A 288,358-nucleotide genomic window follows, 5' to 3' on the forward strand; every position below is an offset into this window, starting at 1 on the left:
TCAAGCTGCTGGAAAACCATTCTGGAGTGTAATTAGCAGTCTTCGAAAGGGAGGTAAGAAGGAAATGACAAGTATTTTGGACAGGTCAGGAAAACTGCTGGTGAATCCTGTGGATTCCTTGGGCAGATGGAGGGAATATTTTGAAGAGTTGCTCAATGTAGGTGAAAATGCGATCAGTAAGGTTTCAGATTTCGAGGTAGAATGGGATAGGAATGATGATGGAAATAGGATCACATTTGAGGAAGTGGAAAAAATGGTCAATAGATTGCAGTGCAATAAAGCGGCTGGGGTGGATGAAATTAAGTCGGAACTCATCAAATACAGTGGAATGTCAGATCTTAAATGGCTACACAGGATAATTGAAATGGCCTGGGAGTCGGGACAGGTTCCATCAGACTGGACAAAAGCAGTAATCACACCAATCTTTAAACATGGAAACAGAAACGATTGTAACAACTACAGAGGTATCTCTTTAATCAGCGTTGTGGGTAAAATCTTCTCAGGTATTGTTGAAAGGAAAGTGCGAGTATTAGATGATGACCAACTGGATGAAAATCAGTGTGGGCTTAGGCCTCTTAGAGGTTGTCAGGACCAGATCTTTAGCTTACGGCAAATAATGGAGAAGTGTAATGAGTGGAACAGGGAATTGTATCTATGCTTTATAGATCTAGAAAAGGCATATGACCGGGTTCCTAGAAGGAAGTTATTGTCGGTTCTACGAGATTATGGAATAGTAGGCAAACTTTTGCAAGCAATTAAAGGTCTTTACATGGATAGTCAGGCAGCAGTTAGAGTTGACGGTAAATTGAGTTCATGGTTCAGAGTAGTTTCAGGGGTAAGACAAGACTGCAACCTGTCTCCACTGTTGTTCATATTATTTATGGATCATATATTGAAAACAATAGACTGGCTGGGTGAGATTAAGATATGTGAACACAAAATAAGCAGTCTTGCATATGCGGATGACTTAGTTGTGATGGCAGATTCGATTGAAAGTTTGCAAAGTAATATTTCAGAGCTGGATCAGAAATGTAAGGACTATGGTATGAAGATTAGCATCTCCAAAATGAAAGTAATGTCAATGAGAAGGAAATATAAATGGATTGAGTGCCAAATAGGAGGAACAAAGTTAGAACAGGTGGACGGTTTCAAGTACATAGGATGCATATTCTCACAGGATGGCAACATAGTGAAAGAACTGGAAGCGAGGTGTAGCAAAGCTAATGCAGTGAGCACTCAGCTATGATCTACTCTCTTCTGCAAAAAGGAAGTCAGTACCAAGACTAAGTTGTCTGTGCACCATTCAATCTTTCGACCAACTTTGTCGTATGGGAGAGAAAGCTGGGTGGATTCAGGTTACCTTATCAACAAGGTTAAGGTTACGGATATGAAAGTAGCTAGGATGATTCCAGGTACTAGTAGAGGGGAACAATGGCAGGAGGGTGTCCACAATGAGGAAATCAAAGAAAAACTGGGAATGAACTCTATAGATGTAGCAGTCAGGGCGAACAGGCTTAGATGGTGGGGTCATGTTACACGCATGGGAGATGATGATGATGATGATGATAACTCCCGGCCACAGAAATCTGCTTTGTTTTCATTTGATGTGAGAGCAATAAATGAAGAGGAAGTGGCAAAATCACTAAATGCAAACACGGGTCATGTGGAGGCTACCCACCTCCCCACTACAACTCAGACTACTCTGTGCATCCAGCGCCGGATCTACGGTATTTCCGAACCAGGGCAATAGTAGACATTGGCAGGAGCAATACCAGATGGTGGCGCACCCCCCCCCCCCCCCTGCCCCTCCCTCGAGTGTTTGTTTGAGGAAATGTACATGTTATTTGATCTTAAGTGTGTCAAAGTGCAGTGCCATGCCTCTTCACACAGCATTCTTGTATCATATGCCACTGTATTTCGCTCTGTGGAATTCGAACATGTAATTCTTTGTAATGGGTGCCATCAAAATATATTCAGGTCAGTGGAAATTAAAATGTCCTGTGGTGCCTCTCCTGCTCCCACTCGTCCGGTTCGACATCCTGCCCCCTCTCTCGCAATTAATAGTAGATGGGATTATTTGTAACCAAGAGGACATGAACTCTTCAGAAAATTTAAATTTACACTCTTTATTGCTTATTAGCTAATAACTTCCTGTTTTGTCTCACATAAAATTAAATATAGGATACACAAAACCAGTAAAGACAAGAGACAAGCAAGACATTACACATGTCTTCAATCCTTAAGTCCTAGCATTTTTTCTCTCTAATCTTGCTACAGATTAACACTGCGTGCTTTCCTTTCTGGGGAAGACCCAGTTACCTTATCAAAGTTCGTTTAACGTTTTGCTACATGAAAAAATGAAATGTCTAATACTGAAAAAGTGGTTAATACAAATAATACCCAAGACTGGTGTGGTTTCTCGATCCGATTAAGTGTATTTTGTCACTGTCTGCTAGATAAAATGAAATAGGCCTGCATAATATTGCAGCAATTGTAACACACACCAAATGAACGAGACTGTTTTGGCACAAATGGTCATTTTTATAATACGACAGAATATAATTCACAAAGTACCAATGTTAAATGCCTATTAGGCCTACTACATTAGGAAATAGCTTCACATTTCATTAATATGCTCCAGCTTCTGAAGCATGAAATCGAAAAGCTGTATGAAATTTTTATATAAATTTGGAATCATCATATTCTTCCATAATTTGTGTGATGTCCCCATTTCTTCTCCTTCCTCGTTCTAGCAAATGATCCTGTCATCACTAATTCTGGAACTATTCCTGCCAGTGTCAAAACTTATTATCCGGTTAGCTTCACTAAACCGACAACAATCACCGGTTTAGTTATGTTTAGTTTTCCTGTGTTTATTCTCCGGTTAGGCATTACTACATGTTTGTACAATGCATTTTCCACGCTGCAACTAGAATAGAACTTTAGCGGCTGCTAGCCAGGGACTGTACAACTGGATCTTACTAGTGCAGCGGTCTGGCCAAACATTTTCTGTCAAAATTTCATTTTCTTGGATACACCGAGAAGATAATACATAATCTTTATTACCTGTTATTCCTGGTAGCCATTTACTTCCACTTTGGTAGTCTGAATCTCTGGTTTTCACTAGTAATTATAACAATGCTGATCATTCACAAACCCAGTCAACTACATAAACAACGACTGACATTCACCCGTTCGGGTTTATTCCACTCAGCTGGTATAGCCCCGTCCCCTTTTGTCTGCAGGAAAGTTTATTTCTAGGTGCGACGGGGATTCCCCTGGCAGAGCATCACGTACACTACACACACATTCAAAAATCAACTAACGATTCATTCAGAAATCAACTTACAATTTGTTCAAAAACCAACAGGGATGCATCTCAAAATCGTATGAACCAATGTGCACTGGACGCTAGGCACTTTGTGAAACTAGGTCGGTTTCCTGAAGAATATGAATCCCCCCCCCCCAGCCCCCCCTCCAAAAAACAGCCATCTGTGGCATATACCCCAGTTGCCCTTGCTCCTAAATCCGGTACTGTTGGGCATGCGTGAATATGGCAGCCTAGGCCGCCAGTAAAATTTTACCAGGTAGCATCTGGCTGCTTGCTGCTATTTCTTATACAGCTAACTGCCATACTTCTGTAGCCAGGAGCGGGAAAAGGTAATACTCATATGCAACTCAACTGCGCACGTGCATGAGCTCGCTCGCAACTGCTCAAATGGATCTAATGTAAACAGTTGTGACGTCACGCTCATCGGGGGCAATTTGTTGTTATGAAGCTTTGCGTAGTCTTCCTATAAAGCCTTTGACACACTTTGCTGTTGGCAGACGCTTGTATGAGGACTGTGTTTTGTTGTTGTATACGGCACATTTAATTTCCAACTTAATTTCCCCCCCCCCCCCCCCCTCTCGTTCATATTTTATTGCTGCAGTATTATTCTGCAGTTGCGAGATTCAGTAACATCCTTTGTTAGAGTATTGGTTCTTACCAAAATTACAAAACTTTAACAGAAAACTAAAATAATGAAAAATAACCAGAATTCTAAAAAATTCCTGAGTTTCTCCAGGTTTTCTTCCAAATGAAAAAATTCCCAGGTTTTTCCCGATTCTCCCGTTTGTCTGTGGTTGTATACACCCTGCTATAAGAATTGATGCAAATACACAAATAAGGTAAAATTAGATGTAAGACAATATGTTATTTACAATATCTACTATAGCAACTAAAACTCAAACACCAATTTACAACAAATTATATTATGTGTAGGACACTGATAATTTCCAAAAATTCTCAAAATTGCACATTTATTTGTTTTGCAATGAAATTCTTTGCAGTGATGTATTCTTTGGCAATAACAGTGAATCACAAGTGCTGATCTGCTATGAAGTAATTTATCCAAAACACTTGTCCCAGTAACTTAGAAAAATATAGTTCTGCAAGTGGCCAAAAATTCTCAAAAATAGCCTATTCTCATGTAATTATACAATGAAATTAGAGAGCAAATGTTTTGAATGAGGACAGGCAAATTGCTCCCAGAAATATTAAAAAAAGAGCATAAATAAGTTTAAGCCTACAACTGACAATAACAGTACAAGTTTATCAAGGCACTCACAAGATTCGAAATTTTACAATACAAAAGCGTACTGATTCAACCAATGAAAGATTATACAGAAGTGAAGCAAACAGTAAAATATGTGAATCTCGAATTTCAAACACTTTTTTGTATTAGGCAGGCAGTGTCCTAACTGTAAAACTCCCATATTTGAGTCCTACAGCCAAAAAATAACTAAAACAACTGTAAAAGAGCTTTACATACGTCACTGTGACAGGGATGAACATACACAGAAATTCTACACACTTCAGTTACTTAATTTGCCACAAAGAATAGAACAATATGTAAACTTCACACAGCTGGCAAACAGGTGTATAGTTGGCTGATACAAACTTTATGGTGAAAGCTGTCATGTCTGTCCCACTCAACAAAATCACTACCAGGAGAATTTTATTTTCCTGGATGTGAGGGTTCAGAACATGGTCAAAGTATATTTGAAAAGTGATAGAATACTGTGGAATGTACAAATGTGTTACTTTATTACCATTCTCAATGTATATAAAAGTTTTCTTTTGGCCTTGATAGGATAGCAGACATTTGATGTTAAAAACTCTCATTCCATATTTTGTTGGTATTAATTACAAATTTTGAGCCATAGTGTGTGTCTACACTTACGGCTCTATCAAAAGAGCTTTTGCAAATCATACAACTTCATTCAGGGTAACTAATTTCATGTATTTTGTGCTTACCATCATTTGCCCAGTTTGAAGAGGAAGTGACGTTGAAATTACCGTCATCTGATGTATATTGCATGTTCACTATCATTAATGTCCCATTGTCAGCAATGTCCTTAAAGATGGAGCACAAGCTCAGATTTATGAAATAATGCCCATTTCAATGGAACCATCCTGGTATTTTCCTGGAGGGCTTTAGGGAAATCGCGCAAAACTTTAATTCAGCTAGCAGGGCATTGATTTGAACTATTGTTGTCCTGAATGTGAGTGCAGTATACCAGCACCCTCAGTTCCATTGCTGAAGGACTGTCATTGTAATGTACTGTGCTTTCTCTTGATGCAAACATTCCATTGTAAAACGATATAACAATAGCAACATCTATTCTGTCCTGCTGTCTAATAGAGTGGTTGCTGTCTGTCTGGATGTCAATGACTCAATATAGAAAATGTACAACTTTTTGACTCTTCTCAGTTTTTCAAAATTTTCATTGACGTCTTGACAGCTGCAGGTCTCTCTACTATGGATAGTTTCTTAAACTTCTGTGAATCCCATTTCACCACACAGATCTTGAACTGTCAAAAACATTATTCACTAACTAAATGACAGCCTTCCAAAACAGTTGCACTTATGCTTTTTTGTTGTATTATAGTTGAGAAAACATGCACTGCTTATCAAGTTCTTGTTCAGCATTTTCACTCACTGTTTCTTCACAATATTCTTTAAGGCCTACTGTTAATGAGTTCATTGAAGGTTTGGATTTTCCACCATTTCAGTGTTTCACCAACACACTTGTTTAAATCAATGGACAGTAACTCATAGAAAATATCAATAATTTAGGAGTGCAAGAGACTACTTACCAAACAGCACAGGGATTGCATCATTGACAAGCACACGTGTAAGAGAAAGAAAACTTGTAGTTTTCAAACTAAATCCTTGGACGAACTAAGAGCACACACATGCACAAGCACAGATGCACACAGAAACATGTGCCAGCTGGACACATATAGCCATGGTAGAGTGGGGTTGCGATGGTGGCGTGGGAGAGGGGCAGGGGGGGGGGGGGGGGGAGGGGGATGGGTACCTAGCAGCTCGTAGGGAGGCAACAGGTTTGCTGGCTAAGAATATGGGAGGAAGGAGTAGGAGGCTTGTGGTGATATGAGGGTATGGGAGTCAGGTGAGGTGCAGCACACGATGAGGTTGACTTGGAGACATGAACTGGGAGGGGGTGACATGACAAAGGAAGGGAAAACATGGGTGGATGGTGTGGGGACAGTGGGTTGGCGGAGATTGCGGCCAGGAGGGTTATGGGAGCAAAGAATGTTTCATAAGTGTAACTCTCATCTGTGTAGTTCAGAAAAGTTGGTGCTGAAGGGAAGCACCCACATGCCCTGGGTTGAAAGGCAGCCACTGAACTCAAACATGTTGTTCTCAGCTAAATGTTGTGCCACTAGGTGGTCAACTTTGTTCTTGGCCTCAGTTTGGTGTTGGCCATTCATTCTTGTGGTCAGCTGGTTGGGGATGCCACACTTCCTCCTCAATTTCTAGGCAGCAAACTTTCTGCTTCCTTCTGAACCACTAGCTACTGAGGAGTAACATACCGCTTCAGCGAAGTGACGTGTTGCACAATGTTTATAGTACCAATGAGTAATGACCACCAAATTTGCAATTAATTTTTGTTGCTTGATTTAGTATTTATTGTGTGGAAATGCTGGCAGTTTGGTAACGCTTTGCAGTACCTGCTAGTACAATTACTCCATGTTGTGCGCCTCTGCCTCAGACAAACACTGCACTCTGTGGAATAGCACACACCATGACAATGAACTATGCCATGAACTAAAGAGAAAGAGAGTCAGTCTGCTGTGATGTTTGATAGACGATTAGCCCTGAATTGTCTATTAATTTGTATTACTTGATGTGTTAACAAAATCATAATGGCAGACAATTATTGTATGGGATGTTTTGACTGTATGAGCTAGAACAATGTATGTACATGACTTCTGTTATTTAGTAGCTTATTGGAAATACGTAGGTTGGAACTTAAATAGTGCCAACACTGTTGTGAAGACGCTATGTAATGGAATCTACTATTGTTGCTGTAGCACGCGTTGTTGACATACCTACCTTACTTCCAAGCAAACAGACTTGCCTGTCCCATGTCACCGGCGTGTGCACAATCGAGGGAAACACAGTCACTTGTGAGCGGTCTAACATAACAGTGACACTATGTTTTCGAAACAGGAACAGCGGAGTTGGGTCAAAATTGAATGTGCCAGAGGTCGTACAGCATGACAGTGTCATCAAGGTCTTCAAGAGGTGTGCGAAGAATCGGCATTGCCGTACAGAACAGTGGCACATTGGGTAAAAGCCTTCAACGAAGGTCAGCAAACTGTGGCAGACATGCATCGGGCAGGTCATCCTAGTGTCTCTGAAGAAGAAGTGCATGCTGTTGCCACATTAGCAGACAGTGACTGACGCCATATGATTTGTGAGCTCATCCACGAAACTAGATTAGCGCATATGACTGTGCTTCAATCCCTGAAAGAATGCTTGGGCATGCAAAAAACTGCATCATGATGGGTTCTGGATGACATGATGGGAATACAGAAATGGATGCGTTATGACGCTGCTCGGAAGCACTTGTAGCGCTATGAGCACAAAGAAGAGGCTTTCTTACACCGTATCGTAACACTGGATGAGACATGGACCACATCGTACAAGCCAAAACTGAAACGCCAGTCCAATGAATGGCGTCATTATGGGTCACTGAAAAAAGTCGAAAGGCGTCAGAGCCCCAGTAGGGTGAAAGTTATGGTCAGTCTTGTGTACGACTGTGATGGTGTATCCTAACGCATTCCGTTCCTCCATAGCAGCCTGTCAATGCTCAATATTACTGTTCGTTTTTGGAGCATCACCTGCAACCAGTGCTTTGTGAAAGAAGCGGTGACACTTTCTGTACAACCCACTCATCATTTTGCAAGACAATGCGCGGGCGGAGACAGCGCAAGCTGTGACTGCTCTGTTTAGTCCACGGGACTGGGAAGTACTGTACCATCCAACATACTCCCCGGACTTAAGTCCTTGTGACTCTGATTTGATTCCGAAGATGAAGGAACCACGTCGTGGCATTCGCTTCAGAACTATTCCAGAGATCAGACAGGCAGTAGACCACTCCATTCACACCATCAACAGAACATGTTCTGCTAACGGTATACTACGCCTCCCACATCATGGGCAACAGGTCCTACACAATGTGGGTGACTACTTTGAAGGACAGTAACAGGTGCAAACATATAACTCTTTTGTATTGGTTATAAATAAATAGTTACCACTATTTAAGTTCCAACCCTCATTTATAAGCATGATTTTACTTCCAGCACAGGCTAAGCTGCACAGCAGATGATGTCTACAGAAACAAGGCAGAAGATATAAAGAGGGGAGATATACGGCAGATAAGCAAGTCAGTAATTTCAGATCAGTACATACAAGCATTGAAATTAATATGCAAAATCCCCTCCGAGCACCCATCTAATACAGCAGAGAACATTCCACTTTGCATCTCCAACTGCTCTTCCTGCCTCCAGCCCCTCTACCCACCCCACCAGACACTACCTCACCCTTGCCCACCTGCCAACTGCAATCCCAGCACTGTGTGTCCAGCCAGCACAATGTAAGGTCACCAGTGTGTGTGTGTGTGTGTGTGTGTGTGTGTGTCACACATGACTCAATGCCTCCATTACTCAGTGAGTGGTCTCCTTTACTTGTAAATTATTTACATTCTACCATAATTTTCCTTACTACATTCATAGAAATTGTTGTACGTTTTGACTGATAATGATAAATGGATAAACCAAAGGCCTAGTCTAGGCTGTTAGTTTATGGGAAACGCAAATTGGTTAAACAAAGGGTACTCTTCACTTGGACAGTATATACCTGTAACATCTCTTGCAACATATCTGCAGAATGCCTCTTTTGTCTAAGGGGGAAAGTATTCAGGGACATCTCCATTGTTGCAAAATTCCAAAAATATAGATCTGATCATTGAATATAAGAGAATAATTTATAATATTGAAATGCTTATTACTTTCTGGAAAAACTGTTTTACATAATGGAGAAAAAAGTTTTGCCAAAATCAGGAAGCTGAGTTTACTCTGATTCCACAAATCCTGAGTGCTAAAAGCCTAAACAGATGTTTACATTTTTATTTATTTTTTTATCTTTTTACAGTATAAAATCTATGTGTTGTTTAATCCAAATTCAAGATCACAATTGCTGCTCTTACATAATGAATTGTTTGACTTGGGTATTAAAACCACCTCATAAGGGCAAATGAGTATCTTGAACCTTTATACCTAGTTGCATAGCAGGCATTTTGTGAAACTGTTCTTCTTGGAAACACTATAAGGAAAGCCTTAGCCCTGATTGTTATCCCTCTGTATGAATTTACACATATTTGTGGACATGAAACATTCCTTTTGTATTACTGTACCATTAAAGAAAAGGTACAGTAATACAGTAAGACAAATAAGAATTGTATGTACAAACATGACTTGGAATTACTGATAGAGTTCCAACTATAATGGAAGGCTTTGTCATAACAAGTATTTAATGATTCAAAAGCACATTGAGTCAATGTGCTATTATACAGTTATTTACAATAATGAGATAAAAGTTTGATAACATGAAAACAATTCATTCTAGTTCAAGAGAAAGTGCTGTAATGCCAGTGAAATTTATTTCTGAACTGATCACGGGGTGTCTTCACGCATACTGCCACTGAAACAAAATTATCATACATTAAATCAACTGTACACATTCAAACATAGAGAAAACAATGTTTAATGGACACAGACATCTTATCAATTATTGCAAATATATTCTCTCTCTCTCTCTCTCTCTCTCTCTCTCTCTCTCTCTCACACACACACACACACACACATATATATATATACAAACTTTAATGACCACAAAAATCACCCACTTACTGCTATCCAGTTGTCCATACAAAAGGCTCAAGACGATCTTCAACAGGGAGCCAGTTGTTTAATGTCTCCATGCTTTCCAGTGTTTGATTGAGAAGTGTGTGACAACGGTTCAACTGGTGTGACAGTTCATGCACCTTACTCAGTTTCTCTGCATACTTAGCACATCGTTTCTGCCTCTCTGTCATGAGGGTCAGTAGCCTCGTAACCTCTGCATCAATCTGGATTGACAAGATGAAAAGGAATCAGTCTGGAGGTTAACTGATCTTTTAAATTGGGACTAAGTTTTTATTTTGTTTTCACTATTGGAAGACTGATAATTTCTAAATCACCTTGAATTTGTAACATCTGTAAACCATATGAAATCAGGGATAAAAATGATTTCAAGACAGTTGTGCTATGGAATGTGTTAAAAGCACCTCAGTTGAAATTCACGTTAAATTTCAACCTCCTGTAAAACTCTGCCAGTCTTGGGTATTTTGCATTCTTTTAAATTTGGTTTGCTTTTTCAATTACTTCTCCAACAGTGTTCTGACCTGTTTGTGTGCCATGGGGGTACAGCAGGGTTTCTTATTAATTTATTTGGTACATACAGGGTGCGTTGCGTCAAAAAGAACTTCAAAACTTTGGAATGATATCGAAATTTATTGAGATAACTTACAGAATCAGTAGGTGTGTCATTTTTTAGCAAAGAAATTCAAGTTTGATTCACATAGTGCATAAGTACCTCATTCCACACCAGGAGCACCGCCACAGTGCACAATTAAATGTGGCTACTTTCACTGATGCGGAGTGTGCTCGCTGTTTTTTAGTTTCAGAAAATGAACGCTGCAACAAGTGTTCAGCGTGAATTCCACACTGAATTCGGTAAAGAAGCTCCAAGCAGGCCAACAATTTACTCTAGGCACAAGAACTTTGCTGAGGCAGGTTATACACTGCAACATTATGAATCGGTCGCCCTTGTGTTAATATGTCCAACAGGTTAAGGACAGCTTTGCTTGCAGTCCACAAAGATCAATGTGACTTGTGTATTCCGAGACTGGCATTCCATAAGTGACTGTTTGGTAAGTACTGTGTAGACATTTGCATTTGAAACCATACAGATTCACAAAGGCACAGCACATCAGTGATGGAGATAAGGTTGCTTGTAGGGAATTCTGTATGGAAATGTTGCATTGGGTAGAGGACAATTAAACACTCATGAACACAGTAATTTTCAATGTTTACTTGATCAGGTCCAAAACAGTTATAATCTAAAACCGGAAAATACCAAGCAGGCTTTAGACCAAACAGATCCTTTACAGAACAAATTTTTAATTTAAAACTATTCTTATGTGCCAAATTATTACTAGAAACAATATTGTACGTACATTTGTGGATTTTAAAAAGGCTACGACTCAGTTGATTGTGAATCTCTTTTCCAATTTTTAAAGGAACATGGACTAGATAATAAAAGTCTAAAGCTGATAAAGGAAAAGTTAACTGACACTAGCTCTAAAGTTAAATTCATGGGGAAAATTTCTAAACCACTGGACTTAAAGACTGGTGTTAGACAGGGAGATGGACTCTCCCCATTACCTTTTAACTGTGTTTTGGAAAAGGTCTTTACAGATTGGCAAGAGCAAAGGTCGAGTCAAAATATAGACCAATCAATCAAGTTAGGTAGAAGTAATATTAGAGTAGATTGCCTCGCCTTTGCAGATGATCTGGCAATTTCAACTAGGGATATTACCACAGCTCAAAAACAAACTGAAATTCTTAAAGAAGTTGTGGAAAAAGTAGGACTAAAAATATCATTCGAAAAAACAGAATATATGACAGGCAACAAACAAGCACCAAAGTTTATGAACATGAAATATGGAAAAGTAAAAAGGGTTTTTGAATTTAAATACTTGGGGGGAAAAATCATACAAGAAAATGGTCTGGAAAAAGCTGCAAAGTCTGCTGTCAAAAAATGGCAACTGCATTCAGATTAACAGGAAATATTTATAATAAAAAATCACTTAGTAAACTTAGCCATTACACCACTGTAATCAATCCTGGATGTCTTTATGGAGCAGAAACTTTAATTTGAAATAAAATGAGGGATACTGATGGAATTCAAAAGAAAGAAAGATTATTAGGAAAATATTAGGTCCCAAAATTAATGAAAGAGAAACGTATAGGCTGAGAAGTAATAAGGAAATACAAGAATACACAGAAATACACGATTATATGAGAAAACGAAGACTTAAATTCTAAGGGTACATTAAAAGAATGGTATCCACTAGGTTGACAAAACAAATTGGAGAATTCTACAAAAACGAAGTACGGCCAAAGCTGAGCCAATTAAATGGATCACTGAGATTAAGGGGGATCTTAAAGTAGCTGGTATAACTGTGGCAGATGTTACAGATAAAAAAACATTCAAACAAAATATATTTGATTGGAAAGTTGGTCAGGGGGGAATTAGAAAAGGGACTGGAACACCATGGACTGATGAAAGAAAGAGAATTCATACTGAAAGAATGAAACGAATTTGGATGCAAAGGAAGACTAATCATCAAAAACAACTTGACTGAGTGTATCTTGCATTGTCCTAATGGACCCGTACATGATAACTAACTAACTGTATATTTAGCAGTAGTCTGATGCAAAAGAAGACTGAAGTTAACAAGGGTGCAACACTATAAAAATAGTCTTACAACTTAGTGAAGAAAAGCACTGTTCCAAATAAAGAGCGATATAGAGCTGACCGCTTGCAACCAAGAGTGAAGTAACATTAACATTGTGGATCTCAACTGTTGTTCTCATCAGGTTCACCATGAACACTGTTTTGATAATGCACTATGGAATGATATATATTTGAAAAGAAGTAATCTACCACATAATCTGAATCAGATGCAAACAAGTGATTTATTCAAGTAGATGTCCTAACCTTGCTTTCCTCATACGGTTATGTTCATAGACATTAACAGTTTAAAGTATTACTTGATGCAATTGCTGAGACCGACGTTATATAACGGGCAATTCCAACAGCCATTTTCTCAGATCCAGGATCAATAAATGACTGCAGTAGAAACTATGATAAGTTAGTTATATTCTGGATGTATCAGCAATAAAAACTTTGAAATTTAATTAACTACTTTTACCAACTACCTATGAAACTGGGATCTTGATTAAATGATTCCTACAACACAACACAAGTGTAACAAGAATAAATACAGACACACATAATCATATGTGTGAGTAGCAGATGTCCTTAAACAACTTTTGTAAGCACAGGTGTATAGATCCCCCCCCCCCATTCCCCCCCCCCCCCCCCCCCCCACACACACACAATAACTTAATCTCACCTCTCTTTTTCCATTTCCCTGCCCACTGCATTACTGAAGCAGTCCTATCACCAAATACTAATAAGGAGACTCACAAATATTTCCCCAATAATGCTTCTGATTACCATTCTCAAGAGTCTGAACTCATAATAGCTTCCCCATAGCCCCCAAAATCATATTCTGCCACCCTTCTGATTGATGTAAAGCCTTAGTTTACTTACCCACTGTTTATCAGCACTAGAGAAGAATGAAATTATGATAATAAAGCAAAAATCTCCATTCTGTTTTGACTGCCTGTCTATATTTCACCTCTCCATCTTCAAGGTAACTGGTTACATGACCTCATAATTAACCCTACTGGGGCTTCAGAACAAATATACTGAAATTATCCTCTCATATAAGACTAAATTACAAAGTATTTTCAAGGTTTGCTTGCAGCTTTTGTCTACAAGTTGGAAACAAGTAGCCTACACTCACCAAAATTTGTCAGTCTTTCAAAGTGTTCACCCCTCTCTTCCAACAACGTATAGGTGCCATGATTTCACTGACACAGAAAATACTGAGCTGGTGTCATGACTAATGCAGGACACTGCTTTATAGTGCTCCACATTCAAAATTTCTTCCCTCCCAAGTGATTTTTAAGGTCATGCAAGTGATATTTACAGGTAGTGTGATCTAAAAAAAAGAGTGTGTGTGTGTGTGTGTGTGTGTGTGTGTGTGTGTGTGTGTGTGTGTGTGGGCGCTTGTGTGTGTGGGCGCGGGCGCGCACGCCAGCGCGTGTGCATGTGTGGTAGTCGTGCGACATGTGGGAATTGCCATTGTTGTGGAGAGCAGTCATGTTTAGAAACAACAGTTCATGTTTATTTGTCTCATAACTAAACAATATGGAATATTAACTGCACATATTTGTACTTCTCAGGAGAAAGAATTTCAACACATTTTATGTTTTAGAAGATAGTTGTCAAGCAAATGGCTGTAATTTGATTTTCTCAGTGGGGATAAGAATTTGTGCTGCATTGTTTACCGTTCTAGAAAAAAGAAACAGTTTCACATTTGAATTTCATATGAGAATTAGCTCCTGTGAAGAAAACCCTATGACTGGAAATTGATTCAAAAGGCATGCTTGTATGTCCACTTATGGTCAAATATGAGATGGTGGGACAATCATAATGCACACACTTCAAGGAAGTGCAGATACACGTGGATGACTGTCTTAACATTGATTCTCATCTCTGCTGTAGTAACACACACTAGTACTCAATGGTTTGCACAAATAATGGTTGAACAGGCTCAAAACAGATTAGAGTAAAGCAGTTTCACAAACCTGTCCATCTGGTTCTTTTATCTCAATTTCCTGACCATCATCAGACTGCATCAACTGTACATCCATCACCTGGAAAGCACTTTCCCTGTACTACACCACCATATTTCAGCTAGTTTCATATTCTCATTGCACTTTTTCACAGCCACAGAAAAAAACCTTTAAAGTTTTGCAGTATTCTCATGACTTGCATTATTTATGGCTTTTTTAGGAATTATTATTATTATCATACAAATCTCATTCTCAATACTCTTTTGGCCACAAGCGATCACCACATAAAGCTACCAGTGCAACGAAGGTAAAAGTAAACCTGCATTTTCAGTTTAGTTCACTAGAGTGTACTGTGTACTCAATCATGAATAGAACAACGTGCTCATAGTTCAGTCTGCCAACACGCCTTAAAATGTCATTTCAAGTTTAGACTTTGCTCTCATGGTGTCCACTATGAACAACAGTACAAAACACCTAGAATCATGCCGCATGAAGAAAGTAGGTAAGGAAACGCTTCAGATAAAATGTCCATCAATGGCATTGGGTCCTCTTCACTAACAAGTGCAGGATTTGACTGACAGCAGGATTAGACTGACAACTGATGATCATCACAGAAGAGGGGGGAGACAACCTCGTACTAATGTACGTCTCAGTGGTGCAATCCCAGGGGTTCAGCAAGGAGGTGGATCAGTCATAATTTGGGCCTGTACTGTGGATGGGTGTCAGATATGTCCCTCATGCTGCCGAGAATAATGTGAGGGCTGTGTGGCACGGTGAGATGATTCTTTAATCTGTTGTCCACATCTACAGTAAACACTTCGGTGTGAGATTCTTCTTTCAAGACAAGCACATCTTTCCCTCCCAACTCATGAGAACCTTCATACTACAATGCATTAGGTGGAGCAACACAATACAGTGTTTCCCAGCAGCAGAAACTGATTTCATGTATGTACACTTTGAACAGACTATCTTTGTTTTGGTTATTGTTTTGTTTTTATTTCACAGTGAAGTCAGATTTTAGTTTCATAAGCTTTACTATTTCATTCCTTGAATATAGCCCACATCTTTCCTGATATGCAGGTATTGCTAAATGTTTTAAGCAGTTTACTTTCAACTGTGTTCGTTTGCTCTCCTGAATATGTGTAATCAGCATCATGATCAGCATGATTCTTATGAAACAGCAAGGTATGTTGATCATAATTTGTGGTTTTGAAAGAAAAACAGTCTTGCTCAACTTGAATGGTTTGAGCAATACATCCAGAGTTGTCATCTTCTGCCTATAGCCTGAGAATAATGTGTCAAAAGTGTGACTATATTGTATAAATGGATCTAATGAATCCTTATGAGGTGCAGTGCTGTGCTTGTGCTGCTGTGGATGATTACACATATGAAAGCACAATGAGGGTTGGAGTTGTTGGGATTGATGTGTATAAAAAATGTAAATCTGCTAATGAAAAAACCTTCAGTGGTAAATATAATGTCTAGCAACAACAGTTTTCTTCTTAGTAGCTTCTTTTGATGATCATAATTGTTACTAAATGACATTTCAAATATGTCTGTTAACATAAATTTTTATATGAGGATACATCATAACTTACTGAATAGAAGAGGTAATCAGCAGGAGATCAGCACGTAGAAAAACAGACACCATTCTCTCATGGTACCAGTTGGACTGGGGTGGCGGAAATCTTGGATGAAGTGGGTGGTGGAAACATGGAAGAAGTTTGGAATGGTTAGAGAAAGGGAGAAATAGCAGAAGAAGGGCTTAACAAAGGTTGTGCAGGTGTATTATGCACTACAGGTCAAAGAGTGGTGGCGTGCCACCTACACAGGTGCAGGGTAGGAGGCTACTAAGAGAAATGTTGAAAAAGAAGAAGGCAGGAAGATAGAAGATTCACGAGGAAGTGAAGATATCAGTCATGTGAGGTAGGGTGGAATTCAAAAATACCTGGGGGAGTTTGAGAGTGGAGCAAAAGGGTAGAATGGAGTGGGAATAGTTGAAGTGTAGGGAACAGGCATTACTGGAGCCTGACACCACAGGTACCGTAGAAACAAACAACATTTTGAAGGGAGTATTACTACCAGTTTAATTCAATAAAAAGGTGATACTGGCATTAGGGTTGCATGGTGAGAGAGGGCTCAAAATACTGTGAGTTGTGAAGTTGTTGAAGTAAACCACATAATGCTGAACAGCATGCATCACAACTGCCACGTGAATAATTGGTTAATGATCACATCCATGTAGTGCAGTGGTTGCAGAAAAGTTGGCAGGCAATATGGGTGCATTCACAAGTAAGCCCTAGAGCACTGCAAGCCTATATCCAATCTGCTTGCTGTTCACACTCAATCTGCATGGTATTCACACTGCTGTGATGTGCGAGAGAGAGGGTGAACAAACTTCAGCCAGCTTGACTGACACTACCTTGCCTAATTTCAAAGCTATATTAGTGACTTGCATGGCCACACGGATCCGCATGGGCCTTGAAGATGTGGAGTGTGCAGGTTCTGTGCTCCACCATAGTATTTTTGATGCACTGTGACAAAAATAACCACACTCAATGATGCTGGTGCAATTGAAACCAAGTGAGACCGATCATGTGGATAGTGAAATGGGAAGTGAGTGCCACTCACTTGACTTAGCCACTCAGATGTGGTCCTCTAGTAAGCCCTAGGGAAGCCAGTAGCCAGCTGCCATAGAAAGTTATGCCTCAATTTATGGATATGCACCTGTGTTGGATATGAGTCATGGGGTATGGGTGTTAGAGGAATAGTAGTATACGGAGGGAGTAGGGTTTTATATTGGCTCAGGGGACAACCACAGTATGGGAGGATTGAATGACTGTGGGTATAATATTACTCATTTATTATAGTCAAAGCCATAGCGGATAATGTGGTTCAGTTTTTCCAGTCCCAAGTGGTATTGTGTGGTGGCTAGTCAGCAGAATGCAAGGGAGTATTGTGTGTATCATATACCAATTTTTCTGCAACAACTGAACAGCATTCCATGTGGATGCAACAACAAACCATCTATTCATTTGGTCAATTGGCCACAGCCAAAGTAGATTACTGAGTTGTGGAGCAAGATTCTCAGCATTTCAGCTTCAATCTTCATGTCACTTTTCTCCTCCGCCCAAGTTCACAGGCATATTCCTTTCCTCATTCCTCTCTCTTACTCTGGATTCATCTTCTTCCCTCCTTTACAATTCCAAAAGGATTTCTTCTGGCAAAACTCCTAATCTGTTCCCTACCTCTTAGTATAAATGGCAGGGACACCTCTGCCTATATCGACAAATTCCACACCACCACGATCTCTTGTAATCTCTCTTCCCATCCCACCTCCCCCCTTTCCATGTCTCCATTGCCCACCCTGGGTAAGGGTGCTGCTCCCTCATTGTGTGTATGTATGTGTGTGTGTGTGTGTGTGTGTGTGTGTGTGTGTGTTAGTTCTCTGAAAAATGATTTAATCTGGAATTTCAGTTAGTCATTGTCTGTTACTCAAATCTATTCTTTGAGTAGTAATCGTGTACTTATTTACATTTTATACTAGACTTTCCATTGATTCATACTTACATTTATTTTCTTTATCATAGATAAGTATTTACTGTGTCCTTGTTTAATGGATAACATCAATTAGCTGTCCAGTCACAAAATCATGTCTTTCACAGAAGAGTCACACTTTACATCTACTTAAGTTTATTTGAGTTGTACAATTTTTGTTTGTTAAACATAATCTCATTTCTTCTGTATCAATTTTACACTGCCTCAATTTCTATGGCTTCTATGACTTCTTGTAATCTGTTGCAGTTGCTGTGGCGTGTCCTAGGGCTACCATTTCCGCATGTCAAGTACTTCTTCCAGCACTCAACATTTCCCCATTTCCTCCAAATAATCTAACATTAGGATTTTGCTTCTTCCTTTCCTGCTCATCATCATCATCAAATACATTTACTTCAACATACTTGAATCAATACATTTTATCCAATATTTGGATTCCAACTTGATGTAATTTAAAAGGCCCTTGAAATACATCTTCCATTACCTTTTTCAATGGATTCAATATTATTTTCAGACACAAATTTTTTAGATGCTGGAATATGTTAGTTGGAACATTCATACTTTAGATCCCTCAATATTCTCATTTCCAAAGATTCTTTGTGCTCATGTGTATTTTCCTGATAAAAGATGATTTTCCTCCTTTTGCTCTCCAAACCTCTTCTATAACTTTTTCCATCATTTTGGTGTAGAACACTTGCAAAGTATTTGCGAAGTATTAGATAAAAATAATCTACTTTACATCCCAGAAAAAATGGCCAAAACATTTCTGACAATTGAAATCAACGTCAGTGGTTTGGCATGGTCACAATCTCCCATCCATTGCTTTGATTGGCAATTCATTCCCACTGTGATCTCTTGTTAGTTTTGCAGTGAATGATGCAGATTTTACTACAAATGGCTCTGAGTACACTGGCTACTATTCAACATCCATAATACGTTCTGAGTTTCTACAAAAACGATATGACTAACTGTTTGAAAGAGCAGATATGAGTCTGGTTTGCAAAGATTTTTTTCTATGGGGGTTGGGGGACTGTTTTTGCCTGTTCCTCTCTGAGTGTGCCTTTGCAGGGAATGTTTCATTCTTTAAAGTCAAACCATTTCATAAATGTACAAAATCATAGCATGAAAATTTTGTTGTTTTAGATTTATCTATCACAGAAAGTAGGTTTCTTTTTTTTAAATCGAGACTTCTCAAGCTTCCTATTATTGCCAGCACAACATCCCAAGTCATTGTCAGTGCAATATCTGGACTTCCAATGACCATTCTTTTTATTCCAAGAGTTTCCCATTTGATACTGCTAAAAACTTATGGCATGATCCTCATAGTTATATGATCAAGAAAATTTGATAAGTCAAAGGTTTTAAACAATTACACCAAGTAAAGAAGTCAGTGGAGCAACTGGTCTAATATCCACTCAATGCGCTCTTCTGCCCAAACAAACAGATCCAGAAGTGGTCTGGCAATTGGCAACAACATCATTATTTGGCAACTTTTCTGGATCTACACATCCTCCAGAGGGAAAAATTAAGAATTTGGGACGGTTAGCTGGTGTTAAGATGACCATAAGCTTTTCTATCTAGACCATAAGCATTGATGGCTATAAGCATAACAGCAATGTGTCACAAATGGAACATTGCTGGGAATGATGTAGGAATGTGACAAATCTAACTCTATTTGGACTGGGAATCAGGCCTGATTCCTATCAGATAATGCTAGCATTTTGCCACAGTACTGTCTCACTCAGACATGATTTAGGAATGTGAAAAATCTAACTCAGTTTGGGTTGGGAACCAGGCTTGTTTCCTACCAGATAATCTAGTATTCTGCCACAGTTTTGTCTCACTCAGACAATTTTTACAATAGACATACATGTTCAAACGAATACCTCTTCAAGAGCTGATAAAATTAACTGTCTTACCTCTCGCATACGTAGATTTATTGCAGCCTGTTCTGAAGAGACAAGTTCACTACATAGTGTCAGATGATGCTGATAACGCTGACATAATGCTAATGGGCCAGAGGGATCCAGTCGCTCAAGTACCTCTGGATCTCTAGCTGCTGGTAAGTTGAGAGTACCTCGCATAATAGGTAAGAACATTGGTACCATCTGGAATTTTAAACACACAAATTCATAATAGCCAAAGTGAGATATCATAAATTAGTAGTAGTAGTTATCAAGCAATCTGTTCCACCCTGTCAAGGTTTTACAAACTGAAATGATAAGTGCAGCTATATACAGCAATGTTCTGCTCTATGATATAAGACTGGGTCTTGTCATCTTCCTCACTTTGCAAAAATATACAACATTTGTTTGAAGCTGCTGAGCAGAAATTATAAAAATATTAGGTTAATAAAACTAAAAGCAGTAACTTAAGTCATATTTCATGACTTCATATTGTTTCAACTCACCATCTAGTTTCCTATAGTGTGTCAAATTTTGATAGTGCGTGGACTTAATAACAGGGTTTTAGTAATAAATATACTTAGAAGGACAACAGCAAGAAGTTATTGTTACTGATAAGGTAATGTATTGATAAATGATTAAAAATAGTGCAAAATGAAATAAAACCCAATGAAAAAATTAAGTAATAAAAATCAAACAAGTAATCTGCTGGTGTAACTAGAGACCTCAAAGAACACACAGTTACTGACTAGCAAAATGGAGCCTACTATTGTTTTTTACAAACACCTACATCATCTGTCTAATCCTTATTATTTCTCATATGGGTTATAAACTGAGAATTACATCTATCATGAAATTTACATTAATAATTAATAAATATTTATTATTAACTGCTAATCTGTTTTTGTATCAACATTTAAGTGCCAAAGAAGGAAGGAAGGTAGACAGATTAGTGTTTAATGCGTCATTGACAACAAGGTCATTAAAGATGAAGCATAAGCTCAGCCTAAGGAAGAATGGGGAAGGAAATCGGCTGTGCCCTTTCAAACAAATCATTCCAGCATTTGCCTTAAGTGATTTAGGGACCTCAGGGAACACCTAAATCAGGATGACTGGAAATGGATTTGAACCAAGACCTCCCAAATGTGAGTCCACTACCATAAGCATCAATGTGGTCCCATGGTGGTTGTATATCAGTACCCATGGTCACAATGATGATGGTGCTGTTGATGACTAACAAAAGCTACACAGTCATAAACAACAGTGCTTTGAATGACTGAATCATAACAGCAACAGATTTTAATAGCAGCAGTAGTTATATGGGTACACTGGTAAAGGGCTGGAAGAGAAGGATGGCACTTGTAGCAAAAGATGACATATCTGTGCATGCACATATGCTACATTACATCACCATATGTCACTGAATGGGTTACTTTTACATTTTATTTCAGAGGCACTGACACTTCCATGGTCAGACACAATACCCCAGACTTGTGACTGACCTTAGTCCACCACACTGCACAAGGAAATATTTTAATTACAGATGCCTTTAGAGCTATGAACATGTTGCCACATAACTGTGTTGCAAGCTAATCTATAGAATGGTCTGGATGTTGTTAAGGTCTATACTCTTGTTACTTCAGATATTTAACTGTTATATGTACTGAGCTTGCAAACTCTTCATAATTAGACTGACCTCTTTGTCATCACTGAATTCAATGTAAATGCTGTGAATGAGAACCATGTCCAGACAGAAAGTGGAGCAGTTTCCTAATGAGAATATATATCCCAAACCCTCTGCATACCATCCAGTTTCTAGTGTTTGGATCTTATCTTAAATTCTAATTTTAGTTACCCTATCCACTCTTTCCACATCATCTGTTTTTAGCCAGTATGAGGCATCCAGACATGTGACAGATGTTCTCTGTGCATGCTACAAGATTTATCTGTGCTTAACAGTGATGAATTGGCAACATACTGGCTGTGAAGCTTGTAATAATAATAAAGTTGGCATTGTGGTCACCCCTGATCACTTGCAGTAGTGGTATGCAGTTATCACCTATTACGGCCAATTTGTATTTGTGAATTACTCTACCTGTTCTGGATGCTGCCTGAATGACAGGAGGTTTAAGTTTAATCTTTTATATGAAGATGAGCTTCTAAATATTGATGGTTGTCTATACAGTTACTGTAATATCTCTTCATCTTATAGTTTGGTTTCGTTTGTAAGCATACAGTAGGATTGTTGCCTATTTCACGCACGGCTGTCAACTGTCACCCCTTTGGCGAGTGCAGAGCATAATTAGAAAGTCATGGCTTAGCTTCCATGTACCACACAGTGTCAATGCCACAGCTGCGGAACACAATTTACAGCATGTTGTCAGAGTAATTGAAATTCACGCCACAGAACCTGTGTATTATATATCAGTTTGATGGTTCAGTATTGGTGATTTATTTGAGAATGATAATTCCGAAATAATTATATTGGGAGACAATCAACCCTGTGGGTCAGTAATGGGATAAGTAATGCATACTGAACAATTATCCAGAACATTAAAAGTGAGAGAGAAACACATAATCAGTTTGACCAAATATTATAAGCATTGATACTTCTTGTCTGGATATCACACTGCTAAGTCATCAAACAGCCGCGTCACAATTGGACATGCGTATGCTCTTGAGAATAACTTATTATGCCACTAGAACTGACTAATGCTTGGACCTCATGTGGTTGTGCTTCAGGCATTTGTACCAAGTGATTAATTCTTTTACAATAGACATTCCAGTTGGCTACATGGCTGAAGTGCCAGTAAATGATTATTTAACATATAAGTTGTAAAGAGTGCAGCCCACAGTTAAAAGTGTTTGATTATCAGAATATATTTGGATCTTGTTAGATAAACTTGGATTTCATTTGTGTCAGTGTCTCCCCAACTTGCTAAATGACAAACATTACAGGATTCTGATTTTAGCTGGCAGTGGGAGAAGCAAGACGACAGTTGCAGGAAAACCAGGCACTTGGGGTTTTGACATACAGTCATAAAATATCTAACCCTCATCCCTGCTTTTACATAACATTGTGCTGTATACAAAGTGAGAAGGTCTAGTTAAATCAGTCATGAAATAGTTGTATTACAAACGAGCATCTTACAGGTATCCTTTCAATAGCACATTTAAGGCTTTATGACAGCAAATCGTTGGACTTTATCAAGAGGCTCCTTTGCTTGATTCTCAACTTTGGCCATGGAGTTCTCTGATGCTACCACTAGATCATCTGCATATCCAATCAACTCCGTAGGTTTGCTCCTCAACCGAAATATACAAAAAGGAGAAAAGTTCAATTCAAGTATCCCAGCATAAAGCCATATAGGTCAACCATTGTAATCACTTAGTAATAAAGTTTATCAATTTACAATTGCCCATAATCAATTCAGCCAACAATCCCTCCCTCTACTCCACCCTCTCCACAACTTTAGTCATAGAGCTTGTATCAGAGTACATCAGTTATCAGAAACTTCACAATCATCAGATCACAATTATCAAAGATACCCAATATCAATCGTGTGTTTACCATGTGAGGTGGTAACTACAGAGGGATCCAGAAAATTGAAGACATTTTTGACAGTTAATACCTTTGGAACAAAATGTCGTATCGTTGCAATTTTGCGCAGGAGCACAGTCCATTGTTTTCTCAACAGATCTTTGTGAACATTTTACAACAGATGAGAGTCCAGCAATGAGTGAAGGAAGATCATCGTTTGAGCTACGCAAGGCCATATTGAAGCGGTACTGGAAATACGAAAACATGATGGAGGTACAACGGCAATGATGTAATGTGTATGGAACTCAGCCACCAACACGTACAACAATTTATTGCATTCACTATAAATTTTGAGCTGACAGTATTGTTCAGAATGAGCATACAGAAAGATCTGGTCAACCAAAAATATCAACAAGTGCAGCTACCAGCACTGCTGTGTTGCAGCATTTTGCTGTGGCACCTCAAAACTCTGTGAAGCAGCATGCATGTGAAAGCAGCGTAAGCTGATCAAGCGTACAACAAATTCTGAAGACTACAAAGTGGAAAGTGTACATTCAAGATTGCTGCATGCTACAAACGAGGATGACCCGTATTGAAGGATGGATTACTGTGAGTGGTTTGAAGGCATGCCTCATGAGGATGAATGGTTTACAGGGATGGTTATCTTGTCTGATGAGGTACAATTCAAACTGAACGGTACTGTAAATGCCATAACTGCATGTACTGGACTCCTGAAACCCTCATGTTCACGCAGACAAACATTTTAATCTACCAGGTGCTTATGTGTGGTGTGACCTGTCATCATGCGGTTTGATTGGCCCATTCTTCTTTGAAGGTATCATAACTGGTAAGGTGTATCTTCAAATGCAGCAAACATCAATTTTACCTGCTATCCAAAAGGTGTTCGTAAATGAAAGATTTTACCTACAACAAGATGGCGTTCTGCCTGACTACCACAGAGACGTCAGAGCATACTTTGACGAAAATCTAACCGGACTATGGGTAGGTCAAACAGGAGCTGCTAAGTAGCCACCACAGTCTCCACACCTTACACCTTTTGATTTTTACCTATGGAAAACCTTGAAAACTGAAGTTTACTAACAGAAGCCAGCTACACTGAATGAGCTACAAAAAACCTTTGAAGCATCCTGTGTATCTATCATGCCAGCAACACCGACAGCCGCAGTTCTGTGAACAGTTCAGTGGCATTGATGTTGTTTGACTGCTAATGTGGGTCACTTTGAACACACAAAATAATCTCTATGCTGCACAAGAACTATAATAATATGTAATTTTGTTCCATTAACATTGACTATCAAAGAGTGTCTACATTTTTATGAACACCTCTGTATTTTAAGCACATGATTTATCATGTCATCCAAAGAAAGTCCCTGCCTGAAACAAAACTGGTACTATCTGGGGTGTCAGTAACTTGTACATCTGTCAGTAGTTGCATAGAAACTTGTCTTGCACCTTAGTGGGCACAATGATGAAGCAAATTGGCCAGTATATATATGGATACATGAGATCTCTTTCATTCAATTTCTTAACTGCAAACTCGTCAGAAGTCTTAATATTGCCTAAATCCTTCTTAGCCTAAGTGATCTGTGGAATGATTTTCCAGTGAATGCTCTCTGGTGGTCCCAGGAACTTCCTAGACTTAAGTTTTGCTAGTACTAAGCAACCTTCACATGCATGTCGAGGGATGTGGCACCATCTAAGGCATAATTTGCTTCAAAGTCTGCTGTTAGAACCTGGTGATCTTCAGCAATTCAGTCTTCATCCAGGAGGAGTTTATTCAGCAAAAGTTCTGCTGTCCACGTCAAAGTCACCTGATATAGTATTGAGCAAGTGGCTCAAACAATAGTCACCAAATGACCAAACAACTGTTTTGGGACTTAATACACTTCGAATGGTTTCCAGTTCTGCTTCTGCCCTCCCCATAACTGCATTTATGTATTTATTCTCTCTGTGGAAGATATTTCCAGGTACTTTATAGCTGCAATTGATTACAGCAATTGATTCATGACAGTTTAACAATCTAGTATCAAACAATGGATATTCCAGGGTAGATATTGGCCAGAAAAGAAGGGCAGCACCCATACTCACGTGGTTGTTTGACCTATGGGAGAGTAGCACAGGTGTTGAAAATGGATTGAACTGACACATGCAAACTGTCCCATCCAATCAAAACCTACTTGGAAAGCTTCTAGAACCAATAGGAAGGGATGACTCTAAGAATATACTCCCCTACATATAGTTCCCAAAGACAAGATTACACCAATTACAGCATGCACAGAGGTATTTAAGAATAATTCTTCCAGCACTCAATATGTGAATGAAATGGGAAAAGCCCTAATAACTGGTGCAATAGGCTGTACGCTCTACCATGCACTTCACAGTTAATGACAAAATTGTTTTTAGTAGTTTATGGGCTATGAAATCTATTTGCGTGTTACACTTGAGGTTGTCCTGGATTGTGATTTTCAAGAATTTTGCCGAGCTTTCTTTTATACTGTGTTGTTTTCTATGGATAATTTCATGTTTAGAGGAGTATATGATGCAATGAATGTTTGTGGCATGTGCTAGATCAGTAATTGAACCCAGATCTACCTTTTACAAGAAGCTTGCTACTAATTGTGATACCTGAGCTCACTTCATTTAACAACTCTTAGCATGAACTCGCTTACCCTCCAAGCAGCAGGTAGAAGCTTTTAGTCCAGCTGTGAGGCAAGCTCAGAGATCATTTAATGCAAAAGGCCAGATATGAGACCCAGTTTGTCCCACAGTTTCAGGTCATCTCAAGTGATTACTGCAGCATATATTCCTCTAAAGTGTAAGAATGTGTAATGCTGTTGAGACCTGGTGCATTATATGAATACTTTCTTGAAGAGAATTTACTGACCTGTAACCTAATGAGATCAGGATCTTTGTCAGTTGAATCATTGTTTGTTGCTGACTTCACCACAACTATGCTGTTAGTTACTGTTTTGTTTATTGCTGATAATTGCCTCTTTGGCACAAAAGGCTTCCTGGTCACAGGATTTCCTAAAGACTTGCCACGCTTCAGGTTGCTACTCCCATGCTTCTGCTGCAATTTAGGAGAATCTGCAACCAAACAGTACAATCCCTTTACAAATTTTGAAAATGTGACCTTTTTTGATTAGGATACAAATGCCTTTCCTTATGGCTCCGAATTCCAATAAAACACTCTTTGCCAAACCTAAGCCCCTTCTCCCCCCCCCCCCCCCCCCTCTCTCTCTCTCTCTCTCTCTCTCTCTCTCTCTCTCTCTCTCTCTCTCTCACACACACACACACACACACACACACACACACACAGAGTGGAGAAAGCATGGGAAAGGGTGAAGGGGGAGAGGGGGGGGGGAGCGGGACAAACATTAAGTCAATTCTTTTCAATCAACATCTCTTTTTTAACATATGGCAGACTGATATTCTGTCAGCCTCTTGGGGTTTACAGACAGGTTGCAAACTCATATGGGAAAGGATGTTGAAAAGAAGCTGCTACCCAATATCAGAACATGAAGAGAGTTGAGATTTTTGCATTCGAAGTGAGTATCTTTAGACGCTGCCTTAGAGCCATAATAACATCAAGCAATGCACTTGAAGTCCGCAGCTCGTGGTCTTGCACTAGCATTCGCACTTCCTGCGCATGGGGTCCCAGGTTCGATTTCCGGCGGGATCAGGGATTTTCCCTGCCTCGAGATGACTGGGTGTTGTTGTATTGTCTTCATCATCATCATTCACCCCCATTACGCTTGGAGGAAGGCAGTGGCAAACCACCTTTGCTAGGACCTTGCCTAGTCGGCAGTGTGAGTCTCCCGTATCGTTCCCTACGTTCCTCGGAGTATGGGACATCATCATCATCATCATCATCATCATACACTTAAAAATTTACAGTCAGTGGAACTACATTGATAATTTCACATTTTATTAGAGCTTGGGATGAGCTTGTTTCTGGTACAATCTCATGCAGGACAAATTACTTGTTACTACCACAGGAATAAAAGAAAATGTTTAATAAATTACTGAATTTACATAACTGACGAGATGTAAAAGAGAAGTAAGGCGATTACTTAAGCATACTAGACTAACGTCCTGCTCCCCCATAAACATAAGGTACCATAAAAAATGATGCAAGAAAAGAGGTCACACAGAACTTACTTTAAAATATGATGTTATGATATGATCTGTGTTTCTCAAGTGTCCATAAAAGTGAGTGAGTCACTGGGGGTACGAATTTTGGCTGAAACATGTACATCAGGTTGCTTAAAGTTGGATGTTAACTGTAAATTGTTTTAGAAACTTACTCTTGAGTTTCTCCCCCACCCTCCTGGGTTGCCTCACCAGAAGTTGAAGTTGTTATGCTCTCCGTGGAGACAGGCTCGTGAATGAGAAAAATTAGAAAATAGTCTCCAAAGTTGTGGGATAAGGGAGTGCATTAACTGTGGTCATATGAGACACACATGAACACTCTAAAATTTTATGAATGAGGGTTCATTACTATTTCAGGAAAACAAATTTTATTAATTGAATAAATTATTTATATATTTCTATAGGATAATCTTTGTGTAATGTAAGCACTATCCTGGAACCCAGTATCAGTTGCAGTTGCCTACTTAAGGGCTTCAAAATATTGATTTTCAATATTTTGCATGATTATTGACCAAATTTAAAAATTTAAAATGCTATCATAATCTACTAATTAAGAGGCATAATCTTACATTAGAAGTTTTAGAAGTTTACCACACAGGACAAGTATTACAATTAGAAACTGTTAGTTCCTTACTGACACGACACCCCCCCCCCCCCCCCAAACCCACACACAAAATTATGAAAGGAAAAAAAGTTTATTTCTTACTACTTTTCACTGTTCATGGAGTGAAACTTCAGCATCTGACATGATGTTTTAATTTATTACTTCTTTATTACTGACTCTACCCACAACAGACGTTCCCAAGGCTGTTTCAACGACACTGCAGAAATTTTGTTGGGAGGCCCTTACACATCCTCTGTATAGACCCAATCTCTCCCCATGAGATTTCCGTATTTTTGAAGCCCTGAAGAAAGACATCCATAGTGTCAATTTGCTTTAGACGAAGAAGTGCGCACTTGGGTACAATCATGGTTCTGTAAGCATCCATAAACATTTTTCCATGAAAGCATTGACCACCTTGTTTCAAAGTGAAATAAACGTATTAACAATTACGGTGATTACTTTTTTCCATCTGTCTTGTATTTATTTGATTGCCCCTTATAGATAGTTTGAAAAAGCCATACTTGTGCCATCAGCTGTGTAATTATATGTTGTGTGATGGCGCAAAGATGCTTTTTTTTTTCAAATTATCTAACAGTTGTAGACAGTCACCTACGAAAAGCTCCTTAGAGATGAACTAACTCATGAGGTGGGTTTGCATGTATAATTTATTACACTATGCCAGATAAGCTGTCCGGCCATCGATACTTAGTGGTACTCCTGCAAAGATGGGGTGTCTTGCTAGTATTATTTTAATCAGTCAGTTTACTTTAGATTTGAAATAGGAACTTTCTTATCTTGTGACTAGTAATGTTATGGGTAGACAATAGTATATGAATAAAAACCTATCTTTCTGTTTATACCTGGTACTATTTACACATCAAGGGAAGAATACAACCCTAAAAAACTAAAACTGAATAAAAATCATTTCAGAATACAGGGACATATCTGTTCTGCTATACTTCCAGCTCATTTACCTGTAAAACTCTGTACTTGTATACAATTGGTGTTAGAAGACTAATGAAACTAAGGACTACAGAAGTACAAGCCACTCATGAAACAATACCAAATAACACACAATATTACGAGCATCAAATCCACAAAACTCATAAACGATGTATTATTTGGCAAGAAGATAACCATTTGCCTGAAACAACCTATGTTAACACATGGAATACTTACACAGTCACACTTCCCAAAAAAGAAGTTGCCATGTTTTATGTTCTCATTATAAGGAAATGAATTTTGGTTGCTGCTTGACAATACTACAGACAATAATAATGGTGCACACTTAATTTGCTAAGCACAGTTCTCAGGTGATATACCTTGATCAAAATAACAAAGTGATTGATAATTGAGCACAAAAGTGCAAAGTTGTCAGTTCACATTTCTATGTGCAGGCAATATGGCTGTGGCAGCAACAACTGCATTTCCATTCCAGATACATTCACACCCTGCTCTTTTATATTCAATATTAGGGTTGTTTAGCAGGGTTATAATGGTCTTACCACTTTTATTCACACTTTTGCAACTAGTTTAGGACTTTCTATTGCATGAAATAGCACATCACACAGAGAAACAATGAAAATGAATTGCAGGTACTTAACTATGTTACCAGCTGTCTGCAGCAACTGGTAAATAGGATAGCTGAATAGTATGACAACTATGACCAGAACAGATGGCATGACCAATCTCATTCTCTAACTGGTTATTACTATGATACCTGTCAGTCACTTAGTTATTCCAATCTAGGTATAATTGAACTGTCGACAACATCCTTTGTAAAAGAATCACTGTGAGTATGAAGGCTCAAGACAGATGGGCTACTTAAAATATTTTATGTTGAAAAAGAATTTGTAGTGGACAAAGTGCGTTGATGTTCGTACCGAGGTGATCGTTCTTTGTCCAGATGTTATGGACAAGTGCAGTTTGTTATTGAACACAAAACTTTGGATTCAGTGTGGACCCACTGTATCATTCACAGAGAAGCTCTCACATCAACATATTTCAGTTCTCCACTGGTACATCTAGTAAATATAGCAAACTACGTGAAACTCGACCAGTAAAGCTATGTTTTAAAACATGGAATTGTGTGAGGTTTTAGGAGTTGAATATACACTTTGTTATACTACTGCTCTCTTTGGCCATCTTCTGTCTTGTACATTCCAATTACAGCAGAAATGTAAACATTTTTCTTGAAAACAAACACTTAGTTGACAAATATTTTGATGAAACAGATATCTAGGAGTCACAGTCGCCCAGGAGGAAGAAGTAGTAGCAGCAGAAGCAGCAGCGCAGTTGTTGGTGTTTGTACAGAGTGTTTAGTTTAACGTTTTCTCACTTGAGCTTCTGTCAAGAAATGAATAATATCTGACTGTTTGCCTATGTTGGTTAATGTCTGAATACATTTTCTAGGTACTTTCAACAGGAAATTGCTGAAGCATTTATAACCAAGTCTCTGAATTTACCGCCCTCCAGGAGAGCTGCCACACTCAAATAATACTCAGTACAGAAGACCTGGATAAAACCCAAAGTAGAAAGCCCCAAGATATTTAATGAGGCATAGAAAGTATATTGAAAAGACAGGTTAGACACCACTGGTGGGGGAGTGTTCACTGCAGTTGACAAACACTGTGTCTATGGAGGTCGAAATTGAGTTTGGTTGTGAAGTTATCTGGACAGGAGTAAATTGCCTGATGACCTTGAGTTAGTCAATGGATCTTTTTTACAGGCCATCTGATTCCACCATAAAAGTTGTAGAATCATTCAAAGAAAGTCTACACTCAGTAACATGGAACTACTCCAGTCATGTTAAATTAGCTGGAGGCAACCTTAACATACCGAGTACAGATTGGGACGTTTATGGATTCATTGCAGGTAGTATGTAAAAACACTCTCATGAACTAGTTCTGAACATATTTCCCAAAACTGTCTTGAGCAGCTAGTTCAACAACCTACATGCAAAAGAAATATTTTACACCTCATAGCTATAAACAGGTCTGATCTTATCAACAGAGTCAATAGAGAGACAAGAATTAGTGATTATGTCATCGTAGTGATGATGGTTACTAAAGTCAACAAATCTATTAAGATGGCTAGTAGAGGTTTTATGCTGGACAGAGCAGATAAGCAGTTATTACCATACTGAATGAATAGATATCATTTAGTTCCAACATGTTGGACATAGAGGAATTATGGGCTAAGTTTGAACTAATTGTAAATCGCACTCTGCAGAAGTATGTGTGAAGTGAAATGAAAACATCGTATGGCATTGATGGCCTGGAGTCCCAAGAAGGGTAAGTTCAGCTGCCGAGTTGCAAATCTCTTTCTAATGTTAATGCACTGGGCGACTTGCATGATCATGATAATGAAATGATGATAACGATAACACAATACCCAGTCCCTGAGAGGAGAAAATCTCCATCCCGGCCGTGAATTGAACCCAGGTACGGTCATGGGAGTCGATGCACTAACCACTCAGCAAAGGGGGCGGACAAGTGCCAAGTAAATGGATTAAGGATAAAAAAGATCCAGCATGGTTTAATACTCAGAAAATGTTGAGGAAACAGAGATTATTGTACTCTGGGATCAAAACAGAATGCAGAAATATCAACAGGCAAAAGTTAGTAGAAATTCATGCATCTATAAAAAGATCAATGCCCGAAGCATTCAATGACTTCCACCATCATACTGTAGTAGCAAAAGATCTTGCCAAGAATCAGAGAAAATTCCAGTCCTACATAAAACCGGTAATCAGGTTGAAGGCTACTATTCAGGCACTTCCTGACAAGTCAATGTGTTAATAGAAGACAGCAAAAGGAAAATTGAGGTTCTAGCTTAACCATTGCACAGACTTCCATATGGAGGGCATACAAACAGGCATCCTTGGCACTGATAAGCAACTGAAAGAATTGAAAAAATAAGTTGCAAAGTCCAAATGGAATCTCTATTCCAGTTCAACATTAGCTTCTTATTTAGCCTGTATTTCTCATAAATCTCTCACCCAGTGAAAAGTTCCACACATGTGGGAAAAAAAACACAAGTGATTCCTGTACATAAGAAGGGTAAAGGAAAGGACACACAAAACGACAGACCAATGTCTTTAACATTAGTTTGCTAAGAATTCTTGAACATATTATAAGTCTGAATACAAGAAATCTCCTTGAAATAGAAAAGCTTCTCTCCATACATCTCACAGTTTCAGAAAGTATTACTTGTGTACAACTTACCTTGCCTTTTTTTTTACAATAGCCTGTGAACCATGGCTGAAGGAAATATGCAGATTCTATATTCCAAGACAAGGGTATTGTCAGAAATGCCCCACAGAGGTATAGCAGGATCACTGTAGTTCTCTGTATATGTTAATTATCTGACAGATAGGGTGAGCAGCAATCTGTGACTGTTTGCTGATGATGCTGTAGCATACAGGAAATTATCATCATTGAGTGACTGTAGGAGGATACAGACTCAAACAATGGAAAGTCCAGGATGGGATAGCAACAATATTATGAAAAGGATAGATTGCTACTCACTTTTGGAAATGTCCCCCTTCATAAACAGAATATTTCTGAAGAAGGACTTTTGTGTCCAAAAGCTTAAATGTTTATAAGTCTTTTTAATGTGCTGGAAATATTTCCACTGAAGGACTTTTTTGTCTGAAAGCTTAACTGTTTATTAATCTTTTCACTGTGCCTGTCTGCAGCTTGATGCCTTCTTTATATGGTGAGCAGTAATCTACACTTAATAGTACTGTTGTAGATGGATACAGGATGGCTTACACAGAATTTCTATTTGGTGTGATGAAAGGCAAATAAGTAGAAAAACGATCATGTAATGTTCAGATACAATATTACTGGTATGCTGCTTGAGTCACATCAATTAAATATCCACATGTAACATTATAATGTGATATGGAATGGAATGAGCACATAAGGTCAGAAGCAGGGAATGTGAATGGTCCACTTCGATTAAGTGCGAGAATTCTAGAAAACTGTACCTCATCCACAAAGGAGATTGCATACAGAACACGAGTGGAGTACTGCTGGAGTGTTGTTATCCCCACCAGTTCCGATTAAAGAAAGACATCAAAGCAATTCAGAGGCAGGGTGTTACATTTCCTCTGAAAGGTTCATTCAATATGCGAGTATTACAGTATTGCAGAAATGCTCCATGAACTCAAATGATAATCCCTGGAGGGAAGGCTATGTTCTCTTGACAAAGCACTTGAGAAAATTTAGAAAACTGGAATTTGCAGCTGACTGCAGAACAATTCTACTGTGACCAATGTACATTTCATTTAATGGCCACGAAGACAAGGCAAAAGAAATTAGGGCTCATACACAAACATGAGAAGCGTTTTTAGTCCCTCGTTTCATTTGCGAGTGGAACAGAATAGGGAATTACTAGTTTTGGTACAAGGTTTCCTCCACCCCACACCACATAGTGGCTTGCAGAGTAGGTATGTAAATGTAAGATATCTTTGAAAAGTTAGATACACTGAATCTCTCCCTTCAATGATGCGCCAAATACATTTTAAATTAAATGAAAAAACCTCAGTTTTCAAAAAAAGATTAAAACTGTGGCAAAGAAAAAGTAATTAAGATTGAATTGATGGATTTTTCTTATTTGTTGCAGCAATCTGCAAACACCAATGAATTTGACTTGTCTTGCAATATAAATTCTGTTTTTGAAAATCATCTGTCATTTTCATTAATTTTTCTTTGCCACAATTTTAATATTTGTCTGAAAACTGTATTTTCTCGTTTAGTTTTAAAATGCGCATGGTGCACCCTTGAAAAGAGAGACCCTACATATCTGACTTATCAAAAATATCTACACTTACATAAATATGCAAGCCACCACACAGTGCATGGCAGAGGGGACCTTGTACCACTACTAGTCACTACCTTTCATGTTACATTTTCATATGGAGTGAGGGAAAAACAACTGTTTGTATGTTTGTATATGAGCTCTAATTTCTTTTGCCTTACCTTTGCAGTCATTATGCAAAATGTACATTGGCAGAAGCAGAATTGTTCTGCAGTCAGCTGCAAATGCCATTTCTTTAAATTTTCTCAATAGTATTTTGCTTACAGAAAACCATCTTCCATTAAATGGTTACAAAAAGAATTTCGAGAAGAAAATATCAAGCAGAAGTAAAGTTGTGAGGATGAGTTGTGAATCGTGCTTGGGGAGCTCAGTCGGTATAACACTTACCTGTGAAAGGCAAAGGTCCCAAATTCAAGTCTTGGTCCGGCATTCAGTTTTAATCTACCAGGAAGTGTCATATCAGTGTACACTCTGTTGCAGACTGAAAATTTCTTTCTGAAATATCAATAAATCTGCATGGATTTATGACCTACCAAATGCCAAGGTTCCAAAGAATTTACTTCCTTAGAAGAAGAAAATCTGACTGAATAGTCTCATCACAGTACACTGAAGACAAAATTTGACAGCACAAGGGTCTTCACAGTTTTTAATCATTACAAGATTAATATCCACTGCCCAGTAGTAAAACTCAATGAACATTAATTCCATCTGCAATTTCCTGTCTGTGCAAAGCTCAGTTTTCAGCAGTCACTGTAATAAAGAATAAATAATGTCCAAATTAATATGGAACAGGAAATGAGAATAGCTCTATCTGGTTTGATTCAAAGATTTAACACAGGATGTTCTACAGAGCAAGTCTGACTCACTGAGAAGAGTTGTCATCTTCCTCTCCGCTTCATTCATACAACTGACATCTATCTGTCTGTCTGTATGCAACATCATTCAAAACATTGAAAATCTTATTGTAGTCCACATGCAGGACTGGGACTGTAGTATTGTTCTTGTTGGTTGGCAGAACTACAGTTTTTTTGTCGTCCCACAGATATCCCAATGTTACTCTTTCACCCTTGGATACATAAGATCTTAGCATTGGTGCCTCGGTAAGTGCTCTCTACAGATTCCACTGCAAATGTCTTCCTCTGCTTCCTGCTCCATGGGGCAGATGTAATTTGCTACTAGTGGCATTTTAGAGTGGGAATGAAATTTAGCTCTTTAGTAAGGAACCTCACTGCATCCTCGGCAAGCTGCAATGAACATCATAAACATACTAACTTAAAACAACCAAGCAAAACAGCTTTCACCAAACACAGCCTTGAATATAACCATGAAATGAAATTCAATGAGAGCAGTAGCATGGTGCAAACGCCAAGTTTCTGTGACAGCATAATTAAGGAGTCTATCAAAATAGAGATTTTTTTTGTTGGTTACTTTGGTTTAGGGCACAAAAAACAATTGGGGTCATACGCGCCCAAGTCAAAACTATAGAACATGAAGACTTACTTTGTGTTCTGCCTTATGGCAGGTCTTGTCATGGGGGAAGCCTCGTCACAGAGGTCCACCGCATGAGCGTCTAGGGAAGTGATTCCAGTGGTGGTTTCCCATTGCCTTCCACTGATGATGATGAAATGATAATGAGGGCAACACAACACCCCAGTCCCTGAGCAGAGGAAGTCTCCGACCCAGCTGGGAATCAAACCCGGGCCCCTTGGCATGACAGACCGCCGCGCTGACCGCTCAGATATTGGGGCGGACAACACAAAGACAGAGAGGAGTTAGAAAACGGCTAAACGTCAGTCCCAATTGACATAATAGAAGACAGCTAAAAACAGGCACATGGAAAGAGGGCTAAAAAAGACACCATATATAAACAGAGGTCAAAAACTAAAAATTAAAGAGCCTTTGCCATACTGCTTTACTGGATAAAAAGTATCACGTGGTCAACAGCCCTCGCGTCATTTGCTAAAACGGCCCATAACTCAGACGCCAAACCCAAGTGGGAACGTAAATGGTTAAAAAAAATCAGCATTCCATCTGGAAGTGGCAGACAGTTAAAACTTGGGCATAATGTGTACAAAGTAGTGGGGTAGCACCACTTATCAAATGACAATGGCTAAAAAGGCAGTGCCCAATACGCAGCCTAGTTAAAATGATCTCCCGGCAGGAGGCTGAGAGGCTTGATGAGCCAGAGCTTATCCCCGTGAAGGTAGGACCATTGGCGATACCAAAGGGACACCACCTCCTGACAAACAGCAACACAGAGACCATCGGAGGGAATATAAGAACACACGGGCCGAAGTAAGAGGACTGCAGCCTTGGCAGCTGCGCATCAGCAGCCTCATTTCCTGGCAACCGACATGACCAGGACTACTTACTTTACTTTACGCGATCAGACCCAATGGACCGCGCGCTGCTTTGAGAGATTGCCTTCACTTCAGCCTGTCTTTGGCTCCTTTCTGCCAGCTTTCCAGCAGTCCCACTCTGTGAAGGTCTTTGAATACACAGTCACTCCATCAAGTTCTAGGTCTTCCTATGAGCCTTATGCCAGTTGGCTCGGTGTTGAGTATAGTTTTCAGCCATCGGTTGTCCTGCATTCGAGCACTGGAGTCGTCATGTCTTCATTATAGCCACAATGTTCGGCTCTTTGTACATATCACACAACTTTGTATTGTGACGAATCTTCCATTTTTCACTCTCATTATCGTAAACTGGTCTATAAATCTTCCGAAGGACTTTCCTTTCAAATATCATCAGTCTGTTCAGATCTTGCTTGGTTGTACTCCAGGTGGCATATCCATATAGTACTACTGGCTGTAGGAGTGTTTAGTAGGCATTTCTTTTGAAATGTCTTGACAAACTTCTGGTTTTGAGGCCATGGTAACAGCAATGACCTACCTGTAGTCTTGCCTGCATTTCCTTTTAACTGGATGGTTTATCTCTGAACACTGCACCCAGATTCTTGAACTCCCTGACTTGATGATAAGAACCTCCAGTTGTCTGTAAGGGTGGAAGTGGTTCTTGAGTTTCATTATGTCTATGGTATAGAACCATGTATTCCGTCTTGTCACAATTGATTTTAAGTCCAATTTTCCTCGCTGTTGTTTCCAGAAACCCACCGAAACATCACACTGGCTCCACCACAAGTGAGCAAGTGACAATTTTCCTGGACCTGTTTCACTAAGGGATGGGCAGTGTACAGTGCACATAGACTTTGAAGGGCACTGAGTGAGTCTGAGCAGAGTACACAATTGAAACGGCTGTGTCGCCAGATGTAGTCCTTGGCCTGATATAGGGCAAAGAGCTCGGCTGTAAATACTGAGCAGTGTGGCGGAAGCCAAGACACGGGTGCCAATGACAAAGGCACACCAGACCCCACAGTCAGTCTGAGAGCCACCAGTGTATACAAATGTACTTTCATGAAGTTCAATGCGAAGGTTGTGAAAAGGAATCATCGAAGCAGGAGGCATAGGATGTGAGGCCACGCATTGCAGACAAACAGCATGCATAGCTGATGAGGAGAAAGTCATGGCGGTAGGACAGTGGAAGTTCAGCAGCTTCAGCATACAGACTCTCAACCAGGCTGGTGTAAAAGGCGCCTGTGGCGAAACGGATTCCCCATGATGGTGAATAGTGTTGAGGTGGCGTAAGAGGGATGGACGTGCAGACGCATAAACAAAGCACCCTCAGGAGAGTTTCGAACAGATAAGGGACCAGTACAAATGGAGGAGGGTGGGTCAATCGGCACCCCCAGGAAGTACCATTGAGTACAAGAAGGACATTGAGGAACGACGTACAGTGGACTGCCAGGTAAGACACATGGAAGGACCAAGGGAGTTACCTATTGAGCATGAGCCCCAGGAATTTTGTAATTTCAACTAACGGAAGAGCAACAGGCCCAAGATGTAAAGATGGTGAAAGAAACCAACTGAGTCGCCAGCAATCCATACAGAGAGTTTAGTAAGTGGAAAAGCAAAAGCTATTGTCAATGCTCCACGAGTAAAGACGATCAAGATATTGCTGAAGATGCCACTCAGTGAGACAGGTCTGTGGAGAACTGCAATAGATGGCAAAACCATCAACAATAAAGTGAGCCGGAGGTGCCCAGTGGGAGACAGGCCATTAAAGGATTAATGGCGACAGCAAAGAGGATGGCGCTCAGGATGGAACTCTGAGGCACACCGTTTCCCTGGATAAAGGTGTCCAACAAGGCAGAACCCACACACATACCTTGAAAACTAGGTCTTTTAAAAACGCCTGAAGAAAACAGGGCAGGCAGCCACGGAAGCCCCACGTGTAAAGAGTACGGAGGATACCGTTCACCAGCAGGTGTCGTAGGTCTTCTCCAAATCGAAAAACATGGCCACAGTCTGGGATTTCTGCAGAAAACCATTAATGACATGAGTGGACAAAGTAATGAGATGGTCAACTGCAGAATGCTGCACTCGAAATCCACACTGTGCATTCGTCGGTAAATTGCAAGACTCAAGCCACCATACCAGCTGGGCATGAATCATACATTCCATCACCTTGCAAACACAGCTGGTAAGAGAGATAGGGCGGTAACTAGAAGGAAGGTTTTTGTCCTTACCAAGTTTAGGTAAGGGTATGATGGTGGCTTCACACCATCATCCAGGAAATGTGCCCATTGCCCAGATGCGGTTGTACGTGTTAAGCAAAAAGTGCTTGCCCGCAAGAGAAAGGTGAGGCAGAGGATCAGGATGAACTGAGGGCAAGATCTAGCTTCCTCATAGTAAAGGCGGCATAGTAGCACTCACGATTCTGAGAAGAGAATGGTATCGCCCGAGCCTCCTCCACTCATTTCCTATGGAGGAAGGTAGAGTGATAGTGGGAAGAGTAAAGCTGCCAGTCAGCCTTAGTAAGCTGCCATTTGGGCACGCACGCAGATGGGGTAGGATACAGCAAACAGATAGCACTCCAGAAATGGTCGCTCAGGTAGGTGTCAGAAAGAACAGACCACTCAAGACGATGGGCAAGCTGGCAGTGCAGAAGGACGGGTCCAAATGGGAATAGGTGTGCAAGGAGTCGGAAAGCAAAGTGGGTGCTCCAGTGTTAAGGCAGAAGAGGTTAAGAAGGTCAGCCAAGAGGGCACCACTCTGACAGGTCCTGGGACAATATGCTTAAGGAAGTCTGTCCTGGTGACATCGAATGATGGAGGGACATAAATGGTACAGAAGGAAAAAGTCAGGTGGGGAAGTAAAAGATAAATTGCAACAGGTTGAAGATGGGTAGTCAGGGATATGGGTTGACTGTGAATGTCATCCTGTATGCGCAGCATGACACCCCCACGAGATGGAATGCCGACCTCAGGCGGAAGGTCAAAACAAATAGGTAAGAAATGTGAAAGCTCAAAGTGGTCGTGAGGGCGCAATTTTGTTTCCTGAAGGCAGAGTACAAGGGGACACTGCAATGCTAAAAGCAGCCGTAAATCCTCTTTGTGGGACTGAAAAGGCTGCGAAAGTTCCATTGGAGGAGAGTCATGATGAGGAAGAGATGTAGGGGTGTCACCTCGGTGGCTGCCGAGTGACAGCCTGTGAAGAGTCGCTACTACAGGGCACAGAAGCAGGAGGATCCTGCTTCATGGGGTCCACAGAAGCATCGGCTTGCTTGTCCGGTCAGTCTGTGGTGTCCAATGCTGAAAAACGATTGGTGTGGCGCTCATCACGATACATGGGACAATCCTGAGAGGAAGCGGCACAGTGGCCGTTGCAGTTGATACAGCAGGGAGGAGGTGGTGGACAATCGCCCTCGTCGCATCCCTATCGCAGCTTACACATTTGGCTGGGTGTCGACAAGACAGTCTAGTGTGGTTGAAACGATGGCACTGGTAGCAGCACATTGCGTTTGGAACGTACGGCTGGACTGTGATAATTTCATAGCCTTGGACGGAAGCACCACTCTATGAAAGGTGAGAAAAAGTGTGCGGGTGGAAACTAAGGAGGTATCTATCATTTCACTGCACGATATACGGTAATGAAACCCTGATCAGAGAGGTAAGATTGGATTTTGGCTTCGGTTAGACCGTCGAGCAGCCTGGTGTAAATTACACCAAGAGAAGAATTCAAAGTTCTAAGGAGTCTCGACAGGGTGGCCATGGAGAAGCAATGCAGCAAGCAGTTGTTGTGCTTGAGAATCAGAAGTAGTCTCCAAAAGGTAAGTGCCATTCCGTAAACGAGAGCAGGATTTCACAGGGCCGGCAATTGCATCAACACCTTTCTGAATGATAAACAGATTTACTGTGGCGAAGGACTGTCTGTCTTCAGTACGTGAGACCACGAGGAACCGTGGAGCAGTGGCAATTTGGGAAGGTTGCAGCTCACGAAATCACCCCTCCCTGGGTGTGGCCTGTACCAGGTGGTACATGTGAACCCTACCTGTCGACCTTGTTGACCTGGGGCTCAGAATTGTGCATTACCCAATCACCCGCTACGCGTCAGACGCATGGGCCAGCTTTCAGGAGTGCACAGGGAGGAAGAAAAGAAAGAGGAACCTCAAAGACCGAAGCCGAGGAATGACAGGAGAAGGGAAAGAAAGAAAGAAAAAAGGAGCGAAAAATAAAAGTGAGACTGTTCTTACATCAGCAACAGACAATTCAAAACATTCCCAATAACACCCCAGACATGTTACCCAAGGGAGGGGAAAAAGAATAACAGGAGGATACACATACAGCACAGAAGAGAAAAAATGCTGCAAAGGCTGGGGGCCCACGGTAGCCAACTGCAAACCCGCCAAAGGGTGGCAAGCCCCCTGGGGAGATCGAAATAGAGATGGCAGAAAACCTAATAAACAGGGACAGCAGTTTTACATTAAAAAAAAAATGTGATACAGCACTCAGTTTACTGAAATCTCATTTGTTATCACATTCACTGGAGTTGGAAAACATTGAGAGAATTTGCATTTCACAAAATATCAGTTCGAGCTCTGAAAAACAAAAGAGCATCACAGTGCAATGTGGACACTGGGAATGGAACTCAGTTAGAAATAGCGTTGTGAGACCACCAACGTTTCACAGTCTGGTTGGAGCCCAGCGAACAACTACACATAACAGCAAAAATCACAGCAGCTGAAGAAGATGGATGAGTTGGTCATTGAAATCCATACATATTATAAAAATGAATGTAAGTATGTATGTATGTGTGTGTGTCCCATATATCCTCCTAAACCACTGGATGAATTTCAACCAAACTTGGTACACATACTGTATTCCTTACTGTCGAGAGAATCACTGTGGAGGTAAGAACCACCTATACAATATTTGCCAAAAGAGCAATGAAGAGGCATTGCCACAGAAACATTCAAAAAATCGTGTTGTACACATGCGAAGCAGTTGTGCCCAATGAAGACAAACTGTCCAAGATACTGGACTTATACATTTGTACACTACGCATATTTCTTTGTGTGACTCATAGTTTCATAGGTGTTTTTACACATACATGGAAATGAAATTTTTTTCAATATCACACTACAAACACTATTCACTTTTTGTTTTTAACAGAAAATTGGCAACATGAATACCTGGGCAATGCCGGGGTTGTCAGTGACTATTGTGTAGAAAATGGAAACAGCTACTTGGCAAAACAGCACTGAAAGCACACTATTAATTGTCTAGCAATGATGGAGCTTTATATACATTTCTCATTTGTAAAATTTCAAACTAGCTAGTGGTATAAGGGTATCAAGGCATAGGGCATAAATACAGTAAATGTCTCCTTTGTGCCACTCAATGCTGAATGGTTATAAATTGAATAACACAGCAGATTCCATTTGTGAAAATGGCTACGTTTTGTTAAGAGGAACAACCAGCTGTACACCCAAGAGTCATTTCCAAAAATGCAACTCACAACAACCACTTTGTCATTCAGACCATGAACATTTTGTCTGCAAGTGTGAAGTTCTATTGTTGCACGTGTGTTGACAAAACCCGTTACACACACTCCTAACTGGATTTCTAGCACTAACGCAATGTGCATAATACACTGGTTAAACTGCATTCTATATTGATTCCCTACTGCATGTCCACTGTATCATACCATGCAAATTACCTAAGGTAACATCTTTCTTAAAGAAACATACACCATCTCTTGTCCAGTCCAACAACAGTTTGACCACTTAGTACTTTTTTAATATAAGGAAGACACTTGAAAAAAAATACATTTTATGTAAAGTTGCTATATAACATTAAATCAACTGCAAACTTCAAAGGAAAACTGAGGTCAGAACAAATAATTTCTCTGTTTGGATATAATTTGTATTTAATTTTATGACTAATCATATAGTTCATCTACATTTACTTTTTTGTTATTTGTGTGCACATGTTCACTATACTTCTCAATACACAACAACAGATGTTTATTTTATTTAAGAAAGTAGCAACGATGTTCATTCACCTCCAATAGGTCTGTTGACAGTGTATGAAATATATGGGAGGTCAGAATCTGAGCAAATACTTGGACCAGGGGATATACTTCCAGGTCTGTTAGCATCATCAAAAACTTCTCTCTCAGGAATTGATTTCCCTCTTCGGAGCTGTGCTGCTGATCTTTCTCTGCTTGCTGGCCCCTGTGTTTGGTGTGTGCTCTGTTCTGATCCCATGTTCACTAGAACACAAAAAGGAAACACTAATAAATCACCAAGCTGCTGTTCTCAAAAATTATAAGATATTTAAATAAAAACAACAATTTAAATAAAAAATACTACTACAGTAAAACTCACATGAAAAACTTCTCTGCTTACATTGCCAAGTATGTTGTCATACCAAAAAAGCATCATTGAGCAGCAATTAAGTTATAGGCAATTGACCATAAAAATAACACTTAGATATAGATTCCTCACTCTGTTGGCACATTAACAGTTTCAGTGTGTGAATTCTGTATTCAGTCACTGTGACTGTGAAAGACCATCAATAAGCAACAACTACTTAAAATAAATAAAATAAAAATAATCTGTTATTACAGTATATATGAATTTCTTAGCTTCAATGCATATTATCTCCTTAGTATGCTTAAATCTATTTTTGTGACCTATATCAATCCAGGCAAAAGGGAATACAAATGTCTGCAAAAATGAGAGCGACAGAAAGTGCAAAATGGATAATCAGGAGTGGCTACAGGACAAATGTAAGGATTTAGAAGTATATTTCATTAGAGGAAAAATAGATACTGCCTGCAAGAAAATTAAAGAGACTTCTGGAGAAAAGAGAAGTAGCTGTATGAATATCAAGAGTTCAAGAGCTCAGATGGACAACCAGTAATGAGCAAAAAAGGGAAATAAGCAAAAAAGGGAAAGCTGAAAGGAGTATATAGAGGGTCTATATGAGGGATATGAACTTGAAGGCAATATTATACAAATGGAAGAGGATGTAGATGAAGATGAGATGGGAGATATGATACTGTGAGGAAAATTTGAGAGAACACTGAAAGACCAAAGTCAGAACAAAGCCCCGGGAGTAGACAACGTTCTGTTAGAATTACTTATTTCCTTGGGAGAGGCAGCCATGATATAACTCTTCCGTCTGTTGGGCAAGATGTGTAAGACAGGTGAAATACCCTCAGACTTCAGGAACACCATAATAATTCCAATTCCAAGAAAGCAATTGCTGACAGGTGTGAATAATATCGATCTTTCAACTTGATAAGTCATGGTTGCAAAATACATGAATTCCTTACAGAAGAATGTAAAAGCTGGTAGAAGCTGACCTCGGGGAAGATCAGTTTGGGTTTCGGAGAAATGCAGGAGCACGCAAGGCAATACTGGCCCTATGACTTATCTTAGAAGATTGGTTACGGAAAGGCAAACCTACATTTATAGAATTTGTATACTTAGAGAAAACTTTTGACAATGTTGACTGGAATACTCTGAAATTCTGAAGGTAGCAGGGGCAAAAACAGGGAGCAAAAGGCCATTTACAACTTGTATAGAAACAGATGACAGGTACAAAAGTCAAATGGGAAGCTGCGGTTGAGAAAGGATTGAGACTGGTTTGTACCCTGTCCTCAGTATTATTCAATCTGTACACTGAGGAACCAATAAAGGAAACCAAAGAAAAATCTGGAGTAGGAATTAAAGTTACGGAGGAGAAATAAAAACCTTGTGGTTTGCCAAGGGCATTGTAATTCATTCACAGACAGCAAAAGAATTGGAAGGGCAGTTGAATGGAATGATCGGCATCTTGAAAGCAGGTTGCTACTTGGGCAGCTAAATAATGATGGCTGAAGTAGAGAGAATATCAAATGTCGACTGGTAAAAAAAAAAAAGCATTTCTGAAGAAGAGACACTTGTTAACATCGAATATAGATTTAAGTGTTAGGAAGTCTTTTCTGAAGGTATCTGTCTGGAGTGTAGCCATGTATGGAAGTGAAACATGGACAAGACACAGTTTAGAGAAGAAGAGAAGAGAATACAAGTTTTTGTAATGTGGTGCTACAGAAGAATGCTGAAGATTAGATGGGTAGATCACATAACTAATAAGGAGACACTGAATAGACTTGGGGAGACAAGAACTCTGAGACATCAAGGGATCACCAATTTAGTATTAAGAGGGAAGTGTGGCGGGTAAAAACTGTAGAGGAAGACAAAGAGATGAATACAGTAAGCAGATGCAGAAGGATGTAGGTTGCAGTAGTTATTCAGAGACAAATAGGCTTGCACAGGATAGTGCAGCATGGAGAGTTGCATCAAACTGATCTTTGAACTGAAGACCACAACAACAACAATATGAAAAGGTTAGATTACTACTCACCTCATAGAAGAGGCACTGAGTCACAGTCACAATGATAGGACAGGTTGGTGGAGGACAGAGACTGGCAAAGATTGAGGCCAAGGGGTTACAGGAACGGAGGCTGCATTGAAGATAGGGGCCTCATCTGTCAATTCAGAAAAGATGGTGTCGGTAGGCGCACTCCATATGGAGAAAACTGTGAATAATTCATTTAAGTGAAGCACACCACGGTGGGCAGCATGTTCAGCAACTGTGTGGTGCAGCTGTCTCTTGGCCACAGTTTGGCAGTGGCAATTTACAGGGACAGACAGCTTGTAAGTTGTCATGCTCATGTAGAAAGCAGCACAGTGCTAGCAGCTAAGTTTGTACATCATATGGCTGCTTTCACAGCCTCATGAGACATGAGGCAAGGGGTTGGGAGCAACAGTGGAGTAGGGATGGACAAAGATATTGTGCAGGTTCGATGGGGGATGGAATACCACTGTAGGAGAGTTGGGGGGTAGTGGTGTGATATCCTTAATTTCAGAGCACAACAACATGTAGTTAAAATCCTTGCAGAGAAAATGATTCAGTTTTCCAGTCCTGGACTGTGCTGAATTAGGAGGGTGCAGTTCTCAGTGGTCAGACGGTGGGTGTAAGGAAGGTGGTAGGTTACTGGAGAGACAAGGCATGGAACATTTGTTTCTGAACAAAGTTGAGAGGATACTTTTAATCTGTGAAGGCATCAGTGAGACCTTAGATATATTTTGAGAGGGCTACTGATGTGATGACTTGGGTGGCTAGGCGGTTTTGAAGGGACTTCTTGGTATGGTACTGTATCTGCCTAGTAGTCATTTCCTCCACACACCAGGCACGCCGTGCAGGCAGTTGCCCCACCAGGAGGAAGTGCAAAAACGGCTCTCATCAAAACAGAGAGATTTCCTTGTAATGTATGGGTGGGCTGTTTAGCACAAAGACACACACCACCTCTACAATGTCTGGGGGCACCTACATTGCTGCCAGGCAGCGTCCCTGTCACAGCAGGGCACTATTTTGCAACTCCAGGCCTTATGCCCTTGCAGCACCACATGGGTATCCATCTGCTCCCAAGTATTTAGGTCACCGCCAGATTGTGCAGTCAGTTACGCCCTATGTCTCAAGTCGGCAGTACCAGCAGTTCAGTACCAAAACTACCAGTTGCCAGTCCCAGCCATTCATCTCAGCGCTCCACAGTGTCAGATCTAGCCCAGTTCATCGCGGTCTTTGCCAACAGCATGTCAGCTGTCATTTGCTGACATACTGGCCCAATAATGACCCAGGTTTTCATGTCACTGCCTGCTATTACTCTAGGGTTTGTCATGTAGGCACATCACAGACATCATAGAGGAGCCAATTGCTGTTGTACATAGTTATGTGGATATTCATCCAAGAACATTATAACTTAGTTTTGGTTTTGTTGATAAACAGTTATTCTTTTTAAGTGTGTTTGATTGCTCTTCAATAAGAGGACGCTTCAATGGTGTTGAGTCTGTGGAAGTACATTGTTGTTGAAACTTCCTGGCAGATTAAAACTGTGTGCCAGACCAAGACTCGAACTCGGGACCTTTGCCTTTCGCGGGCAAGTGCTCTACCATCTGAGCTACCCAAAACCAACTCATGCCCCATCCTCACAGCTTTACTGTAGCTGTGAGGACAGGGCGTGAGTTGGTCTTGGGTAGCTCAGATGGTAGAGCACTTGCCCACAAAAGGCAAAGGTCCCAAGTTCGAGTCTCGGTCCGGCACACAGTTTTAATCTGCCCGGAACTTTCATATCAGCACACACTCCATTGCACAGTGAAAATCTCATTCTGAAAACATACCCTAGGCTGTGGCTAAGCCATGTCTCCGCAATATCTTTTCTTTCAGGAGTGCTAGTTCTGCGAGGTTCGCAGGAGAGCTTCTGCAAAGCTTGGAACATAGGAGACAAGGTACTGGAAGAAGTAAAGCTGTGGGGATGAGGCTGAGTCGTGCTTGGGTAGCTCAGATGGTAGAGCACTTGCCCGTGAAAGGCAAAGGTCCCGAGTTCGAGTCTCGGTCTGGCACACAGTTTTAATCTGCCAGGAAGTTTCATATCAGTGCACACTCCGCTGCAGAGTGAAAATCTCATTCTGAATACATTGTTGTTGTCTTCTCTCATCTCGTATGCCATACTTCAATGACAATGAAATAAAAGTGCATTTTGAAATTGTTGTCTCTCACAGGCTTCACATTTCAGTGTTATTTCAGTCTTGCTGTGGAGTCTTTCTGTGTGTTGGTTATTTTGCAGGAACACATTTTGTTTTCATATTGCTCATCAAATGCTAGTTGGATTTGCTGGGGCAGCATTAACCCATTTGTTCTGTTCCTCCAATCAGACGACAATTTTCTTGACATTCATAATTGTTACATCTGGGTATGGTTTTCAGTCTATGCGGCTCCTTTCTTAGTAGTTGTTGTCTTTTCTGCTAAACCACACAGTTCTTTAAAGTGTGTATCACCGTGACTTCTTATTCATGCTGCTGGTCGAAGTCTTTTCAATGTTGCAAGACTCCAGATTCTCATCTGCTGGCAGTGTTTCACACACAGTTTGATTGTTTAAACATGTCCTACCGGCAGTGTTCTCATACACAGTTTACATGTTCAAACATATCCTAAAGTTTGTCTCATCATCAGAACTGCTATTGTCTCAAGTCATTCGCTTACAGAACCAGCAAATTGCAGAAATTGATACAGGGTGTAGCTAACTCACTCAGGATTTGTTCGTTTGCTGGATGGTCAGAAAGAGTGGCATCTGTACCGTCAACAGTTGGAGCTGCACTTACCAGCTTTCGGGATCCTTTGTGAATCTTTGCACAATGCATGGCCCATTGCTTGTCAGTGTGGGTGCAGAAATTTTTCATTTGTGTTATCAGTTTTTCCCTGACTCATGCCTGGAGAACTATGAATGGGTAGTGGAATAATTAAATATGCTTTTTCGTTGTGTCTGGCACCTCCAGCTGAGCAATGTGCATGCCACATCCTTAGTTAATGTCAGACAGCTTATTCCTGAACAGAGTTCGGACAGGGCTTCCAAGTTTTGTGTGTGTGGCACACTGGGTCCTCTTCACTCGAGTTGTTTACAACATCATTGTTGTGCAACTTGGCACTCCACATTTTGTTAGCAGAGTTCTACAGTGACAGTACTGATGCCTTCAACCCACCCTGCCCTATGACGCGATCAGACGCTGCCTCTCTTGTCTCTGGCATCAGCCCTGTCAGCACCAGGCCTCCTCTCGGAGATACTCCTGTCGGTGCTGTCCCTATCGTGGGTAGCCCTAATATCATCACCAAGCCTCTCTGTGACAACGTCAGTCCTGTCAGTCTGGACGTCACTGGCCCTGTCCTGGTTGGCTATCTTTTTATTTATTTATTTATTTATTCATTTATTGTTCCGTAGGACCAAATTAAGGAGAAGTCTCCATGGTCATGAAACGAGTCAATACATGAAATTATAACACGATAGTAGAAACGGATAAAATGAAATACAAGAAACGTATTCAGGCAACAATTCGTAAGTTTAAATAAAGAAAATCAACAATGTAACACTGGAATTTGCTTAATTTTTTCAGCTCTTCCAGGAGCTCCTCAACAGAATAGAAGGAGTGAGCCATGAGGAAACTCTTCAGTTCAGACTTAAAAGCGTTTGGGCTACTGCTAAGATTTTTGAGTTCTTGTGATAGCTTATTGAAAATGGATGCAGCAGAATAGTGCACTCCTTTCTGCACAAGAGTCAAGGAAGTGCATTCCACATGCAGATTTGATTTCTGCCTAGTATTAACTGAGTGAAAGCTGCTAACTCTTGGGAATAAGCTAATATTGCTAACAACAAACGACATTAAAGTAAATATATACTGTGAGGGCAATGTCACAATTCCCAGACTATTGAATAGGGGTCGACAAGAGATTCTCGAACTTACACCACATATAGCTCGAACAGCCCGTTTTTGAGCCAAAAATACCCTTTTTGAATCAGAAGAATTACCCCAAAAAATAATACCATATGACATAAGCGTATGAAAATATGCAAAGTAGACTACTTTTCGTGTTGAACTGTCACTTATTTCGGATACTGTTCTAATGGTAAATAAAGCAGCATTTAGTTTCTGAACAAGATCCTGAACATGGGCTTTCCACAAGAGCTTACAATCTATCCGAACGCCTAGGAACTTGAACTGTTCCGTCTCGCTTATAATACGCCCATTCTGTCTGATCCAAATATCAGTTCTTGTTGAATTGTGAGTTAGAAACTGTAAAAACTGAGTCTTACTGTGATTTAGCATCAAATTATTTTCCACAAGCCATGAACTTATTTCATGAACTACATTATTTGATAATGTTTCAATATTACACACAAGATCCTTCACTAGCAAGCTGGTGTAATCAGCAAACAGAAATATTTTTGAATCACTTATAATACTAGAAGGCATATAAATAAGAAACAGCAGTGGCCCCAGCACCGACCCTTGAGGAACGCCCCACTTAACGGTGCCCCATTGGGACTGAACATCACTACCACTCTCATTATGGGGGAAAAATACCTCCTGCTTTCTGTTCTTAAAGTAAGAGGCAAACCAGTTGTAAGCTACTCCCCTTACTCCATAATGGCCCAACTTCTGCAGTAATATTTTGTGGTCAACACAGTCAAAAGCCTTCATTAAATCAAAGAAAACACCTAGCATTCGCAACCTTTTATTTAATCCGTCCAAAACCTCACAGAGAAAAGAGAATATAGCATTTTCAGCTGTTAAACCATTTCTAAAACCAAATTGTACATTTGACAGCAAATTATGTGAATTTAAATGCTCCAGTAACCTTGTCGTCACCAAGTCTTTCTGCGATGACATCTGTCTTGCTGCCAGTTCATCTATTGCTGACCTGTTTCGACTGGCTCTCGTGCCATCACCAGCAATGTTCCAATCGGCCCTCCAGTCGTTGCCATGTCTGACCGCAATGTCATCCGTCCATTCACTTTTCAGTCTTCTCACCACTGCCCCTGTTCTGGCCACTCCTCCTGACACAGCCATCCCTGTCGACACCAGCCGTCTCATCGGTGTGTTCAATGGCAGCCTTCCCATCGCCACCACCATTGCGACTGGCCCAGTCATCCCCTTAGTATCACTGTGGCTGTTCCTGTTGTTGTTGTTGCCAGCCCAGTCACCAGTTTCACCATACCCCCTGGTGCTGCTAATACCATCATGTGCTCTGCCGGACTTTGAGTTGTGCCTTCTTGGAGTTATCCCACAAGCCCACCCCCAACACCCGGCCCTTCCCCATTACTGCCCACATTCAAGGCCAGTCACTGTCCCTGCACGGACAGACACAGCATACATGTTTCGTTACAATCATTTCTTGTATTAATTAATGGTTCACTTCCATATTTTCATGTGCCCAATGCTGAGTTCTTGCGAAATTTCTGTACTATTTTTATGTATCGAAATTCACAGGTCCTACACCTCATGCTCAGCAGTCTTGTTAGTTCTCTCTTGCATTCTTCTTCAGTGGTTATGTCCTTTCCAATGTCCCCATATAAACGCAGTAATTTGCTCAGCTCAGTGTGCATGGAATGCAGAGTTCTGTTATTGTATTTTTTGGGCAGTTTCCAGGCAAAGGGTTTCCTCTCGTTGACAATACTGTTGATTATTCCAGTTTAATGGCTAGGTTAAAGTTAGATATAGTGGGAATTAGTGAAGTTCAGTGGCAGGAGGAACAAGACTTTTGGTCAGGTGAATACAGAGTTATAAATACAAAATCAAATAGGGGTAATGCAGGAGTAGGTTTAATAATGAATAAAAAAATAGGAGTGCGGGTAAGATACTACAAACAGCATAGGGAACACATTATTGTGGCCAAGATAGACATGAAGCACATGCCTACTACTGTAGTACAAGTTTATATGCCAACTACCTCTGCAGATGATTAAGAAATTGATGAAATGTATAATGAGATAAAAGAAATTATTCAGGTAGTGAAGGGAGGTGAAATTTAATAGTCATGGGTGACTGGAATTCAAGAGTAGGAAAAGGGAGAGAAGGAAATATAGTAGGTGAATATGGATTGAGGGGTAAGAAATGAAAGAGGAAACCGTCTGGTAGAATTCTGCACAAAGCATAACTTAATCATAGCTAACACTTGGTTCAAGAATCATAAAATGTTGTATACATGGAATAATCCTGGAGATACTAGAATGTATCAGATAGATTATATAATGGTAAGACACAGATTTAGGAACCAGGTTTTAAATTCTAAGACATTTCCAGGGGCAGATGTAGACTCTGGCCACAATCTATTGGTTATGAACTGTAGATGAAAACTGAAGAAACTGCAAAAAGGTGGGAATTTAAGGAGATGTGACCTGGATAAACAGACCAAACCAAGGGTTGTACAGAGTTTCAGGAAGAGCATAAGGGAAAAATTGACAGGAATGGGGGAAAGAAATACAGTAGAAGAAGAATGGGTAGCTCTGAGGGATGAAGTAGTTAAGGCAGCAGAGGATCAAGCAGGTAAAAAGACGAGGGCTAGCAGAAATCCTTGGGTAACAGAAGAAATGTTGAATTTAATTGATGAAAGGAGAAAATATAAAAATGCAGTAAATGAAGCAAGCAAAAAGGAATACAAACGTCTCAAAAATGAGATTGACAGGAAGTGCAAAATGGCTAAGCAGGGATGGCTAGAGGAAAAATTTAAGGATGTGGAGGCTTACCTCACTAGGGGTAAGATATATACTGCCTACAGGAAAATTAAAAACACCTTTGGAGAAAAGAGAGCCACTTGTATGAATATCAAGAGCTCAGATGGAAACCCAGTTCTAAGCAAAGAGGGGAAAGCAGAAAGGTGGAAGGAGTATATACAGGGTCTATACAAGGGCAATGTACTTGAGGACAATATTATGGAAATGGAAGAGGATGTAGATGAAGATGAAATGGGAGATATGACACTGAAAGACCTGAGTCAAAACAAGGCCCCGGGAGTAGACAACATTCCATTAGAACTACTGACGGCCTTGGGAGACCCAGTCCTGACAAAACTCTACCATTGGGTGAGCAAGATGTATGAGACAGGCAAAATACCCTCAGACTTCAAGAAGAATATAATAATTCCAATCCCAAAGAAAGCAGGTGTTGACAGATGTGAAAATTACTGAACTATCAGTTTAATAAGTCACAGCTGCAAAATACTAACACGAATTCTTTACAGACGAATGGAAAAACTGGTAGAAGCCGATCTCAGGGAAGATCAGTTTCGATTCCGTAGAAATATTGGAACACGTGAGGCAATTCTGACCTTACAACTTCTTTTAGAATAAAGATTAAGGAAAGGACAACTTACGTTTCTAGCATTTGTAGACTTAGAGAAAGCTTTTGACAATGTTGACTGGAATACTCTCTTTCAAATCCTAAAGGTGGCAGGGGTAAAATACAGGGAGCAAAAGGCTATTTACAATTTGTACAGAAACCAGATGGCAGTTATAAGAGTCAAGGGGCATGAAAGGGAAGCAGTGGTTGGGTAGGGAGTGAGACAGGGTTGTAGCCTCTCCCCGATGTTATTCAATCTGTATATTGAGCAAGCAGTAAAGGAAACAAAAGAAAAATTCGGAGTAGGTACTAAAATCCATGGAGAAGAAATAAAAACTTTGAGGTTTGCTGATGACATTGTAATTCTGTCAGAGACAGCAAAAGACTTAGAAGAGCAGTTTAACGGAATGGACAGTGTCTTGAAAGGGGGATATAAGATGAACATCAACAAAAGCAAAATGTGGATAATGGAATGTAGTCGAATTAAGTCGGGTGATGCGCCATAGGGTGGTGGGGTTTCGGGTTCCGCTGGATAGGTCAGGAGTCCACTACACGCAACAAGCGGCTACACGGGTAGCAGGGGTTGTGTGGCGTGGGCTGGGCGGTTTTTTAGGTTAGATGGCCTCGGGCAAGTACAGAAAGGGCAACAGCCTCAACGGGTGCGGGGCAAAGTCAGGACATGCGGGGACCAAGCAGCAATCGGTATTGTAATTGTAAACTGTCGAAGCTGCGTTGGTAAAGTACCGGAACTTCAAGCGCTGACAGAAAGCACCGAAGCTGAAATCGTTATAGGTACAGAAAGCTGGCTGAAGCCAGAGATAAATTCTGCCGAAATTTTTACAAACGTACAGACGGTGTTTAGAAAGGATAGATTGCATGCAACCGGTGGTGGAGTGTTCGTTGCTGTTAGTAGTAGTTTATCCTGTAGTGAAGTAGAAGTGGATAGTTCCTGTGAATTATTATGGGTGGAGGCTACACTCAACAACCGAGCTAGGTTAATAATTGGCTCCTTTTACCGACCCCCCGACTCAGCAGCATTAGTGGCAGAACAGCTGAGAGAAAATTTGGAATACATTTCACATAAATTTTCTCAGCATGTTATAGTCTTAGGTGGAGATTTCAATTTACCAGATATAGACTGGGACACTCAGATGTTTAGGATGGGTGGTAGGGACAGAGCATCGAGTGACATTATACTGAGTGCACTATCCAAAAATTACCTCGAGCAATTAAACAGAGAACCGACTCGTGGAGATAATATCTTGGACCTACTGATAACAAACAGACCCGAACTTTTCGACTCTGTAAGCGCAGAACAGGGAATCAGTGATCATAAGGCCGTTGCAGCATCCCTGAATATGGAAGTTAATAGGAATATAAAAAAATGGAGGAAGGTTTATCTGTTTAGCAAGAGTAATAGAAGGCAGATTTCAGGCTACCTAACAGATCAAAACGAAAATTTCTGTTCCGACCCTGACAATGTTGAGTGTTTATGGAAAAAGTTCAAGGCAATCGTAAAATGCGTTTTAGACAGGTACGTGCCAAGTAAAACTGTGAGGGACGGGAAAAACCCACCGTGGTACAACAACAAAGTTAGGAAATTACTGCGAAAGCAAAGAGAGCTTCACTCCAAATTTAAACGCAGCCAAAACCTCTCAGACAAACAGAAGCTAAACGATGTCAAAGTTAGCGTAAGGAGGGCTATGCGTGAAGCGTTTAGTGAATTCGAAAGTAAAATACTAGGTACCGACTTGACAGAAAATCCTAGGAAGTTCTGGTCTTACGTTAAATCAGTAAGTGGCTCGAAACAGCATGTCCAGACACTCCGGGATGATGATGGCATTGAAACAGAGGATGACAAGCGTAAAGCTGAAATACTAAACACCTTTTACCAAAGCTGTTTCACAGAGGAAGACCGCACTGCAGTTCCTTCTCTAAATCCTCGCACAAACGAAAAAATGGCTGACATCGAAATAAGTGTCCAAGGAATAGAAAAGCAACTGGAATCACTCAACAGAGGAAAGTCCACTGGACCTGACGGGATACCAATTCGATTCTACACAGAGTACGCGAAAGAACTTGCCCCCCTTCTAACAGCCGTGTACCGCAAGTCTCTAGAGGAACGGAAGGTTCCAAATGATTGGAAAAGAGCACAGGTAGTCCCAGTCTTCAAGAAGGGTCGTCGAGCAGATGCGCAAAACTATAGACCTATATCTCTGACGTCGATCTGTTGTAGAATTTTAGAACATGTTTTTTGCTCGAGTATCATATCGTTTTTGGAAACTCAGAATCTACTATGTAGGAATCAACATGGATTCCGGAAACAGCGATCGTGTGAGACCCAACTCGCTCTATTTGTTCATGAGACCCAGAAAATATTAGATACAGGCTCCCAGGTAGATGCTATTTTTCTTGACTTCCGGAAGGCGTTCGATACAGTTCCGCACTGTCACCTGATAAACAAAGTAAGAGCCTACGGAATATCAGACCAGCTGTGTGGCTGGATTGAAGAGTTTTTAGCAAACAGAACACAGCATGTTGTTCTCAATGGAGAGACGTCTACAGACGTTAAAGTAACCTCTGGCGTGCCACAGGGGAGTGTTACGGGACCATTGCTTTTCACAATATATATAAATGACCTAGTAGATAGTGTCGGAAGTTCCACGCGGCTTTTCGCGGATGATGCTGTAGTATACAGAGAAGTTGCAGCATTATAAAATTGTAGCGAAATGCAGGAAGATCTGCAGCAGATAGGCACTTGGTGCATGGAGTGGCAACTGACCCTTAACATAGACAAATGTAATGTATTGAGAATACATAGAAAGAAGGATCCTTTATTGTATGATTATATGATAGCGGAACAAACACTGGTAGCAGTTACTTCTGTAAAATATCTGGGAGTATGTGTGCGGAACGATTTGAAGTGGAATGATCATATAAAATTAATTGTTGGTAAGGCGGGTACCAGGTTGAGATTCATTGGGAGAGTCCTTAGAAAATGTAGTCCATCAACAAAGGAGGTGGCTTACAAAACACTCGTTCGACCTATACTTGAGTATTGCTCATCAGTGTGGGATCCGTACCAGATCGGGTTGACGGAGGAGATAGATAAGATCCAAAGAAGAGCGGCGCGTTTCGTCGCAGGGTTATTTGGTAAGCGTGATAGCGTTACGGAGATGTTTAACAAACTCAAGTGGCAGACTCTGCAAGAGAGGCGCTCTGCATCGCGGTGTAGCTTGCTTGCCAGGTTTCGAGAGGGTGCGTTTCTGGATGAGGTATCGAATATATTGCTTCGCCCTACTTATACCTCCCGAGGAGATCACGAATGTAAAATTAGAGAGATTAGAGCACGCACAGAGGCTTTCAGACAGTCGTTCTTCCCGCGAACCATACGCGACTGGAACAGGAAAGGGAGGTAATGACAGTGGCACGTAAAGTGCCCTCCGCCACACACCCTTGGGTGGCTTGCGGAGTATAAATGTAGATGTAGATGTAGATGCTGACGGAATTAGATTAGGAAATGAGACACTTAAAGTAGTAAAGGAGTTTTGCTATTTGGGGAGCAAAATAACTGATGATGGTCGAAGTAGAGAGGATATAAAATGTAGACTGGCAATGGCAAGAAAGCGTTTCTGAAGAAGAGAAATTTGTTAACATCAAGTATAGATTTAAGTGTCTGGAAGTCGTTTCTGAAAGTATTTGTATGGTGTGTAGCCACGTATGGAAGTGAAAAATGGACAATAACTAGTTTGGACAAGAAGAGAATAGAAGCTTTTGAAATGTGGTGCTACAGAAGAATGCTGGGTAGATCACATAACTATGAGGAGGTATTGAATAGAATTGGGGAGGAGTTTGTGGCACAATTTGACAAGAAGAAGGGACTGGTTGGTAGGACATGTTCTGAGGCATCAAGGGATCACAAATTTAGCATTGGAGGGCAGCGTGGAAGGTAAAAATCGCAGAGGGAGACCAAGAGATGAATACACTAAGCAGATTCAGAAAGATGTAGACCAGCAGTAAGTACTGGGAGATGAAGAAGCTTACACAGGATAGAGTAGCATGGAGAGCTGCATCAAACCAGTCTCAGGACTGAACACCACAACAACAACAACAACAACAACAACGGACAATCAGCACTGGTGATTGGCGGTTTCCCCCGTGAGTGCAGCACGTCTTTGAGATGGCAATACCATCTTTTCTTAAGGGGAGGTACACTGTAGTAGCCTGTTAGTCATGTCCTCCGCACACGAGGCAAGCTGTTCATTCAGGCAGTCACCCCTCAAAAGAACTTATATAAATGGCTCTCATGAAAATAGACATGTTTCCTTGTATGGCCAGGCCATTTACCATGGAGTTACATATTGCCCCCACAGTGTCCAGGAAGAGTACCTCGCCCACATGCAGTGTACCTTTTGTAGGAGTGCTGTTGGTGGGCACTGTTTTGCTATACCAGGTCATGCGACCTCATAGCACCACACAGATATTCATCCACTGTCAACTTTTTAGGTTACCCGCGGACTGAGCAAAGTCAGTAACACCTTATGCCTCAGTTCAATTCCAGCACCACACTTTGGCAGTACCAGCAGTTTCACCTCATAGCTCCACACTGGCAGACCCAGCCCAGTTCATTGTGGCCTTCACCAGTAGCAAGTCAGTTACAGCCAGCAGCAGTGGCCCGGCAACGTCCCACGTCTTCATGCCATGCCTATGCAGCTTAGTTTGTAGATCGTGTGGCTGCTTTCAATTTTCCAGTCCTGGGTTGTGCCGAGTTATGAGAGGTGTGCTTGTTTGTAGCCATATGGTGGGTGTATGGGAGGTGGTAGCTGACTGGAGAGAAAAGACACAGAACATCTGTTTCTGTAAAGTTGAGAGGATACTTTCAATCTGTGAAGGCCTCAGTGAGACCTTTGGTATATTTCAAGAGGGCTGCTCGTCACTAAAGATGCAATGACTCAGGTGGCTAGGCCTTATGGAAGGGATTTCTCGGTAAGGTATTGTATATGCCTAGTAGTCGTTTCCTCCACTCACCAGGCAGCCCGTGCGGGCAGTCATCCCGTCAGGATGATGTGCATAAGTGGCTCTCATCAAAACAGAGATACTTCCTTGTAATATATGGTTGGGCTGTTTACCTCGGAGATACATCTTGCCTCTACAACATCTGGGCGCACCTACCTAGCCAACAGGCAGCATACCTGTCACAGCAGAGTGTGCTGTTAACGGGGCACTATTTTGCTAGGCCAAGTCACACGCCCTCACAGCACCACATTGATGACCCTCTGCTCCCAACTATTTACATCACCACTGGTCTGTGCCCTATGCTTCAAATTGGCAGTACCAGTAGTTCCGTCTGGCTACATCAGCAGTTCAATCCAGCACTACTAGTTGGCAGTACCAGCCGTTTCTCTCAGCACTCCACAGTGTCAGACCCGGCACAGTTTGTCACAGTCTTCGCCAACAGCACGTCAGCCATACTGGCCCAGTAATGACCCAGGTAATGACTGGTAATCTGCCGCCCACTGAACCTATGCAATATCCTTGTCCATCCCTACTTCACCTCTGCTCTCGACCCCTCACCTCACAACCCATATCCCATCAATATATGTGGATGCAAGATGTGCCCCAATATCCTCACACTACAACCTGCCCCAGTCCTGTCATAGGCATGTCTATCATGACTCTGGGGTTTGTTTTGTAGGCACATAACAGACAATGTAATAGGAGATACATTTCAGTTGTATGTAGTTTTGTGGAGTTTCATCCATGAACATCATAAATGACTTGTGGTTTTGTTAAAAAACAGTTATTCTTTTTAAGTGTCTTTGACAACTCCTCAATACGAGGATACATAATACACAACAGGTGGCAGCTGTCGAAGTGTATGCATTGTTGGTAGTTTGTAGGTTTGATGTGGACAGAAGTACTGATTTAGCCATCACTGAGGCAGACTCAACATTGAGGAGGATGGCATGTTGGGATGATGAGGACCAGGTGAAGTGAATAGGCAAGAAGGTGTTGAGGTTCTGGAGGAATGTGTGTAGGAGGTCCTCACCCTCTGTTCACATCACAATGACGCCATCAATTAATCTGACACTGGTAATCTGCCGCCCACTGAACCTGTGCAATATCCTTGTCCATCCCTACTTCACCTCTGCTCTCGACCCCTCACCTCACAACCCATATCCCATCAATACATGTGGATGCAAGAAGTGCCCCAATATCCTCACACTACAACCTGCCCCAGTCCTGTCATAGGCATGTCCTACCACATCAAACACAGTGGTGCCTGTGAAAGCAGTCATATGATCTGCATAGTAAGCTGCAACAACTGTGCCACTTTCTAAGTGGGTACGACAACTAACACCGTGTCTGTCCCAATGAATGGCCACCGCTGAACTGTGGCCGAGAGACAGCTGCACAACTAGTTTCTCAACATGCTCCCTAACTCGATGCCCTTCACTTCAATGACTGCTTCACAGTTTTTGCCATCTCGAGTGTTTCTACCAACGCCGGCTTTTCTGAACTGCACATATGGGAACTCTCCCTTCAATACATTCTTCATTCCCGTAACTCCCTTGGCTCAACACTGAAGTTGTCTGTATTTTCCATGTACCTGTCCCCCTTCCCTACTCCCAATCTAGTACTAACATGCCTTCCATCCCAACAACACATCAACTAGTCTTTTCCTTTCCCCTTCTACACTTCACTGTCCCCCTCCTCCCACCCCACCCCCTCGAGCCCTTCCCACAGAACACCCTCCCAACTCTGCACCTAGCAGTCCATCCTGTAATCACCACATCCTTGTATGATCTCAGAGGCACCACATATTTTACCGCCCCCACCCTGCTCTCCTTCTCTCACTGCCCCCCGCCTTATCCTTGCCCCCACCATCCACCCCAGAATGCTGCTTACCTGGTGATAATAGTCATGTGTTCGGAGAGTTGTGCTTTTTTTGTGTGTGTGTGTGTGTGTGTGTGTGTGTGTGTGTGTGTGTGTGTGTGTGTGTAGAAGGACTTTTTTTGTCTTTTTCATCGTGCCTTCTGTAACTCATCATCACCTCTTTGGGTCTATGTGATGAATTCATCATTCTTTGTTTATGTAGAGTGTAACTTTAATCGAAATTTATACATTCCTAGTGAAGTAATGTATGGTAAATTATATGTTCAACTTATGTACTAAACAATAATTTGTAAAAATTGATTCATTCTCTATCCAGTAATCTGTTGATATATGAATCTATGGAACTCGAAATAATAAATGATAAATATGCTGCATGTTGGTCATTACATACAAAGCTGGGGGTTTACGATTCTCTATAAAAAAGACAGAAGGTGGCGAGAATGTGAAAAGAGTATGTGTAAGTGCCACCATATCAATGAGGTTTTATGAGATCCACAGCTTTCTCTATAAAGTGATTCTCTATAAAAAAGACAGAAGGTAACAGTCACAGCAGCTAGTTTGTGATGGGCAGGTTCGAAGTTTGATTCCCATCTCCCACTAATATTTATAGCTAATTTTGCTACAACTACCAAATTGCCATGTGTGCCATGTCGTAGTTAGTGCATGAAGTTTGTGCTTGATTCGTCCACTAGAGGCCACCCGGCATGCTAGTATGACAGCAGCTGCATGTAGAGCCTTTCAGCTGCCCCCCCCCCCCCCAATTAGAATTAATGGCCATACAGGTCGGAATGCACGGCTCCGCCAGCCACTTATGTGTTGTCTGTGCTTTGTCTCTTATTTGTTTAAGCTTTTTCATGTAATACAGTTACAGTGTTCTTGGGTTAGCACAAATTCAATCTATTTGTTCTGGAAATTCCATAATGTTGTTGATGCTAAAACAATCTTGCCTTTAAAAAAATGATTACGTCATGCATTGTTTCAAAACCGGCTTATTTGATAGGTGACTGTTATCCCCTTCTTCATATTGGCAGAGATGATAGCAGTTTACCCTTATATCTACTTACTACTCCTGCCTACACATACATATCTCTGCAGGAATCAGCATCAGCCATATGTACAAATAAAGTATTGCACAATTATTCAAAACAACACTTTGAGACATTCAGCAAAACGAGTGTTCTGAAATAAGACCCAGTTAAATCAGTACGTTATTTCATCTCAAGTAATCAAAATACACCTCCAAATCTTCTCCTTCACTGCCAAATGTATATTCAAGAAATATCAAGATGTATCTGTGTGTCTTAGCAGTTCCATCGACAAATTCTATTATTCTCCATACAGTATCCCTAACTATAGTCATAGCAACAGTAGCTACCAAGAAAGGACAACCATGTGTTCTTGGTGTCTTAAAATGAACATGCTCAAGGTAATGAACTACACCCAACAGAAAATCTAAGGCTTTAATTAGCTTCCATGGAGGATGCAAGTCCTTAAGAAGGCATTGACAATAGATAGATATGTAGGTAGATAAATTTATTCATTTCACAACATACAATTTCTAACCATTATCGATTTGATATACTGCAGTCTTAGCAGTATTTTTATATACCTTCTAAGATATTGCTACACAATTACGTAAACAAAAGTTAATGTTTAATTTCCTTGTTCAAACTGTGAAACTGTCCTCAAAGAATACTTCAGTAGAAATAGTAACATTTTCCTACTGAATGGTAGGATGTAATCTTTTCAGTGAACCTAAATCCATGTTAAATATATTACTGCCTTTTGTTTTATTGTAAATTTTTAAACCCACATACTCTGGTGCTTGGGAATAGTGTTTTTAATGGTGTGTTGGGAGTTTAAAATTCTCTATGTGGTGAGGGCTGTAGCTGTGGCGAAACAAAGAGTTAGATGAATGTTGAGTTTTATACAAGAACAACAATACCTCATACATGTAACGTGAAGGAGCAGATAGCATTTTCAGATTTTTTTAACTGTGATCAATGTGATGCCTGTTGTTTGACAACAAACGTGTTGCTAATTATTATTATTATTATTATTATTATTACGTGTTGTTAATTATTATTATTATTATTATTATTATTATTATTATGTAATACTAGAAGTCTTGTGACATTTGTTGATTTTCCTCAGACAATTATGTCGTTATGAATAACTGACTTAAAGTACAAAGGATAGACTAGCTTTCTGATGCCTATGCTTGTGGCACTTGACAAAACACACACTGCAGAAGCTAAGCTACTACGTATGTTTGCTAAGCAGTCAGTGTGTACTTTCCTATATCAATTTTTATCAAGATTTAGGCCAAAGAACTTCATATGGTTTGCTTCTGTGCTAGCTTGATCATTGCAAGTTACGTTTATTTCACCTTAGTCTAATGATTTAGCTTCAAACTGCATGCTTTTGGTTTTAGTTACATTCAGTTTCAGTCCGTTTTGATGGAACCAAAGTTCAAGTTTCTCTAAAGTATTTATGACACTTTCCAAAATTCTTCCAGATACCTCATTTTGAATTAGAACTGATGTTACCATCAGCAAATACAACTGACTGATCATCAGTAGCAAACGGTAACTCGTTTATGTAGAAAAGGAACAGAAAGAGACGTAATTTCAAACCCTGTGGGACTCATTGGCCAATTGTTTTCCAGTTTGAGGAGAAATTTCTGAAATTTGAAGTTATAATTACTCCGTGTTTCCTTTGTAAAACAATGCATCTGATTCGAATATAATAGAGGGAAACATTCCACGTGGGAAAATATATCTAAAAACAAAGATGATGTGACTTACTAAACGAAAGTGCTGGCAGGCTGATAGACACACAAACAAACACAAACATACACACAAAATTCAAGCTTTCGCAACCAACGGTTGCTTCATCAGGAAAGAGGGAAGGAGAGGGAAAGACGAAAGGATGTGGGTTTTAAGGGAGAGGATAAGGAGTCATTCCAATCCCGGGAGCGGAAAGACTTACCTCAGGGGGAAAAAAGGACAGGTATACACTCGCGCGCACACACACACACATATCCATCTGCACATACACAGACACAAGCAGAAATTTGTAAAGGCAAAGAGTCGTTGCCTTTACAAGTGTGTGTGTGTGTGTGTGTCTATATATATATATATGTATGTATGGATGGATATGTGTGTGTGTGCGAGTGTATACCTGTCCTTTTTTCCCCCTAAGGTAAGTCTTTCCGCTCCCGGGATTGGAATGACTCCTTACCCTCTCCCTTAAAACCCATATCCTTTTGTCTTTCCTTCTCCTTCCCTCTTTCCTGACGAGGCAACCGTTGGTTGCGAAAGCTAGAGTTTTGTGTGTATGTTTGTGTTTATTTGTGTGTCTATTGACCTGCCAGCGCTTTTGTTGGGTAAGTCTCATCATCTTTCTTTTTAAATATATATATATATATATATATATATATATATATATATATATATATATATGGTTATAATAGAAGGAAACATTCCATGAAGGAAAAATATACCTAAAAACAAAGATGATGTGACTTACCAAATGAAAGTGCTGGCAGGTCGACAGACACATAAACGAACACAAACATACACACAAAATTCAAGCTTTCGCAACAAACTGTTGCCTCATCAGGAAAGAGGGAAGGAGAGGGAAAGACGAAAGGATGTGGGTTTTAAGGGAGAGGGTAAGGAGTCATTCCAGTCCCGGGAGCGGAAAGACTTACCTTATGGGGAAAAAAGGACTGGTATACACTCGCACACACACACATATCCATCCACACATACAGACACAAGCAGACATATACATACATATACATATACATACATATGTCTGCTTGTGTCTGTATGTGTGGATGGATATGTGTGTGTGTGCGAGTGTATACCCGTCCTTTTTTCCCCATAAGGTAAGTCTTTCCGCTCCCGGGACTGGAATGACTCCTTACCCTCTCCCTTAAAACCCACATCCTTTCGTCTTTCCCTCTCCTTCCCTCTTTCCTGATGAGGCAACAGTTTGTTGCGAAAGCTTGAATTTTGTGTGTATGTTTGTGTTCGTTTGTGTGTCTGTCGACCTGCCAGCACTTTCATTTGGTAAGTCACATCATCTTTGTTTTTATATATACCTGTCCTTTTTTCCCCCTAAGGTAAGTCTTTCCACTCCCGGGATTGGAATGACTCCTTACCCTCTCCCTTAAAACCCACATCCTTTCGTCTTTCCCTCACCTTTCCTCTTTCCTGATGAAGCAACCATTGGTTGTGAAAGCTTGAATTTTGTGTGTATGTTTGTGTGTCTATCAACCTGCCAGCACTTTCGTTTGGTAAGTCACATCATCTTTGTTTTTAGAAATGCATCTGATTCGACATACAAGTGATTTGCATAGAAGTAAGGAGTGGTTCACTGAATCAAAAGCTTTTGTTTGATCACAGAATGTTCCTGTGATCCTTGTACCCTCATCTAATGAGGAGCATATCTTTTGAGTAAACTCATTCATTGTATTTACAGTGCTTTTTCCTTGTTGGCATTGGGGATGGTTTTTAAAAATTATGTCATTTACACTAAGAAATTTTTTAGATTGTTTTGCTGCACTCTTTTAAAACACTTTAGAAAGTACCTGCGGAGGAGAGGCATGGCAGTAATTTCCCATATCCTCTGCCGATCTCTTTTGAATAGTGGTTTTATCTCAGCATATTTTAATATGGAAAATATCGCTGCTCAAAAGATTGGTTTATGATAATTTAAATTGTTTGTGAAATGATATACATTCTCTTGATTACAGATGTGGGCATTTCATCCCATCCAGATGAGCCATTTTTTTTTTTTTTTAAGATGAAATTTCATTATCCACATCCCTTTGGTTGATTTTTTCAAACTGTTTGAAAGATGTTCTGGTTATTTACCAAGCTTCTGAAATTTACATTGTCTTGATAGGCTGCTATATCTACATATGACCTCACTACATTTAAAGAGAACTTGTTGAAACAATTTGACATGTGAACAGTGTTTATTATAGCATTATCTTCAAAGCTAATTTTTAAAATCTCATGATTTTTAAATTTGGTTCATAATTCTGACTGAAGAACTGACCACACTGCTTTTGTCTTATTACAGTGTTAGAGGATGAAAATATTATTGGGCATTTTTTAGGTGCAACTACAACTTTCCTGAATATGGCTTTAAAGCATTTGACATACATAAGTAATTCAGAATTTCTGTCCAAGTTTAACACATTGTGGAGTTTCCTTTTTCTGGCACTAGAAAATCTTATTGCTAGTGTAATCTAGTTAAGTTTACTGTTTACTTTTCTTGCCAAAATCTAGAGGGAAAAGATTCATTAAACATATCTAAAAAAAAAAAAAAAAAATTAAGAATTCGTCACAGTTTATGGCATTTGCTAGTAGCAGTCTATAAGCCAGCTTACAGTACTTAGTTTATTGTGAAATAAATCCATATTTACTGTAATTGGAAGCTCAATAAACAGAACTGTATGATCCAAAATACTTAGGTCTAAGCAGAACTTCATTTCATTTTCATACTGGTACTTTGCAATTATATTATCAGCGCAGGTCACTAATTTACTATTTTCTCTAGTGTGTTCAGAAAAGTTTAACTTGAACCCAGATTCCAAGTGGAATCACAGCTATCAACTAACATATTTAAGTTGAAGTCTGCTGCAATCACAATTTTTTCCTAATTCTTCTTTAGGAAGCTCTGGAATTTAGCTCTGAACATTTTTATTACAGTAAATCCAGGAATTCTATCAATTGCTATTATCACAGCATTCAGATCACTTAATTCATTGAGCAACTCTCAAACACACTCTTTTCATTTAAATAACTTAAATATTCTCATACTTTAGAACATGCTGAAGGGGGGAAAAAAGAATGCAGGAACCTCCACGAGATTTGTTTCTTATACAAAAGCTGCTAGTTACCTTAACATTAGTAATACTATTTAAAACTTGTAAAAACCTTCTGTTTCATGGTATGTACATTCAGGTAGATTATTTTGATATTTACACAATCTAAAAGTGGGATTTTAAATTCATTGATTTTCGAGTATTTAAGGTTTTGTAGTTCTTCTGTTAAGCCACCGATATTCCGGAGCATCTGTAGAGCATTTTTGCTTTTTACTATGATTTATGTGCATCACTTCTGGTATCAATACTTTTTATTTTCCATTTGAACCTCTGCTCTGTCACCCCCCACCCCCCTCAATTGTACTGTACCAGTTTCTCTTGCTTTTTTGGGTTTTTCACACATCTATGAACATTTTACTGAAATTCAGAGCACCTGATCTATAGAGATGCAGGCCATCTCTCCAAACATTCATCATTTAAAAAGTTGTTTGGGTTAATGAACACTGCCCCAAGACTGTCACACTTTCCTGATACTGTTATTTATTCTACTGATATACTGATAGTAAAAAATAAATAAAAAATATTTTTCCTTTCTTAAATGATTACGGCAACATCACAAAGTCAAGTATATAGCACATGGGTTCTGATGAAATACAGAAACTAAAAAACAATGGGAACTATAGGCTATAATGAGACAGAAAGAATGTCACTTACTCAGTCAATAAAACTAAGCAATAAATGGCGAAAAATAGTTTTGTATGTTCAGTAAAATAAATTCGGAAACAACTTCAAGCCAACATAGGCTGAATCCAAGAAGTCTCAAAAATAAATATTAAGGCATTGGCAAAGCACTAGAACAAAAGATAAACCATTTGAACTATTGCGTTAAATGAATATGTGTGGGACACAAGGGAAGCAAGTCAGATCACAAGTCAAGTACACGTTGGTCAAATAATTGCCTTATTGGTGCTCTGAAGCTCTTTCGTTTCATTTTTTTCCTCGTAACCAGTAGTACAAGTTCTAGCATGATAAAAATATAATTTAGATACAGGATAGGTCTGCTACTACCTACCACTGATATAAAACTGAGAGAAGTCACAGTTGTATAAATAGCAAACAAAGTATTTGAATACAAGAAATTTAATGTTGAAAGTATATTTATTTATTTGGGCAATACCAAACTATATACATTTGAATTCATTACAGAGTACAGGGGCAATATGCAAAAAAGACAACACTATGGTAGGCTATAAGATAAATAATTTAAATCTACAATGGGTTTCTAAAATTACCATCAATAGCATTATTCACTTCCTTTATTTGTCAATAGGGAACTTCCACGCCATTTTACAAGTAATCAGAAACTGAGCATTTCTTTCAATGCTTATAAAAATGATTTCATAATATTGACAGCATTCTTCTTCAGTCTTCACATTCTACAGGTCATCCCACAATATATATCAAGTCTAGCAGAGAACAACATGAAATCAATGGTGACCCACGAGAACTGTAGCAAATTTGTTTCTAAGGATGAGGTATTTTACTTACATAGGTCAATATACCAACCAGTAGCTAGCTTTGTTGTTACTACATTTCTTACAGAGGAATTATCGTCACCAACACACTAAACAGAACAGCAAACTTTGGGACAACGTCAGCTGCAAGTCGTGCTTTCCCGTCATCGTTGTACGATACTCCCAACATAAGAGGTCATAGCCAAGTTGACAGTAACCATGACATAATCCTACACTAATTACTCAGATAATTTTTGTGTAACATGCATGTAATTCAACATTCTGTCAAATGTATTACATTCTGAGGGAAAGACCATGTAAATGATCGTATTATGTACTTAACTTATATAGCTTCGATAACAAACTATCATCGATTTTTGAGCGCTCACTTAAATATTGCTGTTTGTAAATGCATAAACGTTATTTTTCTTAAACTAATGTCAATCTTTAAGACATAAATTCAAGGAGTGATCATGTGCGCTTTTCATGAATGTTGGATACATCTTATCAATGAAACGTACTGATTACGTATCCACAGTGACATCAAAATAATATGTAAATCAATTACTTTGTAGCTTACCTCTACTGTCATCCAAATGCCTTCGAAATAACACAACATAAACAGAAATCAACAAATCAATTATTTACTGGTCAGTGTCACGCATCTTGCACTGTTTTGTTTTACGGGTTTCTTCAAGACAGATGTAGCAGTTCCTACAAACATGTCAGGTTCATATTGAATAAAGTGTAATTAATTAAAATTAAAAAGTTGTGAACTGTTGAATTCTGCCCGCATCCGCTTTCCACATTTTCGATTCTTGTCACCGCAATTCACGATTATCGATTATGTGTTTCGAGAACGATCGAACGATAACCATACGATATATATCGATTATGGTTTTCGGCGGGTCTGCGTTAGTCGCCGACAGGCTGGTGCCACTGGTTGAAGAGTTGTGCTTGTGGTTAGTTGTGTTCGTGGTGTTACATAATCGACGAAGATGCCCGTAAGACGAAGATGTAAGCTCCTAGTTAAATCAGCGGCGTTATCTCTGCAACAAAACAAGAACTTCTCGTACAGAGTTCAACAGTGTGTGTCGAAAACTGCAAAAGGGAAGGTTCTTTCCTCAGAGAGAAGACTTGGCTGTTACTTGTCAGATGCGTGTAGCACTATTTCAACAAACAGAAGATTCTGTACCGGTGCTAACGGCCTTAAAATGAGATTCGTTCAGTTTACGACTAGAGAAAACGGACCACAGAGATTGGGTGTACAGTTATCGCAAGAGGACGACATTATAGATGTTAGCGGCGTAGACCATTCCGTCCCCAATGGTCTTGTTCATTTTTTGCAGGCGGGACCTGGGCTGTTGGAGAGAGCTAAACGGTAGGTAAAACAGCTATTTACATCAGTGAATTACAATATGCCTCTGCATGAAGTCTTGTATTAAAACTGTAATTTACATGTACGGCAGCTGTCGTTTTTTAAGGGTGTTGCTCATTTTACCACCTGACTGCTGCAACCGTGCAGTAATTCATTGACTTATACCATACGGTAGAACCCCAGTTGCTCTCCAGGTTGTTTTCCTGACCCATATGTTAAATTATATCTCCTTTAGATGTCGAAACGTGTGGTCAACCAAAAGGGAAACCCATTTTGTTTTACAGGTACGGAGATACAACAAAAATTATTACGCAAACACAGATAAAGAGAAAACAAGAATTTCAAAATAGAGAAAGATTATTATGTAAACATATATTAAAAATTCTAAATCGCGCGGTGCTCACATTCGATATTACACTGCAGCTGTCTCGATAATTGCTAACGTGAGCTGGGCAGGGTAGGTGTACTCCGTTGCGTATTTTGAGGTTGAATGTCAATTTTTAGTTAGAAATCGTTCTTATATGTGGGCTGTAAGCACCAGTCACGTTAATTAAATTTTTTCAGCTGTTTGTAGTCTACCACCTCCCTGAAACTAGTTGGGCGCATATTTGTTCGCTTCTACTTAATTGCTTGAGTGTCCATCAAACGTACTTCCAGATACGACTAAATAGAGCAGCGCCAGACAATAGCGGTTATTATTATAATACACAGTTCAGTGGCTGCCATTAGAGAAAGTAATGTAGAGCTGGCAGTAAGAGTGAGAAGCAGCTCTTACGGAGAGCTAAAGCACACCAGAAAAACACCGGAATGGTTTCTTTGAAAGAGCATGGCCAATTAATTTTCTTCACCATCCTTGAATCGTTCAAAGCGTGTACGCCATCTCTAAGGCCAGTTTACCCAGAAGTGACAAGCTCCATGTTAAACCTAGTAGTGTTCACCTCGGAAATTCTGGCCACCAGGATCACGAAGACCCCCAATTATTTGCTGGAGAAATTGCGAATATTTTATACTGAAACTGGCCTTTCGTACGATAAACGCATTTTATTTCACCTCTGTCATTTACTATTTCAATCAATATTAGAATTGAAACTTTTGGGGGGATTGAAACTGTGTGCTAGACCGAGACTCGAACTCGAGACCTTTGCCTTTCGCGGGGCAAGTGCTTGCCCGTGAAAGGCAAACGACCCGAGTTCGGGTCTCGGTCCGGCAAGAAAGTTTAGTGTCAGGGGCAAGAAAGTTTAGTGTCAGGAAGTTTCATATCAGCGCACACTTCACTGCAGAGTGAAAATTTTATTCTGGGACAACAGTATTATTGCATCCAAAATTCGAGACAAACTGTCATGGAAGCTTTTCAATAGAGAGACTGGAAAGTGATCCGGATCCAAAGATTTTATTCGCAGTTTAATCAGATATATGTGTATTTCATTAATTGAACAACACGTTCATCACACAAAGAATTCGAAATTTTCTCAATTATTCATAAATTAAATCATTATTTCCACACTCTTGGCACAACTTAGCTCTGTTGCTACATTTACCGAATACCAACAATGTTTTCCTGTGCTTTCATTGCGAGCGTATGAATCGTATTGCGCTTTGAAGACAGAGCCTGTAAAGTTCTGGGAACCCTCCACAATAAGCGGCTTTTGAAGAACATAAGAAATGCATCTATTCACACTTGCTTGCATACCTACATTTGGCAGAGTTTTCCACGAAAGTTTGCAAAGATCTACAGAGAGATTTTGTAGGAACCCCCGTACTGGATTCTAACAATTGGGGTTGACCATTCCATACAGAATCATTGCATTGATACTGTACCTGCCTGATTCATTTTGGCGAACCACAGACAAAGCTCCCAACTTGGTTTTTGTCTTGCCACGGCACAATACTGATCAAAGGTATCAGATCCTCCCTTGATCATGCTTTATATAACTCTATCTGTGGTTTTTCAGTTCCGTCATCAGTAGTGATGTCTCTGTGCGTGGTCGACAAAGGGACAACAACCTTATTAAACCTATTACCATTATTCATTCTTCGCTTTATACAGTTTATAGGTTCAGAAAGTTTTCGTACATAGTATTCCGGTACAGATTTGTTTCTTTCTTTACTGCAACAGTGTGAACTTCACCATTTGTCATATAATACTCATAGGCATTGTTCATCATTACAGTTTTCATGTCATATCTATTTGTATGTATTTTATTCATAATGGTTGCAGCTAAACTTGTGACTGTTCGTGTTTAGGTTGTAGAATGAAAACCGCTACCAGTCACAATAGGTGATTTTATTTAACACACAACCGGTTTCGGGCTTGTGCCCATCTTTAGGTGGTTTATATTCAGGTACATGTTTCCGAGCTCAGGACTGGAGATGACTATTTTAAATGAATCACCTTCTATTGTGAGTGGCAGCGGTTTTTACTCTATACCATATTTTTTTAGTTTGTGTCATGTGGACTTTGAAAGCGCAATTACCCTGGAAACCAACAAACTGATCTATAGTAAGAATGCGAGCTGTATAATGGTTTGCCTTTACTTATAAAGGTGTTCCACAAATCTCTGATAGGATCCAGTTCATGAACGGGGGGGTGGGCCAAAAATATAAACCTGAATTTTCTTATAAGGTTATTTAAGATTCAGAAAAATTCACCCACACGGACTTATTTTTTTATATAGGCCCCTAAACGGGAAAGACATTTTTCCCAGCGGATAGGAAGTTTCTTGATCGCGTTTTCGTAAAATGAACGTGGCTGTGACAGCAGCCAGTTGCGCATGAACACTTCGGCAGTGTCATAGTTGTCAGATCTGTGTCCGACTGGTTGCTTTATTGGGCCAAACAAACGAAAATCGCAGGGTGACACGTCAGGATCGTAGGGAAGACATTTTAGTGTGGTCCAGAACAATTCCTGAATTTTTTTTGTTGAGGTCGAGCAGCTGTGTGGCTTCGGGCATTGTCCTGAAGCACGATCACATCCCATACTGGAAATGCGCACCTTTTCTGACGATATGCACGTTTTGTTTGATCCAAAAGTTGTCATTAGGATGCAGCGTTCACAATATGACGTTCGTGGGGAAAATAAATGAGAAGGAACTCCTTTTTGAACAAAAAAAAAGACCGTTGCACGGGGAGAGTTTTTGGGTTTGATGGATGCAGATTCGTCATTTTGCGCCAATCCATGCTGCCTTCTTTAGATTCCGGAGTGTTATGATGCACCCATATTTCATCGCAGGTCATAAGCCGGTGAAAAAAAAAAGTTCCCCTTCAGTTTGGTGGCGTGCAAGTAGCTGTTTGCACACCTTGAAACGACGCGGTGAGAAGACAAGCCACCCATCTTGCGGACGCCTTCCGAAATCCCAAGTTATGTTATGATAGCCTGAGCACTACCTCAGTAGCAATTTCAGCAACTTTTATTTGACTATCGTCTTCATTAAGTTGGTTAACAATGCGATTATTCTCCTCAGTCGTGCTGGTCCTGGGAAGATGTCGGTCATTCTCAACTGTTTGTAGTCCTCGTGAAAGTTGTTTATGGCGTGCTACACCTTTATCTTTCCAGGGTGTTGTCCCCGAATTATGCCGCAAGTCTTTTAAAAATTTCGGATGGTTTTACGTCCTCCGCCGTGAGAAACTTGATTACAATCCCTTGCGCAACAGTATGTATTGCTCTGACATTGCGATTCTGACTAAAGAAATGATAAAGCGATCTAACTGTGGAGGACATCACTGGAAACGAAAGCAACAATGAGCAAAGACCGCGCCGCTCACCATTTACAAAAGGCAAGTAAAACAAAAACTGTTTTATATTTGATTCGTCTTCGTAGTTCTCGCCTATCTGCCATTGTAGTTGAACATCGAATCTTAGGCAAGAGAGACGCTTAGTAGCTCGGTACGGGCTTTTGTTGAAGTTTCGAGAACATACCTTCACCGGGAATCAAGCAGTACATTGCTCCGTCCTACGCATATCTCGCAAAGAGACCATGAGTATAAAATCAGAGATTAGATCTCACACAGAGGCATACCGACAATCTTTCTTTCCACGAACACGAGACTGGAACAGAAGGGAGAACCGATAGAGGTACTCAAGGTAACCTCCGCCACACACCGTCAGATGACTTGCGGAGTATGGATGTAGATGTAATGTGAGAAACTTGAAGAGCCTAATGCCCATTGTTGCACAAGACAGTGCAATACCAAAATAGTCAGAAGATAAAACTAAATTCAGTTTACTGCTGTTGATTAGTCCTCCAGTTATATAAGTTTATGAGAACAAGTAACCTCATCCAGATTAGTCACATGAGTGAAGTTATGACTAGAACCATGGAGACATGTAACTTGAATGTTTTGATTGGTGAATGTTAAATTTATTCCCAATTGACTGTTCTGCCAGTAAATTTCGTGCAGTTTTTCTCTGACTCCGTAGTATTCGCGTTGCCCTTCAATGCTTGGAATATGGACAACAATGTTGGCCGGGCTCTTCTATAGGAACATCTGTGTTGAGACAACGACCATTATTGCCATGGACGACTCTGTTTTCTTCATCGCTGTACGAAGATTTGGCAGACTGGTATTTCGCCATTGTCCATAAATGCTGCAGGAACATGAGCTTCAGAATCAGTTTCCTCAGGAAATTCACTTAAGTCTTTTCACGATTAAGTTCTCACAATGTCTCCCGGATAGCACCTTACGTTAGTAAAACGACATACCTAAGTGCAATTTTGACATAAATGTACTGTATACTCAGTGACAGAAGGTGCACATTGTTTACCACAAGGTAGCAGTGACCCTTAACTGTAAAATTAATTAAACAACCTTGATTTCCAACTTGGAACGTCCATCACGCATTAGATCTCAGTCAATACTGAATATACGTTGGCAGTGGGCATTCTATGTGCCGTGGCGCATTCACTGTAACCAAAAAAAAAAAAAATCCCGAGTCAGGCTGCTTCTTGCTGTGTTACCCCTCCTAGTACGGCTTGGGCCAATATTATCCCATAAACACGTTGGAAATCTATATCTCCCCTGTTTTCAAAAGCATTATTTTCAAAATAATGACTTCCCTTCTGTGTCGATTGTATCCAATGACGCCTCGTTCATTTTTATAGTTACAGCACATTAAAGTGTACGCACGATTTTTGCGTTGAGTACCACTGGGTGATTATCACCCCAATTAAAATTGTTTGCTTCTTGAATGTTAGATTTATGAAAATAGAATGATTACAGTTGTATTGAGTAGCTGATATACGAAACACTTCCAATAATGAAACTATCATTTCGCGCTTATTATTGTACCCACTGTTTCTTGCTTCAGCTGTTGTACCCTTCAAAATACCAATGACCCGATAAGCACATTGGAAATGTGTGTATCATGTTTTCAAAGCTATTATTTTTAAAATGTATGACGTTATGTCTCTGAGTCAATTGTATAGAATTAAGTTTTGTTCAGTTTTATATACAACACATTAAGTTTAGTTCACGGTTTATTGCGCTGACGAGGAGAACATGGCGAGTGCCATAACCCGATTTCCCAGAAGCTTCACTCGGTGAAAGAAGAGTCAGAATAAGCGAACATGTTAAGACCTATCCGTAGTTACTCGACCGTTTATGAGAGAAAGACTGTTAAAGTTTCCGACGTAATTTAGATGCCTTTTAGCGCGAGAAAATGACAGCCAAAATAGTGGAACAGTGGCTATCATTGTGGCCTCTCACTTTTGCTCCCCGTGTTCAAAACCTGATTATTGTTTTTATTTATTTTCGTTTATGAACCCATTACTTTACTACAGGAGTAGGGTTGCCATATATAGCCGGGATCTCGTCCGGACACTGACATAGGGCTATAGAATTGAATTAGTTGGTACATCGTATTTTTTCTGAAGATTTCGCCTTTTTCCGTTTTACGTCTTTATAAAACTCCAAGCAAGTCAGCTTCAATTAAACTGGCACTGTAAGACTGATTCTACAGTCCCTGGCTGCAATCGATTTCTTTCATCAGTCATGTGGACCGACATAGCGAAAATACTCTTTCCACAGTACAGTTGTATGCGGGAAAACAAATCCTCGCAGTTGACATTTGCGTTCACGATTTTCCGTTTTCTTAAGAAAGCAAATCTACCTTTCTTCCTCGGAGTGTTTAGACTTCCATTCTTCCGTGTCGCGCTTAATTTCCAAAAAGCTCTTCAGATACATATATTTCTGAAACCAATTTTAGTCCGTATACAATAGTGTTTCCAATCATCACCCAAGCTGGTGTTTCAGATGGCGTTATCCAAACAAATACCTAATATTTATTAAAAGAAATAGCAAAGTAATCAATTGCTGTGGTATAGAAAGCCATTGCCTCTTCCTCAAATTTCGAAATCTAATTATTTCTTGTTTAGGGTTCTCCTCCTTTAATTTGTCGAAATTTATCTTGCTTTGCATGCCAATAAAACTGGCGGTCTTCCTTTCATTCAGACAACTTGATTGTTATTATATTTCTAATTTCAGCTATCAAGACTTTAATTCTTCTCAACGCTTTTTATATTTTTTTCAAGCGGAACCAAGCTTCACTTCAGAAACATGAAGCAAATTTTACATTGCGGCATTCTGTTTTATGGTACAGTGAAGAGAACTGACGGACTTGATGATGCTAGACAAATTTATGAGCTACTGTTAGTTCTTGTTTAATGACCGTAGAAATAGTCTTTGGCGTCTATGCTAACGTGAATCTATTTTTATGATTCTGCATAGAAATGTGACGCCTCACGTCTGTCTTACCTCCGTGAGTTACTGAGATGAAACAGCTACTAATCTCACACAACGCTTCTCGATCGGTACGTCCCTTCTTGACTAAAGACCGCCCTTTTCTGTAATCATCCGAAAAGTGACGCTTTCTCTTTCCATCCTTAGGCATTGTCGAAAGCTGTAAGTTTATTAGACGGTAAACAGTCGACAATAACACTTCATTCATCGAAGTATACGTCACTATACACTTCACGCCCTATATACCTGCAGTAAGTACTGCAAACATTACTAACTTGCACTCGCTGTTCGTATTCCGCTTAGGAAGAATCGTCTTTTCAGATCGCTTCTCGAATGGGAACTGCTCGATTCTTCCTCGTGGCGCTGCTTAAATACTTCCAACCCCATACTGCTGGAGAGGTCTGGTATTTGCTCGAACGATGGCCGCTAGAAGTAGAATGTGCTTGTTTCGTCGATACAGGATACGCAACGTGCAACACCAGCTGTCAGACGACCTTTTCAACATATACCTACCTGTTGACCTAACAGTAAGTAAAACTAACTGGGGCTTGTTTTTACATGCTGCGCTAGTAGATAGCGTTCGTTACTTTGTACTTGAGCCGAGCTCATAACATTATTTTGCATAATCGGAACAAAATTGGATCTTGTCGGGATGCCGGGACAAGGTGACGATCCCGATATATCGGGACAAATGACAACCCTATACACGATTTTTTTTTTTTTCACCAAGTTAGGGGATACGTTGGCGTTATGTTAATTGTAAAATTACAGATTGTTTTCACAATAAACGCTATATATATATATATATATATATATATATATATATGGCGTTTATTGTGAAACCAATCACCCGGTATATATATATATATATATATATATATATATATATATATATATATATATACACCGGATGATCAAACAGTCAGTATAAATTTGAAAACAAAAAGCCACGGAATAATGTAGATAGAGAGGTAAAAATTTACACACATGCTCGGAATGACATGGGGTTTGATTAGAACCAGGCGCTCCACCCCATATAGCTAGACGTGTGAAAGATCTCTTGCGCGCGTCGTTTGGTGACGATCGTGTGCTCAGCCGCCACTTTCGTCATGCTTGGCCTCCCAGGTCCCCAGACCTCAGTCCGTGCGATTATTGGCGTTGGGGTTACCTGAAGTCGCAAGTGTATCGTGTGATCAACCGACATCTCTAGGGATGCTGAAAGACAACATCCGACGCCAATGTCTCACCATAACTCCGGACGTGCTTTACAGTGCTGTTCACAACATTATTCCTCGACTACAGCTATTGTTGAGGAATGATGGTGGACATATTGAGCATTTCCTGTAAAGAACATCATCTTTGCTTTGACTTATTTTGTTATTCTAATTATTGCTATTCTGATCAGATGAACCGCCATCTGGCGGACATTTTTTGAACTTTTGTATTTTTTGGTTCTAATAAAACCCCATGTCATTCCAAGCATGTGTGTCAATTTGTACCTCTCTATCTACATTATTCCGTGATTTATTCAGTTTTCAAATCTATACTGACTTTTTGATCAACTATATAATATATATATATATATATATATATATATATATATATATATATATATATATATATATATATATAAAATGTGTGTGTGTCGGGGGGTATTTTCATGGGCCACATTCTTTTTAAATTCTCATTCTTCTATCAGTTCTTGTATTATTTCGTATATTTTATTCTTAGGTTTATTCTTCAGGAAGATCTGGTACGTCCCCTTGGGATGATACGGATCGTAGAAACATTCAAAACATAGAAACGCCGAACACCAAGGCAGGTCTGCCACAGTAACATTTCCTCGTTCGAATCTCACTCACGAAAGTGACATTGATGAAGATTTGACGCATTGGCAATAGCCGGCCGCGGTTCTAGGCGCTTCAGTCCGGAACCGCGCGACTGCTGCAGTCGCAGGTTCGAATCCTGCCTCGGGCATGGATGTGTGTGATGTCCTTAGGTTAGTTAGGTTTAAGTAGTTCTAGGGGACTGATAATCATATGTTAAGTCCCATAGTGCTCAGAGCAATTTGAACCAGTAAGTACATAATATTTTGAATAGGAATCCATCTCTGGAAACTTATAATTTCCGTGCTAGGTAGGTATGCAACAGGGTAGTCGTGGTGGGGAGTGGTTACGTCGTATCGCGTGGTGTCATTTGACGTCAGTCCTACCTCTCTGACTTGGTTCGAGCCTCATTCACGTGTGTCTGAGTGTTAGATCAACACGGTTGAGTACACGTTTGCAGAATACGCCGACGTGATTCTTCCTAATGGCGAAGCTGACAGTAATGGAAGAGCCGTCTGCGGCCTTTATCGAGATGGTTGTCGACAACGTCCGACTCCATCGCATACCCTTTTCGCCACAGTTACGCAACGGCCTGGAGAAAGGGCACTTTCTCCGTCAGCAGGCGTGACCGTGGTTCTCCGCACACGCGAATCGGAACAGGACGTACTGCATCACGTTGAAGAGAACACGTCAACGAAAACAGGAGCAGCAGTTTCTTTCGCTGTCAGTGAGTGGAATTGTGAAACAATTTATGTACTGGGTCACGATTAATCAGTTACTTGTAAAAGTGGCCGCGTTGCCAACTTGTTTTGGAATGGCTGTAGCACGGAAATTGTACGTTTCCGGACGCGAGTTCCAATTCAGAATACAGGTTGTCCAAAAAAGAATGACCCGATTTTAAATAGAATTATTTATTAGGAAGAAGGGCTTAACACCAACAAACTGCCTACTAAATTACTCAGAAAAGACGGAAGTTTACAAAAATCAATCGTAAATGTTCAATATGTCCTCCATTGGCTGCACGGACGACATCTAGCTGATAGCCGAATTCATCCCAAACTGAGCGTTAGGTGTCTTCTGTCACTGAAGCTACATTAGCTGATATTCTGGTTTTTAGTTCATCAATGTCACGAGGGAAGGAAACTGCGCTCGTCCAGGTCAGCCCTCGTAGCGACATCTAGCGGATTTTTTTCTGAAACTGTAGACCATGCCGATTACATCTAGCGCTGTTTCAGTTATCTAGTGACATTTGTCTCGATATTATTAAAAATTAAAATCGGGTTATTCTTTTTCGGACACCCTGTATTATGTGCTCACTGCCCTCCCCAAGTCCTAGAAGTTCGTAACGGGAATATCCAAACACCCTGCGGACTGTGAAAAGTAAGTCAGATGACTCCCCCTTGGGCACGATCGAAGTTAATTTTGCGTCTGAATATGTCTCTCCGTTAAAAATAACACGCTGTGTTCTGTTTGCTCAGAACGCTTCAGTCCGATCACAAAATTGGTATGATATTCTGTATGCTATTTTGCTCATTAGGCGGCAGTGTGGAACTGTATCGAACATCTTCTGAAAGTCAAAGAACACGTCCTCTGGGTCCCGTGGACAAACGCAGCGAGCTGGGATTCACACTATCGATGTTTGCAGCATCCAGCATTAAACCCGTAATGTTGCATATTTTACAGTGTTATTCGGGCCTACATTCTAGAGCCAATAGACTTCTGTACTCTGTATACTCCAAGGAAGCGGCTATTCAGATAGTCACAATACGGCAATTTCCGCACGATCGTTAAAATCCCATATCTATATATTCCATTCTGCAGCAGTTCATTAAGTAATATGTTAGATGTCACTCTCAGATAGGGTAAAGTAACTAGTTGTTGGATAATTATCAATGAAACATACGGCAAGTTTCATTTACGAAAGGTAGAGTGATTGGGGAAATTGCTCACTGAGTTGAAGACTGATGCGCAATTGATCTGCGTACATTATAAGCAAAGTGAAACCCGCAATTAGTTTATTCATGATAGAGTAATTTTAGACCTAGCAAAAAACGTCTTTTCTGGCCGATTATTGTCCATAAAAGGGTCAGTGTCAAGAAGTCACTATGGCGGGTTGATACCAAAATCAATTAAAACAGTCTCTTTGTTTGAAAAATCTGATAGATTTCTAGAAAGTATGAAATATTGGTGTAACATAATTTTTAACTACTTGTATCATCCTCAGAAGACACCGTCTGTCGTGACTTATCAGGCGCTATCTTAGCACGATTGCTTCGATTTCCCATAATCATAAATTAATCATGTAAATGGACAGCTTGTTGCTATGTTGTTCGTTGAGAAAGTGTACTGTAATTGTTAAACTGACTCACTCCAAATCTTAGTGAAGGTCGCCGTTAATACGACGGAACGTGTGAATAATTAACTTTCTCCCTGAGTTTGGACCAGTTGACTACCGTTACGGTTCACTACTTTAACCTTAAGATTCATTTCTTGGTTCCTCTATTCTGGTTTCCGTTGTTGCTGGGCGTCGTGTGTCCTCAGGTTAAGGTTGGGAGCTTCTGTCGAATTTCTTAGGCAGTGCCAGATTTCTGTATTGTTGGGCAGACGCGACAGTTCTGATGCGCCATCTACTTGAAAAGTAATCCAATAATGAAAACGTGGCACGTGATACGCCAGACGCAGTGCATTGTTCTGCACACTCAAGAGCAGGTTGACGCGGCAGTCGACATTGGTTCTCCATACGGCGGCGGCACACTGTAAAACAGTCTTCGCAGAGTCTATACTCCATTCGGCCGGACTGACAGAGGAAGTAGTCTAGTGGAAGCTGCTTCGCAGCTCTACCACAATCAGTGAGAGTTCGTACGATTTTATGTTCCTGTGGCAACAGTGGGTTGTTGCCTGTGAATCTCTGTGTAGCTGTGCACTTTGTTAGACAGTATCGCGTATATTCCACGCTAATTACGAGTTTCTTGGCTGAAACATCGAGCAATACACTTTATATACACCCATGCTCATAAGGATAATTGCAGAATGTGGTGCCACACAACTTGGCACTACACAAAACTGGCGCTAATTGCATAGGCACCTAGGGAACACACACGACACTGATCTGTACGTCCACGGTATTTGTGATAAGTTGAGAAAACCGTCCCGAAACAAATGTGTTACAAAACGCCAATGTTTCCTGCGCATGTACCCCGACATCAGTATGGGATATGATCACCATGCACACGTACACAGGCCGCAAAACGGGTTGGAATACTCTGGATCAGGTGGTCGAGCAGCTGCTGGGGTATAGCTTCCCATTCTTGCACCAGTGCCCGTCGGAGCTCCTGAAGTGACGTAGGGGTTTGAAGATGTGCAGCGATACGTCGACCGAGAGCATTGCAGTCGTGCTCGATGGGGTTTAGGTCTGGAGAACAGGCAGGCCACTCTATTCGCTTGATATCTTCTGTTTCAAGGTACTGCTCCACGATGGCAGCTATCAGGAGGAAATGGGACCCACTGCACCCCTGAAAAGGCGGACATACTGGTGCAAAATGACGTCCCTATGCACCTGACCTGTTACAGTTACTCTTTCAAAGACATGCAGGGATTTACGTGCACCTATCATAATCCCACCCCACACCATCAAACCACGACCTCCATACAGGTCCCTTTCAAGGACATTAAGGGGTTAGTATCTGGTTCCTGGTTCACGCCAGATGCAAACCCGGCGAGAATCAGTTCAGACTACACCTGGACTCGTCCGTGAACATAACCTGGGAGCACTGTTCCAATGACCATGTACTGTGTTCTTGACACCAAGCTTTACGGGCTCTCCTGTGACCAGGGGTCTGTGGAATGCACCTTGCAGATCTCCGGGCGAATAAACCACATCTGTTCAGTAGTCTGTAGACTGTGTGTCTGGAGAAAACTGTTCCAGTGGCTGCGGTAAGGTCCCGAGCATGGTTACCTGCAGTACTCCGTGGCCGTCTGCGGGCACTGATATCGGTCTTCTTGTGGTGTTGTACACTGTGGACGTCCCGTACTGTAGCACCTGGACACGTTTCCTGTCTGCTACAGTCGTTGCCATAATCTTGAGACCACACTTTGTGGCACACGGAGGGCCCGTGCTACGACATGCTGTGTTTGACCAGCCTCCAGTCGCGCTAGTATTCTACCCCTCATAACGTCATCAATGTGTGTTCTTTGAGCCATTGTCAATACACAGTCACCATTAGCACATCTGAAAACGTCTGCACACTTACTCGCCGCACCGTACTCGGACATGCACCAACACACCTCTGCGTATGTGGACTGCTGCCAGCGCCACCATGCGACAACCGCAGGTCAAATGCACCGCATGGTCATTACCCCGAGGTGATTTAAACCTGCAAAGCGCCCACCAGAGCGTTGTTTCACCATGTATCAGCATTGTCCTTAATTTATGAACGTGAGTGTACATATTACGCGTTTACTTTAAAAGGAAAAGGGTTTTCGGCGGTAGTTTGGTACTACATAGTCAGTAAAGTGCTCGAAAGAGTGCCAGAAGTGTTGAACCGTGACATTGAAGAGAGTGGCCCTTGAGAAGAGACTGCAAAGCTCTCTTCTTATAACACTTGGGGAGTAGGAAAGCACGCAAATTGACGTTGACAGCTTCGATGAAAACGCAACTAAGCAACATTTGTCTGCGTACGATGCAGGAGGGAGTATCCGCCACTGATGTAGAGTTAGTGGTTTCATTGCTCTGACGCTAGAGCGACCTATCCTTGAGTGCTGCAAGAGTGTTTGGGATGCGCGGCATGTCGTATTAAAGAGACATTGAAGTAGTCGTCATAATTTCATCCCAATCACCGGCGCGCAAGTCGCCCAATGTGGCGTCGAATGAAATAAGACTTGCACTTGGCGGACGAACTTCCCCGAATAGGGAGTTGCCTCCCGGTCAACGATGCCACACGCTCATTTCCATCGAAGCAATTCAGAGATGGGCTGCTAATCTGTTACCGACGGATTCGAACAACACGCAAGTGTCAGAGAGTTGCTTCGGGAATTCAAATGGGAATCACGGCAGGGAAGGCGACGACATACTTTCCGAGACACACTACTGAGAAAATTTAGAGAACCGGCATTTGAAGCTGACTGCAGAACGTTCCTGCTGCCGCTAACATAACATTTCGCGTAACGACCACGAAGATAAGAGAAATTAGGGCTCATGCGGAAGACGTAGTTTCTCCCTCCCTCTGCGAGTGGAACAAGAAGGAAATGACTAGTACTGGTACACGGTACCCCCCGCCACGCACCGTACGCTAACTTGCGGTGTATGTACAGGGTGTTTCAAAAATGACCGGTATATTTGAAACGGCAATAAAACTAAACGAGCAGCGATAGAAATACACCGTTTGTTGCAAAATGCTTGGGACAACAGTACATTTTCAGGCAGACAAACTTTCGAAATTACAGTAGTTACAATTTTCAACAACAGATGGCGCTGCCGTCTGGGAAACTCTATAGTACGATATTTTCCACATATCCACCATGCGTAGCAATAATATGGCGTAGTCTCTGAATGAAATTACCCGAAACCTTTGACAACGTGTCTGGCGGAATGGCTTCACATGCAGATGAGATGTACTGCTTCAGCTGTTCAATTGTTTCTGGATTCTGGCGGTACACCTGGTCTTTCACGTGTCCCCACAGAAAGAAGTCACAGGGGTTCATGTCTGGCGAACAGGGAGGCCAATCCACGCCGCCTCCTGTATGTTTCGGATAGCCCAAAGCAATCACACGATCATCGAAATATTCATTCAGGAAATTAAAGACGACGGCCGTGCGATGTGGCCGGGCAGCATCTTGCATAAACCACGAGGTGTTCGCAGTGTCGTCTAAGGCAGTTTGTACCGCCACAAATTCACGAAGAATGTCCAGACAGCGTGATGCAGTAATCGTTTCGGATCTGAAAAATGGGCCAATGATTCCTTTGGAAGAAATGGCGGCCCAGACCAGTACTTTTTGAGGATGCAGGGACGATGGGACTGCAACATGGGGCTTTTCGGTTCCCCATATGCGCCAGTTCTGTTTATTGACGAAGCCGTCCAGGTAAAAATAAGCTTCGTCAGCAAACCAAATACTGCCCACATGCATATCGCCGTCATCAATCCTGTGCACTATATCGTTAGCGAATGTCTCTCGTGCAGCAATGGTAGCGGCGCTGAGGGGTTGCCGCGTTTGAATTTTGTATGGATAGAGGTGTAAACTCTGGCGCATGAGACGATACGTGGACGTTGGCGTCATTTGGACCGCAGCTGCAACACGGCGAACGGAAACCCGAGGCCGCTGTCGGATCACCTGCTGCACTAGCTGCGCGTTGCCCTCTGTGCTTGCCGTACGCGGTCGCCCTACGTTTCCAGCACGTTCATCCGTCACGTTCCCAGTCTGTTGAAATTTTTCAAACAGATCCTTTATTGTATCGCTTTTCGGTCCTTTGGTTACATTAAACCTCCGTTGAAAACTTCGTCTTGTTGCAACAGCACTGTGTTCTAGGCGGTGGAATTCCAACACCAGAAAAATCCTCTGTTCTAAGGAATAAACCATGTTGTCTACAGCACACTTGCACGTTGTGAACAGCACACGCTTACAGCAGAAAGACGACGTACAGAATGGCGCACCCACAGACTGCGTTGTCTTCTATATCTTTCACATCACTTGCAGCGCCATCTGTTGTTGAAAATTGTAACTACTGTAATTTCGAAAGTTTGTCCGCTTGAAAATGTACTGTTGTCCCAAGCATATTGCAACAAACGGTGTATTTCTATCGCTGCTCGTTTAGTTTTTACTGCCGTTTCAAATATACCGGTCATTTTTGAAACACCCTGTACATTCCTCTCTGCTCCATATTCACCAGCGTATCATACTGTGGCTTGTCCAGCTATGGAACCCTTTTCTCCAGTAGTCCATTAACAACAAGACTATCTGGAATCCTTTGGTGTGGGGCTCGTACAAACTCAAATCCAGTGCTTTAACCGATTGCCACATTTTAGATTTAGCACAGTACGAAAGAGACTGCACTCCTGTTTGTTTTTCTAATACGATGTTTCCCGACATTTTAAATGAGCACAACTATGTAGTCGTATTCACGGATAGGTCTCAACATGGGGAGTCCGTCGGCTGCCGTCTCTCTCTCACCCCCCATCCCCTCCCCCATTCACCTATCGTGTCCTCAAGTACTCAAGATTCGGTTGCTTCCAGATGTCACGGTCTTCAAAGCCGAATTATTCGCGATCTTGAGGGCACTGGAACAGATGAGATGTGCCGTGCCTCCTCAATTCCTGGCCTGTTCAGACTCACAGGCTGCCATTCTATTTCTGCAACTCTTGTACCTAGCCGATTATGTAGTCAAGGACATTCGGAACACCCCTTACAAAGGCTGGGGAAGGAAATGTCTTTCTGCTGGGTGGCTGGACGCACGAGTATGAAGAGGAACGAAAAGGGCATATGTAGCAGCCAAGGAGACGTGTCGTAATCCTCGGATACTTCCTTCAATGTGTCATCCACTTGCATGCTATCGCCTCGTTTTGAGGTACCGAGTCTTGCACCGATGGGAAGACGAGTGGCTCGACGTGACAGACAACAAACTGCGTTTGGTAGAGTTCAAAACTGGTCACAGCCCTGTAACGCATGGTTACTTGCCGTGGTGAAAGGACCCTCCAGTGTGTGGTGCTTGTGGCGTACAGATCAAGATTCGCCATATTTTAGCACACTGCATTTTGTATTCAGACAAGAGCTCTTTTGTCAACCGATATGTCCTACATCTACATCTACATTTATACTCCGCAAGCCACCCAACGGTGTGTGGCGGAGAGCACTTCACTTGCCACTGTCATTACCTCCCTTTTCTGTTCCAGTCGCGTATGGTTCGCGGGAAGAACGACTGTCTGAAAGCCTCTGTGCGCGCTCTAATCTCTCTAATTTTACATTCGTGATCTCCTCGGGAGGTATAAGTAGGGGGAAGCAATATATTCGATACCTCATCCAGAAACGCACCCTCTCGAAACCTGGCGAGCAAGCTACACCGCGATGCAGAGAGCCTCTCTTGCAGAGTCTGCCACTTGAGTTTGTTAAACATCTCCGTAACGCTATCACGGTTACCAAATAACCCTGTGACGAAACGCGCCGCTCTTCTTTGGATCTTCTCTATCTCCTCCGTCAACCTGATCTGGTACGGATCCCACACTGATAAGCAATACTCAAGTATAGGTCGAACGAGTGTTTTGTAAGCCACCTCCTTTGTTGATGGACTACATTTTCTAAGGACTCTCCCAATGAATCTGAACCTGGTACCCGCCTTACCAACAATTAATTTTATGTGATCATCCCACTTCAAATCGTTCCGCACGCATACTCCCAGATATTTTACAGAAGTAACTGCTACCAGTGTTTGTTCCGCTATCATATAATCATGCAATAAAGGATCCTTCTTTCTAAGTATTCGCAATACATTACATTTGTCTATGTTAAGTGTCAGTTGCCACTCCCTGCACCAAGTGCCTATCCGCTGCAGATCTTCCTGCATTTCGCTACAATTTTCTAATGCTGCAACTTCTCTGTATACTACAGCATCATCCGCGAAAAGCCGCATGGAACTTCCGACACTATCTACTAGGTCATTTATATATATTGTGAAAAGCAAGGGTCCCATAACACTACCCTGTGGCACGCCAGAGGTTACTTTGTCTGTAGACGTCTCTCCATTGATAACAACATGCTGTGTTGTGTTTGCTAAAAACTCCAAATCCAGCCACACAGCTTGTCTGATATTCAGTAGGCTCTTACTTTATCAGGCGACAGTGCGGAACTGTATCGAACGCCTTCCGGAAGTCAAGGAAAATAGCATCTACCTGGGAGCTTGTATCTAATATTTTCTGGGTCTCATGAACAAATAAAGCGAGTTGGGTCTCACACGATCGCTGTTTCCGGAATCCGTGTTGATTCCTACAGAGTAGATTCTGGATTTCCAAAAACGACATGATACGCGAGCAAAAAACATATTCTAAAATTCTACAACAGATAGACGTCAGAGATAGAGGTCTATAGTTTTGTGCATCTGCTCGACGACCCTTCTTGAAGACTGGGACTACCTGTGCTCTTTTCCAATCATTTGGAACCTTCCGTTCCTCGAGAGACTTGCGGTACACGGCTGTTAGAATGGGGGCAAGTTCTTTCGCGTACTCTATGTAGAATCGAATTGGTATCCCGTCAGGTCCACTGGACTTTCCTCTGTTGAGTGATTCCAATTGCTTTTCTATACCTTGGACACTTATTTCGATGTCAGCCATTTTTTCGTTTGTGCAAGGATTTAGAGAAGGAACTGCAGTGCGGTCTTCCTCTGTGAAACAGCTTTGGAAAAAGGTGTTTAGTATTTCAGCTTTACGCGTGTCATCCTCTGTTTCAATGCCATCATCATCATCTCGGAGTGTCTGGATATGCTGTTTCGAGCCACTTAGACTGATTTAACGTTAAGACCAGAACTTCCTAGGATTTTCTGTCAAGTCGGTACATAGAATTTTACTTTCGAATTCACTGAACGCTTCACGCATAGCCCTCCTTACGCTAACTTTGACATCGTTTAGCTTCTGTTTGTCTGAGAGGTTTGACTGCGTTTAAACTTGGAGTGAAGCTCTCTTTGCTTTCGCAGTAGTTTCCTAACTTTGTTGTTGAACCACGGTTGGTTTTTCCCGTCCCTCACAGTTTTACTCGGCACGTACCTGTCTAAAACGCATTTTACGATTGCCTTGAACTTTTTCCATAAACACTCAACATTGTCAGTGTCGGAACAGAAATTTTCGTTTTGATCTGTTAGGTAGTCTGAAATCTGTCTTCTATTACTCTTGCTAAACAGATAAACCTTCCTCCCTTTTTTATGTTCCTATTAACTTCCATATTTAGGGATGCTGCAACGGCCTTATGATCAGTGCTCTTACAGAGTCGAAAAGTTCGGGTCTGTTTGCTATCAGTAGGTCCAAGATGTTATCTCCACGAGTCGGTTCTCTGTTTAATTGCTCGATGTAATTTTCGGATAGTGCACTCAGTATAATGTCATTCTATGCTCTGTCCCTACCACCTGTCCTAAACATCTGAGTGTCCTAGTCTATATCTGGTAAATTGAAATCTCCACCTAAGACTATAACATGCTGAGAAAATTTATGTGAAATGTATTCCAAATTTTCTCTCAATTGTTCTGTCACTAATGCTGCTGAGTCGGGAGGTCGGTAAAAGGAGCCAACTATTAACCTAGCTCGGTTGTTGAGTGTAACCTCCACCCATAATAATTCACAGGAACTATCCACTTCTACTTCACTACAGGATAAACTCTTACTAACAGCGACAAACACGCCACCACCGGTTGCATGCAATCTATCCCTTCTAAACACCGTCTGTGCCTTTGTAAAAATTTCGGCAGAATTTATCTCTGGCTTCAGCCAGCTTTCTGTACCTATAACGATTTCAGCTTCGGTGCTTTCTATCAGCGCTTGAAGTTCCGGTACTTTACCAATGCAGCTTCGACAGTTTACAATTACAATTCCGATTGCTGCTTGGTCCCCGCATGTCCTGATTTTGCCCCGCACCCTTTGAGGCTGTTGCCCTTTCTGTACTTTCCCGAAGCCATCTAACGCCACACAACCCCTGCTACCGTGTAGCCGCTTGCTGCGTGTAGTGGACTCCTGACCTATCCAGCGGAACCCTAAACCCCACCACCCTATGGCGCAAGTCGAGGAATCCTTTTTTAATGGCGATGACAGGAATGTGGTATGTCTTTTTAAGTTTTGTGCAATGTGCAACTTGTTCCCTTAAATTTTAGGGCGTTTTGAGAGGGGCTGGCTCATCCGTCTCTCTTAGTTTTCCTGTAGTCACAGTTGTTTTAATTGACAGTTTTCGGACAACTTCCCATTTTTCAAGTTCTCTTCCATGTTGTCTGTTTGACAGAGCGGATGATCAGGTCTGAGTTTGGGAGAGAGTAGTGCGATTTTATATCAGGAAGCCTTACCCTTCTTTCGCATTTTGTTCGTTTTAACCATATTAGTTTCTAATGATCTTCGTATGGGCACTGATAACCTCACTGGTGAGCGCCCCTAAATATCTCTCTCTCTCTCTCTCTCTCTCTCTCTCTCTCTCTCTCTCTCACACACACACACACACACACACACACACACACCTACCACTCCTGATATCATGACAGTCTCAGTGTGTTCAGCTTGTTTTAACACCATCGGTTTCCACTTCACTTGTAAGCAGATTGAAAGACACCATTTTTTTTTTTCCTCGTATAAATCTTTGTTTGAAAAGTAACATGACCCCCGTTTCCATTTGAAAATGGCGATTTGCATCTATGATGGTGGCTTCCAAAATTGCACATGTGTTGATAACATCACCTTACAGCCCCCCCCCTCCCCCCCTTCTACCAGGTCATACTACTTGACTTTAAATTTCCGTTTTCCCACCTTTTTTTTGTTTTAGAAGGGTGTTTACACATCTATGGCCCAGCCTGCATAGTTTTGTGCATCTTTTAGACAAATGTCCATGGGATCGAAACTAACCCGTTCATTTTTGAATCGCTTGTAAAGCTTCCTTCTCCCGGTGATCTACGATAGACCGCTGCAAAAAATAAACATATTATTTCGCATACTCCATGTAGAATTGTACAGGCAGCCTATCAGGTACAATCGCCTCTCGTCTGTCTGGCAGTTTTAGTTGAAATGGCAGTAAACTTTTTGTGTTGGCATATGTTGCAAAATTACTTAAGCGTAGTGGTGTAAACGTGTATTAGTTGTTTGTCTGGCTTTTAGAAGTAGTCATGACGTATATGTTTTGTACCGTGCGGCAGCGTGTCTTTCATTTTCTTCATAGAGGGCACTCCAGCCTGCACAGTTGGTGAGCGCCAACCGGGTCGTTGAAATATTGTAGTTACCATTGCTGCATCCACGGACCGCCTGAGAACCCTTCCAGCTTTATATGGTTTTACACCTGGATTGCAAGAAAGAAAAATCTCACTATAAGTACTGCAACCTATATGGAATTTGAATTACTTCACTAAGCTTTGGGTGTCCCTGTACAATTTTTAACCCTTCACATTTCCCTTCATTATCATTTTCTTTTTTTTTTTTTTTCGTCCTGTCAGTGCGTTGTCTCTAAACACTGAGAGAACGTCAGACAGCGGAATGCATGAGAAAATTAAGTCTTCTTTTGATATAAAGAAACAATTTTCACTAGCTGTCGTAAGTAGATGTAGTATGAATCAGTCTCGAACACTAGGGTGTCAATGGCTATCATTGACTTCCTACCAAGTGAACATTCCGTTCAGCACGTTAGCTACTTGTTGTTTTAGAACTTCCAGATTTTCGGGTATTTCGTAATTAGTGTGTCTAGTTCCTGGTAAGTCAACTGAGGTATTCTATAAGTAAGATAATCGTGTTACATATGAACTAAACCACTCGAAAATCCAGAATCATTCACGGACTATACGTGCTCATGAACGGAAAGAATTTTTGGGACTCGGTTAAAAAGAAAGAAGTTGCGTTAATGGGGTTTATTCGTGTGGTGGCAATTTGAGCTGCAAGTCCAAATGTGTTGAGATACAACGCTTTCAAGATATGTCAATACAGTGTGCCAGATAATTTTAAATGCGAACATTTTTAGGTTAGGCTTTACCGTGACTGTTACTGACATTAAATGAAACAACAAGTTCACTGTTACCAGTCACCGTTTTATTTAAATAAATAAAACAACAAGTTCACTGTTACCAGTCACCGTTTTATTTAAATAAATAAAACGGTGACTGGTAACAGTGAACTTGTTGTTTCATTTAGTGCCAGATAATGTTTCCATAAATACTCAGCCGTACAGTAGCCGGAACAGCACTTTACTCGTATCTGTACAAGCACCTTATGGTTTCTGCTGATAACAGGAACACAACGACGCGACTGATCCCTCGCAGGTACTGTGCTACAGTACAGCTGTAACATTTCACCGTATTTTACATTTTCTATTTACGTAGCGCAATTTACCCATAGCTGTTGTTGCCCGGACTAAAATAGTTTAAACAGGCATTTTAAAATAATTAAGACATTCATTCATTCTTATTCATACTCAAGAAGTGAAAAAATGGGAAATTCATTATTAACTGTCAGATCTGATTGAACTATAAAGATGTCGGGAGATTCATCCTTCGATGGATATCCATTTCTTCCAAAGATCTAGCCAAGATGAAGTAGTGCGTAGAACGCAGCTGCTGGTGAACTGTCGTATTACTCGCGAGGACAGATAATTCTGTTCTGATTAATACTGTATGGAGACTGTCCCGCTGACTTTAGAATCTTGAAAATCCCGCTGTCATGTTGTTGCGATCTGCAAGTTCATCTGAATAAGCTACACAGAAATGGCACGCCGTTGTTACCGCCTGTACAGATGTGAAGGGCAACATTCGTAATTTGTGTTACTGTACAAGTGTGGTGTTCAGATAATCCTGTGTTGTAAGATAACAGTAGTTCTTTTCGAGGGGGGGGGGGGGGGGAGATGAAACTGTATATTTGCATACTGTAGTTCCTTTGTCAGTACGGTGAACTGCCTCATTTCTTCCCATTTTTGTAAGAGCTACTTCTTCAAGACAGATAAAATCAGAGTGAAAAAAATACAGTAGTGTGCAAAATGTAAGAACGAAAGTAGCTTTTGCATCACTGCCAATAATGTAACTCAATGAAACTTGGGCCATACATAAAACGAACGGATATAGTAATAGTATAGTATAGTACAGTACCGTACAATACCATACAGAAAGTAACTGAAAGACATATGCAATGAGACGAACAGAAAGACAAATGGTTCAAATGGCTCTGAACACTATGGGACTTAACATCTGAGTTCATCAGTCGCCTAGAACTTAGAACTACTTGAACCTAACTAACCTAAGGACATCACGCACATCCATGCCCGAAGCAGGATTCGAACCTGCGACCGTAGCGGTCACGCGGTTCCAGATTGAAGCGCCTAGAACCGCCCGGCCACAGCGGCCGGCGAACAGAAAGTCACTCTCATTCAAAGACAATAACTGCACTGAAGTCGCCGCGATTCATGATTGTCAGCTGGACATTTTAATAGACGAGACTTGGTTGCTAATATGATGTGTGATCACCACGGGCAGCAATGCATGCTCTGCGGCGTGCTCGCATGCTGGTCACAATGTTGGTAAGGAGTTCTTGCCCTAAGGCGTTCAATTCTCTTACTCGTGCCGTTGATAACTGCCGGCTGGGCGTTGTGCATATCGACGCGCTGCTATACCTTTCCCTAACGTCTCCCACACGCACTCGATTGGATTGAAGCCGGGGAATGGGCAGGCCAGCCCTTTCGCCGAATGTCCCCTCCTTCCAAGAGCTCCTACACTTGCGCTGTGCGATGGGATCGCGAATTGTCACCCACAAAAATGAAGTTAGGGCCGAATGCACCCACGGAAAAATGTACATTGGGATGAAGTGCAGTGCCACTGGTAAGTGTAAAGTGTTCAAAGATTTGGAGATCAATACGCCCATGCAAAACAACCATAACATCTGGACAATCAATTCGCACATTTCGCCGTATGAGGGATATACAGGACTATTACAAATGATTGAAGTGATTTCATAAATTCACCGTAGCTCCATTCATTGACATATGGTCACGACACACTACAGATACGTAGAAAATCTCATAATGTTTTGTTCGGCTGAAGCCGCACTTCAGGTTTCTGCCGACAGAGTGCTCGAGAGTGCAGTGAGACAAAATGGCGACAGGAGCCGAGAAAGCGTATGTCGTGCTTGAAATGCACTCACACCAGTCAGTCATAACAGTGCAACGACACTTCAGGACGAAGTTCAACAAAGATCCACCAATTGCTAACTCCATTCGGCGTTGGTATGCGCAGTTTAAAGCTTCTGGATGCCTCTGTAAGGGGAAATCAACGGGTCGGCCTGCAGTGAGCGAAGAAACGGTTGAACGCGTGCGGGCAAGTTTCACGCGTAGCCCGCGGAAGTCGACGAATAAAGCAAGCAGGGAGCTAAACGTACCACAGCCGACGGTTTGGAAAATCTTACGGAAAAGGCTAAAGCAGAAGCCTTACCGTTTACAATTGCTACAAGCCCTGACACCCGATGACAAAGTCAAACGCTTTGAATTTTGGGCGCGGTTGCAACAGCTCATGGAAGAGGATGCGTTCAGTGTGAAATTTGTTTTCAGTGATGAAGCAACATTTTTTCTTAATGGTGAAGTGAACAGACACAATGTGCGAATCTGGGCGGTAGAGAATCCTCACGCATTCGTGCAGCAAATTCGCAAGTCACCAAAAGTTACCGCGTTTTGTGCAATCTCACGGTTTAAAGTTTACGGCCCCTTTTTCTTCTGCGAAAAAAAAAAGTTACAGGACACGTGTATCAGGACATGCTGGAAAATTGGCTCATGCCACAACTGGAGACCGACAGCGCCGACTTCATCTTTCAACAGGATGGTGCTCCACCGCACTTCCATCATGATGTTTCGCATTTCTTAAACAGAAGATTGGAAAACCGATGGTTCGGTCGTGGTGGAGATCATGATCAGCAATTCATGTCATGGCCTCCAAGCTCTCCCGAGTTAACCCCATGCGATTTCTTTCTGTGGGGTTATGTGAAAGATTGTGTTTAAACCTCCTCTACCAAGAAACGTGCCAGAACTGCGAGCTCGCATCAACGATGCTTTCGAACTCATTGATGGGGACATGCTGCGCCGAGTGTGGGAGGAACTTGATTATCGGCTTGATGTCTGCCGAATCACTAAAGGGGCACATATCGAACATTTGTGAATGCCTAAAAAAACTTTGAGTTTTTGTATGTGTGTGCAAAGCATTGTGAAAATATCTCAAATAATAAAGTTATTGTAGAGCTGTGAAATCGCTTCATTCATTTGTAATAACCCTGTACATCTAGCCTCGCAGGTTTTTTTTAGTTCGCTCTTAATGAAACTGTAGTGTCTTCCGTATTTTCTACTGTTTCCTCTTGAATGCAGTGTAATGTCTTGAATGTTGCACAACTGTAATCGAGTTGATTCTTTCACGGGCAGGTGAACACAATTTCGTGTTGTCAGCGGCAGCATTAGAGCACAGAAGAGTTAGGACAACGGTTAGAATTAGCTCTGCTCACGTAAGCACCCTCACCTAGTTTGTTTGTACACTTCCGATACCTTTCACGGTTTGCCCTCTGCAACCTTCCTAAATTTTACAGAAGTGCCGGCTGTCTTATGTGGTGACCTACCCGTTGTGCGCGAAGGTCCCATACTTTCTTGCACACTGCTGAGGCATCGTCCCAGGATAGAGAGAGACCAGTGGCCACAGACTAGACAATGGTTGAAGATGCCACAGGCTGTTGGTAGTACAGCAACCCGATCGTTTTCCGCTCGAGAAGCCAAATACACTCCTGGAAATGGAAAAAAGAACACATTGACACCGGTGTGTCAGACCCACCATACTTGCTCCGGACACTGCGAGAGGGCTGTACAAGCAATGATCACACGCACGGCACAGCGGACACACCAGGAACCGCGGTGTTGGCCGTCGAATGGCGCTAGCTGCGCAGCATTCGTGCACCGCCGCCGTCAGTGTCAGCCAGTTTGCCGTGGCATACGGAGCTCCATCGCAGTCTTTAACACTGGTAGCATGCCGCGACAGCGTGGACGTGAACCGTATGTGCAGTTGACGGACTTTGAGCGAGGGCGTATAGTGGGCATGCGGGAGGCCGGGTGGACGTACCGCCGAATTGCTCAACACGTGGGGCGTGAGGTCTCCACAGTACATCGATGTTGTCGCCAGTGGTCGGCGGAAGGTGCACGTGCCCGTCGACCTGGGACCGGACCGCAGCGACGCACGGATGCACGCCAAGACCGTAGGATCCTACGCAGTGCCGTAGGGGACCGCACCGCCACTTCCCAGCAAATTAGGGACACTGTTGCTCCTGGGGTATCGGCGAAGACCATTCGCAACCGTCTCCATGAAGCTGGGCTACGGTCCCGCACACCGTTAGGCCGTCTTCCGCTCACGCCCCAACATCGTGCAGCCCGCCTCCAGTGGTGTCGCGACAGGCGTGAATGGAGGGACGAATGGAGACGTGTCGTCTTCAGCGATGAGAGTCGCTTTTGCCTTGGTGCCAATGATGGTCGTATGCGTGTTTGGCGCCGTGCAGGTGAGCGCCACAATCAGGACTGCATACGACCGAGGCACACAGGGCCAACACCCGGCATCATGGTGTGGGGAGCGATCTCCTACACTGGCCGTACACCACTGGTGATCGTCGAGGGGACACTGAATAGTGCACGGTACATCCAAACCGTCATCGAACCCATCGTTCTACCATTCCTAGACCGGCAAGGGAACTTGCTGTTCCAACAGGACAATGCACGTCCGCATGTATCCCGTGCCACCCATCGTGCTCTAGAAGGTGTAAGTCAACTACCCTGGCCAGCAAGATCTCCGGATCTGTCCTCCATTGAGCATGTTTGGGACTGGATGAAGCGTCGTCTCACGCGGTCTGCACGTCCAGCACGAACGCTGGTCCAACTGAGGCGCCAGGTGGAAATGGCATGGCAAGCCGTTCCACAGGACTACATCCAGCATCTCTACGATCGTCTCCATGGGAGAATAGCAGCCTGCATTGCTGCGAAAGGTGGATATACACCGTACTAGTGCCGACATTGTGCATGCTCTGTTGCCTGTGTCTATGTGCCTGTGGTTCTGTCAGTGTGATCATGTGATGTATCTGACCCCAGGAATGTCAACAAAGTTTCCCCTTCCTGGGACAATGAATTCACGGTGTTCTTATTTCAATTTCCAGGAGTGTATGTAAGAACTCGCCAGAAACGGAAGCCCCTTAGGGCCAAAAGAAGAAGAAAACATTCTAAACCCGTTCCAGCGGCTCTTGCCGACCAGGATCCCATCCTGCCTGAGGCTGAGCCAATAAACATTGACACTGCCCCTCATTCACAGGTAGAGCACACGTTACTTGCAAAGAAACGCGTACCTATAATTACAGTCTCTACTTTTCCAGAACAAAATACGAGGCGTGTTTTTTAATTAAGTACCGCTTTGAAATTAAAAAAGACGTGCTAAGATATCTCAATAATTTTATTTTTACATGAAAGCCTGTACCTTAATAATTTCAGTCAATATTGAGGCACTTGTCATAACGTTGTACCAGTTTTTGAATACCCTCCCCATAGAAGTCTACAGCCTGGCTTGTTAACCACTGCATCACCACTGTTTTGACATCGTCATCGTCTTGAAGACGCTGACCGCTCAGGTGTTTCTTCGAGTGCAGGAACAGATGGTAGTCACTGGGCGCAAGATCGGGGCTGTACGGAGGATGATCTAGAGCTTCCCATCGAAAAGATGTGATAAGACCTTTGGTCTGATTCGTCACATGCGGACGGGTACTGTCTTGCAGCAAAACGATGCCCTTGCTCAACTTCCATGGACAGTTGCTTTCATTCTGGTGTGACGTAAGCCACCCATCTTTCATCGCCCGTAACAATTGGATTAAGAAATAATCACCGTCGTTGTGGTACCGCTCAAGGAGAGTCAATTCACTGTCTAAACGTTTGGTTTTGTGTACGTCCGTCAACATTTTCGGTACCCAACGTGCGCACAATTTTCGGTAATTCAAGTGCTCGGTCACAATGGCATACAAAACACTACGAGAAACATTAGGAAAGTCATCCCACAAGGAGGAAATCGTAAAGCCTCTGTTTTCTCCCACCTTATTGTTCACTTCTTGCATCAACGACCGAAGGACGCCCACTCCGTTGTTCATCATGCACATTTGTGCGGCCATCTTTAAATGCTCTCACCGACTTTCTTACCATTCCATCACTCATAATGTTTTCTCCGTAAACTGCACAGATCCCACGATCAATATCGATCGCTTTTAGGCTTTTAGCACTAAGAAATCTTATAACAGCCCGTACTTCACAGTCGGCGAGACTCAACGATTATCGGAGGCATCTCAAACACTCAGTACACAACGTAAACAAGGAAGAATCAGACTGTAATGGTGTCAGTGCGTAGATTAAGGTACAGGCTTTCATGTAAAAATAAAATTATTGAGATATCTTAGCACTTCTTTTTTTTTAATTTCAAAACGGTACTTAATTAAAAAACACGCCTCGTATGTTGTTATTTCAGTGGAATTCTAAATCTCTCGTCGCTATCTGACACCGATGCCTGCCAACCCTGCTGTCCTCGTGGCAGTACAGGAGACGAGGTTTTTGGTAAACCAGTTGCCCATCCTCAGAAGCTATCATGCCTGTTTTAAAGCTCTAATACCAAGGGTTTGTCTGGAGTCCTGTACTTGATAATGCGAGGATTGTTCAACAAAGACAGAGACTGTCTATTGTGATGTCTATTACTCTATTTCAATGTTTATCTTTTTCAAAGTACTTCCCGCTTACTTGAATGCAATTTTTATAGCATCTCTGCCAGTTCTCGAACATACGGCGCAGGCCATTCTTTGTCAGGTCCTTGAGAATAGCCTTACTGTTTTTTTAACACTTTCAGAATTTTAAAATCGTATGCACCGAAGCTTTGCCTTTAGTGATGATGATGATAATAATAATAATAATAATAATAATAATAATAATAATAATAATAATAACATATACCATACAGTTACAAGGAAGTCACGCTTGACCGAGGTCCGCGTCACGTTCCATTTTTAACCAGACTTAAGTCTGAGAAAAAAAAGTCAAAAAGATGATAATAATAATAATAATAATAAGTTCCCGGGTTCGATTCCCGGCGGGGTCAGGGATTTTCTCTGCCTCGTGATGACTGGGTGTTGTGTGATGTCCTTAGGTTGGTTAGGTTTAAGTAGTTCTAAGTTCTAGGGGACTGATGACCATAGATGTTAAGTCCCATGGTGCTCAGAGCCATTTTAGCCAATAATAATAATAATAATAATAATAATAATAATAATAATAATAATAGATGCCTATAAATATCTAGGATACAGACAAAAATAGGAATAGATAATACAAATATTAAAGAAGAACTAAAAGAAAAATATAGACAAAGACTAACAAAAATACTGAAAACAGAATTGACAGCAAGAAACAAGGCAAAAGCTATAAATACTTATGCTATACCAATATTGACCTACTCATTTGGAGTAGTGAAATGGAGTAACACAGACATAGAAGCACTCAATACACTTACACGATCACAATGCCACAAATATAGAATACATCACATACATTCAGCAACAGAAAGATTCACATTAAGCAGAAAGGAAGGAGGAAGGGGATTTATCGACATAAAAAGCCTACATTATGGACAGGTAGACAATTTAAGAAAATTCTTTCTAGAACGAGCAGAAACTAGCAAAATACACAAAGCAATCACTCGTATAAATACATCGGCTACAACACTGCAATTTCATAACCACTTCTACAACCCTTTAGATCACATAACATGAACAGATACGAAGAAAGTAAATTGGAAAAAGAAAACACTACATGGCAAGCACCCGTATCATCTAACACAGCCACACATCGATCAAGACGCATCCAACACATAGTTAACAAAAGGCAATATGTACAGTGAGACGGAAGGATTCATGATTGCAATACAGGATCAAACAATAAACACCAGATATTACAGCAGGCATATTATTAAAGATCCCAATACCGCAACAGATAAATGCAGACTTTGCAAACAACAAATAGAAACAGTAGATCACATCACAAGCGGATGTACAATACTAGCAAATACAGAATACCCCAGAAGACATGACAATGTAGCAAAAATAATACATCAACAACTTGCCATATAACATAAACTAATAAAACAACACGTTCCCACATACAAGTATGCACCACAAAATGTACTGGAGAATGATGAATACAAATTATACTGGAACAGAACCATTATAACACATAAAACAACGCCACATAACAAACTTTACATCATACTCACCTCATACTCACCAATAAAAAGAAGAAATTAACACAACTAATCGAAATATCCATACCCAATACAACAAATATACAAAAGAAAACAGGAGGAAAATCGAAAAATACATCCAACTGGCTGAGGAAGTCAAGGACATGTGTCATCAGGATAAAGTTGACATTATACCAATTATACTATCAACTACAGGAGTCATACCACACAATATCCACCAGTACATAAACTCAATACAGCTACATCCAAACTTATATATACAACTACAGAAATCCGTAATTATTGATAAATGTTCAATTACCCGAAAGTTCGTAAATGCAATATAACATATACCTTAAAGTTAAAAGGAAGTCACGCTTGATCAAGGTCCGCGTCACTTTCCATTTTTGAGAAAAGAAAGAAAGAAAGAATAATAATAAACACGTGGTGCCAGATTAGAGCTATAAAGCGGATGCGTTACCCGGGCAATGTTGAATTGTGCCAGAAACTGCGTGCTATTTGCAACGTGAGGCCACGCACTGTCATGATGAAGTCGCCACACGGTCCAAGAAAGTTCTGGTCTTTTATTTGCAATGAAATTCCTCAGTTTAGCGAAGAAAAATGGTTCAAATGGCTCTAAGCACTATGGGACTTAACATCTGAGGTCATCAGTCCCCTAGAACTTACAACTACTTAAACCTAACTAACCTAAGGATAGCACACATCCACGCCCAAGGCGGGATTCGAACCTGCGACCGTAGCAGCCGCGTGGTTCCGAACCGAAGCGCCTAGAACCGCTCGACTACAGCGTCTCGCAGTTTAGCGAATACTGACGTTAAGTACGCTGCTTTGCTAGTAATGCGAGAGGGAACTGCATGCGAGTAATTCGTTCCTGACATTCAAAAAATGTGATTACCATCACTTTCGTTGCAGATGGAACAAATTTTGCCTCTTTTTCGTGTTGGAGAACCAGCCGATTTCCACGCTGCGCTGGCTTGTTTTCCTTCGGGACCATAACGATGCAGCCGTGACTCACCACCGGTGATGATCGATTCCAGAAACGTATCCCCTCCATCAACAAAGAGACGCAGCACCTCACAGCTCGTCTCCATTCATACAGCGTTTCGTTCGCACCATTCAGACGATTTTTTCTAAATCGTTTTGCAGCCTGTTTTGATCTTCTGATGACTTTATTAGTCGATAAACGACAGCGTCACCTGCGAACAACCGAAGACGGCTGCTCAGATTGTCTCCCAAATCGTTTATATAAATAAGGAACAGAAAAGGGCCTGTCCACTACCTTGGGGAACGCTTGAAATCACTTCTGTTTTACTCGATGACTTTCCGTCAATTACTACGAACTGTGGCCTCTTACAGGAAATCACAAATCCAGTCACATAACTGAGACGATAATTCCATAAGCACACAATTTTACTACGAGCCGCTTGTGTGGTAAAGTATCAAAAGCCTTCCGGAAATCCAGAAATACGGAATCGATCTGAAATCCCTTGTCAATAGCACTCGACACTTCGTGTCAATAAAGAGCTAGTTGTGTTTCACAGGAACGATGTTTTCTAAACCCATGTTGACTGCGTGTCAATAGACAGTTTTCTTCGAGGTAATTCATAATGTACGAACACACTATATGTTCTAAAATCCTGACGTTAATGATATGGGCCTATAATTTAGTGGATTACTCCTACTACCTTTCTTGAATATTGGTGTGACCTGTTTAAACGAACAGCGTTTTATTGCGCATGTTGCTCCTCTCGTGTCACCTCCATTATTAGGTACGCGAAATTCATAGAGCATCTACAAAATAGAACATTGCTACCAACCTACATATGCGAGAGTGCTGCCGCCTATGAAAATTGTACATAAAAGCCCGCTCTTTTCAAATATTCATGGTACAGACAGGAAACTATCACGGAAGCTACAGGAAAAAAATCGGTCTGGCTTTGTTCATCAGCCATCGTACATGTAGGCACCTCCAGCGAAGAGACCAAGTGAGGTGATCCAGTGGTAAGACACTGGACTCGTATTCGGGAGGACGGCTGTTCAAATCTGCGTCCGGCATTTCACACTGAGGTTTTTCACTATTTCCCTATATCGCATAAGACAAATGCGTGGGTTGTTCGTTTGAAAGCACACAGCCGATTCCCTACCTAATCCTTCCCCAATCCGAGTTTCTGGTCGTCACTGTGGACTGGCGTTAAACCGTTTCTACCTTCCTTCGCAGCTAGGAAGTGATACACCTAATCACAAACACTAGCAGTCTATGTTTACCTGTTCGTCCGAAAAACTATGTGCATCATCTGCCTTCTCCCAGACAAGAGAATTAAGAAACAAAGCGAAGTGGACCAAGCAGACGAATTCCTTCGCCCATCACGTTGTATTACTACAGTGTCCTCATCCGTAAGTAGGGTTTCATAAACACATCCAGTAGAGGTCAGTTAATAGAGCAAATAATGCCGGAGTTGTAACTCTTCCTTCGTAACATCGAAGCTCCGGCCCCCATAATTTCAGTTCAAAGTACAGGGCTATTACAAATGATTGAAGCGATTTCATAAATTCACTGTAGCTCCATTCATTGACATATGGTCACGACACACTACAGATACGTAGAAAAACTCATAAAGTTTTGTTCGGCTGAAGCCGCACTTCAGGTTTCTGCCGCCAGAGCGCTCGAGAGCGCAGTGAGACAAAATGGCGACAGGAGCCGAGAAAGCGTATGTCGTGCTTGAAATGCACTCACATCAGTCAGTCATAACAGTGCAACGACACTTGAGGACGAAGTTCAACAAAGATCCACCAATTGCTAACTCCATTCGGCGATGGTATATGCAGTTTAAAGCTTCTGGATGCCTCTGTAGGGGGAAATCAACGGGTCGGCCTGCAGTGAGCGAAGAAACGGTTGAACGCGTGCGGGCAAGTTTCACGCGTAGCCCGCGGAAGTCGACGAATAAAGCAAGCAGGGAGTTAAACGAAGCCTTACCGTTTACAATTGCTACAAGCCCTGACACCCGATGACAGTCAAACGCTTTGAATTTTCGTCGCGGTTGCAACAGCTCATGGAAGAGGATGCGTTCAGTGCGAAACTTGTTTTCAGTGATGAAGCAACATTTTTTTTCTTAATGGTGAAGTGAACAGACACAATGTGCGAATCAGGGCGGTAGAGAGTCCTCACGCATTCGTGCAGCAAATTCGCAATTCACCAAAAGTTAACGTGTTTTGTGCAATCTCACGGTTTAAAGTTTACGGCCCCTTTTTCTTCTGCGAAAAAAACGTTATAGGACACGTGTATCTGGACATGCTGGAAAATTGGCTCATGCCACTACTGGAGACCGACAGCGCCGACTTCATCTTTCAACATGATGGTGCTCCACCGCACTTCCATCATGATGTTCGGCATTTCTTAAACAGGAGATTGGAAAACCGATGGATCGGTCGTGGTGGAGATCATGATCAGAAATTCATGTCATGGCCTCCACGCTCTCCCGACTTAACCCCATGCCATTTCTTTCTGTGGGGTTATGTGAAAGATTCAGTGTTTAAACCTCCTCTACCAAGAAATGTGCCAGAACTGCGAGCTTGCATCAACGATGCTTTCGAACTCATTGATGGGGACATGCTGCGCCGAGTGTGGGAGGAACTCGATTATCGGCTTGACGTCTGCCGAATCAGTAAAGGGGCACATATCGAAAATTTGTGAATGTGTAAAAAAACTTTTTGAGTTTTTGTATGTGTGTGCAAAGCATTGTGAAAATATCTCAAATAATAAAGTTATTGTAGAGCTGTGAAATCGCTTCAATCATTTGTAATAACCCTGAACATAATCTAGTATTGATTTCGCACTCTGCAGCCCTAGCTTCTCTCTGTTTATCCGTTGGAACATCCACAGCAACCTCTGTGACAGTGACTGAATTACGATAAATCGCTCTCCCTCAAACGACAGAGATTCGACAGTGGTACCAGATAAACCATCGACATGATTATGTACTATGCAGAATAAACGATATTTTGTGGTGGTCGGTGGAAATAACCATAGCTGTCAGAGAGCAAACACGGGTGCTACGACGACACAAGACGCCCCTTCCGCACACTACTTAGTTTTATTCAAAAGATTCACGTTAACAAGGAAAGTTTTGTTTTCTTGAAGAAAAAAAAGGTGGTATCAATACATATCCGTGTGAGTGCGCACCCCTTACTTCCTATTATTACCAAGCTCCGCCACATCTGCGGTCCTCAGCTTTCCACACCAGTTCCCATTATTTCTATCAGTGGCTACGTTAGTACTTATCCTTAGGTCATTCCTGAACTTTTCGTTGTACACTTCGCCGAAGTTCACATCCAGCAACGTTCGCATCTGCCTGTAAACAGTTGGAGCGCAACAACTTTTCCTTAGCACACAATACCTGGAACTATACAGTGGGTCGTATGAATGAAGTAAACGCTTTTTGTTACGCAAGAGCTTTAGCTCGTGGGGACAAAACGGAGAAAAAAGCTTTTCCTTCGCGTTGAGCTGTGGCTTCGGCATAGATAACTGACTGTATGAGTAAAGAGAAGCTTTGACTTCAGTCTGAAAGCAACAGCTTCTAAAATGTGAAGGCTGGTCAGTAGTACTCTCACGTTTGCGGAGTGAAGATATGGCTCAACAAGCAGCATGTGTACACCGCGAAGACGTCTAACTCCACTGTGAGGGCATTATAAAACACTACATCGTTTCAATGAAGAAAATGTTAAACGGATTGCGAATCATTTTCTTTCAGACACGGGGGAAAGATTAGGCGGAGCACTATCGTCAGAACTGAGGATAAAGAGTTTGCTTCGGGATGCAGTTGAGGTAGGATTCCATTCCGACATAGCAGAATAAATGGGGACTCATCAAATTATAGTGTGTAAGAGTTTTTAAAAAGATATGGAAAAAGCTGACTTACTGATCAAATTTCCGTCGCCACCACACTATGTGATTGTGCCAAAAGTGAGTGTCGAGAAAAAATTTAAATTTTCATGTTCTATATGTTTAACTGGCTGTACGTAAGTGCTATTCAGAAACCTGTGGTGTACAGCGACGAATATATAGATGGAAAGGGTTACGCTAGTATAAACGTGCAGGCTGCTGGAGAAATTAAAGTGTCGGAGAAAAGCTAATTGAATTTAAGCCCACTGTTCTTTTGGGTGGTGAAGACTAGGCCCTAGAGCCCGATTTGTTGACCCCCCAACGCAATCCAACGAAGGAGAGTGACAAATCATTCATCAGGCTTTTAAAAAATCGTGATATAATGTTGTTTTGGTGTGATAAGGACGCGTTTTCATATCTTGCAGTGTGTTTCCTTATCAGATGTTCCAATAAATGTTGTTTCTTCGTACTGTACATTATTGCGAAACATCCGCAGGAGGAAGATTTTTGAAGACTCTGCACAGAATTTCCATGACGATGGCGATAGTGAAAAGAAGCCTGTAACTGACAGAAAATTCTTAGGAGAGGACATGATAAAAAGACAACAAACTGTAGCTCTTAATACAGAATGCAAGACTTTCAGTTATTTTATTTATGAAAACAAACAAAACTGCTTATACATGAAATGTATTCGCAGTTGCGAGTGGATACTATCTGTTGTATAATGGCCGGCCGGTGTGGCCGTGTGGTTAAAGGCGCTTCAGTCTGGAACCGCGTGACCGCTACGGTCACAGGTTCGAATCCTGCCTCGGGCATGGATGTGTGTGCTGTCCTTAGGTTAGTTAGGTTTAATTAGTTCTAAGTTCTAGGCGACTGATGACCTCAGAAGTTAAATCGCATAGTGCTCAGAGCCATTTGAACCATTTTTTTTGTTGTATAATGGAACTCGAAACTGGATTTCCCGCTCTTCGCGGGCGGTCGCCTTACCATTAGGCTATCCGACCAAGACTCACGACCAGACCCAAACTTCGTATTTCCTCAGCCAAATGTCTACAACCCGTACTCTTATAGCAATTATGTATATTCCCTTACAGAGGATACGTTATACTTGAAAGTCGCTTGCCCGTTGTCGGCGGATATATACGATATTGCAGTACCTGTGTTATTCCTAATTACGATGCATTGTAATTTGGAATAACACAGGCACTGCAATATGGTATGGAACTGCTTATCGTCTACAACAAGCTATTGGTAACACTGTTTACGGGGCAGTATATACATTAAAAATATTTTCATTTTCCACCTCTTGAGCATTTTCGTAGTTCATTTTTTGCATTAAGGAAGCTCATTATCATGCTCCTTTTTCCATGTGCATCCAAGCCAATTTCATTTGTTCCAGTAGCACCAGCTTGTTTAATTCTGTGGTACTGAGCACCTTTGTCTCATCTGTTTCTGGCAAACATTTTGCTTTTTTCAAGGATAGTGGCCTGTCATATTAACTTGCTTTAGACGAGGAGTTGCTTCCTGTTTCTTTTTTCTTCTGAAGTCTTGGTTTCTCTGATAACCCAGATACGAAACTTTCTGGCAGATTAAAACTGTGTGCCGGACCGAGACTCGAACTCGGGACCTTTGCCTTTCGCAGGCAAGTTCTCCACCAGCTGAGCTACCCAAGCACGACTCACGACCTTCTGTGAAGTATGGAAGGTAGGAGACGAGGTACTGGCAGAATTAAAGCTGTGAGCACGGGTCGTGAGTCGTGCTTGGGTAGCTCAGCTGGTGGAGAACTTGCCTGCGAAAGGCAAAGGTACCGAGTTCGAGTCTCGGTCCGGCACACAGTTTTAATCTGCCAGAAAGTTTCATATCAGCGTACACTCCGCTGCAGAGTGGAAATCTGATTCATGAATCCAGATATGTTTCTAAGGCCGTGCTTAAAAACACTGTTGTACTTTCTGTACATACCGTGCTTTCATCTGACTTGACTCGGATGAGGACACCTTTGACAGCTCAGATGTGCTCATTTAAATAAAGCGAAAGACGACTTATGGCCAACAAAACAGTGAAATCAGCTTGCCCGCGTTTTCCCAACAAGGGTTGCATTTGCAGACGAAGCAGATCGCTAGAAACTTTTGCTTTTTACGTTAGAAGTAAAGAAGGAGAAGGTAAAGATTATTCACGCAGTCTGGAGCAAAAGGTTCGGTTCTTCCTTGTGCTTACAAGTAAATGGTCTGACTTCCGCCTTTATCTTCCAAGCTTGTGCTTCAGTTTTACTCATACGGCCAAATGCCCCATTTGCGAATGGGAGCTCCACAGTGGTTCGTCAGCTTGTCGACACAGTTTTCCGGAACTCAAAAAAATCTCAGATGGGAAGTTTAAAAACTTTATAAATGCATTATACAGGATGAACCAAATAAAATGTAAAATACACTCCTGGAAATTGAAATAAGAACACCGTGAATTCATTGTCCCAGGAAGGGGAAACTTTATTGACACATTCCTGGGGTCAGATACATCACATGATCACACTGACAGAACCACAGGCACATAGACACAGGCAACAGAGCATGCACAATGTCGGCACTAGTACAGTGTATATCCACCTTTCGCAGCAATGCAGGCTGCTATTCTCCCATGGAGACGATCGTAGAGATGCTGGATGTAGTCCTGTGGAACGGCTTGCCATGCCATTTCCACCTGGCGCCTCAGTTGGACCAGCGGTCGTGCTGGACGTGCAGACCGCGTGAGACGACGCTTCATCCAGTCCCAAACATGCTCAATGGGGGACAGATCCGGAGATCTTGCTGGCCAGGGTAGTTGACTTACACCTTCTAGAGCACGTTGGGTGGCACGGGATACATGCGGACGTGCATTGTCCTGTTGGAACAGCAAGTTCCCTTGCCGGTCTAGGAATGGTAGAACGATGGGTTCGATGACGGTTTGGATGTACCGTGCACTATTCAGTGTCCCCTCGACGATCACCAGTGGTGTACGGCCAGTGTAGGAGATCGCTCCCCACACCATGATGCCGGGTGTTGGCCCTGTGTGCCTCGGTCGTATGCAGTCCCGATTGTGGCGCTCACCTGCACGGCGCCAAACACGCATACGACCATCATTGGCACCAAGGCAGAAGCGACTCTCATCGCTGAAGACGACACGTCTCCATTCGTCCCTCCATTCACGCCTGTCGCGACACCACTGGAGGCGGGCTGCACGATGTTGGGGCGTGAGCGGAAGACGGCCTAACGGTGTGCGGGACCGTAGCCCAGCTTCATGGAGACGGTTGCGAATGGTCCTCGCCGATACCCCAGGAGCAACAGTGTCCCTAATTTGCTGGGAAGTGGCGGTGCGGTCCCCTACGGCACTGCGTAGGATCCTACGGTCTTGGCGTGCATCCGTGCGTCGCTGCGGTCCGGTCCCAGGTCGACGGGCACGTGCACCTTCCGCCGACCACTGGCGACAACATCGTTTACTGTGGAGACCTCACGCCCCACGTGTTGAGCAATTCGGCGGTACGTCCACCCGGCCTCCCGCATGCCCTCGCTCAAAGTCCGTCAACTGCACATACGGTTCACGTCCACGCTGTCGCGGCATGCTACCAGTGTTAAAGACTGCGATGGAGCTCCGTATGCCACGGCAAACTGGCTGACACTGACGGCGGCGGTGCACGAATGCTGCGCAGCTAGCGCCATTCGACGGCCAACACCGCGGTTCCTGGTGTGTCCGCTGTGCCGTGCGTGTGATCATTGCTTGTACAGCCCTCTCGCAGTGTCCGGAGCAAGTATGGTGGGTCTGACACACCGGTGTCAATGTGTTCTTTTTTCCATTTCCAGGAGTGTATGTTAGATATGTCGAAACGAGGTTTTCGGCAAGTGGTAGTATGCAAAGGGGGGCCACATAACTTTGCTGCACGTTAAATCCTCTTTAACATTTGAATGAATTGATACTGAAGCAAGAATTTTTTAAATTAAACTATTTTTAATAGTATTCGAAATTCTTGAAATGACGGGTACAATGATACAACACTTGTTAATGTTGGCATTGACACTTTTCGCAAACGTATTCGCGAAGTGTGTCTAAATTGAAAGGCAAGGCAGCCAAACTTGCTTGTTGATGTGTATACGCAGCGAAATGGGGTACTCACACCAGTCTGCGTCGTCGTATAAAGGATTTCGACTGTTCACTTGTTTCCCCCGAAGTTGTTCACGTAAACATAAGTACATACACACATATGGTATAACTTTCTGAAGGGCCTTCTGATATTCTACGGTATGGCAAGTAGTTTTGTATATTAGTGCGAGAGGTGTTCAGTTAGTAATGCAACACATTTTTTCTCGGCCAATTTCGGTTGAAAAACGTAGAATTTGTTGAGTGACACGGTGAAATATTCCCTCTTCAGTCACTATAGTTTCATGAAGTTCCAGTAGATGGCAGCACTATAAGTAGCTTTCAAAATGGTGCCTGTAACCGAAGTGCGTTCCAAGCAGAGAGCTGTCATTGAGTTTCTTTTGGCGGAAAATCGATCATAAGTGCATGCAGAATGTCAACAGAGACCTGACAGCGAACAAAAGCACGGAGAGTCGTTGGACGAGGCGGACACACTCGTTCGAGGTGATCGACGGATCACAAACACCTCGCTACACAACTGAACGCCTCTATTCGTACCGCTGGCAAATTCGTCCACTAGTTGGGATACTCAAATGTTCCTCGCCACCTAATAGAAGACAATAAAGAGCAACGAAGGACCATCTGGGCGGCAAGGTGGCGTAAGGCCATCGCATTGGCAGAGACTATGGGGAATTACATGGTGTATTTGAATCCTGAATGAAACCAAAAATTGCAATGTGTTGCTTATTGAACGCCCCTCGTATTAATAAAACAGTCGTAGCTGACTCTGTGTCTACGCATATTGTATTAAGTAGGCCCAAGAGGAAATACGCTTTATCTTAGTAGCGTAGGCCTATCTTCTTTATCTTAGTAGCGTAGGCCTATTTCCTTGCTGCACGCAACAACGGAGACTGGCTCGAGGGTCACACTTGGAGGAATAAGCACCGCAGTAACGGCTTCTGGCCGCATTGCCTTTCAGTTTAAATATATTTCTCTGATACTCCAGCGAAAAGCTTCAACGCCATGATTAACAAGCGTTATATGCCTTTATTCGTGTTTTCTAGAATCAAATGCTCAGTTTTTAGGTTCATACAAAAGTATTAAACATTCAACAAAATTACAGGCCCTTCTGCTTACCGTAATTTGCTGATAAACTCGTTTCAGCGTCTTCAGTCGTTCAAGAAGTGGTTTTGTTATGCGACTCGCTGCACATAATAGTGTGATTCTTATTGACGTTTAAGAAACTAGGAAGCCACATAGATGATGCTAAGACAAGCCATTGAATATAAGACACATGAGGGCGCAAACTTCGGGAAATATGCCAGTAATGGGTGACAGATGTCGAACATGTGACATAATCAGATGACGTATATCGCCGAACGTGCAGCGGTTTTGCCTTATCGGTCTATCGTACCTGATCATTCCAACCCAAGAACTCACGTGGATGTGGCTCCGCACCTATGTGTGACTTCAGCGCATGAGGCTCAGCGTTCGAGGCAGTATTTTTATTAATACGTGAGACACTTATGTGTTTACATTGACGTAGTAATATTTACCGGTCTCTCTGTCTCCGCCGGTACTGCAGAGTACAGTACAAAAGAAAAAAAACTTATTGCATCACAAGTAAATTAATATACGAGGTGTGGCTAGAAAAAAACCGGACTAGTACTGGTGAAACAATAAAACGAATGCAATAAGGCTGAAAGTCGCGTGGCCTGTCACGTGACTCTCACTCCGCGTACTGCTCGAGTTTCATCTGCCTCCTGCACTCAGTCTGCCCGTGGCGTCTGTTTTAAGTAGTTGACGTTTTGTCTGTGCGTCGGAAAATGTTGAGTGTACAGAAAGAACAGCGTGTTAACATCAAATTTTGTTTCAAACTAGGAAAATCTGCAACTGAAACGTTTGTAATGTTACAACAAGTTTACGGCAATGATTGTTTATCGCGAACACAAGTGTTTGAGTGGTTTAAACGATTTAAAGATGGCCGCGAAGACACCAGTGATGACACTCGCACTGGCAGACCATTGTCAGCAAAAACTGATGCAAACATTGAAAAAATCGGTAAACTTGTTCGACAAGATCGCCGTTTAACAATCAGAGCAGTGTCTGAGTTAACAGGAGTTGACAAGGAAAGTGTTAGGCAGATTCTTCATGAAAGTTTCAACATGAACAAAGTGTGTTCAAAAATGGTTCCAAAGTGTCTCACAATTGAACAGAAGGAACGCCGAAGAATGATTTGTTCTGACATCCTGGAAAACATTGAAAGTGATCCCACCTTCTTACAAAATGTTATTACTTGCGATGAATCGTGGTTTTTTACTTACGATCCCGAAACTAAACACCAATCGATGCATTGGAAAACTCCTGGTTCTCCACGACAAAAAAAAAAGCACGAATGTCAAAATCGAAATTCAAGGCCATGATGATTGTTTTTTTTTTTTTTGACATCAAAGGGATTGTGCACATTGATTGGGTACCAGAGGGACAAATAGTGAATCAGCATTACTACATTAGCGTCCTGGCTACCCTACGTGAGCGAGTACGGAGAAAACGGAACGATTTGTGGAGAAAAAAGTCATGGATCCTTCACCAAGACAATGCCCCAGCTCACAGTGCGTTGTCAGTGAAGACGTTTTTGGCAAAACACAACATTCCCATCTTAGATCATCCACCCTACTCACCTGATTTGGCCCCCTGTGACTTTTTTCTTTTCCCTAAAGTCAAGTCAGCTTTGAAAGGAACTAGATTTGAGACTGTTGAAGCAGTAAAAGAAAAAGCGACGGAAATAATGTATGACTTACCGAAAATGATCTGCAGCATTGCTGTGAACACTGGAAAATTCGTATGGAGCGGTGTAGAGACCGAGGAGGAGAGTACATTGAAGGGGATAACATGAAATTGTAAATAATTGTAAATAAATGTTTTTTCCAGCATCAGTCCGGTTTTTTTCTATCCGCACCTCGTAAGCTTCCGAACTGCGTCATTACCGGTAAATGTCCAACGTTTTCAGTGCTATATAACATCTGTAAACAAAAGAAGGGAGAACAGAAAAAACAAAACGCGCAATAAGAACAGCTTTAGCTTGGTTACAGCGAGTACAATAACTCTAACTTCTATATTTATAACAGATAGGTTTTACAAAAGACGCCCGAAATTTGCACCGTTTGCTTGAATGCAAATATTGCGTCGCTCAGTCATCCCTTCAAGTAAGTGCTCGAAAATACCCTCCGTGTTTTGGATGTGATGACATTTGTTCAACATTCGTCATTCACTAGTGGGGTATTTCCCGAAATTTGCGGCCTCATGTGTCTTACATTAAATTTCTTGTCTACGTCACTAAGGGCTTTTTAAACTTTAATAAGACTCATCCCGTATAGCTGGCGGTGACGGATAGAGAATACACTGAAGTGACGAAAGTCATGCGATACCTCCTAGTAGCGTGTCGGACCTACTTTTGTGCGGCGTAGTGCAACAACTCGACATGACGTGTACTCAACGAGTTTTTGGAAGTCCCCTGCAGAGAAACTGAGTCGTGCTTCCTCTATAACCGTCTATAATTTGCGAAAGTATTGCCGGTGCAGGATTTCGTGCACGATCTGACCTCTCGATTATGTCGCACAAAAATTCGATGGGATTCATGTCAGGGGATCTGGGCGGCCAATTCATTAGCTCCAACTGTCCAGAATGTTCTTCAAATGGCATGGTTCGTTGTCACCCATAAAAATTCCATCGTTGTTTAGGAACATGAAGTCCATGAATGACTTCAAATGGTCCCCAGCCATTGATCGGTTGAGTTGGACCAGAGAACCCAGTCCATTCCATATACGAGGGCAGTTCAATAAGTAATGCAACACATTTTTTTTCTCGGCCAATTTTGGTTGAAAAAACCGGAAATTTCTTGTGGAATATTTTCAAACATTCCCGCTTCGTCTCGTATAGTTTCATTGACTTCCGACAGGTGGCAGCGCTGTACGGAGCTGTTAAAATGGAGTCTGTAACGGATGTGCGTTGCAAACAACAGGCAGTGATCGAGTTTCTTTTGGCGGAAAACCAGGGCATCTCAGATATTCATAGGCGCTTGCAGAATGTCTACGGTGATCTGGCAGTGGACAAAAGCGCGGTGAGTCGTTGGGCAAAGCGTGTGTCATCATCGCCGCAAGGTCAAGCAAGACTGTCTGATCTCCCGCGTGCGGGCCGGCCGTGCACAGCTGTGACTCCTGCAATGGCGGAGCGTGCGAACACACACTCGTTCGAGATGATCGACGGATCACCATCAAACAACTCAGTGCTCAACTTGACATCTCTGTTGGTAGTGCTGTCACAATTGTTCACCAGTTGGGATATTCAAAGGTTTGTTCCCGCTGTTCCCTCGTTGTCTAACCGAACACCATAAAGAGCAGAGGAGAACCATCTGTGCGGAATTGCTTGCTCGTCATGTGGCTGAGGGTGACAACTTCTTGTCAAAGATTGTTACAGGCGATGAAACATGGGTTCATCACTTCGAACCTGAAACAAAACGGCAATCAATGGAGTGGCGCCACACCCACTCCCCTACCAAGAAAAAGTTTAAAGCCATACCCTCAGCCGGTAAAGTCACGGTTACAGTCTTCTGGGACGCTGAAGGGATTATTCTGTTCGATGTCCTTCCCCATGGTCAAACGATCAACTCTGAAGTGTATTGTGCTACTCTTCAGAAATTGAAGAAACTACTTGAGCGTGTTCGTAGGCACAAAAATCTGAACGAACTTCTCCTTCTTCGTGACAACGCAAGACCTCACACAAGTCTTCGCACCCGAGAGGAGCTCACAAAACTTCAGTGGACTGTTCTTCCTCGTGCACCCTACAGCCCCGATCTCGCACCGTCGGATTTCCATACGTTTGGCCCAATGAAGGACGCAATCCGTGGGAGGCACTACGCGGATGATGAAGAAGTTATTGATGCAGTACGACGTTGGCTCAGACATCGACCAGTGGAATGGTACCGTGCAGGCATACAGGCCCTCATTTCAAGGTGGCGTAAGGCCGTAGCATTGAATGGAGATTACGTTGAAAAATAGTGTTGTGTAGCTAAAAGATCGGGGAATAACCTGGTGTATTTCAATGCTGAGTAAAACAACCCCTGTTTCAGAAAAAATGTGTTGCATTACTTATTGAACTGCCCTCGTAAAAACAGCCGACACCTTTATGGAGCCACCAGCGGCTTGCACACTGCCTTGTTGACAACTTGGGTCCATGGCTTCGTGGGATCCGTTGCCGCACTCGAGCCCTACTATCGGCTATTAGCAACTGAAATCGGGACCCATTCTAGCCAGGCCACGGTCTCCCAGTCGTCTAGGATCCAACTGATTGGTCAAGAGTCGAGGAGAGGCGATGCCGTGCTGTTAGCAAAGGCACCCGAGTCGGCCGTCTGCTGCCTCGGCCCTTTAAGGGGCTCCGGAAAGGCTCAAAATCATGAAAAGTTCAATTTTTACTTTTTTGCGTTTTCTGAATCTGCAGACTATTACCTTTTAATAGACATATAATTTATTCAATTCCGAAGACTACAACTATTTTTAATTTTTTTTTGAAATGTGTTCTACATGGGCGTGACCCACTGTGGCGCTGTTAAACTGCTGTCAAATGGTGTTATTATTAACGTCCGTGTTCATCAGGTACATTTTAGTGATGTGAGATAAAGTATGTGTTGTGGCTAATCTGTGATGGTTCAATATATATCGCTGGTGTGATTGTCGATTGTTTCATGTTTATTTACTCTGTCGTTATCTCGAAAATATTCGTAATTAATTCTGTTTCTAGAGTCTCTGTTTTGTTGAAGTATAATAATGAGTAAAAGTAAAGTTGCTGTTGCGACTTTCAGTGATGGCAACATTGTAAGGTGCAAGGTATTTAGAAATATGAGAATGAAGATAGGTTCTAACATGGTACGACCGATGCTTGCTTTAGACAAGGAACGCCTTCGGGCTGCAGACAGGGCTGTAAAGAGTCTAGAAATACAAGCAAGAGAAAACAGGAGGAGGAACAAGAGGAAGCTGGAGGAGGAGTTTGCAGAGGATGAAGATAATCCATCCTACGGACCTGGAATGGACTAAAAAGTTATTCCAATCTTTGTCGCTCGATTCCCAAAACTTTTATTTTCTCATACTAATTACATGTTTTCTAAGGATCTTCCAAACATATTTGCTTCAAACTTTCAGTAAATGTTACACAGTACCTTCTGCATAATTTAACACAGCCTTTTTCCAAAAAAACTGTGTATTTTTGAATATATAAATAAAAAATTGCAAAAAATGTGAATTTTCATTACAATTGAAAAAAATCATCTTTAATAACTGAACTAAATTTTGTAAAATCCCTGTGTTAAGTTGTAGCCCATATTCCAGTAAATAATCTGTAAAAAGTTCAACTTACTACCTCAAATACTTTGTGACGAAAGATGTAATTTATAAGCGTTATTTTAACATTATAAGTATAAGGCGTTCCGGAGCCCCTTAACGCCAGATTTCTCCGCACTGTCGGAATGGATATGTTTGTCGTACGTCTTAAGTGATTTCTGCGGTTATTTCACGCAGTGTTGCTTGTCTGTTATCACTTACAACTTTAAGCGAACGCCGCTGTTCGCGGTCGTTATGTGAAAGATGTCGTCCTCTGCGTTGTCCGTGGTGACAGGTAATACCTGAAATTTGCTATTCTGGGCGCACTCTTGACACTGAGAGTCTCGGAATATTGAATTTCCTAATGATTTCAGAAACGGAATATCTCGTAGGTCTAGCTCCAACTACCGTTGAGGGTTCACAGTCTGTTAATTCTGTCACATCAGTCTACTTGTGTGCATTAAAACGTGAATTCTATTTAGATCGTAATTTCTTGTTTTCCCGACAGCCGTGAACGGCGATCGTAGTTTCACGTTTCTGCGACAGCCATCATCAGACCTGTCTTACGTCGACAGAATATCAGTCTCTCTGTTGTCAGCGTCTAACCAATGTAAGTCAGCTAAAGGAAATGGTGGTTACTTAGAAGCAATGTCGCAAGAGACGCGCTACGAATGTGAACAATTTACAAACAGCTCTTATGGTGGCCGCTCACACCCAAAATCGATTACGAGGAAAGGTAAAATTGCGTTCTAGATGAATGAGAAATGCTCTGTAAAAGTGTAATAAAGAGGCCGTATTGAGCGGCAGAAATAGCGTTTATGTAAGGTAGCGTGTCTTTAAGGTTAAAAGCATCATTATTCTGACTTGTTGATAACTTGTTTTGATAAATGTTGCGTATTGTGCAAACCCTTTCAGTCGGCCGTAAGTGTAGAAGAGGGGGAGTAATGGCCGTCCGTCAGCTGGGTGCGTTACGTAACCGTGAAGTTTCGCTGTCACCTGCGCCGTCGCTGTCCACTATACTACAGTCGCATCGTCCACCCAGCCCCGCAGTGCCCTTGTGGTCAAGCATTAACAGTGCGCCATGTTTTATTGTCGTGTCCCCGCTTCAATCTCGTGTTTTCCTGTCCCTGCCATCTACTTTACCGGATATTTTAGCTGATGACGCTCGAGCAGCTGCTCGTGTTCTTCGTTTTATAACTTTGACTGGCTTGTCCAAAGACATGTAACTATTTTCCTTATTTTATCTGCCTCTTTGTAAGGACTTTCTGGTGTCCCCCCCCCCCCCTCCCCTCGAGTTTTATTAGATTCCATGTGCTCTAACAATTGTGACTGGGCGCAAATGACCTCAGTAGTTGAGCACTCTTAAACCCCAACCAAAGGGGGGGGGGGGGGGGGGAAGCATCGTCCAGCATGTGAGGGAAGGACTTCACACCTGCGAAGAACCGTTCACAGCTCAAGTCTAAAGCCTGCAGTTAAGTTGTATGAAGCCGTGGGCGCTTAATAAAAATGCTATTCTTCCCGTAGTGCTAGAAAACTTATTGTTTTTTTTTCCCCTGGAAACTGCAGTCATTTAAAAGTGCAAATCAACTTTCACGTTCATAATAAAAATGAAAACATTCGAGTTATTAAAAATTTTAATGCAACGTGCTTAGAACCAGGAAAACAGAGGCAAAGATGCGTTTCGCGTGCCGCTGTGGTTAGCATTTATGGAAAGTGGGGGACGACGAAACCACGAGTAGGCAACAGATGAAGGACATGCGCGCCTCATCACAGAACTTCGTTGTGCGAGCTTACCCACTCTGTTAAGCAGGATAGGCGGCGATCTGTGGCATATATGGACGACTGTGCAATGCGTGTGCAAGCGCACACTGTATGTTTCGGAGTCCACTCTTCAGGCAGATTGTCGAAGATCCGCAGAGGACGACCCCTAAATCTTCCCAACGAAATCATCTGTTGAGTGTGCCCTGGGCACAGGATCGGCGAGATCGGACCGTGGATCAATGGAAACGTGTCGCCTGGTCGGATGGATCACGTTTCTCGTTACACCACGTCGGTGGTTGTGTCCGGATAGGCCCTCATAAGAGCGAACGGCTGCTCGGAACATGCACCATGCACCATGCCTCAACACAGGCCAGATGTGATAATGTTATGCTATGGGGGACATTTATCTGTTCTTACACGTGACCTGTGGGCAGTACTCGAACTCACCGAACAACTGTGGACTACGTGGACATTATTGTGGGAAACATGTGCCCCCTCGTGCTTGACTTGAAATCTGCCAGCAGAATAACTGTGTGTGCCAAAGGTAGAATCGTGCTACAGCGGTTTCAGGAGCACGACTGTGAACTCACGTTGATGTCTTGGCCACCACATTCTCCCAATCTGAACCCCAACGGTACACACGTGAGACGCTGTCGGGCGTCAGCTCCGCGCACACAAAGTACCAGCCTGTAATTTACGTGAGTTGTGAGTTGCGTGACCTGTGCGAAGGCATCTGAGGTCAGAAACCTTCCAAGGCGTTGCGGAATCCACGCCACGACGAATCGCAGTTGTACTGCAATCCAAATGCGAAGCAACACGCTACTTAGCGGATGCCAGTAATGTCTAGGTTAATCAGTGTAAGGTATAGACCAGGTAAATGAGACACAATCGAACAGCTGATGTTGTTTACATCATTTTCAAGAATTGCACATACAGATTAGTGCTTCGTGTATTATCGCAGGCAGAACCGAGCCCCAAGCAAACGCGGTGTGAGGCTTTGCATCAACCGTGCCAATAAACTGAACTCCTCCCGAACAGGCCATGAAGGCCCAACGCTACCGACCGGCCGCCGTGTCATCCTTAGCCCATAGGCGTCACTGGATGCAGATATGGAGGGGCATGTGGTCAGCACACCGCTCTCCCAGCCGTATATCAGTTTCCGAGACCGGAGCTGCTACTTCTCAATCAAATAGCTCCTCAGTTTGCCTCACAAGGGCTGAGTTCACCCCGCTTGCAAACAGCGCTCGGCAGACCGGATTGTCACCCGTCCAAGTGCTAGCCCAGCCCGACAGCGCTAAACTTCGGTGATCTGACGGGAACCGGTGTTACCACTGCGACAAGGCCGGTAGCAACCGCGTCAATAGCACTGAATAATACTGCAGCTGAGAATGTCGGAGCTCAGGGGCAACACTACTCGCCTCCGGTCAGCTACTGTGCAGTTTGTGCTGTCTGGGTCATTGAAGACTTGCTGCTTTTTGTGCCACTGTCAGCAATGGCCTTTTGCGAGGTGCTAAACTCAAAATGCCCATAACATGCACCAAGGGTGTTACATAAGTACTGCAACATATTTTTATCTGAAATCAGGATTTCAGTGCACCATATTATCCTCCACTCTCTTGGCTGCAAAACCTTATTAGTCATTATAATATCCGTTCAATGTGACGGCCTTACGCCACCTTACTGTATGCCCATACGGTACTACTCTATTGATTGACGCCAGAGCCAACGTCTTGCTCCATCAATAACTTCCCCATGATCCACGTACTGCCTACCGCGGGGTCCATCCTTCATTTTACCAAAAATATTGGAAGTTGGAAAAGTGCGAGATCGAGGCTGTAGAGTGGATGAGGGAGAACACTCCAGTGGAGTATTTTGAGCTCCTCTCTGGCGCAGACTTGTGTGAGGCCTCGCCCTGTCATGGAGAAGGAGAAGTTAGTTTACAAATGGTTCAAATGGCTCAGCGCACTATGGGGCTTAACTTCTGAGGTCATCAGTCCCCTAGAACTTAGAACTACTTAAACCTAACTAACGTAGGGACATCACACACACCCATGCCCGACGCAGGATTCGAACCTGCGACCGTGGTGATCGCGCAGGTTAGTTTGCATTTTTGTGGTGACGAACACGCTGAAGTCGTTTCTTCAGTTTCCTGATCGTAGCACAACACACTTCCGAGTTGATCGTTGTACCATGAGACAGGGCATCAAACAGAATAACCGCTTCAGAGTCCCAGAAGCCCGTCACCATGACTTTACCAGCTGAGGATGCGGCTTTAAACTTTTTCTTTGGAGGAAAGGTGGTGTGGCTCCACTCCATGGTTTGCCATTTTGTTCCTGGTTGGGTGATGAACACATGTTTCATAGCTTGTGTCGATGTTCGACATCAGCCTCGTAACGCGCAAGCAACCCCCGCACGGAGGGTCCTTTGTTGCTCCTTATGGTCTTCTGTTAGGCGACGAGGAGCACTGTGGTCACACATCTCTGGGTACTCCAACCAGTGGACGAATGTGTCAGCACAACCAACAGAGACGTCCAGTTGTGCAGCGAGGTGTTTGTTCGTGATCCGTCTATCACCTCGAGTCAGTGCCCGCACTTTCCAACATCGCAATCAAGTAGCTCCTCAGTTTGCCTCACAAGGGCTGAGTTCACCCCGCTTGCAAACAGCGCTCGGCAGACCGGATTGTCACCCGTCCAAGTGCTAGCCTAGCCCGACAGTGAAATTTTTTTAAGTGCTTTATCTGAAAACTACCTTGAGCAGTTAAACAGAGAACCGACTCGTGGCGATAACACATTAGACCTTCTGGTAACAAACAGACCCGAACTATTTGAAAAAGTTAACGCAGAACAGGGAATCAGCGATCATAAAGCGGTTACGGCATCTATGATTTCAGCCGTAAATAGGAATATTAAAAAGGGTAGGAAGATTTTTCTGTTCAGAAAAAGTGACAAAAAGCAGATTTCAGAGTACCTGTTGGCTCAACACAAAAGTTTTGTCTCAAGTACAGATAGTGTTGAGGGTCAGTGGACAAAGTTCAAAACCATCGTACAATATGCGTTAGATGAGTATGTGCCAAGCAAGATCGTAAGAGATGGAAAAGAGCCACCGTGGTACAACAACCGAGTTAGAAAACTGCTGCGGAAGCAAAGGGAACTTCACAGCAAACATAAACATAGCCAAAGCCTTGCAGACAAACAAAAATTACGCGAAGCGAAATGTAGTGTGAAGAGAGCTATGCGAGAGGCGTTCAATGAATTCGAAAGTAAAGTTCTATGTACTGACTTGGCAGAAAATCCTAAGAAATTTTGGTCTTATGTCAAAGCGGTAGGTGGATCAAAACAAAATGTCCAGACACTCTGTGACCAAAATGGTACTGAAACAGAGGATGACAGACTAAAGGCCGAAATACTAAATGACTTTTTCCAAAGTTGTTTCACAGAGGAAGATTGCACTGTAGTTCCTTCTCTAGATTGTCGCACAGATGACAAAATGGTAGATATCGAAATAGACGACAGAGGGATAGAGAAACAATTAAAATCGCTCAAAAGAGGAAAGGCCTCTGGACCTGATGGGATACCAGTTCAATTTTACACGGAGTACGCGAACGAACTTGCCCCCCTTCTTGCAGCCGTGTACCGTAGGTCTCTAGAAGAGCGTAGCGTTCCAAAGGATTGGAAAAGGGCACAGGTCATCCCCGTTTTCAAGAAGGGGCGTCGAACAGATGTGCAGAACTATAGACCTATACCTCTAACGTCGATCAGTTGTAGAATTTTGGAACACGTATTGTGTTCCAGTATAATGACTTTTCTGGAGACTAGAAATCTACTCTGTAGGAATCAGCATGGGTTTCGAAAAAGACGGTCATGTGAAACCCAGCTCGCGCTATTCGTCCACGAGACTCAGAGGGCCATAGACACGGGTTCACAGGTAGATGCCGTGTTTCTTGACTTCCGCAAGGCGTTCGATACAGTTCCCCACAGTCGTTTAATGAACAAAGTAAGAGCATATGGACTATCAGACCAATTGTGTGATTGGATTGAGGAGTTCCTAGATAACAGGACGCAGCATGTTATTCTCAATGGAGAGAAGTCTTCCGAAGTAAGAGTAATTTCAGGTGTGCCGCAGGGGAGTGTCATAGGACCGTTGCTATTCACAATATACATAAATGACCTGGTGGATGACATCGGAAGTTCACTGAGGCTTTTTGCAGATGATGCTGTGGTGTATCGAGAGGTTGTAACAATGGAAAATTGTACTGAAATGCAGGAGGATCTGCAGCGAATTGACGCATGGTGCAGGGAATGGCAACTGAATCTCAATGTAGACAAGTGTAATGTGCTGCGAATACACAAGAAAGATAGATCCTTTATCATTTAGCTACAAAATAGGTCAGCAACTGGAAGCAGTTAATACCATAAATTATCTGGGAGTACGCATTAGGAGTGATTTAAAATGGAATGATCATATAATGTTGATCGTCGGTAAAGCAGATGCCAGACTGAGATTCATTGGAAGAATCCTAAGGAAATGCAATCCGAAAACAAAGGAAGTAGGGTACAGTACGCTTGTTCGCCCACTGCTTGAATACTGCTCAGCAGTGTGGGATCCGTACCAGATAGGGTTGATACAAGACATAGAGAAGATCCAACGGAGAGCAGCGCGCTTCGTTACAGGATCATTTAGTAATCGCGAAAGGGTTACGGAGATGATAGATAAACTCCAGTGGAAGACTCTGCAGGAGAGACGCTCAGTAGCTCGGTACGGGCTTTTGTCAAAGTTTCGAGAACATACCTTCACCGAAGAGTCAAGCAGTATATTGCTCCCTCCTACGTATATCTCGCGAAGAGACCATGAGGATGAAATCAGAGAGATTAGAGCCCACACAGAGGCATACCGACAATCCTTCTTTCCACGAACAATACGAGACTGGAATAGAAGGGAGAACCGATAGAGGTACTGAAGGTACCCTCCGCCACACACCGTCAGGTGGCTTGCGGAGTATGGATGTAGATGTAGATGTAGATCGCAGGAGTCACAGCTGTATCAAACGGGCAGCGCGCGGGAGATCGGACAGATTTGCGCGACCTTCTTGTGATGACAGACGACTCACCGTGCTTTTGTTCACTGACAGGTCTCCGTACACATTCTGCAAGCGCCTGTGACTACCTGCGAGGCTCAGGTTTCTTACCAAGAGATACTCAATGACAGCTCTCTTCCTGGAACGCAAATCCGTTACAGACGTCATTTTGAAGAGGAAAACAGTTTCTGTTGAGCTTAAAACCGATTCTCGTTGACAAGATGTGACACTCGTCTTCGGTCCCTGGCAGTTAGTATCTTTTTACTGTCACTACTCTTACTCAGCGTTACATGGTTGCTTGTGGTTCACCATTCCTTGTAGACACGTTGGACATTACGTATATTGGTACACCTACAAATCAGGCAACTGCCATTCTGTCATGCCTTCACGTCGATCCATCTCACTGTGCTGATTCTTTATACGTACATGCGCACCACTTTACTGCCACGATGCACGTCAGCAGTTGAGGGTTACATGACCACCTTGTTCCAGCTGTATACGGAAATACTAGGTTACCAGATTCCTCCTCGAACATACACTCTTAAAAATCTAACAGTAAACTATTCCATGATGACACGCGACGTCTCTCTAGTAGTAATTGCCATTGAAATTTGTTGAAAATCTTCGTACCGCTTTCGCACTTCCTAAAGAAATCGTATCGCTCCTAGGTACTTTTATCATCAGAGCCCGTTCCTGGCGGACGTTACCAATTCTGAATGAACTACGCCTGGGCCGACGGACTGGTGATGGCGGTTTTTAGTCCGTTATCCATCGAACCTAAATGATCCCGAGACAAAACCCGCTGCTCTGCGTTTGATCTTCTCTGTTTGTTCTATTAATCTCGTCTGATAAGCGTCTTTGGCGGATGAGCAGTATTAGAGACCTGATGTAACATGTCTCCTCGGAAGATTCTTCTGGCTGTATCACTTTCTCTTTTGTACTCTGCACGAGACTGAAACGTCCATAACACCCACACCCCTCCTCTTCTTTCTGTCAGTATTAGAGACCTGATGTAACATGTCTCCTCGGAAGATTCTTCTGGCTGTATCACTTTCGCTTTTGTACTCTGCACGAGACTGAAACGTCCATAACACCCACACCCCTCCTCTTCTTTCTGTCATTGCTACTCCCATTGCTGTTATGGCTCGTTAAAAAAAAATAATAATAATAAAGTGAAGAAAGTATGAATAAGGAAGCATGCTGTAGAAGCTTCACATGCCTCGTTTCTAAATCAGAAGTTAAATTAAAACCCGATATTTGCATTTGTGTAGTACTTGTTTCAATTCGGCGGCATTTGAGCCAGGCTTTAAACATGGTGACTCCCCTTTCCTGTCAGTTTACGGCTTCCGCAGGAAATGTCTAAAAGGGATAATAAACATCTTGACTCATCACACTTATCCCAGTTCACCTCTCCTCTCGCAACAAACTTGCAGAGGTTGCTGTAATAGCACATTTGCTCTCCTTGGGTATTCTCCCGGATGTGGGATGTCTAGCCCGCGGGCCACATGCGACCCAAAGCAAGTGGCAGTGCGACCTAAGAAGTGAACATTTATCACACATTCTGTTATAATAATAATGATGATGAAACTTCCTGGCAGATTAAAACTGTGTGCCCGACCGAGACTCGAACTCGGGACCTTTGCCTTTCGCGGGCAAGTGCTCTACCATCCGAGCTACCGAAGCACGACTCACGTCCGGTAGGAGAGCTTCTGTAAAGTTTGGAAGGTAGGAGACGAGGTACTGGCAGAAGTAAAGCTGTGAGTACCGGACGTGAGTCGTGCTTCGGTAGCTCAGATGGTAGAGCACTTGCCCGCGAAAGGCAAAGGTCCCGAGTTCGAGTCTCGGTCGGGCACACAGTTTTAATCTGCCAGGAAGTTTCATATCAGCGCACACTCCGCTGCAGAGTGAAAATTTCATTCTGGAATGATGATGATGATGATGATGATGATGCGTATATTCCGTTAATGTTAATTTATAATGAATATTTTCAATTTGGAACTCCTGCTACAAGATGCTGCTCTCTCATCGGCCCCTTTCCGTTCTTAACACTGCCAGCGTTGCTATACTTGAACTCCGAGAGTCTCGTTCTTATAATCGACCAATCCTTCAGACTCACTGGTCTGTTATGTTACAGCTACTTCAGTTGCAACTGTGAAACTAGATATTTAGAGACGTATAATTGAATTAATTTATGGAAATACAAAGAAACTCTTTGTTATTTCTGTATGATTGTGATAAAGAACCTCATTCACCGTAGTTCTCATCTCTGCAAGTCAGTAGAAGTTAGAAACCTTCATGTAGATTGCAATTACTGCCCATGGTTGCTCTCTAACAGTACCGTAATTCTGTTGTAACAGTTTTATCATTTCCATTGCTACAAATAAGAACCACATTTGAACATGCATTTCTCTGGAATGAGCTTACACGAAATCTTTTTACTTTCGTGTGCAATTTCCACCATAGCATATTATCGCTACAAATCAAAATGTGTTAGTAATGCGTGCTATGGGGCAAGCCGCTTCCCTCGCCCTTCGCCACCCCGCAGCGGTCCTCATGCTCATGCCCTTCACACCCCATCCAGAGAATAAAAAGTTATTTGTAACTTGCTCGTACTTTACTGTCTGGTCGCAACAACTTGGCCTCTTTGTCTAGTTGGTGCTTGTCGGTAGATGTTGGAAGTCATCGTGTTGGAACTACTTTCAACCGATGCGAACAGTATTTTTGTTGGACTTATAAAAATCATACCTGCCCAGAGACAAATATCCCTCGTTGCACAGTCAAGCATTACGAATATCTCATCTTTGTTTGGAAGCACGTGCGTTTGTGAACAGTTACTTTTCAAGAGTAAAGCCCACAAATAGTAAAACTAGAACAAAATCTCACATGAGCCCCTTGTGAACACCCTGATAATTGCTACCATTTCGGTCGGACGTGATACTGACAAATTAGTTTCACAAATTCACAGTGAAATGCCACATTAATTCTAGGATTTGTGATTAATTACATACAAAATTACTAATGACATCTCATAAATTAAATCTCAAATTAATTCCATTTTGCTTTTTTAGTTTAAAGTATTATAAATTAATAAATTATCTAAAATTTTTAGCTATATCCCTCCGTCCTCCAACCCATTTTTTTTCTCACTGGTTGTTGTTAGTGTTAAGTATATTATGTGCGACCCAGAAATACTCGTCTTCTTCCAGTGCAGCCCTGGTAAGTTAAAAGGTTGAACGCCCCTATTCTAGATTATGCGGAAGAATTCCCCCTCTGGCAACAGTTAATCTTTGTTTGCTGAGGCAACAAAAGTGATTAGGAAAAGCCGCAAGTTATTCCCGTTTCCAAGAAGTGTTGTTGGATAGGGTTATATAATTATCGGCCTAATCGCTTTCTAATTCCCTATCTAAAGCAAGCTTTGTCTTACCGTAAGACAACTACCCCGGTACTACAAACATATTTTACGTCATTTACAACGCAGCTCACAGTAACGACAATATCCGGCAAGGACGTAGAGAAAAACTGGAAAAAGATACAATTCTCACTCGTGCACATGCATATAAACAGTTTGATGCAATAATCATACCGTTCATGAGAGAAATAGTCATCAAATTAAAATAAGAGTGATGAAATTGTTAGTATTGTTAGTATTAGGTACAGCGTGTTACTTACGATGTGTACATTGCGGTGCGTGGCGCAGGGTACTTCGTATACCACTGTCAGTTTCCCTCTTCCCTGTTCCCTGTTCCCTGTTCCAGTGGCAATTGGTATTCGGAAAAATGACTATTGCTAACATCGGGCTGGAGTCTCTAATTTTACGTTCACGCTCTTTTCTCGATATACTCGTAGGAGGAAGCAATATAGTGCTTGACTGTTCCAGAAACGTGTGCTCTCGGAATTTTTTACCGTAAACTATGCAGTAATGCGGCACACCTCTCTTTTGGCGTCTGTCAGTGCAGTGAGCTGAACACCTCCGTGGCACTTTCACGATTACTGAATGAAACTGTAACGAAAGGCGCAGATCATCTGTGGAGCTTCTCTGTTTCCTCTGTCAATCCTAGTATTGATCGAACGAGGGTTTTGTAAGCTACCTCCTTTGTGGATGGACTACATTTTCTGAAGGTTCTTCCAGTGAATCTGCCTGGCATCTGCCTCACCTGCGATTACTTTTATGCGGTCGTTCCACTTTAATTCACTCCGCATGCATAGTGCAATGCCTTCTCGTCTTTCACTCATCTACCATCGTCAGTTTTGCGTTGCTTCTTTGAGAATTTGAAAGTCACGAAAATGCTTGATAATGAGTAATTCACTTAACCTGCTGAAAATAAAGGCAATCGGACAAGTAAGAGAGAGGAGGAAGCCGCCGCAACACCATAATACAGTTATAATACGTGGAAATATGTATCAATACCAGTGATAAACAGTCGCCAGGTGTATGTAACCTTATTTAATTTTTGGAAACATTCAGATCTCCCATGATTTATGTGCGAGTACGATCTGTTGTAAAACCTCTTAACCCAGGCGACAGGAGTCGTTCCTGCCGGCATGAGCCACGATTTACAGCCGAGAACCCCCCTTATGCTCAGTCACCCGCCAGCACAGCTTTCTCCACGTATGGCCGTGACAAGCAGAATGGACACTGGCCTTCCTTTCCGACGTGGCCACTATTTACCTATGGGGCTTCATCACCCGCCTAGCTTTGTAGCTCCCAACGACAAAACAGTCCCATCCTCTGCCTGTGTTCTGATCTTTCAGGAAGATCGGCCACAGTCTCAGCAGGAGCAGCGTCGCGTGCTGGCTCATGTGTACTTTCAGCAAAGGGCAAATACCTCGACCTGGTTTTAGGGCATAGGGAGATAGCCATGCTGGCCAGTATCCTTTTTCGCCTTCCGCCCAGAGATTCGCGAACCCGCCACTGTTCACCATTCACCATAAGTCGAGTACCGACGAACGAAACTGAAAGCGCTGCGTAAACCAGAGACCCAAAGCATTCGTCTCAGGTGCCACAACGCCACCACAGCCTAGGGCAGCAACCTCAAGCTTGAAAGACTTTTTCACTCTCCAGCGGAGTGCCTGCTGATATGAAACTTCCTGGCAGATTAAAACTCTAGAGCAGATGCGGTATTGGCGGAAGTATAGCAGTGAGGACTGGTCGCGAGTCGTGCTTGGGTACCTCAGTTGCTAGAGCACTTGGCCACGAAACGCAAAGGTCCCGAGTTCGTGACACGGTTTGGCACACAGTTTTAATTTGACAGTAAGATTCAACCTGAGGTCTGTCGATGGTGGCCAGCACAGCCTCCACCAGTTTGACAGTGACCAGCTCCCACTGCATCCGTACACAACAGGCAGTGTCCGTATCCGCCTGTGATAAATGCTCGTCTGTACCACAAAGTACACTACTGCCCATTAAAATTGCTACACCAAGAAGAAATGCAGATGATAAACGGGTATTCATTGGACAAATATATTATACTAGAACTTACATGTGATTACATTTTCACGCAATTTGGGTGCATAGATCCTGAGAAATGAGTACCCAGGACAACCATCTCTGGCCTTAATAACGGCCTTGATACGCCTGAGCATTGAGTCAAACAGAGCTTGGATGGCGTGTACAGGTACAGCTGCCCATGCAGCTTCAACACGATACCACAGTTCATCAAGAGTAGTGACTGGCGTATTGTGACGAGCCAGTTGCTCGGCCACCATTGACCAGACGTTTTCAGTTGGTGAGAGATCTGGAGAATGTGCTGGCCAGGGCAGCAGTCGAACATTTTCTCTAGCCAGAAAGGCCCGTACAGGACCTGCAACATGCGGTCGTGTATTATCCTGCTAAAATGTAGGGTTTCGCGCCGCGCGGGATTAGCCGAGCGGTCTAAGGCGATGCAGTCAGGGACTGTGCGTCTGGTCCCGGCGGAGGTCCGAAGTCCTCCCTCGGGCATGGGTATGTGTGTTTGTTCTTAGGATAATTTATGTTAAGTAATGTGTAAGCTTAGGTATTGATGACCTTAGCAGTTTAAGTCCCATAAGTTTTCACACACATTTGAACATTTTGTAGGGTTTCGCAGGGATCGAATAAATGGTAGAGCCACGGGTCGTAACACATCTGAAATGTAACGTCCACTGTTCAAATTGCCGTCAATGCGAACAAGAGGTGACCGAGACGTGTAACCAATGGCACCCTCTACCATCACGCCGGGTGATACGCCAGTATGGCGATGACGAATACACGCTTCCAATGTGCGTTCACCGCGATGTCGCCAAACACGGATGCGACCATCATGATGCTGTAAATAGAACCTGGATTCATCCGAAAAAATGACTGACGTTTTGCCATTCGTGCACCCAGGTTCGTCGTTGAGTACACCATCTCAGGCGCTCCTGTCAGTGATGTAGCGTCAAGGGTAACCGCAGCCATGGTCTCCGAGCTGATAGTCCATGCTGCTGCAAACGTCGTCGAACAGTTCGTGCAGATGGTTGTTGTCTTGCAAACGTCCCCATCTGTTGACTCAGGGATCGACACGTGGCTGCACGATCCGTTACAGCCATGCGGATAAGATGCCTGTCATCTCGAATGCTAGTGATACGAGGTCGTTGGGATCCAGCACGGAGTTCCGTATTACCTCCTGAACCCACCGATTCCATATTCTGCTAACAGTCGTTGGATCTCGACCAACGCGAGCAGCAATGTCGCGATACGATAAACCACAATCACGATAGGCTACAATCCCACCTTTATGAAAGTCGGAAACGTGATGGTACGCATTTCTACTCCTTATACGAGGCATCACAACGTCGTTTCACCATGCAACGCCGGTCAACTGCTGTTTGTGTATGAGAAATCGGTTGGAAAGTTTCCTCACGTCAGCACGTTGTAAGTGTCGCCAGCGGCGCCAACCTTTTGTGTGAATGCTCTGAAAAGTTAATCATTTTCATACCACAGCATCTTCTTCCTGTCGGTTAAATTTCGCGTCTGTAGCACCTCATCTTCGTGGTGTAGCTATTTTAATGGCCAGTAGTGTAGTTCGAATCTTGCGTGCGAGAAAACATTCACCTTTTATTACCACCATTTGACTAGCAATGAGATGACAGATCGAGGCCTACAGTTCCCGATCAGCAGAATCTTCTCTTAAGTCCCTGTAAATTTCAACTTGTAATTATTTGTTGTTCCTAGTCATATTTACCTGTTGCCTTTCCCTCATACCTGACTACTGCCAAGTTGGTTTGCAGCTATTATTAGTGACTTCCAACTTGTTCCGTCTCAAGGACCATTGGACTGATCGATGAAACCGTGCAAACAGAAAGGAAAGTCAAGGTTTCATATGCGGAAGGTGGCGGGACTGAATGATTATAAGGAAAGACTACAGAGACAGCACAGTTTGTAAATTCCTGTGTAGTTTAGCTGTGTAATCAGATACGGTGCAAGTGTTGTCAGCTGGTTGGCAGCTGTTGCTACCACCAGCAGAGGACCAGTGTGACGCAAAGCCAGCAGATAATCAGCTCCCCCGCGTAGCTCGCCTTGTGGGCTTTCGTCTTCTCGTCATTATTGCGGATGTCTCCATAAATTTTGCGTAATGCCCATATGACGCTGATAGCTGGTTGCAAAAGACGCACATCGTTATCTTCTATTACCCCACGCTGTGTAAATTGATCTGATTGCCAGGAAGTTTCCACTTTGTAATTGATGCAGCTCTTAAGGTACTCCTGGTTCTCAAAAACCAAGAAGGTTATCTAGGGAAATGTACAGTATTTCCCGATTGCAGTCGTACATGGAGCAGTTACACGCCCACCTGAATTTGGTGCACAATCTAGGATGTGTTCCTTAACACCCAAATCAACTTTTTGAGACATGACTTTTTATTAGACATTTTGTAAAGAACTGTAATCAGTAAGCCTAACATTTATGCACATTTGGGTTGATCATCTTCGTAAACATTTCCGGGATATATCAAGCGTGGAAAAATACACTTCGCGCAGAAGCTCATTTCTCCTTACCACGATTTTGCAAGAAGATGAAACATCCCCGTGGAGACAATACAGCATCGCGTACCTCGTGTTTAATCCTTCACTTTTTTTGTACATTTTTGGGACACCGAATTCTCACTTTATTTTTGGCTCATTAGTTGGCGACTTACTGCGCATACCGTGACGATAGACAACATGATATTGACCGTGATGATGGGGAATGCATGGAATTGGATGAAGGAAGTCAATGAGAAGTGGAAAGCAATTGGATCAACAGAAGAAAATCCATACACGGCAGTGTTTGATAAGTCTAGCTAGGAAAAAAAAGGAAGGTTACAGATGTGCGGATACCAGGATCCAAACTAAGATCATAGTAGTCTTTGTTCTAGGACGACCGACAGTATAATTAAAACACGGAAAAAAGTCACCCGTGATGATAAACTGTTGAAACTAATAAAATGAATAAATTATTTAAATCTGAGACATTAATATCTGCAACGTTAACAGTATACGACGGTTTTTTCTCCAAATCATGGATCGTGACTCAAGTCGTATTCTGTCGTCACCAGCATGAGAACTAATTTAATTCAGCTATACCCGTCATATATTGATGGAAAAGTGCTAAACCGTAATTCATCTGTCAGCTGCAAGACGTAATTACTACATAGTAGCAGCAGCCCATTGCATAACAGAAGGACGTGGGAGTTAAGGGACACATCTCGTCAACCATTCAATGTGCGAACTCGACCTGTGTGGCCCAACAATCATATGGACGAATTTTCAAGATTGTTTACTAAGAATTTTATGGTTTGACAGTTTTTATTATTTGTGTGTGGATGCATACGAATCATATAGCTAATAATGTCTCTGCGTGCCATGGACATCTTAGTAACAGATAAACTGCTTTTGAAAGCAGACTTTTTCGGTTGGACCTGTGAGGACACAAACTGCATTTATAGATGTCATTTTGTTTTCACACACTAAAAGAAGTGTCTTTAGGATCAGTATAGGTTTTCATACAACCTGGCAAATTGAAACACTGGATGACTGGTACTCGAACCTGGGAACTTTGCCTTTCGCAGGCAGGTGAACCGGCACACAGTTTTAATTTGCCAGGATGTTTGGAAATTCATTCTGGATCTACTGCTTTTATGTTCAGATGATTCATATTTTAAACACATTTGTTAATAGCTATGGTGTTGCATACTTCGGTATTATAAGGGGCAGAGCTATGGTGTTGCGTACTTTGGTATTATAAGGGACAGTCAAGTGAAAACCGACCACCCACAACAACGAAATCATGGTACGGTTAAAAAAAATGGTTCAAATGGCTCTGAGCACTATGGGACTCAACATCTTAGGTCATAAGTCCCCTAGAACTTAGAACTACTTAAACCTAACTAACCTAAGAACGTCACACACACCCATGCCCGAGGCAGGATTCGAACCTGCGACCGTAGCAGTCCTGCGGTTCCGGACTGCAGCGCCAGAACCGCTAGACCACCGCGGCCGGCTATGGTACGGTTACATTCGAAATTAATCTCCACAGGCGTTAAGACAGAGTGGAAGTTGTCATCAAGGCTAAGGGTGGGCCAACACCGTGCTGAATTCCAGCATTACCGATGGAGGCGCCACGAACTTGTGATTTTCAGCCAGGTGTCCGGATACTTTTGATCATATAGTGTGCGTGTTGCAGTGAGTTTAGCATGTTGACACTGATGATTTAACGCACATGTGATGAACGAACTACGTTACTACATTTAACGATGTGTAAAATACAATTTGTACCACGACTTCGAGTACCCAATGTCACCGAAATGTTTCGCAGAAAACTTCACAAAATCAGTTTCAGTAATTACCACAAAATGTTGTAATTTGTGTTGGGTATCGGTAACATAGTAGCTTATGTTGTATTGAAGTGTTACCATGATCAGCATCTGCGTTCTTTTCCTACGAAATGTAAATAACAAAGCCCGTCAGTAAAATGTTTAAAATGAGTACGAAATTTCTTCTCAGCAAAAGTCTTAGTGGATATAATCTTTTATGCCCCTCCCACGTACAGAAAAAAAGAGTTCAAATTTTATGTGAGTGAAAGTGAAATATGTCCAACCGTTACTTCGCAAAAAGCTTCGAAGCAGAGTGCGATTTTAGCTGAAGAAAATTCACGCCAAATGCAAATCAACTGTCATAGCTGCGGTGTACCGAAAGGTTAAACCCATTACCAAGGGTGGAGGGGAGGGAGAGGGGTAAGCTGTACTTTATGTCCACAAAAAAAATTAAAAAAATTCGTTGAGTATAGTTGCGTTATATTAACAGCGCACATTTTAGAGATGCACTGATGTGTTAGTAGGGTCTAGAATATGAAAATAGCTTTCAGCACACACTCTTAGCAATGTCAACGCACTTTCAGTAACAAGCAGGAGGGGGGAGGGGTACTTGATGCCTACAGCATACTTTTTAAAGGGATAGTGATGTGTGAATAAGATCTTGAACTTGAAAATATTGAATATGAGATTCACTGGGGAAAGCGACACCTGCTACTAAGACTTATATTTTTGGTTAAATTTAACTGAAAATAAATTTGTGGAATTTGGTAGAAGTTTTCATTACAAACAAATATCTTTTGAACTTTTAAAACATAACTTACTAGATTACAATATTTGGACACTCTATTACAATAAATGGCGATAAATAAGCTTTCTCCTTCGCCCTTAGTATTGTAAGGTTAATAACCGCGAATGAGGTTCGCAGACTTGTGGGCGCGAGTAAGGACTAGCGGATGCGGCGCGGGTGGCCTTACCCTCGTTCACGTCTTCCTACCACAGTCTGTGGGATCCAGAATGAATCTGCGTTTTGCAGCTGTGTGTGTGCTGATTTGAAACTTGCTGGCCGATTAAAACTGTGTGCCGGACCGATACGCGAGGCCTTTTCCTTTCGCGGCAAATGCTCCATCCAGTCAGCTATCCAGCCACAACACACGACCCTACCTCACAGCTTTACTTCTGCCAATACGTCTCTCCTACTTTTTAAATCTTATATACGTACTGACATTCTTTGCTTCAGGGCACACACTGCTGCAGACTGAATGATTCAACCGTGAAACAATCCCTTACATGGCCGTAGGCTGTGACTAAGGTATTTCTCCACAAATGGCCTTTCTTCCAGGAGCGCTAGTTCTGCAAGGTATTAATATTTGGAAAGTAAGAGAGACGCACTGGCAAAAGTAAAACTGTGAGGACGAATCGTTATTCGCTCCTGGATAACTCAGGGTGTAGAGCGTTTGCCCTCGAAAGGCAAAGATTACGGGATCGAGTCCCGGTTCGGAACTAAGTTTTAATCTGCCAGGAAGTTCCTATATGTGATATTGTCTCAAACAACAGAATAAGTGCAAACGTAGACCTCCAGGAAGTCTTTTTCGATTTGGGTTTGACTTTGGCTTCGCATTATACACTTGAAGAATTCGTCGTGTCAAGCAGCTGTATTACACTATGGAATTTCTTTGTCAAATTTCTTTGTCAACCATATTTGATGGTGTAATAGGAACTTTGTCAATTGTCGTCCAATATTTGATCAAATCTAGGGTCTCGCTGTAGATTTGATCAAAGAAGTCGCTTGTCTTCTGTTCACTGCAATGTGACATGTTACCACATGGAGCGCTAGCATCGCTGCAGCGTTCTGTCGTTTGTTGTGTTTTTATAAACGTTGCGGGTAAATACAATTGGTGTGTGCCGACAACTACAAAATTAATAGAGATGTATGAAGCTGATGAGGCGCTTTACAACGTGAGGCACCCTGAATACAAAAATAGGTTAAGAAGATTGGAGACCTAACCTAAGGTAACCCAACCCTCTCCTGTATCAAGGAATCGGAGTGTTACAGTGAGCCTGACTTCTGCAGATGTAGCAGTTTGTTCAAATGGCTCTGAGCACTATGGGACTTAACATCGGAGGTCATCAGTCCCCTACAACTTAGAACTACTTATACCTAACTAACCTAAGGACATCACACTCATCCATGCCCGAGACAGGATTCGAACCTGCGACCGTAGCGGTCGCGCGGTTCCAGACTGAAGCTCCTAGAATCACTCGGCCACTCCGGCCAGCTGTAGCAGTTCTTAAGTGAATATTGCGCTTTGTGATATGAGGATACACTTCACTGAGCACATACAGAAATGTATGCTCATCCATTCTTAAGTAATTGATGTACGACCTAACATCCTCCACTATAATTTCACATAACAAGTTTTGTTGAATGCTTTTATCGTGTCGTCGTAAAACCCCACGACTTCACCCAGGTATGTTTCCTTTTTTTCCCTCTCTTCTCTTCCGCATGTGCACACAGTGCAATTGTGGTACATGCAACTGCTGCGGTTAACAAGAAGTTTTCGTTGTCAGCGTTCTTGAACTTTGACGACAAATATGATGACAGTGTTACCCCTTCTAGGGCTACGTCAAAGATCTTTGTCAAATATATTTGACGGAATATTTGATCACATCTTTGACAAAGAAATTTGATAGTGTATTACCGGCCTAACTCCAAGGGCGCGGCAAGTACATAATAAGATATGAGGTTTAGAAGCAATCGTAGCTCGTTTTCCTACTAAACGTAGTTACCTTCAGAGAGGTAACCTGCCCGGCGCTGTCGCGTGCTGAGACAAAATTGCGTTGGTCGGCCACGCAACTGGCTACCTGCTGCCGGCACGCCACCACACGGGGGTCCCAGGCAGCGGCGCAGATCCACAGCAAAACCTCCGATAAGGCTTCTAAACTGTCTGGCTTATTTCTGACAAGGCACGCTGATAATTAATCTGTTCAGACCTTCTTCGTGAAACCTGACCAATCTTTCGGTATTTTGGCACAAGGCGGCACACGAATAGTTGACACATTAAATATTGTCGCAACATCTTCAACTTTTGTAGTCCTGTCTTCCTCAGTTGCGTGTAATACTACGGTATATTGATAATTTTTACTCATGGACCGTCTGAGAGGAACTGAATAAAACACAGATTTAGTGCCATACGCGTTTCGCCTTTATTTTCCGCAAGGCATCAGCAGTGGCAGGTTGAGTGGACGATTTCCTACATATTACGCCCCTGTTGCATTTTTGGTCTTCTTCTTCTTCTTCTTCTTCTTCTTCTTCTTCTTCTTCTTCTTATGAATGCCAGTTTGTGGTTTTTTTCCCACATTTGACGGCACTATGAACTGAACACTTGTTTCGATGCAAAAATGCAACAGGAGCGTATATGTAGGAAATCGTCCACGCAACCTGCCACTGATGATGCCTTTCAGAAAATAAAGGCGAAACGTGTATGGCACTAAAATTATGTTCTATTCAGTTGCTGTCAGATGGTTCATGAGTAAAAATTATCAATGTGCCGTAACATTTTCGTAACACTTTCATTTCTGAAATGAACATTTTCGGATTTTTCACACATGCAGTTTGGCCCATGGAAATCACGTCATAACGTGTTCAATATGCGCTCCATTGCAGCGGACGACGACACGAAGACGAACACGCATATTCCTCACAACTTTGCGGCACTAGTCTTTATTTATCTCGTTGCACATTTACACTATCCGGACACGCATTTCCATAATATCCAGTGGTCTGAAAGGGAACAGTTTCCATTTTAACTCCCATTAAAAAGTCACATGGGTTTGAATCTGGACTTGGAGGCCAAAAGAATACCCAATGATAGCGCTGCAGGTTACGATGGGAATAACACGATTGCCGAATATTCACTGCAGTCCGCTTCGGTAGCTACAGGGCCAACGCGGCGGATTGCCAAGCAAAGGGAGCCGGGTCGATTCTCGGCCGGGCTGGAGTTTTTTCTCCACTCGGGGACTGTCCATGAAGTATATTCCGGTTTGTGTAGGCAATAAATAGTATGAATCTTAGGGCGTAGCCTACAATTACTGTAATTAATAATAATACGACCATGTCGTGTTGTTTTTACGTTCGTATCGTCAAAACTGACATTCTACTATTGATAGCTAATAAAACGAAAAAAAAACCCTGTAGAAAATCCAATAATTGCTAGCTGTATTAGGCGTTGTGCCATCTTGCATAAACCACTGTGTTCATTGGAAGACTGGTGGCAAGAAGATGTGACACAAAGTAATTTTCAACATAGTTTTGCATCCGTCAGGATTGACAGTTATATTGAATAACACTCCTTCGATTAAGGCATCCCTGGATAGAGCTACTCACACTGTTACTTTTCTCCCATGCAGCGTTTTTTGAGAACATTTTGCGGTTTTTCTCTACCCCCAAAATCGAACATTTTGTACTGTTCCATTTAAGTGAAAGTAAGCTTCGTCTGAGAACCATGTGTTGAACATCATTTCATGTTTTTCATCTGCACGTAATGATTACTCCGGTCTTCTCTGTTTCTTCTGTTTAGTCGCTTCCGTAACAGTCATTTTATGGGAAAGAGCTTGAGACCACTCTGTAAAATTATTTGTATAGAATAACAAGACATACCAGTTTCCCTTTATGCCCCGGCGTGATGACTTGTTTGGATTTCGTTGAAAGACCACTCGTAGATGTAACGTTTTACGGATGAAGAGCAGTCGGTGTCCAAGGCCGTTACACTTCCGACAAGCTACGTCTTCAAATTTCCTCGTTAATCGGTGAATTATGTTCCTTGATGGAGCCCAACGTGTGCTGAATATTACCCTAAATCTATTACCCTAAATCTTCTTTTCGTTGCTGTGACGCTTTTCAATTCAGCATAAAGGAGAACTGCTTTCACGCGCTGTTGAACGGATAAACGTCCGTCTCTTGCCATGGTGAAACGCTGCGAAATACGGGACTGCCGATATTGCAGCGACACGACCTCTGCCAACATTTTCATGAAACAAAACAAGCTTGAGCGGAATTTAAATGAAATACAACTTGAGCTGTAACGTTTATTCAATGTTAAGATGTCAACTACTAGTGCGCCACCCTATAATAGTCACCGAAATCAGGTCAGTACAGTTATTAGTTACGAAAGTGTAGTATAATGCGTAGCACACTTTGGATGAACAACGTGCGAGGCCACTCCCCATAGCCAGGCTGGGAAAAAAATACTCTACGTCTATACTCTGAAAAGCACTGTGAAGTGCACGGCAGACCACTTAATAAGGCTTCATCTCGTTCCATTCATATACGAAACTCGGGAAGGGACATTTTTTAAATTCCTCTGTGCGTGATGTAAATAGACGAATCTCGTGTTGGCGCTGCCTACGGAAACGATACGTAGGAGATTGTAGTATGTCCCAAGATTGCTCACTTCTTGAAAATTTGACTGTAGGATTTCGCGGTGTAGTTGGCGTTTATCTTCTAATGATTGCCAGTTCATGTTTTTCAGTATCTCCGTGACGTTCTCCCATCGCTGAAGCAAACCTGTGATCATACGTGCTGCCCTTCTTCGTAAAACTTCAGTATTCCCTGATAGTCCTATTTGATATCGGTTCCACATACTAGCGCAATATTCTGCACTGGGTAGCACGAAACTCTTGAATGCAATCGCCGTTGTAGCTTCCTGGCTTTATCCCAGTACCCCACCAATGGAAAGAAGTTGCCACCTGCTTCATCCACAATTGAGCATATGTTGTTATTCATTTTCACATCCGTACAAATTGTTACATCCAGGTATTTGTGTAATTTGACAGATTCCAGTTGTGACTCAATGTATTCTTCTTTTTTGAAGTGCACGGCCTTACACTTACTAAAATTTAAAACAAGTTGCCAATGTGCACAACAATTTAAAATCTTATCAAGATCTGAATGTATATGCAAGTTTTTTTCCCAACAGTATGTAATTGCGGATACCTGCATCATCTACAAAAAGTCTTGAGTTACTATTAATGTCGCCTGCCGGGTCATTAATGTACAACATGAACAGCTAATACCATCCTGATTTTCAAAGTTTCACAACTGACAGATTAAGGAACGGTATAGCAGAAAAAAAGAAAGCAATCTTGTTCTACGTGTGATAGACGAGTACATTTTGATTTCTGTGTTATTAGTTATGATTTAAAATTGAAGTAATCACTCCCCCCTGCGGGTTCGGGGGTTAGAATAGGCCCGCGGTATTCCTGCCTGTCGTAAGAGGCGACTAAAAGGAGTCTCACATGTTTTGGCCTTATGTGATGGTCCCCTCTCGGGTTTGACCTCCATCTTTCTAAATTATTCCGAAGAGCGAGCCAATTGGGGAAGGGCGCCTTACGTGGTGCACTGTATCCGTCGTGCAATTAGACCTTTAGCCGGCTTTCACGTCGTTGCCATGGTGTCCCGCTCGTTTTCGATCTTTAGGGCGGGGATACGTCCCTGGGTGCGATTACCACGCTGCCCTCTGCAGTGTTTCTTTTAACTGCGACGACGACCTTGGACAGTTTTGCACCTAAGATCCAGCACGGTAGCCAGTCCGTTGTGGTGGGGCCGCCATGTACCCTCTTGGTTGTAGCCCCCTGACAACACAGGGATCGCTCTACTGATGCCTGCGCCGTTAACTCCCCACGTATGCCAAGGAGTAGATGCCTATCCTCCTGGGGTATCAGGACTCCCGGCAACGGCCATCCTGCCAGGTGGCCTTTGCTGTGGCTGGGTGGCGCCCGTGGGGAGGGCCCTTGGTCGGAGTAGGTGGCATCAGGGCGGATGACCCGCAATGAAGCGTGGTACATCATCTCTCGCTGGCGGCCAGCCGCCAGCAGTCTCTAAGCGTTCTCGGGCTCAATTTAATGCTCAGAAGTACGATCCGAAAACGTTCCCCTCCCTGGCCACGCCGTGGGAAGAGCGTAAGTCCCAGGATGGAGGTAACAGTTATTCGCCCCGATTTTTAGTTTGCACGAGAGCTGATGGGGAGTCTTTTCTCTCCACAAAGCCTCAGTTCTTCGTCGAGCATTTAGAGGACAAGTTTGGGGAGGTGGAGGGCTTGTCTAAAATGCGCTCTGGCTCAGTACTGATACAAACGGCATCCTCCGCCCAGTCACGCAGGTTACTTGCTTGTGACAAGTTGGGGGATGTTAACGTTACTATTACTCCACATAAGAGTTTAAATATGGTCCAGGGTGTTATTTTCCATAGGGACCTCCTTTTGCAGTCTGATGACGAGCTGCGCGCCAACTTAGAACGTAGAGGTGTTCATTTCGTCCGGCGCGTTCATCGGGGTCCGAGGGACAATCAGGTTGCTACCGGTGCCTTCATCTTGGCCTTCGAGGGTGATACGTTACCGGAAAAGGTCAAGGTGATGGTCTACCGATGTGATGTCAAGCCCTATATCCCTCCCCCGATGCGGTGCTTCAAGTGCTGGAAGTTCGGCCATATGTCTTCCCGCTGCACTTCCAGCCTCACATGTCGAGATTGCGGACGCCCATCTCATCCCGATACTCCATGTGCCCCGCCTCCCATCTGCGTCAACTGCGGGGAGCACCATTCACCTTGCTCGCCAGACTGCAGAATATTCCAGAAAGAGCGCAAAATCATGGAATATAAGACCCTGGACCGACTGACTTATACTGAGGCCAAACGGAAATACGACCGATTACATCCAGTGAGAATGACAACTTCCTACGCCGCTGTTACAACACCTGTGCTAGCCCCATCAGTTTCGCGCCTTTCGGCCGGATCGACGAGTGGTACAACTCCTCCTGCCCCCTTGCCAGTGGGGGGCTCTACCCACCCGATTGCTCCTGTGCCACCTACCTCAGGAGCAACACCATCCCCCCCATCGGGGACGTCGGTCCCCGCTTCTACGCCGGAGAAGTGTCCAACTTCTTCGGCTTCTCACGCTCGCAAGGGGTCCCTTGGGTCCCTCCCTTCCCAGGTTTCCACCGGCGGGAAGGCTGACGATAGACAGTGGCGTAAGTGCCCACAATCTGCAGGTCGAAGGGCTTCCCGATCCTCCTCAGTCCCGGAGACTGAATCGGTGAAGCCCTCCCAGCCAGTTAAACCCAAGGAGCAGCGTGAGAAATCAAAGAAGAGCAGCTCTAAGCCCAAGGAACGCGCGGTGGTAGCCACCCCATCGCAACCTTCTAGCTCTGCGTCTGAGGACGCGGTGGAGATTCTGGCGTCCGCTGAGGACCTCGATCTCGCCGGTCCCTCAGACGCCGTGAATAGCAATAGCACTAGCACGGGTGCTCAATCGGAGGCAGCAGGTGACCCAGCGGCGTAATCTGCCGTCCCAGTCCCGGCACGCCTTTCTCAGCCATGGACAAAACCATCCTCCAGTGGAACTGCAGCGGTTTCTTCCACCATCTAGCTGAGCTCCGCCAACTTCTCAGCCTTCACCCTTTCCTCTGCATTGCTCTGCAGGAAACTTGGTTTCCAGCAATGCGCACCCCCGCCCTCCGTGGCTATCGGGGTTATTATAAGAACCGAGCAGCTTATGAAAGGGTGTCTGGTGGCGTCTGCATCTATGTCCTTAACTCTCTTCACAGCGAGTCTGTCCCTCTCCAAACAGCTTTAGAGGCTGTCGCTGTTAGGGTGTGGACGCCGCAGGCTCTTACCATCTGCAGTCTTTACCTTCCACCGGAGGGTGATGTCGCGCAGCATGTCCTGGCTGCGCTGATAGCCCAATTGCCGCCACCTTTTTTATTACTGGGCGACTTTAACGCCCATAACCCTCTGTGGGGTGGGTCAGTGGCAACAGGTCGAGGCGCCACCGTTGAGCATTTATTGTCGCAGCTCGATCTCTCGATTTTGAATGATGGTGCCTCCACACACTTCAGTGTGGCGCATGGCACCTACTCCGCCATTGACCTTTCAATCTGTAGCCCTAGCCTCTTACCATCTGTCCACTGGAGTGTGCATGACGACCTGTGTGGTAGTGACCACTTTCCGATTTTTCTGTCACTACCACAGCGTCACTCTTCTGGGCGCCCTAGCAGATGGGCTATGAATAAGGCTGACTGGGACTTGTTCTCCTCCACTGCCGCTATTGAGCCTCTCTCAACTGATGCCATTGATGTGGTGGTTACATCGGTCACCGCCGGCATCGTCACTGCCGCCGAGTCTGCCATTCCCCGTTCTTCTGGGTCCCCTCGGCGGAGGGCTGTGCCTTGGTGGTCGCCTGAGATCGCTGAAGCGATTAAGGATCGCCGGCGGGCACTCCAGCGTCACAAGCGACATCCCTCCATGGACCACCTTATCGCCTTTAAACGGCTGCGTGCGCGGGCCCGCCTCCTTATCCGCCAAGGCAAGAAGGAGTGCTGGGAGCGGTATGTGTCCACCATTGGACTCCATGTCACTCCATCGCAGGTCTGGGCCAAGATTCGACGGGTCTTCGGCTATCGGACCCCTGCCAGCGTCCCTGCGCTCTCACTGAATGGAGCAGTTTGTACTGACTCCGACGTCATTGCAAACCGCTTAGCAGAGCATTTTGCTATGAGTTCCGCTTCTGCGAATTACCCCCAGGCCTTCCGCTCCATTAAAGAGCGGATGGAACGTCGGAGCCTTTCTTTTCGCACCAACGCTTCTGAACCCTACAACGCTCCATTCAGTGAGTGGGAATTTCAGAGTGCCCTTGCCGCTTGCCCTGATACCGCTCCCGGGCCAGATCGCATCCACTGTCAGATGCTGAAACACCTTTCAGTGGACTGCAAGCGACGCCTCCTCGACCTTTACAACCGTCTCTGGGTCGAGGGTGAGTTTCCATCGCAATGGCGGGAAAGTATTGTCATCCCCATTTTGAAACCTGGAAAGAACCCTCTGGAGGTGGACAGCTACCGCCCCATTAGCCTCACCAACGTTCTTTGTAAGCTTCTCGAACGGATGGTGAGCCGGCGCTTAAATTGGGTACTGGAGTCTCGGGGCCTTCTGGCTCCGTCTCAGGGTGGGTTCCGGAAAGGCCGCTCCGCCGCCGACAATCTGGTGAGCCTGGAGTCGGCCATCCGTACTGCCTTTGCCCGCCGTCAGCACCTGGTCGCTGTCTTTTTCGACATGCGGAAGGCGTACGATACGACATGGCGTCATCACATCCTTTCTACGCTTCATGGATGGGGTCTTCGGGGCCCTCTGCCGATCTTTATCCGCAATTTCCTGTCGTATCGTACCTTCCGCGTGCAAGTCGCAGCCTCCTATAGTTCCACCCATGTCCAGGAGAACGGTGTGCCACAGGGTTCTGTTTTAAGTGTCTGTCTGTTTTTAATAGCCATTAACGGGCTCGCTGCGGCCGTGGGAAATTCTGTCTCTGCTTCCCTGTATGCTGACGACTTCTGCCTTTATTACAGCTCTACTGGCATTGCAGCTGTTGAACGTCAGCTACAGGGCGCTATCCGTACGGCGCAGTCTTGGGCTGTAGCGCATGGGTTTCAGTTTTCGGCAGCCAAGACCCGCGTTATGCATTTCTGCCGGCGCCGAACAGTCCATCCTGAGCCGCGGCTTTATCTTGGCGACGAACTCCTTGCTGTGGTGGAAACCCACAGGTTTTTGGGGGTGGTTTTCGATGCCCGGTTGACTTGGCTGCCTCATATCCGGCAGCTTAAACAGACGTGTTGGCGGCATCTCAACGCTGTGAGATGCTTGAGCCACACCCGCTGGGGCGCCGACCGCTCTACCCTGTTGCGGCTCTACCAGGCGTTAATCCAGTCCCGTCTGGATTATGGGAGCCTGGCTTATGGCTCAGCATCCCCATCTGCGTTACGGGTGCTGGACCCAATTCTCCACAGCGGGATACGCCTTGCCACTGGTGCTTTCCGCACCAGCCCTGTGGACAGTGTGCTAGTGGAGGCAGGTGTACCCCCACTGCGGTTCTGGCGCCAACGTTTGCTGGCCGCTTATGCTGCCCATGTTCTAAGCTTGCCCGGGCATCCAAATTATCGTGTCCTGTTCCCGCAGTCAGTCGTCCATCTGCCAGACCGTCGGCCCCGGTCGGGTTGTCCGATCGCAGTACGCGTCAAGGAGCTTCTCTGTGGGCTTGGGTTTTTCCCTGTTCCACCTCCTTTCCGGGCGCCTCTGCGTACACCCCCGTGGTGTGTTCCTCGCCCTTGCCTTCGGCTCGACTTGGCACAGGGCTCGAAGGACTCGGTCCCTCCAGAGGCCTTCCGCCGCCGCTTTTATTCCATCCTGGCCACGTATCAGGGCTCTGGAATTGTTTACACCGACGGTTCGATGGTTGCTGGTCGTGTCGGGTATGCGCTAACTCTAGGGGACCATTCCGAACGACGGTCCTTGGCGGCTGGCTGCAGCGTTTACACTGCTGAGCTAGTCGCCATCTTTAGAGCCCTAGAGTATATCCGCTCCTGCTCAGGTGAGTCCTTCGTTATCTGTAGCGATTCCCTGAGCGGTTTACGAGCTCTCGACCAGTGTTTTCCTCGTTCTCGTCTGGTGATGGCTATCCATGAGTCCCTGCATACTCTTGCGCGTTGCGGCCGCTCTGTGGTCTTTGTGTGGACCCCCGGTCATGTCGGTATCCCGGGCAATGAACATGTTGACCGCCTGGCGAAAGAGGCCACGAATAAACCATCTCTGGATGTTGGCCTCCCAGAGGCTGATTTGCGGGCAGTCCTCCGCCGAAAAGTTTTTGCGCTTTGGGCCGCTGAATGGCGCGATCGGATTACACCCAATAAACTCCGTGCCATTAAGGAGACGACGACTGTGTGGCGGTCCTCCATGCGAGCCAACCGCAGGGACTCAGTCGTCCTTTGTCGGCTCCGCATTGGCCACTCCCGGCTCACACACAGTTATTTACTGCGCCAGGAGGACCCTCCTGTATGTCGCTGCGGGGCGGCTTTGACGGTGGCCCACATTCTGTTGGCCTGCCCCCTTTTAGCTGTGGTCAGGCAGACATTTGCGCTGCCTGATACGCTCCCTGCCGTTTTATCCGATGACCCTGTTATGGCTGCCTTAGTTTTACGTTTTATTCGGGCAGGGAGTTTTTATTCTTTCCTCTGAGTGTTTCTGTTTTATTTTATTTTTTCTTTTGATTCTGGCCTTTGGCCTATGATTTTACACTGATCTTTTAATGTGTTTCTAAGTGGTTGGCTTTTCCTTTTTTATTTCTATGGTCGGCCAACCACTGTCACACTCTGTGTGGTTTTAGTTCGTTTTGTCTTGTCCTTGTCTCCGTTTCTTTTGTTCTGTATCGTCTGTGTCTATTCTGTTCCTCGTTTTTATTCTCTGTGGGTGTTCTTTGTCTTTGGAAAAAGGGACCGATGACCGTAGCAGTCTGGTCCCTTTCATCCCCCAAACCAACCAACCAACCAACCAAGTAATCACTAAATAGAACAAGATTTCTCGTTTTAAAAGTTTTATTTATCTTCAAAATACATAAGGTGTTCCATGAAAGTACCAGGGTTCTCAAAGCGTTCTATCAGGGAAAAGTTTAGAGACCCCCTGCTCTAAAAGCAACAACATACAGTCGCTGTTTGCCCAAATTTTATGCCTAGCGATGAGTCTTGGGATGCGCACTTAACGCCAAACGGGCCGCTAAGCGACCAGTTCTGGTGTAGCGTTCCCGGGTGTCGAATCGTGTCAGGTAGGCACGATGGCAAAAATCGAACAAATTTATAGATGTGCCGCGCTGCTAGATTTGCAGTAGCATTTCAGGGTCTATATGAAAGAGTAACGAAATTTTGGGGAACTTAAATCTTTGGAAGAGAAGGAACGTTTTTCGCGAAAGCCTGTAGGGGAAATATAGCGAACTAATATTCAAGGAAGACTGTGCGACCGTGATATCGCTCTTATTGGTACCCCAACAGTGAGATAAGAGAGATTAGGGCGCGTGCAGGGGCTTCTAGACAGCTATTTTTTCTCTTTTTCGATACACGAACGGAATGACATACACAACCGAAAAATATAAATACGAAATACCCTTTCCCACACTCTGTACTGTGGCTTGCGGAGTGCATATGTTAGCGACAAACTGTGAAATTTTATGGACTGCCTAAGCAAAAGAATACTAAAAATTCAGGCAGGGTGTGAATTGCATTTTATTTAATGCTTTGCCTAGGCATTTAAGAGAATGCCGGTTACGTTTATGGCAAAGTATGAAAGAAAGATAATTGAAGTGTGTTGACAGTTACAGTCATTTTCGACTGGAGTCCAGTTTTGTCAGTGTCTTTTCGTTAAAGTGGGGGGCTGCATGCAATGGTTGTGAAGAATGTTGTGGTTGATGATCGTTCAAGGGCAATGAAACAGAGGTTTTATAGTGTGTTACATGTAATGAGTTATTTTTCAAGAAACTTTTTCTAACAGATGTTCGTTATAAGGAAATAATAAGGGACGTGAATACGGTTACGACAGTGGAAATGAAGCAATCTCGTCATTATTGGTCAATGAAGACCTACACTGTAAACAATAGGTGAATCTAAACTTTTAATTTTTATGTAGTTCGAAGCTGTACTTCTTATACGCTATATTTATTGCAGCAAGCAGAATTGAAGTGACATTTTGAATTGCAGATAACTTTTCTTTTTGCATACAAACAGCTGCGGTTCTGGCACTTATTTTTGCGCATGCGCTTTACAAATCCTTTTCCAGTCCCGGTAGAGTGCCGAGTTGCAGCTGACCTGAGAAATACTTCTTTGTCCAAAGGACCATCTTCTGAATTTAGAAGAGATTTCTTGCATGTTGTGTGTTGTGAGCTTGTGTAGAACTACCTTAGAATTCCTTCTTTGGTATCCAATTTATAAAAACTATCATTTGTCACATCAACCACTACAGCCAAAATACTGCGAACGTCGCCACGACCTTTATCAATTTCAGTAACAAGAACTCGTTCTGTAGATCCTTTCTCAACTAACGGGAACATTTTGTCGGAGAGAAGTTCCATTTTCTTCGCCTGAGACTAGATTTTCTTAATAGTTAAAAAAACTATCAAAACTTCAGAATAAGTCGATTTTCAGACACACACAATTGTGGTAATGTTCATGCCTTAATTTTACATTCATTAAATGTATAAATTTCTAGATTGAACATGTTATTTCATTGTAATTTTGTATTTTATCTGTGTCCATTTTGCATTTTATAGAATACCGAGGCATTTAGTACATTTCGTAGGAAAAGTACCAAATTAAATTTAACACCTTGCCAAAAAGTTGGGATTGTATGTATTGCCTAGGAATTCTGTACAATGCATTGATTTGACTCTTCACCTGTAATGTATATACTGCCAGACAAAAAATTCAACTCCTTGAGAGAGAGTGTCGGTATAGTTCCGATGAGAGAATGTGCCATCTAGCGGATGGTAGATATGATGATGATGATGTAGCAGATGGTTTAGCTTCCGGCATAGCTATTAGAACCTAGAGCGCCATCTGTACCTGCTCTTTAAAAGGAAATGCCCCTGGTCATAAGGCCTGGCGTTGTTCAGACGTGTAGAGCAAGAAGGCACCACCCCAGGGGCAGACACTTGTGCTTCCCGCAGCCAACATAGCGAGTTTGAGAGAGGTCAAGTTGTGGCCTTTAAAGTGGCGGGGCGGTCGTTTCGGAGAACTGCGAAACAAGGTGGACGTGCCACGTCAGTTGTGCTGGCAATATTGGACACGTGAGCATTCTCACACTCGTAGACCGGGTTCTGGACGTCCATGTAGCACAGGCGCCCGCCAAGACCGTCAGGGCAGCAGTGGTTGATCGTACAGCTTCTGCAGCACCGATAAGGGCAAATGTGACCTCGCAAGTGCCAACACGAACTGTTGCGGACTGGTTACTTGCAGTGTGATTACGGGCGCGCACCTCTACTACCTGTCTTCCACTCATGCTGCTGCATAGACGTGCACGGCTTGACAGGTGCCGTAAGAGAATCGCCTGGAACGTGGAATGGTGCGCCGCTGTTTCCAGCAATTAACGCAGAGTCTGTCAGCACGCAAGTTACGGTCGATTGAGCGTAAGACGTAGAACTGATGAGTGCTGTCTCTAACAGCGCATTCGTCCAAGACACTGTAGTCGTACTCAAATCTTTACAGTCTGAGGTGTGATAAGCTACAACTCTCGTTCACCTTTAGTATTTGTGGAAGGAACGCTGACCGGCGGTCAATGTGTACAGAAGGTTGTTCGATCAGTCCTTCTGCCGCCCCTGCAACAGGAAGGTGATGTGGTGTTCCAATAGAATAATGATTGCCCAAACAAAGTCTATGCAACTGGACACGGTCTAAGAGATGTGCAGCTCCTTCCCTGGCCAGCACGATTTATGGACTTGTCTCCAATCTAGTATGTGTGAGACATGAGGGAGCAAGTAACATGCGCTACTCATTCACCCACAACTCTTACGGAGTAAGCCAACAGATCGAGCAGGTGTGGGATAATATATACCAGTCACATTTGTGACCCGCTACATGCCAAAGTTAATAAATTCTAAGACAAAAAAAAGAAAAGATGCACCACGAAAGGGTTTTCCGATGGTTGTTGGATGTCATCCTGAAGGGTATTGGGCCAAATTCTGTCCAATTGGCGCGTTAGATCATCAACTCCTGAGCTGATTGGAGGGCCTTGCCCATAATGCCTCAGATGTTTTCATTTGGGGAGGGATCCGGCTACCTTGCTGATGAGGGTAGGATTTGGCACCCAGGAAGACGAGCAGTACAAACTCTCACTGTGTGTGGACATGCATTATCTTGCTGAAATCTAAGCCCAGGATGGCTTGCCATGAAGGACAACAGAACGAAATGTAGAATATCGTGGACGTACCACAGTGCTTTAATGGTGCAACAGATGACAACCGAAGCGGTCCTCCTACAAGAAGAAATGGGGCACAAGACCAATACTCTTGGTTGTCAGGCAGTGTAGCAGGCGACAGTGAGGTTGGTATCCCACTGCTGTCTGGAACGTCTCCAGACACGTCTTCTCTGGTCATCAGGGCTCAGTTCGAAGAGGGTCTCATCACTGAAGACAATTATACTTCACTCAATGTGATTCCTGGCGGAACGCGCCCCCAGACACCTGTGGGATACCAACCAGCCAGTCGCCCGTCATACGGCCCAACAACCAGCAGTGACGGGTCTGGGGTGCCATTTAATTTCATAGTAGGGCCCCTTTGGTGTCATCTGCGGCACGCTTACAGTACAGTGGGACGTCGACGGTATTCTACACCCCGTTTTGTTGCCCTTCATGGCAAGCCATCTTGAGCTTACATTTCGACAATATAACGCCCGCCCACACGCAGCGATAATTTCTACTACTTTCGTGCTTGCCAAACCCTGCTTTGGCCAGCAAGGTCGCCGGGTCCCTCCCCAATTGAAAACATTTGGAGAATTATGGACAAGACCCTCCAATCAGCTCGGGATTTTGACGATCTAACGCGCCAATTGGACAGAATTTGGCACGATAGCCCTCAGGAGGACATCCAACAACTCTGACAAGCCGAATAACTGCTTGCGTAAGGGCCAGAGGTCTAAAGCGCTTGAACTACTGGCATGTAAAAGTAACATTGTCATGTACTCCTCACGTAAAGTATTGCAGTAAATTTGGAATGAATTGGATTTCTCAAGAGATTGTCAACATCAATGAAATTCGCCAACAGCCTTGTGACTGAGATGTTGAATTTCATTGATATTGACAATTACTTAATCAACTGATGTCCTCTGTCCATGACGAATCAACAGAGATTTCTCAAGGGTGTTCTAATTTGTTCTGGCAGTGTGCGTAGATATAGATTTTGTCCAAACAGCCATTCATCTGTTTTGAAGCTGTGTTACAACTGTCTCATGAATTAATACTGAGTGTGTTCCACACCATTTGTGAAGCGTGTGGTATTTTTATCACATGATGTTTCGGGACTACGCTATCGCATTATCAAGTGCTTAAAACCTCTGTGCCATTAGGCACCGTGATGCTCCATCTGCATAGATCGTGAACGATTTCCCATACACTACCTAGTGACCTGTCATAGCGGATGGCGCGTAAAGTGCGTTGTTGGTTTGCCCAAAAGATGTGCAGACACCATGTTGAGGGCGGTGCTTCTGAGGCAGCGGCAGAGAACTGGTTAAGACGGCGAAGCGCCGGGGCGGGCACGCTGCCAACATTCAGAATGCAGGTCAGCGGAGCCGCAGGCGACTTGCTGCAGCGGAGGGGCGCTGCGCTCGTGAAACCGAGGGCAGCCGTTCGAAGCCCTGATCGTTAGTCTGCGCGCTCCTCTGGGAACGAAGCGGCAACCGTACTAGGAGGCATTTTCAGAAAGTAAGTGTACTGTGACGATAGTGGGCTGTAGTTTCTTGTTTCGTTTCTTGAGGATAGACAACACTGAGTCGTAGAGGAGGACCCCCTGCTTAGAGCAGGGACACGGTAGTACGTAAACTCACGTTGTAGCGTCCAGTTGCTTGAGAGACGTCGGTAAGAAATCCCGTCACGTGCTGCGATCCGCTTCCCACTCGCTTTAGGAATAACACCTACCGAAATTCTTTCGCGAATCTAAACGATTTGCGGCAAGTATGTTATGAACAGGACGAGTGTGTTTAAGTGATATACAGGGTGATTCAAAAAGAATACCACAACTTTAAAAATGTGTATTTAATGAAAGAAACATAATATAACCTTCTGTTATACATCATTACAAAGAGTATTTAAAAAGGTTTTTTTTTCACTCAAAAACAAGTTCAGAGATGTTCAATATGGCCCCCTCCAGACACTCGAGCAATATCAACCCGATACTCCAACTCGTTCCACACTCTCTGTAGCATATCAGGCGTAACAGTTTGGATAGCTGCTGTTATTTCTCGTTTCAAATCATCAATGGTGGCTGGGAGAGGTGGCCGAAACACCATATCCTTAACATACCCCATAAGAAAAAATCGCAGGGGGTAAGATCAGGGCTTCTTGGAGGCCAGTGATGAAGTGCTCTGTCACGGGCTGCCTGGCGGCCGATCCATCGCCTCGGGTAGTTGACGTTCAGGTTTCATAACTAACCTTTTTCGTAGGACTCTCCATACAGTTGACTGTGGAATTTGCAGCTCTGTGCTAGCTCTGCGAGTCGATTTTCCTGGGCTGCGAACAAATGCTTGCTGGATGCGTGCTACATTTTCATCACTCGTTCTCGGCCGTCCAGAACTTTTCCCTTTGCACAAACACCCATTCTCTGTAAACTGTTTATACCAACGTTAAATACACCACCTATCAGGAGGTTTAACACCATACTTCGTTCGAAATGCACGCTGAACAACTGTCGTCTATTCACTTCTGCCGTACTCAATAACACAAAAAGCTTTCTGTTGAACGGTCGCCATCTGAGCATCAACTGACGCTGACGCCTAGTCAACAGCGCCTCAAGCGAACAAATGTACAACTAAATGAAACTTTATAGCTCCCTTAATTCGCCGACAGATAGTGCTTAGCTCTGCCTTTTGTCGTTGCAGAGTTTTAAATTCCTAAAGTTGTGGTATTCTTTTTGAATCACCCTGTAGTGTGTTTACTGGAGGCAGAACAAATATACACGACGAACACAGTAGTGGAAAACGTTCCATTTTGACTGATGAGTTGGGGCAAAAAATCGAGGAAACTACATCTACATTTATACTCCGCAAGCCACCCAATGGTGTGTGGCGGAGGGCACTTTACGTGTTCGTGAAGACTGCTGATTGACAGTGGATGAAATTTCTGCAATGTTTCCAAAGCTCTCCAGAAATCCTTTATACGAGACACTCACAGAAACGCTGTGATGCCGGAGACGGTGCGCAAGATGGGCCCCAAGACAGCAGACATAGCAACACAAGAACAAGTTACTTGAGCGACTTGAATTGGAAGGTGAGGATTTTCTTACCTCCGTTGTGAATGCAGATGAAACGTTGGTGGATCATTACACGTCCGAGATAGAGACAGTCGTCACAGCTGAGTCACACTAATACTTCACATGCCAAAAAATTAAAAACCACAATTTCGGGCAAAAAAATCATGGTCTATGTCTTTTGGAAACGAAAAAGTATCATTTTGGTCGAATTTCTGCCTCAGAGGGAGATCATGACTGAACAACGATATTGTGAGAACTCAAGAAACCCAAAAGGAGCGGAATAATGAGATGAGTGTGCTTGCTGCAGGACAACGCCCGTCCTCTCACAGCCTTAGCTACCAAGGTGCTCCTAGCCTCATCTGAATGGGATGGTATGAAAAACCCCCGTATTCCCCTGACTTGGCGCCTTCAGGTCATCATCTTCTTCACAGCTCTCCTGCGAACCTTGCAGAACTAACACTCCTGGACGAAAGGATATTGCGGAGACATGGCTTAGCCACGGCCTGGGGGATGTTTCTAGAATGAAATTTTCACTCTACAGCGGAGTGTGCGCTTATATGAAACTGGTAGAGCACTTGCCCGCGAAAGGCAAAGGTCCCGAATTCGAGTCTCGGTCCGACACACAGTTTTAATCTGCCAGGAAGTTTCATATCAGCGCACACTCCGCTGCAGAGTGAAAATTTCATTCTGGATATCTGCAGGATTACAGTGTACACTATAAAAACACGGACTGCAGTTAAGTATTTCATGCCAAGACAAGAACGCGACAATAATCATTAGTCCCTCCCTGTGCGGGAATCACAGCAGTTGTTAGTTCATGACGTAGACGCACGGTGACATGTGGAAGTCTGGGTCGGCCCTGGAGGCTGCACGGATAGCCAGGGCGGTTAAGGCGACCGCTCGTGTAAAGCCGGAAGTCCGGGTTCGATTCCTGGTCCGACACATTTTCGTTGTCATCAATACATTCTGAAGCTGGAGTCGCAACTGCGAATACAATTCTTGTCTCGTTTTATTTGACTGCCCCGTACTTTATTGGTGGCTGCCATACCAGGACGACTTGAGGAGACTCTAGTGGAATGGTATGAAGAACAGTTGAGGAATGGAATGTGTTTTTAACTTTGTGCTAAATTCGTATGAGACCAAACTGCTGAGGTTATCGGTCCCTAGGCTTGCACACTACTTACGTTATAGATGTGGATTTCAAAACAGAACAAACTAGAACAACAACTCAATATACTCTGTAATGGAGAGCCACATGAAAAAGTGGACACTTTTGAATGTCTTGGTACTGTATTAAGTACAATGCTATAATAGAACAAGATGTGCTAAGTAGAACTGAGGAAGCATTCTCAGCGTGCTATCAGATGAATAACACGTAGTAGGGAAGAAAGAGAAGTATGGAAACATATGCAAATTTACAATGCAGTTGCGGCACCAGTAATAGACCATCGACCGTTTGGCACTACAGGATATACACCTTAAGTAGGGTTACTCCCAGAGAAATGGAGTTTGAGGAGAGAAATAACAAAGACCAGAAAAGAGAGAGAAATGAAATAATCTGATAAGAGTCTGGACAGAAGAAAGCAACGTGTGGTGGTTGAGAAGCATTAGTTAAGCTAAACAAGTATTTAAAATGCGTGTAGAGGGAGGAGCTGGACGAGGAAGGCCTCACATCACGTGGGAGAACAATGCCGAGGAAATGAAAATATTCTGCAAGAATAGAATGAAGTAAAACAAATGGAGAGAGCGAGGCTACCTCGACGCTTGAAAGCATAATGGAAGTGGAGGAGAAGTAAAATAATGCTAGTGAGAATCATGAACGTCGGGATAGAAATAATGTGTTGTTAGAAACACGTATTACTGACAAACTCTATTGCTAAATAATTAATGAAAAAGTGAATTCAATCCTGAGTAAATAATAGTGGCAACATTCGTTGTTCAATGTACTAATGCAGCATTTCTCAATCGCCGTGTAACAACACATTGGTGTGTCGCAGATTTTTAATGTATTTTTGTCTTCCCCATATAAAATAAGTACAAAAAATAGTATCGCCAAATCGTTTCTTGGAGTAAGAAATTTCTAAAATTTGTACCTCTTAATTGTTCCATTATAAAAGGTATTCACATGTTTCCCTTTTTGCATCTAGGAAAAGAAATCACATATAGGGGTATGGCGAAAGTTTGAATCATGTTTTGGTGTGCGTTAAATGAAAAGAAAGGTTGAGAAATGCGCACACAGAGGCATTTTTAACAGTCATTGTTCCCGCGCTTCATGCGCAACTTCAACGGTAAGAAACTCTAGTTTGTTGTACAATGCGGAGAATCCGCTGCCATGCATTTCGCGGAGTGTGGCTTTAGATTCAGAATGGTTAAAATTTAACGACTGAATTAATTATATGTTAAATTATTAACTGGGTCATAAAAAAAGTAAGCCAACGTGGTGGTGTAGGCCGTGTATCGGAGCTATTAGCTTCGACGTCCTTGACCTTTATGCCATGGTAACCGTCAGCGATAATATTTTTCTTTTTTACGTATTAACACTACATACAGTTAAAAGTTTCATGACCGGCCAAATAAAAAAATACCTTGTCTTGCAAATAGTAAAACACACTTTGGTTTTACACTGAAAAGATACACAACAGCAGACATAAAATGTGACTGATGACTTCTTTAGGAGAGAAAGGTTTTGACTGCGTGTCTCTATCAATAATAGGGCTGGCACGATTTTTGCATTGAAAATTCCAACATCAATCAATCAGATCTTGCGGCCATGTCGAAAGAATATTAATAGTAGATGTCTTCAGCTATTGTGATTCATTGTGTTTGGCAGGTTGCTCAGTTCTCCAAGTTCTTGAACGTAGCATGTTATCATTTTCTCGTCGGTTAAGCCATGCTGAATTCAAAGGAAACTCACCTCTACTGAATGTCGTAAATCGCGCCAAGAGGCAGCTGCGTTCTGTGTTTGGTTGGAGATTAAACACCTGTCAGCCTTCAACATTTTTCCCGGCGTTCGCGAGTTTATCAACTGTGATACACAAGCTGGGTGTCAAGACCTTGGTCCACATTCCAGCCTGAAACTCCTGATACACGTAGGCGTGTTATTACGATACGTCATGTCCTAAAGCGGGGACAGCTTTGTCGAATCAGTAGTCGACATTGTAACGGCAGGTTCATTACGACACGTTTACGAGAGATCAGCCCTCAAAATGATGAGATGGTGTACTACTTCCCACGGAACACTGGAATCGTTTGGTGAATACTGCAAATTCGGACAAAATTGAAACTTATGTATCCCCATTTTATTAATCACCAGCGAGTTTAATACAACGAACTGATAAGCAATAATTGTGTTGTGGCGTCATGTTCGGTATGCTATGCTACAAAAAGAATCTGAAGTCCCTATTGGCAAAGAAGTACAGTCACAGTCATTGTTGTCTGGACAGAATATGTTAAACCTATACCGTGCAATAACAATTCAGCCAAGTGTAGGTACTTTCTAATCCAAGTCGACATTTTGGCTTTATGTCCAATCAATAAAAAACTGATAAAAGATGTCCATGGGAATAAACTTAATGGTATCGACGTTCCCAAAAACACCACAATACTGCGGATCACACCTAACTTTCATCTCGAGTCCATTGATCTCTGCGGGTAAAGAACGTTCTGCGGCAACCTTAAACCTTTCTGCGGTGACTGTAAAAGGAAAAGTCGAAGTCACGTGCCGATTTTCACCGAAACGGCGTCATACTCTGTTATTAACTATAGATTTTGTACTTCCCAGTAAATTTTGGTGACCGGTAGAAAAGGGAATGTACGTAAATGGTAGCGACTGTATGGTGTTATCATTTATACTTGGTATAATGAACTTGGATTTCTGTTTCCCGTACAGGAAGGAAAGTCAGATTACCGATACCTCTGTATCTTTCCAACGGTTGAATAAAAAATCTATACCACAAAAAGACTCACCCAGGGCACGGTTGTCCAATCCCAGTCGCAGGTTGCCCCTCTAATGGCTTCCAAGGGCAACAAAATTTTAATTTTTAATATTTCATACTGTTACTGACGGAATCTAAAAATTTAAAATTCTGTCATAATCTTCTCATTAAGAGCTATTATCTAATGTTAAAGGTTTAACACGTTAACTCAAGTATTGCAGGGAGAAACTGTGTGTCTGGAGGCAACACGATCGCAAATTACCCAGACATCCGTATAATATTGGAGAATGAGAGCAATTATCGACTTTCAACAAACTTGGCGTATAATTACTAACCTCTTTAACTTTAATGTCAAATACACTACTGGCCATTAACATTGCTACACCACGAAGACGACTTGCTACAGACGCGTAATTTAACCGACAGGAAGAAGATGGTGTGATATGCAAATGATTAGCTCTTCAGAGCATTCACACTAGGTAGGCGCCGGTGGCGACACCTACAACGTGCTGACATGAGGAAAGTTTCAAACCGATTTCTCATACACAAACAGCAGTTGACAGGCGCTGCATGGTGAAACGTTGTGATGCCTCGTGTAAGGAGGAGAAATGCGTACCATAACGTTTCCGACTTTGATAAAGGCCGGATTGTGGCCTATCGCGATTGCGGTTTATCGTATCGCGACATTGCTGCTCGCGTTGGTCGAGATCCAATGACTGTTAGCAGAACATGGAATCGGTGGGTTCAGGAGGGCAATACGGAACGTCGTGCTGGATCCCAGCGGCCTCTTATCACTAGCAGTCGAGATGACAGGCATCTTATCCGCACGGCTGTAACGGACCGTGCAGCCACGTCTCGATCCCCGAGTCAACAGATGGGGACGTTTGCAAAACAACAACCATCTGCACGAACAGTTCGACGACGTTTGCAGCAGCATGGACTATCAGCTCGGAGACCATGGCTGCGGTTACCCTTGACGCTGCATCACAGACAGGAGCGTCTGCGATGGTGTACTCAACGACGAACTTGGGTGCACGAATGACAAAACGTCATTTTTTCGGATGAATCCAGGTTCTGTTTACAGCATCATGATGGTCGCATCCGTGTTTGGCGACATCGCGGTGAACGCACTTTCGAAGCGTGTATTCGCCATCGCCATACTGGCGTATCACCCAGCGTGATGGTATGGGGTGCCATTGGTTACACGTCTCGGTCACCTCTTGTTCGCATTGACGGCACTTTGAACAGTGGACGTTACATTTCAGATGTAGTACGACCCGTGGCTCTACCCTTCATTCGATCCCTGCGAAACGCTACATTTCAGCAGGATAATGCACGACCGCATGTTTCAAGCCCTGTACAGGCCTTTCTGGATACAGAAAATGTTCGACTGCTGCCCTGGCCAGCACATTCTCCAGATCTCTCACCAATTGAAAACGTGTGGTCAATGGTGGCCGGGCAACTGGCTCGTCACAATACGCCAGTCACTAATCTTGATTAACTGTAGTATCGTGTTGAAGCTGCATGGGCAGCTGTACCTGTACAAGCCATCCAAGCTCTGTTTGACTCATTGCCCAGGCGTATCAAGGCCGTTATTACGGCCAGAGGTGGTTGTTCTGGGTACTGATTTCTCAGGATCTATGCACCCAAATTGTATGAAAATGTAATCACATGTCAGTTGTAGTATAATATATTTGTCCAATGAATACCCGTTTATGATTTCCATTTCCTCTTGGTGTAGCAATTTTAATGGCCAGTAGTGCAATTAATACATTTACTCATTTGTAAATTACTCAGATCCAGAATGAGATTTTCACTCTGTAGCGGAGTGTGCGCTGATATGAAACTTCCTGGCAGATTGAAACTGTGTGCCAGGCCGAGACTCGAACTCGGGACCTTTGCCTTTTGCGGGCAAGTGCTCTACCAACTGAGCTAGCCAAGCACGACTCACGCCCCGTCCTCACAGCTTTACTTCGGCCAGTACCTCGTCTCCTACCTTCCTAACTCTACAGAAGCTCTCCTGCGAACCTTGCAGAACTAGCACTCCTGAAAGAAAGGATATTGCGGATACATGGCTTAGCCACAGCCTGGGGGGATGTTTCCAGAATGAGAATTTTCACTCTGCAGCGGAGTGTGCGCTGATATGAAACTTCCTGGCAGATTAAAAGTGTGTGCAAGGTTCTGCAAGGTTTGCAGGAGAGCTTCTGTAAAGTTTGGAAGGTAGGAGACGAGGTACTGGCAGAAGTAAAGCTGTGAGGACGGGTCGTGACTCGTGCTTGGGTAGCTCAGTTGGTAGAGCACTTGCCCGCGAAAGGCAAAGGTCCCGAGTTTGAGTCTCGGCCCGGCACACAGTTTTAATCTGCCAGGAAGTTTCAAATTACTCAGATGTTTGAAGCTGTTCTAAATATGGGAGTCAGATTCTTCAAAGAATCGGGGTTTAGTGGTATCTCATGTAGCGGTGCCGACGCAAGCCAGGGCCCGATGCTGAAATCAAGCCGACTGCCGCAGGTTCGGCTCTTACGCCATACCAGCGACTCTGCAACTGCGCCAGAGCGCTGGGGCAAAACCGGCGTTTCGAGACATTTCGACGGCGTTTGGCAGGCCGCGTCCGTGACCTCAGCCGCAACAAGACCTGCCTTGTGTGTAAAACCTGACTGTCCGGCCAGGCTGAGTATGTCGAGGCTGCTGGGCTTCTGATGGATGTCCGCTGTGTGTTGGCATCTGTCGCGAGTCTGTTAACGTCCGCAACGCCGTAGCCTGAACGGGTCGGGTCTCGGGCTAACATCCTCTCAGCTCAGGGCCACCAGGGTTCCCCATCACCAGCCACCGCCCTCCAGTCACTGGTTTGGGACTCGACCCCGTGCGACGCAGCCGTGTACCGCTGGACTGAATAATGGCACATTTCGAACGCACCTATGGGAGCAGGGGCGCTGGCTACTTACACAGTACATGGGGTGAACGATGCGCAGCTAAGCAAGGTTACTGCCGAGACTTATTAATAAAAGCATTGGCACTGGTGCATCGTCATCTGCCCGACACTGCCTGCCTCCTGAGGACTCTCTAACACCACCTGTCGAAACCACTAGTCAATAAATTATCGCCAGTGGCTGCCCACATCTTCCGCACTTACTCTCCACTTCCACTGGAGAACAACTTGTCTCCACTTCCTTACAAACGGTGTCAGCAATGACCACATCATCCTTTACATCCTTAGACTGATAACCATTGCACTCATACAGGCTTGTTACAAACATAGGGTGAACTTTCATTACCTTGCTGTTGAGGCAACTCAGCACAATGAGCTGCCTTGAGAAGCTTTACAGCTGACGTAAGTCTCGTTGTTAAAGAGGCTGGGATGGCTACCCTTCTGGTGAGTGGTGGAACCAGGTTGATAGGCCAGTAATTCGCTGCTCCAGGTGGGGTAGCAGTGGTGTGGTGAGTGAAAGTGCATCTCTGGGAGTCGTGATACATATCGTCATGAAAATATCATCGTTAACACATTTTTTATTGCTCAACAAACAAGCCATGACGACGCTCAGCAAAGGTAGTGCCCCACGACGTAAGCTGTATTTGGCCAGTGGAGAGATGCAGCTATCAGCTGGTGGCCCAGCAGAGTTGCGAGTTGGCTGGAGTGACGATGGCAGCGACTTGGCGAGGACACAGACCACAGCAGTGGGCAGCAGCCCGAATGCAGACTAGAGGCACCTTGGCAGACTCAGTGCGGGTAAGACGGCTCACAGGAACAGGCATGTGTGCCCACTTGAGCATTGGTGGACAAGAAGGAGTTTGCCTACACAAGTGACGGTGGCCCTGATCTCGAACTGTGCGCCACCAGAGCAGGAGGCCAGCAGTGGCTCAGGTGGACCCCCACAGGTGCCCCTCCGGTTGGAGCGCGCTAAGGTGGCAGCATTCGACTCTGCGCAAACGAAAGGGCCGCAGCTGGCAGCGGTAGGGCACAGAGGTGGTGACTTGGTCCATGTAGACTCATAGATCACCCCTCGGATTTATCTGCTGACGGCTGCGCCGGCGCCGTTCTGCCCATGTGGGCAATTGCTGACGGTCCGCCACATTTTAATGTCCTGTCCGGATTTTAACACACTGCGTCTAGATCTTAACCTGCCATGTACTTTAGATGCCATTTTAGTGGATGACCCACGTTTTATCAATTTGACAAACCTCTCTCAGGACATTTGATCATGCTGTTTTTTAATCCTATGCCTGTCAGTCTCTTTTATCGTGTTTTCCCTTTTAGTTGTTGTTTTAAACTTGTGCCTCGCGGTGCATTCTTAACGTAGTCAGGGCGCTAATGACCATTGAAGTTGTGCGCCCTAAAACCACAAAAAAAACCTCGGATTTTTTGGCTGGTACACTGCAATACCCCTGTCTAGAAATGGGCTTGGACCGTCCTTGTTTTGCTGAAGCTGTGGTTCCTATTCCACAAGGCACATCAGAGCCACAGCTCCGATGTGAAGCAACAAGGTTGATTTGTCCCTTCCTTCTGTTAAATAAAACGAAACGTTCACCAGTTAGTTTTATTTACAACACAAGAAATAAACTCACAGATCTGGGGTGAACACAGTAACTTCAGAAGGAAAAAAGTAAAAACTTTCTTCCCTGAGTGAATGTTCAGATAATCAGAGTTCCAAAAAATAAAGGTCACAAGTTGAATCCCTTTCGTTCCTACAGATTTTAATTTTGTAATTCTGTCTCTAAGTCCAACACTTCTCAAATGTACGAGACGTAGCAAAACAGAATAAAAAGCCCTCTCCATTCGGCGGTGTCCCTTTTGGCCATTCTCAGTTCACGGTGACGGCGAAGAGTTGATCGTCGAGCACGTGGTCCGGGCGAGGTCTCCCTAGTGCGGCTGTCTGCGCTGGAACTGCTGGCAGCCACAATAAAGGATGGGGCCCGTCCACGCCCACACCAACGTGATAACCAAACCAAAAGCTCTACTGTCACCTCCGTATAACATGTTAGTTTTTGAATCAGGAGTCACAGGATGCGGGCTGTGATGTTATCCATGCGTCTGGGTAAGATTACTCATTAACATGGTCCATCAGGAGACGGAAAGTGGACGAAAGCGATCGAAGGGTAGCGGTTGTAAGGGCAGAGGAAAAAAAGTGCCAAGGCAAGCGCCAAGGGAAAAAAACTCAACGACAGTAGGACGGGTAGTAAGGGCAGTAGCGGCTTGCTAGCTGCGACAGTGCATGCAAGGTGTGGTTACGTTAGTGCGAGGTATCGTGCATCGTTACCTTTGTCGTTGCGGAAGCTCAGCTCGTTGTAGGGCTTGCTGCAGTTGCTGCTTCCCTTTAAAAGTTCAAGGTCGTCATACATTCGTGGGCGATCGGTCATAGATCAGCTCACAGTGTGCTGTGTACAGTACGGTTTCCCTGCGATTGCCTGTTTTTCGCCGGGTCGAGCATCTGGGGTTACCAGTAGTAGCTGTGTTGCAGGGGCTCGCCAGTACTGTCGTGTTAGCGTGCTGTGGGCCATAGGTGTTTAGTTTCTTGCCAATAGTGTCTTTGGTCTATTATGTTTCCATCTATGGTCGTAGTTAACCAGAGAAAGGATAAACGTGTTACGCGAGTGTCTCGTGTTATTGTACAGCCTTGTAGAGAGTTTTTGGAATACCTGCAAGATGGTATCTAGCCGATATTCCCGGTGAAGGTCCGCGGTGCGTGTGTAGCGCGTAGCGTTGCTTATGATCCTTAGTACCTTGTTCTGTACGAGCTGCAGACGGCGCAGGCGTGTGGGCGCAGCGTATCGCCAGACAGGGACTGCGTACGTCATCAGGGGTCGAATAAGTGTGATGTACATGACCTAGACACCCTCCTCTTCAGTGTGGTACGCCTGTTAAGCATAGGGTAGAGTTGTTTGAGCCTCGCGTTTGCTTTGTTGGTCACGTGTTGAATGTGAATGTGGTCTCCCCAGAGTAGTTTCCGGTCTAGCCAGACACCGAGGTATTTGACTTCGCGGAAACGTATTGAGCGTGCATGTAGTGTTATTGGGTTGCAGTGCTGATGTCTGCACAGTAGTTTCGGTATTCTAGTGAACAGAACGGCCTCGCACTTGTCGACGTTTACTCTTAACACGCCATTTCACCAGCCAAGGCTATGCCGTTCTGAGTGCAGTCTGTAGTCGTGAGTTAATGTTAGACGGCTTCCAATCTTGCGCAAGGATTGCAGTGTTATCTGCGTAGATTGCCACCGTCGTGTTGTGTGTAGCTGGGAGGTCGTTAATGTGGAGGTTAAACAGTAAGGGCCCTAGGACGCTTCCTTGGGGTACTCCTGCCTGGATACCATGTCGTGTCGATTGCCCTGCACGTCGGACGTCGCGGCGCGGGCCTAAATAGTCGTTTCGCGGTGTAATTCTTCTGTTTGATTGGCTCTAACTTAGTTTCGGCGGAAGTAGGAAATAGTTCGGTCTGCGCGCGCTGGATCTGCTGCTGGCCCGGTTACTGGTGTCGCCCTATGTTGATCTGCCAGTAAGCTGGCTGGTTTGAATTTCCGCCTTGCGCGGACTGTACCGTCGCCGTGATATGCAGGTTGCTGTCGGCGCCTGTTACACGTGTCACTGTAAAGGTCACCCATCCACAGTGGCTCTGCCTTTTTGCTGTCGACTCTTCTACGCCTCTGGCCGTAGCGTGTGGTAACCGCCTCGAAGACAGAACTCGCCGTATCACCAGGTAGCCTCCTATGTTACTTCGGCTGGGCAGCCCGAACTGACTAGCTTCCACCGCCTCTTGCAATAGCCGTTGGTGGTGCAATTTCACCCAGACGTGCCGAGTAAATTAGCAACACAACACTCCTCCTTCCTTCAGGAGATCGTCACCTGATCCAGCTCACGGCAATTCTACAAAGTTTTGACACGTATCCTACGACATGGCAATTATACAGGGTAGTCAGAAACAGTCTGAACACCTTATAACAGTGTTGCAGCGTAAATTGTTCTGAGAAATAATTTTCAAGCAAGAAATTAGACATGTTGCGCCGTTTCCGAGTTAGCATTAAAAGACCGTTCTTGTTTTACGAGAGCATCGGTTCATATCCCGTGAGCCAAAACAGACCCAAGGCACAGACCTTTAGCAATCAGGTCACACATGTCACAGCGTCTCTGCTTTTCTGCTGCATCAATGCAGTCACGCCTGGTCGTAGCATGTTGTAACCGTCTCGGCCCACGGAGGACGACAGGTAGCCCCGGCCTACCCGAAATGACCTGCTTCCACGGCCTCTGGCATTACCTGTGGGAGTATTTCTCTTTTACTCAATCGTGCCAAGTAAATTAAGTGGCGCAACAGTTTGTAGTTAAGGAAACGGCAAAAATCGACAATGGTGTTTTGAAAAGAAGTATCTGCTTTCAAAAGTTCAACGGGACAGACACTAATGGATATTGGATATATTCTTCGACGAGGAAAACCGTGTGTCGGAGTTCAGTTATTAATTTGTGACAACTACTCCACGCTCCACTTTATGAAATCTTTAAAGCACAGGAAATTCCTACATACAAGTTAGTCACACCACCACCAATTCACTTAGTGTTACAACAAATCACAGGCTCACTCAATGGCAGCTACGCATAGATCTACAGTGCATATGAGATGGAGATACGTCATTGCAGCCATGAGTTAACTTGTTGTAATTTCATATTGAAAAGAACGCGGCAGATTTGCTTCATCACTTAGTCCAGTTTGTACTCCTGTTTCGTTTCCATCTCATCGTCGAGTTTTACACAAATGTGCAGGAAAATCTCTGAGAACAGGTATGAGGTATTGGTTACGCTGAGGAGGAATGGACGTTGTTAAATGTAAAAAGTAATAGATTTTAACTGATGGAACTCATGTTGGGCCTCGTAATGACTGGGTGTTGTGTGACGTCCTTAGGTTAGTTAGGTTTAAGTAGTTCTAAGTTCTAGGGGACTGATGACCATAGATGCTAAGTCCCATAGTGCTCAGAGCCATTTGAACCATTTTTTGAACTCATGTTGGAAACAACGGAAGCTACTAAGATGAATTACTTTATTTTGCTACCAGCATTTTCAGGCAAATAATCCATCATCTCAGTATCCCTATGAGTCATCAGTCAAGACTTTGAAGATGATCGTTCTGTGTCGCATGGCTTATTGTAAAATCAAGTCTGCTACGAGAAATTTTACTCTCTCAAATAACATTTGTAACCAAACAGAAGGTGCGATTACTCATTGCTGTAAACTTCTATCTGATTGAAACTTACTTTCGAAGATAAAATTTCTTGATGTAGGTCTGACCTTCTAATAATTTATTCGGAGCAGAATAGTTTTTTTCTGTTGGACCTTTGTATATACAGCGACTGTCGACATATGAGGCAGCCGTAGACCAAGACTAGTTCAAAGGGCTATTGAAAGTAGACACACAAATATTTGCACTTGTTTTGACTGCAGCATACTTTAATGTTAAACAATGTGTTCACTGCTGCTGCTGGCAAACATGAACAAACGTACATAATATTCTAATTGAATACTTGAATTATAGCATTTATCGCTTTATTAAAACCATTTGATGTATAATATTTTAACTCTCTCTTTGATTTTATTTGTAATGTACACCCTTCGATTTCAGCAGTGAACTTTACCCGAGATGAGCATTACGTGCGAACGTCATGATCTTATACATTTGTGGTGTTTTGGACGTTATTGCAGAAACCGGCAGAGGCGTAGAGAATGGTGTGTGTTAAATACAGTCTCCAAGTTTTAATTGGTAACATGACAGCGAATCGTCCAACTAAAGCTTTCTACGGATGACCAGTCACTAGACGTTTGAAACCGGAGTGGTAATTTTTCAGCTGAAAGAAGGCAATGAATATTGCAGTTGGAACCCGTCCCTTTCTCCCACTAGAATGTTTGTCGCCAGAAGGAAGTTTCGAGAGACAAACAGCTTTTACGCAACGCCCACGGCAGCCCGGCCAGATTTCGTGTTCCTCTGGGCGCGCTGCGTCACAAGGGGATTGGAAATTCACGATGTCAAATGGGAACAGACTTTCCTTCATAGAACTTTGGGAAGTTTTTGAAACCAACAATCTTTCAATTATGCACGTTTTTTTGACGTGGTATCGCATTAGAACTGAAGCGGCTCTAACATTTTTGTATGTCGAGTCAATCTACAAACTAAAACGCTAATTTTGACAGAAAGAGCCTTTATTTTGCCAGGCGGTCCGCAAACAAACACGTGTGCTCATAAAAATAACCACAAACAGAAAAAGCAACATTTGACGTCCTAAATCAATTGAAGACATTGATTGCTTTGCGGATATAATCTTTATTTTATTTAGCACTCTTCAGCACTTGCTATGGATATTTAGAAGACTTCACGCTAATGTATCTTGTTTTCGAGATATATATTACGTCTTTTTATACTTACTTTTCACGCCTAGTTAAGTAATTGCTAGGATTACATAATTTGTAACGAAACAGAAATTAAAACACAGAATCAAAACAGGAAAAATTAGCAAATCAATAACGATATGCACTGTTATTATTAAAGGCGGTGCTTTAGTTAAACGTGGGCAGTTTTTGCTGCTTTCTGGTAAAGTTAGGGACTGAATGTAATTATTGAATATTGTAATCTCCAAGTTTTAGTTGGTAACATGACGATAGCGAGTCGTCCAGCTGACAGGTTTCTTCTGACCAGTGCCACTAGATGCTTGAAACCGAAGTGAAAATCCTAAATCCTGATTGAGTCAAACGTATTTGCTGCATATTTTCACATCATCTTCAGTTACATATAATTAATATCAGTAATTCATCGATTATATTTGGAGTTTCGTTGCTGTACAAAAAGTACGAGAAATACAGCAGACCGAGCGAGTTGGCGCAGTGGTTAGCACACTGGACTCGCATTCGGGAGGACGACGGCTCAATCCCGTCTCCAGCCATCATGATTTAGGTTTTCCGTGATTTCCCTAAATCGTTTCAGGCAAATGCCAGGATGGTTCCTTTGAAAGGGCACGGCCGATTTCCTTCCCCGTCCTTCCCTAACCCGAACTTGCTCTCCGTCGCTAATGACCTCGTCGTCGACGGGACGTTAAACACTAACCACCACCACCAAATACAGCAGAAATACACATAAATATGTAAGCAGTAATAATGGAAGCATGTATTAGATAATCAGGGGGTCACATGTCGAGAGAGGTCTGTAGCGTTCGGTGTTTCACAAGTTTGTCGTCGCCGTTTCATGTAAAAGATGATAGTCACCTAGATCTGTGATTATTACAAAGTGATCCCTCACAAGAGAACAGATCACTTTATGACATAGAACTAAAAATGATCGTATTGACAGAAAACACTTATCGTGTTACTGAAGTGCAACCATTACACGAAATACACTGTAGCTGATAAAAATTTAATACTTTACTTACGGAGCCTGTCGCTGTTAATTTGCCCGTAAACCCATTTGACATTGTGGATGCACACTATTCCTTCAGTGAAGCAGCTCCTCTGTTATACATAAAATTTTAGAGGTCGTTCAGGGAAATATTTTGGTGTTTTGATGTAGGGAACACGTGGGTCCAGTGACTCGTTTGTTGTTGTTGTCTTCAGTCCAGAGACTGGTTTGATGCTACTCTATCCTGTGCAAGCTTCTTCGTCTCCCAGTACTTACTGCAACCTACATGCTTCTAAATCTGCTTAGTGTATTCATCTCTTGGTCTTCCTCTACGATTTTTACACTCCACGCTGCCCCCCAGTACTAAATTGGTGATCCCATGATGCCTCAGAACATGTCCTACCAACCAGTCCCTTCTTCTTGTCAATTTGTGCCACAAACTCCTCTTCTCCCCAACCCTATTCAATACCTCCTCATTAGTTACGTGATCTACCGATCTGATCTTCAGCATTCTTCTGTAGCACCACATTTCAAAAGCTTCTATTCTCTTCTTGTCTAAACTACTTATCGTCCCCGTTTCACTTCCATACATGGCTACTCTCCATACAAATACTTTCAGAAACGACTTCCTGACACTTAAATCTATACTCGATGTTAACAAATTTCTCTTCTTCAGAAACGCTTTCCTTGCCATTGCCAGTCTACATTTTATATCCTCTCTACTTCGACCATAATCAGTTATTTTGCTCCCCAAATAGCAAAACTCCTTTACTAAACTCCTTTCCTAATCTAATTCCCTCAGCATCATCCGATTTAATTCGACTACATTCCATTATCTTCGTTTTGCTTTTGTTGATGTTCATCTTATAGCCTCCTTCCAAGACACTGTCCATTCCGTTCAGCTGCTCTTCCAGGTCCAGTGACTCGTTACGGACCAATAATTGATTTTTCGGTTTGTTACCCCAGTCAGCTTTATTTCTGTGAAAATGGCTTCACGAAGGTGAAGAAACCTGTAACGTTCAACTCAAAACAGAGTAATGCAATAACCTCAGATGCCAAAGCACTGTGACGTGTTTGCTGCTGCTGCTGCTGCTGCGGGGACAGATCAGCATATCGTCGTCGTGCCACCCTTCCATTACATTCAGTGGACCCACACACGAGGTGCGTGCCGGTGAACTCTCCATCAGTAAACCTATCCATACCGTTGTCAACGTTTAAGGGGCTCCGGAACGCCCTATACTTGCAATGTTAAAATAACGCTTATAAATTACATCTTTCCTCACAAAGTATTTGAGGTAGGAAGTTGAACTTTTTACAGATTATTTACTGGAATATGGGCTACAACTTAACATAGGGATTTTACAAAATTTTAGTTCAGTTATTAAAGACGATTTTTTCTCAATTGTAATGAAAATTCACAACATTTTTTTGCAATTTTTTATTTATATATTCAAAAATATACAGTTTTTTGGAAAAAGGCTGTGTTAAATTATGCAGAAGGTACTGTGTAACATTTACTGAAAGTTTGAAACAAATATGTTTGGAAGATCCTTACAAAACATGTAATTAGTATGAGAAAATAAAAGTTTTGGGAATCGAGCGACAAAGATTGGATTACCTTTTTAGTGCATTCCAGGTCCATAGGATGGATTATCTTCATCCTCTGCAAACTCCTCCTCCAGCTTCCTCTTGTTCCTCCTCCTGTTTACTCTTGCTTGTATTTCTAGACTCTTTACAGCCCTGTCTGCAGCCCGAAGGCGTTCCTTGTCTAAAGCAAGCATCGCTCGTACCATGTTAGAACCTATCTTCATTCCCATATTTCTAAATACCTTGCACCATACAATGTTGCCATCATTGAAAGTCGCAACAGCAACTTTACTTTTACTCATTATTATACTTCAACAAAACAGAGACTCAAGAAACAGAATTAATTACGAATATTTTCGAGATAACGACAGAGTAAATAAACATGAAACAATCGGCAATCACACCAGCGATATATATTGAACCATCACAGGTTAGCCACAACACATACTTTATCTCACATCACTAAAATGTACCTGATGAACACGGACGTTAATAATAACACCATTTGACAGCAGTTTAACAGTGCCACAGTGGGTCACGCCCATGTAGAACACATTTAAAAAAAAATTAAATATAGTTGTAGTCTTCGGAATTGAATAAATTATATACCTATTAAAAGGTAATAGTCTGCAGATTCAGAAAACGCAAAAAAGTAAAAATTGAACTTTTCATGATTTTGAGCCTTTCCGGAGCCCCTTAAGTAAGACTGCTGGAAAAATAAACCCGAAGCAGAAGCGAGCAGAACTGGATGCAAGACACAAGGTGAAGAGTACATTGAAGTGACAAAAGTCACGGGACTCCTCCTGATATCATCTCGGGCCCCGTTTGCCCGGCGTAGTGCAGCAAGTCGCCGAGGCATGGGCTCAGCGAGTCATTGCATGCTGCCTCTATAGCTGTCCGTAATGGCGAAAGCGTTGCCAGTGCAGGATTTGGTGTACAATCTGACCTCTCGATTATGTCTCCATAAATGTTCGCTGGGATTCATGTCGGGCGACACAGGCGACCAAATCACCTGCTCGAATTGTCCAGAGTGTTCTTCAAACCAATCGCAAACAGCTGTGGACCAGTAACACGGTGCATTGTGATCCATAAAAATTCCATCGTTGTTTCGGAAAGCGAAGTCCGTGAATGGCTGAAATTGGTCTCCAAGTAGCCGAACATCACCATTTCCCTTCAATGATCGGTTCAGTTGGACCGGAAGGCCCAGGCCCTTCCGTGAAAACACGACCCACACAATTATGGAGTCACCACGTGCTTGCGCAGTGCCTTATCGACAGCTTGCACCCATTTTGGGTCTGAGCAACATCCGGACCCTGCCATCCGCTCTTACCAACTGAAATGGAAACTCATATGACCAGGCCACGGTTTTCCTGCTGTCTAGTGTTCAACCGATTGGCATGAGCCCAGGAGAGGCGCTGAAGGCTATGTCGTTCTGTTACAAAGGCACTTGCGTCGGCCGTCTTCTGCCATAGCCCGTTAGTGCAAATTTCTTCACACTGTCCGAACGGATACGTTTGTCATAGTCCCACATTGATTCGTGCGGATATTTTGTCCAGCCGGCCGGGTGGCCGAGCGGTTCTAGGCGCTACAGTCTGGAACCGCGTGACCGCTACGGTCGCAGGTTCGAATCCTGCCTCGGGCATGGATGTTTGTGATGTCCTTAGGTTAGTTAGGTTTAAGTAGTTCTAAGTTCTAGGGGACTGATGACCTCAGATGTTAAGTCCCATAGTGCTCAGAGCCATTTGAACCATTTATTTCGTCCAGTGTTGGCACTAACAACTCTGCACAAGCACCATTGCTCTCGTTTGTGAAGTGGATTCGTCGACCATTGCGTTGTTCGTGGTGAGAGGTATTGCCTGAAATTTGGTATTCTCGCCGCACTTGTGACACTGTGGATCTCGGAATATTGAATTCTCTAATGATTTCCAAAGTGGAATGTCCCATGGGTCTAGTTCCAGCTAACATTCCACGTTCGAAGTCGGTCAGTTCCCGTCATGCAGTTATAATCACATCGGAAACCTTTTCACATGAATGACCTGAGTGTAAATTACGACTCCGCCATTGCACTGCCCTTTTCTACCTTGGCTACGCTATACTACCGCCATCTGTATACGTGTATATCGCTGCCCTATTACTTTTGTCACCTCATTTTAAAGTGCGTCCAGTGTTGTCGAAAAAGTGAGCGAAGGAAGAAGATTGCTTTCAAACAAGAGAAAGCGCATGTCGTAGGCATTTGCACGCAGATGTTTTCAGTGCAACACAGATACGAAGATAAACGGGGATGAGAGTTGTTTACCACCATCGCTAATCGTTATGTCAGCAAGGTGGATAGCGACAACGGACGCTGATAGGGAAACCTATGTAAAGCCCAACAGTCACATACCAACCGAAAACACTTAAATCTCCTCTTGTCAGGCAGCCATCCTTCCGCCTGTCCAGTAATTAGAGAGCCGTCAGTTGTGACGGTATCGCGTAAATCCAGCAGCGAATTTGTCACGAGAGGGGATTAAGCAGAACTTTTATAGCTGCCATACTTTGCGGCGCAGAATCAATCATCACTGTCCTCTGCAAATCTATCCGTTTTATTGATAGCAAAGCACTTTTTCCCCTAATCTGGACGATCTTGTACTCTACTGCCAGCATTTAAAACTGTGAGCTAGTTTCGTGATGGCCCCAGGGCCACATAATCGGAACTGCAGGCTTGCTTACGTCGTTGAGTGTAAAAGCCCCTGCTTACTCATATTGATATTTGTGAGAGCTTTATGTTCGTATTTGTCAAGCAGTTATTGTTCTCTTGTGCAACTAGAATGAAATTAGATTATGATTATACAGAATTATGGATTAAAGTTTTCCTTTCATGTCATGCTGGTACAGACAAATGACTGTCAATGTTTACGTTTCACAGCGTTTTGTACGTGAAGGACGCAATTTTCTTTGCACGACAGTGGACGCCGTAATCCTCGGGAGGAGGGCAGGACGACGACGTAACGCCAGGAGTAGGAATTGTGTTTGATCCTGGGTGGGAAGAATGGGCGTACACTCCCTGTTAACAAAGCAGTTGAGGCCTTGAAAATCCAAAAATATTTACGAACTTCGACAGAATGGATGTGAATTGTCTTGACAAGCTTCTGTCGACTGTACTTGGCAGGATTTGCACAAGTAACACAGTAATGAGGGAGCCACCTGAGGCGTAGCGCCGTATACCGATCCTGCCTTGGAGGCGGTTAAGTGAGAGATGTGTCTCAGAGCTGGATAGTGACAGATGGTGACGCGAGACTGGGCGCGCACGTAGTTTATGTATCAGCCGATAGAGGACAATATTGGATAGGGGGACTGTGATTTTAGTTTCGATTGTGCCCACTAGAGTGCACTAACGTAACAGAATGTTTTTCATAAACTGTTCTAGTATTTTCATAAAGTGTTATTATTTCTTTTTGTGTATGTAAAATGTTATAAATGTGTTTTAGCAGTGTGAATGATGCGTGAGTGTGGATTAATGTTAACATGAAGATAATTGTTTAACGAGTTGTGAAGCAGGATTTAGTGTGGGAACATTTCGAAGAAGTATGGATATGAACAAAGGGGATTTTTGTAGAATAGATTTGTAAAGTAAGTTTATGGTAAAGGGAAAGTTAATTCAGGTATAAATAACAACAGTAAATAACTTTATGTATAAGCAAAACTTCAGCATATTAGATAATTACATGGGTAAAAAGTGCAGTCGTGAGGTTTACTATTTTGCGATTGGTTATGGATGAAAAGCACGGACTGACGCGGGAGAGTGTTGTTTTGCTATTGGCTGTTGAGTAGACTGACCAATGGTAAAGCAGTATTCTTCGCGCGCCTTTCCCTGCTGGTAGAGATGACTTAGAGTATTCTAGGGAGAGTCGAAGCCTAGCCATGAAACAGACAGGACATGTGTAGTAGTTGTCCCGATGGAAATGATAAGTTGCCGGATCCAGCAGTGCTTCATACATCAAAAGCGTTGGAAAGTGACGGCGTAATTATTCCGATGTGTGTGTAGAAATGTCGGAATTTTTAGGTGAATTTTGTGACGAGAAAAGACATATATTCCGCTTGGCGTATTGAGCAGGTCGGTGGCTACAAACTGTGACTGCATTTGGTACCGACAGACTTAATATTTGGCGAGCATTCTCAATCAAAAACAATTAGTATTTTTGTAGCTATTACGTTTTCGGGAAATGCAACACCATAAACTTGCTAACGTGAGTGAAAGGGATTGTGAGTGACTGTTAAGACTAGCACGGGCTTGACAGTGATACTTTTTCACCTAAGTTTCAGAATATATTAATTGAGGACAAAATTTCCAACCTTTCATTTCGTGTTTCTCCCGAAACGTAGATTAGTGATTTTAATTGCAGCCTGGTTCACGTCGAAGTACAGTAGGTTTCGCTCGGCTTTCCTACTGATGATCTGCTGAGACAATGTTCACAGGTAGGTGCAGGTCCGTCATAAAGGTACGGAAAGAACCGCGCCGCCGCACACCATATGCCCGGTCTCTGCATTTTTATCATGTCTGTGCCACTCGTATCAGTCGCTCTTTTATCTTTTCCAGCCCGGCACGGTAGTGCGACGGCAAAGCGCGCAACGGCTTTTACAGTCATCACTGGTCGGGGGTGGCACAACTTTTGACTGTTGCTGCTATTCTTTCGACAACATCCTTCCTAGCCTGTTGAGATCATACAAAAGATACAATCAAACCAAACACGTGCGGTAAATTCACCAATTAATGTGATACATACACATTTCAAATGTAAAATTATATACACCTTTACATAAAACATATAAACTCAGAATTAAATATTTATAGACGTACCTTATTACGGTACAGCATATCACGTGGGTCAGACACCTTTCGCTGATGTACGAGGTGCATTCAAGTTCTAAGGCCTCCGATTTTTTTTTCTAATTAACTAATCACTCGAAATCGATGAAACTGGTGTTACTTCTCGACGTAATCGCCCTGCAGACGTACACATTTTTCACAACGCTGACGCCATGATTCCATGGCAGTGGCGAAGGCTTCTTTAGGAGTCTGTTTTGACCACTGGAAAATCGCTGAGGCAATAGCAGCACGGCTGGTGAATGTGCGGCCACGGAGAGTGTCTTTCATTGTTGGAAAAAGCCAAAAGTCACTAGGAGCCAGGTCAGGTGAGTAGGGAGCATGAGGAATCACTTCAAAGTTGTTACCACGAAGAAACTGTTGCGTAACGTTAGCTCGATGTGCGGGTGCGTTGACTTGGTGAAACAGCACATGCACAGCGCTTCCCGGACGTTTTTGTTGCAGTGCAGGAAGGAATTTGTTCTTCAAAACATTTTCGTAGGATGCACCTGTTATCGTAGTGCCCTTTGGAACGCAATGGGTAAGGATTACGCCCTCGCTGTCCCAGAACATGGACACCATCATTTTTTCAGCACTGGCGGTTACCCGAAATTTTTTTGGTGGTGGTGAATCTGTGTGCTTCCATTGAGCTGACTGGCACTTTGTTTCTGGATTGAAAACAACCGACGAAAACAGTCCCATTCATGCTGTCGTTGTGCATCAACATTGTTTGGCAGCATGCCACAAGGGCAGCCATGTGGTCGTCCGTCAGCATTCGTGGCACCTACCTGGATGACACTTTTCGCATTTTCAGGTCGTCATGCAGGATTGTGTGCACAGAACCCGCAGAAATGCCAACTCTGGAGGCAATCTGTTCAACAGTCATTCGGCGATCTCCCAAAACAATTCTCTCCACTTTCTCGATCATGTCGTCAGACCGGCTTGTGCGAGCCCGAGGGTATTTCGGTTTGTTGTCACACGATGTTCTGCCTTCATTAAACTGTCGCACCCACGAACGCACTTTCGACACATCCATAACTCCATCACCACATGTCTCCTTCAACTGTCGATGAATTTCAATTGGTTTCACTCCACGCAAATTCAGAAAACGAATGATTGCACGCTGTTCAAGTAAGGAAAACGTCGCCATTTTAAGTATTTAAAACAGTTCTCATTCTCGCCGCTGGCGGTAAAATTCCATCTGCCGTACGGTGCTGCCATCTCTGGGACGTATTGACAATGAACGCGGCCTCATTTTAAAACTATGCGCATGTTTCTATCTCTTTCCAGTCCGGAGAAAAAAAATCGGAGGCCTTAGAACTTGAATGCACTTTGTATGCCTCAATAAGCATGCGTACGTTCTCTCTTGTTCCATTCTATTTTTACAATAGAAAGCTAGTATTAGACATAGAGATTTTCTCAATGGCAATAAAAAAGAGAATTGTCATTTATTTTATTAATTTGTTTAGAAAATATTACTCACTGAAAAATGTGCAGAATATTTCGCACAATAGCCGGAATAGTCCTCAAGAGCTCAAGTGTAACTCGTCTGCCGCTAGGTGGCAGGCCGTCTGCACATGACTTGTGCACATTAGGTGTGTCTTATAACATCGCCTTAAGGCACCCAAGCCTTCTGTGCTTATCGTAATCTTTGTTGATGTAAGCTAATGGCTGTAATATGTGCATAAACACACAAACCGGGACTATCCCAGGGGGTTCACAACTCTTTTGTGGACACGTGCGTAGCGAGCACGGGACCCCGAGCTAATGTGGCCCTCCTTCCTTTCCGGGCTGCATACCTTCCCTTTCCTCATCCTTCCCCCTCCCCCATCTTCGCCCCCCCCCCCCTCACCACTGGCTCTTTCCTTCCCTTTCTCCCCCTCTGGGAGTATGGTTTGTGCCTACGTCCGGAGACGGACGCTCATAAATGTACTGCATTCTTCACCTTCCTTGCTTTTATGTCTTCTTCCTTCCTTTGTCCTTCTCTTTTCCTTACCTCTTCTCTTTCCCTTTTCTCCGCTGCGGCGTTTGAGACCTCTCTTCTTTCCTTTCCCTTTCTCTTTCTTCCTCCCTGTGCGTGTCTGAAGGCCGACCCACGCCTTTTGTGCGTAGCCGGTGACGGGGTAACGCGTAATTCCCCGCCCCGGGTAGACAGGTAGGACACGTACGTACCCCCTGGTAACGGCCAGGCCCAGGGAGGGGTGATTACCCGAGCTGATACCTTCCGAAAATGCCGATTGATCCCTCCGTCCGTTTGTCGGGAGGTGTGACCTGAGGTGTGAACAATCACCTAAGGCGGGAGTGCCCTCAGAGAGGGCCCCCACAAGGGAGGAGCGCGCCATCGGAGACGCCGGTAATCATGGGGGATTCTTCCGCAATGGTTTCCTCACCTTCCACTATGTCTGCTCACAAACGTAAGTATACTGAGTCTCAGCCACAGACGATTCTTCCATCGTTGCCACAGTTCCTTGTTGTTTCTCGGACTGATGAAGGCCACGACTTCTCCACGGTCAACCCTTTCATTATTCAGAAAGGTGTCGAAGCAATTGCAGGTCCTGTAAAGTCTTGTTCCAGATTACGGAATGGCACCCTGTTGTTAGAAACACACAGTGCCCTCCAGGCACAAAAATTGCTGCGTACTTCTCTGCTCCACACTTTTCCTGTCCGGGTGGAACCGCACTGTACCTTAAATTACTCGTGTGGAGTCGTTTATACACGCTCCCTCGATGGATTGTCTGACGAAGAAATTCAGCACTATCTGTCTGACCAGGGCATAACGGCAGTTCATAGAGTAATGAAACGGGTTGACACGAACATCATTCCAACCCGCACTGTCTTCTTGACATTTGACAAAGTTCAACTCCCATCGAAAATCAAAGCAGGCTATGAGATAATTTCCGTTCGCCCTTACGTCCCAAACCCTACGCGTTGCTATCGATGTCAGCGGTTCAATCACACCAGCCAGTCCTGTTCCAATCCAGCCAAATGTGTTACGTGTGGCAAGGATGCCCATGAGGGTGCTTGTCCACCTCCATCCCCTCGCTGCATCAACTGTATGGGTGACCACGCTGCTTCCTCTCGAGATTGCCCCGTTTTTAAGGACGAGAAGCTCATCCAGGAAATAAGGGTGAAGGAAAAGGTGTCGACCTTTGCTGCTCGAAAATTATTCGCCAGTCGCAAGCCCACCGTGCCTCAGACAGGAAAATACAGCACTGTCCTTGCTTCTCCTCGGCCAACAAAGGAGGCGGCCACGCAGACTTGCGACCTCACCTTCAGTACCACGGTCGTCAGATCGGCCAGCGTAAAGATCGCTCGTTCAACCTCACCACTTTCGCCTGCCCACTCTATGGCTCACCCTTCGTCGGGTTCTGCTACATCTCGAGCCCAAAAGTCGGACGCCAAGTCTTCGAAAAAAGAGCATACTCGTGAAGAGTTTTTACGTACCGCAACTTCACAACCATCGGTTCCTCCTTCATCTAAACAACATTCTTCCAAGAAGGCTACAAAGAAACCCAGTTCCTCTCCTTCTCCGCCAAGGTGTGTCCCATCTACAGCACCACCTGGCGGAAATCGCCCTCAGCAGTCTTCTGTGTCGCCGAGGCGCACTGCTGGTGGCCAGTCAACCGGCCGATCGCTGGTGGCAGGGACTGCTCCTGACCAACCTATGGATCAGGATCTTCTGCCTTCGGCTGAATGCCATTCCATGCTGTCGGTTGCTAGCTCCGAGCAGTCTTTGAGTTGACAGCAACATTGGTCACATTCCTCCATTTTCTGTTCACCCCATGTCCATTATCCACTGGAATATCCGCGGCATTCGAGCCAATCGGGATGAATTGTCGGTCCTCTTACGATCCTACTCGCCGGTCATCTTGTGTCTTCAGGAAACAAAGCTGCGTCCCCATGACCGCTTTGTTCTCCCTCATTTTCAGTCCGTCCGATATGATCTACCCTCTGTTGAAGGCTCTCCAGCCAATGGAGGACTCATGATTCTTCTCCATGATACTCTCCATTATCACCCAATCCCCTTAAACAGTTCCTTCCAAGCTGTCGCCGTCCGTCTTTCCCTTTCTGGATACACGTTCTCTCTTTGTGCTGTATACATTCCATCATCCACACCAATGGCACGAGCTGATCTCCTTCATCTTCTTGGTCAGCTTCCACCCCCCCTATTTGCTGGTTGGGGACTTCAATGCCCACCAGCCGCTTTGGGGATCTCCACATCCTTGTCCACGTGGCTCTCTATTGCTAGACGTCTTCCACCAAGCGGCTCTCGTTTGCCTCAACACTGGGGTCCCCACATTTTTGTCTGCCTCCACGACAAATTTATCTCATTTGGACCTTGCGGTCGGTACTGTTCCGCTAGCTCGGCGCTTCGAATGGTTCGCCCTTGATGATACACACTCGAGTGACCACTTTCCATGTGTCCTTCGACTGCAGCCTCCACTGCCATATATGCGCTCGCGACGCTGGAAATTTGCCCAAGCCGATTGGACACTTTTTTCGTCTTTAGCGACATTCGATGACCGTCGCTTTCCCAGCGTCGACGATGAGGTCACACATATTACCGACGTTATTCTTACAGCTGCGGAACGTTCAATACCACGCACCTCCGAATTGCCCCGGCGCCCCCCAGTTCCTTGGTGGAACGAGGCATGCCGTGACGCACTACGTGAGCGGCGACGTGCTCTTCGCATTTTCCGTCACCATCCTACTTTGGCCAACTGTGTCCGCTATAAGCAGCTCCGTGCGCGATGCCGTCGCGTCATCCGCGATAGCAAGAAGGCAAGCTGGAAATTCTTTATTAGCTCATTAAACACCTTCACTCCCTCCTCGGAAGTATGGAGTCGACTTCGACGGTTCTCAGGCGCGCCTAGTTTCTCCCCGGTCTCTGGGCTCACTGTCGCGCATGATACCTTAGTGGACCCCGTCGCAATTTCTAACTCGTTGGGTCAGCACTTTGCTGAGATTTCGAGCTCTTCAAATTACCCGCCAGCGTTTCTCCCGAAGAAACGTGCAGCAGAAGTGCAACATCTTGCTTTCTCCTCTCAAAATCACGAAAGCTACAATACTGTTTTCTCCATGCGGGAACTCCAACATGCCCTCTCTTCTTCTCGCTCCTCCGCCCCAGGACCGGATGGTATCCATGTCCAAATGTTGCTGCATTTATCAACCCATAGTCTGCGTTACCTCCTTCGCCTTTATAATCGAATTTGGACCGACAGTACCTTTCCTAGACGGTTGCGGGAAGCTATTGTCGTTCCCGTTCCGAAACCTGGAAAGGACAAACATCTCCCCTCTAGCTATCGCCCCATTTCTCTCACGAGTAGTGTCTGTAAGGTTTTGGAGCGTATGGTGAATTACCGTTTAGCTTGGTGGCTGGAATCCCGCAGTCTTTTAACACCAGCCCAATGCGGATTTCGGAAGCATCGTTCTTCAGTTGACCATCTTGTTGCTCTCTCCACTTATATCATGAACGGTTTTCTCCGGAGGCGCCAAACGGTAGCAATATTTTTTGATCTGGAGAGAGCATACGATACCTGTTGGAGGACAGGCATCCTCCGCACACTGTTCTCTTGGGGCTTTCGAGGCCGGCTGCCCCTTTTTCTTCGCGAATTTATGGCAGAGCGCACTTTTAGGGTGCGGGTGAACACTACTCTCTCCCGTACTTTCTCCCAAGAAAACGGGGTACCCCAGGGATCCGTGCTGAGTGTTGTACTGTTTGCCATCGCCATAAATCCAATTATGGATTGTCTCCCTCCTGATGTCTCGGGCTCCCTCTTTGTGGACGATTTTGCGATCTACTACAGCTCTCAACGGACCAGCCATCTTGAACGACGTCTTCAAGGATGTCTCGATCGCCTCCACTCGTGGAGCATCGAAACTGGCTTCCGTTTCTCACCCAGTAAGACCGTTTGTGTCAATTTTTGGCGACGTAAGGAGTTTCTTCCGCCCTCCTTACATCTAGGTCCTGTCAACCTTCCGTTTTCAGACGTCGCTAAATTCTTGGGTCTTATGTTTGACAGAAAACTATGCTGGTCCTCCCACGTTTCCTATCTTTCGGCTCGCTGTCTGCGATCGCTTAACACCCTCCTTGTCCTGAATGGTACCTCCTGGGGAGCGGACCGAGTGGTCCTTCTCCGCCTCTATCGCGCCTTAGTGCGCTCGAAATTGGATTATGGAAGCATAGTCTACTCCTCTGCTCGGCCGTCTATTCTTCGGCGTCTCGACTCTATCCACCACCGTGGATTACGTTTAGTGTCTGGAGCTTTTTACACTAGCCTTGTGGAAAGCCTTTATGCTGAGACTGCTGAACCTCCGCTGTCCAATCGGCGAGCAGTCCTCCTGAGTCGTTATGCTAGCCATCTGTCTTCCATGCCTGCTAATCCAGCCCATGACCTTTTTTTCGACGCCTCCTTTGATGTAGGGTATGCAGGCCGCTCCTCCTCCCTACTACCCCCGGGAGTCCGCTTCCGTCAACTGCTCCATTCTCTTTCCTTCCGCTTTCCTAAAACCTTCTTGACAACTTGGGGTACAGCACCGCCTTGGCTCCGTCCCCGGATCTGCCTGCTCCGTGACCTTTGTCAATTTCCCAAGGATGGTACCCCTACACTTGTTTATCGTCGGGCATTTGCTGCTCTATGTGCAGAAATGACGGACGCCACATTTATTTACACCGACGGCTCGAAAACATCGTTAGGTGTAGGGAGTGCCTATATTGTTGGCGACACCCCAAATCGCTTTCGGCTTCCCGACCAGTGTTCGGTTTATACTGCGGAGCTTTGCGCTGTTCTCCAGGCTGTCCACTACATCCGCCGCCATCAGCGGATACAGTACGTTATCTGCTCAGGTTCTCTCAGCTCTCTCCTCAGTCTCCAAGCTCTTTACCCTGTGCACCCTCTGGTCCACCGGATTCAGGACTGTCTGCGCTTGATCCACCTGGGGAGCGTCTCGGTGGCGTTCCTCTGGCTCCCGGGACACGCTGGTATCTGTGGGAATGAGGCGGCCGATGTGGCGGCCAAGGCTGCAGTCTCTCTTCCTCGGCCAGCTATTCAGTTGCTTCCCTTCACCGATCTACGGAGCGGTTTATGTCGCCAAGTTACTCATTTATGGCATGCGCATTGGTCGGCACTTCCCCGTAATAAATTGCGGTAAGTGAAAGCCCTTCCTTGCTCTTGGACCTCTTCCTCCCGAACGCGTCGTCGGGAGGAGGTAATTTTAGCTAGACTCCGGATAGGGCACTGTCGTTTTAGCCATCGACATCTTTTAAGCGGCGATCCTCCCCCACTCTGTCCCCACTGCTCTCAGCTGTGGGCGGTAAGACACCTTTTAATTGAATGCCCCTATTTTAATCCGTTACGCTCCCGTCTACAGCTATCGCCTGATCTATCGTCGATTTTAGCAGATGACACGCGCTCAGCCGACCGCGTTCTCCAGTTTATTAGTGACAGTGAAATGACGTCAGTCATTTGAAGCTTTTTTTGGGGACAACCACCCCCTTTCTGTAGTGGATTTTTAAGCATTCTTCTATTTTTAGTTTCTCCAATTTTCTGACTTTGTTCCCGTTGCTGCTGGTTTTCAATTTCTGTTTTTTACTGTCTTACGTCACGGGCTGGGCGCTAATGACCATAGAAGTTTTGCGCCCTAAAACCACAAAAAAAAACGGGACTATGATATTTATACTGAGGTAGTGGTGGGTGTAGTTGGTAGAAAAGCTGAATGGCTAAATGTTAAACCCGGGCAAGGCACTGTTGAAAGAGGATCGAATTTCGCTTTCTCGGCAGTAAAATAGACAACCGAGAAAAATGCAAGAAACACATGGTAGCAATGACTGCACACGTCAACAGAGCTAATTATAAAAATAAAAAGCTACTAACATCCAAAAATGTAAACTTCGAGAAAACAGAAATTTCATCAAAAGCTCTGTTTGAAGGACATCACTATATATGGGTACGGGACGTGGACAGTGGGGAAGACAAATGAAACGTTTAGAAGCATTTAAATGTGGTGTTACAGGAGACTGTTGAAGAAGAGATAGACTAGTGTCGTACGGAAATAAGGGGTTCTTCAACAAAAATGTCTAATAAAGAACATGTTGAATGGGGGGAGAGAGAGAGAGAGAGAGAGAGAGAGAGAGAGAGAGAGAGAGAGAGAGAGATTGGACATACATTACGACATGACTCGTTGCTAGAAACTAGTTGTGAACAGATCATCAGAGGAAAGAACCTCCGACCTACAAATGAGTTTACAATGCAGTCTCCGATGAATGATGTATGAACATCTTCATTTCAGCTCAGCTGCTACATCATGCATCACAGACTGCCTTGTAAACTGGCAAGCAAAGGGCCTGGAGTCCTCCGTCAAACCAATCTTTCGAGTTGATGACTGGATCATCATCTGTCTGCACCTGTACTCTGCATACAAGAAAAATTACGCTGCCGCTTATCTACTGTAATATCCAAAGGATGGTACGGAGTAAATAGAGAGAAGTAGCTTCTTCCATGAATCTGATATTTCATTCGCAGGAGTAGCAGCAACCTGTAAACTATTAATGACAGTGGTTGAGCCGTTGACCTTGCTTATTTGAATAATAATGAAACATTCTCCTCAGACGCAAAAGACACCTCGGCTCGGGCATGTTGCATGAAGTTTTGTTCTTCTCTCTGAATCCAGTTGTAATCCTCGAGTTTGTTTCGAATAACTGGATATCACTGCAGTAAGTATTTTAGCCAACAACCATTTGTCTAGGAAGTTAATTCCACACGACACGAGTAGTTAGTTGTTTTTTATTTCTATACTTCCACTAATTTATTTATTATTAACTATATTCTTATTCAGCTTAGTTTCAGTTTGAGAACAGCTGAAATAAACTATGTTTCGTTTTATTATTATTTGACAGTTTTGACCTTCAAATAGTGCTGGACCAAGATCGAACCAGGAATGTAACTTTCGCATTTAGTTCTCCAACTGAGCTATCTATTCGGCTACCTTAGAACTGAATAAAGAACTTAACCACGCTTTATTATTAATAATAAGACGTAGCGTCAAGCGATTATAGCGCCTAGTTGGTTTTGAGTGCCTTCACTGATAGCTGCACACGAGCGACTCGGATGATGATCTCCTGATATATTAAATATATTTATATTTGTCTGCAAGGTCCTAATACTAAATTTAGAGATAAATTATCTTGCAAATTCAAACTACGTAACTGTAAAAATTAAAATAACAGCTATTATGCAAGTAAAGTGTTTTCATAGTGTACGAAGGGGAATCCAATTCAATCCTTTGCTGTTCAGATGAATTTTTCGTTTCGTGCAATGTATAGGAAAAAAAGCATTCTCTGTTCAATCATTTGGTCGTCTCAGACAAGGAAATATGTCCTGTTGTATCCGATTAGAGCATTAATGGTAAATCTCTTGATTCTGTTACATAGGTTAAATGTCTACATGCAACGTTACTAAGTAAAATTAATTGCCACGAATTTATCAGTTGTCGGAAGAGCAAATGGGTGGCCCCAGTTTTACGCAGAAGGGTGACTTTAGAAGATAATACTACACTACTGGCCATTAAAGTTGCTACACCAAGAATGAATTCAGATGATAAACGGGTATTCATTGGACAAATATATTATACTACAACTGACATGTGATTTCATTTTCACGCAATTTGGGTGCATAGATCCTGAGACATCAGTACCCAGAACAACCACCTCTGGCCGTAATAACGGCCTTGATACGCCTGGGCATTGAGTCAAGCAGAGCTTGGATGGCTTGTACAGGTACAGCTGCCCATACCGCTTCAACACGATACCACAGTTCGTCAAGAGTAGTGACTGGCGAATTGGGACGACCCAGTTGCTCTGCCACCATCGACCAGACGATTTCAATTGGTGAGAGATCTGGAGAATGTGCTGGCCAGGGCTGCAGTCTGTATGCAGAAAGGCCCATACAGGACCTGCAACATGCGGTCGTGCATTATCCTGCTGAAATGTAGGGTTTCGCAGGGTTCGAATGAAGGGTGGAGCCACGGGTCGTAACACATCTTAAATGTAACGTCCACTGTTCAAAGTGCCGTCATTGCGAACAAGAGGTGACCAAGACGTGTAACCAATGGCACCCCATACCATCACGCCGGGTGATACGCCAGTATGGTGATGACGAATACACGCTTCCAATGTACGTTCACCGCGATGTCGCCAAACACGGATGCGACCATCATGATGCTGTAAACAGAACCTGGATTCATCCGAAAAATTGACGTTTTACCATTCGTGCACCCAAGTTCGTCGTTGAGTACACCATCGCAGGCACTCCTGTCTGTGATGCAGCGTCAAGGGTAACCGCAGCCATGGTCTCCGAGCTGATAGTCCATGCCGCTGCAAACGTCGTCGAACTGTTCGTGCAGATGGCTGTTGTCTTGCAAACGTTCCCATCTGTTGACTCAGGGATCGAGACGTGGCTACACTATCCGTTACAGCCATGCGCATAAGATGCCTGTCATCTCGACTGCTAGTGATACGAGGCCGCTGGGATCCAGCACGACGTTCCGTATTGCCCTCCTGAACCCACCGATTCCATATTCTGCTAACAGTCATTGGATCTCGACCAACGCGAGCAGCAATATCGCAATCGCGATAGGTTACAATCCGACCTTTATCAAAGTCGGAAACGTGATGGTACGCATTTCTCCTCCTTACACGAGGCATCACAACGTTTCACCAGGCAGCGCCTGTCAACTGCTGTTTGTGTATGAGAAATCGGTTTGAAACTTTCCTCATGTCAGCAGTAGTATATTATTACGAAATACTGCCGAAAGAATTACGAACATCTACATTTCTGCCCTACCCCTTCGCCCCAAAAAATGTGTTTTCACGAAAGGTCAGTGTTAGAGTGATTAGTTTGTGTACTTTTACAGAGGCAGATATTTCATCGTAAGCAAATGGTGTGTGTGTGTGTGTGTGTGTGTGTGTGTGTGTGTGTGTGTGTGTGTGTGTGTGTGTGTAGGGTGGCGGGGGAGGGAGACTGCGCTAAGATTATAGGCACGCTTTCTGTTGAATTTATATATTCTTAACCAAATTCTACCACTGATTTTATTACAGAGTCCCAGTAAGAGGAAGCTTCAGATAAGAACTTCGTTTTGTTCATAGATCTTATAGCCTTTTGTGTCCGCAGCTCGTGGTCTTGCGGTAGCGTTCTCGCTGCCCGCGCACGGGGTCCAGGGTTCGATTCCCGGCGGGGCCAGGAATTTTCTCTGCCTCGTGATGACTGGGTGTTGTGTGTTCTTCTTCATCATTTCATCATCATTGACTCGCAAATCGCCGAAGTGGCGTCAACTAAAAAGGACTTGCAATACGGCGGCCGAACTTCCCCGCATGGGGCCTGCCGGCCAACAATGCCATACGATCATTTCATTTCATAGCCTTTTGTAAACCCATGTTGTGCTGCCACCGACTTCCCTTGAGATGACGCTTTGTTACAGCGCTCGGACACGGTGTGAATTTTTGCCACATTTTTTTTGTTCTTCCGTGGCTTATTTCCCATGCCTTTGGGGTCGGCCCTCCTAATCTTGTTACGCCATTCTGAACGTATTTGCGTTGTTTCAGGGTACAGCGCCGTCGTTTACAGGTCGATCTTTATGGCCCTAATCCATGTATCGGTGGCCTTCCTGGTCATCGTTTCGGTTATTGTATGTCAAGTTCTCGTCGTGGGGTTTGGATTAGGTCGCATGACCTGCTCGTGCCAGCGTTGGGGGCTCTCTTGAAGCTTTTCTGCTATGTTTGCCTCTTTAAACAAACCTTGGATGATGTGGTGGTTTCTTACTCTGTATTTTAGAGTCACTCTTCCAGACCAGCGTAAGCAGCCTTGTCTCTGAAACCTGTAAGCCCAAATAGTCTTCTCTCATTCGTACATAAAAATGTCAGGTTATAAACATCAGGTACTCTCAAGGCAAGACTGTCCTGAACTGAATGCATGATTTCTTTAATTTTCCACGAAGGACAAAACACTCGTCTTAATCCGCCTAGGTGCGCCCCATTTTATTTACGACTGCTCCGCAGAATGAAAGAAATGTCATTGGATTACCTTTTCGCTTAGGCTGTATGGTTCTGGATCATCTTTTGTCGTTGAATACATATCTAATTTGGTATATTCGTAATTTTTTTTTTCGACCGCGTGTTTCCAATATCTTAATGCACACTTCAGATTGTCACTATCTTGAATTGTGAGTGTAATTCACGAATGCTGCGCGATTTTAATAATTGGACCGATATCAAGACATACAGCTTTGACACAACGTTATGAAGAAATGCAGGGCGTCCTTAGCTCATTCACATATGAATGGATCACATGAAAATGATCAGTAAGTAGGTCACCCTACCGTAGTTTCCCCTTCTGTTTAGGTGGTCCTTCTGTGCGCTGACAGTGCTGAGCTCTCTAGTCGTTAAACTAGTGATCGTCCGTATTAGGTGTGCTTTCTTTCATTCGGCACAGCCACCGAGCGATATGGCGCAGTGGTCGAGACGCTAGATCCACTTTTTGGAGGACGTCGTTGCCTATGAGATATCCCCTGTCAACCCACCCAGATGTGGTTATCCGAAATTTAAACCAGTCGCTCGATGCAAATGTCTGGTTGGTTCCTTTGAAAAGGACACGTTCGATTTCGTTCAGTTAAAATCGCGATTTCGTTCAGTTAAAATCGCTCGATACAGGAAAGGTCACATTACCTGACTGGATGCGGAACAACTTGTATCAGGTTTCTGTTGGCAGCTTAGAAAAGGGAGCGTACCACGTGGCTGAAGTTGTTTTGCTGTAGAATATTGAATATACATTTTTCTCGCGTACTGTGACTTGTCTGGGGACCGAACAAATTGTGCCGGCCGGAGTGGCCGAGCAGTTCTAGGCGCTTCAGTCTGGAACTGCGCGACAGCTACGGTCACAGGTTCGAATCCTGCGTCGGGCATGGATGTGTCTGTCATCCCTAGGTTAGTTAGGTTTAAGTAGTTCTAAGTTCTAGGGGACTGATGATCTCAGATGTTAAGTCCCATAGTGCTCAGAGCCATTTGAACCATTTTGAACCGAACAAATTGTATGTAAAAAATCAACATGGTTTCGGCAAGTACTGATCGTATGAAATTCGACTTTTTTCTTTCATGAAATTCAACAGGGAGTAGATGGCTAACTCACATTGATGCCATGTTTCTTGACTTTCGGAAATCCTTCGATACAATTCTGTTCCTTCGGCCAGTGAATAAAATACGTGTATGCAATTGGACACGAAATCACGCAAAATGGACGCTCCAGGATTGACGTAGAATGTTGTGCATTGACATCTCTGTATCGTGATAATCGCAGATAATGTGTTGGGAGACAACCCGGTAATATCTAGGGCCTCAAACACTGTGTCCCTCGTATGCACTAAGGTGGTGGTGAAGTGATGTTCTGGGGTAGCATTACATGGGGCCACTGTAGAACTCTCCTGCTTGTTGAGGGCAGTCCCAGTGCTCTATAGAGCACGGATGAAGTTCTGCAACTAATAGTGGGACCGTATTGCCAACATTTTGGTGACAATTTCACCTGGGTGGATGATAATTCGCGTGCTCATCACGCTGTTCTCGTGAACATGCTGCTTCAGCATGCTAAGGTCACCAGAATGTAGTGGTCTGCCGGTACCCCATCAACCCAATCGAACACGCGTGGGATCGACTGAAACTTTTTTTTCTTCTTCTTACGTTGACAATGACCACGTACTCTGCGCCACTTACTCAGAGTCGCCGTTGCAGAGTGGAACAATTTGGACTAGGACTGGCTTGATTATTTCATCGATTCTATGCTACGACGGAATCAAGCCTGCGTCCGAGCAAGGAGACGTCCCATAAATATTGACGTTGCTCAGGAGTGTTGTGGAAAAAAAAAACCTTGGGAAACAAACGAGTTTGTCCGTACATAAACGTTTGTTTTTTGATGGGGTGGTCAGGACATAGTGCAAATGAATATATACACATGTGTCATGGCCTATTTTCGTTTTGTGTGTCATGAATTTCGAAAGCTAGTGTTGATTCACAACTTTTGTTGATGTGTTTATTTTTCTGAGTGCATTTCATTTCGGTAACTGTGCCTCGGTACCTGAAGATGAAGCCTGAAGATTTCGGAATAGATTTCGGAAAAAAAGTACACAATTGGGTAGAAAATTTGTCTGAAAATAGTCGATGTGCTAGAAGACAATACAGGAGAAGATGACAAGGAAGATCATCCAGTCTAAATGGTAGTGCGGCACGTTCAGTCAGTTTTCTCCCCCTGAGTGCAATCCGGATTGTTTTCAAATGGTTCAAATGGCTCTAAGCACTATGAGACTTAACATCTGAGGTCATCAGTCCCCTAGACTTAGAACTACTTAAACCTAACTAACCTAAGGACATGACACACATCCCTGCCCAAGGCAGGATTCGAACCTGCGACGACGACGGCGGCGGCAGCAGCAGCAGCAGCAGCAGCGCGGTTCTGTACTGAAGCGCCTAGAACCGCTAGCGGCCGGCAGGGTTGTTTTGCACGATATATTCAACCCCTAGTCTCAAGACAAGACGTAAGTGCCACTGGCCGTTTTGTCTGCGGTGAGAATCGATGACGCCAGTTTTCTGAGAGGCTCTCGATAAAGCTCTGTTCCATGTGCTATTGTTCAGGCACTTAGTCTAGATACTTAGTGCGCGCAAACGTGTCCCACGTGGTAGCACTTAATTAGAGTTGTGATCTCTCCGCCATATACAGGGCTATTACAAATGATTGAAGCGATTTCATAAATTCACTGTAGCTCCATTCATTGACATATGGTCACGACACACTACAGATACGTAGAAAAACTCAGTTTTGTTCGGATGAAGCCGCACTTCAGGTTTCTGCCGTCAGAGCGCTCGAGAGCGCAGTGAGACAAAATGGCGACAGGAGCCGAGAAAGCGTATGTCGTGCTTGAAATGCACTCACATCAGTCAGTCGTAACAGTGCAACGACACTTCAGGACGAAGTTCAACAAAGATCCACCAACTGCTAACTCCATTCGGCGATGGTATGCGCAGTTTAAAGCTTCTGGATGCCTCTGTAAGGAGAAATCAACGGGTCGGCCTGCAGTGAACGAAGAAATGGTTGAACGCGTGCGGGAAAGTTTCACGCGTAGCCCGCGGAAAATTGGCTATGCCACAACTGGAGACCGACAGCGCCGACTTCATCTTTCAACAGGATGGTGCTCCACCGCACTTCCATCATGATGCTCGGCATTTCTTAAACAGGAGATTGGAAACCCGATGGATCGGTCGTGGTGGAGATCATGATCAGCAATTCATGTCATGGCCTCCACGCTCTCCCGACTTAACCCCATGCGATTTCTTTCTGTGGGGTTATGTGAAAGATTCAGTGTTTAAACCTCCTCTACCAAGAAACGTGCCAGAACTGCGAGTTCGCATCAACGATGCTTTCGAACTCATTGATGGGGACATGCTGCGCCGAGTGTGGGAGGAACTTGATTATCGGCTTGATGTCTGCCGAATCACTAAAGGGGCACATATCGAACATTTGTGAATGCCTAAAAAAACTTTTTGAGTTTTTGTATGTGTGTGCAAAGCATTGTGAAAATATCTCAAATAGTAAAGTTATTGTAGAGCTGTGAAATCGCTTCTATCATTTGTAATAACCCTGTACATGTGACACGTCTGACTACTTCGCTGGGGTCCCCACTTTAATTCAGCTCTCGATGTTTACAACGCAGGCAGCCACGTTACTAATAATATTTACTGCTGTGACCTGAGCACGTGGACCGACTTCCTTCTCGTCAAACTTGACTGTCGAAATTGGTAGACTGTAGAAGTCTTCACAACATACCTGCTGCAAACGGAAGCAAATTTTTATACCTATAGAAGGTCAATTGTGAATTTTCCTTACGCAACTATGTAGCTGATCTGCTTTGGTATACGAATGTGCGCACGCATTGCATTTTGATACTGCCAAGCTACGCGGCCCGTCCTTGTCGCGAAATGTTGTTTCACTGCCGCATCTGCCAAGAAAATGTTCTTTCTTTGTTGACCTGGGCGTCGCTTGTTTATAGCAGGCACCTCATGAGTAACATTAAGATTCCTAACTGTGTTTGCATTCCCCCACTGACAAACAACTTCGCTGCCAATTAAGGAAGATAAAGTTACTGCGTATTAGTTTCTGTTAATGTGACGAGCTGTTTAAAACTGGCTATGCATCAAACCGTTACCACCATATCGTTAAGTGTAAGTGCCCATACATCATGGTCATTATGGAGTTTGACGCTATTTTCTAAGACCTCATAACGTAATCTTTCAAAGGCGCAAGACATTACACATTTTATCACTCTTCTCTTTTTCATCATGATAGTAGTATTTCGAAGAAACCAGAATGTCTGAAATGGAGAAATGAAATGGTAAACTACCTTAACGCTGACACGTGTCAAGTAGTCTCTTAACGCAATGACACGTTATAAAGTCTTGAAGGAGTGAACGCCTTAAAGTGCCCGTCAGCTTTCACATTTTATTAGAGCTGTCGAGTAAATTATTTGCGAGAACGGTTCTCGACGACAAAACAGCTTCTCAAGGACGGCGTGCAGAGGCTGCGCGACAGCCACTGAAATAACGAACAATCAACCAGTATCTCCACAGAAACAGAGCGTGTGAGGTGGTGTTATTTTATGTATATGCTACCGTGGGACATAGAACAAATTACATACGAGCGGCGTTTGAAAAGTCCGTGCAAAAATAAAAACTACTTACGTGTTTGGGGTAGACCTTTTTTATTTTTCGACATAATCTCCTTTTAGACTTATACACTTCGTTCAACGCTGTTGTAATTTGTTGATCCCTTCCAAATAATAAGAATTGTCCAAGTCTGCAAAATAGTTATTAGTTGCTGCAGTCACCTCCTCATTTGAATAAGATCTTTGCCCTGCCAGGCATTTCTTCAAATTGGAGAACAGATAGTAGTGCGAGGGAGCCAAGTCTGGAGATTAGGGGGGATGTGAAACGAGTTGGAATCCTATTTCCATTAATTTTGCAACCACAACTGTTGATGTGTGTGCTGGTGCATTGTCGTGATGGAAAAGGACTTTTTTGTAGTCAAATCGCCGGCGTTTTTCTTGCAACTCGGTTTTCAGATGGTCCAATAACGATGAATAATGTGCACCTGTAATAGTTTTACCCTTTTCCAGATAGTCGATTAGGATTATCCCTTGCGAATCCCAAAAGACAGTCGCCATAACATTTCAGGCCGAAGGAATGGTCTTCGCCTTTTTTGGTGCAGATTCTCCCTTGGTAACCCATTGTATGGATTGTTCTTTGGTCTCAGGAGTATAGTAATGTATCCATGTTTCATCCACAGTGACGAAACGACGTTTGAAGTCCTGCGGATTGTTCCTGAATAGCTGCAAACCATCCTTGCAACACTTCACACGATTCCGTTTTTGGTCAAGCGTGAGCAATCGCGGAACCCATCTTGCGGATAGCTTTCTCATGTCCAAATGTTTATGCAAAATATTATGTACCGGTTCATTCGAGATTGCCACAGCACTAGCAGTCTCACGCACCTTAACTTTTCTTTCATCCATCATCAAATCATGGATTTTATCAATGATTCCAGGAGTCGTAACCTCCACAGGGCGTCCAGGACGTTCAGCATCACTTGTGCCCATATGGCCACTCCGAAAATTTTTGAAACTACTTATAAACCATTCTAATCGAAGGTGCAGTGTCACTGTAATGATTATCAAGCTTCTCTTTAGTCTCCTGAGGCGTTTAGCCATTTATGAAGTAATGTTTAAGCACCACGCGAAATTCTTTTTCGTCCATTTTTTGACAATCACTCGACTTCCTTGATTCACACGAATGCCAAACACAAAGAAATAGACCAATATGGCTGAAACTTGGTGTGCATTCTTTCCAAAGATGCTACTAACTAAACATGACCTCGATACGCGCCGGTGGTGCCATGTCTCGGACTTTTCAAACGCCCAAAGTAATACATTGAATCGAGTGGGAATATATAGTTGCGCTTGCAGACAAAGAACAATTGCTTGCACGATGAGCAATAACTTACTACAGTTTCTACAATAGTTTTCATGGCAAAATGGTTCAAATAGCTCTGAGCACTATGGGACTTAACATCTGAGGTCACCAGTCCCCTAGAACTTAGAACTACTTAAGCCTAACTAACCTAAGGACATCACACACATCCATGCCCGAAGCAGGATTCGAACCTGCGACCGTAGCGGTCGCGCGGTTCCAGACTGAAGCGCCGAGAACCGCACGGCCACAGCGGACGGCTTTTCATGGCAGTTACAGCTATGAAACGGCAACGCAGGAAGACTCAACAAGGCGGTAAATGGTTCAAACCAAGGCTGTAATATTTCTTTGACGCTATTGGTGTTTGCCTACAATTTGATCCTGATCACCAGAATGCTCCCTGGATGCTCTTTCTGCACGTTCCATCATCACTACTCAATTATTATACAATTCACTCACCTGCTGAAAAAAATGCTGTAATTTTAACGAATGTCCAAAACTTTTCCTGTTTCATGTGTCACATGATAGCCGTTCTGCTTTTGCAGTCCGTGCATTAGCACTGAGATATACACTGAAGAGCCGAAGAAACTGGTAAACCTGCCTAATATCGTCTAGGGGCCCCACGATCACCCAGAAGTTCCGCAACACGACGTGGCAGACTCGACTAATGTCTTAATTAATGCTGGAGGGAACTGACACCATGAATCCTGCAGGGCTGTCCATAAATCCGTAAGAGTACGAGGGGGTGGAGATTCCTTCTGAACAGCACGTTGCAAGGCGTCCCAGATGTCCTCGGTAATGTTCATGTCTGGGGAGTTTGGTGGCAAGTGGAATTGTTTAAACTCAGAAGTGTGTTCCTGCAGCCACTCTGTAGCAGTTCTGGACGTGTGGAGTGTCTCATTGTCCTGTTGGAATTGCCCAAGTCCGTCGGAATGCACAATAGACATGAATGGACGCAGGTGATCAGACAGGATGCTTTCGTACGTGTCACCTGTCAGAGACGTATCCTGGCGTGTCAGGGGTCCCACATCACTCCAATTGCACACGAGCCACATCATTACAGAGCCTCCACCATCTTGAACAGTCCCCTGCTGACATGCAAGGTCCATGGATTCATGAGGTTGTCTCCGTATCCGTATAGGTCCATCCGCTCGATACAATTTGAAACGAGACTCGTCCGAAAAGGGACGTCTTTCCAGTCATCAAAAGTGCGATGTCGGTGTTGACGGTCCCAGGCGAGGCGTAAGGCTTTGTGCCTTCGGCTCCGAAAGCCCATATCGATGCTGTTTCGTTGAATGCACCAATTTGCGGAAGGGTTGCACTTCTGTCACGTTGAACGATTCTCTTCAGTCGTCGTTTGTCCCGTTCCTGTAGAATCTCTTTCCGCCCGCAGCGATGTCTAAGATTTGATGTTCTACCGGATTCCTAATATTCACGGTACACTGGTGAAATGGTTGTACAGGAAAATTCCCACTTCATCGCTACGTCGGAGATGCCTTGTCACATCGCTCGTGCGCCGATTATAATAGCATGTTCAGACTCACTTAAATCTTGATAACCTGCCATTGTAGCAGCAGTATCCGATCTAAGAACTCCTCAGCGCCGTATTGTCTGTCTGTTTACATATCTCTGTATTTGAATACGTACGCCTATAATACCAGTTTCTTTGGCATTTCAGTGTATTTCATTAAATGACTGATTGCAGATAGGACCTTAGCAAATACTTCCATAGCCCAAGAAATGATACTGTTAACTTCAGGAAAATTATTTCTGGCTTCCTCTGCTAGATAGTGCAGGTCATGGGAAAGGCAGATGCAGTGAATCACACTTTGATAGAATTCTTTCAGCACTGCTTCCTATTTTGATATAACAATTTGCACGGTCTATCACCAACGGCAAAATGTCTGATTATGTAAGTTATCAGTAATTAGTGCAGCAGTGAAGTGATTTGCGAACAGTAATTACAGTGCACACATTTTAACTTGCTTGATTTTAAATGGCATTGCAATATGCAGATTAAGTAAGTGCAGCAGTGGAGAGGAATAATACAGGGGAAGTATGTTTTGTAACAAGTGTCTTACCTCACTGTGGGTAGTTAGTTCTCTTATCTGAGAAGGAGTGGTAGCACCTGCGATGCACCACGGATTCCTTCATTCATTCTAGCACACCCTCCTCACACACACACACACACACACACACACACACACACACACACACACACACAGTCTTTCATTCTACAGTTTAGTTAAGTGCTAAAATTGGTGATAATGTGGGGTACTAATGGGGGTACTAACTAATGTCTGATTGCACTCAGGGGTATGGTCCAAGAAAGGTTGGGAACCACTGGGTTAGAACGATGATTACGCTCCAAACCCCAGTGGCCAACATCACTATCTTATCTGGTTTTTCTCCTGAGCAGGAACTGTCTGCCATTCCTCGAAAGACATTTCGTCACCTCATTGAAAGTGTCGCTACAAAGGCAACATAAAGGCGGAGGGTAGACACACCCCAATTAACGTTCACGAACACATGTTCGGGAACTTCTGATCAGACAGTACCTTAAAAGACGGTTCTTGGCGGTTTCTGAAAAGGTTTTTGTGGAATGTACGGCGTCTTTTTTCAGGTGTGTGCCTGCTGAACTGTTTGAACATTTCTGCCACATTCGTCCCGCTAGTCAAACAACCTGTGACCATTCGCACCGCCCTTCTTTCCATAAGGCTCGATGTATCCTCCTGGTCTAAACTGATACGTGCTTCATGCATTTGAGCAGTGTGGGCCTTACAAGAGTTTTGTATGCAATCTCCTTTGTAAACAAACTACAGTTCCCAGCAACCTACTAATGGATCATAGCTTGTCATTTGCTGTACCGACAACTGAGCCTTTTTGCTCGTTCCTCTGCATCTCTCTACACATTGTTGCCGCCCGCTCAAATAACTGTATACTGACTGTTGTGATTCATGAATCCCTTAGTCAAACATACTACCGATTCTTGCGTGCTGGCTAAGGCAGTGAAACTGTGACAATGTCAAATAGGCATAAAAAAAGATCCAAACGGTCATCTGCCACATATTCTTTTCCTGGATCCTGTCTTTGTGAAGGACCACTACGAAATGGTGACGTGGTATCTCCAGTTGGGAGAAAAATTGACCAGAATCTCTGTGTTTAGCTAGCAAGAGGCACCAAATTATGTGCAAACCTCGAGGTTAGACATTGCATTATGCAGCAAATCTAACTGAAGACTTGGCGAGCGTAGCAGCATCGTCGCGTTTGTGCCTGAGGAACATGGAGGCGATGTGATAACAGCATACAATCTAGTATTATTATAAGTGAAGGGCTATTACACGCTACACGTCTGAACATTGAGCTGAACTTTTGTTTCACAATATTACACACACACACACACACACACACACACACACACACACACACACACAAAATCACTGAAAACATTTATTCGGAATATAATGTGCATACAAAGCATAGAAGCACATGCACTTATTGGCATTCTGCATAAAAGGTCAAGATGACGCATTGTCGCCGGAATTATTTTTCTTCGTCCTTAAGAAAGTTTTACACAAAATGAAAAGCGTAGGAAAGGGCATCAACCTGAATGGAAATCTGCAAATGTTAGCGTTTGCAGATGATATGACAGCTACGTCATAGTCAAGAGAAGAAATGATAAATACAGTGGAGGACGAGTGCAGTAGTGCAGGGAAGGTGGGCGTGAGAATCAACCAAGAAGTTATAGAACTAAGTAAAATGATGTACCACAACGAGCATGGGTATTTACAGATGGAAGAGAGGAAGTTGAAGATAGTACATAACTTCAAATACTTGGGGATCACACTTTAACCAGAGAAATAATGTCCAGATTGAAGTAAACCAACGAATCGTTAATGCTTCCTGATCTTATAACAACCTAAAACCAACAATGAAATCAAGGATAATCTCAACGAAAGTTAAAATGAAGGAATGTAATACGATAACTGGCCAAGTTCTGTTACGTAGCATAGAAACATTGAGTGTCACCAAGAGCGAAAGAGAAAATCATGAGAGTTTTGGGTCAGTTCGGGAAGAAAAAGGGTGGAGAATACTAAAAAATATATATATTATGATGAATCAGCACAATATTGTACTAAAAGCAAAGCTGAAACGACTGCAATTCGCTGGATATGTTGTAAGGATGACAGTTAATGTTATTCCAAAAGTAGTGGTGGTACAAAGGCCAGTGGGAAAGTGGCCCCGGAGAGGACAGAGCAAGGTGGGAGGATGGGCTACGCAAAGACGTGCAACAACTACAATTCACAGCGTACTACACGGAAGCTGCACAGGACAGGATCTGCTGGTGGCAGTTTCTAAGGTCGGCGCATAATCAACAAGGTCCCTGATCGCCGGTTAAGTATATAAGTAAGTAATGTGTATGAATCCATGTTTCGTCTGACTAAACCGTTGGTCGCTTTAATGTTGATGCTTCATTTTTTCGTAAAAATCTAATCCAGTATTCATGTTTTGTAAAGACCATCTCGTTCAAAAATGACCCGCTTATGCTGTGCCCCCCTTTCAAAACCAAATGCCATACACAGATCAATTTTTTTCAGAGTTTCCTTTCTTACGTTTAAGTCCAGTTTTATGGGGAAAAAAACCAGCGAAATTGTCGCAAAATTTTATTTCTCAAATTGTTCATAATATCGCAGAAAATGCTGCTAATAACACCTTTATCCTTGTAGTCAGTGGGACATTTAATGCGCACTTTGCCTGTTCCTCTTTTGAGTAACTATCTTAATTCTACGCCGCTTAAGACCATGTCTCTCCTGCAGTAACTTGGACATCACAGACTTTAATATTAAAGTTGCACGTTCCGTCAGCACTGTCATTTCCTTTTCTTTCTCAACGCCAATAAATTTAAAGACGATAAACAGCAGGTCGTTGTAACTCATTCCATTCGACCAGCAGCAATTGTGCCGTAATCGTGTGCAAGTAGGTACACAAAACGTGAGCTATATTGATGTATGAGTGTGGGGGGAGACAACTGATGTAAGTTTAGTGGTGAATGAAGAAACAGTTTTGAGATTTCACGACTCTGGGTACAATCGCTACAAACTAATATTCAGTATTTATTTTGGCTTTCTTCGAACTCATGCTGAACTTTCAGATTTGTGGGTTTGGCGGGGCAGGATGCGAATTCGGTTTGCGAAGAATTATTATTATTATTATTATTATTATTATTATTATTAAGCTAATGAGAGCAAATGCGTCTTCTTCCGTTCGCTGTATAGGCTGATTATAAAGCTACGAATATGAAGAAGCACTGGCCGTGATACGTACTCATTTGTCACATAATGATACCTACACGGCATCAGAATGTTATAATGAGTCAAGCAAAATTTCGCTAAGCGATGTCGCCGCTACGTCTCGATATCCCTGGCGCTCTTTACGCCAGAGGGCCCTAGCGGACAAACCAGCCACAGTGTACACATGCCATTAATAACCCGGACCTCCGCCAAACACGCCTAGTGCTCTGTCAAGGCTACCACTGGTGCACATGACGCACGCTGCGGGGAAGGAAGATAGGGAGGGAGATTAGGGTTTAATGTGCCGCCCACATTACACCTCTACTTCGCAAGCCTTCGCTCGGTGGGTGAAAGAAGTGACATAGCGTGTCAGACTCACCATTCCCTTACCATCACTTTTAGGCGAGGATACCCGGCAAGAAATACTAATGCAACCCCCTTTAATGCCCCTTGTTTATCTAATTTCGGTGTCATGGTTTTTACACGAAATGTATGTTGGAGGAAACAGTACGTTTCTTGACCCGTTTTGAAACGTGTGCTCTCGAAAATTTATGGGTAAATACTGTACTTCCACGACGCAGAGTTCAGTTTCTTGAGCATCATCAGACACCAACTCTCTAATTAAAGAAACCCGTCACGAATTTTGTAGCTGCTCTTTGAGTGATTTTCTATATCTTCCGTTGACCTAACGTGGTAGAGGTCCCAGCCAGAAGAACATTACCCATGAACTGGTCGAACAAGGGTATTATACATGAAACTTCCTGGCAGATTAAAACTGTGTGCCCGACCTAGACTCGAACTCGGGACCTTTGCCTTTCGCGGGCAAGTGCTCTACCATCTGAGCTACCGAAGCACGACTCGCGCCCGGTCCTCACAGCTTTACTTCTGCCAGTATCTCGTCTCCTACCTTCCAAACTTTACAGAAGCTCTCCTGCGAACCTTGCAGAACTAGCACTCCTGAAAGAAAGGATATTGCGGAGACATGGCTTAGTCACAGCCTGGGGGATGTTTCCAGAATGAGAATTTCACTCTGCAGCGGAGTGTGCGCTGATATGAAACTTCCTGGCAGATGAAAACTGTGTGCCCGACCGAGACTCGAACTCGGGACCTTTGCCTAGAGCCTCTAGAGCACTTGCCCGCGAAAGGCAAAGGTCCCGAGTTCGAGTCTCGGTCGGGCACACAGTTTTAATCTGCCAGGAAGTTTCATATCAGCGCACACTCCGCTGCAGAGCGAAAATCTCATTCAAGGGTATTATACATCTTTTTCGTGTGTGAGTCATGCAAGGGAGTGGACAGAAATATAGCAACACCAAAAACATTACCATGCCTAATACGTTGCACGAAGACCGTTGGGTTTCAAAACAGCTTCCAGTCGTCTCGGAATGCGTAAAGCGGGCCCTGTGTGGTTTTAAAGGGAATCTTATACCATTCTTCCTGCAAAATAGTGACAAGTTTAGGTGACAATGATGAGGTGGACAGCGATCACGAACCCTTCCTTCCAAAATAGCCAGAAAGGCTTAACCGTGGAATGCTACCCAAGAATGTTTGTCGATCACTGCTACCCATTCGTCGATTCGACGAACACCACCACTTTTCATGTGTGTAATCAACAATAACAGCTGTTTATGTAGATCTGAGCCTCGGAATGTATGTAATACTCCTTTACAATCAATAACGTATCAAAATTTCAAAATAAGTACGGTTCAAACGAGGACTAATATTGGGATATAGGTAAAGAACAATTTCAGAAGTAGGTTTGGTTCGATGTTTATTAATGTAAGAGCAAACAATTAGATTCCTTCTGTCTTTTGGGCAACAAACACTTGAAAATGTGTAAGAAAAGAACAATATAACTATGTAACAATAAGCATTACAATAGACACCACTGTAACAATCGGAGTAATACTGTAAGAATAAAAGTAACACATTACTATCTAGAGATACTTTGAAATACAGATGGGCAAACTGAAACACGTAACTGTTTCGAAACAAATGAAACAGTACAGTGTAATGTTTCGATACTCAGTTTCGAAACAGTGAAACAGTTTGTGTTTTGTAATTTAATAAACCTACACATTTTATCACCTTGAATATCTACTGTATTATGTCCATATAAACACGAATGAGGTGCGAGAGCGCTAATCATATCGCAGAAAGTATGAAACTATCACTTAGGCGTCTTGGCAGTTTCGTATTTCATGCAGCAAATGCGCTGCTTTCGTGTCGTGTGACTTTCCTACTTTTCTATTGGCTGAGGACAGCCATAGCTGAAGACAGAAGAACCACCACGAACGGAACTGGAGGTGGGAGCAAACTGCAGAAACAACGGATATGCTACTGAGATTCACACATTCCGTTAGTATGGGTAATGTACCCACCATGCCAATTTCCATGCACACAAAAAGAATCATTGTGGATAATAGGCACAGTGACTATAGACTCACAAATAATGCCAAATAATTCGAATAAATAACAAAATATAACAGAAAAAATTTGTCTTTCAAGGTGTTTCGAACCGTTACTATAAATTCACCATGCTTCCCAGCCCTTCCCGTTCACCATTACACTATCAGTGATAGGTCAAACAGATTGCTTGCAATTATACCTACATCAAATTTGTATATATGTCTAATTGTCACTCTACGCCTTTTTTTGTTCAAAATGTTGTAGGCTTACTTGCGTTTCTTAATATGATTACTGTACATGAACAGAGAAGCGTATGTTATAAAAAAGTGTAATTTAACTGAATGATTTTCACATATTTATTATTTTGAATGTGAATAGTATGCGTTGTTTTATTGTTTGGTTAGTGTTTATAAAGCAGATGTTATGTCATTTCGGAAGAGGTCAGTCAGCTAGAAACGAAGCTTTATTTTCGGATATCTTAAGCTTCATGCTATTGCTTGTCAAGAAGATTTCGACACTCTTGAAAGTGTTTCACGAAGTGGTATGTTGTGTTTCAGTACCTGTGCCAAGCCCGAATCTCGTCCGACACAGCGGAATGAAACATCACTGTTTCGATACAATTAGTCCGTTCCAAGCACAGGTGGACTGAAACAGCCTTATTTTGAAACAACGATACAGTTTCTGTGTCTGGCTCGAGATCGAATCTGGTCCGGTTATCCGAGACGGGGGCGGAATGAAATACCACTGTTTCGAGACAGTGAACCACAGCCGTTCCGAAACACTGAAACAGTTCCACGTATCGATACACTGTATCGAAACATAAAACAGTGTCCAATTCTACTTTGAAACAAAAAGGAACACCTATTCTTCAGGGGCTCCACACCATGCATGTGCGTGAATTGAAGATTAGTAAATAAATTCTTTTGAACGTGTACTTTACATACTACTACAGTCAATCAGTCTCGGTAAATTACGAGAACACAAATATATATCAGCGCTCACAAAGACGCCAAACAATCTCCACAAAGCATGTGTTTATGATCCCCACAAATATTTTTATTGCACTTTTCGCATATTGATTTTGTCATTCTTCGTTTTTTGTAAGGACAGTATGCACATGTTTTTCTATCGCCATGAAGACGACTAGGTTGTTGGATATGTTGTTGGTGGCTATTATCAGCTGGTTGCATCACATTCAGGCATCTGCATATCATACTGTTGAGCAATCGTAGGACTGGTTGTGTGAGTGAATGTGCATCCAAGGCGACATCAATTCGTCATCCAATGTCATGGCGAATGCAAACTTTGTAGGTGCTCTTTGGTTATTCGGAAGAGTGGCAACATAGATGACATACGAGTTGTGAATAGCTATGTTCACCATGTTATAGAAGAGGGAGACGGGCCAACGTCTAGTTTTTCTACCACAATTCATATTACTGCACACTTGGTCCAAGGTATCCACTGCTCCTTTTGTAGAATTATAATTCATTACAATTTGTGGTTTGCCAGTTTCTTCATTTATGCTGTTGTCATAATGCATCGTAGAAATAAGAATAACCATTCTATTTTCCCTGGTTGGTTTGAACGAAACTGCGGTGATGTCCTCGGAAAACAAGAAGCAGCTTGAGCCGGGGCCCCTACTTATGAACTTGGGATCTGTAAAATCCTTTGGTAGTTCTCGCTTATTTTTTCTTTATTGTCCCAAGCATAGTTATTCCATGACTGGTGAGTAAGGTCTTTGCAAGAGGTATGCTTCTGAACCAGTTGTCACACGTCAAGTTACGGTTAGAATTACTCAGAGGCTCCACAAGTTTAGTAGTGATGAGTTCGCTAAAGGACATTTCTCTTGGGAGCGTTGTTTGGCCGGTGTATATTTCAGCATCGAACATGTATCGTGTTGAATGATCGCATATCATGAAAGTTTTAACCCCGTACTTATCGGGTTTCGATGGAAGGCACATCTTGAAAGGACAACGGGCCGAAATCCAACCAGCTGCTCGTCAATAGTAACATAAGGGCTTGGTCTGTAGTTGCTTTCACTATTTATAAGGAATGGGTCCTATATGTCTGGCAAGAAGGCCAATATGTCTATATTTCGCCTTTCTGCTCTCGTTTCTTTGTCAACGAATCGCAAGCAATTTATGAGAAACTTGAATCTTGATGATGACATTGCGGCTCGATATCTTTCTCCGGACCTCGTTGTATCAAACAGAACGTCAACTGACATGTGATTGTCCTTTTTAGCAGCACTCATCACAAGCAGTCCAAACAGGGATTCGAATTCAGCATTTGTTACTTCTTTTGTGAAGTTAGGCGAATCTTTGTATTGAGAACGTTGTGTCGCAGACTGTGCATTTTTCGCGTGACCCGCAGGGCCTGGAACGAAGTGAATCACATTCCTCTTCGGTGTTTTTTTTTCCGGTTGTTTGATAGGTATTGTCTTTCCAGCTGTAGCTACCACCTTTCACTCTTCTCAGGTGACACAAGAGGTGATGTAATGGTTGAGCTGTTAGTTTCAGATACCCTTTTTTTTATGACGCCCTGTTCGTTTGTTTTTCTGCATGGATTCAGAAGCTGAGTTTGAGGCTTGAATGGTGTGGTTTGCAATTTACTCTTTCACGTCGTCGATGGATCGACGATTGGTCTCATCTCCATCTGACTCTGAACTCGAGGAAGGCTCACAGTTAGGGCCGGCCTCTTCTGACATGTTCAACAACTCATCTTCAGAGTCCTCTTCCTCCGACGATAGCACGTCGCCCAAATCATCTTCTAAAAGTGCTCTAATTTCGTCATCATCCGAGCATCTTCTACTCGAATCCATGTTCTACAGACAAAATGAAGAGAGTTGTTATTACTACCAAAATATGTGACGAATTTACTAATGGAACTACACTATTTCTAGTAAATGTGCGCTGTTACTGCTACCCCTTCGTCATATCAACGAAGGAATTTTATTCTGTAATGCTACCCATTAGTCGCTCTGACGAATATGGTTTCTTCTCTCATTCGTCGTATCGACGAACTGACATCTAAACTATTGAAGGAAACTCACCAGGGGCTGCATGCCGACTACTGCTCGTGCCAATGTCACTTACAAGGAGACGGCACGACCGTGGGCTCTGGGATTTGTCCGAAATTTTGTGCGATGAAAGAGGACCCCTAACGCCTCACGTGGTTAAAATATTAGAACGCACTACTCGGAAAATCCCGAGAAAAATCGATCCAAATTTTCTTAGGTGCCTTATGAGTATAAAATGTTAATCCATTGCCGAGCCGCCGTCTGGCCTACACGGTTAGCGGTCGGACCCTTACGCCAGAGGTCTCGGGATCGATTCCTCCTCTGGCACTTTTTTTTCTTCTGTTGCTTGCAAAATTGCAGCGCATTGTTACAGAAGAATCGTGAAATTAATTCCCGGGAAGACTGTATAAAAATTCATTCTATAATTCACCATCAGTTATCGTCACCAATATTCCGAGACATGATTCAATATGCCTGGTTTGCCTCAAAATTATCAGAAACTCAAAACATTTTCGTAAATGATACTGGGGCATATTTTTGTACAGACTTATTGCAAATGCCCTGTGATTGTAAAAAAACCGCTTTTATATGTTGCGCAAGATGACGCAAAAATTATTGCTTTGTTTGTTTTTACGATAATTAGCACTGCAGTTCTTGTTTATAATTATTATATGTATAAAAATTGAATGTCCCCCAATCGAATTTGTTATTCTGATTAAAAAACCCAATGATTCTCCTTATATACTTTACAATGAAAAATGGAAAACCCACCGCCATGAATTGTGTTGTTGGACAAAAAGAAAATAATTTTTATTCAATACTGTAACTAATTTGTTAAAGATCATGTAGGTTTGGGAAACTTTCTGAATAATTGGTGGAATAACAAAAGAAAATGAAACAGAAGAAAAAAAAGTGCCAGAGGAGGAATAGAACCCGAGATATCTGGCGTAAGAGTCCGAGCCCTAAACATCTTTTTTTTTTTTTTTTTTTAACCTAGGCCGGACGGCGGCTTGGCAATGGACTAACATTTTATACTCATAAGGCACCTAAGAAACTTTGGATCGATTTTTCCCGGGATTTTCCGGGTAGTGCGTCCTAATATTTTAACCACGTGAGGTGTTAGCGGTCCTCTTTCACCACACAAAATTTCGGACAAATCCACGACACAAGGCTCGTGCCGTCTCCTTGTTAGACTACTAATCACTCGTAGCATAGCTGAGCGCCCATGACGCTAGGCAGCGGTACTGTGGCTCAGTACAGTAAACATACTTGCATGTTCGTCGCATCGACGAAGGGTACCATTCCAGTCTTAATAATATTGAGGCCTAGTGGCTCCGGTAGCCAGGGTAGTAGCGACAACTCATCTTCGTGCTTACAAAACCAGACCTGGACGATGCGAGCTGTGTGAACAGGGGCCCTGTCGTCTTGGAACAGAGCATCACTATTGGGGATCAAACACTGTACCATGGGATGGACCTGATCATCCAAAATGTTCACAAAATCCTTGGCGGAATAAACATGGGGCACACACAATACTACGATACTACTCCCCAAATCGTCAACGAACTCCCGCCGTGTATCACCTTAGGGATGTAAACTCTGAAAGAAGTTGGAAGCAGTGTGCAAAGGGACTCATACGATCAACTAAACTCTTGCGTTGCGTCTGAGTCCACGTTTTATACCTTGAGAGTCACGTTTTCCTGTTACGGGCAATTACATCACTGATGGGTGGGTTTGTAATTCAAGCTAGCCCTGCAATTCCCTACTTCTGGAGCTGTCTTGGTGCTGGCGAGTGCGGCATTCAGTTCAGCAGACTTTTGCAAGTGTTATCCTCGTACTTTTCATAAAAATCCTCTTCAACGTCCGTCGGTCGCCGTCACTCAATAATACATACACTACTGGCCATTAAAATTGCTACACCAAGAAGAAATGTAGGTGATAAACGGGTATTCATTGGACAAATTTATTACACTAGAACTGACATGTGATTACATTTTCACGCAATTTGGGTGCATAGATCCTGAGAAATCAGTACCCAGAACAACCACCTCTGGCCGTAATAACAGCCTTGATACGCCTGGGCATTGAGTCAAACAGAGCTTGGATGGCGTGTACAGGTACAGCTGCCCATGCAGCTTCAACATGATACCACAGTTAATCAAGATTAGTGACTGGCGTATTGTGACGAGCCAGTTGCTCGGCCACCATTGACCACACGTTTTCAATTGGTGAGAGATCTGGAGAATGTGCTGGCCAGGGCAGCAGTCGAACATTTTCTGGCCTGTACAGGACTTGAAACACGCGGTCGTGCATTATCCTGCTGAAATGTAGCGTTTCGCAGGGATTGAATGAGGGGTAGAGCCACGGGTCGTACCACATCTGAAATGTAACGTCCACTGTTCAAAGTGCCGTCAATGCAAACAAGAGGTGACCGAGACGTGTAGCCAATGGCACCCCACATCATCACGCCAGGTGATACGCCAGTATGGCGATGACGAATACGCACTTCCAATGTGCGTTTACCACGATGTCGGCAAACATGGATGCAGTGTCAAGGGTAACCGGAGCCATGGTCTCCGAGCTGATAGTCCATGCTGCTGCAAACATCGTCGAACTGTTCGTGCAGATGGTTGTTGTCTTGCAAACATCCCCATCTGTTGACTCAGGGATCAAGACGTGGCTGCACGATCCGTTACAGCCATGCGGATAAGGTGCCTGTCGTCTCGACTGCTAGTGATACGAGGCCATTGGGATCCAGCATGGTGTTCCGTATTACCCTCCTGAACCCACCGATTCCATTGCTTCTAACAGTCGTTGGATCTCGACTAACGCAATATCGCGATACGATAAACCGCAGTCGCGTTAGGCTACAATCCGACCTTTGTCAAAGTCGGGGACGTGATGGTACGCATTTCTCCTCCTTACACGAGCCATCACGACGACGTTTCACCAGGCAGCGCCGGTCAACTGCTGTTTTATTTTTTTATTTTTTTACCTTTAATTGCCGTTAGGCTGTAGAAAGTTACATGAAAAATGACCATCTAGGTGCCAAAGGATGAGCAGTTCACTTTAGACATGTTCTTGAACTTCACCGAAAAGTTGTGTATAAGGGCTGGCACAAAAGGAATGAGACTGATGTTACAAATCAGTGTATTTATCAAATATCTTCAATTAGTATAGATCACTTTCCAAATAGGTCTTAAGCATTTGTTTCTTACATTACTCAGAACATTCTGCGTACCATTTCCAGTGACACTGTGTAGGAGCCCTGCTGTTTTATGCCTTCCACAGAGCACAGTAACAAATCTGTAGTAAAGTGTTCACCCACTGCCACTTCATTGATTCTGACAACACATGTCCAAGTATCAGGACCCTTTTAAAGGTTGCAAAACAATTTAGTTTCATGTCAAGGCACGTATTATCTGTAGCTCTCGTAGTGTTATGTTACATAAGAACAATAGCTGAGAGAGAGTGTGTTTCTACTGTTTGATCAACATTAGTTTTTTTAACTGTTGCTGTGTACATAACATATGGTAAGATAGAAATACATTGTAATTCTCAGTGATGTTTTACAGGATTGTTGCTGAAGGGAAGTCAGTCATTCCCTTGAAAAATGTTCGTCTCCTGCCACCAGTAACATCTCCAGACAAGGTAGTTTGTGTGGGTCTGAACTACAGAGGTCACTGTGAAGAGCAGAACATTCCAGCACCAAAAGAACCGATGTTTTTTTCAAAATTCAGCAGCTGCATAACTGGGCCATATGATGACGTTCCTTACCCTCCTATCACAAAGGTTTGTTAGAAACTAAGTGATAAAGTTTACATTATGAATTATTTCTAACAAGATAGAATTTGTAAGAACTAGTTTACATTGATTGTTTCTTGTAAATGACAGCTTTAACTACAATTAAACTCTTAAACCACTTCCAGATTTGTATTTTTTTAAAAAAATTATTCACAAGGAAGATTTCTCCTGTTACCTAGCACAAAGTTATCCAACATTCTAACTGCGTAGGCTTCTGCAGCCAGTAAGTTTACATAAAAGTTTTCTAAGTATCATGCCTTGTCATAATGTAAAAAAAACTATAGTGGAGAAATCAAAGTTTCAGCCATGGTTAGAGTGGCCTCCTTCTGGATCTACTGATATGCTTTAGCTGTGAGGTGTCACTTATATTTTGTCATTTCCAATCTCTGAGCATGATATGTCATAATTTTGAAAGGTCATAGTTATGATTGGTCACTTGAGGTGGAAAGAGCAGGAGCTTTATTATAATAGGTTGCTGCAGTGGAGGACGTGGGGATCAATAGACGACAGCTGATTTGACAATCGTCACTACAGTATTCTATCTTGTGGCAGGTACCAGTTTTCAATACCAGCAGTCACATAGTGTGACTTAGTGAAGTTCGGTGGCAGGAGGAACAAGACTTCTGGTCAAATACAGAATCATATAGGGGTAATGCAGAAGTAAGTTTAATAATGAATAAAAAAAAATAGGAGCAGTGCTAAGCTACTACGAACAGCATAGTGAACGCATTATTGTAGCCCATGCCTACCACAGTGGTAAAAGTTTAAATGCCAACTAGCTCCACAGATGATGAAGAGATTGAAGAAATGTATGATGTGATAAAAGAAATTACACAGATAGTGAAGGGAGACAAAAATTTATGTCATCAGGGACTGGAATTCGATAGTAGGAAAAGGAAGAGAAGGAAAAGCAGTAGATGGATATAGAATGGGAATGAAAGAGGAAGCCACCTGGTAGAATTTTGCACAGAGCATAACTTAATCATAGCTAACACTTGGTTCAAGAATCATGAAAGAAGATTGTATACATGGAAGAGGCATGGAGGCACTGGGTTTCAGATAATTATGTGGTGTCACCGCCAGACACCACACTTGCTAGGTGGTAGCCTTTAAATCGGCCGCGGTCCACTAGTATACATGGGACCCGCGTGTCGCCACTGTCAGTGATTGCAGACCGAGTGCCGCCACACGGCAGGTCTAGTGAGACGTCCTAGGACTCGTCCCAGTTGTACAGTAGACTTTGCTAGTGATGCTACACTGACAAATACGCTCTCATTTGCCGAGACGATAGTTAGCATAGCCTTCAGCTACGTCATTTGCTACAACCTAGCAGGGCGCCATTACCAGTTTATATTGAGATTGTAAAACATATACCATCAAGAGCGATGTACACCCATTATGGATTAAAATTAAGTATTCCAGCAACTACGTTCTTTTCTTACTAGACTCAACTACTTTACATTGTTCCAGACCTCAAGCCAGTCTGCGTGAGCTTAAAAGCGTGCATTTCGGCCTCCTCTAGCAACATGGTGTTGGCTCTTCTGCTAACACAATAAATTATATAATGGTAAGACAGAGATTTAGAACAAGGTTTTAAATTGTAAGACGTTTCCAGGGGCCGATGTGGACTCTGACCACACTCTATCGGTAATGAACTGGACATTAAAACTGAAGAAACTGCAAAAAGGTGGGAATTTAATGAGATAGGACCTGGATAAGCTGAAAGAACCAGAGGTTGTAAAGAGTTCAAGAGAGAGCATTAGGGAACAATTGACAGGGGAAAGAAATACAGTAGAAGAGGAATAGGTAGCTTTGAGAGGTGAAATAGTGAAGGCAGCAGAGGATCGAGTAGGTAAAAAGATGAGGGCTAATAGAAATCCTTGGATAACAGAAGAAATATAGTACTTAATTGATGGAAGGAGAAAATATAAAAATGCAGTAAATGAATCAGGCAAAAAGGAATACAAACATCTCAAAAATGAAATCATTAGGAAGTGCAAAATGGCTAAGCAGGGATGGCTAGAGGACAAATCTAAGGATGTAGAGGTATGTATCACTTGGGGTAAGATAGATACTGCGTACAGGAAAATTAGAGAGACCTTTGGAGAAAAGAGAACTGCTTCTATGAATATAAAGAGCTCAACAACAGTCACATTAACTACATGCAAGCTTATTACTGTACTCTGTGGTTTTAATATTAGTCCATTATTTTCCTTGCATTTCAGTGTTTTGAGTGAGAGATCCCATCCCCAAAGTTCAGGGAAGCTAGTATTGTGTGGGAGGATCCAAATTGTCTGTGTAGAGTAGCAGGCAATAAGGTCATCCCAGTTAACACGTAGAGCATTGCCAAGAGGGCCCATATGATAGTTTGTAGAGTGGCGAAGCTAGACCTGGGGGTATGGAGTATTTTTAAATTTTTTGGAAGACTAGTGGCGACTTATAAGTAGCCACAAAAATGTTCCAGTTCAGTCCTGTTAGAAACCTGTGTAATACCAACTTTTAAATCATTTTTTTGAAAGAGAAGCTCCTGGCTACACTATGTATTTTGCTTTCCCTGAGAACTGGGCAGGAGGGGTGGGGGTGGAAGGGTGTAAAAGGGGGGGGGGAGGGGAAGGAGAGGAACAGAGAAGGAGAAAAGATTGTGGATGCACTAGCAGACAGGAGTGCATGAGGAGGGTGGTGGGAGGCAAATTGTGAGATGGTGACAGGACAGAGAGGGTGGGCCTCCCTTGGCCCTGGAGCACACTCAGCAACTGGGTAGAGGGCGTCCTCAAGGTGAGCAGTTCTATATTTATTCATGTGCGCAGCCAGTTTGATTGTGGTCATCCTATATAAAATAGTATGTAGTGAATATGACCTAATGTCATCTCTCCTCTTGTCCTCCAGGCCTCAAATGTGCCAATATTCCAGTACTTGAAACAGAGCAACAATCAGAGGTGGGGTGGGGGAGAGATAGCAGGGCAGGGGTGGGGGGAGAGAAATTGACACTGCTTGGTGGAGCATACAGGGACTAAAGGTGGTAGGACAGGGCTGACAGGTGCAGTGTCAGGAGTTGGGGGGGGGGGGGGGGCATAAAGGGAAGGAGCAGAGAAGGAGAAAAGACTGGTGGATGTGCCAGCAGAGGGCAGCATACAGTGAAGGTGAAGGGAGGTGTATTGTGAAGTGGTAACAGGACAGAGGCGGCAGAAACAGTTGTGTGTTGGGTATACGACAGTAGTTTGCTGTAGGTTGAGATCAGGATGATTTTGGGAGTGGAGAATGTGTTGTAAGAATAATTCCCATCTGTGCAGTTCAGAAAAGTTGGTGGTGGAGGGGAGGCTCCAGATAGCCTGGGATGTGAAGCAACCATTGAAATAAAGTATGGTATGTACAGCTGTAGGTTGTTCCACAGGGTGGTCCACTTTGCTCTAGGTCACATTCTGTCAATGGCCATTCATCCATGTTGACAGCTGGCTGGTATCCTACCAATATAAAAAATTGAGCAATGACTGCAACAGAGCTGGTATATAACATGGCTGCTTTCACAGGCGGCCCAGCCTCTGATGGGTAGGATAAGTTTGCGACAGGACTGGAATAGGAAATGCCAGGTGTTGCACCTGGATCTTCCTTGTGGCAAGAGGTTGGACTGGGAGTCTTGTAGGGATGGACTAGGTTATTGTGGAGGTTTAATGGGTGATGGAAGACCTCTTTAGGAGGGGCTGGGAAGAATCTTGGGTAGGATGTCCCTCATTGTGGGGCATTATGATAGATAATCAAAGCACTGACAAAGGATGAGGTTCTGTTGTTCCAGTCTGGAGGGGGGGGGGGGGGGGGGGGCATGAAGGGGTGCTCCGTTCCAGCTGTTTCTTGGGGGTGATGGGAGGATTTGGGGGGGGGGATATGGCATGGGAAATCTGTTTGTGGAGTTTGTCTGGGGGTTAGTGTCTGTCTGTGAAGGCCTCTGTAAGATCTTCAGTGTACTGGGCAAGGGAGATCCTGTCATTGCAGATACGCTATCCCCAGATGGCCAGGCTGTATGGGAGGGAGCTTTTAGTGTGAAAAGGATGACATCTGTTGAAATTCAGGTACTGTTGGTGTTTTTAATGTGGTCAGAGGTGTGAATGGAGCCGTCAGAGAGGAGGTGGTCAACGTCCAGGAACTTGGCACGCTGGCTTGAGGAGGACCAAGTGAAGCAGTTGGAAGAGTAGATGTTGAGGTTGTGAAGGAGTTGGTATAGGGTGTCTGAGTTCATATCATGAAGATATCATCAATTAACCTGAACCACACCAAGCGTTTTGGGTTTTGGGAGGTTAGGAAGGTTTCCTCCAGACAGCCCACAAACAGCCTGGTATAGGAAAGTGCCATGCAGGTACCCATAGCTGTGCCACGGATTTGTTTGTATACCTTCCCTTCAAAGTAGCAGTTGTGCATTAGGATGTAGTTAGTAAGGTGTATGAGGAATGAGGTAGTGGGTTTGGAGTCTGAAGAATGTTGGGGCAGATAGTGTTCAATAGTGGCAAGACCATGAGCATGAAGGATGTTTGTGTATAGAGAAGTGGTGTCACCAATGATGAGTAGGGACCTAGCTTGGTTGTGAGAGTTGGTGAGGGAAGTGGTTGGTATCATCAATGTGGGAGGCAAGATTTTGAGCAATAGGTTGAAGGTGCTCGTCAATGAGGGTCAAAATTCTTTCACTGGGAGCACAATATGCAGCTACAGTGGGCCATTCCTGATTGTTGGGTTGTGGATTTTGGGGAGCATGCAGAAGGTGGGTGTGCAGGGTGTCATAGGAGTGAGGAGGGAAATGGATTCAGGAGAGAGGTTTTGGGATTTTTTAAAGCCTCAAAGCATTTATTAACATAACCAGCTTTTAAAAGGAAGGATACAGTCACTGAAGTGGGAGTATAGTTTTCAGAAATTAAAGTAGTTTTCTTTGGTGGCTGATGATAGCTGGAATAAGAGTAGATGCAAAAATACAGGGCTAGTGCCTGGTTTTGGATGCTGTCATCAGTTATGACGCAGCTTTTATTTAGTACAGGTTTTCTATGGAAGTGTTGCCTTTTTATCCATCGTAACTTAGCTTTTGTGTCATTGCATGTTTCTATAGTAAGTTTGAAGTTACTAAAGACACAGTTTTAAAAGGTAATTATAGCTCTATTTTCACTATTATAGTAATTAGTTATTTTATTTTCATTGTTTTTTGATAATTATAATTCTCATTTCACAGGAGCTGGACTGGGAGGTGGAACTGGCAGTAGTCATGGGGAAAACTGCCAAGAATGTTCGCCCAATAAGTGCAATGGAACATGTTTTTGGTTTTACTGTTGCACAGGATTTAAGTGCCCGTGACTGGCAGAAAAAACGAAACTCGGGGCAGTTTTTGTTGGGAAAGGCTATGGATAGCTTCTGTCCCCTTGGACCAGCTGTTGTCACTAAGGAAGCTATTGCTGATCCCCATGCTCTAGGCATACGCTCCAGAGTAAATGGTATCCTAAAACAAGAAGGAAACACAAATGAGCTCATACATCGAATAGATCATATTGTCTCATTCTTGTCTCAGTAAGTATTGCACGGAAGTTGTACACAAAGCAACACATATGGTTTTTTTTTTCCATTGAAGAATCAGATTGTCTTCTTTTTATTATACCTGAGGAACTTACTATTGCATGAGATGTACAAAACAGACTGGAAGAAATTAGTAAAACTTTCAAATTATTTCGGCTCTTTTTCACATAGTTCAAAGATTTATCTATGTGTAACACAGTTGATGTGACTGCAGTTATACATGTTACAGCCTCTAGTAGAGTATATGCTGTGATTCTTGTTCGTCACAAGTTGAAAACGTGTTAAAATGTCTGAAAAGAAACTAGTGACACACTGAAGCTTTGGGTGGTTTCTTGAGGCATGGTTGGGTGGTGTAACATTGCCATCAAATGGCAAGAACCTTATTTTTAGTCACAATTTATGTAATGCTAGTATTTTAATCAGTTTTATGTACATAATGTACCACAATATTCTAATGAACGATTTTTGTGCATTGTTTAGTAGATTAGAAATGAATGGATCTGAACAGATCATATTGTCACATTTATAGTGGAAATTGGATCAACAAAATGTGTGAACTTGCACAAGTGCACACATACATGTATTGAATGATATGAAGTAAAATGATCTACTTGATAAATTACTCTTAACGGAATTTATACAAAAGTGGTGGATTCTGGAGTGACACTCAGGTGATTAATTTCTCCAATATTACTGGAAACACTGCCTTCAAACAGCTAATTTTCAGACATAATTTAAATATCAACTGTTCTTAGATGAGTAAAGAACCTGCAAGCATATTTCCTCTGATCTTTTATGAAAGAAACTCATAAATTGGTAGCTGGTACCAAATTCTTAATTTTAATGTAATCTGCAAAGTATGTGGAAATGCACTCTAGTGAGTGTAGTACATGTTGGGCTGTAGCAAATGTGCGTATAACATGTTCCATAGCTGGCGCAATGAATGTCATTCATCCCGAGTAGTTACACTACAGTGATGCACTTGATCTTCCACAAAGAAGCATTTGACAAATTCAAAAAAACCTTTACCTTATGGGCAAAGTTAACTTTGATTAAAAAAAAAAAGTCATTTTAAGCAGCTCTAGTGTTGTTGAACACAGGCCACTTATGAGACAACTCACATTAAAGATTGGCTAGGTTGAAGATGATGTATGTTTCATATGCTACATAAAGGGAATATCCATTGTTTGACTGAATGATGGCAGTTGTGAATTTATTTTTGCATGACTTCATGTCCCAAGGACAAACCATATTTCTAATGAACAAAAAACACACGTACAAATTTAGTTATGCAAATTGTTTCAAAATATGTGGTCACAGCTGAGCATCAGGTCTGTTTTAAGTAACCGAGAGTGCTGAGCTGGTACTTCTCTATAAAATGAGAAGCTCCCTGTGGGAATGCTGAAGTATTATGGCAACATTATTAGTTTCACCCTTATAATGATTATTGCATATAAAAAAATCTGTGGAAGGTGACATTTCAGTGCAACATAACAGTAGTGTTAGGAACTTCTTCCTCACCTGTAGCTTCTTTGAAGGGTTATTGAATTATGACACCATTATCTGTCTGTCAGTTTCTTATTACATTACCAGTGCAGAGAAGCTGGGCTTCCTAACATATTACTTTCTGTGGTTTTGTCAGTGTATTCATTGGCTACTTGTCTTTCATGTGGGCAGACATTATATGTATAAAGAAAAATTTATCCTCCACATTCTTGTGTGAACTACCCCATGCAGTTATCCAGATTGTAATGCTTAACTCTCTCTGAACAATCACTCCCATCTTAAAGCACATTCCCTGAGACTAGTATTCCACTCAAGTACTGTTTTGGAATTAGACCTACATCTGATCTAAAGCATCATAATCAATTTCATATATGAATGAGTACCTGATGCATATAGCACTCACTACTCACATACACTACTTGATCAAAATTATCCAGACACCCCTATGTATTACAAAATTTACCATTAGATGTCATGAGATGTGGACCCACCAATGTATAAGGAGATGGGGTGTATCGTGTTGTCAGTAGAGAAGCAGTATAACAGCTGAATGTATCAGTCACAAGAACTCAGTGGTCTCAAATGTAGACTAGTTACTGGATGACACCTGAGTAACAAATCAATCGGGGGAATTCAACCGTTCTAAAGCTGCCCAAGTTAGAGCTATTGGTGATGTGATTGTGAAGTGGAAACACAACGGACCAACCAGAGCTAAACCGAGCTCAGGCAGACCTCGTGTACTGATGGGCCGGGACCATCCAGCATTGCTGAGGGTGGTCGAAAGAAAAAAATAATTGGGAGAAGGATATCACTTATGAGTTACAAAATGCTACATTGCCAACAATTCAATTAGCTTAACGACTGTACATAGGGAGTTACAAATAAGTGATACAATGGTCGAGCAGCTACCCACAAGCCATGCATTTCTGTAGTCAGTGTTAAGTGACACTTGAGGTGATGTAAAGAGGGATGCCACTGGAAGGTGAATGTCAGGAAACAAGTGGTTTAAATGATGAATCATTCTGTTACCTGTGGCAATCAGATAGAAGGGTTTGGGTTTGACAAATACCTGGCAAACATTACCTGTCATAATGTGTAGTGTCAACAGAGAAATACACAGGAAGTTGTGTTATAGTATCGTTTTTTTTTTTTTTTTTTTTTAGGATGTGGTCCCTGTAATGTGCTTAAGAAATGTTTTAAGGGTATGAATACATTGTAATTTGGAAACAATGATTGTTTGTATCAGCATGACAGTACAACCTGACATAAAGTAGCCCTTGTGAGGCAATGGTTTGTGGGCAATACCATTCCTGAAATACTGTCCTGCTACAATTCCCTACCTGAACCCAATGAAGTATGTTTGAGATGAATTAAAATGTTGACTTCACTCGAAACCCAAGCATCTAAAATCAGTATCTTCTTTGGTGGCAGGAAGCTCTTAAGGAAGAACGGGTGCCAATCCTTCACAAACAGACACCTCGTTGAAAATATCCACAGCAGAGTTCAAGCCATCATAAGGGACACAAAATGCTTTGACCATTTCCTAACTACTACTTGTGCTCACTCTCCAATGAGGATATTGAGAGAAAGCAAAATATTAGTGTTTACAAAAATCGTTTCACTACATTATATGCACTTAGCTTGATGCTATGTGCCTATTTCTCTGAGAACGTATGCACATTTATGCTGTTATTGGTTCAGTTAGATGTTACTTCAACACTTGAGGATCATTTTACACTGCAATCTACTTTTTCAGATATCTAGAAGTAAACCAGTTTCTTTCTGTATTAATAACTGTCCAGAGTTCCAATTTTAATTGTTTCCATTACATACACATATACTTTTCTAATGAGTCCTGCACAAACAGACCCATCAGCATTTAGAATATAACATACCTCACTTAGAATACACCAACATTAACTAAATTCACCAGTACTTTAAGTAGAAACAACATAGAAAAAGGCTGATACTTATCAGTGGCAGTTCACACTGGTGGCAGCAAATGGTGGTACAAACATTAGCTTTTGGTTCCAGGTGTTCATTCATATGCTAAAAGAAAGGGGAATGTTAAGAAGAAATAAACATAACCAAAACTGAATTTAGGAAAGTCATATAGCACCCCAATTCAGGGTAGACATACCTAAGAGGATTACAGTGACACAGCAAATAAATAAAATAATGAAATACTGACCCCTAGATAAGATTTGTATACATTAATTATAGTTTCATTCTGGATGCCACCAATACATATTAGATGGTATTTGCAAAATGAATAATAACAAAATCATTCAGCTGTTCTGCTGTTGGATGGTTGGTCATCATAATTTGTTAAAGCATTCTACCGAACTGGGAGCTGTTGCTTTTCTTTCTCCTTAGTTTGCCATTTAATTTCATGTAACTTAAAATGTTTTACTTCTGGTCTATAAAGCAAACAGTTCTGTTGTTATAAGACAAATGTTAATGTGAATGTTATTGTTTGTCATTTTGTTGTATGCTTAGACACTGTAACTAGCATTAAGTATGTTCAAGGATAGTTATGATGAGGTCGAAAGTATTTTGGAGTCTATCACACTTTTTTAATGGTATTTGTGTATGAATAACAGGATCATTGTTGGAAACTAGCAATATGTGGACTATTAAGTCGTCATCTGTCAGGCAGACGTGCTCTTTATGCACTGGTATTGTAGTATTGAGAATAACTAGCAGGTTTAAAAACTACATTTCTGTTTCTTTCAAGAACAAAAGCTTAAATATCTTTTAAATTTTGTACAGCCTGTGATTTTTACTTACTGGTTTCATTTTGCTGGTTCTCTTATCCATTAAGCTATGAGAACTTTCTTATGGCCAGAAATCTTGCACTGATATTAGGTGATGCCCTAATAGTAATAATTATAGGTTAAACAGGAACAGTTTTCATGTAAATTTGTGATTTTTCTCTCTACAGTGTCATAACCTTGCGCCCTGGAGATATCATTTTAACCGGCACTCCAGCTGGTGTTGGGATGCACAGAAAGCCGCCAGAGTATTTGAAGGTACTGCCCTAATATATATATATATATATATATCTCTCTCTCTCTCTCTCTCTCTCTCTCTCTCTCTCTCTCTCTCTCTCTGTGTGTGTGTGTGTGTGTGTGTGTGTGTGTGTGTGTGTGTGTGTTTGTTTGTAATTTTTTTTTTTTTTGTCAGTGACTATAATTATTTATTCATTTGAGCGTGAAATGTGAGTCAGATACTTTTGCATTTCTGCATTTGAATTTGAATATGATAAATAAAAATTCAGTTTGAAGGGGTGATGCTCCCACAGCTTTGCTAATCACATTGAGCTGTTCAGTGTAGGATGCTGATTAACAATTTTTCTGATTAACAGTTTTTGATTTAAGAAGCTCACATGTTGGATGGTGCAAAGTATATTCACTCTCACAACATATAACAATTCTTATATTTGGCAAAGGCATGCAACTATTTTAAGAAAAGGTCACATTTCTAATCTTGACAACCAAATGTTGGAACACCAATTATAGTGGCCATGAATACAATACTGCATACACACGTGCTACGTGTGACTGGCATGCAGGACACTACCAATGCAGTGGACAGAAGTTCCGCTAGGTGGTGTGGGCATGTTTGAAAGTACAGTAAATAAGAATTGAATATGAACAAATTAAAACATATAGTGGTAGTTCAAGTCAGTGCAAATGAAAAATAGATTTAAAATGGGTGATAGAACTAAAATAGATGTAAAAACCACTTAAAAAGGAATAAAATGCCTAACATACGGCGCCATCTGTTGGCATCATGGGTAAAGACAAGATGTCTGCTTTATGTACGAGCTGTAATACATAATTAATTTTCTATAAGCCATATGTAAAATAAAGAATATAGAAATAAATTGATGGGGAGATTGTCATTGTTCAGTTATACTCTTTCAAAAACTGTCACCATTGAATTGTTAAATGTCTAATTCTCAATAATTGGTTGGTCATTAAGATGTACATCTTTAGCTACATGAGTGTGTTTGACAATATCCAGTTCCTCTAGTGATGTCAATTTTTTGCTCTTGAGTGCACAATGAGAAATTTGGAGTGATTCTAATACAGGTTCTGTGTGTCTACTAGCTTTTAAATGCTCAGGAAATGCTGTATTACTCCTAATTACACATTCAGAACATCTGGTCATTCTGCCCAATGTAACCATAGGATATTGAGCACATTTATAAACCAAAAATGAGAGAATCTGTCTTTACATGGCTGCTCATTGTGTATAAATAGATACTGGATATTATAATAAAAGGTGTAAGCAACTTTGACAATATAGCTCCCAAACAGCCTAGTGGGCTGACAAATGCTACCCAAATATGGTACAACAAACTTTACTTTTGGGATTACAAACTTAGATTCTGTTCAACTACCACTTTTCTCAACATTTTGTTTGTACAACTTATTGACAATTTTAGTTATATCCAGTACTATTAGCAGTGAACTGTAAATTGGCTAGTTCGTGGTCAGCAGCAACTGGGGTTAAAGGAAGTTCACATAAGCTCTGGAAAATTCTTTTTGTGGTTATATGAATGGCATTACGATGCATGAATTATTGAGTCACTGGTGGTTGGCTTATGAAATGCCAGAATTAATTTCATTATCAGCAAGCTGAAGTTTTATGTCCAAATAATTTGTGGACCCATTACTTCATAAGACATTTGAGAATGTGCAATGTTAAATTCATCTTTCACTAAAGATATATCCACCAAAGGGTCATCACATACAATGAATATGTCGTCAACATAATGACAATAAAATGGTGACAATTTTTCAAAGAGTATAGCTGAGTACTGGCATAGCTCACCTCATCAAGATGTTAATTTATATCTGTCATATTTTATATTTGGCTTAAAGAATTTTTTTTAAACTTTATATCTGATTCATATAGAAGTTGTAATGTCTATGTATTTCTTACGCAAATCTTGTCTTTACTCTTGATGTCAACAGATGGCATCATGTGTTAGATATTTTATTCCTTCTTAAATTGTTTTTACATCTATTTTACTTCTATCCCTTATTTTAAATCTATTTTTAATTTGCATTGACTTTAACTACCACAACATTTTGCTTTATTCTTATGTCCTGTACTTTCAAACATGTAAATGCCGCCTAGCAGAACTTTCACCCACTGCGTCAGCAGCTTCCTGCCCTACCAGTCTCACTTTACGTGTGCATATGTGGTCATGTAGTCAGGCCCACTACAATTTGTATGCCAATATTTGTGTGTTAAGATTAGAAGTGCGAAACTATTGTAGCATAGCTGTATGCATTTGTTAAAGGTAAGAATTCTCTCTTCACATTTCAACAACTAATTTGACTTCTTGCCACTAATCTAGGGCAACTTTCATAATACTCTTTTCCTTTAGCATTCTTGATGCATACCACAGCTCTAAACATAAGTCCCCCTTCACTCTGATGTTTATGAGTAATTTAAAAAAAAATTACTACCCTCTCATGCTAAATAGGACCATATCCATTATCTGTTTATATGTATTTTCCCCATGTAGAAATTCTGAAGATGCCTCAAAAAGGTGAAAAACATCATTAAAACTTCTGCTGTTACTGCAACTTAAACTGTTTTTTCCTACTGAAAATATATCACAATTGCTGCACCATGGCCATAGTGTGGGAGCACTTACATGTTAATTATAAGTTACATTTAAGTTGAAACTTTAGCGCAGTCACACAGATTGTAACTCTTTGTTACATTAGTTTCTAGTATATTTCAGTACGCTCTGTATTGTAGTGCAGCTGTATCCCATATAGCCACCCTCGCCATGCATGAGCCATCAGCAGTGGTAGTACATTGAGGAAGTTTCCTGCAATTTTTCGTGTTTGTGGCATCTTGCTATCAGCAACTACTAGAAAATTACTACATAAGTAAAAACTAGTTGCATGACTAAAAAAAGGTCTTAATAAATAATACTAAGTAAGTGTTAAAAAAGTCTCCTTCATTCATCAAATTTATGTTTTTGGAGGCAAAGATAGCAGTATAATATTTTGAATAGTTATCTTAGGTACTGGTAATTAATTATCAGCCATTATTTCAAATTTTTGTTTTTGAACAGGTTTTTAAGTTTCACAGCACTCACCAAAGGAAACCCAAAAATTCACAGGTGACATTAATACACTTTAATCAAAGTAACAGATGAAACAATTTCTTAAATGTTATTATCTCCCTCTCCCCCCCAGGGTGGCCCACAGCTGTTTTGTGGGTTTGTGTGTGGCTCTCATGGGGCCCTGAGCTGTTGCAGCCTTTCTTCTCTCTTGGACTGCATTCCCTTCTCCATCCCACTTCTTCCCATCCTAACTTCTCACCCCCCTCCCCCCTTCCTTCCTTCCTTTCTTTCTTGGTGTTTCCCTTTATAATGGCTCAGCTATTCCCTCAGTTCCACTGTTCCTTTTTGATCTTGTCACATGTTTGTATTCACAATTGTGAATATGGACAACCATCAGCTGTGTAAGCATGTGTGGCACTCGCGTTACAGCTTATAAAGCCTTTGAAAATATTGAAATTAGTACTGGGGCCAAGGAGGAAAATAAAGTGAAGGTGAAAGGCATTGCTGTTCTTGATGGTTCTTGTTTTTAGGCAGATGGCATTTTGAATATAATCCTTGAAACGGATGATAAATTTAGTCATGCTACTGGAAGGCTTAGCATGGCTATTGTTAGCTTCTTTCTCCATAACTTCTGTATCCATAATATTAGCCATTTGGGGAAGAACTCCCTCCCTAGCATCTTTGGCATGGGTTCCTCACCCTCCCCCCCTCCCCCTCCTTCCTTTCCTATCGTAGACCCCCTCCAACTCCCCACTAGCGTAGCCACTGTGTCTGGTGAGGCTGTTATCTACCCGTCTGGCTGAGTCCCCTGACAACACAGAGATCAGATTTCTGGTACCTCGGGCATCACTGCCTCGTATATGACTAGGAATGGTTGCTTGTCTTTTTGAGACAGCAATGACCACTGGTGGGTGGCTCTCACCATGGCTGGGTGGCACCCTGGGGGTGAGCCCCTAATCAGAGTGGGTGGTACTGGGGTGGATGCTCTGCGCATGAAGCATCCTAAGCTCCATATTTCTGGCTGCTCTTCACTTCTGACTTTTCAGACAGGAACAGTTCTCTCTTCTACTACTTTCACTTCCTTGTCATTCCCCTTCCTGGCCACCCTTAGGAGGGGGGCCTGACCTACCAGCTTGGGGTGAAACCCTTTCCCTGTTACTTAGTTTGTTCCAGGACAGATGGGGATGCTTTCACTGTCACCAAACCACTTTTTTTTGTATATAATATAGCAAAGACAAGTTTGGTGAAGTTGACTCACTCAGTAAGATGTGATCTGGTTCTCTACTGATTAAGACTGCTTGTGCCTGACAGTCGGCTTCCCTTTGTTCTTGCAAGTACTTAGGAGAAATCCCAGTGAAAATTGTTCCTCAGCAGTCCTTAAATATGACCTGGGCATTATTTTCTGCAGGGACCACCTCCTTCAATCTGACAAGGAATTCAGGACTAATCTGGCACAGCATGACGTTCATTTTGCCCGGCGATTCCAAGTAGATCCCAAGGACAATCGTGTTGGTACCAGCACTTTCATCCTGGCTTTTAAGGGGGATACCCTTCTAGGGGGAAAAAAAAATATCAAAGTTACGGTTACTGTTGCACTGTGAAGCCCTATATCCCACATCCCATGCACCGTTTTCGGTGTCTCCATTTTGGTCACACGCCTTCGCAATGTGAGGATGTGTGTTGTCCCCTCCCTCTCAGTCAGTGTCTTATCTTGCATTCATGGATGTCACTCTGTCCTTAATGCTGATGGACACGACTCTGTGCAATGACCTATTCTGGTCCATTCAATGTCTCTTCTTTCTTCCTACTCTGTACCTTGTGTTGTATTGTAGGAACCTTGTTTGTGGATACTCATTCACTAACTCTTCATGGTTTCCAAGCCTTCTGCCAGACTGGATCAGCCCTTTGCAATCCTCCGACAGTGTCTGTGTGTTGGTCCGCACAGATATTGTGGGTTCCTCTTCGTACTGTGCTGGAAGCAGTGGTTGTTTAGATCCATTTAGACTCTGTCATAACAATATGCAGTCTTTATCTCCTTCCCAGATCGGCCTCTTACAGTTTCTGCTCTTCTTGCCCTCCTTCGATAGCTCCCCCCCCCCCCTCCCCCCCTTCCTTCTCCTTGTGGATTTAACACGCATAAGTCCCTGTGAGATGGTACTACAACCAGTGGCCATGGCAGGATGGTTGGCACACAGCACTTTCTTGGCAACTGACCTTTCCAGCTGTAGTCCTGGAATGCTTTCCACTGTCCAATGGAGAGTTCATGACGATTTGTATGACAGCGATCATTTTCTGATCATCCTATCTTCCATCCAGCATTATGCACCAGGTTGCCTTTACTAATGTGAATTGGGATGACTTTTCCTCAGGTGCCACCCCATATCGCTCCACCACACGACGACGTCGTGAGACGGAGTTTGACTGTTGCAATCGTTTCAGCAGCTGCTTCAGCGATTTCTTCTTCCTCGGGTTCTCCCAGACGGAATACTGGCCTGTGGTGAACCCCCAAAGTTGCTGCGGTTATTAAAGACCTCTGATGTGCTCTCCAACACTACAAACAGCATCTATCTCTCAACCACCTTTTGGCCTTTAAACAGGTTCTTGCCTTGGTCCGTTATCTTCTTAAATATCAAATTGATTTGTTCAGAATGATATGTCTCCCTTACCACAGGTATGGACAAAGGGCAGACGCATTTTTGGTCACTGTCCTCCTTCAGGTGTCCCATGCATTTCCCTGAATGATGTTATCCTCACCAGCCTGGACTACAAGTATATTGCTGAGCAGCCTGGACTGTATCGCTGAGCATTTTGCTTGGCATTTCAACCAGGCCTCAGCATCGGTCCACTGTCTGTCCACGTTTCATCTTCTCAAACAAAGTCTGGAACAAGTCCCTTTATCTTTTGTTTCACGCCACCTGGAGCCTTACCACACCCCATTCAATGAGTGGTAATTTGCCAGCACCCTTGCTCTCTGCCCCAACACAACACCTGGACTGGATTGAATGCACTACAAAATGCTTCAACATTTATCAGTGACTAGCCAATGACATGTCTTGCCCTTTTTAAGCCATCGAGGGGGAATTCCCTTCACAATGGCGAGAAAGTGTCGTTATTCCAGTTTTGAAATCAGGTAAACCACCTCTTCAAATGGGCAGCCCAATCAGTTTATCCAATGCCCTCTGCAAATTTCTTGAACATATGGTGAGTCTAAGGCTGTATTGGATCCTTGAATCGCGAGACCCTTTGGCTTCAACCCCAGGTAGTTTTCGCTGAGGGAGTTCTACTGCAGATAATTTAGCTCTCCTGGAGTCTCACCTTTTGCCCTGTCAACACCGTCTCACATTCATCTTTGATCTGCATGAAGCTTATGATACCACATGTTGCTAGCACATCCTTGCCACATTAGATGTGAGTGGTGGCTCTGTGGCCCACTCCTGATTTTTAATCAGAACTTGCTTTCATGTCACACTTCCAATGTATGGGTTTGTGCCTCCTGTAGCCCCCCGCCCCCCTCCCCCACTTGCTGGAGAGTGGGGTTCCACAGGGTTTTGTTTTGAGTGTGTCTCTCTCTCTTCAGTGGCTATTAATATAGTTCACTTGTAGTCTAGGAATAGCGTCTTCAATTATTAATCAAAACGTCCTCGGTTCCAAACCTGCCACTGCTTCAATTTTGGTTAAAAATCAGCATTGGTGACTGAAGACTTCTGGCATAAAGAAGTCGTGCTTGTTCTGCCAACAGCCTTGGCAAAGAGGGCAGAGGAGTGGACAGAGGTTCAGGGCATCCTTTTGTCCTTGGGGTCAGAAACTGCCCCTACAGGCGGAAGAGTCAGCAATGATCAAAGGCATGAGGACGCAGAAGGTGGCAATGTAAATTACTGCATGAAAGACACATAATGTATATCCACAGGACATGTGACCAGAAATTGAAAAAGTGTCATGATGATCTCTCCATTGGCAAAAGATTCTGGAATAGTCCCCCATTCAGATCTCCTAGAGGGGACTACTAAGGGGGAGGTGACCATGAGAAAAAAGATTTAGTAACAAATGAAAGGATCCTTCCCAGGAGACACCGCCTTATTGAAGATACCTTCAGTGCCGGTTGGGAGGGTTTGTGTGCTCCGATGAAGTAAAGAGCTGTGTCGGCGGTAGCGTAGCTACTGGTGGGGTCACCCAAGCTGGAGTAGTCTTGACAAAGGAGCCAGACAAAGTGTATCCCACAACATGGGGCAGGGAGGGCTCTATAGGCATAGTGAAGCCAGCTCCCCTAAAGGAGTAAACCTCATACAAATCATAGTCCTCAAAGTTGATGATTGAACAAGCGGCTAACAACCCATTCCTGTAAAAAAAATTCTTGTTCAGAAACCTCTGAGTAAAGAAGCAGGACAGATTTATGGATGACGACATGGCACTGTTAGGGCAAATGAAAACAAAAAAATTGTGTGTTTATTGGAACCTGGAACGTACAATCGCTGTACAGGGTGTGGGCCCTGAGGTCACTGCTAGATCAACTTGATAAAACCAAGTCAGGCATAATTGCCCTGCAGGAAATACAATGGACTGGACATGGAGTGCTTGATATGGGAAGCTGGACAATTTTCTACCATGGTTCAGAGAGCCACCCTGAATTTGGTACAGGGCTCAAGGTAAGACAAAAATTTAAACACCTAGTGAGTGGTTTCACTGGAATAACATCTAGGATCTCACATGTGAGATTGAAGACCCGATTCTCATACTACTCATTGATCAGTGTACATGCATGCACAGAAGTATCGGATGACCAGGATAAAGACACCTTCTTTGAGAACCTCAAGAGAACCTATGACAGATGCCCTGTGTATGACACGAAAATAATGATTGGAGACCTCAGTGCGCAGATTGTTAAAGAAGAACATTACCTCCCAGCAATAGGAAAGCACAGGCTCCATGAATACACAAATGACAATGGCTACAGAGTCATTCAGTTTGCACTGTCACATAATATGGCTGTAGGTAGCACTATGTCCCCACTCAAAAGGATTCATAAAGCAACATGGTGTAGCCGTGATCAGTGTACCTTCAACCAAATTGATCATGTAATTATTGATGGCAGGCATTCCTCAGACTTACTAGATGTACAAAATTTTAGGAGAGTTAATGTAGGTCAGGCCACTACCTTGTAATTGCAAAACTAAGAGCTCAAATATCCAATGCAAGATGAGTCAGAGGAACACTTCAAAGTAAGTATATGGTATCAAAGTTAAAAAAATGAAGACATTTCTTAAACATACTCTGAGTAGGTTGCTGAGAATCTTGCATTATACACCCTTAGTATAAGTGATAACCTGGATCAAGAATGGAATGCTTGCAGGGATGCAGTCATTAAGGCAGCAAAAGATGTGCTAGGGAAAGAAGGAAAACAACTGAGTAATTCCCGGTTTGATGAAGAATGTAAGAGAATAAGTCAGGAGAAAAATCTGGCATACAGGAAAATGCTTGAGAAATCATATACTCGTTTAGCAGTAAGAAATTTTCATGATGAAAGCAGAGAAGAAACTGCATTGGAGAAAGAAAAGGGAATGGGAAAGAAAGATTGAAGAAATTGGAAAAACAAATGATGCTAAAACGTTTTATCAGGAAATTAATGGTGACAGAAGAGCATTTAAGCCATGCATCAACCTGTGTAAAAGTAAAAATGGGACACTACTAACCGATGACAAAGAGGTATTGGGGCATTGGGTAGAGTATTTCAGTGAACTGTTGGATGCTTCAGAGTCACCTATTGAAGATATCCCAGTCACTCCAGAAGATGGCGCCACAGTACCTCCCCCTTCCCAAGGAGAAGTGACAAAGAAATTGCCCAGTTGAAGAACAATAAGGCACCAAGGACTGACAATATAACACCTTAAGTATTCAAAACTGGAGGAATTGAGATAAATCGTAGGATCTACAAGATTGTGTGCCTCATCTGGGAAAAGGAAGTGTTACCAGAAGAATGGAATGTAGGGATAGTGTGTCTGGTGCATAAGAAAGGAGATCTATTTGAGTGCAGCAACTACAGAGGCATAACACTTTCAAATATTATATATTAAGTACTGTCAGATATCCAACTGTAAACCAGATATTTACTCTCCAACAAATAGTAGGAAAGACCAATGAATTCAATGTTGGTGTGCACCATTTTTTCATTGACTTTAAATCTGCATATGACATAATAAACTGGGCCAAACTTCATGAGGCAATGCAGGAATTTAAAGTGTCTGGAAAATTGGTGCATTTAATAGAGGTCACCCTAAAGTATCCCCAGTGTACCGTGCAAGTGCAGTCAAGGCTATCACCTCAATTTCCCACTCAAACTGGCTAAGGCAAGGAGAGGGGCTTTCCTGCCTACTTTTCAACCTGGCGCTTGAAAAATTGGTATGCGAACCAGGTATTCAGACAAGAGGAACTATCTACTGTAAATCTGTAAAATTGCTGGGATATGCAGATGACTTGTATTTAATGAGCAGAACACTAAGAGATCTACAAAGCACATTTTCAGCTCTTAAACCGAGTGCAGAGAAGATGGGCCCGAGAATTAATAAAGGAAAACGAAGTATATGTATAATGGCACTAACCAACCCTTACAGCCCACAATAACCCTTGATGGAATGACATTTGAGCGAGTGGAATGTTTCACCTATATGGGCTCAAAGTTCGAAATTATGGCTCACCTAAGTGTTTCTAACCGATGCTACTTTAGAGTATTGTGACATTTTAAATCCAAGACTATATCACAAGGGCTAAGTGCCGACTTTACAAAATGCTGATATGCCCAGTACTTACTTATTCCTCAGAAACATGGACAATTACGAAGCAGTGTGAAAAGAAACTGAGATCACATGAAAGAAGTATATTGAGGAGGATTTTTGGACCTGCATATGAAAATGGGACCTGGAGAAGGCAAAGAAATGAAAAACTTTGACTGTTATAAGGAGGACGATGTGATCAAGTTCGTAAAGCTGTGTAGGCAGAGATGGGCTGGACATGTGATGCGACTCGATGAGACAGATGCTGCAAGGACAGCCTGCTGCAGTGAACCTGGAGGAAGAAGAGCAAGAGGGGACGACCTAGGTTGAGATGGAGCAATGAGGTTAGAGATGGCGCTGCCAGAGTCGGTTGCCATAACTTAAGGTCGACGCCAAAAGTCCAGATAGGAATGGCAGAAAATTATTGAGGAGGCCAAGGCCCATCCCGGGATGTAGTGCCAATGGAAGAAGAACAAGAACAAATGAAAGGACAGCATTCTACAAGTCACGGCGTGGAATGTCAGAAGCTTGAATGTGGTAGGGAAACTAGAAAATCTGAAAAGGGAATGCAAAGACTCAATATAGATATAGTAGAAGTCAGTTAAGTGAAATGGTTAGAAGCAAAGGATTTCTGATCTGATGAGTATAGGGTAATATCAACAGCATCAGAAAATGGTATAACGGGAGTAGGATTCATCATGAATAGGAAGATAGGACAGAGAGTGTGTTACTGTGAACAGTTAAGTGATAGGGTTGTTCTTATCAGAATCGACAGGAAACCAACACCAACGACAGTTAAGGTACACATGCCAACATCGCAAGCTGAAGATTTGGGGGGGGGGGGGGGGGGTATATGAGGATATTGAAAGGGTAATACAATATGTAAAGGGAAATGAAAATCTAATAGTCATGAGGGACTGGAATGCAGTTGCAGGGGAAGGAGTAGAAGAAAAGGTTATGGGAGAATATGGGCTTGGGACAAGGAATGAGAGAGGAGAAAGACTGAGTTCTGTAATAAATTTCAGCTAGCAATAGTGAATACTCGATTCAAGAACCACAAGAGGAGGAGGTATACTAGGAAATGGCCGGGTGATACAAAAAGATTTCAATTACATTCCATCATGGTCGGGCAGATATTCCGAAATCAGATGCTGGATTGTAACATGTGCCCAGGAGCAGATGTAGACTCAGATCACAATTTAACAGTGATGAAGAGTAAGCTGAAGTTCAGCAGTCAGGCAGAATCAACATGCAAAGAAGTGAGATACCGAAGTTCTCTAAGGCTGTAGATACAGCAAGAAAAAATAGTCCAGTTGAAGAGGAATGGACATTTCTAAAAAGGGCAATCACAGAAGTTGGGAAGAGAAACATGAGTACAAAAATGGTAACAGCAAAGAAACCATGGGTAACAGTAGATATACTTCAGTTGATCGATCGAAGAAGTAAGTATAAAAAGGTTCAGGGAAATTCAGAAATACTGAAATACAAGTCATTGAGGAATAAAATAAAATATTAAGTGTAGGGAAGCTAAGATGAAATGGCTGCAGGAAAAATGTGAAGAAATCGAAAAAGAAATGATTGTCGAAAGGACACTCGGTGTACAGGAAAATCAAAACAACTTTTGGTGACATTAAAAGGAAGAGTGGTATCATTAAGAGTGCAACAGGAATTCCACTATTAAATGCAGAGAAGAGAACGGATAGGTGGAAAGAGTACATTGAAGACCTCTTTGATGACGAAGCTTTGTCTGACGTGATAGAAGAAGAAACAGAAGTCACTTTAGAAGAGATAGGGGATCCAGTATTAAAATTGGAATTTAAGAGAGTTTTGGAGGACTTAAAGATCATCATTGGGGGAAGTGGCAGCAAAACAACTATTCACGTTGGTGTGTAGTATGTATGCGTCTGGTGACGTACCATCTGACTTTTGGAAAAATATCACCCACACAATCCAGAAGAATGCAAGAGCTGACAAGTGCGAGAATTTTTGCACAGTCAGCTTAATAGCACATGCATCAAAGTTGCTCACAAGAATAACATACAGAAGAATCGAAAAGAAAATGGAAGATGTGTTAGATGATGATCAGTTTGGCTTTAGGAAAGGTGAAAACATCAGAGAGGCAATTCTGACGTTACGGTTGATAACGGAAGTAAGACTAAAGAAAAATCAAGACACTTACACAGGATTTGTCGACCTGGAAAATGCACCCGACAGTGTAAAATGGTGCAAAATGTTCAAAATTCTGAGAAAAATAGAACTAAGCTACAAGGAGGGGGTGGATATTATACAATATGTACAAGAGCCAAGAGGGAATAATAAGAGCAGACAACAAGAACAAAACGCTTGGAATAAAAAGTGTGAGAGGCAGTGATGTAGTCTTTTGCCCCTACTGTTCATTGTGTACATCGAAGAAGCAATGATAGAAATATAAAAAACAAGTTCAGGAATGGAATTAAAATTCAAGGTAAAAGGATACCAACGATACAATTCACTGAGCTGTCCTGAGTGAAAGTGAAAAAGAATTACATGATCTGCTGAATGGAGTGATCAGTCTGATGAGTACAGAATGTGGATTGGGAGTAAACTGAAGAAACATGAGAGTAATGAGAAGTAGCAGAAATGAGAACAGTGAGATGGTCATGAAGTTAAGGAGGTCTGCAATGTAGGCAACAAAATGACCTATGACAGGCGGAGCAAGGAGGACATAAAAAGCAGACCAGCACTGGCAGAAAGGCCACTCCTGGCCACGAAGAGTCTACTAGTATCAAACATAGGCCTTAATTTGAGGAAGAAATTTCTGAAAATGTACATTTGGAGCATAGCATTGTATGAAACATGCACTGTGGAAATACCGGAACAGAAGAGAAGCATTTGAGATGTGGTGCTACAGAAGAATGTTGAAAATTAGGTGGACTGATAAGGTAAGGAATGAGGTGGTTCTGCTCAGAATCAGAGAGGAAAGGAGTGTGTGGAAACACTGGCAAGTGTGATCAGCATTGCTGAACTCAGAATGTAGGGAGCAAGCAATACACTAGCACAATCTTGGGCTCCCACTCATGGCTTCCATTTTTCGGCGGTGAAGAGCTGCGTGGAGTGCCTGAACTAATATCTCGTCTTTCCAGATATGGAGTTCCACTTCCCACAACAGTGGCCCAGGCCTGGTGTTATGGTCATTGTCCACATTTAGTCCGGTTTCTGAACAACAGCTTTCACCTCCAGCACCTCTTCTACGTGCCCGGTCACATACACCTCCATGGTGCAATCCCAATACACAGCTCTGTCTTCATCTATTACAAGGTTCAAAAGACGGCTCATCCTGAGGTTCTCCGCTACCAATTCTTCTCCATTCTTGGTGCGTTTTGGGATTCAGAAGTGATCTATATTGATGGCTCGAAGGTTGCCAGTCACATTGGCTTTGCTTAAGTTTGTGCAGGATGTAATGAACTCTACTCCTTGCTGGATTATTGCAGTGTTTTTGTCATGGAATTGGTAGCAATCTCAAGTGCTCTTGAGCATATCCACTCCTTCACCATTGAGTCTCTCCTCATTTGTAGCAACTCCCTGAGCAGTTTACGAGCTCTTGACCAGTATACCCACACCATCCTTTGGCCCTGATTATACAGAATACCTTCTTGCTCTCGAACAATGTGGATGCTTGATGGCTTTTGTCTAGACCCAGGGTCATGGGATCCTGGGGAATAAACTCATTGACAGGCTGGCTACCAGCAAACTGCCTCTTGAAATCAGTATTCCAGAATCGGACCTTCAATTGGTATTATTCCATCGAGTACTAAGGATTTGGAATGGCATACTCTGACTCTGCTGAATAAACTATGGCCGATAAAGGAGACCACAAATTTGTGGAGGTCCTCCAAGCGGGCCTCTCACAAGCACACTCTCATCCTGTGCTTGCTCTACATCAGCCATGCTTGGCCAACTCGTTATCTCCTTCAGACTTGCTACCCCTGGTGTTAGCCAATGACGCCTCAGTGGCTGATCTGGTTTTACAGTTTATTTGTGAAGGAGTTTTTTACCACTCTCTCTAAAGGAAGATGCCTCAGACTTGTTGAGCAGTTGGCAGGCTGCTCTGTTGCTGTCTCTGCGTCAAACAGGTAGTCGCTGTCTTGGCTTGGTGGTCCTCCCAAGCCCTCATCTACCTGCTCTTTTGATCTTCTTCCCATTCTTGCATATTGTGTTTGACTTGGTGCTCTCGCCCTGTTTGTGCTGCTAGTCTTTTCTTGGTACTGTTGGGTGCAGTGCCCCTTCTAAGTGGTGGAGGTTATGTCCCCCATCGCACTTTCTGCCTTTGGGGGCCTCCGGCTGCTCCCTAGAAGGGGCAACCCCCCCCGTCTTTCCTCCTCCTCCCCCCCTTTTCTTATTCCTTGTTCCTTTCTCTAGGCTTAGTTGACCTTCAGTGGAGCTTGGAGTTTTTTGGGATTTGTGCACTAAGCCCTTCTTTGTTGTGTAGTTTTGTTAACTTGCCTGCTCCTGGGTAGGAGGGAGTGGTGGTGATCTAGTAGTCTGGACCCTTTAATCACTAAACTGTCCAACTGACAGTCTTAAATTTTGTTAGTACTATACAGTGATAAACTGCAGATAAGCTTATGTACACACAGCTGGCTGATAAGCAACTTGTGCATTGGGCTGTGGGTTGCAATGAATGAGTAACACAGTGATGGCATCATAATCATAATACTATATATTTTGAACAACTCCTGTAAGGAATCATGTCTGTATTGCAATGTATGGTAACAATTTCTTTGAATTCCCCTTCTGTTTAATAAGTGTTTGGTGTCCTGCTGCCATCTGTGTTCAAGTATTCAATTGTGTCTTGGAAGACATGCACTTGTAGGCAGGATCCTCAGTGCAGTGCACTACAGTACAATACAACACAATGAAACAGAAATAGTGTGTGTGTTGGGGTTTATGGGCGCTCAACATCGAGGTCATCAGCGCCCTCAAACAGAAATAACAATTAATTATGAAGAAGGGTTCCTCACCAGACAAACCTGCTGAATCTTGTGAGAGTTTGTTGGAAGAGTTGGCCTTAGCCTGGACATGTGTATGGTTTCAGTGCTGACTGCAGTATGTTTTCATAACTAACTGTTACCGGTTCTGCCTGTTTGGGTAAGCATAGCTCATGATGTATGCGTTGCTCTTCCTCCTCACAAGATGTCCCAACACATGATGCATCAGCATCACTGCTGAGCAGTGCCTATAGAGGACATAGACAGGAGGAGTATGCGTATTTACTACTTTGAACCGTATCACACAGCACGTATAAACCAATAAAAGCCTTTTCATAACTTCGATAAAGATCAAACATCAAAGAGTAAATATTTTCCCTAATTTGCATAATATTCTTAAAATCAAAATGTTTCTTGCACTACACACTTTGTAACGTAGCTTATGTTCCTCCTCAGGGATCAAGCTATCTCCATGCCACATCTTCAAAACTGATTCAGCGGGTTAGTCATAAACTAATAACACATATACTATTATATCTTTTCTATGGTTAAATTTTGATGAAATAAAGCCTAAATGGTGCCCCAAGCTATGCCCGCATCACTTGTGAAAATCCCACGAAAGAGATTAGCATGTTCAAATAGACAAAAATACAGAACTACAGTTTTATTTATTATTAGTATAGATGAACAAATTTCAAATAATTACTTGAATTTGTTTTCTTTCTCCAGGTTGGTGATGTTCTAGAAAGTGAAATTGATGGCATCGGGAAAATGAAGAATACTATAGTTGAATCAAAATCTTAAAACTGTTTCAGACAGGCCATGGTATTTCATGCATCTTGTCATTATTTAAAGCAGGCGGCAGTAGAGATGACAAATCTTCACCATTTCATTATGCCTTTACTAAATAATTTGTACTTAAATAATACTGTTCCATTTTGTATTATTTTATTCAGAGGTTTGTTGTGGCTGTGCATTGCTTTTGGAGATGGTATTAAAACAAATAAAGCATCCTTTTTTGTGCAACCATTGTAAATTTTTTTGTTTATTTACACAATCTTGCTTTAGTGTAAGTAATATCAAACTAAATCATACACACTTAAGCTGATTTTAAGTCAATTTGTGTGAAACAACATACATTGTTGTAAATTTCTGCAAAACTTAATATAAATATTTTTTGCAACTTTATAAATTTCATACTTTGTACTCATTCAGTCTTTTTATTTAAAAAGTTAACTTGCTCACACTGTAGACAGCTTTGCACGTATACACAGAATCTCACAAGATCTCGAGTGTCTCTGGGTAGTTTCTATTGTTAATCTGAACCTGTAAGAATTTACGACAATTTACACCTGTGAGGTTAATTAATATGCTGTATCATGCAGCTGGAACATATTTAGAAGTGCCAATCACAGCAGCCTGTGCTCTTTTGAGGTCACAAGAATAGACTCCCTGTCAAAACAGACAAAATATGCTGAAAAAATCGAGCTTTGAATTCCCCCCTCCACTGTTTTTTCAAAATTCCCAAAATTTTGAGTTTGTGTAATAAATTAATTTCAAATTACATACATTTACAAAAATTAACACTGATAAACAGGACAGCAGTTTCTTTTGAAACAGGAAACTCAATTTATAATTGCTTTTGCTTCTCTTTGTAATTTCTCATATTATGACTGCTCACTATCATTCTCATTATATAGCCATCACTGAACACAGACACATTGGTGCCATGGCAATAGTCCACAAAATGTGAAGTTATTGTCAGTATCATCTACCATTGAAGTCACTTCCATGCAGCTATAGTAGCATGCACAGGTATAGAAATTAGGCAGATGAATCAGTCTGCTGCACGCGCTGTTCTTTACATTGTGTTCTACCTCAGTTCAGTCTGGCATCCCTCAAGGTATATCATTTACACACCACACATGTGCACTACAGGCTGACACCTTTCCAGGCTGCTGGCAACATCACTGCAGGAGAGGCGTGATGAACAGCATGGCCACAACGCGTGTTTTGCCAACCGCATTTCCTGCAGCACCAGATCTGCTGCCAAAGGAGTGCGAACTACTAAAATTGGTGCTGCCATGATGGGCAAATATTCTTCTTCCACAAATCACATGCCTGCTGATCCTTACAGAAATATTCTTCCACGGTAGCTACACAGGCTACCGCCTGGCCGAATTGAGGCAGCTTGCATCGGGAGTTGCTCCATCCAAGTGCCAACCGCTATCACCAGACCCTCAATCTGAGCCCCCTTTGTTCAGCATAGCCTTTGCTTAGTAACATCAGAATCTTCAGTCCACGTCTCGTCAGATCCTTCCACACTGGGCCAGATGTCGGCCGAACTGGTGCCCGACTGCACGCAACTCACCACAGCTCCCAGGTTCTGCCATGCTATATCTGAAGGGCTATAACTTTAACCTCAACAGGACCTCTCTTCCCGACCATCCTAGAGCCCTGCCATTCTCCAAGGATAAGGTCGCACTTAGTGCTACATCAGAGACTATCGGCGAATTGGAACTAAGTAGTGATTCAACTCTGAATGACTGTTTTGTTGTATTCTGTTATTGAGAGTAAATAAAGCTCATTTCTTCTTGCTACTAGAGGCATGTTAATTGCTTTAAACTTATCAGTTAAGAATGTTAGTAGGGACAATGACTCACAGAAACTGAAAATTACCTTGAGAAGTTAATCAGCGAACAGGCTTGTGAAGGTAAGACCTTAAATTACCTGGTTACATGATCAAAGTTGAGAAGTATTGCAGAATACGCCTTAGATACGTAACTGTTGAACAAAGTTGTGAGTGATGAGATAAAAGTTATCTGTTGGCACTCAGTTACTACAATGACATCAAAATGGAGGATTAAGTTGAGAACGCTGAAATACTAACTTAATCCAAATTTGTTTCAATGACAAATATACTAATATTCCTCTTTTCACCTGACACATGGTAGCCAAAATGAAAGATACGAAAACAGACACACGGGGGGGACAGAAAATCAACTAAAATTGCTTAACAGAGGAAAGGTGAGTGGACCTATGGGATACCTATAACAGTCTGCATAGAGTACATGAAAGAACTTGCTCCCCTTGTAGCAGCAGTGCAGGGTAGATCACTGGAGGAGTGAAGCATTCCCAGAGGTTTTAAAAACGTGCAAGTCATTGCCATTTTCAAGGAGGATCATCAATCAGACACACAAAACTGTAGGTCTGTTTCACTTATATCAGTGTGCTGTAGAATTATGGTACACATTTTGTGCTGTAAAACCATGCATGACTATAAGGAAGGTAGATAGATGATACCTACAGGAAAATAGAAACCTCTGAAGAAGAGAGAAGCAGCTGTATGAATATCAAGAGTTTAGATGGCAATCCAGTACTAGGCAAAGAAGGTAAAGTTGAAGAAATATGTAGAAGAGCTATACACCAGCAATAAACCTGAAGACAATATTAGAGAAATTGAAGAGGAAGCAAATGAAGATGAGATGGGAGATAATGTACTGCAAGAGGAATTTGACAGAGCACTAAAAGATCAAAGTTGAGAATAGATAACATTCCTTCTGAATTATTGAGATCCGGGGAGAGCTAGTCAGACAACTATTCATCCTGCGGTGCAAGATAAGAGACAGGTGAAGTACTGTTATTAGACTTAAACAGGGCTGTAATAATTCTAATTCCAAAGAAGGCAGATTCTGAGAGGTATATAAATACACCGAACTATCAGTTTAATAAGTCATGGTTGCAGGATAAGGAAAAATTATTTACAGAAGAAAGGAAAAATTGGTAGATGCTGACCTTGGTGGATACCAGTTGAGGTTGTAGAGAAATACAGGAACATACGAGACAATCCGGACCCTACAATTTATCTTGGAAGAGAGGATTTTTTTTAAAGGGGGGGGGGGGGAGGAGCAAATCTGCAGTTGTGGCATTTGTAAATTCAGAGAAAGCTTTTAACAATGTTGACCGGCTTATACTCTTTGAAATTATGAAGGCACCAGGGATAAAATACAGGGAGTGAAGGGTTACCTACAACTTTTACAGAAACCAGACTACAATTACGTGTGTTGAAGGGCATGATGAAAGGGAAGCAGTGGTTGAGAAGGGTGTGAGAGAGGGTTGTGGTCTATCCCCCAATGTTGTTCAATCTGTACACAGAGAAAGCTCTGAAAGGAACCAAAGAAATTTGGAAAGAGAACAGAGAGAAAAATAAAAACTTTGAGGTTTGTTAATGACACTGTAATTCTGTCAGAGATAACAAAGGATTTTGCAGACCAGATAAACAGAATGAATAGCATCTTGAAGATATGTTTTAAAATGAACACTAACAAAAGTAAAACATAACAGAAGGTAGTCGTATTAAATTTGACGATGCTGAGGAAATTAGAGTAGAAAAGACACTGAAAATAATAGTTGAGTTTTGCTATCTGGGTAGGAAAATTACTGCTGAACTGACAATAGCAAGAAAATAATTTCTGCAAAAGAGAAATTTGTTAACACTGAATACAAATTTAAATGTTAGAAAATCTTTTCCGATGGTATTACCTTGAATGTAGCCTTATATGTGTGTATAAAGTTATTGCAGAAAATGTGGCAACTTTTCCGACACACTAGTAAGTTCTAATGTTTATAGAGACTTTTTTTCTGTGGAATGTAAAAGAAGCTTTGAAGATGACTTCCACAAGATAATATGTGGATCTTGATCAACCAATGACAAGATGATACAGTAGAAAACCACTGTCCTACGATGTGGAGAAGAGGTTCCACAAACACCTATGCCATTGTACCAACACACATTGTGTACAAGTAGACTTATTGCCAGATCACCCAATTGCTGAACAATCACTGGAAGCAGTCAAAGCCATTAAATATCTGGGAGTATGTATATCGTGTGAATAAACTAATCATTGGAAAGGCAGATGACATGTAGATTCATTGGAAGAACCCTGAGAACGTGCAGTCTACCCAAAACCCTCATTTGACCGATACTCGAGTAATGCAGTGGTACATGAAATAACCTCTGCCTCACACCATATAAGGTAATGTTTGGAGGATAGACGTAGGAAAACAGCATGCTCTGAACCACAGGAATACACTGTATCTAATAAAAAATTAACATCTCCATGTATATGTCCTGTATTTGACAGACTTCTCACTTCTTTTGTGAAATCATTAGATTAAGATATCCAAGTGCTGTGAAGTATTAACAAAAGTAGCATAGTTATTCCAGGCAAACAGGAAAATTAAGAGACCATAGTTGTACATCAGTGGTGATAAAACAGATTACCAGATTCAATAACTGCACATACTTGGGACTATCCTCTAACTTGAAGAAACAGTTAATTAATACAGTATATTGTACATAAATATGATGACTGTGTGCAAACAATATGTAAATGAATAAATCATTTGTACAGTAAATAGCTAAGAAGGGCAGTAGTTTATTCAATATTACCATATGTTCAATTTCTTTACCCACAGACAGGTGAATGGACAACATTTAAATTTATTCTTAAACAGAAAAACACTTGATATTAACAAAGAATTAGTTCTGGAAGGCAGAATGCTCTTCACTGCAATCGCAGTCAGCAGAATGTCACGGAGGGAGTGTTATAACTTACTACAATTTAAATTCTTCAATATATACGGACTGAGTAGTACAGTTCCAAAACCATGCTCTTTCATATATTTTCAAGAAATAAACCGAGGAGAATGAAAAATCACACCACTGTCGCAACCCCATGCTCAGATTAACTACTGTTCAGTCACAACGTGTACATCACGTATGATGCTGTTTGGTAAGACAATTTTAAATTTCTGATGTGCACCCATATTAATGGTGCTAGTGTTATGGTTTTCTATTAGTGCTACAACATTCAAATACAACATGTGTAAGAGACGAGTATGACATAAGGCACCCTCACTGATTTTTGACAAATGTATTGTCTCCAAATTTCCCCTGCGGCTGAAATTGTACAATAGCACAGCAAATAAAGTAAAAATGGCAATTCCAGGTGTTAAACAATCCAAAGGAATAATACAGTTGTCAAACTGAGTTCCTACCTCGGTATTTACTTTTCAATCTGAAGTAGTTCCTTTAACCTCCTTTTTAGGAAGTAGGAAATTCATATAATGTACACAGATTAACTCTGGCAAAATTTGTAACAAATTTACAGCAAAATATGAGGGAGGACACTGGAAGAAATCAACATTAATTTGAGCTTGTAAGTGTGGATATGGGCTTCAAGTATTTTAACAATCACTGTAGAATATTTGAGTTATTTGCATCCGGCAAATAGGAGCTGATCATGAAAGATAGAACTGTTTGAGCTGCCATGCATTAAAAGTTCAGCTTATGATTACATTAGATGTCATCAACTCACAAAACATAAGGCAATCTCAAAATATGAGATAAAATCAAGAGCTGTTTTATACAGAAATCATTGCATTTTTATTTCCATCTTTATGTTTGCAGTTACGTCAGACCAGGAAGCAGTTTTACAATAAGTGCAATCCCTGTCTCTAAAACCCAAATTATGTCCTTTACGCCATCAGCAGTACAAAACACGTTAATCTTCAGAAACATTACCATGCTCCCAACTCGTCCACAACGTTGAAAATTAGTTTTTTTGCTAGAGAATTCCATTCCCCCACCAACACAGTTGACAATTGCTGGATGGTCATTGTTGCAGGTGGACAAGGTGCAATACTTTTCCCACCAATGCACCCACCCCACATGAACTCGATGGGATTTAAATCAGGGGAATGGGCAGGCCAATCCATTCACTGAATATATCCCCTCTTTCCAGAGGCTGCCCCACCTGCATTGTTCTATGTGGTCACATACGTCATCCACAAAAATGGAATCAGGGCCGAATGAACACCCAAAAAGACACATGTGGGGAAGAAGTACAGTGTCACAATAACTTTGATGGTGAGTGCATCATATTCAAAGATTTGGAGATTGGTATGGACATACCGACCTCCAAATTACACCTCCCTGCACCTTAACACTGCACCACCCATCTATGGACGCCTATGGCTCTATATGCCTAAAACAAAATTCAAATGCCTCAGCCACTGATCTTAGGAGAGATAGAAAGCATGCCTGTTCCAATTCTACAAAATTTTTTCCTATTCTGGTTTGGCTGTGGATGTATAACCGGACAAAGAGAGAGTTTGCTTGATGCCAGTATTGTTTGACCACTATCCAGGGTAACTTCTGTAAGGCTATAAATAAAGTACTGGAACAATTAAACAAATCTTAAAACTACACCTTTACATTTTTACACCTCTATATTACTTTTTTTCACAATCAACATTCTGACAGAAGTCACTTTTTCACATGCATGAAGGTTATCAAGCAGTTGAGATCTAGTGAAATGCCAGTCCTCATGTATCTTATTGTAATTTTTTCACATATTATTAGAATTTTTGGATTAAAGCCAGTTGAAAATACCCTACAATATCAAAGCATTAAGTGTTGCAGTACTGCGTGGTTGAAGAACACCTACTACAAATAGATTGCCACAAACTGTTTGTTCGCATTTCCATTTGAGAAAGGCCATACACTGAGAGCGCATTCTCACTTGAGACTGATGCCTGCAGGCAGTCAGCATTACTTGCTGAGAGCGGTTAATCTGAGGCAGACCTTGATACCTGGGCCCACAATTAAGTATGCAAGCATTGCAAACACTATTCAATGGCAAGAAACAGCAGATCAGGTCATAAACCACGAGTTTGAGACTGGGACCTTGATCTTACTTGTAGCAGCATCTCATAGGCTACAGCAGCTAGCTGAATCCTCTAGAGGGAAAGTAGCTCCTTATTTTGGAATCGGACACTCTCACAATTGCCAAATATGTATGGAAATTGGATGTACATTCTAATCTCCTCATTACCCCCCTCTCTACCCATCTTCTCTCATCCTCTCTTGCTCCATTTCCTCCTGCCCCCATCTGCCTCCATGTACAGGGGATGGACAAAAATATAGAACCACCCAAAACACAGCACATTACCATTCTTAATACAGTGCACGACACCTGCTGGCCTTCAAAACCGCTTCCATTCATCTCTAAATGGATAAATACAGATCCTGTATGTTTTTCAAGGGAATCTCGTACCAAAATTGTAGCAAGTTCAGGTAACAGTGACGGAGGTTGAAAGTGGTCATGCACCCTTCTCTCCAAAGTACACCACAAAGGATCAGTTATATTGAGGTCTGGTGTCTGTGGCAGACAGGGGAGATATGACAATTCATCCTCATGCTCACAAACCCAGTCCTGGACCATGTGAGCTGTAATCAACGGGGGCCCTATCTTGGAACAGCACCACCAATGTGCAATGAACACTCTACCATGGGACTGCCCTGATCAGCCTAAATGGTCAAATAATCCATGGCAGTAGTGAGACCTTGCTGAGTAATCTTGGAGGAGGGGGAGGGGGGCATGGAATACTATGATATTGATGTCCAAATCATCACAGCCATATTCCATTCATGGGATGTCAGGGAGACAATGTGTAACAAGACTCGTCTGACCTAATAACATTTTTCCTTTGCTCTATAGTCCAGTTTTTATGCCTGCAGCACCACATTTTCTTGTTGAGTACCTGTATCAATGACGAGTGGTTCTGGAAGTCCACCTCCTCCTGCAAATGCCTGTTCTTGTAGCCCCCCTTTATACTACCATGGCCATGGAAGCACCCACCATACTACTACCAACAATTTTCCCATGTTCAAATTCACTTACCTTCAATGCAAGCCACTCACAACTACACAGAGCACATTGAACTTGACTGACGCTTGCATTGTATTAGGGACGTTGTATACCGATGCCTCTTCTCTAGTCTTTTTCTTCTTATTGTTTATCCTGGCTTCTTGAGATCTCTTGTGAAAATACATGATACAACAAGTTCCGTAGTGGTGTAGGACAATCAATGAAGTTACACAACAGTTAATAATTTAACTTTTGAAACTGCCGGTTTATTGGCATTTATGGAAAGGAAAACACTCTCACACAGTCAGCAAACTTTTTGTAACTTTTGTGTGTGTAATGGGCCTTACTACGTCGCAAATCGTTCTAAGGAATTAATTAAACCATTTTACAGTGTTGCTAGGCAATGTAATCAACAAGGTGATACGTGTCTCCATTAAAACTGGACCTCGATATTTTGAATAAACTTTCAGTTCATTTTTTGTCAAAATCAGCACTTGTCTCAAAATTAATTTCCAACTTTGTGCATTAAGTCCAAACGCATTTGCAACTATTGTGATCGATTTACTGCACAGCTCGATAATGCACTGGCGTGTAATGTATTTCAAATCGAGTGCGCAGGTTTCAGTTTTCCATAATGGGCTACACGACTCTTTTGTAATAATATGATGTGTCTATCTCACGTAAAGTTTAAATGAAACTGGATTTACTCTCCATTCGGGTCAAGATCACAAAATAAAATTCACCACATAGGTCAGCAACTGTACAAGTGCAGTTTTAGCACTCTTAAGTGATAACTCGTCTCAAGAGTAAAAGCTGTACATAAATTCACACTTTTTTTATGCATACAAAGTTCAAAACACCTTTATATTAAACAAATAAATTATGGCATGTAATTACTAATCAAACATTTCCAGTTCTGAATAAAGTTCAAGAACTTGTATTTCATAATCAATAAAATTGTATTGCCTGAGATAAATTATTATTTTGTATAAATGGATTCAGATTACAGTCAACTCGTGTCTGGAGGAGGACGTCACGAATCGACACTTGCTTGGAATAAATGAAATACCTGTACTGAAAAATACTGTCCACTGAGTAATTTACTGACTCTTACAACAAATTTGGTACCCCTTGCGACGCCACAGTTGCTTAGGTGCCATTCATGGTCAAATACCAAAGTGCTACCTGCAGACTTTGCTAGCATCTGCATTTATGTTCAAGTGTGCATTTATCGTGGTGTTTCCACATTTTTGTCTGACAAGAATGTACTACTATATTACAACTGGTAAAGAATAGGCTGTACACCTACTAGGAACTGAAACAGTATTTTGCATAGCACATGCACTTATAATAATATTAGCGAACCCGGCAATGCTTCACAATTGCCAAATATGTATGGAAATTGGATATACATACTTATCTCCTTCCCCCCCTCTCTCTATCCACCCTCTCATCCTCTCTTGCTCCATTTCCTCCCCCTCTCTCTGCCTATCTCCTCCTGCCCCCGTCTGCCTCCATTTCTTCCTCTCACCTCTTTTTGTCCATCTCCTCCTTCCCCCTCTCTATGTCCATTTCCTCTTCCCTCCTCTCTCTGATCTTGAGCGTCATTTATTATTATTGGAAATTTGTATTCTGTAGTACTATTTTAATCATAACCCGATAAGCCACATACACAACTTTTCGGTTTGCTGTGAAAACCGATTACAACGAAGAATACGTTAACGATATATATAATGAGGAAAAAAAGATATGTAAGGAACACTTTGTCTAACTTGCCAGAAACAAAACAATAATGCACATTTTCACACCAGAATAAAGCACAGAATTTTCTTTATCAGAGTCTGTTTTAACAGAAAACCTGTACAGGTGGAGGAGGAGGAGGTGGTGGTGGTGAAGGAGGAGATTAATGGTTAACACTCCATCAGCACTGGGGTGATTAGACACTGACCACAAGCTCAGATTACATGAGGATGGGGAAGGAAATTAGCTGTGCCCTTTCAAACAAACCATCCCAACATTTGCCTCAAGTGATTTAGGGAAATCATGGAAAACCTAAATCTGGATGGCTGGATGCAGGTTTGCACCATCATTCTTCCAAATGCAAGTCCAGTGTGCTAACCACTAAAAACCTGTACATTGCTGTTTAAAAAGTATGCAGCATGTGTCAGTCTGAATGTGTATTAGAGTATTGTGAAAAATTGTTAAGTAACTCAGTCAAGAAATTTCTGGGATTTTTCGGCAACATCATTTCCCCTTATGTATTACATATGTAATCATATATTAATAGGAAGAATACTGCCTATGTGCGTCTGAATGATCATCAGTGTATCATGAAACTATTGGAAGTAAATTGGGCATGAACTTTACGAGATTGTTGACAACATTTCCCATTTATATGTTTATCTCTTATATACACTAAAAAAATGTATAGCCTGAGTCCATCCAAATATTCATTAGAGTATCAGGTAAAATTTTGATGTAAATTGGTCAAAGTACATACCGTTTGAGATTTTTTATGGTCACAACTTTAAACAATAAATTTTCGAGATTTTTGCTAAAACTTTATCCCCTCATACAATATATTGATACTTACATACCATATATATATTAAAAATATACAGCATATGTCCATCCAAATGCTGCAGCTGCGCTCACATCAGTAAAATGAAACGAGATTGCGTATGGCTTTATTGCCAGCAGACACCGCACGGTTCCAAGCACAGAAAATCCGGCCTGGGTGGGAATCGAGCCCAGGACCCTGATCAAGGGTCAGCAAAGATAAGCAAAAGACCATGAACTGTTAACGCTTATCAATAGTTTTGTTATGATGAATGATGGTGATGGCACTAAAATAAAATGTGGGCTTCCTAATATTACTAAACTGACGAAGAAAGAAGATAAACAATTTGCAGTCCAATTCAGTGCAAATTTTATAACATTTGTATGTGCAATAACGTTAGATGCCCTTACGTTTCTGCCTATTATCTGCAGCTGCGCTTGCATATCATAATGGAATGCAGCCTCATTAAAAGCCTCCCACGTTCTACATGTAAAGGCATGATGTCTCCAAAGGTTTATTAGAGTATCACGTAAAAATCTGAAGTAAATTGACCTAGAACTCTCAGAGATTTTTGCTAAAAACCTCTAGTATAGATCTACACAGTGTGACAGCATTTCTGTTTCTTACTAAATTAAGAATTACATTAAAGTCTATGCTTCCTGGCTACTGATATAGCGATATGCGGTTTTGCATTTGAGACTCTCCCCATGCAATGACTGCCAATGATGTTCCCATGCATAAAACTGGATGTTGAAGGTAGACAGCAAGATTAGGCTTTCAATGTTCTGCCAATGACAATGTCATTAGAGACTGACAACAAGCTCAGATTGGGGAAAGGAAACCAGCAGTGCACTTTCAGAAGAAAAATCAACTTCAGTGATTTAGGGTACTCACTGGAAACCTGAATTGGGGATTTGAACTGATGTCCTCCCCAATGTGAATCCAGTTTCTTACTGCTGCATCACCTCACTGAGTAATGGATACTGATGTTGAATTACACATTATATCTTTGAGGCAACTGCTCATCTTCAACTAATTGTAATGTCAAGAGGCTCACCACAACAGCCATCTACACAGGTCACAAGCAACTGCCTCAGCCAACAAAATCTGACATTGGGTCAGAGCAGGTTAACAGAAAATGCCATAACATTCTTTCAGGTTTAGTGTGGATATATTGTGTGTGTGTGTGTGTGTGTGTGTGTGTGTGTGTGTGTGTGTGTGTGTGGAATGGAAATGAGTGGAAATAAGGGAAAACAAATTTTGTATTACAAATTTTACTTACAGTTTAAAATTCAGAAAAAGGGGTATCACAGTACACAGATATCTTACATGGTCACTCTGGATTGATAAAAGTTCATTTCTGTATATTTCCAGACAGAAGCACAAGTGTGAAGATCATTTTTTGACAGAGCCAAGTTGACACACTAAGATCTACCTGTCTATTTACTGACATTTAATCACGACTTCTTCAGTATATTCAGTAGACCACACAAATCGACAACTCCCTTGGACATACATTATTTATCTTGGTTGATGCAGTTTTGTCCAGGGTTACAGGTCCATGGCTTAATTCAATGTCTGAGGTGATGCTATGGTTTGAATAATGGAAAAACCCTCAGCTAAGGTAAGCTCTAGTGCAGTGGTGGTTTGTGACATTATTATGATACCAAACAAGGGATACACACTAATTACAAAATTACATTTAAATCAAAACATATTTTATATAATTTCAGATTGTACTGAAGGCAAATACTGTGGAATATTTAGTGAACCAAAATAAAAATTGGAGCCCCTCACAAACTGCTGGCTCTGTCCACAAGCAGATCATTGAACTGGGTCATACTAAACAAAAACTGAACAGAAAATTGTTGTTATATAAATGGTGTATCAAAAAAATGACCCAACGATACAGTGTAATAATTATGAAATGGGCTGTGTTGGGCAAGGAATGAGTGCGGCCTAGAGTTTTAGAAAAATGCCACTTGCTGCCAGTCCATGCATCTACTCCTTGGCATACGTGGGGAGTTTACTGCTCAGGCATCAGCAGTGCAATCCCTGTATTGTCAGGGAGCTACCACCAAATGGGTACATGACAGCCCCACCACAATGGACTGGCTACCGTGGTGGATATTGGGCGCAGAGAAATTCAGTTTTGTTGTTGGGGGGAAACAGGACAGGAGATAATGGAAGAAGATGACGTACACCAGACATGTCCTCGCCCAAATAGTTGAATCATAGGTGGAGATGCAAAGCCATGACAAGAGATTTAGGAGATCAAATCTAAGGGCACTACGGATAACTCGTGCACCACATAAGTCCTTCTCCATATGGCCTTCAAGTCTGTAGAATTTTGAAAGTGGCAGGACAAACCATAGAATGCGACCTGAACTTATGAGGCTGAAAAATGTGAGGCTCTTTTTAGTCACCTCTTATGACAGGCAGGAATACCTCGGGCCTATTTCTAACCCCTGGACCCACAGGGGGTCATAACTGTTTTATTCCAATCTGGATTCCTGCATCTTTTTCTTCTTCTTAAATTGGTCTTGGTAGAGTCAATCCTCCTTGCTCTGGGTCTCTCTCTTGCACGCAAACTTGGCCTCCGTAATTTGTTTTAGTATTCTCCAATCTTACATTCTTTTTAAATGTCAAAATCATTTTCACCTACTCTTCTCAATTCTAGCATTTAACTATTCTACTCCAATTTCCTTCCTAGAGTCTTCATTTCTCAGTCCCTCTCTCCTCGTTTTTCCTAATATTTCTTAGGAATTTTATTCCACTGGCTTTGCTGCTACTCTCTTCTCTCTTAACTGACCAGGTCTGCAATTTATATATCAATATGGGTGTAAGGTGTGTCTCGTAAAGCACTTCCTTACGCTTCATTGGCACCTTCCTTCCCCAGACTAAGTCTTCACACTCCAGTAAAATCATTCCTCTGTTGCACCTATTTGCTAATTTCTACCTACTTCCATCCTTGCATTCTGCATCATCTCACTTCTTAATTTAAACTTGTCCAAAATTTCAATTTCTTGCCCTTCATATGATTTGCCTTCCCTTCTCCTCTACTCACTACCAAAGTCATACTTTTCCCCATACGGCATTTCATGCAATATTTCTCCATTTCTTCATTTAATATGTCCAGTTGTTCTTGCACATCCTCACTGTTGGTTCCCCACAAAACTACAATATTGGCGAATAGCAATAACTCCCTCTCCCTTCCTCATTAAGCTTCTTTTTTCTCTTTCACAATTTCATCTGATGATGATGATGATTGGTTTGTGGAGTGCTCATCTACGCGGTTATCAGCGCCTGTACAAATGTCCAACCTTTGCTCAGTCCAATCTTGCCACTGTCACGAATGATGATGAAATGATGAGGATGACACAAACACCCAGTCATCTCGAGGCAAGTGAAAAATCCCTGACCCCATCGGGAATCGAACCCATGTCCCCACGTTTGGGAAGCGAGAACGCGACCGCGAGACCACGAGCTGGGCACAACAATTTCATCTGCCACCATTATAAATAACAGTGGTAACACAACAGATTCTTTTCTCAACCCTGTAACATTCCTAAACCAATTTGTTCTTCCAACTTAGGTCTGAGCACAAGTGAAGATTTTGCCACATACTGCTTGAACAATTTCGACTATTTTGTTTTCTAATTCTCTTTCTCTCCGAGGTTTCCCATACCTTTACTCTAGGGACATTATCATACACCTCTACTAAGTCAAGAAATGTCATCACCGGATCTTTCCCACACTCCCAATGCTTTTCCATCAACTGTCTCACGATCCACAAGACTTCCAAAAGGAAAGTGGAAGCTGAAAGAGTGCTGCAGAAAAGAAAAGCTATACACATGGATGAAGAATGAATCAAGACTGAAAGAACAATCTGAATGTCAAAGTTAAGCAACTGAAATCCAGACAAATCTATTTATATGTTGTCAGAAGTAAACACAGTATGCTGCTATCTACCACCTCCTTGGAAAAGATCTGATCATGCTCACCAGAGTGCAGCAGCATTGGCCATTTGGCAAAAACAAGCATGACAATGGTTTCAGCACCACCTCTTAATGCAGTCCTAGTTAAAAGAACTCAAACGTCAAACATCATAATATAAGTGGCCATGCACATAACAGTTTCACATTTACAAGTCAATTCTTTTTTGAGACAGTATTACCCTATGATTTACACAGGATGAATTGAGTTTGGACGATTCAAAAAGTAAGATTTAATGGAAAATTGTAAGCCACTTAAGTTGTGGATTCCTATGAAAATGTGACATGCCACAGAGTGCAGCTGCTAATCCACCTTTCTAACAATGATAACAAAAATACTGCTTAAAATCTGAACATATATTTCACCTGTAAAAATACTGATATTGCAAGAAAATTCTTATATAATGTAAATACTTTTGGATAACCAGTGAAATGGAAACACCGCCACGACACACACTGCGATATCAATTCTGGAAAGTTCTCAAAAACTCTTGTTTGTATATTCTATGATTGTATAAACAGCTCTACTCTCTGCCCAGGAGTTCAGTTCTGGCTGTAATTTGGTGCTCATAATAAATGTGCTTTCACTGTGAAGTGTTGTACTGTACTGACAACCCTGCTTTCGGATTTTGACTCTATTCTGGTTACAGCTGACATTATTTGGTGGAGACAAAAACATCTACGTCACTGTGACTCCCATAAGATGATGTAAAAGCTATCGCATACATGGACAGGAGCCAGAATGCAATCAGTACATTGTTCAAATGGTCTGTACTTTCAGGAGACCAACAGATTCCAAACGAGCAGTAAGTCAGTTCCACATCAAGCATCAATCAGTGTTTCCTGAGATGTTGTTCAGGACCCGTCTAGCTGTCGAATTCACGAAACTGATGCAATGCAACCGTCTATAGAGGGGAGCCCGCCACAGATGAAGAACCTGCAGGAATGGCAACAACACAGATGCCAGAAAACCTCAATGACATCACCACTGATGGCCATCATGTTCAGGTGCTAGGTGACTTGTTCTTCCTTTTCTGTAATGTCAAATGCTTATCATCACCTGCTAAAGAAGACTATGTCCTTTGACGCACATGCGAGTGTGCTGAATGTTGCACAAGGGTAAAATGTCCACCGACAGGCACATTTACTGCAAGAACAACTACCAATGACAGAACGCAGACCTTCAAATTAGTGATTTTATCATAACGTAGTCACGATATAATTCGTGGATGGGACTTTTTGCAGGCATTGCAAGTAGTGGACTGTGGAAGATTAGAATTCTGATTTATGAAACTATTTCAACAAGCACACACAACAAAGATTGATCTGGGCAGTTGTTTGTCAAGTTCCAGTCATCAATATAGGTGCTCACTTAAACTGTGAAGCTTTTGTCAACTGCAATTAGCTACTCAGGCCCACAAAATAATTCTACATGTGAAGAACAATTATGAGCAGTGGAGGTGGTCAAGGATAACTCTGGATCACTGTCACGAGCAGCCACAACTCATCCGTAAAGGTGCACGAGTGTGAAGGGACAGCCAAACCAGCCCAGGAGGGGCAACCTAATGCCATTAATGAAAAATCATGCTCTGCTACCATTACGGACAGTCTAGGGGAGGAAGCTACTATCAAACTGCCAATAGGATTTGGCCCAACAGAGGAACACCATCAGTGAGTGTTAGCCGTTCTGCACCATCTGTCCAAGGCTTTCAAATCTGGAGTGGACAAAAGACACCCAAAATGGCCCATGGTAGAATACTGTTTCAATCTGGGGGTCATCCACCAATTAGCCAGCACCTGTATAGGATTTCCCTGGCTGGAAGACTGTTAATCCCAGAGGAAGTGGAGAAGAGGCTACAAGATGACATCATTGAACCTTCAGAGTGTCCCTGGTTCTCTCCTGTGGTCATTGTGGAGGAGGACGGCAGCACATGGCGTTTTTATGTTGACTCGGCAACTGAACAAAATCATGAAAAAGATGCCTATCTATTGCTGTGAACTGATGACACCCTAGACTACTTAAAACATGTGTCAACTATGGACATGTAAACAGGCTACTGGCAAATCAGGGGTGACAAGGCGAATGGGAAAAAGAATGCCTACATAACTCCTGATGGCCTCCACGAGTTCAAAGTTCCGGCCATCTTCGAGCACTTTATGAACAACCTGCTTCAACACCATAAATGAATGACATGTCATTTCTTGCGAAGGCACATGAACATCTAAGCCACCTGAGAACTATTTTAAAGTGATCTCTCTCTCTCTCTCTCTCTCTCTCTCTCTCTCTCTCTCTCTCTCTCTCTCTCTCACTCTCACACACACACACACACACACACACATTGTACACTGTGTTGTCACTGCAGCTCAAGGGGAGGGGGGGTGTTTCCATTATCAAGTAAGCAAGCAAAGATACAACAAGAGATGGCAAAAACTGTTAAAAGTGAGTGGGAAGGTGAAAATAGAATACAGTATCATGAGTGACACCTAAGTAGAATATAACTGATCACAGTTTTAAAATGTTAAAAGGCATCTGTCTAAGAAAAAACTTGGAAGAGCAGAAGTTTTGTCTTCAAAATACATATTTTATTTAGACTAATCATTAGAGATAATTTAATACACTTTAGGCTTTCTTCTTGTGTACAAAAATTCTTCCCTTGTGTGGTACGGTGCATAAGGATCATCAACATAGTACTTAGGCCGCTTCCAGTATTTTGTTACCATCTTATCTAACAGGGTGCTCTGCGTGGCATTACAGAAGACATGTTGCCTAAGTCGCCGTCGCCTGTTTGATGATTTTGTCCACATTCGCTTATGTCGTCCAGCTTTTGTTCGGATCCAGATGCCCCTGCAAATACAATGCAATACTAAACAATCAACACCATACACTTCAAAAAGAACAGGGAAAAATATTTGAATTCAACATTACACTAAAAGATCTGAAATCTGTCGCATTTTTTTTCTGGCTGAGTTTTAGTGACATGCTCACAAAACACTGAAATAACCTGATCAATAACTAAAAAGTAAAAGAATCAATATCACACATATATTCAAAATTCCTTTCAGAGTCTCCACCCCCCCCCCCCCCCCCCCAAATACTTAAGAGAACAACCAAATTCTAACATGTGACAATTGAACAGAGATTTCTTTTCTTTTTTTATATATGTTTTTGGCCATTGAGTGGTTGGCGATTATGTGCTCACAAAAGACTGCAAAATTTAAAGCAGGGCTGGCAAATGAATGACTCCTTTCACAAGTTGTCCTCCCTCAGACAAGGCAGGATATTCCTTTGGTGGGTGTGGGACAGAACGTTCTGGGTGGGTACACAGAACAGGTCCTGCACCTGCATCTTTCCACAGGAATGTGATCCACTAGATGGGCAGTGGATCACTTGGGAAGAGGTAAGAAAGATTGTGGGTAGGAAGTCCCTCATATCTGAGAATGCTGATAGGCAGTTGATAGCCCTGGATACACATGTGGTTAAGTTAGTCCATTGCAGGATGATACTGGGTAATAAGGGGTTCTCCTTTGCACATGGTTCATGAGAGTGGTTGGAGTATAAGAGAGAGTGTGGATACACTGTAGAAGACCTGTTTGTAGGCAAGTTTTGCAGACTTGAGCATGTCTGGAAGCCCTTATTAAGAGCTTCAGTGTACTGGTCCCCAGGAGGCCAGACTCTATGTGAGAGACTTTTTAGTGTGGAACAGATGGTGCCTAACAAAATGGAGGAACTGTTTATGTTTGGGGAGCTTGATATGAATCTACTGGAGACATGGAGGACAACATCCAGGAAGGTGACATGCTGGGCTGACAAGGAAAAGGTGAACCAGATATGAGATGTGGTTTGAGAATAGTATCTCTTGGTCCTTGGTCCAGATCATGAAGATATCACAAGAAATCTGAATCAGGCACGGGGTTTCAAATATTGGGGCGATTAGAATGGTTCTTCTAGATATCCCATAAAACACATGGCAAAAGTGAGTGCCTGTGCCATGGCCTTTTTATTATTATTTTTTTGTACATCTCTTCCTTGGAGACATATTTATCGGGAACAATAAAGTTAGTGAAGTGTATAAGGAATGAAATGATGGGTTTGGCATTGATACAATGTTTGGAGAGGGTGTTCAATAGTGGCAAGGCCATGGGCATGGGCATGGGCATGAAAGATGATGTATGTGGAGATAGTGTCAACAGCAAGAAGCACGGATGTAGATGGTATTAGAGTGGGGAGGGTTGGGAGGTGATGAAGGAAGTGGTTTTGTGTCCTTAATATAGGAAACTAGGGTGTAGGTAAAGGGTGAGGTTTTGGGCAACAAAAGCTGAGAGTCTTGTCATGGGAGCACAACCACCTACAATGGCACATCCAGGATGGTTAGATTTATGGATTTTGGGAGGCATGCAGAAAATTGATAAACAGGGTGGTAGGTGGGTTAAAGAGGGAGATGAATTTGGTAGGAAGACTTTCTGGGAAGTGTCTAAGGATTTGATAAGGAACTGAAGAGTATGCAGGGCATAAGAGGTTTGATCAAAAAGTACGGGGAATTTTTTGCATTTGTGGGCTTTATATATCCTATTTTCATTTTTTTCTATTTTTTGGTACACATGTTCCTTATGTACATATGCATTTTCTGCTGCTTTGAGTATTTAGTTTATTGTTGATGGTCAAAATGGTTATACACGTTTTTGAGTGCTCAGTGAATTTTTACTTTTGCAAAAGATGGATCAAAGAATTTGCATTACATTTTGCATGAAATATTGAACAAAGTACAGCACTGCATTCAAAATGTTGACTGTGGCTTTTGGTGAATCTACTATGTGCAAGACAAGAGTTTTGGTATAAATGTTTCAAAGAGAGTCGAGAAGATGTTGAGGACGGCAACTGCCCTGGACTCCCTAGCACATCAATTACTGACAACAATGTGGAATAAGCAAAGAAAATGGTTCTATAAAAATGCCAGATCACCATCAGAAAGGGTGCTGTGATGTCAGCATATCCTTTGGCTCATGTCAAGCAATTTTTTGGATGGCTAATTTGCGGGAGGGGACCAAACAGTGAGTCATCGGTGCCACTGGATTGTGTCAAGGAGGGGAGGGAAATCAGCTGTGTCCTTTCAAAGGAATCGTCCAGGCATTTGCCCGAAGCAATTTAGGCAAATCACAGGAAACGGAAATCAGGATGGCCAGACAGGGGTTTCAAGCATCGTCCTCCCAAATGCGAGTCCAGTGTGCTAACCACTGCACCACCTTGCTCAGTAAGCAATTTTATCAGATGTTTTGGACATGAAATGTGTAGCAGCAAAGTTTCTTCTGAAATGGTTGAATTTCAACCAAAAATGATGTCATATAAACATTGCTCAGGAATTGCTAAATGAAGTCGACAATGTTTCAGAACTTCTAAAGAATGTTATAACAGGTGACAAAACAGGGGTATGATGTCAATACCAAAGCCCAATTGACCCAATGGGGTCTGCCTGAAGAGTCAAGACTGAGAAAAATTTGTCAAGTTGGATCACATGTGAATGTTGTTCTCACTTTTTGTTTTCTTCAATTACAATGGTATAGTGCAGCACGAGTTCCTGTCTTATAGTCATACAGTATACTACATGGAAGTAACCTGTTTGCGTGAGGCAGTCCAAAGAAAATGACCCAAGCTGTGGCAAAACCACTTAGGGAAATTTCATCATGATAATGCTCCCACTCACACGTCAACGCTTGTTCATGATTTTTTGGCAAAAAACAAAATCATTACGTTGCTCAGCCGTCATATTCGCCAGACATGGCTCCTGTGACTTCTTTCTAGACCCGAGGCTGAAGACAACCATGAAAGGACGCTGTTTGTCACCATTGATGACATAAAAACAGATTCGCTGAAGGAGCTGAACACCATAATGACAAGTGAATTCTAGAGGTGCTCCAAAGATTGGAAAAGAGCTGGAACATGTGTATTAGATCTGACGTGGTTACTTTGAAGTGGGCAAAGTTGAACAAAAAATTCTTTTTATTTTTTTATCACATTTCAGATGGGGTGGGATCCATTAAGCATGGCTAGTAATTGCAAGTCGTTGTGATGAACCACAATGACTACCTGATATGAGGTGTTCACCATTTTCTGACTGTTCCATCTAAAAACCTTCCCACTGTTATCCAATGTCCAGCATAACCTTCAAACCCCACTCAAAAACCCAAACCCTATCCCTGAACCTCTGCCCCAAATCCAACTGTCTGGTCACCCAAACCATGGCCTGAACACCCACGAATCACATTCTTCCCAACATCCATAAACCTAACCATCTTTAATACTCCATTGTTACTGGTTAATGTGCTACAACTGAAATAATCTTAGTCTTGTTCATCAATACCCCGCACTCATTGCCTACAGCACACCACCCACATCTAGGACATAATCTACTTCCTTCATTACCTCTCAGTTATCACCACCCTATTTCCACCTGGATTCCTGCTCATCACTGTTGATGATACATCCCCTATGCCAACACCCCCTTGCTCATGACCTTGCCACTGTTGAAAATTGCCTCTCTCAACCCACTGCCGATTCCAGCTAGATTGTAACACATAACTACTACTCCCTCTGGCGTAAGACATATAAATAAGTTTACTGCATAGCCATGGGCACTTGCATTGTACCCTCTTATGCCAACCTGTTTACAAGCCATCTAGAGTAGACTGTTCCAGCTTGAATGCATGCTTGCAGGCAGCTAGGTGCTGACATGCAGGCAGTCAGGCAGCTGGTCCACTGCTTATGCCATCATAATCATAGCGATCATACCTTTTCAGTCAAGCACCGATCTGCACGAACAGCAAGAGGTTTACACAAGTGCAAAATGTGTGTGTATGGCTTACACTGACTGTGTATGAGTGTAGGTGAGTTGAAGAACACTTGCAGGTACCTTCATCCCATGTGGCACCGTTGGAGCACCATGATGCAGAGCGACCATTTCTAGCCAGCATAGATTCCAAACCTCTTGTCTAGTTAAGATTCACTGATGATATCTTTATGATTTAGACCCAGCCTCAACCCCTTCCCTCCAAGCTGCACAGCAGCACCTTCTCATTGTCCAATATCACACCAGAATGAATAAACTTAACCACATACATCACCAGTACTTCAACCCAATCTAGCAACATGCCTACATGTAAGGACACATCTTACACAGTGCCCTTCCCATTCCTCCTAAAGTGATAATCTGCCCCATCATCCAATCTGGTTTTGTCCTTGTTACATGGGTGATGTCCCAGTGAAAGACCCATGCGCAAGACTGTTCTAAGCACCCTCCCAGCACATCCTGTTACAGTCCCAAACACCACATCTTTCCATCCACCAATCCTTCTGGCTCTACTAGCCTCCCCCCAACACCTGCTTCAACAGCTATATCCATAACCCCAATTCACTTAATTTACATTCATACTCTGCTCTCCCCAGTGTCCCCCTCACAACCCATCCCTGCACCCCACTGTGTACCACTGCCAACCATGCTTGCAACATTCCTATACTGATCACTTACTGCCTCTTCCTTCCTGCCCTCAGTCACCCTGCGCTCCACCTCCCGACCCAACTGTCCACTCATCCAGTCTACCCAAAACAAAACCTCACCCTAGTTGAGCTGCAGCACCAGGACACTGTAGCCAAAAAGTCGCGTGTGTGTGTGTGTGTGTGTGTGTGTGTGTGTGTGCGTGTGTGTGTGTGTGCGTGTGTGTGTGTGTTGGTAGTAATACAGTGTCCTTAAGATCAGTAATGTTTTCAGTCTTGTTTATCTGTCTGCTGATTGCTCGGCACCTCAACCAAATGGTGTCTAGGTTACCTTTATCCTTCCATTATTTGTATTCTTTGCAGAATTTTTTTTCAGATAGGGACACGGATGGATGGAAACACAAGGGTAGGATGAGTGGAAAAAGAGAAGTGGGTGGAATGGCATGTGGAGTTGAGCTTGTGCCAGCCACACGTCATAAGAATGTATGATGCGTTTCCATAAGAATGTGTGATGTGTCTCTTATAGGCCTCTAAAAATACTGAATAAGATTTAAGCTTGGTAACTAAGAAAAATGTCTCAACTTTTCACATGTGCCTATCCAACATTCCTCATCATCTCTGGCATCATGAAGGCAGAAAAAGTTTTGATGAAATAGAACATAAAAATAACTACAATAGCTCCCCATCCATCCTCTGTTTTTGAGAAAGAACTTGAATGTCACTACCACTGTCACTATCAGGGTCTAAATCAGGCTGTTCCAACCGAGCTCCAGGGAGCCGGAGCGCTCACTGCGGCAGCTCGGAGCCCGCGTGGATGGGGAAGCAAACTCACTGCCCCCTGGCTGCATGCAGCCGCAACTGGCGTAATAATCCATGTTCAATGACAGCTATGACTAGACGCAGTAGCCCTGTACCTCTATTGGAGGATACCTTTCTATTAATTGAGAGGGTTGGTCGTCCGCAGTGTCTTGTATGTCATAAAGTATTTAATTCTGTGAAGAGGTACAATATACAACGACATTATACACGTCTTCACGCAGCACCACGCGGGATTAGCCAAGCGGTCTGCCGGCACGGTAGCTCATCGTGCTGGGTCAGAGGGTTAGCTACCCTCTGTAATAAAAAACTGAGTGAACGGATCAACAAAGAACCTGAACGGCTGTCATTGGACGTCCGCCACGAACAAATTCATTGACCAATATACAGCAAAATGAGATTTAAAAAAATAAAAAAACTCCCTTGAACCATCTTTCTCTCTCTAAAAAAAAATAAAATTAAAAAAAAAATTGCTGTCTAAGGCGCTGCAGTCGTGGACTGTGCGGCTGGTCCCGCTGGAGGTTCAAGTCCTCCCTCGGGGATGGGTGTGTGTGTTTGTCCTTAGGATAATTTAGGTTACGTGGTGTGTAAGCTTAGGGACTGATGACCTTAGCAGTTAAGTCCCATAAGATTTCACACACATTTGAACACTTTTTTTTCTTCACGCAGCGCACTATGATCAGGTAGACGGCATTGCACACAGAGAACTGGTAGCTAGGCTTAAGAACGACATACCAGGAGATGTAAGTTTAGAAATGGTTTCGTAATACGGAGGGTATCAAAACATGCAACATAATTCGTGCTCTGTAATGCGTTTATAATTTTCAGGTGAATGGGAGCGCAGAAAACACTACTGAATCTGCAATTCGAGCAAGCTACAGGGTCGCTCACATCATTGCAACGAGTGGCAAGCCATTTTCGGTGGGACCATTCGTAAAATCGTGCTTTGTAGCAGTTGCAGAATGTTTGTTTCCAGGGGAGGTGCAGGCAATTGAAGGGGTTTGCCTGTGAAGCAAACAATGTCTCGTCGAATCCTGGACATGGCAGAGTATTTAGAGACACAGCTCAGGAAAAAGGCGGTGAGCTTTGTTGCATTTTCGCTAGCGCTTGACGAAAGCACCGACATATCGGACTGTGCTCAGCTTGCAGTCTTTGTGCGTGGCGTCGACATGCAACTGCAAGTAACTGAAGAACTCTTGGATGTGGTACCATTCGATTACACCACAACAGGATGTGACATTTTTGAAGCTGTTTGTTAATCAGTGGACAATATGAATTTTCCGTGGGATAAGCTCCATTCTGTAGCGACAGATGGTGCACTACAAATGATCGGGCATCACCAAGGTTTTGCTTCTTGTTTGAAAAATAAACTCAGGGACGAATTCGGGAAAGACATTTTGTCTCCTCATTGTTTTATTCACCATGAGGCATTGTGTGCTGAAACAGTAGATCTAGGTGGCATAATGAAAGAAGTCGTGAAGTGTGTGAATTTTGTGCGGCGTCACGGTATGAATTCAAAGGATTCCTGAAAGATATGGAAGCGGAGTATGGGGATATACCTTACCACAGTACAGTTCGTTGGCTGAGTTGGGGAAAAGTTCTTGATGTTTTCTTTGCCATTCGTGAGGAAATATCCCTTTTTCTCGAAATGAAAGAGGAAGAAATGCGTTGTCTGAAAGATATAAAATGGATATCAGACCTGGCGTTCCTAGCTGACATAACTATGCATTTGGTTTTGTTTTGGTTTTAGGGCGCAAAACTGCTATGGTCATTAGCGCCCGGTCCGTGACTTAGGAAACAGTAAAAAACCGAAAATGGAAACCAGCAGCAATGGGAACGAAAGTCATAAAATTGGAGAAACTAAAAGCAGAAGGAAGGCTTAAAAATCCACTACAGAAAGGGGTTGGTTGTCCCCAAAAAAAGCTTCAAATGACTGACATCATTTCACTGGCACTAATAAACTCGAGAACGCGATCGGTTGAGCGCAACATAACTATGCATCTGAATAATTTAAATCTGTCATTGCAGGGCAAAAGGCAGCTAATCGTTTGCCATGCACGACCAGATCAAAGTGTTCATGGAAAAATTACGTTTATTTGAGTGGCAGATGAGTAATGGACATTTAACGTTCTTCAATCATCTTGCTTCTTTAAAACTACCTGAAGGTACTACTTTCGGCGATTACCAAGCGAAGTTAAAGCAGCTCGTCACATCGTTTGAAACACGATTCCGAGACCTCACTAGTTTGGAAATGGAACTTAAGGTGTTCAGCACTCCTTTTTCAGTTTCCCCCGATGACTTGTCATTGTCACTTCAATTGGAGATTATTGATTTGCTAAATTCAACTTTGTTGAAAGAGAGGTACTACAACATGTTGGATTTGTCACGATGGTATTGTTCATTACAGCAAAAAAACATTTCCCAAGCTTCACAACAATGCCGCTCAGATCATGTGAATGTTTGGATCTACGTATTGTTGTGAGCAGCTTTTCTCAACAATGAAAAGAGTAAAAAGTAAGGAACGGTCGTTTCTTCAGGATGCAACAATGAAGGCCATCCTCCGCATTAATGCTGCGAACACGTTGACGCCTGATATTTCCGATCTTGTAATGAAAAGAAAACGTCAAACTACAGAGGCCCAATAAATTTAGTATGCAATTTATTGTAAAACAGTTGTTTCTTATTTATTTCCTGAACATCGTATTTCCTGGTGTAGCATGTCACCACGTCTTAACAGCTAAGAGTATCACGTTGTCGATCTTGTAAGACACGGCTGGCACATCAAAACGCTTGCCTTGTCGCCTGCCTCAGCCAGCCGTGCCACGTGCCGGCCCACTTGAATAGTCACAGCGAGCGACACGGCTCCCTGGAGCAGGGAGTGCTCCGCGGCTCACAACGGAGTCAATGAGCTGGAACAGCCTGGTCTAAATCGAAATCTATAAGGTAAATTATAAAAGGTGCAGCACAGAAAATACGCAAAAATTGGGAAATGACACTGAAAAGACTAGAAAACATAATATTGGCACAAAAAACAACCAAATTATGTAAATAATACTTTACATGTACTTCCCATGTTCTAAGCTTGCCTTTCACATATTAAGAAAAAAATTAAATATCCTAGATCCGCACACAGTATGGTGGCTGTTCCAACTAGAGGACCTGTACTGATAAAAGTGATTAAAAGTCTGAAATGCAAAATGGTGACAGGTATAGGTGCAACACCAGTGCCCCTTACAATTAAAACAGTTTCACAAATTGTACAGCTCTTGGAAAACATTGCTGATATGTCTAATCACAAAGGAGTGTTTTCTCACAGATTAAAAATTTCAGAAATGATGCCATTGTTTAAAAGTGGTAACAGCCATACATTTGAAAACTACCTACCCATATCATCCTTCAGTATTCCCAAAAATTAATGAAACAGTAAGTTATCAAATATAATCTATTGAATAGTAATCAAAATGGTTTTTAAAAAGTAAATATGTCAGGAACATTGGTAATGATTTACACATACTAAGCAAGTGAATCATTTGCCCAAACTACACTCCTGGAAATGGAAAAAAGAACACATTGACACCGGTGTGTCAGACCCACCATACTTGCTCCGGACACTGCGAGAGGGCTGTACAAGCAATGATCACACGCACGGCACAGCGGACACACCAGGAACCGCGGTGTTGGCCGTCGAATGGCGCTAGCTGCGCAGCATTTGTGCACCGCCGCCGTCAGTGTCAGCCAGTTTGCCGTGGCATACGGAGCTCCATCGCAGTCTTTAACACTGGTAGCATGCCGCGACAGCGTGGACGTGAACCGTATGTGCAGTTGACGGACTTTGAGCGAGGGCGTATAGTGGGCATGCGGGAGGCCGGGTGGACGTACTGCCGAATTGCTCAACACGTGGGGCGTGAGGTCTCCACAGTACATCAGTGTTGTCGCCAGTGGTCGGCGTAAGGTGCACGTGCCCGTTGACCTGGGACCGGACCGCAGCGATGCACGGATGCACGCCAAGACCGTAGGATCCTACGCAGTGCCGTAGGGGACCGCACCGCCACTTCCCAGCAAATTAGGGACACTGTTGCTCCTGGGGTATCGGCGAGGACCATTCGCAACCATCTCCATGAAGCTGGGCTACGGTCCCGCACACCGTTAGGCCGTCTTCCGCTCACGCCCCAACATCGTGCAGCCCGCCTCCAGTGGTGTCGCGACAGGCGTGAATGGAGGGACGAATGGAGACGTGTCGTCTTCAGCGATGAGAGTCGCTTCTGCCTTGGTGCCAATGATGGTCGTATGCGTGTTTGGCGCCGTGCAGGTGAGCGCCACAATCAGGACTGCATACGACCGAGGCACACAGGGCCAACACCCGGCATCATGGTGTGGGGAGCGATCTCCTACACTGGCCGTACACCACTGGTGATCGTCGAGGGGACACTGAATAGTGCACGGTACATCCAAACCGTCATCGAACCCATCGTTCTACCATTCCTAGACCGGCAAGGGAACTTGCTGTTCCAACAGGACAATGCACGTCCGCATGTATCCCGTGCCACCCAACGTGCTCTAGAAGGTGTAAGTCAACTACCCTGGCCAGCAAGATCTCCGGATCTGTCCCCCACTGAGCATGTTTGGGACTGGATGAAGCGTCGTCTCACGCGGTCTGCACGTCCAGCACGAACGCTGGTCCGACTGAGGCGCCAGGTGGAAATGGCATGGCAAGCTGTTCCACAGGACTACATCCAGCATCTCTACGATCGTCTCCATGGGAGAATAGCAGCCTGCATTGCTGCAAAAGGTGGATATACACTGTACTAGTGCCGACATTGTGCATGCTCTGTTGCCTGTGTCTATGTGCCTGTGGTTCTGTCAGTGTGATCATGTGATGTATCTGACCCCAGGAATGTGTCAATAAAGTTTCCCCTTCCTGGGACAATGAATTCACGGTGTTCTTATTTCAATTTCCAGGAGTGTACATTATAAGCAACATTTTTGTCAGAAGTGAGTTAGAGTTGTAATAGTGCTGTATCTGACATTCTGCATCTGCTGGTTAAATTGTTTCCAACTTGTGTGATTTTTGGTACCACTGTCATACCACAAAATTCTTTGTTATGACGAACAATGTTGTAAGTGATGACATCAGGGGCGACATACAAAATGTTGTGGTATGTTGTTGTTGTTGTGGTCTTCAGTCCTGAGACTGGTTTGATGCAGCTCTCCATGCTACTCTATCCTGTGCAAGCTTCTTCATCTCCCAGTACCTACTGCAACCTACATCCTTCTGAATCTGCTTAGTGTATTCATCTCTTGGTCTCCCCCTACGATTTTTACCCTCCACACTGCCCTCCAATACTAAATTGGTGATCCCTTGATGCCTCAGAACATGTCCTACCAACCGATCCCTTCTTCTGGTCAAGTTGTGCCACAAACTTCTCTTCTCCCCAATCTTGTTCAATACTTCCTCATTAGTTATGTGATCTACCCATCTAATCTTCAGCATTCTTCTGTAGCACCACATTTCGAAAGCTTCTATTCTCTTCTTGTCCAAACTATTTACCGTGCATGTTTCACTTCCATACATGGCTACACTCCATACAAATACTTTCAGAAATGACTTCCTGACACGTAAATCTATACTCGATGTTAACAAATTTCTCTTCTTCAGAAACGCTTTCCTTGCCATTGCCAGTCTACATTTTATATCCTCTCTACTTCGACCATCATCAGTTATTTTGCTCCCCAAATAGCAAAACTCCTTTACCACTTTAAGTGTCTCATCTCCTAATCTAATTCCCTCAGCATCACCCGACTTAATTCCGCTACATTCCATTATCCTCATTTTGCTCTTGTTGATGTTCATCTTATATCCTCCCTTCAAGATACCATCCATTCCATTCAACTGCTCTTCCAAGTCCTTTGCTGTCTCTGACAGAATTACAATGTCATCGGCAAACCTCAAAGTTTTTATTTCTTCTCCATGGATTTTAATACCACTTCCGAAATTTTCTTTTGTTTCCTTTACTGCTTGCTCAATATACAGATTGAATAACATTGGGGAGAGGCTACAACCCTGTCTTACTCCCTTCCCCACCGCTGCTTCCCTTTCATGTCCCTCGACTCTTATAACAGCCATCTGGTTTCTGTACAAATTGTAAATAGCCTTTCGCTCCCTGTATTTTACCCCTGCCACCTTTAGAATTTGAAAGAGAGTATTCCAGTCAACATTGTCAAAAGCTTTCTCTAAGTCTACAAATGCTAGAAACGTAGGTTTGCCTTTCCTTAATCTTTCTTCTAAGATAAGTCGTAAGGTCAGTATTGCCTCACGTGTTCCAGTATTTCTACGGAATCCAAACTGATCTTCCCCGAGGTTGGCTTCTACTAGTTTTTCCATTCGTCTGTAAAGAATTTGTGTTAGTATTTTGCAGCTGTGGCTTATTAAACTGATTGTTCGGTAATTTTCACATCTGTCAACACCTGCTTTCTTTGGGATTGGAATTATTATATTCTTCTTGAAGTCTGAGGGTATTTCACCTGTCTCATACATCATGCTGACCAGATGGTAGAGTTTTGTCAGGACTGGCTCTCCCAAGGCCGTCAGTAGTTCCAATGGAATGTTGTCTACTCCGGGGGCCTTGTTTCGACTCAAGTCTTTCAGTGCTCTGTCAAACTCTTCACGCAGTATCGTATCTCCCATTTCATCTTCATCTACATCCTCTTCCATTTCCATAATATTGTCCTCAAGTACATCACCCTTGTATAGACCCTCTATATACTCCTTCCACCTTTCTGCTTTCCCTTCTTCGCTTAGAACTGGGTTTCCATCTGAGCTCTTGATGTTCATACAAGTGGTTCTCTTATCTCCAAAGGTCTCTTTAATTTTCCTGTAGGCAGTATCTATCTTACCCCTAGTGAAATAAGCCTCTACATCCTTACATTTCTCCTCTAGCCATCCCTGCTTAGCCATTTTGCACTTCCTGTCGATCTCATTTTTGAGACGTTTGTATTCCTTTTTGCCTGCTTCATTTACTGCATTTTTATATTTTCTCCTTTCATCAATTAAATTCAATATTTCTTCTGTTACCCAAGGATTTCTACTAGCCCTCGTCTTTTTACCTACTTGATCCTCTGCTGCCTTCACTACTTCATCCCTCAAAGCTACCCATTCCTCTTCTACTGTATTTCTTTCCCCCATTCCTGTCAATTGTTCCCTTATGCTCTCCCTGAAACTCTGTACAACCTCTGGTTCTTTCAGTTTATCCAGGTCCCATCTCCTTAAATTCCCACCTTTTTGCAGTTTCTTCAGTTTTAATCTACAGGTCATAACCAATAGATTGTGGTCAGAGTCCACATCTGCCCCTGGAAATGTCTTACAATTTAAAACCTGGTTCCTAAATCTCTGTCTTACCATTATATAATCTATCTGATACCTTTTAGTATCTCCAGGGTTCTTCCATGTATACAACCTTCTATCATGATTCTTAAACCAAGTGTTAGCTATGATTAAGTTGTGCTCTGTGCAGAATTCTACCAGGCGGCTTCCTCTTTCATTTCTTAGCCCCAATCCATATTCACCTACTACGTTTCCTTCTCTCCCTTTTCCTACACTCGCATTCCAGTCACCCATGACTATTAAATTTTCGTCTCCCTTCACCATCTGAATAATTTCTTTTATTTCATCATACATTTCTTCAATTTCTTCGTCATCTGCAGAGCTAGTTGGCATATAAACTTGTACTACTGTAGTAGGTGTGGGCTTCGTATCTATCTTGGCCACAATAATGCGTTCATTATGCTGTTTGTAGTAGCTTACCCGCATTCCTATTTTCCTATTCATTATTAAAGCTACTCCTGCATTACCCCTATTTGACTTTGTGTTTATAACCCTGTAGTCACCTGACCAGAAGTCTTGTTCCTCCTGCCACCGAACTTCACTAATTCCCACTATATCTAACTTTAATCTATCCATTTCCCTTTTTAAATTTTCTAACCTACCTGCCCGATTAAGTGATCTGACATTCCACGCTCCGATCCGTAGAACGCCACTTTTCTTTCTCCTGATAACGACGTCCTCTTGAGTAGTCCCCGCCCGGAGATCCGAATGGGGGACTATTTTACCTCCGGAATATTTTACCCAAGAGGACGCCATCATCATTTAATCATACAGTAAAGCTGCATGCCCTCGGGAAAAATTACGGCCGTAGTTTCCCCTTGCTTTCAGCCGTTCGCAGTACCAGCACAGCAAGGCCGTTTTGGTTATTGTTACAAGGCCAGATCAGTCAATCATCCAGACTGTTGCCCTTGCAACTACTGAAAAGGCTGCTGCCCCTCTTCAGGAACCACACGTTTGTCTGGCCTCTCAACAGACACCCCTCCGTTGTGGTTGTACCTACGGTACGGCTATCTGTATCGCTGAGGCACGCAAGCCTCCCCACCGGCGGCAAGGTCCATGGTTCATGGTGGTAATGGAGTGAAAATGTGCTTGAACAAAGAAATGAAATATGAAATTATCATCTGTGAGTGGAGGGGCAATAAACACAAAGCACTGAGGGATAGCAGATGCTTGTATATATTGAGGAAAAATGGTCATATTCCTGAGAACTTGCCACCTGATTGTTTGAATGGAGCAATGTCGAAACTGCTACTGATAATGAGGTAAAAGGTTCTCATAATTAATGTAGCCTAAACTTGCATGTGTTAAAAATTTACAGAGTTGTAATATAGTAATATAACACTTCATTGAAACTGGAATGTTTTGAATATAAATCTGATTTTTCAAATTATTTTGATTGGTAAATTTTGTGAGAGATGTTTCACAATAACAGGAAGGAATTTAGTTTTTTTCTAGGAAACGATTTGCCATTTTTAGTTTTCATGCAGAGATTTTACACACTTAATTGAGACAAGCAGACAATTTTTAGCTTTCCAGTGCAATGAAATGGCTGATCTGAAGAGACAAACAACAGAAGAAAGTGTCTTGTCGCTAGTGTTCACTTGTGTATAATTAGCCATTAGAAATCAGTACTGTATGTTTGTCAAAGGATATTACATAATGACTTGTGTGTTACGCCTTGCAGACTGATAAATTAAAGAGCAATTCATGCCTGGAAGTAAATTAGCGAAAGCATTCCAATAGGCCTCTGAAAATCCCAGATCATGACAGAGACTTAGTGAAGAAACACACTGAACAGTCTCCAAAACAAGGAAGCCACTAGTTTAGGTCTAAAACTGATAGTTGCTTTTTGAGTGTTTGCAAAATGTTATGTTTTCTTCCAGCAGAAGTACCCTGAACTACATACCAGTGGAAACTTATATGGAGATATTTCAGAAGTGATTTTAAACAAAAATTTCATGTCCTGAGGTCAGATGTGTGTTCATATTGCAACAAACTTCATATGTAGATTGTTAGTGCATATTCCACCAATGAATAAAACAAGCTGAAACAGAAACTGTAATTAACAATGCTAAGGGTGAAGCAGCATACAGAAGACTAGCTGCTGATACCATAAAAAGCAAAACAATGAGTAATAGTATGACTCATACGGATCTTCAGCAGGTACACTTATGCCAACTGTTGAATCATTCTTCTGTTTTTTATCAATGGTAGTACATTTTTTACAACCTACCAAAACATAATACCAGTAGTACACTGTTTTCAGTGGAAGTATTGCTGGCAGAGATTCACACTTTCTGAAATATGTTCTTATATATTTCAATCCACTCAATGATGGCGAGGTTCAGAATCTGATAATCTGGTTTGACCATTGCGTTGGACAGAACAACTGCTGTATGATTTCCCTTTTCCAAAATCTGACTGACTATAAATATTTCACTGCTGCAGACCAGAAATTCCTCATGCAGAGCACAGTTTCCTACCATGATATAGGGAGTTTGCCCTTATAGAGAGGCACGAAAGAGCTTTTCATGTATATCAAACAGATGATTGGATCCAGCCACTGCCAAGCCAAGGATAATGGATTCTGTGTCAGCAAGATGGAACCAGAGGATTTCAGGGATCTTAGTGCACTGGACAAAGTACCACATACAAGCTCATTCAAAATAACTAAGTATGTGTGGCTAGAAATTTCATCTTATGCCCTTACTATCCTAAGGGGAAGAAAAAGTCTTAACACCCTGCAATTATGAATTATTCAAAGCATTACAAAGAAGCTGAGAGGTACTGGGAAAAGAAATCTGTCACCATCTAACATTTCCGTTTTCTCTATCTTTTGTGATAAACTTTTGCCAATCAAAAGTGCTACAATAAAAGACTTACTTGCAATGTGTCAGTTAATCTCAACTGAAAAAAGGATATTTCTATTGGTGATTACCAAGTGAATAATGGATCTGCACACGTGTCTGGAAAACTCATTGATTTGAGGTTTGAAAATGTAGTATTGAATGAATATGTTTAGTGTAATTGCTACAGCAATGATGTAAAATTTTTCAGGATCTTCTTTTGTTGCTTGCACAGATTTGTATTGTAATAAACATTATGTCATTTGACCTGTTTTATCCTACTTTATCAAAATAATTTTTCAACTTCTACACTGAATAAAAAAAAAGACAGTGTGTTGCAGCAGTACAATTTTGTAACAAAATTATTCATGCGTGAAAATTACAATAGCACTATTAGATCAAGAAAGTCCAAACTGATAAGAATGACATGGTTTTTTATTCTCCTCTAAAATTTTCATTTTGTTAGCTACAATACAGTTTGGTTGAATGATACAAATATACACCTAAAAATAACGAAATTGTTCTAGAGTTCAATTTAGATCTTACCACAGTTTTTGACAGTGCCTTTTACAGATCTTTTTAGACCGTCTGCAAGCACTCACAATTCAACAGACAGAAAATCAAAGTGTTTTGAATCACATTTACAGATCAGAATACAGGTTGTATGATTCACATCAACTCAACTAATCAAAAAGTCAGACAATATCTGATGCAAAGGAAGTCAAAGTGTACCTCAAGGCAGCATGCTACATCTTTTTGTTCCTCATTTACATAGAGGACATACAGAACTGAAAAACTGCAGTCAAGGTCATGCTGTTCACAGATGACCATAGTGTAATAGCGAGCAGTGTAAATGAATCTTTGGGTGAAACTGTTTTATGCCCAGTTATCCAAGGTTAACATTAAATGAAGCCTTCAATATTGCTTTGCCAAATAACAAGCAAAGTGTCACATTTCAGTCACACTCAAACCTAGGTCTATGTTACATATCAGTCACCACAACATACTTTCTAAAACATAAAGATGCAAAAAAAGAGAATATTTTCAGTGTTCCGTTCTCTTTTTGAATGTGCAAATATGATGTCACACAACACAAGATCATTATCTCATGGACTGAAACCAACATCTGGGATCGGTAGGTTCAATTGACCCTGAAGTTCAATGCCAGCAGGTTGAAAATGTGAATAAAACAAATTACCGTACTAGGTTGTTGCATAAATGCATAGCATTTTTGTTTGTGTGTTAGTACTCGATTGCTATGGGTTATTTACTGATTGTCATTTTTATTTGTAGTTCATTGTTGCTATCTGAGTTTAAATATTATCATTTTGTCATTTGGAGATAATGAGTGGAGTTGTGGCTGCTAGGAAATGGAGTGTCACATGGAGAAATCCGAACATTTCCAACATATTCTTCTGTTTGAGTTCATTAGAGGGGTGACAGCAGTGGAGGCAGCAAGAAACATTTGTGTCATGTGTGGGGATAATTCCATTGGACAGAGCAACGCAAGAAAATGTTTTCTCATTTTGAGGAGGATTTTTTTTTTTTTTTTTTTTTTTTGACGTTAGTGACTCCCCACATTAAGGAAGACCTTGGGGGTTTAAAAAAGATCATTTAAATGCATTTCTCCATAGTGATCCATACTCGAGAACTGACAAATGTGATGAACTCTGATCATTCCACCATTGTGTGACATTTGCATGCAGTGGGGAATATGCTATGAGCCAAAATCACAAAAATCAGTGGTTGGCCTTATGAGGATCTCTGCTATCTCATCACCAATTAGCTCATAAAAAATACCAACCATTCCTATCCTGTATCATTACTAGTGATGAGAAAATGTGTCTTTATGCTAACATAAGGAAAAGAAAGAAATAGCTGAGCCCAAACAAAGCAGCAACTTTCCGTACAAAGACCTGCATGCACCCACAAAAGAATTTTTTTTGCATCTGGTCGAATAGCGGTGGTGTGGTATACAACAAATTGCTTTCACAAAGTGTAACCACCACTGCTGACATTTACTGTCAACCCCCAAGATGTGTTGCAGGCGCAATCCAAGGACAAAACCAAGAAGACAGAGTGAAGTGATGCTACTTCACAATAACATCCACCTGCATTCTGTTAGACCGATAAAGAACACTATACAGGAGCTGGGTTGGGAAGTCATTCCACACCCATCTTAGTCACCTGATCTTGTGCCCTTCAAATTCTCACCTTTTCCACTTCCCATCGAACAATCTTCAAGGAAATTCCTTTCCGGATGAGAATGCACTCTGAAAATGGGTCAACAAGTTCTTTGCCTCAAAACCACTTGACTTTTACAGTTGTGGTAACCATACATTACCACATTGTTGGCAGACTGTTGTAATAGTGAAGGAGAATATATTACTGACGACTAAAGTCTCAGTTATGTCTAGCTGTTGTGTTTACTAAACTTATGGAAAAATGTTATGAACTTATGCACCAACCCAACACATTCATTAAATAAAAAACATCTTGATCAACTTACATAAGAAAGCTCCAGCAATGAAACTTTTCCAGATTCAGTTCCACATGTTTTGACCAGAGAAACATTTCAAAAGTTTGTACCATTGAAGGAGCTGTAATTGCTTACTTTAATGCGCAAACAATACACAAGAAGTTCACAAACAATTTAGAAACCCCGAAATCTCACACACTGCATATTTCACAACTCTGTAGAGGATAGAAAATTCTTATCGGAACATTACCACCTCTGATTATATACAATAAATACTGAATATGCTTCATACTACAAGAAAAGTCGATGTTGATGTATATTTCTTGTGGATCAAAGGAGATACAAGCATCTTAGAAAACAAAAAAAACTAACAGATATGGTAAAGAAAGTACAATACAAAGCACATTCCAAAAGTTGAACCAACTGAAAATTCCATTGCCAAAATAATATTACAGTGTATTCAGTTCTGCACATTTATGGGTACTATACCAAAGATATGTGTCGGACATGATGAGAAAATAATAAATAGTGTGAAAACTTCAAAATTCTTAGGTGACCATATTGATGAGAATTTAAAATGGGAAAATCACATTTTGGACTCACAAAACAGCGTAGTTCAGCCATATTTGCTCTTAGAATCATTGCAAATCTTGAGGGGAGACAAATCAGTAAGTTGACAATTTTCATTCAATACTATAATATAAAATGTGCTGTAAGAATAATATGTGGCGCTCACCAACGATCATCATCTAGGAAGGTTAACGACATTCATTACTCAATATTATAATTGTCTTTAGTACAAAAAGGGATGCATAATGCTGCAACAAAAATTTTTGTTCACTAATGCCAGTGATACAAAATGGCTGACAGACAGCAAAGTAAAACTTGGAAAAAAAAAAAGTGAAAAAGTTTCTCCTTGGTAACTCCTCCTTTTGCACAGAAGGATCCTATTATTGTAATGTGCAATAGCTGGTGGGTAGGAACTGGTGTGTGTGTGTGTGTGTACGGAGGGGACCAACCAGCGCAGCGAGGTCTTTCACCCCATCGGATTAGGGAAGGATGGGGAAGGAAACCATCCCAGCATTTGCCCGAAGTGATTTGGGAAAATCGTGGAAATCTTAAACCAGGATGGCTCAATGTAGGTTTGCACCACTATCCTCCCGAATGCGGGTGCAATGTGCTGATCACTGTGCGATCTTGCACTCTCTTACAAATATTCAGCACATAGCCATATTTACAAAATAATTTGCAATGTGACTGTAAATTACAGACATCAATACTTAATAAATTACAGACATCAATACTTAATAATTTATGTATATGTATTTGTATATCACAATAATGGATAATTTCAGTTTGGTTATAGACGACTATATCAGAATACGTAATCTATAATGTTACATTCTGTATTTAAACAAAAGTAGCTGGTTAACAGGTGGAGCTCACATAAAACCAGATAAATAAACAGATGAATCCTCCAAACACGATCCATTTCAAATATGCTGCACCACAGTGACGTCACACAATACAACACAGTTATGTCACTGATCAAATCAAATGGGCTGTACCGCAAAATTCAGTTGTTCATCTCTACATACATGCCATTACTGACTGTTCCTCTTCAAAGAAAATACCAAGCAAGGCAATGCTGTATTAAGACATTGGACTCCATTTGGTAGCACCAGGATTCAAATGCCTATCCGGCTGTCAAGACTTGGGTTTTCCATCTTTTTCCAAGTCACAGAAGTGATAGGTGACTCATGTACCCACAAAACAACCATAGGCTCTGATACTGCTAACAGAGAATATCATAACATTTCTGTTCATTTTAAAATCTGTTATAGTTCTGAAGCAGTATATTGGTTTAGGAGCTAGGGATGACATTTATCTATATACGAGATTCTATATCTACATTTGTATTCAGCAAACCACCGTGAGGTGCATGACAGACAGTATGCCCCATTGTGTCACTTAACCGGGTTTCTTCCCGTTCCATTCAAGTATAGAGTGCAGGAAGAATGATTGACTGAATGTCTCAAATGCCTATCCGGCCATCAAGACTTGGGTTTTTCATCTTCTTCTCACGATCCCTATGTGGTCGATACACAGATAGTTGTAGATCATCCCTAGAGTAATTATTTACAGCTTGTTCTTGAAACTTCATTAATAGACTTTCTCAGGATAGCTTATGTCTGTCTGTCTTCAAGATTCTGCCAGTTCAGTTCCTTCAGTATCTCTGTGACACTCACCCATGGATTAAACAAACCTGTGACCACTCATGCTGCCCTTCTCTGTATATGTTCAATATCCCCTGTTATTCCGATCTGGTATGGGTCCCACACACTTCAGCAATATTCTACAACCAGTCATACAAGAGATTTGTAAGCAATCTCTTTTGTGGACTGATTGCACTTCCCCAGTATTCTACCAATAAAAGGATCTATACCACCTGCTTTATTCACAAACTGAACATATGTAGTCACTCCATTTCATATCATTACAAAGCGTTACATCCAGGTATTTGTATGAGTTGGCCAGTGAGTCATTGATATTATAGTCATAGGATACTTTTTTTTTTGTTTGTTTTGGGGTGACATGCAAAATTTTACATTTCTGAACATTTAGAGCAAGATGCCAAACTCTGCACCATGTTGAAATCTTATCAATGTCTACAGAATATTTATGCAGCTTCTCTCACATAGTACTTCATTATAGATAACTGCATCATCTGCAAAAAGCCTGATTTTACTATTAATACTGTCTGCAAGGTCATTAGTATACAACATGAACAGCGAGGGTCCCAACACACATCCCTGGGGAATACCGGAAGTTATTCTACACCTGACAATGGCTCTCCAGCCAAGATAAAATGGTGTGTCCTCCCTACCAACAAGTCTTCAATCCAGTCACAAATTTCACTTGATATCTCATACGATCGTATGTTTGACAATGAACATAGGTGTGGTACTGACAAGGAAACCTCCCCATCGCACCCTCCTCAGATTTAGTTATAAGTTGGCACAGTGGACAGGCCTTGAAAAACTGAACACAGATCAATCGAGACAACAGGAAGAAGTTGCGTGGAACTATGAAAAAGATAAGCAAAATATACAAACTGAGTAGTCCATGCGCAACATATGCAACATCAAGGATAATGTAAGCATAGGAGCGCCGTCCTCCCGTGGCTAGTGTGAGCAGCTGCGGAACGAGAGGTCCTTGGTTCAAGTCTTCCCTCGAGTGAAAAGTTTACTTTCTTTATTTTCGCAAAGTTATAATCTGTCCGTTCATTCATTGACGTCTCTGTTCACTGTAATAAGTATAGTGTGTGTGTTTTGTGAGCGCACCGCAAAACCATGCGATTAGTAGACGAAAGGACGTGCGTCTCGAATGGGAACCGAAAACATTTGTCGGTAGGTCATAGGTCAACCGATTCCTCCACAGCAAAACACGTCTGATATATTCTATACAACACGAGTGATGGCATGTGTGTCACGTGACAGGAATATGTTGTAGACCCACCTAACTTGTACACTTGGCGAATGGGTAAAAAGATTCTTCTACCTTGCCCAATTTAGGTTTTCTTGTGGATGTGATAATCATTCCCAAAAAAGTGATGAAAACATTAGAGTTTGTCACATAAACTACAACAAATGAATGCAACAGTTTCACAGTCGCACAGTTTTCCCTGTGCTCTGTGAAAACAGATGTTTTTAACATTTTCAAATTTTTCCGTGTGTAGATAGTCAAATCCTGCATATGTCCAAGCAAATCTGAACATGTCCTGGAATTTTGGAGAGCAAAGTTGATTATGTGTGAGTGCCTGAACTTTGATAATTGTCTGAAAATAAAAAAATTAAAATCCTGACTCGAGGGAAGACTTGAACCAAGGACGTCTCGTTCCGCAGGTGCCCACGCTGCTAACCATGTGACCACGGCGCTCCTGAGATCACACTATCCTTGACGGTGCTTATCTTACACATGGACTCCTTAGTTTGTATATTTTGCTTATTTTTTTCATAGTTCCACACAACTTCTTCCTGTTTTCTCGATTGATGCGTGTTCAGTTTTTTAAGGCCTACCCACTGTGCCAACTTATAACTAAATCTGAGGGGGGTGCGATGGGGAGGTTCCCTTGTGAGACAGTGGTTTTCGGAAATCAAGAAACTCTGCAGCTACATGGTTGCCTGATCCAAAGCTTTCAGTATATCATGTGAGAGAAGCACAAGTTGAGTTTCTCATGATTGATGTTTTTGAAATCCATGCTTGATGGCATTGAGAAGGTCATTCAGTTCAAGATATCTCATTATGTTTCTAACATTCTACAACAAATTGATGTCCAGGATATTGGACGATAGTTTTGTGGTAACCTTTACTACCGTTCTTGTACATGGGTGTGATCTGTGCCTTTTTCCAAGAACTGGGAAAAGTTTTTTGTTAGAGGGATCTACGACAGATTATAGTTAGAAGAGGGGCGAATCCAGGAGCAAATTCAGTATAGAATCAGACAGGGATTCCATCAGTCCCTGGAGCTTTGTTTAGTTTTAAAGATTTCAGCTGTTTCTCAACACCACTGACACTAATACTTCTTTCATTCATAGTTTCAGTGGCACAAGGATTAAATTGCAGTAAATCTCCCGGGTTTTTCTTTTAAACGAACATTTGAAAATATATTTCAGCTTTTGCTTTGCTAACCTCAATTTCAGTTCCTGTTTCATTCGCTAGGGACTGGATACTAACTTTGGTGCCACTAGCAGCCTTTGTATATGACCAGAATTTCTTTGGGTTCTGTGAAAGATCACTTGACAACACTCTGCTACAGTAGTCATTGAAGATATCATGCATAGATCTCGACAGCCAAACGCGTTTCAGTCAGCATCTCCATCCATAGCCCTATGCTTTGTTTTACACCTATTAAGCAGTAATCTCTGTTTCTTTAGAAATTTCTTTACAGTGACTGTACACCATGGAGGTTCCCCCCATTATGAACTGTTCTACTGGGTACATATCTACCCAATGTCTAGACAACTAAAAAACGTGAGCCAGAGTTCATCCACATAATCCTGTCCTGTGCTGAAAGTATCAAGTTCCTCATTAAGATAGGACACTAACAATTTTTTCATCTATTTTACTGAACATATATACCTTTCTGCTTGTTTTAGTTGTCCTTCATACTTTTGTAATCATTGCTGCTGCAACCATGTCATGGTCACTGATACTAAGTTCAATGCTGACATCCTTACAGACATGAAGTCTATTTGCTGCTAATAAATCCAATATATTTCCATCATAAGTGGGGTTCCTAACTATCTGCTCTGGGTAGTTTTCAGAGAACGCATTTAGTAAAGTTTCACAGGATGTTTTATCACTCCCACTGCTAACAAAACTGTAATTTTCCCAACTGTTGGATGATTAAAGTCTCCATCAATGATTACAGTATTATTTGGGAACTTACGTACAAGGGGACTGAGATTTTCTCTTAAGTTTTTGGTTACATCAGGAGATGAGTCGGGTGGGCAATAGAATGATCCAATTATAATTTTATGCATACTCCTGATACTCAGCCTTGCTCAGAAAATCTCACATGCAGCTTAAAGTTCTATCTCTGTGGATCTGAGTTTCTTGTCTAGCATGACAAATACACCACCTACATTTCCCTTTTGCTATCCTTTTGATGTATACGTAAATTTTCCCCAGAGGGCTCACTGCTATAAATTTCAGGTTTCAACCAGCTTATTGTACCCAGCATTACATTAGCTTCATTGCTTTTCATGAGTGCTTCAAACTCTGGCACTTTGTTGCAAATGCCTTTGTATTAAGGGTCGACAGAAGCATCTGATCCCACAAGTCGGCTTTGACCCGTGACGTAAGGGTGTTGTCGTGTGTGACGTCATGACGGCACCGAGTTTGGTTTGTGAGTGTGGCGTGTTTGTAGATGTCGTGTTACGGTTTGTTGTGCTCTCTGGTGGTATGTTCAGGGTTTTCGTTTGTGTGGTGTAATGGGCTGTTTGCTTTTATTCATTATCCATAACTGTTCGAGTGTCGGCTGTGTTTGTAGTGGAATTTGCTTCAGTGAGTTAACAATTTTGTGTGAAGGTTAATTTAGTGTTGTTCGCTGTACATCGTGTGGTAATTTTAGTAAAATTAATCGGTTGTTGTTTTTGTTCAGGAATGGATATGACGGATAAAATTAACAGTGCACAGGTCAATCCCTTATCCGTGTTCGACCTCAGTGTGTGGCTGTGTATGTTGATATTGATATCAGGAGATGTTTTTGAGCTATATTGGCCAAGGGAAGTGTTTGATCCTAATTTATGGGATCGGGAGCTGCTGTTGAGCTATATATGTCAAGGGAAGTGTCCGATTCTAGATGATATTGTGTTTAGTGGTATTTGAGGAGTTTCGTGATGTCGGTTTTTTTTCGTCGTTTTGTGTGGTTTTGTATGGGGGTGGGTGTCTAAATTTGTTTATATTTAGTTTGCCCCCATCCAAAAACACCCCATTTCCGCTCTTGCCCCTTTAGTGTCATTAGGCTTTTTGTGGAAAGTGTGTGTGTTTGTTTTTTGATGTATTTTCGTCCTCATAATGTATACGTACCGACTTTATATGCGCCATATTGGAATCGTGGTTTATAGTCGTTTCCGCCATATTTGTGACGTCATGGGTCAAAGCAGACGGGCGGGATCGGACGCTTCCGTAATTCCTGTATTAACTATTAGGATTTAAAACTTTCGCCTGTGGGAGGCATTTCTTTCAATCTTACACTGATGCTTCTGGGTTTACTACAGCTATCACTATCTGGGTTGGATGAGGAATCGCCTAATCTAATAAACCCTTGTGTGCACCCACACATACCCCACTTGACACTAGCACTGCAACTCCCCTTTTTCTATGCTACGTGTCACTATCCTTATTCTCGGATGATTTGAGAATTTCTTAATATAGTATTACACTTACTGAAGTAAAATTCTTGGACTCAAATAGGCAGTAGACCAAAAATGAGTAGAAAAACTGAGTAGATCAACACAAGAATTTCAATTAAACTAATCATGGGGTATGTGAAACAAACTTCTTTGACGGTAGCATTTTATGCTCATAGCATATCTAGCTAGTGTTGCTTCAAATATCCCTCAGCCGATGGGACCAATGACCTCAATGGATGGGACCCTCCCCCAAATCAATCAATATCCTTTGACCAATAACATAGGGCCTAACAGACAAGGATAATTTTGGTTTATTGCTCTTATTCTTTGACATTGTGATGCACAGCTGTAGAGCCTATATTTGCATTCAGCACTAAGATATTCTTAAACATCCACTACTAAACATATCAGCCTGAAAGACAAGAGAACAGAATCAAAGTATTGTGAATACTACACAACAGGAAGCCTCAGTCAATGAAAAGTCAAGAACAGGCTCATTATTAACGACTTATTAGAAAGCTTTAGTTAAATATTAGTTTAATATAAGATTATCTAAAGCAGAATATACGGCCATTTCAAAGGCGTCCACGCCGATTTCTAAATCCTTTGGTTCATCTGAATTTTGACATCCTTTCTTAACGCAACTATTATATGCTGATAATGACATTAGCTTCTCGCATTTTCATCACAACGAAGCATAACAAATACGGAGTACCCACCAATGCAATCTGAAGAAACGCTTCAAAACTGCTTTAACAGATTTCCTTTTTCCCTTTTTAAGGGAAAACTTCGTTACTGTCCTTGTCAGCGGCTGTTGAAGAAAGGTGCCCTGTCTTGCGCAAATAGCCCTGTAGAAATTAGCTGGAGTTATACCAAAACACTTTAACAGCACTATACTACAAAATCTTGTAAATTAAAGAATAACTTACAACCGCGAAACAGCAGGGCTGAAGGCGTTCTCACATGACTTAACCAAACTGCCTGAGCATTGTACTGGTACCGTAAGTGGTCTCCTAGCAATAACTGTAGCGATATAAGATCCATGAACGACTGTACTGCACTCAGCAAGGCGCCGAATACCTAGAATCACATAATTGATAATAATTTACCACGCGAAATGATTTTGAAGTCAAATAGCCTTACATGATTCGTATAGACGCAATAGGCGCGTTAGCTACAAAATTGTAAATACCAGTTAATGCAGTACGTAACATATTCGTAATATTGTTTTTGTTTACTTATGACAGCCTCATATCAACTACATTGCCATTCTTAAAGTTTCAAAGTTCTCAAACTACATGAAGGTAAAGATACTCCCAACTACACTTGCTGCAGCATGTTATCATATGTTCATTGCTCGATGAAGGCCAAGTCACACTGGCCATCACATCACGTCTCGTGCCCGTCCCGTCAAAACATTATACAATGCATTTCAATTCGTCCCATCAGCACTGACCGTCCCGCCCCGTCGCGTTCGACACCGTCAAGGTTCTTCTGATGGAAAGTTTTGAAGGCTGACGTCATCCGTCCGTTGCTGATCATGGGACCCACAATCTCATTTCCTCTCCATACATGGTCATGCGCAAATGTCCAGATTTCGTTACTCAGCGGTTCATATCAGTTGCTTGTTCGTTAGCTGCTATAAAGGGTTTCGTTTCGTTATTTGTTTTGTTAAAATCTGTAATAAATAACGACAGATTAAGTGAAGCAGTGAGACAACAGTCTGAATTGCACAAAAGTGTGCTAAACTACTTGCTCTGTCTTACATTTATAAAGTGAATATTTATAGATACCGGTATCGTATTTAATATTTTACAATGAAATTGATTGCAACATGGCTGCAACTTTAAGTGAAAAAAGTGCTATATGTAGAGTCAGGTTGATAATTAAGTGGATTTGTTTGTATGTTGTCAGACATTTGTAGAGTTGTATAGATAAATGCACTGAAACCTTCAGATACTGAAAGTTGTTTGTTTAAATAAGCATTGTTTGCAAGCCTATTTATTTTTAAGTAGCTCTCTGAATTGTGTGTGAAACAGTTTTGCAATCATGAATGGTAAATATTTATGTAGTTCAGTAGCTAAACTCAGTGCAAATAAGGCACTTGAACTATTAAAAGCCAAATGCTGCATGTAAAAAAAGAACTATATATCTTCTAGGGAAAGATATTGAGGAAGATATGAATATTGCAAAAAAAATTGCACAGGACTAGGAATTAAAGTTATCCTTAAAACAATCTAAATTTTCACAGGCAATGACAACAGTTAGCTACACTGAGTTCCTTTCAGTAATCCTGGCTGCAGTTTGATGTAACAATTGAAAAAAACATGTGCTTCGACTTTCCAAAAAATAAAATGCAGATTGCTCTTCCTCAAGCTCCTTGATAGTGTGAAATTCCCCTTCTGTATCATGTAATGACATTTTTTCGCCTCCACACAACTTGTGTTTTTTTGCTCTTCTGTCTCCCTTCTTCAATAAAAAACTATCCTTGGAAACTGCAAACAGTTTGAGTCCAGTGACTATCATTTTCGTACAAATATGGTTTCCAGTATCTATGCATATAATTTACTGCCTTGTCTATGTGCACATCACGCATAAAAACAGTTGAAAATCGTCGCACACGGGACCCTTTCGAAGAACAGTTGTGGACAGCAATGCGAGTTGAGATCAGGTGACTTGAACTGACTTGACGTGTCATGGTGTCTGGACAGTATTAATACACTTTGACGTGACGTTACCGTGATGGATAGAGTGAACTGACCTTTACTGTATTCTATAGGCACAGTGTCATATACGCGATGAAACAGAATACATACTGACGAAACTCACTTCTGTAGCATTGCATTAACTACGTAAGCAAATGAAAAAAACAATTCGAGCACACAGATGCCAGCAAATATCCATTCAGTACCAGTAAAAGATCGTGGGCGTTGGTAATGGATGGGATATAATGAGAGTGAGTGAAACGGAATGGGCTTGAACTTATCGGAATATGAAGACAAGTAACTATTCATAGCATCAGTGCAAACTGACCATTACATGTCGAGAATGTTGGTGAAGGGGGAGGCAGCAGCTAAATACAAAGCATGTGGAAATCTATCATTTAAGGTTCAAAGTATTGGTTACATCCTGATCAGTGGAAATGAATGGCTCAAATTTATTCGTTAGACATATGGGTTTTGCCTTCTGGCCATTTACCACCTGGATCTTAATCCATGAAATAGCTCTATTTCTGGTCATGACTCAACACCAAGTGACCGTTTGATGTTCGAATGGGGATCTCTAAGGACCATGTCATACAAAGGGAAAAACTTGCAAGCTCAGTGATGCATCCACAATGACAGAAGATTGCCTTAGCCTACTGATAGAGCAATTTGAAAACGCTGTATTAGACCCAAGTGCGGCTTGTAATTAAAGACTCTGAATCGGAACCGCCCCAAAATGCATATTAAAATAAATTTCTCTATAACATATTACAGAATTTGAATTATCAGTTGTAAATAGTCTTCATGGGTTTACTGCTGGATGATGTGCAAATTCCACGTACTTCCTTTGACCAATTGTCCTACATCTTCAGGTGGTTCAACCTTGCTTGTGGCCATGTACAACTGACAGTATTCCATCGTAGACGCCCCTGAATATAGAACACACGCGTGAAGAAAGCGCAGGTGCAGAAATCACGCTTATGCAATGACTTACAGATAGATGACGCCATACTCAAACGTCCTCTTCCAAAAACCGTAGAGCTTCCCTCCTGTGCGTGCAATGTGTGCTATGTTTATTAACAGTGCAGCCAGATGCCACTCACTAAAAAACCATGTGATGTCTTTCGAACAGGTAGCAGCTCGTCTTAAGGCTGAACCTTGCAATCCCACTTAGCTCCATGTAGCAGATGTTTGGGGATGTAGTTTCCCGGAGTACAGCTCTTACGGGCGTCCTGGAGGCTCTGGTGTTTCAGCCTAAGGGTGTCCTACCAACCTGTACACAATTTTCACGTTCCACTGCTTACATCAAAAGGGGATGAACAGAGTTGCTAAAACTCGCTGTCGAATCCTTGTCTCTACATATCTCTATTATGCTTTGATGCATGTTTAATTGATGTTTAGTGTTATTGTTTCAATAGTTTTATTGTTTCTGTCATCGGCTATTCTATCCACCGCCAGAATAAGTTTGCAGACGTCTCCCCAGAGTGCTCTAGCGTACGATAACGTAAATATCACCACCTAGCGAGAGTTCCATGACTGATTAGAAGAAAAATCAGTGAAATATACCCCTTGAACAACCTTGGCTTGTGCGAAATATGTCCGGTTACTATAGTTTCCTTGCGACTGCGGTAACGTGCATTATTAGCAATTTTCTTTTTGTGAGTGTATTAAGCATGAGTTTAGTGATTTTTAATTTCTTGCTAATAACAGCAGCATACCACGAGTTCCAAAAATAACACAATGTAAATGCAATGTGCAATCTGGTTAGGATAAAAGTAAAGGAATTTGGTGCATCCAGATTCTATGTATACAATAATGAAGAACAAAAGCAGAGTAAATCCAGGCATGCGTATACATGCAACTTTAACAGAGCAATGTAAAATGCAGCTGAGTGGTTGTCTTCAGTATATCGCTTAAAATGCATATTTTTGTAATCCACAAATGTAAATAAGGCATACCGGTCTGTACATTTCCATGACTGTTGCTCATGTCAGCCAATCACAGCATATGATCCTGAAACATCACTGTTTCGTCATGCGAATTTATTAAACACCACAGTTTGAGTGCACAAAACATTGAACATCTGAAGCTTAGAAATGAAAATACCAAAAACTATAAACATGCGACAAAGCTAGTATACACCGCATTAAAGATATCTCCAAAACTTGTCTTTTAGTACGATTTGTTGTGGTAAACAGTTGGGAAATGTGACACTGAGGGATAAATGCCGGCCTCTGTGGCTGAGCGGTTCTAGGCGCTTCAGTCCGGAACAGAGCTGCTGCTATGGTCGCAGGTTCGAATCCTGCCTCAGGCATTGATGTGTGTGATGTCCTTAGGTTAGTTACGTTTAAGTAGTTCTAAGTCTAGTGGACTGATGACCTCAGATGTTGAGTTCCATAGTGCTTAGAGCCATTTGAACCATTTTTGAGGGATAAATAAGCTAACTATAGATGTTATCTTGGAGTTAGCACTCGATATTATTTAGTAGTTGATTACAAAACAGAAAGAAGATTACAGCATTAAACGTTTGATTAGAGTGTGATATTGCCCCCTCCCCCCCCCCCCCCCCATCCTGAAATTTTCATTGTGGTGATAGACTGATGTGTAGCATTGCTTGGGGTCTAGGTTAGTTCCGATCTATAAATGTCGCAGCCTTCCCCAGTACACAAGCCACAAGCTGAACCTGGTTAGACCTGTTGACAGTTTTGTATGCAGCTTCCAGCAGTTATGGACAGAAGTCAACTCCTCTGTCACCACACATCAACAGCCACAATCTACTGGCAAAAACTCCATATGGCCCTAACTCTTCCAAAGACAAAAACATTTAAAAAATTTAAAGTGGTAAACAGTCAAAATATTGTTTTTGTTAGCTATGCCTGTGATATCAGCTTCCTCTCCGCACCAGCAGCCTGGAAAATTCTCGAGAGTGGCTCATCTACCAATGTGACTCTCATCCGACATGGCATACAAGTTTAACTCCCTGCCACACAAAGCTGCTTCATCAGAACAGAGACTATAAGTCAAACAAATTAAATTAGATCACATATTTTAGTTCCTTCCACTAAACATTTTTCAAAATACACCGACTTTTGAAAATTTTTATAATGCCAACACTATAAACGTGGCAGTAGGCCAGGAGCTTAAATAAACGAAGAGTTAGACAGCCCAGTGTGAGAGAAGAGCTTTAGAAGAACAAGATGCTCCCTTGTCTCAGGACTGGTAGCCAATGGCTGTGTTCTGTGATTCTCCAAAAGCTTGTAACTCATAGGATATGCTTATTTTGCGAATTATAACGCACAATACGCTAGTTGTCATAAAACTACCTTGTCTCTTTTTTGTACAGGTGTCAATAATTTTCTGGCTATCAAGCATCATTAGATTTACCATACTTACTCAGATTAATTATTCTAAAATCCACATGTTCAATGTAAAAGATACTGACTACAGAAAAGCGTACTCTAAAGAGATAACTGGCAACTCTCTGCTTCCATTATGCCTGGCATCATATTCTCCGCTACATATAATCTCCACCACTCGCAACAGGCCTGGCGTCACCCTTGGTCACTTTGTTTTTCTGTAGCCAGTCTCCTTCTTTCTATCGCACATGCAGTCATCACAAATGAAAACTTACTACATTAAAATCAACACTCTAGATAAAGCTATTCTCAGCTTCAGGGACGAAGCCAGTACCATAACTATAGGATTAAAACAGAAAATAATAAAAGTTCTCATTAATTTTAGTGTCTCCAGCAACAAGTCAAAACAGGGACGTAATTAATCAAGTGAAAGTCTATTATTTCCAGTTACTAAGGCCAGAATTCCAGGTAGTCATAAAGTTCACTTACCTGTGATCTTCATAATGTTGCTGTTGATGAGGTATTGTCAGGCAGGTCTCTGCCTGATCTGATATTGTTCTCCACTTAAAGTTTTGTAGCAAAGTTAATAACATACAGAGCAAGTAATTTTCAACATTGCAGGAGATGAAAAGTCAATGGTTTAAAAAAAAATCAGCTCTGTATGTTGTATTCTCAGCAGATATAAAAACTAACTCTCAACTGTCACCACAGACCGAATGCCAGCTATTAAAATGTTCTTCAGGAAGTCAATGAATTTACAAGTCGTTTCACAATATGATGGCAGCCCCTTCTTCCGAAAGGTGCAGGAAATGGCAGCCATACGTACGTTTGGGCCTGGTATCCAGGTAACCTAGATGTTACTGGTTGATTCAACCTGTAATTCTAGCTAGAGTCTATAAACAGCAGGAGAAGCATTACCTATGATGGGTAGCAGGAGGTGGACCCAGGCTCGTGTTGTCTGATGCTGAGCCGCGTTGTGGGACCCTGCTAGCTGCACCAGCCATCATGTAGCTAGCCAACACAGACATTTGCATTGGTGTCTGGCAACCTTTTGCCAGTTCACAAACGACACACTCTCACGGCTCTTACATCACTCTTGTTCCACGAAGAACCATTGTCGGTAGTTGGTTTTTGACATACTTATTTATCTGATGTTTTTATACCTTCGCAAGATTCAGAATATTATAGAAACTTAGCACATACATTCTCTGTTTAAAATAGAACATTACAGTCTTATTTGTTCATAAATTCCACGGTTTAAGAGTTCAAAAACTAATATAAAGGTGTGTTGTCCGATTTTACCTCTCAAGCCTTCTATCAATGATAGGCTTTTTGTTCGATTTTAGTGACACTCGTCTCTCTACGCTCTATTTACCACATAAAGGACGTGTAGCCATCCATCTTCGTACCCTGAACGTATTATTGCACCACATTGACAACTTTGAGAAAAAATGTTATAGCATTGTATCGGAACGACTACAGTCTTAACTCATGCATTATCACAGGGGTCACCAACTCCTTCTCTTTTGTAAGAGTCGTTCCCAGACCCCTTTATGGACCAGGATTAGTCTCTTAAGTCATTTCAAAATAAGAAAAGAAAACAGCAAGCAATGCACAACACAAAACAAAACAGTGTTTTGTAACGCCTACCGCTCAGTTTTAGTTAGGTTGAAGGTGGCAGAAACATGATAGTTCAGGTGTGACCTCTAGTGGTATATTTTTCAACGACAGTTCAACACACCACCCACCAAGCTAAAACTGCCGCATTAAATAAAAATATCACAAGAAACAAAATAAACCCAAGATAATGAACTATGGATCACTGCTCATATGCACATACGCTCTTTTCAGTACCACACCAACTTGTCACATGCAGCATCGCAAATGTGAAATGGTTATTTCCTAGCAAACCAAACTGAGGAACTTGCCATGTTGGCAGAAGCATCGTGTTTATGTCTGAGAAGCAGTGAGATAGAGGTAATAACAGCATATACTGGCAAGTGAAGTTCTGTCACACATTACATACAATGACGGAAAAAAATCGCTACAGCAAGAAGGAGTTGTGCGATATAAACGAAAGGTGGTAAGCGTGTTTATACACGTGAAAGATTATTTCTGTTCAAAGTTCTCAACAACTGCGTAAGAGTGGGGCTAGTAACGCCACTATAAGGCTGTAAACCAGGTTTGCTTTAAATACAACCTGTAACAGTTGAAGGGCTTTTTTCAATTGTGGTATGAGTCCATTTTTGTTCATTTTGAGATACAGAGTCCTAAAGTTAAATGAGCGCTGAAAAATCTGCAGTTGAGATACCAGAAATATTCGAGCATATGGCTTCTTACTAGAGATGAACTTTTTTTCTGTTTGTTTTGAGCATTAATTTCAGAAAAATTATAGACAGAAAAGTGGAGGTAATGGACTTGTACCACTATTGAAGCCCTTAAGTTGTCAGCGTTAGTTTCGTATGAGATTGAACATAGTGAGATGATGTTAGTCAAAAATGTCTTGAAGGCAACAAAGACCCCATTATCAACACTTCACTGACTTGGAACCAGGTCGAGTATCATGGCTATCAGAAGCTGGATGCTCATTCTGTGATGTTGCAGAAAGACTTGGCAGCCACTGTACATGATTTCTGGCAGGGGTGGTGACGAGAATGTATGGTCACAAGAATTCCGGGCTCTAGATGGTTACGTGGCAATACTAAGAAGGAAGACCATCAGTTTGGCGTATGGATCTAGCTCATTGTATTGCATCTGAAGCAGCAATTTGAGCGGCAGTTAGTACCACAGTGACACAATGAACTGTTACAAATATATTGCTTTAAGGACAATTCCGAGCCTGACGCCCTGTAGAGTGCATTCCACTGATCCCAAACAACCGTCATTTGTGGCTTCAGTGGTGTCAAGCGAGAGCACATTGGAGAGCAGAATGAAGTTTTCTGATGAAAGCTAATTCTGCCTCAGTGCGTGTGATAGTCGTTTGTTGGCTAGAAGGGGATCAGTTGAGGGTCTGCAGTCAACTATTTTGAGGCCTAGACATGCTGGACATGCACATGGAGTTATAGTCTGGGGTGAATGACAGCAGGAGGATTCTCTTCGTTATCCCACTTATTCTGACTGCAAATCTGAACGTTAATCTGTTGATTTTGAACTGTTGCGCTGCCATTCATGAACAGCATACCAGAGGATGTTTTCCAACAGGATAGTGCTCACCCTCAACCGCTGTTGTAACCCAGCATACTCTACAGAATGTCGACACATTGCCTTGGCCTTCTCGATCACTAGATCTGCCTCCAATCTGGCACATGAGGGACATAATCAGACAACAACTCCAGTGTCACCCATATTTAACAGCAGTAGCCGTCCCTGCACATGATTAAATTCAACATTCTGCTGATTACACCGGTTATTAATGTAATAACATTTCACATTTGCAAATGTGTCATCTGGTGCTCACATTAACCTGTGATCTTGAAATGTTAATCACTTAAATATGTTACCTAGAAAAATGTATTCCCAAAATTTCGTTATTCTAAATTATTTTTTAGAGTTGCGACTTTTTCCATCAGTGTATATACATACATACCACTAAAATAAATGCACATACAGAAACAGAACGGAAACAAGACATTAAGTAAATTTGTTTCAGTTTAAAAGCTTACATCGCTTCTCCATGCAACTAATTACCACAATGATGTTGCTATCTTCATCAGCTGTGTATGTCAAAGAGTCACCTGCCGATTCAGATGTGGACAATATGCTGGCTCTTCATTTGAATCCATGCTGAGTGATATTATTTTCGATTTCCCTGTCTATCAAAGAATGATTGCTCTATCAGCCGTCACACAGTTTTCAGCGTGACCTATTGCTGTTCTCCTGTCTTCAAGTTCACAGGAGCCAAAGAATCAGTCTGTTTCCACTTTCTTTATTTTAGTTCCATTCTAAGATGTTCGACACACTACTACCACAAATCTCATTCTTTGGTAGATCACAGGTGCGTTCTGAATTAGGTATGGATGCTATGGCGGCAATTGGAGGGGAAGAAATCCACTTTTTTAATTAAATACAAAGTGTGGCAGAAACGACTAAGCAGTTTCTATCGATTACCGATGAGGCTGTGGTGGGGGTAGGCAGTTGCACGTGGTCTGCCTTTGTTCAGTCGTTGAGCCCATTTCAGTAGCCAACATGGTCTGGACCGGTGTACATCGTGGTTTTGCCGTTCGCGCTTATTATGAAAACAACAGATCTGTGATCGCTACACAACGAGCTTTTCGGCGACATTTCGAAGTTCCTAATGCAAACACAATTCGGTCCTGGGCTCGGCAGTTGGAGGAAACCGGTAGCACACTAACAATAGATACACATGGCCGACGCAGATCCACCAGAACGCCAGAAAATGTGCATCAGGTGAGAACAGCAGTTCAACAATCGCCGCAACGTTCTGCTCGATGACGTGTTGTTGCATTGGGGATTTCAGACCGCAGTTTGAGAAGGATTCTGCAATGCAGTTTGAAGTTCCATTGTTTCAAAATAATGATTGCTCAAGAACTACGCCCAGCAGACTACGCCAACCATCAAAATCTGTGTGAGCAAATGCTTCCTCAGATCCCTCTGAATGCAGCTTTCTTCAGTAGTGATGACGCATATTTTCATCTTAGTGGGTGCGTGAATAAGCAGAACTTCCGCTACTGGGCTGAAAATAACCCTCGAATTATTCATGAAAGACCGCAACATTCGCCTAAAGTGACAGTGTGGTGTGCCATATCACGATTTGGCGTGGTAGGCCCTTGCTTTTTTGAGGAGGATGGAGTGACTGTGACAGTGAATTCCACATGTTATGTTTCAGTGTTGCAAAATTTTCTGCAACCCAGAATGAACGAGAGTGTTGAAGAACATGGACTGGGGGATTTGTGGTTCCAACTGGATGGAGCTACTGCTCACACATCTCGAATTTCACTTGATGTTTCGAGTGAAATGTTTCCGGGACGCCTCGTCTCTATGGTAGGTGATGTCGGGTGGCCTGCTCGGTCACCAGACTTGAGCATTTGTGACTACTTTCTTTGAGTATCTGAGGGAAAAGGTTTTCAAAAGCCGCCCTCACACCCTACCAGAGCTAAAGGGCGGATTATTGACGAAGTGATATGTGATACTCGAAACTTCAAGGATCATCTACATCAATGTATTGATGCTAACGACCACCATCTTGAGGACTTTATTTTGAAAACTAAGTGAATGTAAAGTGGTATATTGCACTAATTTAAAAAATAAAAACATTTTTTCTCCAAACATCAGATTTACTTTTTGGTGCTCCTTAAAACTCCTTAGTCATTTCTGCCACATCCTGTATTTCAGCCTCAGGTCACACAAATGCTATCATTAAAGTTTCGCCAAGATTCTACAGAATATATTCAAATTATCTTAAGATGACTTGGTAATAAGTGGAAACTGGTAATAATACCATTTGTATGACCTGTGGGTGAAGTAGTTAGGAAAAATGTTAACAAGAGAGTCACTGTGATTCACTGAGGCAGTACACTCTATGACCTAAAACATTATGTCCACTGACCAGGGCGAGGTTGAATGCCACTTGGTGGCGTTGCTATAAGAAGAGGAAAGTGTGAAAGCAGAGTAAAGGTAAATGGCGAATCATTCTCTCAACGATATGGGCTACAAATGGGAAATCATTGACATAAGCCACTTTGAGAAAGGGTTAATTGTTATGGAGAGCATCTCGCTAATGACATTTCTCAGCTGTTTACATGTTATTGTTGTTAACTTCTATCAAATGTGGTTGAAGGACGACGAAGCCACAAGTAAGTTATGAAGCGTTCGACATCCACATCTCATTACTTAAGGTGGAGGCCAGAAGCTTTATCTATAAACCAGGATAAGTGGCGATCTGAGGCTTATCTAACAACAGAGTACAATGCTGGTGAAGGCACAAGCATTCAGAGCACACTGTTCAGTACCCATTGAAGAAAATGAGCTCCACAGCAGGTGACCCCACATTCTCATATTAACCAAATGACATCATCAACTACAGTTGCAGTGGGTGCTGGATCATCTAGACTTGATAGTGTATCAGTGGGAACAAGTGACCTGACTGGATTAATCACGTTTCTTCTTACACCAGGTCGATGGCCATGTATGGGTGTCGTCATCCAGGTTAATGGCTACTTGAAATATGTAGTGTCACAGACATAGGCCAGTGGGGAAATATTCACCTAGTCTTCCAAGGTACCTGTGATCGTGATCGAAGCACACTACATGACTACTGCGGAGTATGTGGACATTATTGATGGCTACTTGCAACCCTTCCCCCTTGATGGCTATCTCGATGGTAACGGTATCTTCAAGTATGATAACTATCCATCTATAACGCCAAAATCATGCTACAGTGGTTTGAGGAGCATGTTGCGTACACTACCGTTTTGGTTACTAAATTCGCTTGACCTGAACCTGATGGTATGCAAAGAAAATGCTATAGGGCCCTAGTTCCACATGCAAAACTCTGGCGGATAATTTACGACAAATACGTGACCTGTGTGTCGACATCTGGTGCCACGCACCTCCAAAAACGTACCAGGGACTTGTCGATCGACAGTTTTTTAACGATTTATTGGACAGTCGCTTGTTTTTTCGTTCACTCGTTTTCTTTTTTTCAGTCGAATGAAACAACTGAATGAAACTAGTCTCAGTGGCCATGTCAGCTATATGAATGTTTTCACTCACTCACCATGTTTGTGTGGTTTTATTCAATGACAGACGACTGACTGAAACAAGTCTACTTCGGTTTCAGGCGTTATATGATGTTTTTACCGGATTTTGGTGTTTTTATTTATATACTTTTTCAATCTTTTCGGATATACATGAAACTTGACTCAGGTGACAACATTTTTTTTTAAATTGAAGTATTTTATTTCAAGGAGATGTGAATGAACTTGATATTCCTAAAAATACATTTACTTGCTGAAATACGAATTCTCGTATTTGTGGCATTAAACATTAATTTTTGGTTGGTTTTAAAAGTTTAACATGTGGTGCTGCCTTGCAAATTTATGTATATATAAATGAACAAACACTTTTTAACAGGTTTGCATTAGGTCGGTTTCTTGTCTGTTTTTTTCGGTACAAATTTTGCAATTTATTTCAAACTAGTCTCCTGGTAAGATAGATACTTGAAACTTTCAACATTGCTCAGAAGTGAATAATACTGTATTATTAACTCACTTTCGAGTCTGTTGTTTGGTGGAGGGTACTTTGTTTTTCGGTCTGTTTGTCAATATCCGTTCAGTAAAAATTTTACAATTGATTTTAAACTAACTAAATAAACTCAAAACTGGACGACAATGCAATATTAACTGGCTTTCCTTTCTGGTGTATGGCACAGAGTAGGTACTTGGTGTAAGAACTGGATGACACTGCTATATTAAATTCTCATCGAGTCTGGTCTGTGACAAAGGATACTTTGTCTTCCGATCTGTTCTGCTCTGTTTGTTCAGTAAATTGGTTTTTAACTAACTTCCCGATAAGCTAAAGACTTGAAACTGTCAACTTAGTTCAGACCTGGATGACAATCCAATATTATCTCACTTTCTTTTTTGGTGTGTGGCTGAGAGTAGGTGCTAGGTGTACCATTGCTATTTCCCTCTTTTCTTATTCCAGTCGCAAATAATTTTCATTTAAACGGCTAAGCTTCCCTGTCAGTCCGAGTCTCTCTAGTTTTCACATCCGCAGTCTTCTTGTGAGACTATATTGGTTGAGTCATTAAATTTTACCACTTGTCCTGCTGCAATCTCATCAAAACATTTGAAATCAACTGAAAAAATTCACACACGAAAGACTAAAAAGCAGAAAATAACTACATAAATAGAAAAACGTTTTAATATAACATGGTTTTAAAACAGACTTATAAGTATTCAATAGTCTCTCCTAGCCACATACAGATTCCTAACACCATGCAGATAGTCCTGAATATTTGTGCTTGTGAATTTTTTTATAGCTTTAACACTACCTGCAAAACTGAAAATGTGCACATGTTTAGCTGGTGATGTAGTTTTCTGTACAAAATATTTACCCTCCACACAAATATATGGCTGAATATTCAAATGATTTTGCATTTGTGGACATCATCACTCATTTAATATAAAACAGAATGGCAACTGTCACATTAACGAGCCAAAATCCTTTCTTCTTCATATATCCTTAAAGGAACCATTGCAGTCACCTTTGCACCTCCAACTGGCGCTGCAATACATCTGGATTTCCCCAGATTAGTCGTAGTTCTGATGCTGTACAGAGATGTGCTGGAGGGATATTCATACAACTGTGCAGGGTAAACCTGGACCTTTTTTCATGCCTGTAAAAATTCAATTGACTGGAAAAAGGTTGTGATGAATCAACATCAAAATCCATTAAAGGGGGCCTTAACTATACATAGCTTCTTTGTTTTAGTCTATTAGAAATGCATTGGCAAGCACCCTTAGCTTCTCTGGTACATGCATTCATTATGTTCCGGAACTGTCTTTACAACTTTGGTAAAGTATATTTTAGAGATGGGAAAAGGCAGAAAGATCCAGCTTGTGGCATAATCTTCACACAGACCTAAAACTGTTTTCTCTCATTTTCTCATGTTAGTTATTGACTGACTGCCCTCCAACAGTTGGCAAACTGTGTGGAATGGCTTTTGCAGTCCAGGTTGGACACACAGGTCTTGTGGAACCCCATTACATTTTTCCTTTGGGTGGGACTTGTGCAAACTGTAAGCTTACATCAGCATGCAACTGGAATATTGCTTAGATAACCTATGCACAGCAGATAGTGCACACTCTTCAGGTGACCATCCACCCCGTACAGTCCCACCTTTTCTCTAGCTCTGTCTCGAATTTTTTTAAAATTAATTTAGGACCGCTGTTTATCTCGGATTTAACAATTATGAAACGATTTATCCCGAATTGTATGTTCAGTTCACCAGTACGGGTACACTATGTGATCAAAAGTATCTGGCCACTCCCAAAACATCCGTTTTTTATATTAGGTGCCTTGTGCTGCTACCTACTGCCAGGTACTTCATATCAGTGACCTCAGTAGTCATTAGGCATCGTTAGAGAGCAAAATGGGGCACTCCGTGGAACTCAGGTAATCTGAACATCGTCAGGTGACTGGGTATCACTTGTGTCATACACCTGTACGCGAGATTTCCACACACCTGAAAATCCCTAGCTCCACTGTTTCCAATGTGATTGTGATGTGGAAACATGAAGGGACATGTACAGCACAAAAGTGTACAGGTCGACATCGTCGGTTGACTGACAGTTGAATAGGGACGTAATGTGTAATAGGCAGACCATCACACAGGAATTACAAACTGCTTCAGGATCCACTGCAAGTACTACGACAGTTAGGTGGGAGATGAGAAAGCTTGGATTTCACGGTCGGGCGGCTGCTCATAAACCACACATCACGCCGGTAAATGCCAAACGATGCCTCGCTTGGTATAAGGAGCGTAAACATTGAACGATTGAACAGTGGAAAAACGTTGCTTGGAGTGACAAATCATGGAATACAATGTGGCGATCCGATGGCAGGTGTGGGTATGGCGAACGTTATCTGCTAATGTGTGTAGTGCCAGCAGTAAAACTCGGGGGCGGTGGTGTTATGGTGTGGACGTGTTTTTCATGGAGGAGGCTTGCACCCCCTTGTTGTTTTGCATGGCACTATCACAGCACAGGCCCACATTTATGTTTTAAGCACCTTCTTGCTTCCCACTGTTGAAGGAATTCAGGGTTAGCGATCGCGTCATTCAACACGATCGAGCACCTGTTCATAATGCATGGCCTGTGGTGCAGTGGTTACACAACAATAAGATCCCTGTAATGAACTGGCCTGCTCAGAGTTCTGATATGAATCGTATAGAGCACCTTTGGGATGTTTTGGAACTCCGAATTCATGCCAGGCCTCACCCACCTACATCGATACCTCTCCTCACTGCAACACTCCATGCAGAAAGGGTTGCCATTCATCAAGGACCCTTCCAGCACCTGATTGAATATATGCCTCCGAGAGTGGAAGCTGTCATTCAGCCTAAGGGTGGGCCAACGCCATATTGAATTCTGTCATTAACGATGGATGGCACCACGAACTTGTAAGTCATTTTCAGTCAGCTGTCTGGATACTATTGATCACATAGTTACTGGAAGGGTATTTTCCTAAACGAGTAATGCATGGAGCTGTGACAAAACACAGTTTGTTATATAAATTATGAAAGCAACGTTAGTGACTAGAGTTATTTATAATAAAACTTAAGTTGATTCTTTTCATAAGGCTGTTGAAGAATACAGACATGGTGAAGAAAACTTAACAGCTCTCCTAAATACTGCATGGCTGCTTGTACTCCTTAATCAATAGTGTATGTACGCTGGAACTGGCTGCAAAGAACAATTTTTTTTTTAAATTTCGTGATCTGATACTAATATTTTAATTTTGTTACTGTCCCTACTTAAAACTTTCTCGATATGATAACAAGTATTTTTAATTTTCCACTTTAAAAATTAATATATCTACAAATGAAGTTTTCATTCACATAAAAAATAATGTAATAAATTTTTTCTTTATAGCTAAGATCTCGAAGATTGTATATCCATGATCGAATTTTTATTTATTGAAAAATAACAATACCTTATATTCTTTATAAATAAACATTCTAAAATTGTGTTTATCTATATCCAGAAAACAAAATGGTATTTATTTAAAAAATAAAATTAATAAATATTTCCATTTACAAATAAACTCTGTCAAACCTTGCCTATCAGTATCATCGTTTGAAACTTTCGAAGGTACATTTCAACTGTAAACGTTTTTTAAAATAAAGATCTAAAATTTGTCAATATAAATAAAAAGTGAAACACAAAACGTATTCCAAAGTTGAGCAACTTAAAAACAAGAAAATTATTGTAAAAAAAGGGAATTCCAATGTAACTAGACAAAATCTGTAGGAATTTTTTGTTATTTTATTAAGAAAGGAATGAAGAAGAGAGAAATAAGATATAAAAATTTAAGAAAACTAATAACAATTTTCAAAAAGAGAAAATTGGTAGATTATTCTAAACTTAGTAAAATAAATTAGTCAATTTTATTCTAAATCCTGTTGACAATATTAATTAAAAATAATGATTTGAATAAAAATCTTTAAAGAACTTCATGCAATCTGTAAAATCTTCTAAACTTAGTCAACAACAATTAATGATCTTTCAACAAATCTGAGGAAATATTAATAATAATAGTAATGGATTAAATAAAAGTCTTTCAATGATCTTCATAAAATCGGCAAAACGAAAAATTTTAAAAATTATTCTAAACTTAATAAACAACAATTAATCGATCTTATCAACAGATATGAAGGTAACACAAATAATAACGATTTTGAGAACAATTTTTAAAACCTTTTAGTAGACACATATCAAGAAATTAAATTTACCAGCTTTCAATTTTTCCGGTGATTACAATTTTTGTAACTCATCTCAACAAATTTATAGAGAAGCTTCTGGTTTTGAATCGACAATAATAACTAATGAAATTAATAACAATGATAATATTGCTGAACCACAAGAATTTTTTGATCCAATTAAAGATTATTTTAACGAAAAGAACAGTGATTCAAGTTAATTTGATATTGTATTGTAAATTTAAAAATATACACAAAATACAAATACTTGATTTTAAGGCAAGTAATATAGTTTCATTAAGAACAACTAATGTAGAGGATTATTATCAATAATCAACAACTAAACTAGTACCTAAAATGGAAGAAATGCAAAGAAAAAATCTGCTTGGATTTTATTTTATATAAATAATTTAAAATTAAATGTTAACAAACACAATCCAACTTCTGGTTCTTCTTAATCTATGTACTAAAAGAAATTAAATATAAAAATGCTGAATTTGTGTAAGAGATCCGCTTTATATCCAGCACATCGTGATAGAGAGAGACTTAGTAAATGAAAAAATATTGGAAAAGAAATTTTGAAAAAGAGAAAATTAGTCTTTCTGTTCAATTAACGGATATTTCAAAATTTTTAAAATATCAAATAATTTACTTAATGTTTATATATATGATGGAAAATTTACTGTGTATCTCCTTTACCCTTATAAAAATAATACATGTTGGTCTATATTTCATTCAAGATTAAAATTATTCACATTATTATTGGGTAAAAGATTTCTGTACATTAATTAGTTCACAATCAATTAAAAATTGACATGAAAAATATCCTTGTGATATACGCTTAGGACACATTTATTCTCAAGAAAAATGAAACAGTCATGAAAACAGTTGTAAAGAACATAAAAAGTTAAAATAGATATTCCAGTGATTGGTGAAAAAATTGATTTAGGAAAATATCATTCATT

The 288,358-nt window shown here is 42.3% G+C and overlaps 3 protein-coding genes across 4 annotated transcripts; 1 reads left to right on the forward strand and 2 right to left on the reverse strand.

Moving 5' to 3' along the window:
- Positions 1-9,870: 9,870 nt before the first annotated feature.
- Positions 9,871-67,625, reverse strand: LOC126176930 (BLOC-1-related complex subunit 5). 2 transcript variants are annotated; one of them, XM_049924122.1, is made up of 6 exons: positions 67,390-67,625; positions 42,896-43,105; positions 26,796-26,998; positions 20,365-20,553; positions 10,264-10,485; positions 9,871-10,058 (listed from the first exon to the last, which is right to left on the reverse strand). In XM_049924122.1, exons 2-5 carry the CDS (start codon positions 43,098-43,100, stop codon positions 10,270-10,272), a joined length of 813 nt encoding a protein of 270 aa, XP_049780079.1. In that variant the 5' UTR covers positions 43,101-43,105; positions 67,390-67,625; the 3' UTR covers positions 9,871-10,058; positions 10,264-10,269. The 2 variants fall into 2 exon arrangements, with proteins under 2 accessions (XP_049780079.1, XP_049780078.1); XM_049924121.1 differs by having other exon boundaries at positions 10,268-10,485; positions 67,390-67,624.
- An 87-nt stretch (positions 67,626-67,712) lies between these two features.
- On the forward strand, positions 67,713-227,728 carry LOC126176929 (fumarylacetoacetate hydrolase domain-containing protein 2). The gene is made up of 5 exons (XM_049924120.1): positions 67,713-68,190; positions 201,586-201,802; positions 207,021-207,352; positions 211,809-211,896; positions 227,422-227,728. The coding sequence occupies exons 1-5, from the start codon at positions 67,808-67,810 to the stop codon at positions 227,494-227,496; spliced, it is 1,095 nt and encodes a 364-aa protein (XP_049780077.1). The 5' UTR covers positions 67,713-67,807; the 3' UTR covers positions 227,497-227,728.
- Positions 227,729-244,522: 16,794 nt separating this feature from the next.
- Positions 244,523-271,236, reverse strand: LOC126176030 (39S ribosomal protein L35, mitochondrial). The gene is made up of 4 exons (XM_049923159.1): positions 271,082-271,236; positions 270,819-270,969; positions 270,609-270,737; positions 244,523-244,806 (listed from the first exon to the last, which is right to left on the reverse strand). The coding sequence occupies exons 1-4, from the start codon at positions 271,101-271,103 to the stop codon at positions 244,572-244,574; spliced, it is 537 nt and encodes a 178-aa protein (XP_049779116.1). The 5' UTR covers positions 271,104-271,236; the 3' UTR covers positions 244,523-244,571.
- Between the last annotated feature and the right edge of the window lie 17,122 nt (positions 271,237-288,358).

Source organism: Schistocerca cancellata, chromosome 3 (assembly GCF_023864275.1).
Source record: "Schistocerca cancellata isolate TAMUIC-IGC-003103 chromosome 3, iqSchCanc2.1, whole genome shotgun sequence".
Lineage (NCBI taxonomy): Eukaryota > Metazoa > Arthropoda > Insecta > Orthoptera > Acrididae > Schistocerca > Schistocerca cancellata.

Excerpts from the sequence above, each read along its gene's own strand:
- LOC126176929 (XM_049924120.1), top strand. The coding sequence starts at position 67,808 with ATGCCCGTAAGACGAAGATGTAAGCTCCTAGTTAAATCAGCGGCGTTA. Across the intron at positions 68,191-201,585 it reads CTGTTGGAGAGAGCTAAACG|GATTGTTGCTGAAGGGAAGT; the intron begins GTAGGTAAAACA and ends GATGTTTTACAG. Across the intron at positions 211,897-227,421 it reads AGCCGCCAGAGTATTTGAAG|GTTGGTGATGTTCTAGAAAG; the intron begins GTACTGCCCTAA and ends TTCTTTCTCCAG.
- LOC126176930 (XM_049924122.1), bottom strand. The coding sequence starts at position 43,100 with ATGGGATCAGAACAGAGCACACACCAAACACAGGGGCCAGCAAGCAGA. Across the intron at positions 20,554-26,795 it reads CTGATCTCATTAGGTTACAG|ATGGTACCAATGTTCTTACC; the intron begins GTCAGTAAATTC and ends TTAAAATTCCAG. Across the intron at positions 10,486-20,364 it reads TAAATCTACGTATGCGAGAG|ATTGATGCAGAGGTTACGAG; the intron begins GTAAGACAGTTA and ends TTGTCAATCCAG.
- LOC126176030 (XM_049923159.1), bottom strand. The coding sequence starts at position 271,103 with ATGTTACGTACTGCATTAACTG. Across the intron at positions 270,738-270,818 it reads AGCCCTGCTGTTTCGCGGTT|GGCTATTTGCGCAAGACAGG; the intron begins GTAAGTTATTCT and ends TAATTTCTACAG. Across the intron at positions 244,807-270,608 it reads CGTTTCTTCAGATTGCATTG|GGGCATCTGGATCCGAACAA; the intron begins GTGGGTACTCCG and ends TTGTATTTGCAG.